General features: G+C 44.2%; 1 protein-coding gene across 1 annotated transcript; it reads right to left on the reverse strand.

Annotated features, from left to right (window-relative positions):
* Window positions 1-29122: 29122 nt before the first annotated feature.
* Window positions 29123-172886, reverse strand: BAALC (BAALC binder of MAP3K1 and KLF4). The gene is made up of 3 exons (XM_069731732.1): window positions 172066-172886; window positions 61491-61648; window positions 29123-34584 (listed from the first exon to the last, which is right to left on the reverse strand). Exons 1-3 carry the CDS (start codon window positions 172256-172258, stop codon window positions 34474-34476), a joined length of 462 nt encoding a protein of 153 aa, XP_069587833.1. The 5' UTR covers window positions 172259-172886; the 3' UTR covers window positions 29123-34473.
* Between the last annotated feature and the right edge of the window lie 115472 nt (window positions 172887-288358).

Below are 288358 nucleotides of genomic sequence, written 5' to 3' on the forward strand. Positions count from 1 at the left end.
GTTAGGGTTTGGATTACATTTACGGTTGGGATTAGGGTTGGGATTAGAATTAGGGGTGTGTCAGGGTTAGGTGTGTGGTTAGGGTTACAGTTGGGATTAGGGTTAGGGGTGCGTTTGGATTAGGGTTTCATTTATAATTGGGGGGTTTCCACTGTTTAGGCACATCAGGGGCTCTCCAAACGCGACATGGCGTCCGATCTCAATTCCAGCCAATTCTGCATTGAAAAAGTAAAACAGTGCTCCTTCACTTCCGAGCTCTCCCGTGCGCCCAAACAGGAGTTTACCCCAACATATGGGGTATCATCGTACTCGAGACAAATTGGACAACAACTTTTTGGGTCCAAGTTCTCTTGTTATGCTTGGGAAAATAAAAATTTGGGGGGCTAAAAATCATTTTTGTGGGAAAAAAAAGGATTTTTTATTTTCACGGCTCTGCGTTGTAAACTGTAGTGAAACACTTGGGGGTTCAAAGTTTTCACAACACATCTAGATAAGTTCCGTGGGAGGTCTAGTTTCCAATATGAGGTCACTTGTGGGTGGTTTCTACTGTTTGGGTACATCAGGGGCTCTGCAAATGCAACGTGATGCCTGCAGACCAATCCATCTAAGTCTGCATTCCAAATGGCGCTCCGTCCCTTCCGAGCTCTGCCATGCGCCCAAACAGTGGTTCCCCCCCACATATGGGGTATCAGCATACTCAGGACAAATTGAACAACAACTCTTGGGGTCCAATTTATTCTGTTACCCTTGTAAAAATACAAAGCTGGGGGCTAAAAAATCATTTTTGTGAAAAAAAAAAAGAATTTTTATTTTCACGGCTCTGCGTTATAAACTGTAGTGAAACACTTAGGGGTTCAAAGTTCTCACAACACATCTAGATAAGTTCCTTGGGAGGTCTAGTTTCTAATATGGGGTCACTTGTGGGGGGTTTGTACTGTTTGGGTACATCAGGGGCTCTGCAAATGCAACGTGACTCCTGCAGACCAATCCATCTAAGTCTGCATTCCAAATGGCGCTCCTTCCCTTCCGAGCTCTGCCATGCGCCCAAACAGTGGTTCCCCCCCACATATGGGGTATCAGCGTACTCAGGACAAATTGGACAACAACATTTGGGGTCCAATTTATTCTGTTACCCTTGTGAAAATACAAAACTGGGGGCTAAAAAATAATTTTTGCGAAAAAAAAAAAAATTATTTTAACGGCTCTGCGTTATAAACTGTAGTGAAACACTTGGGGGTTCAAAGCTCTCAAAACACATCTAGATAAGTTCCTTAGGGGGTCTAGTTTCCAAAATGGTGTCACTTGTGGGGGGTTTTAATGTTTAGGCACATCAGGGGCTCTCCAAACCAACATGGCGTCCCATCTTAATTCCAGTCAATTTTGCATTGAAAAGTCAAATGGCGCTCCTTCCCTTCCGAGCTCTGCTATGCACCCAAAAAGTGGTTTACCCCCACATATGGGGTATCGTCGCACTCAGGACAAATTGCACAACAACTTTTGGGGTCTAATTTCTTCTCTTACCCTTGGGAAAATAAAAAATTGGGGGCGAAAAGATCATTTTTGTGAAAAAATAAGATTTTTTGTTTTTACGGCTCTGCATTATAAACTTCTGTGAAGCACTTGTTGGGTCAAAGTGCTCTCCACACATCTAGATAAGTTCCTTAAGGGGTCTACTTTTCAAAATGGTGTCACTTGTGAGGGGTTCCAATATTTAGGCACATCAGGGGCTCTCCAAACGCAACATGGCGTCCCATCTCAATTCCAGTCAATTTTGCATTGAAAAGTTAAATGGCGCTCCTTTCCTTCCGAGCTCTGCCATGCGCCCAAACAGTGGTTTACCCCCACATATGGGGTATCGTCACACTCAGGACAAATTGCACAACAACTTTTGTGGTCTAATTTCTTCTCTTACCCTTGGGAAAATAAAAAATTGGTGGCGAAAAGATTATTTTTGTGAAAAAATATGATTTTTTATTTTTACGGCTCTGCATTATAAACTTCTCTGAAGCACGTGTTGGGTTAAAGTGCTCACCACACCTCTAGATAAGTTCCTTAAGGGGTCTACTTTCCAAAATGGTGTCACTTGTGGGGATTTCAATGTTTAGGCACATCAGGGGCTCTCCAAACGCAACATGGCATCCCATCTCAATTCCAGTCAATTTTGCATTGAAAAGTAAAATGGCGCTCCTTCCCTTCCGAGCTCTGCCATACGCCCAAACAATGGTTTACACCCATATATGGGGTATCAGCGTACTCAGGACAAATTGGCCAACAATTTTTGAGATCCAATTTCTTCTCTTACTCTTGGGAAAATAAAAAATTGGGGGCGAAAAGATCATTTTTGTGAAAAAATATGATTTTTTATTTTTACGGCTCTGCATTATAAACTTCTGTGAAGCAATTGGTGGGCCAAAGTGGTCACCACACATCTAGATAACTTCCTTAGGGTGTCTACTTTCCAAAATGGTGTCACTTGTGGGGGGTTTCAATGTTTAGGCACATGAGGGGCTCTCCAAACGCAACATGGCGTCCCATCTCAATTCCTGTCAATTTTGCATTGAAAAGTCAAATGGCGCTCCTTTCCTTCCGAGCTCTGCCATGCGCCCAAACAGTGGTTTACCCCCACATATGGGGTATCAGCGTACTCAGTACAGATTGTACAACAATTTTTGGCATCCATTTTATCCTGTTACCCTTGGTAAAATAAAACAAATTGGAGCTGAAATAAATTTTGTGTGAAAAAAGTTAAATATTCATTTTTATTTAAACATTCCAAAAATTCCTGTGAAACCCCTGAAGGGTTAATAAACTTCTTGAATGTGGTTTTGAGCACCTTGAGGGGTGCAGTTTTTAGAATGGTGTCACACTTGGGTATTTTCTATCATATAGACCCCTCAAAATGACATCAAATGAGATGTGGTCCCTAAAAAAAAATGGTGTTGTAAAAATGAGAAATTGCTGGTCAACTTTTAACCCTTATAACTCCCTAACAAAAAAAAATTTTCGTTCCAAAATTGTGCTGATGTAAAGTAGACATGTGGGAAAGGTTACTTATTAAGTATTTTGCGTGACATATCTCTGTGATTCAAGGGCATAAAAATTTAAAGTTGGAAAATTGCGAAATTTTCTAAATTTTCGCCAAATTTCCGTTTTTTTCACAAATAAATACAAGTTATATCGAATAAATGTTACCACTAAAATGAAGTACAATATGTCACGAGAAAACAATGTCAGAATCGCCAAGATCCGTTGAAGCGTTCCAGAGTTATAACCTCATAAAGGGACAGTGGTCAGAATTGTAAAAATTGGCCCGGTCATTAACGTGCAAACCACCCTCGGGGCTTAAGGGGTTAATGGATGCGACTCCGAAGTTATTCTTTGGACAGGAGGCAGGGGGCTAGGACCAGGCACCTACATACCCTTCCTCACACGAAACATATTGCTTCTTATTAAAAACCGAAACAAAGACCTTCAGATCACAACTCTCCCGGGCCCCTTAATCCCAATTTATGACAATTCTGCTTTTCCGGCGGGACTGAATAGAGAGACATTTCTAAATAAGAGAAAAGATTCCAAACCCATCATCCACGACTACTTAAACGAAACTGGGATGAAGTTCCTTCGGGAATTATTCCCAGAGGAGGAATCACACTCTATTGATTGGTTCTTCTATGAACAACTAAAAAGTTATATCCACTCAATCTCTAAACAAACCAATATTGGCAGGCCGCTAACTCCCTTTGAGATGCTTTGCATATCAGCAAACCCTCCGGACCATACTGTCTCGCTGCTATATAAAATCTTTCAAGAAGGGAGGGCTCCACTGCAGGGTTGGCCATTGTTTTTCTCGAAATGGGAGGGCGATCTGAGAAGGCCCTTGTCATCTGAAGACAGGGGAAAAATTCTTCTCTTCTCGTCCAGATCGTCATTATGTGCAGTATCACAGGAGAGGAGCTATAAGATTCTAGCAAGATGGTATAGATGCCCCTCCATGGTGCACGCGGTGTTCCCCACGACTCCTGACACCTGCTGGAGATGTCTAAAGGAGACTGGCTCTTACATGCATATCTGGTGGGACTGCCCTCCCATAAAGGATTTGTGGTTGGCCGTCTTTGAACTTCATAATAAGCTGTCTATCACACAGATCCAACCTTCACCAAGTATAGCATTGTTGTCTCTATGCGACTTGTCAATATCTAGGTTCTAGGTTCAAGAGGGGTATCCTCAGACACTTTCTTACCGCAGTCAGAAATCTAATCCCTCGGTTTTGGAAACAAGAAAAATTTCCTTCCCGCACAGAATTTGTGGCAGAACTTAATAACATCTATAGAATGGAGCAGCTGATAAACCAGTCACCAGGTAACGCAGAAAAAACCTACAACGTATGGGCCCCCTGGATCGCTTTTAGGGAAACTCCTGAACTAGACCTCTGGGTTACCAGAACCCGACACATTATTTAGTCTATTTTCGTGTGCGTCCGGGCCGTTTCTTGGCATGCGTTCTGTCCGCTGGGATGCGGAGGCAGCCACACTCCTTCCCTGAATTTCCCTCACCCTCTTCCATCCCTCTCTTCTTCTCCCTACCCTCCTTTCTTTCCCCTCTCTGACTTTCTATGTTTGTCCTCCCCATACCCAGTTTGATTATATATATATATATATAGTATTTTAAATGAATACAAAGGAACCTATCAATGGTTACCAACTATCCCGGCTGTTTTCTATTGTTATTACCTCATAATCTCAGGACAGCCAATAGCAGTACTAATCAGAAAGTTAAATTATAAGTCTTAAATGCTGTAACAATGCTCCTCTTGTTTGACTTGTAATTACTGCCTATCATTGCACAGATTTTCCAGTTTGTATTGTTTACCTTTATTCTTTATTGCTGTGCTCAATAAAAATGATTTATACAAAAATTACCCCCTCTTTGAGAATACCCGCCGGCTCAGACAAACCCGGAGAATCGGGCACAAAACTCCTAGACAGGGCATCCGCCTTCACATTTTTAGAGCCCGGAAGGTACGAAACCACAAAGTCAAAACGGGAGAAAAACAGCGACCAACGAGCCTGTCTAGGATTCAACCGTTTGGCAGACTCGAGATAAGTCAAGTTTTTGTGATCAGTGAAGACCACCACGCGATGCTTAGCTCCTTCAAGCCAATGACGCCACTCCTCGAATGCCCACTTCATGGCTAGCAACTCTCGATTGCCAACATCATAATTTCGCTCAGCAGGCGAAAATTTCCTGGAAAAGAAGGCGCATGGTTTCATCACCGAGCAATCAGAACTTCTCTGCGACAAAACAGCCCCTGCTCCAATTTCGGAAGCATCAACCTCGACCTGGAACGGAAGCGAAACATCTGGTTGGCACAACACAGGGGCAGAAGAAAAACGACGCTTCAACTCCTGAAAAGCTTCCACAGCAGCAGAAGACCAATTGACCACATCAGCACCCTTCTTGGTTAAATCAGTCAACGATTTAGCAATGCTAGAAAAATTAGCGATGAAGCGACGATAAAAATTAGCAAAGCCCAGGAACTTCTGCAGACTCTTCAGAGATGTAGGCTGAGTCCAATCATAAATGGCCTGAACTTTAACAGGGTCCATCTCGATAGTAGGAGAAAAAATGAACCCCAAAAATGAAATCTTCTGAACACCAAAGAGACACTTTGACCCCTTCACAAACAAAGAATTAGCACGCAGGACCTGGAACACCATTCTGACCTGCTTCACATGAGACTCCCAATCATCCGAGAAGACCAAAATATCATCCAAGTATACAATCAGGAATTTATCCAGGTACTCTCGGAAGATGTCATGCATAAAGGACTGAAACACTGATGGAGCATTAGAAAGTCCGAATGGCATAACCAGGTACTCAAAATGGCCTTCGGGCGTATTAAATGCTGTTTTCCCCGTTTAATACGCACAAGATTATACGCACCACGAAGATCTATCTTGGTGAACCAACTAGCCCCCTTAATCCGAGCAAACAAATCAGACAGCAGCGGCAAGGGGTACTGAAATTTGACCGTAATTTTATTTAGAAGGCGGTAATCAATACAAGGTCTCAGCGAACCTAAAAAAAAATGGTGTTGTAAAAATGAGAAATTGCTGGTCAACTTTTAACCCTTATAACTCCCTAACAAAAAAAAATTTTCGTTCCAAAATTGTGCTGATGTAAAGTAGACATGTGGGAAAGGTTACTTATTAAGTATTTTGCGTGACATATCTCTGTGATTCAAGGGCATAAAAATTTAAAGTTGGAAAATTGCGAAATTTTCTAAATTTTCGCCAAATTTCCGTTTTTTTCACAAATAAACGCAAGTTATATCGAATAAATGTTACCACTAAAATGAAGTACAATATGTCACGAGAAAACAATGTCAGAATCGCCAAGATCCGTTGAAGCGTTCCAGAGTTATAACCTCATAAAGGGACAGTGGTCAGAATTGTAAAAATTGGCCCGGTCATTAACGTGCAAACCACCCTCGGGGCTTAAGGGGTTAATGGATGCGACTCCGAAGTTGTTCTTTGGACAGGAGGCAGGGGGCTAGGACCAGGCACCTACATACCCTTCCTCACATGAAACATATTGCTTCTTATTAAAAACCGAAACAAAGACCTTCAGATCACAACTCTCCCGGGCCCCTTAATCCCAATTTATGACAATTCTGCTTTTCCGGCGGGACTGAATAGAGAGACATTTCTAAATAAGAGAAAAGATTCCAAACCCATCATCCACGACTACTTAAACGAAACTGGGATGAAGTTCCTTCGGGAATTATTCCCAGAGGAGGAATCACACTCTATTGATTGGTTCTTCTATGAACAACTAAAAAGTTATATCCACTCAATCTCTAAACAAACCAATATTGGCAGGCCGCTAACTCTCTTTGAGATGCTTTGCATATCAGCAAACCCTCCGGACCATACTGTCTCGCTGCTATATAAAATCTTTCAAGAAGGGAGGGCTCCACTGCAGGGTTGGCCATTGTTTTTCTCGAAATGGGAGGGCGATCTGAGAAGGCCCTTGTCATCTGAAGACAGGGGAAAAATTCTTCTCTTCTCGTCCAGATCGTCATTATGTGCAGTATCACAGGAGAGGAGCTATAAGATTCTAGCAAGATGGTATAGATGCCCCTCCATGGTGCATGCGGTGTTCCCCACGACTCCTGACACCTGCTGGAGATGTCTAAAGGAGACTGGCTCTTACATGCATATCTGGTGGGACTGCCCTCCCATAAAGGATTTGTGGTTGGCCGTCTTTGAACTTCATAATAAGCTGTCTATCACACAGATCCAACCTTCACCAAGTATAGCATTGTTGTCTCTATGCGACTTGTCAATATCTAGGTTCTAGGTTCAAGAGGGGTATCCTCAGACACTTTCTTACCGCAGTCAGAAATCTAATCCCTCGGTTTTGGAAACAAGAAAAATTTCCTTCCCGCACAGAATTTGTGGCAGAACTTAATAACATCTATAGAATGGAGCAGCTGATAAACCAGTCACCAGGTAACGCAGAAAAAACCTACAACGTATGGGCCCCCTGGATCGCTTTTAGGGAAACTCCTGAACTAGACCTCTGGGTTACCAGAACCCGACACATTATTTAGTCTATTTTCATGTGCGTCCGGGCCGTTTCTTGGCATGCGTTCTGTCCGCTGGGATGCGGAGGCAGCCACACTCCTTCCCTGAATTTCCCTCACCCTCTTCCATCCCTCTCTTCTTCTCCCTACCCTCCTTTCTTTCCCCTCTCTGACTTTCTATGTTTGTCCTCCCCATACCCAGTTTGATTATATATATATATATATATATATATATATATATATATATATATATAGTATTTTAAATGAATACAAAGGAACCTATCAATGGTTACCAACTATCCCGGCTGTTTTCTATTGTTATTACCTCATAATCTCAGGACAGCCAATAGCAGTACTAATCAGAAAGTTAAATTATAAGTCTTAAATGCTGTAACAATGCTCCTCTTGTTTGACTTGTAATTACTGCCTATCATTGCACAGATTTTCCAGTTTGTATTGTTTACCTTTATTCTTTATTGCTGTGCTCAATAAAAATGATTTATACAAAAATTACCCCCTCTTTGAGAATACCCGCCGGCTCAGACAAACCCGGAGAATCGGGCACAAAACTCCTAGACAGGGCATCCGCCTTCACATTTTTAGAGCCCGGAAGGTACGAAACCACAAAGTCAAAACGGGAGAAAAACAGCGACCAACGAGCCTGTCTAGGATTCAACCGTTTGGCAGACTCGAGATAAGTCAAGTTTTTGTGATCAGTGAAGACCACCACGCGATGCTTAGCTCCTTCAAGCCAATGACGCCACTCCTCGAATGCCCACTTCATGGCTAGCAACTCTCGATTGCCAACATCATAATTTCGCTCAGCAGGCGAAAATTTCCTGGAAAAGAAGGCGCATGGTTTCATCACCGAGCAATCAGAACTTCTCTGCGACAAAACAGCCCCTGCTCCAATTTCGGAAGCATCAACCTCGACCTGGAACGGAAGCGAAACATCTGGTTGGCACAACACAGGGGCAGAAGAAAAACGACGCTTCAACTCCTGAAAAGCTTCCACAGCAGCAGAAGACCAATTGACCACATCAGCACCCTTCTTGGTTAAATCAGTCAACGGTTTAGCAATGCTAGAAAAATTAGCGATGAAGCGACGATAAAAATTAGCAAAGCCCAGGAACTTCTGCAGACTCTTCAGAGATGTAGGCTGAGTCCAATCATAAATGGCCTGAACTTTAACAGGGTCCATCTCAATAGTAGGAGAAAAAATGAACCCCAAAAATGAAATCTTCTGAACATCAAAGAGACACTTTGACCCCTTCACAAACAAAGAATTAGCACGCAGGACCTGGAACACCATTCTGACCTGCTTCACATGAGACTCCCAATCATCCGAGAAGACCAAAATATCATCCAAGTATACAATCAGGAATTTATCCAGGTACTCTCGGAAGATGTCATGCATAAAGGACTGAAACACTGATGGAGCATTAGAAAGTCCGAATGGCATAACCAGGTACTCAAAATGGCCTTCGGGCGTATTAAATGCTGTTTTCCCCGTTTAATACGCACAAGATTATACGCACCACGAAGATCTATCTTGGTGAACCAACTAGCCCCCTTAATCCGAGCAAACAAATCAGACAGCAGCGGCAAGGGGTACTGAAATTTGACCGTAATTTTATTTAGAAGGCGGTAATCAATACAAGGTCTCAGCGAACCATCCTTCTTGGCCACAAAAAAGAACCCTGCTCCCAATGGCGACGATGACGGGCGAATATGACCCTTCTCCAAAGACTCCTTCACGTAACTCCGCATAGCGGCGTGCTCAGGTACAGATAAATTAAACAGTCGACCCTTAGGAAACTTACTACCAGGAATCAAATCGATAGCACAATCACAATCCCTATGCGGAGGTAGGGCATTGGACTTGGGCTCATCGAATACATCCCGGTAATCAGACAAGAACTCACCATGTACCCCCTGACAACCCCAGCTGGACACAGACATTGATTTCCAATCTAATACTGGGTTATGGACTTGTAGCCATGGCAACCCCAACACGACCACATAATGCAGATTATGCAACACCAGAAAGCGAATATCCTCCTGGTGCGCAGGAGCCATGCACATGGTCAGCTGGGTCCAATACTGAGGCTTATTCTTGGCCAAAGGCGTAGCATCAATTCCTCTCAATGGAATAGGACACTGCAAGGGCTCCAAGACAAACCCACAGAACCTAGCAAACTCCAAGTCCATCAAATTCAGGGCAGCGCCTGAATCCACAAATGCCATGACAGAATAGGAAGACAAAGAGCAGATCAAAGTAACGGACAAAAGAAATTTCGACTGTACCGTACCAATGGTGGCAGACCTAGCGAACCGCTTAGTGCGCTTAGGACAATCGGAGATAGCATGAGTGGAATCACCACAGTAGAAACACAGCCTGATTCTGTGTTCTTGCCTTTCAGCTCTGGTCAAAGTCCTATCGCACTGCATAGGCTCAGGTTCATGCTCAGATAATACCGCCAAATGGTGCACAGATTTACGCTCGCGCAAGCGTCGACCGATCTGAATGGCCAAAGACATAGACTCATTCATACCAGCAGGCATAGGAAATCCCACCATGACATCCTTAAGGGCTTCAGAGAGACCCTTTCTGAAAATAGCTGCCAGCGCACATTCATTCCATTGAGTGAGCACGGACCACTTTCTAAACTTCTGACAATAAATCTCTATCTCATCCTGACCCTGACACAGAGCCAGCAAATTTTTCTCTGCCTGATCCACTGAATTAGGTTCGTCGTACAGCAATCCGAGCGCCAGAAAAAACGCATCAATATTACATAATGCAGGATCTCCTGGCGCAAGGGAAAATGCCCAGTCTTGAGTGTCGCCACGTAATAAAGAAATAATGATCTTAACTTGTTGTACTGGGTCACCAGAGGAGCGGGGTTTCAAAGCCAGAAATAGTTTACAATTATTTTTAAAATTCAAAAACTTTGCTCTATCTCCAGAAAATAACTCAGGAATAGGAATCTTAGGTTCCAACATAGGATTCTGAACCACTAAATCTTGAATATTCTGTACATTTATAGCGAGATTATCCATCAAAGAGAACAGACCTTGAATGTCCATGTCCACACCTGTGTTCTGAATCACCCTGATGTAAAGGGGAAAAGAAAGACAGAACACAGTGCAAAGAAAAAAAAATGGTCTCAGAACTTCTCTTTTCCCTCTATTGAGAAGCATTAGTACTTTGGGCCTCCAGTACTGTTATGAACAGGTAATTCAGAACCACAATGGACATTGAAGTTCAGAGCACACAAAGTGACCTGACAAATACCAAAAACAAAGGACGAGCTCTGAGACGTGGGAACTCTGCTGACCGCAATCCCTAATCCTAACACACCACACTAGAGGTAGCCGTGGATTTCGCCTAACGCTCCCTATGCAACTCGGCACAGCCTGAGAAACTAACTAGCCCTGAAGATAGAAAAATAAGCCTACCTTGCCTCAGAGAAATTCCCCAAAAGGAAAAGGCAGCCCCCCACATATAATGACTGTGAGTAAGATGAAAATACAAACACAGAGATGAAATAGATTTAGCAAAGTGAGGCCCGACTTACTGAATAGACCGAGGATAGAAAAGATAGCTTTGCGGTCAACACAAAAACCTACAAACAAGAGGGGCAAAAAGACCCTCCGCACCGACTAACGGTACGGAGGTGCTCCCTCTGCGTCTCAGAGCTTCCAGCAAGCAAGAAAAACCAATATAGCAAGCTGGACAGAAAAAATAGCAAGCAAAAATAACACAAGCAAAACTTAGCTTATGCACAATAGACAGGCCACAGGAACGATCCAGGAGGAAGCAAGACCAATACTAGAACATTGACTGGAGGCCAGGATCAAAGCACCAGGTGGAGTTAAATAGAGCAGCACCTAATGACTTAACCTCATCACCTGAGGAAGGAAACTCAGAAGCCGCAGTACCACTCTCATCCACCAAAGGAAGCTCATAGACAGAACCAGCCGAAGTACCACTCTCGACCACAGGAGGGAGCTTGGCCACAGAATTCACAACAGGGAATGTAGTGGTCTGTGTCAATGTACCAGCAGACTCATCTAGCAGTGGCTGGGCAATGGGCAGGAATGAGGAGGAAACACAGATATAGGCCCAAAATAAAAAAGTAGGCTAAAAGCTGTTAAAAATTGGTAACAGGAGTAAACAGGCGGCATTGGTTTGTTCAGTGGAGGAGAACAACAATCTGCGGCAGACACCGTTAGTAGGCCCAACCAAACAAGTAGGTCAAATGCAGTTTCATATTCTAAATATAGGCCGAAAGCCTGAAGATTGAAGCTCAGCTTTGTGTAGTAGAGGAAAACAAGAGGCAGCAGCAGACAATGTTACTAGGCCCAAACCAAGAACTAGGCCAAATGTAGTTTCATATTGTTGTTACAGGCCGAAAGCCTGATGCTTCAAGCTCAGCTTTGTTTAGTAGAGGAAAACAAGAGGCGGCAGCAGACAATGTTACTAGGCCCAACCCAACAAGTAGGCCAAATGCAGTTTAATATAAAAAATATTTAAACGAAAGCCTGAAGATTGAAGCGCAAGAAAAATAAACCAGGAGAACACCAAGGAGCGGCAGACACCGTTAGTAGGCTCCAACCCAACAAGTAGGGCAAATGCAGTTTAATATTTGAAACGGGACAACAGTTGAAGTTCAGCTTTGTTCAGTGAAGGAAAAAAAAGATGCAGCGGCAGACACCGTTATTACGCCCAAATAATAAAGACAGTGGTAGTAGGCGCAAAGTATTAAATGGAGTCCAGGGCCCCTGTATATTTTAACTATCATCTATCATTTCAAATAATTCGTATTGGCAGTGCCATTTCAGGTTTTACTCGCACAGACTACACAGTGGTGGAGCTAGGAGAGGTAGTATTGCAAGTGGTAGAGCACAGTTCAATCTGTGGGGGAACACTCTCTCGTGGGCGGTGGTACTGGCACAGGGCCCCTCATATTACGACGGTGTAATATGAGTTGTGGTTCAGTGTCTCCCCCCAAAAAATGAGGAAGTCTGGTGGAAGAGGCCGTGGGCGGGGGTTGCCAGCTGGTACTGATGGTGCTGGTGGTGTTGCATCTCATGGTAGTGGCAAAAGCACAGTAGCACCTAAGGCTGGAGGTGTTCAGCCTGCGTCATCGTCTGGCTACACAAGGCCTCGAAGGCTCCTTTACCTGGGAGTAGGAAAACAGCTTTTAAAGCCAGAGAAGCAGGAAAAAGTGTTGTCTTTCCTTGCTGACTCACCCTCTAGCTCTTTCGCCTCCTCTTCCCAAAGTTCTAAATGTAAGAGCAGCCAGTCGTCAGTGGATGCTCCCGGTCAGGAAAAAGATGTTTCCTTGTGTCCTTCTCCCAAACCAAAAGTGAAGGATGCAGCAGGCGACACTACAGGTTACTCCATGAAGCTCTTTACACATACCGTGCCTGGGTTCGAAAGGGAAATTGTACACTGCCAATTACAAGAAGAATAGGACATGGAGTGCACTGATGCACAGCCACAGCTAGATTGTGATGCTGTTCCATTGACTGTGATCACTACATTGCCCTCGCAGTTTACTGAGCCAGAATGTGACCCTGATGAGACTATGGTGCCCTGTCCCAAACGCTATAGCACCTTACACGGTGACACTGAGGAAGGTGCACATGACATTGAGGAGGAGGTGATAGATGACCCAGTTGTTCACCCAGATTGGCAGCCATTGGGGGAAGAGGGTGCCGCTGCCACTAGCTCAGAAGCGGAGGAGAATGATCCGCATCAGCCATCTACTTTTCAACAGCTGTCATCTGGCAGGCCCGTATCAGGCCAAAAATGTTTGCGAAAAACAAAAACAGTGTTAGGAGAGCGTGGTCATTTGGTGAAAGTAGCACAGCGCACAATGCCTGAAAAGGTTTTCGATAGTAGGAAGAGTGTAGCGTAGCAATTTTTTCACCAAGATCAGAATGATCAGTCAAAAGTTATCTGTAAGAAATGCTCCAAGACCTTTAGCAGAGAGAAGAATCTTCAAAATTTAAATACAACATGCATGCTTAGACATTTAACCACCATGCACTTGCAAGCCTGGACTAACTACGAAACGTCCCGTACCGTTGGTTCACCTGCTCGGAGTGAAGGTAGTCAGCAATGCTACATTGCTTCCCTCACTGTAAGCCCACCGGTTAGGACACCACCAGTAGCAAATGTGGAGGTATCGTCGTAAGGCCAAAGCAGTCAGGGAATCACAAGGTTATTGGTAGGAAAGACTCTATGTTGGGCAACAACAAGAATGCCATAACAAACTCTCTCAATCCGCCATGTCCACCACCACCACCACCGCTAGTTCCGCCATATGCAGCTCTCCAGTCCAGCTCACCCTACAAGAGACTCTCGTTAGGAAAAGAAAGTACTCATCCTCTCATCCGCGTACACAGGATTTGAATGCCCACATTGCTATACTAATCTCATTACAGATGATGCCCTACCGTTTGGTTGAAAGCAAAGCTTTCAAAGACCTGATGGCCCACGCAGTACCACGCTATGACCTACCCAGTCGACATTTCTTTGCGAGAAAAGCCATCCCAGCCCTCCACCAGCATGTCAAAGACCGCATTGTCCATGCCTTGAGGCAATCAGTCAGTGGAAAGGTGCACCTCACAACAGATGCATGGACCAGTAGGCATGGCCGGGGACGTTATGTGTCCATCACGGTGCACTGGGTTAATGTGTAGGATGCAGAGTCCACAGGGGGCAGCCATAGTGCGACAGTTCAGCCTATCCCACAGTCTCAGGAAAAAGTTGGCATACGGCGTTCGCAACTCCTCCTCCTCCTCCAGAAGCGAAAGCTCGTGCACAGAGCGCAGTCGCCCTACCACTCCATCCGCAGCTGCCAGTGTTGCACACGGGGTGTCCCATTATCGAACAGCTAGTGGTAAGCGTCAGCAGGCTGTGTTGCAAATGAAGTGTTTGGGCGACAAAAGACACACCGCGGAAGTACTGGTGGAGTACTTGCAGCAACAAACTCAGTCATGGCTGGGCAGTGTACATCTTGAGGCAGGCAAGGTATTCAGTGATAACGGAAGGAATTTTATGGCTGCCATAGCCCTTTCAGAACTGAAACACATACCTTGCCTGGCTCACACCTTTAACCTGGTGGTGCAGGGCTTCCTCAAAAATTATCCAAAGTTACCAGCCCTGCTCCTGAAGGTGCGAAGACTTTGCTCGCACATCTGCCGGGTGCCCATACACTCCAGCCGTATGCTGAACCATCAGCGATCACTGAATCTTCCCCAGCACCGCCTAATAATCGACGTTGCAACAAGGTGGAACTCCACACTGCACATGATTCAGAGGCTGTGCGAACAGAGGCGTGCTGTTATAAATTTGTGGGAGGATACACGGGCAGGCACTTGGATGGCAGACATGGAGTTGTCTGGTGTGCAGTGGTCGACGCCATCATAAGCATTAACATCCCACTTATGCGTCTGCTGATGCAAAGTTTGATGCACATTAAGGAGCAGGCGTCTGCAGCCGAGGAGGAGGGAAGCCTTGATGACAGTCAGCCATTGTCTGCTCAGGGAACTGTACAGGACGAATTGGCGGACGAAGAGGATGAGGAGGAGGATGATGGGGATGAATATGTATGGGAGGAGGATGATTCTCAGGTGGCAATAGAAACTGGTGGCATTGCAAGGTCTGGTACAGGTTTATTGCGGGACACTTGTGATGTTGATTTGCAAGAAAGTGGGCCTCAACCCAGCAGAAACAGTTAATTCACACCTGGAACATTGGCCCACATGGCTGAGTATGCCTTGCGTATCCTAAAAAGGGACCCCCGCATTTTTAAAATGATGACCGATGACGACAACCGGTTGGCCTGCCTCCTGGATACAAGATATAAAGGAAAACTGCAAAATATCATGCCACATGAGAACCTAGGTCAAATATTGGCTACCAAACAAGCAACTCTTGTAGACCGTTTGGTTCAGGCATTCCCAGCACACAGCGCCGGTGATGGTTCTCACACGAGCTGCAGGGGGCAACATGGCAGAGGTGCTAGAGGTGCAGAAATCCGAAGTGGCGTTGGATAGAGGGGTTTTACGACAAGGTTGTGGAATGATTTCGCAATGACCGCTGACACGACAGGGACAGCTGTATCGATTCAAAGTGACAGGAGACAGCATTTGTGCAGTATGGTTACAAACTACTTTTCCGCCCTTATCGATGTTCTCCCTCTTAGGTCATTCCCCTTTGATTACTGGGCATCTAAACTAGACACCTGGCCTGAATTGCCAGAATATGGATTACAGAACCTCGATTGCCCTGCTGTCAGTGTGCTTTCAGAAAGAGTGTTCAGTGCTGCTGGTTCAATACTGACCGAAAAAAGGACATGTCTGGCTACCAAAAATGTTGATGATCTAACCTTCATTTAAATTAACCAATCATGGATTTCACATTCTTTTGCCCCACCTTCCCCTGCTGACACGTAGCTTGCCTGAAAGATGACTTGCTTTTGGGGGGAGACACAGAACCCCAACTCTGGCCCTGTGGGATAACACAACACTATGAACGTGGAAGAAAGTGTCTGCCTGATATACGACGCACTAGCAGCACAGCTGAATATACACTGTGTGAGAATTTGAATCTCCATTTTTGGGGGGGAAACACTGAACCCTAACTCTGGCCCTTGGGATAACACAACACTATGAACATGGCAGAAAGTGGCTGCCTGATATACGACACACTAGCAATACAGCTGAATATACACTGTGTGCGAATTTTAATCTCCCTTTTTTTTTGGGGGGGGGGAGACACAGAAGCACAACTCTGGCCCAGTGGTATAACAGTAAACTATGAACGTGCCAGAAAGTGGCTGCCTGATATATATGACACTCTATCAGTACAGCAGAATATACACTGTGTGCGAATTTTAATCTCCCTTTTTTGGGGGGGGGAGAAACAGAAGCACAACTCTGGCCCAGTGGTATAACAGTAAACTATGAACGTGGCAGAAAGTGGCTGCCTGATATATACGACACACTAGCAGTACAGCAGAATATACACTGTGTGCAAATTTTAATCTCCCTTTTTTTGGGGGCGAGACACAGAACCACAACTCTGGCCCAGTGGTATAACAGTAAACTATGAACGTGGCAGAAAGTGGCTGCCTGATATATACGACACACTAGTAGTACAGCAGAATATACACTGTGTGCGAATTTTAATCTCCCTTTTTTTTTGGGGGGGGGGGGGAGACACAGAACCACAACTTTGGCCCAGTGGTATAACACAACACTATGAACGTGCCAGAAAGTGGCTGGAATTATTATTTAAAAAAAAATAAAAATAAAAAAAATAACAAGCTCCCTACAATGAGCTCAGGACAAGTATGGCAGCAATAAAAAGGACTGCTTAACACAAAAATGTGGACAAATAAACAAGATAGGTAACTGTGCAGAAAGGAGCAACAGGAATTTTGCTTTAAGAAAAACAGTTGGTTTGCACAGCACCGTGCACACAGCTATGCAGCTGCTGCACTAAAATACGACCTCCACTGTCCCTGCACAAAAAGGTGGTGTGGGACAGTGAAAATCGCTCCAGCACAAGCGGTTTGGGGGTTCATATTTCCTCCCTAACGCTGTCCCTGCTTCTGACTAACTGCAGCAACACCTCTCCCTATGCTCAGATCGGCAGAAGTAAGATGGCGGTCAGCGTGCACGCCCCTTTATACCCCCTGTGACGCTACAGACAGCAAGCAAATCACTGCCATGCCCTTCTCAAAGATGGTGGGGACCGAGACCTATGTCATCACGCTGCCCACACTCTGCGTCCACCTTCATTGGATGAAAAACGGCGGTGACAGCGTCATATGAAACGCGACTTTGGCGCTCTGATCGTGTACCGCATGGCCGATCCCACTGTAGGATCGGTTCGGGTTTCATGAAACCCGACTTTGCCTAAAAGTCGCCGATTTATGAAAATAACCGATCCGTTTCGCTCAACCCTAGTCTTTACCCATCTTTCTCTGACAGTGACCTTTTATTTTCAAGCAGCACTTCCAACCATTGCAGTTTCCCATACCTAGAGATTACTACACCCGTCCAACCCCCTTAGACCATGTTCCTACTATGAACTTTTGCTGTGTATTTTTGAAATAATGCAAGCAACCTATTTTACTTAATGCAGAAATGGAGCTTTGCAACATCAAAAACTCCCCAAAAGCTCATTGTGGGAAGGTAGCTTTATTCTCATTTATCCCACCCACTACTCCCAGCAGTTCATCAACCTTGTCTCTTATCAGGTGATATCAGGTCAGAGAAGAAGAGAAGGAAGTCCTGAGAAGTCACTGTGGATTGAGATCTCATCACACAACCTAATGTGAGTGGTAAGTGCCAAAATGGAATCGAAAAGTAATTGCAAATTACCTTATTATGGCCAGAAAAAGCTATAAGAAGAAAACTGTTATAAGAAGTTAACTATATCTACACAGCTATCACTAAATATTTTTTGTCATGAGCGAGAATAAAAGACTTCTTAATAGAAAATTCTGATAGGAATTTAAATTATTGCTTGAAATAAATTCTTTTAATGACAATTCCAGCTCTCCCACATTTACCCATCAAGTAATAACATCTACTCCACTCAACATATTACTATCACTACACAAAAAGTTTGTGGCTTTACAATATCTACACAATTTTACATATCCTTCATATGACTTGGTCTTTGTACATGTGGCAGATGATATTAGTTAAATTATTCTGAACCTTGCTGAAGGTTGTGATGAGAAATCTCTCAGCAGGAGATCATGGAGACCAGGGTGTGATTACATCTCTTACTATTTAATTCATGGTTTTAGGAGATATATCATATCAGATTATGCTAATACTGAGAGTAAAACATGGTGACCTTGTAATCACTGCTTGCAAAAATAAAAAAACACTGTATCCTGCATAAATATGTAAGTACTCTGTATATTAGCATTTCTGTGTAAAAATATAATATTGTCTAGTACAATGTTCTGCACCCAAATGGATAGTATACCCCTTGATTCCAATGGAAGCACTCTGATGATTAATTTCAGGCATTAAAAGGGAATGTAATCTTAGAAAATGTCACTATTCCAATCAGTTTTTTAATTAATATAATTTTGTTGCATTACTGTGTAGACTGTGACAGATTGAGCAGAGTCACGCCACAGTTCCCATGCTGTCAAATGATAACGTGAGCCCGCAGCTATTATTGGAGGTAAAAAGTTTATCTCCTGTCACTGGCATCAGCTGATGGGACTACTGCTCCCATCAGCCTAAGGCCGGAGTCACACTCAGCGTAGGAAAATACAGTCCGTATTTTACATGCATAATACGCAGAAATGTTTCCAAAATAGTGGTCTGTGAATTCGAAAAATTCCCACGCTCGAGTTCATCTGAGTTTATGCCAGCAGGGGGTGCAGCACCGCAAGTCTAGGTAGCTACGTTCCCCTGCTTTCCATTCATTCGCCAGTTTTTACAGGCAGGGGAGGCTGCATTAGCAGGCTCCTGCTTGTAAAATTATTTAACCCCTTCAGATGGATTTACAGCTTGGGACAAGACTGAACGATGGAAGGTATGGGATATTGTTGATTTTTTATTTTAACTTTGTTTCAGGAGGTGACAAGGGTCTTCAATTGGATTGAGAGTATAATAAACTATTACAACACCATGTTGTAATGTTGTGTCTTTATTTCAATAAAATACTTTTTTCCTAATGTGTGTGTTTTATTAACCATTTACTACTATTGGATTAATAATGGATATGTGTCTTATTGAAACCTCTCCATTATTAACCTGGCTTAATGTCACCTTACAATAGAAAGGTGACATTAACCCTTTATTACCCCATATCCCACCTCTACACGGGAGTGGGAAGAGAGAGGCTAAGTGCCAGAATAGGCGCATCTTACAGATGTTTTTAGCCAGGGGGGTCCTATAACCATGGTCCCTCTCTAGGCTATTAATATCTGCCCTCAGTCACTGGCTTTCCCACTCTGGCGGAGAAAATTGCGCGGGAGCCCACGTCAATTCTTTCTGTGATTTAACCCTTTATTTTAACAGCTAGAGCCCCCAAATTTTGCAAACAGACACTTGGAACATTATTATTGAGGAATATGTTAAAAAATAAGGGATATGAAATGGTTTACTGTATGTAAACCATGTCTCATATCCTGTCGGGTTTGGGAAGGAGATAGCAAAAGCCGGCAATTGAATTACCGGCTTTTAAGCTATCTAGCGCTGTGTTAATTATAAATATATATATATATATATATATGTGTCCCACTGACATATCTACTATATAATTGTCTAAGGGTCACTTCCGTCTGATTGGTCTCGCCAGCTGCCTGTCATGGCTGCCGCGACCAATCAGCGACGGGCACAGTCCGGAAGAAAATGGCCGCTCCTTACTCCCTGCAGTCAGTGCCTGTCGCCCGCATACTCCGTTACCGCCGCTATTAACCCTGTGTGTCCCCAACTTTTTACTATTGACGCTGCCTATGCGGCATCAATAGTAAAAAATGTAATGTTAAAAATAATTTAAAAAAAATAAACCTGCTATACTCACCCTCCGTAGTCGCTCGCGCTGGCCGCCATCTTCCGTTGCAGGTTCCGGTGGCAAAGATGGTATGGGAGAAGGACCTGCCATGATGTCACGGTCATCTGACCGCGACGTCATCACAGGCCCTACGCGCCTGCGTGAGAAGGACCTGCCATGACGTCACTGTCATGTGACCGCAATGTCATCACAGGCCCTTTGCGCCTCCGCTAGAAAGACCTGCCATGACGTCACGGTCATGTGACCGCGACGTCCTCACAGGTCCTGCGCTCATACCAACCCTGGGACCGGAAGCTGCCGTGGACTACAAGGGGCCCTCGGAAAGGTGAGTATATGTTTATTTTTTATTTTTTAACCTGTGACAAACCTAGCTGGGCAATATACTACGTAGCTGGGCAATATACTACGTGACTGGCCAATATACTACGTGGCTCTGTGCTGTATACTACGTCACTGGGCAATATACTACGTAACTGGGCAATATACTACGTGGCTCTGTGCTGTATACTACGTCACTGGGCAATATACTATGTGGCTGCGCAATATACTATGTCACTAGGCAATATACTATGTAACTGGGCAATATACTATGTGGCTGCACAATATACTACGTCACTAGGCAATATACCACGTAACTGGGCAATATACTACGTGGCTGGGCAATATACTACGTCACTGGGCAATATACTACGTGGTTGGGCAATATACTACGTGGTTGGGCAATATACTACGTGGCTGGGCAATATACTACGTGGCTGGGCAATATACTATGTGGTTGGGCAATATACTATGTCACTGGGCAATATACTATGTAGCTGGGCAATATACTACGTGGCTGGACAATATACTACATGACTGTGCAATATACTACATGGCTTGGGCAATATACTACGTGGCTGGGCAATATACTACGTGGCTGGGCAATATACTACGTGGCTGGGCAATATACTACGTGGGCTGTGCAATATACTACATGGACATGCATATTCTAGAATACCCGATGCGTTAGAATCAGGCCACCATCATATATATATATATATATACCCCTATACTATGTGTAGACATTTATTCCACCTATTCTATTGTAAGCTGTCAGTGTGATTTTACTGTACACTGCACTGAATTGCCGGCTTTTCTATAGAACACCGCTGCGTATTTCTGGCAAGTCACACTGTTGGTCCATGTGTAATCCGTATTTTTCTCACCCCCATTGACTTTCATTGGCAGATTTTTGCGCAATGCGCTGACAAACGCAGCATGCTGCGATTTTCTACGGCCGTACAATACAGCCGAGAAATATACGGCAGATAGGAGCTGCCCCATAGAAAATCATTGGTCCGCGTGCAATGCGTAGTTTTTGCGCCGCTCATATGGATCGCCCCCACGTGAGGGCAATGGGGTACTCGGTACCGGGTCCTTCAGTTCCCTTCAGCGGGGATGTCACGGTGGCCCGACCTGGACTGTGGCCCTATGAGGGGCGCCCAATTAAAGGCAGAGTTCGTAGATAACGGTAGTGTTCGTGACGCCACCTGTGGTATTCGGTCAGAGTGACCGACGCTGCTCAGGGGTCCGCTGGGGTGATGTTATGGCAGCTAGATGGTGTCCCTTCCCACAGGTGAAGTGTTTCCCCAGGGCTTCCCAGAAGTGTAGATGGTGATGGTGGATGGTGCAAGGCGCGGTGAATAGTGAGGACACAATGGGTGCAGTCCCTTTACCTTTACTGAAGGCTTCAGCATCCACAGTCCAGAGTGCCGGATGACAGGGTAGGCAGGGTCCGGATGGTCTGATGGCAATTCCAGAGTCCCCTTATCCAGGTGGAAATCAGTAGCCTTCCTACTAGCGCTCGTGCGTTGTAGTACCCCCCTGCTGAGCAACTCGGTAAGGTCCTCACAACTTTTGAGGATGTTATGTTTCTTTCTCTCTGTCCCCCAGATGGATAGGACAAACCCGTATGACGATGGTGGCCTGAGGCTTTTTTATAGGGACCCTAGAGACGCCCCTCCTCCGCAATTGCCACCGTGTCTGCTAAGGTGTTTAGGTCGGACAGCCAACTTGTAATTTAATGCCCTGCCGGTCTCTGAAGTAAAGCATAGAGTCAATTACTCCCTCAGTGTTCCGGCCACCGGCCCGCGCTCCAGAAGGAGGTAGCCTTTCTTAGGACAGGACTCCTTCTGGTTTTTGCTCTCCTTGTGCTGTGACTTCGTGGCTCACTCTCTACAACACAATTCCTTTCATGTCCTTTCTTAGGATGCTGCCGCATGGGTTGCAGGCGTAGCTCTGTGTCTTTCTATCTTGCGGAGCCTCTGATGTTCTTTCCTTTTTCCTGTGTCTGCCTGACAGGTATTCCCTGGGCCGAGCCCAGTTAGCTTTTCTCTTTTGCCTAGGTGTTACTCAGGCAATGCCCAGTCTGTTTCTGTCTAACTTCCTATCCAACCCACCAGTTTTACCCTAATGTGAGGAGTGGCCTAGTAAATAGAACCTTTTGCTCCCTCTGGTGGACTGGAGTGTGAAATGTGCTGTGTGTTTTGTGATTCCTGGCAGGGTGAACTCCTTTGGTGCCATCAGACGTAACATCAATCCCCCAGGTGGAAGAACGACATTACAGCAATGACCAGGACTCTGGGGCGCTGCACATACGTTCGTAAAACTCGCTAGTGTGACGCCGGCCTAAGCCTGTTGCCGCTAATAACAGCGAGAGCAGGTGGTGACTGATGGGAGTATTCATCAGCTGCCTCAGCTCTAAATAAATAATTAAAAAAAACATTGTGGGTTCCCCTGTATTTTATATAACAAGCCAGGCAAAATTGACAGCTGGGGGCAGCAGCTTTCAGCTGTCAATGTTAGCAAGGCTGGTTATCAAGAATAAAGGGGTCTTCATGCTGTTTTTTAAAATGATTTAAATAAATAATTTTAAAAAAACAGCGTAATGTCCCCCCCATTTTTGACAACTAGCCAAGCTAAAGCAGACAGCTGGGAGCTGGTGTTCTCAGGCTGGTATGGGGCCATGGATAATGCCCCCACAGTCTAAAAAAAGCAGTCCGTAGCCACCCAAAAAAGGCGCATCTATTAGATGCATCAACTCTGGCGCTTTGCCCGGCTCTTCCCACTTGCTCTATGATGGTGGCAAGTGGGGTAATATTTGTGGGGTTGATGTCACCTTTGTATTGTCTGGTGACATCTAGCCCATGGCTTAGTAATGGAGAGGCATCTATAAGACACCTATCCATTACAAATCCTATAGTTATATTGTAAATAAAGACACAGCCAGTATAAAGTCCTTTATTCGAAGTTAAAACAAAACACACTTTTCAATTTTTATTTAAAAATAACAAACACAGTTATACTCACCTAATACTCATTCCATTAAAGCCCTCATCTTCTGTAAAAAAGCAAAAAACAACAACCATATCCCTCACCTGACCGTTGTTCTGTCCCGTGCTGTAATCCATGTCTGGGATGCCAAGATGTGACCCTCCAGGGAGAATGAGCTGCTGTGAGCGCAGCATCAGTGACTAGCGGTGACATCATCGAGGCTGGTTGGCTGGATGGATGAGGGATGGATGGTTGGATGGCTGGATTAGAAATGGATGGATAGATGAGGGATGGATGGTTGGAGAGCTGAGGGATGAAGGAATGGCTGGATTAGGAATGGATGGATGTATGAAAGATGGATAGATAAATGATGAATGGATGGATGGATGGATGGATGAGGGATGGCTAGAGGGATGGATTAATGGAGGGATGGGGAGGGGTGGCTGGATAGAGGGATGGCTGGATGAGGGATGGATGGATAGATGAGGGATGGATGGATGAGGGATGGCTGAAGGGATGGATGGATGAGGGATGGATGGATGAGGAATGGATGATGAGGGATGGATGGAGGGGTGACTGGATGGAGGGATGGTTGGAATCCATAATGTTCCACACCATAATCCATCTGTGTGACATGTGCTTTTCAGCATGAACGCTGGCATCATGCGACTGTTCATGCTTAGAAGCAAGGAAGAATTAGCTGCAGTGAGCAAGCCCCTGAACTATGGTGATCACCGCTACCACAATGAGAAAAAGTCTCACAGTGCAGCAGTGACTTCACCGCAGTTCACAGTGAGAAATTTCTTCTGGTGAACTGCGGTGAACTCATTGCTGCACAGTAAGACTTTTTCTCATTGTGCTAGCGGTGATCTCACTGAGGTCACCACAGTTCATTGGCCTGGCTGGGAATGTAGCCTCAGTGACCAACAGTAACCTCGATGATGTCACCGCTAGTCACTGAGGCTGAGTTGCAGCAGCTCATTCCCCAGTGGTTCTCAGCCTGGACGATCGCATCTTGGCACTGTCCAGGTTGAAATTTATTTATGCCCAGACATGGATTACAGCGTGGGACAAAATGATGGACAGGTGGGGGATATGGCTGTTTTTTATTTATTTATTTTTTTTCACAGAAGTTGAGGGCTTCAATGGAATGGGTGTTAGGTGAGTATGGCTGTGTTTGTATTTTTTTTCTCATTTTTGAAAGGGAAAGGGTAGACCAAAAATCCACAGTTCTGACATTTAGGATTTAGATGTTTTTATTCTATGGGACTATTCATATTATGTTCTGATGTACCGGATGATCATGAACGCAAATAAATGTAATATGTTAATTTTTGTATTTTGTTAAATATTCTATTTTTAATAGTGGGAAGTTCAAATTTTATATATATATAGTCTTTATATTTTATATTATAAAAAAGCTATTTTTAAAAATTAATTAATTTTTTTAGTCTCCTTAAGGGAGTTTAACTTGCGATCATCTGATCATGTATGGTATAGTAGTATACTCTAGCTTTTCAGAATACAGTGAAAAATCACAGTCACTGACGAAGCTCAGTGCTAAGTGGAAGTGCGGAACACCTGGACTGTGTCTTAGGCATTTGTAACCGGTGACCATTTCCTCTAGTCCACAATAGCAGCAGATTATGGTGCTCTCTTTGGCTAAGAGAAAACAATTAGGTGAGTGTTGGCTCGCTATTAGGGGTATAGGAGGAGGCCAGATTTTTTTGTCTTTTTTAATGCCTATGTCAATCTAATATATAATTGCCTAGAATACTACTTCCTGCAATTTGTGCCAACTTCCGTGGCTTTGTCCGGAGCTAATGTCCGGAGCTAATGTCCGGAGCTAATGTCCGGAGCTAATGTCCGGAGATTAATTGCCTAGAATACTACTTCCTGCAATTTCTGCCAACTTCCGTGGCTTTGTCCGGAGCTAATGTCCGGAGCTAATGTCCGGAGCTAATGTCCGGAGCTAATGTCCGGAGATAAGTGACGTCAACAGTGTCCAGTGTCTGATTGGTTGCCGCCTGCTGCGAGCGACCAATCAGAAACGTGCCGTACTGTGACACACTCCGCCCGCCATTTTGGTGTGATTTTTGAATTTTTACCTCACAGCAAGTTTCTACTGCGTGGAGGCGGGCCCAGTGACGTTGCTCTTCAAGCTCCTGCCGAATTTCGTCAAAAAAATGATAATACCATTTACCAAAACTATATATATTTAGTTGTGAAGTGGTTCAGTGACATTTTCACACCAATTTTGAACTTTTGTTTGGTGTTTTCTCCATATACTGCCTATTATTTTTGTTCTTTCTTACTATTATTTATTAATTGTATTATTTTTACATTTGAATAAATAAAGTATATATGGATTCTAGACTCCCTATTCTTTAGAATCGGGCTGCCATCTAGTATTTTATAAATACCAGTATCTTTTATTCCTCATGTTCATGCAGGACTGTCATGGGCTATGGGGAATAATGTGTGAGTTGGGCGGCTATTATCCCTTTTCCGACATCGGGTATAATAGTATTCGATGTCGGACTCCCACAATAGCCGTGGTGGAATTGCAATCCACCTGCAGCTATTAACTAGTTAAATGCCGCTGTCAAACTCTGACAGTGGCATTTAAATTGCACTGGAAATACGAACACCGGTGATCCCCGTAGGGCTGTGGGGTACTCGGTACCAGGTCCTTTGGTTCTCAAGGGGGATGTCACGGTGGCTGACCCGGTCCGTGGCCCTCAGGAGGTCCGTTGTAAATGGGGGAAGGGTCTTTAAAGGGATAATGTTCGTGACACCACCTGTGGTATTCGGTCAGGGTAATAATAATAATAATAATAATAATCTTTATTTTTATATAGCGCTAACATATTCCGCAGCGCTTTACAGTTTGCACACATTATCATCACTGTCCCCGATGGGGCTCACAATCTAGAATCCCTATCAGTATGTCTTTGGAATGTGGGAGGAAACCGGAGTGCCCGGAGGAAACCCACGCAAACACGGAGAGAACATACAAACTCTTTGCAGATGTTGTCCTGAGTGGGATTAGAACCCAGGACCCCAGCGCTGCAAGGCTGCTGTGCTAACCACTGCGCCACCGTGCTGCCCAGGGTGACCGACACTGCTTAGGGGTCCGCTGGGGTGATGTTATGGCAGCTAGATGCTATACCTTCCCACAGGTGAAGTGTGTCCCCAGGGCTTCCCAGAGTGTGGATGTTGGATGGTGTGAGGCGCAGTGAAGAACGAGGACACAAGGTTGCAGTCTCTTTAAGTCTCTTTACCTTTACTGAAGGCTTCAGCGTCCACAGTCCAGAGCACCAGATCACAGGGCTGGCAGAGTCCGGCCAGTGTGAAGGAAAATCCAGAGTCCCTTATCAAGGTGGAAATCAGTAGCCTTCCTCTAGCGCCTGGATGTTGCAGTACCTTACTGCTGAGCCTCTCGTAAGGTCCTCAAAACTGTTGTAGATGTTCTAGATGTTATGTCTTTCTCTCTGTCCCCCAGATGGATAGGAACAACCCGTATGACTGATGGCCTGAGGCTTTTTACAGGGACTCTAGCACGCCCCAGCCCCCACAAGTTGCCACCGTGCCTCCTGGGTGTAGGTGCGGATCAGCAATGTGCAATTAACTGTCCTGCCGGTCTCTGGAGCAAGGCATGGAGACGATTGCTCCTTCGGTGTTCCAGCCACCAGATCCTGCGCCTCAGAAGGAGGCAGCCTTTTACAGGGCAGAACTCCTTCTGGTTTCCTCTCCTTTTGCTATGACTTCGTTTCTCACCCTCTACAATACAATTCTCTTTCGTGTCCTTCCTTAGGATGCTGCCGCAAACCGGGCCGACGCAGCTCCGTGGCCTTCTGTCTAGATCTCTGACAGGATCCCACCCATCAGGGACCCTCCTGTCTGCAGCTGTTAGATGTTCCTCCTTTCCCACTGGCTGCCTGACAGGTGCTGCCTGGGTGGAGCCCAGTCAGCTTCTGCCTAACTTCCTATCCAGACCACCAGCTTTACCTAATTGTGAAGAGTGCCCTACTAAATAGGAGCATAGCTCCCCCTGGTGGACTGGAGTGTGAAGTGTTGTTGAATGGTTTGTGATACCTGGTAAAGTGATCTCGTTTATTGCCTTCAGACGTAACATCACTCCCCCTGGTGGAAGAATGACATTACTGCAACGACCAGGACCCTGGGGCGCTGCACTAGTATATAACAAAGGCCACACAGTATATAACACAGCCCATGCAGTATATAACACAGCCACGTAGTATATTGCACAGCCACATAGTATATAGCACAGCCCACGTAGTATCTAACACAGCCTACGTAGTATATAGCAATGTGGGCACCATATCTCTGTTAAAAAAAGAATTAAAATAAAAAATAGTTATATACTCACCTTCCGGCGGCCCCCGGATCCAGCCCAAGCGTTTAGCGATGCTCCTCGCGACACTCCGGTCCCAAGAATGCATTGCGGCAATAACACATGACGATGTAGCAGTCTCGCGAGACCGCTATGTCATCTCCGGTCATTGCCACAGTGCATTTTTGGCACCGGATCGTCGCGACGAGCGGGAAAGGCGCCGGAAGGTGAGAATATAATGATTTTTTTTATTATTTTTAACATTAGATCTTTTTACTATTGATGCTGCATAGGCAGCATCAATAGTAAAAAATTGGTCACACAGGGTTAATAGCAGCGTTAACAGACTGCGTTACACCACGTTATGCCGCGGTGTAACGTAGTCTGTTTAACGGACTGCTAAAACGCTATGGGGGCACTGACTGGAGAATAGGGAGGGGGCACTGACTGGAGGGGAGAAGGGAAGGACGAATTCGCGGCTGGAATGTGCCCGTCACTGATTGGTCGCGGCCGGCCACAACCAATCAGCAACACGGGATTTCCGTAACAGACAAACAGATGGAAGTACCCCTTAGACAATTATATAGATAGATTAGATCCCATATCAAAAATAACATGGATCATAGTATAAATATGCAGATCCATAAGGCATTGCCATATAATGCACTGAGATGCATATGCATCTAAATTCATTGTAGTTGATCAATCGGGTGTCAGTATAAGATAAAGCACCGTGCTATGAACTCAGATAAAGAGTAGCAGACATATAAAAATTAGGTATGGTATGAAACAAATATATGCCTAAATAGGGGCAGACAGCAGTGTTCCCCGTATGCGTCCACCCCGACCCGCGTTTCAGCTTACCTTCGTCAGGATTTGGATGTGCAGTCCATGGCTTTTTTTCTTCAGCTATTGCATATTAAAAATCATATTCTCTAACAAATCAGCATTTTGATCGGTTGTTGTATGATCAGCATCCAGTTTCCAAGAATCGCTGGTTCACGATAATCGTCCAATATAAATGCACCCTTGGAGTTCTTTCAGACGTTCATTATCATCGGTCTGATCTCAGATCGCAATGTATAGACTAGCTCCGCTTCACAATTACCTATGAGGTTGTCATGCTTGGTTAGGGAGACACATGGGCAGCCTGCGCATTGCATCCCAAGATCCGAACCATGATCATGGAGGTCTGAAAGAGCCCTAAGGATGAAAAGCTGGAAATTGTTATTCATCTTGTCTTAACATTTTATACAAAGACTGGAGAAAATAACGAAATAAAACCACAACGTAGAGTACAAGAAAATTTATTAAAATATCAGAAAAGCCTTATTTAAGAGCGAGGATTGCATCTGCAAAACAGTAATACAGACCAGATTTAATTCAATGCCTAGCAGCCCTATAACACAAGGAATAAGCTTCTGTGGAAGAGAATCTTTGGAGGAAACAATGATATCTTACACATCATAGAAAAAATAACTGGTGAAACATTCACAGTACAAAAAGAATATAAAGAAAGCAAAAAGAAATCAAAGATGAAAGGTTTTACTATACGGGGTATTTATATCCAGACATTGCAATAGCCCTTCATAAGAGATAAAAGTGCAGGATGAGGCATAAAGAGATATGCAGTAAGCCGGGGGAAGGGGTAATATGCTGGATAATTAATTATCTTTTCATCTTCAATGGATCCTAACGACAGACAAGAAAGACCAAGAAATGCAAGCTATTCCTAAATCCTGCACGCTCATCTCAGCAGGCTTAGTGTAGACCTGAGCAAATTTGTAGGTTTAGGGCTGGATATGTAACAGCTGGGGAAAGACCCCTGTCCGTTGCAACGTTGGCTAATGAAACGATGGTGGCAAAGTATGAAATGTGTCTGTTTTAGGGTTTGTTATTCAACCGGTGCTCAAAGCGTAAAAGATGGCTGAACTACTGTCCCTCAATGGTAGATATCAGGGGAAAGAGGAATTGGACATGTTGGATTTTAAGATGCCACAAGAACATTGACCGTTCTACTGGTGCACTCACCATTAGGCACATACCTTACCAAACATGTCCAAATCTCAAGCAGCAATATTTTTGTTACATTCAGTCAACCGCGAAAAATCAATCTGCGCTAGATAATTTGCATCTGATCCTTTCGCAAATTTAGGATCCTAGTACCCCCCTTATCGGGGACTGTATTCGGTTATAGCAAACGCATATCAGCACATTGCTCTAATAAAATACATTAAATTTAATACATTTCCATTACACATGTGGGCTTTTCTCAGTTATAGATGCCCGCTCTCACTAATAATAAAATGTAACACATTGGTTAATGTTGTATTAATCACTATTTTTCCCATTTAGTCTATATTATAGAAATTTAAAATGCTGGTCACCAACTCGGTACCTTTTTTAGCTAGCACCCTAGTGATGACTTTCCATCTTACCATAAAAAATAGATTTCAATATTTCATATACCTGAAAAAATACAGAAAGGCCATGAATTACAATAATAGGAAAAGACTGGCTACATCTTGATTGGAATCACATTAACTTAAAGTGGATTTCTGGCTACTTCACTGGTGGACAGAGACAGAAGAGGGCCCCTGTGCAAGAACTGTATAGGGACCCTTTGCAATCACTGCACAATCCCACCTGATTTGGAGGTGGCAGTGCCCCCCTTACCTCTGGAGCTCCAGTGCGGCTGCACATGTTGCACCAATAATATGTCCGCCTCTGGGTTATTTGACATTGATGGCTCAGGATAGCCCATAAATTTTAGATTCATGGGCGTCAGGGACCCAAAACTCCTACCAATTAGCTTCTAGTCATGAAAATAGGGGGCTGTTCTGCAATACTCAGCCGCCATAGCTGACAACAGCTGATCAATGGAGCATTCCATGTGTCAGACTTTAACCGGTCTGATCCTAATAATAGCTCATTAATATCATATTACTGGAGAACACCTATGAGGGGGTTGTCAACCTCTGGGGACAATTTTTTTTTGTCTAAAACGCATGTACTCGGGGTTAAAAAATGTTTTTGGGTTATTTGGTTTCATTAAAAAATTTGCACCATTTTGCCTTTATAGACTTTTAGTTTCCCTGAACATTCAACTTCAAAGTGGTCTGTGGTCAAAAGGTAGCTCAGAGGAGATAAAAAAAAAGACAGTTAGGAATTAGAAAGTCTCCCACCGGATCATCAGAATGAGCTCACTGATGGACTTTTATTTAATTCATTCTGCAGCCAGCAATAGGCAGTGCACACAGGGGCCATAGGAGTCAAAATGGTACAACATTTTTAATGAAACCCAACTACAAAAATCATTTTTAGACAAAAATGCACGCCGTTACATAAGAAGAAAAAGAGGTCCCCAAAAGTGGACAAATCCTTTAACTAATGTAGTAACATGTCATAATAATGTTACTCTCTTTAAAAAAAAAAATACATGCTATCGCCATAAAAACATAGTAAAATATTAACTTTTTTTAGTTCCTGTTGGACACATGGCTTTTTGCTCCTATCAATCAAGATTTACATATCCCAGTTTAGCAAGAGGTGAAATATTCATCATCCAAAACTCAACTTTTTGAAGTTTTGCATTTCACCTTAACCACCACTCATACTAATTAAAGAAGCGTTCCTGTGAGGTGGCATGATTAGTACAAGGATTTACGACTGGGGAGTGAAAAACTCCTAGGTGAAATGCTTCACCCACAAGGTTACGAGTTCTTTGTCTTGTCTAGATGTGTTTCAACGATTTTGGAGTGACCTCCCAAAGCATGAATCCTAAGCCAAGGTTTCCATTAATCATGAAATATGTCCTTTAAATGGAGTCGCTTCTACAAGCAGGACCACCGATAGCGTAGAAGAACCGATACTGCTGTAAGGGGCCTGAGCTACTTAGTTAAAAAAATGTATGCATGATCTGTAACCTGAGGAAAAGCATGATCTGTTTGGATCTACTAAGCTTATGTTGAAGGCATCTAAGGGGGTATAAAGATAATATTACCCCTTCCTAGCCTGCTTTTAACCTTGCAATTTATCATGTAGACAGCACTTCCATAAACTTCTAACCTAGACCAGAACCCTAAATCCTAGACAACTGTAGATAATAAAATGAATCTCACAATTTAATTTCATATTTTGTGGGCTCTGTTTTAAAGATGACCTGCTACTTACCCAAAAAATTGAGCTAAATATCATGAAAAAAAAATCCCTGAGCTCCTATGATTCCACCACTTTTTTACATTTTGTGCTGCTTCGCTCCATTGCAAAGATATTCACATTTGTTGCTTTTGAAGAGCAGTAAGTGAAATCTCTGCTTGTAGTCAAACTGGGCGTTTCTTCTGGGGTCGTGCGCTTTTACCCCTTCCTCTCAGATGCTGTCAATTACAGCTCAGCAGTGTCTGAGATTGCTAGATCAGCTGCTGAGCAATGATCGTCTGCCTCTGGGAGGGAGGGGTGAAAGTGCACGCGACCAGAAAAGACTCTGAAGAAACGCCCAGTTGGTCTTCAAGCAGAGATTTCACATACTGCTCCCTAAAAGCAACAAATGGAAATTTCTCTGCAATGGCGTGACACTGGGCAATATTTAAAAGAACGGCAGAATCAGGGGGCTCAGGGATTTGTATAAAGAAATTAATTTTTTTTGAGCAAACGACAGGTCCTCTCCTACTGGACATTGAATATCCTTTGCTGTCTGATTATCATGAGAATTGCAATTTAATCAGGGACAGGTATAATATGTTCATAAAGTAAATGTGGGCACTTAATGTCTTCTGTGCAACCTCCAAAAAACCTTTCAGATTATTTTATACAGCTTGTTCCTATCAGACTATTTGGTTGGCACAGAATTAGGGCAACTTTACAAGCATGGGTCATTTATTGTGGCATATAGTCTCTACAGTTTCACTCAGACTCTCCTCTGGTAAGAAAAAAGAGCACAAAATAATTAGGGGAAGGTAAAGTCTTTTTGCTTGAATAGGATGCTGCAGTTTCCGGTGATGGTCCTATCTACAAGATATGTGTTGAATTTGTTTTCTAGCTGGTGAAATATGAATGAAGCCGTGTATCGTTGACTTGCAGTTGACTGAGAGCTTTACATAGGCTTTTCCCATATTTTCCAAATAGCGTGTAACATCTTGAGACTTTCTGGATTCCCACAAAATGTTAAATATCTCCCAGGAATTGCAGAAGTCTCCAAAGTCTAAGCTTCCTGTGTATGGAGTGGAGATGTTTTGTCATCAGACTGAGCTGCAGTGTCCAGATGCACATTTTGGAGATGTAAACAGAGTCGTGAAAAGGCATGGTCCATAAAAATTGGACGTGGGGAAAAAAAGTCTACTTTCTTGCAAGCCCATTTCAAACAGTTGGCAAGAATGGTATTAAGACATATTAAGAATCATAGAATAACCTTGTACTCGCCTCTGATCTTGAGTACTTTTGATGTTTTTTATTATGAATGTATTCTCCCCTAAAACTATCGCTTCTAAAGGACAAGGTGCTTTTTAGAGGCACGATATGGCAAAACACAAGGGTGCATAATACGTGTGGGGCTATATAGGGACCAGAAGTGACTAGGTACAACTGTAGGGACAATATGCCACAATACATGGTCCATGCTTTTAGACTTGCCCTAATGCTGCGCCAGCCAAATGCTCTGAGTTGTAGGAGAAGTGTTCAATAACCTGAACTTTTTTGGGTGGGGGATAGGATAGATGCAGTAGGCTGTATCGGAGACATAAAAGCCCCAAACTTATTCTTCTACCTGTCCTTGATTAAAATGCACTTTTTCATGATAGACAATCCAAGGATGGACACAGAAAGCGTAGAACTCACTATATGTGTCTCTAGTTCTCAAAAACAGGAGCTTAGAGGATGCCCCTTATGAAATTATTTTGCTCGGTGTATTATACAGTAGTAATGTTCTTTTTTTAGGGTGACATTAGACCTACATCTCTACGGGGCTCCTGTGTATCTTCACAAATAGTATCTCTGCCTCTAGGAGCAACATTGAAAAAGAGCAATCACACAAAAAGCAAAAAGTTTCATGTCATCGCCCCTGAAGTCCTACAGTCACTGACGGAGATATATGATGTTACCATGAACCTGTATATAGAAAAAATGGCTTAGCATCTAAATATCAAAGGTTGTCAGTTATTGCATGCAATGTCCAAGCCTTTGGAAAGCGCACATCCACTAATAAGAGTAGTAAGATAATCACAAAACACAGGCCCCGTTTAGCTTACTATATATAGGACAGACATGTTACTATCGAATTGAAACGACTCAATAAGTTTTCAGATGTTCTCAAGAATAAAGTCACGCACAGACCCTGTAGATGGAGGCTCATACTATGCTTTAAATTGCATCAAATGCTCTTGCTATGAGGCCTCTTCCAGAAATCGAATTGTTCACAAGACTTTCTACCTGATGCTCAGATGCTTTACTGAAGGCACTCAGCACCAAGCTTTTGTGCCCCTATTGTTTTTCCTTCTCGATACCCTTATGTATCTGTTTCCAAAAAACCCTGTTTTTTTTAAGAAAACAGTCATAAAATATTACACTTTCTTTGTGTCATTCAGCTCCTTCATTAAAGTGTGCAAATTCTTTTCAACATGCCCCCCGTGAGCATCGTCTTCTTCCAGATTAATTAACGCAGTTCTCGGCAATTCGTCCGTCGCTGTCCATTGGCCTTATGGTTTTCGATAAATTGATGGTGACTTCTTTTTTGGGCATCCGCTTGCTGTCTCTTTTGCCCTATTGAAAGTAATGTAGAAAGGAAAATGAGCTCCAATTGTATTTCGGTGAGGAACACAATCTGTCAAACACATGGCCAAAATTACAGTTTGAATCCACTATTTAATCACTTTCTAGAAATAAAATTGCAACTTGTTCAAAAGGGTGAAGAACGTGAAACAAAAAATTTTGAGTCTGACGTTTAACTTAAATACATTATAGGGAACTTGGATAACACATTTGACTTAAAGGCGTTGTTCAAAGGTAAAGTAAGTTTCATCCTAATTCCTAGCTATATTGTGCCATAATTGTTACACAGTGACCGTAGGAAAGATGGGGAGGAGGGACTCCATACTGTTCTTTAATATAGGGGAGTCCTATTCTATCCCTAACCCTGGGGTTACCCCTCAAAGCAGAGATGCCCGCTTCACGTGCCTCTTTGTGTTCTTCTGAAATCCTACACAACTCACACCCTCCCCACAGAGAGCAGAGGGGCAAGAGTAAAAGGGTAACACCGGCTAACAAAAAAGGGGGAAACCAAGGCACAATCAAACAGCAGACGCACAGAATAAAATACAAAGGGAAAGTGGGTACACAGTAAAGAGGCAAAAAGCAAAATGAAAGATCGCCAGAAAGGGAAGGTAGCGGTATTCACAACAAACCACATGCAACAATCTCAAGACGACTAGAGCGACTCTCCAGAACACTTTCTCCACAGAAGCCAGGAACAGAATGAAGATTCTATTGCTGGCATAGAGGGAAGCCACACTCCAGTTTATATAAGGGAAGGGTGTGGTTCCAATAAGCAGCACAGCCAATAGAGCACTAGGAACTCTAAACCATTACCATGCCACAAGAAACCTATTAACTCATGAATGGCCTTGTATATTTAAAGAGGACCTGTGCTCAGCTAAACACTGCAATCTTCTAATCTCAGATGTACCACAGGTCCCAGCAGAATGCAGCAGAATTATGAAAATAATCTAAACTATTTTCTTATATACTTGCATTAAAAATTCCCTATTCTTTCCTAACCACACTATCTAACTGAAATTCTAGCTTGCTTTTTTCCCCACACCCTTTCTGATGAAGTTTTGTTTGGGAATCCCAGTGTATGCTGGGATACTCAAACAAAGTGTCATTAGGTGGAAGAGGCTGTGGTCACTTCCAAAACCCCTGCTCCCGCCATGAAAAAAAGCTTAATCAGTGATGTTCTTTCACAGGATGGGCTGGTCCTTGCTCTGCTGTTGGCTCGCATCTGCAGTAACCAGTCAGCAACAGAGCACGATACCCGGCGTGCAGACACAAGTGATGCCACTTGAGGAGGTGGCGCTGTTCTCTGCACACCAGGTATTATGACGCCACCACTGCAGATCTGAGCTGACAACAGAGAGCGCACTGTGATTGTGCACATGGTCTAGACCAGCCCCTGAAATGAACGTCACTATTGACTCAATGATCTTGTGAATTGATTCGTATCCCAATCCATCAGTAATCTATGGCAATGGAATTGGAGCCCTGAGAACCACTTCTTGTCTGCTTGCATCTGCAGCTCTTCCTTTTATTAGCTGGTCTGGCACAACGTCATCATTGCAGTATAATGTGTCTGTGACATAGCACTAGGCCAACTAATCAAAAGCTGAGAATGCCATCAGGTAAGAGATGATTCTCAGGGATACCGTCCAGTGGCCATAGATAATTGATCTGGCCATTGGACCATATCCTGACAATTTATTCGCACCAACTCTAATTTTAATTAATTTTACTATACAGAAAGTACACAGCACTGTGGGAATTCAATAACCTCATAATATCCCCTTTCATCTACAAAATAAACCATAGATGCAGCTTATAGGGGGTGAAAGAGGGATCTGATATTTATGCATTCTTACAAGCCCATATCTGATATTTGGTGGGTCTCCGGAGGACAGAAGACTATCTGGGTCATGTGTATTTACTAATTTAAAGAAGCACACCTCCTCGCTTAAAATTTTTTATCCTTTTAATATATTGCAATCATCATATTATATGGCACTGTGTACTTACAATTGCTCATTTTGTCATTCTACACCCATAATTATTCTCTTCTCCATTAGGTCTATAACATTACATGATTAAAAACTGACTAGCTGAATCCTTCTAAGCTCCATGTAGAAACAGGAGATAAATTTTTCCTGCACAAGTCATGAATCACTGCAAAAGTCCCTGTAGGGGGACTAGAAAGCAGCTGGATCAGGATTTGAAGAGGGGGATGATAAATGCAGGGACAAGAGACTTCCTGTTTGTACATAGAGCAGAGAAAAGAGAAAAACTAGGTGGGTAGAAAGGCAAAATGAGCACTTGTAAGTACACAGTGCTATATAATATGATGACTGCAATACAGCTCTTGCAAAAATTAAGAGACCACCGCAAAATGTTCAGTTTGTCTGATTTTTCTCTTTCTAGGTATATTTTTGAATAAAATTTAAATTTTTCTTTTATTCTATAAACTACTGACAACGTTTCCGAATTTCCAAGCAATAAATTTAGGATTTTTTTTCTGAAAAGGAGAAATAGTAAAAATTAAAAAAAAAAACAGTGCTTTCAGAACTCAAATAATGCAAAGAAAACGAGTTCATAATCATTTAGAAACAACAATACTAATGTTTTAACTCAGGAAAAGTTCAGAAATCAATATTTTGTGGAATAACCATGATTTTTAATCACAGCTTTCATGATTCTTGGCATGCTTTTCACCAGTCTTTTGTAGGGGGTGATGCTGTTATGGACAGTAAGGAACATGCTGCCACTTTAAGAGACAGCACCCCCTTGTCTGGTGTGTTGGAATGTTCTGCTCCCCCCTGCAATAGACTGTGTGAATGGACTGCACTGTGCTGCTGTGCTGAGGGGAGGGGTGGAGCCTGGACAGTGTGTGTGAGCTGAAGCTGCTGCAGAACACTTTATGCTTGTAGCTGCAAAAGAGGACCCACAGCCTGGGACAGAGTGGACTCATGAAACTGGACAGACTCTTCGGGCGTAGCAAGGGTGTCTGTCCTGTGCTAGTTTGAGAAGCCACGAAGATACCGAGAAAAGGATTTACAGTTTCCAGGAGCACCTCCCGGACCCAGAAGCAAGGAGACTACGTTTCACGGAGCTGGCAGAGAACCGTGCGCACCACCGTATTGGACTGTTGGGGGCCCCCCGGGACTGGATCTGAGTCCCCAACATCACCGTGAGTATGTTTCTGTTTTGTGCACATGTCAGGGCCTAGTGTAGGCTTCAACAGACAGAACACGGCAGCCGTATGGCCTGCTTGGTAAAGGCCAGGGAGGCTATACGTAGAGTAGCATCATTCTGCATTTATTGTTTGCACTTGCTTGTGTGATGTATATTGATCCTGTAATAGTTGGAGCACCGTGCTATTTGACGGCCCAGCTAAAGAATACAACTCTTGTAAATTATATTTTGCCATTGCATACCCCTGTTTGCATCCTCCTCATCCACTTCATTCCTTGCCTTCCAATAAATCTACCCTTTGTTGCTTGCACCTCATTTTTTGTATGGTAGTCTCCCTGCACCGTGGTGGTTCCCTTTCACACTGCTTCTGAAAAAATTAGGCAGTTCTTACTTGTTTGATGGCTTGTGACTATCCATCATCCTCTTGATAACATTCCAGAGGTTTTCAATGGGGCTCAGGTCTGGAGATTGGCCTGGCCATGACATGGTTTTGATGTAGTGGTCTCTTAATTTATGCCAGAGCTGTATATTAAGAGGATAAAAACTTTGATTGGACTGCCTCTCATTAAATTCTAATAGTGGTGAATAGCACAGGCAAGACTGGGACTCTTTTTTGGATTGTGACTCACTACAGGGCCTGATTGCTATGTATGGAGCAATGCTACTCACTTTTCAGTGATGTGAGGTATCTCAGGAACCATTTCTATGTAAAAGTCTATTTAAAAGTCTGGCTGGTTTATTTAAGTCCTCATGAACCAAATCCCAGGAAAATTTAAATACAGCACTTGCCCAGCACAAAGTGAAACATAAAGCAAAAGTCCATACAATTGTGCTGTTTTGTTGATTTGGGTTTGAGTCCAGCTTCTTTTTGCCCTTACGCAAAGCCACCTAATCCAGGAGGTCTACACACCTTCATGCATAGAACCATGTGTGGGATAAACAGGTCCCATTTTACAATGTGAACTACACCCATGTACAATCAATCCCTCTTAGTATTATGTGTACTAGAGCGTTACTCCAGGTTTTACATCACAGAGGACATGCACTTCTGTGATACAAATCTCTCTTCTACTATATGTCCGGCAGCCATGTTACAAAATATATAATCTTTCTACCATTTTTGCTGCATTGCATGGCATGGTTATATTTCCTTTCTGTTTATCCTTTAATAATCTTGGCAACTATGAAGATTTGCAGTATTAATAAATATTATTAGCCCAGAGTACGCAACTTTGATCCAGTTAGGTCTCTATTGCTTGAAATGGTTTATTGCTAATGGATTGAATTATAATCACATGCAGATAACAGGGAGGGTAATTATGCTAATGGAATGTGTACTTGTAGGAGCTGACATACAATGGACAAGTCTGGGAGCCTCTCTTGTTGATTAGGAAACTTGTGAGAGGCATTATCAGAGGCATAAATTAACATATTTTTTCTGGTGTGCTCAAAGTGTCTAAAGGTACCTTCACATTTAGCGACGCTGCAGCGATCTAGACAACGATCCCGATCGCTGCAGCGTCGCTGGAGAGCTGTCACGCAGACAGCTCTCCAGCGACCAACTATGCGAAGTCCCCTGGTAACCAGGGTAAACATCGGGTTACTAAGCGCAGGGCCGCGCTTAGTAACCCGATGTTTACCCTGGTTACCAGTGCTAATGTAAAAAAAAACAAACACTGCATACTTACATTCCGGTGTCTGTCCCCCGTCGCTGTGCTTTCCTGCACTGACTGTGAGCGCCGGCTGGCCATAAAGCACAGCGGTGACGTCACCGCTGTAATCTGCTTTACGGCTGGCCGGCGCTGACGGTGCAGGGAAGCAGAACGCCGAGGGACGCGACAGACACCGGAATGTAAGTATGAAGTGTTTGGGTTTTTTTACATTTACACTGGTAACCAGGGTAAACATCGGGTTGCTATGCGCGGCCCTGCGCTTAGTAACCCGATGTTTACCCTGGTTACCAGTGAAGACATCGCTGAATCGGCGTCACACATGCCGATTCAGTGATGTCTGCGGGAGATCCAGCGACGAAATAAAGTTCTGGACTTTCTGCTCTGACCAACGATGTCACAACAGGATCCAGATCGCTGCTGCGTGTCAAACACAACGATATCGCTATCCAGGACGCTGCAACGCCACGGATCGCTAGCGATATCGTTGTGAAGTTGGTCAGTGTGAAGGTACCTTTACTCCAGATCTTTCACCCCATCCTCAGGCGAGTGTGAAATGAAGAACTGAAGATTAATTCTGATTCTAGCTAATGTCATTGGGAGGTGTAGAGTCCCCAGCTCAACGGAATGGACTGTACCATGCAAAAAACAGCAGCTAGAGGCTAAAATATTTATGATTAAATTTTATATTATATTATATTAATAAAAGCTATTTTTATGCCTGCTTAGTACAGGAAAAGTAAAAAACAGTCACAAAGTAATACATGAAAAAGAAATTCCAGTAGCGTATAGGGATTATTCTACAAACTGAACGCGCTTCAGTCATAACATAGACGGAGGATGGAGAGTCAAGTAGACATTAGTTCACATGTTATTACAGGGAGTCACCCTGTTTTCTGCCCCACTCACCTAGTTACCCTCCGAGATATAACTGTCATCTTATCTTCTGAGGTCCCACAGTGTGAAAAAATAATAAAGGTCAATGCAGTGAGGAACCAAAGCAGTTGCACAACACACTGGACTGAGGTAGAGAATAAGGCTACTTTCACACTAGCATCGTGCACTGCACGTCGCTATGCGTCGTTTTGTAGAAAAAACGCATCCTGCAAAAGTGCTTGCAGGATGAGTTTTTCTCCATTGACTTGCATTAGCGTCGCATTGCGACGCTTTGCCACACGTCGCAACCATCGTTGCGCCGTGTTGTGGCGGACCGTCGGCTGCAAAAAACGTTACATGTAACTTTTTTTGTTACCGACGGTCCGCCATTTACGATCGCACATGCGCGGCCGGAACTCCGCCCCCACCTCCCCGCACCTCACAATGGGGCAGCGGATGCGCTGGAAAAATGCATCCGCTGCCCCCGTTGTGCGGCACATTCACTGCTAGCGTTGGTACGTCGGCCTGACGCACTGCGACGGGCCGAGTACGACGCTAGTGTGAAAGTAGCCTAAGAGACCCCACAGTACACATGGAGGTAGACATAGAGTGACAGACCCCGCACTACACATGGGGGGCAGGTAGAGAGTGACATGCCCAGCACTACACATACACCCCACAGTACACATAGAGATAGGTATAGAGTGACAGACCCCGCACTGCACATGGACTGTGAAAGAGAATAACAGACCCCACACTACGCATAGAGGTAATTCGGTTCTTTCCTCCTTTTGAACATAGAGGTAATTCGGTTCTTTCCTCCTTTTGAACATAGAGGTAGGTATAGAGAGACAGACTCCGCACTGCACATGGAGGACAAGGAGAGAGTAACAGACCCCGCACTATACATTGAGGACAGGGAGAGAGAGCCAGACCCCACACTACACATGGAGGTGGGTATAGAATGACAGACCCTGCACTACACATGGAGGACAGGGAGAGAGTAACAGACCATGCACTACACATGGAAGTAGATATAGAATGACAGACTCCACACTACACATGGAGGACAGTGAGAGAGTGACAGGCCCCACACTACACATGGAGGACAGGAGAGAGTAAGATTCCACACCAGAGTCGGCCTCTGCACACGGGCAAGTGTCGGGCCCTTTATCAGGCGGGGGCCCCACTTGCTGTCGGAGACACTGAGGCACTATTTGGGCCCTGTGCCAGTGCCGACACCCACGAGTGGGCCCCCCGCTTGATCAGGGCCCCAGCACTTACAATACTTACCTCTCCCTGCTCCACCACTGTGGCACCTTCTGCGTCTCCTGACTGTGACGTTCACGTCAGAGGGCGCGATCATGTCACATCTGTGTGCCTCTGCCTGAGTAGTCACAGTGCAGAGAGCCGGTAGACTCTGATGGTGAGGAGTCCGGAGCAGAGCAGCGGCCACCGACGAGAGGTGAGTATTTAATATTTTTATGTTTCGAGCATCATATATGGGGCCCATTATACACTGGAGCATCATATATGGGGCCCGTTATACACTGGAGCATCATATATTGGCCCATCATACACTGGAGCATCATATATGGGGCCCATTATACACTGGAGCTTCAAAGATGGGGCCCATTATACACTGGAGCATCATATATGGGCCCATCATACACTGGAGTATCATATATGGGGCCTATCATACACTGGCGCATCATATACTGTATGGGGCCCATTATACACTGGAGCATCATATATGAGGCCCATTATAAACTGGAGAATCATTTATGGGCCCATCGTACACTGGAGCATCGTATATCGGGCCCTTTATACACTGGAGCGTCATATATGGGGCCCATTATACACTGGAGCATCATATATGGGACACATCATACACTAGAGCATCATTTATGGTGTTCATTATACACTGGACCATCATATATGGGGCCCATTATACACTGGAGCTTCATGGATGGGCCAATCATACACTGGAGCATCATATATGGGGCCCATTATACACTGGAGTAACATCTATGGGGCCCATCATACACTGGAGCATCATATATGGGGCCCATTATGCACTGGAGATTCATAGGCCAATATATCATACACTGGCGGATCATATACTGTATGGGGTCCATTATACACTGAAGCATCATATATGGGCCCATCATACACTGGAGCATCATATATGGGGCCCATCATACACTGGAGCATCATATATGGGACCCATTATACACTCGAGCGTCATATATGGGGCCCATTATATATGGAGCATCATATGGGGCCCATTATATATGGAACATCATATGAGACCCATTATATATGGAGCATCATATGGGGTCCATTATAAATGGCGCATTATATGGGGCCTATTCTGTATGGAGCAATATATGGAGCCAATCATATACTGTATGGAACATTAAATGGGACCCGTTATGTATGGAGCAATATATGTGGCTCATTATACTGTATGGAACAACATATGGGGCTCATTACACTGTATGGAGCATTTATATGGGGCCCACTATACAATATGGAGCAATATATGGGGCTCATTATTCTTTATGGAGCATTTATATGGGGCCCATTAGACAATATGGAGCAATAAATGGGGCTTATTATACTGCATGGGCCAATATATGGGGCTATTATATACTGTACGGAGCAATATATTGGGCTCATTATTCTGTATGGAGCAATATATGTGGCCCATTATACTGTATGAAGCATTATATGGGGTCCAATATGGAGTAAGATATGGGCCTAATATATACTGTATGGAGCAATATATGGGGCTCATTATACTGTACGGAGCATTATATGGGATCCAGTATTCTGGATAGAGCACTATATGGGGCCTAATATGTACTGTATGGAGATATAAAAGGTGCTCATTCTTCTGTATGGAGCAATATATGTGGCCCATTATACTGTATGAAGCATTATATGGGGTCCAATATACTGTATGGAGCAATATATGGGGCTCATTATGCTGTATGGAGCATTATATGGGGTCCAATATTCTGGATGGAGCACTATATGGGGTCTATTATATACTATATGGAGCAATATATGGGTCTCATTATCCCATATGGAGCAATATATGTGGCTCATTATACTCTTTGGACCCATCCTATACTGTATGGAGCATTATATGGGCCCATCATATACTGTATGAAACATTATATGGGATCCATTAGGTATGGAGCAATATATGGGGCTCATACTGAATGGAGCATTATATGGGGTCCATTATTCTGTATGGAGCAATACTGTATATGGGGCTCATTATTCTATATGAAACAATTGTAAGAGGAAAAACAAGAATGGGGGTACCTTTCTCATGCCGGTTCCAGAACTGCTGGGGATGCCACCCATTTTGCATTCCAGGACGAACCCTTGCATGCGACTGTAGTAGGCGGAGCCAAGATAAATAGAACTGCATGCGTGAAAAGAGCCGGAGCCCGGGCGGGGAAGCTGAGTGGTGAGTCAGGGGCTGTGTCCGCTGTAAGGGCAGAGCTATCCGTTTGCGCAGGCTGACTAGACAGTACCCCTGCATACAGGTCCACCGCTGGTGGACAACTAACTGGCAATCCCCCGCTATCCTCCAAGACTGGAGGTGACTCAGACTTGACGCTGGAGACTGCACCGGGTGTGCGACACTGTGAGAGACAGACAGCTAGGCCAGTGCCCTGCTACCCAGGAGATGTGTACACTGCAGAGCGAAGTCTAGTTCCGGCAGTTTTCTCAGCCCGTAAAATACAGCCGAGAAATATACGGCTAATGGGAGCTGCCCCATAGAGAAACATTGGTCCGAGTGCAATGCGTTGGTTTTGCGCCTCTCCCTCATCCATATTTCTCTCTAGTGTGACCCCGGCCTAACTCATAGTCTTTCTGACATGTTTCGCCATGACTGGCTTCATCAGGGGTGCGAGGCTGCAATATAGTTTAACTATGTAGTTTAATTTCCCTGTTTCTATAAGTATAGTATGCATTAAGTATTCATTTGGAGTAAATAAAAAATATACTATGTTTTATTTATGTTTTATGCTTTAAATACAGTCTGGAGTTTTGTGGGTAATAATTAGTCAGTTAGCAATTTGTAGATAAAGTACATATGAATTGATCCACGCCAGGTCTGTTGGGCATAATAAAAAATGTGTGAATAAGATTAGGGATTTAGTAAAGGTCATAACCTTCAAAAAAGCTCCTCTCCCCCCCAATTTTTACTACATACTTCTGCTTGTATATCACCCTGTAAAGAACAGACTCATCCATCAGTAGCCGTCATTGGCCAAGACAATGGAAACTAGAGCATGTGCCTGGTTGGGAGCAGTTTTATTAAGTGGAGGTCACGAATAGATGCAGGGGTGGATTATAATGAGGTCAATCTGGGCCCCCCCACACCACTGGGCCCTGGGCTACCGCTCATATTTCCTTCCACCATCAGGGCATTACTGCCCTGACTGGTGTATTGGCCAGGTGGGCAGAGGGGGCCCGCATCGGGCCCCGTCTCATCTGCTCACCGGGCCCCTACCGGCGCTGCGGCAGTTTAACGCTATTGACGTCGCCGGCATCTGATGTCATTGTCAGTCGCCGGCGAGTGCGCGCTTCAGCTGCGAGGAGGGAGCTTCACCAAAGGAGCGCGTTCAGGTGAGAACTGTTTTTTTTGTTTTTTTTATTGAGAGCGGCAATCCGCGGGACCAGGGCCAGAATGCTGGAAACTGGGGGCAGAGATGCTGGACATTGGGGGCAGAGATGCTGGACACTTTGGGGGCAGAGATGATGGATACTGGGGCAGAGATGCTGGACACTGGGGGCAGAGATGCTGGACACACTGGAGGCAGAACTGGAGACAGATGGAGCAGGATTAGAGACATGGGCAGAATGTAGATACGGGCATGATTAGAGACACGGGGCAGAATGAAAGACATGGGCTGGATTGGAGACAGATGGTGCAGGATCATGGGGCAGCATAGATACGATGGAGACCGATTGGGCAGGATGGGGAGATCATATGGGGCAGGATGGATACTCATGAGGGCAGGATACGAGAACATATGGCTAGAGCCAGGAATGAGATAAACGGGGCCAGGATGGGGGATATTATTATTACCATAGGGGCTAATTAAGGGATATTATTACTGCAGTGATGCATTTATTTTATTTTTTGAGTATACTGTTTTAAATGGGGGGGGGCAGTCCTGTTACTGTGTAGAGTGACACTATGTCGCTCTTTTTCTTCATGTGGTGTAATGTAGAAGTTGGGAAAAATTAAATAATGTGTTCTGCAAGCGGAGCTCGAGATAACTGTGTTATTTCCTGCAGAGACGAGTCCTGGCTGGATGAAGTGATGGCAGTATGTGCTGGATGAAAGATGAATTACTTCACCTAGAGACGTCACTGGTAAGTCAGTGTGTTACCTATACACTGACACTATACACTGTATACTATATACAGAGCTTCTGTGTATAATGTCACCAGTGATCACTGTATTACCTCTACACAGACACTGCATACTAATACAGATCTCCTGTGAATACTGGCACTTATGGTGATAGTATTGTGGGTTTTTTTTTATTACTGATCAGTATTGTAGTATTCAGTCACTATGTGGTGGTAATATGTGGTCTGGTCATGGTGTTGCGGTATTTGTCCCTTGTATGTGCTATTTGGTCACTTTGTGGTGGTAATATGTGGTCTGGTCATGGTGCGATGGTATTTGTTCTTTGTATGTGATATTATTCGGTCACAGGTGGTAATATGTGGTCTGGTCATGGTGTTGTGGTATTTGTCCCTTGTATGTGCTATTATTTGGTCACTATGTGGTGGTAATATGTGGTCTGGACATGGTGTTGCGGTATTTGTCCCTTGTATGTGCTATTATTTGGTCACTATGTGGTGGTAATATGTGGTCTGGTCATGGTGTTGTATTTGTTCCTTGTATGTGATATTATTGATCATTTTAAAAATTGAAAATAAATAAAAATATACCAAAATTGTATTGCATATTTTAACAAATATTTAATAGGTTACAATAGAGTAGGGCCCGGCCAAAAGTGTCTACCGTGTTATGGTGGCGGCTTGAAAAATCTTTTGGCCAAAACAAAAGCTGCCGGTTATATGTGTGATCTGGTGATGGGAACTGTTAATGTGTGATTGGTGAGAAGCGGAGTTTCACTCAGCAACTATTTTTCTGCAATATTCTGGTTCAGGTATATGATGACCCCGTCGCATGACGCCGTCACATGACCGGGGGGCCCACAGAGTCTGAACAGCTCGGGCCCTGGCTACCCTTAATCCACCCCTGAATGGATGGGTCAGGTTGCATGCCCCTCACTCAGGGGAGGTGTCAGGACTTGAGTGCAGATGGCAGTAAACAAGGACAACACTTTCCAAATTAAGGCCATGTGCACACGTTCAGGATTTTTCGCGTTTTTTTCGCGTTTTTTCGCTATAAAAACGCGAAAAAACCGCTTACATATGCCTCCTATTAATTACAGTGTATTCCGCATTTCTAGTGCAAATGTTGCTTTTTTTTCCCGCGAAAAAAATCGCATTACGGAAAAAAAAGCAACATGTTCATTAAAAATGCGGAATTGCGGGGATTCCGCACACCTAGGAGTGCATTGATCTGCTTACTTTCCGCATGGGGCTGTGCACACCATGCGGGAAGTAAGCAGATTATGTGCGGTTGGTACCCGGGGTGGAGGAGAGGAGACTCTCCTCCACGGACTGGGCACCATATAATTAGTAAAAAAAAAAAGAATTAAAATAAAAAATAGTGATATACTTACCCTCTGATGGCCCCGGTGTCTTCCCGCCTCTCTGCGCTGCACGCTGCCGCTTCTGTTCCTATAGATGGTCTGTGTGAAGGACCTACGATGACGTCGTTGTCTTGTGATTGGTTGCGCGACCGCTCACGTGACCGCTCATGTGACCGCGACGTCATCGAAGGTCCTGCACACACACACCATCTATAGGAACGGACGCCGCTGAGGAGATCGGCTGTCTGCAGGGTGAGTATAACCATTTTTTTAATTTTTTTTATTATTTTTAAACATTCTATTTTTTACTATAGATGCGGCATAGGCAGCATCTATAGTAAAAAGTTGGTCACACTTGTCAAACACTATGTTTGACAAGTGTGACCAACCTGTCAGTCAGTTTTCCAAGCGATGCTACAGATCGCTTGGAAAACTTTAGCATTCTGCAAGCTAATTACGCTTGCAAAATGCTAAGAAAAACGCGAAAAAAATGCAAAAAAAAAATGCGGATTTCTTGCAGAAAATTTCCGGTTTTCTTCAGGAAATTTCTGCAAGAAATCCGGACGTGTGCACATACCCTAAAATCAGGACAGTGATGCTATAGTAAATTATTTTATTTGCTGTTTCCACATACGGTACATGCCAAATATTTAAGGCTGTGCACATAGCCATGCTTCCTTCTCTGCATCACAGCTTGTCACCCCTCTCTCATGCCCTATTGTTTCTGTAAAATTTGTTGGCGACCAGTAGATTTATTCATGGATTATTGGTTTCCAATAAGAGAGATATTGAAGTTGCCAACTCTTCATAGCGACGTTTTAACCTTTATATATGGCTGTATAGTCCTAGGATAGCTAGTATTGGCTCTTCTCCCAAGTGACAGCATATGTAAAAGTGTCATAGCTCTTAGTCCAAGCAACAATTTTATACTACTTACACCTTCCCAGACTCTACTTTCCTTGCATGACCCAGAATGGACTGTTACAGGTCGTGATCATTGTGTAGACCTGAACAGGAAGCAGAAGAGTCTGGAGGCTAAATTTACTTTAAAACTATAGCGCTGTAATAATACTAAGGTTCTTTATAGTGCTTTTGTATGTTTGGTTTTTTTTTTGTTACCTGATGAAGGCTGCACTGTAAAAATAGCAGCCGAAATGCGTTGTACTGTATTTTAAAAATATTTTTTTCTTTTTTTTGAGAAAATAAATTAACTTTTATTAACATTATTTTCACTGGAAGTGGATGTATTCAAAAAATTCTAAGGTGATTAGCGCCACATTCGCTTGGAGTTTATTTTCTCTTTGAATAACACAAAAAAGAAGTCACAAGAGTGTGGGGCTGCAGCAGAGCTCATAATGAGCAGGTACAGAGGCTATACTCAGCAGAAGTTTAGAAGTGACCTGCATATATCTGGTGATAGATTGATAACAGTTCCAATGCCTAATTTAAACTGTTATCATTAGTTTTTATCATCTGATTGAGTCCCTGGAGTATTTTCGGTGAAGTTTATCTGTTATCTGTTATCCAAAGGTGGTTGAAAGTACGCAATTTCTGCCTATATTTGCATTTCATCAGGGCTGTACCAATTTGTACTGTCTTTATCCCCTTTCCAACGTCGGACAAATAATAAGCCCACTTCGGAATCCCCCCCCTGAGCCCACATTTTTCCCTGCATATTTCGAACAGCTGACATGTGCCTCTAACAGCCATTGTTGGAATCACGATCCACCCACGGCTGTTAACTTGTTAAATTCCGCTGTCAATCGATTTGATCATCGCCTGTGTGTAGCAGAGGCGAATAGACAACTGCAGCTTCTAGTCTCCCATGGAGACTATTGAAACATGCAAAAAGTAAAAAAAAAAGGTTTATAAAAATATTAAAAATAATAATTCCTATTATTACCTATTAGGTATATACTCACCCTCGGACGCGCCCTGCTTCTTTCCGGCAGCCTTCCTTCCTAAGAATCAGCGCTTGCAGGACCTTGCGGTGACATCGCAGCTTGTGATTGGTCGCGTGAGCGGTCACATGGGTGGTCGCGCGACCAATCACAAGCCGCGACGTCACCGCAAGGTCCTGCAAGCGCTGATTCGAAGGAAGAAAGGCTGCCGGTTAGTATCAGGGCGCGTCAGAGGGTAAGTATAGCAATATTTTTTATTTTTATTCTTTATTTTACACTTAAATCTGAATTCCGATACCAATTCCCGATATCTTAAACATATCGGGAATTGGTATCAGAATTCCGATTCCAGATTCAGAAGATCGCCGACTTCATGGCCGACCCCACACAGGGGTCGGGTCGGGTTTCATGAAACCCGACTTTGCCAAAAGTCGGCGACTTCTGAAAATGGCCGACCCGTTTCGCTCAACCCTAGTACTGAGCGGTCACATGGTACCGCTCATTACAGAAATGAATATGCGGCTCCACTCCCATAGAGGTGGAGCCGCATATTCATTAATGTATGAAGCAGGAAGAAGCAGGGACACAGCGCCAGGAGCAGGTAAGTATACGGGGAGGGGGAGCACAGCGCTGCACGATATTTACCGCTCCTCAATCTGGTGCGGCTCCATCTTCATCGTCCTCTGGCTGTGACGCTCAGGTTAGAGGGCGCGGTGACGTAGTCAGTGCACGCCCTCTGCTGAACGTCAGTGCTGAAGACGGAGCCGCACGAGGAGCAGGTAAAAGTGCCGGGGTCCTGAGCGACGGAGAGGTGAGTATGTGATTTTTTTTTTTTTATGGCAGAAAAAGCAAATGGGGCAAGTGGCTGTGCGGAGCATCTTATGGGGCCATAACACTTGTGCAGCACTATATGGGGCAAGTGGCTGTGCGGAGCATCTGTATGGGGCCATAACACTTGTGCAGCACTATAATGGGGCAAGTGACTGTATTGATCATCTTATGGGTCCATAACGCTTGTGCAGCACTATAAGGGGCAAGTGGCTGTACAGAGCATCTTATGGGGCCATAACGCTTGTGCAGCACTATAATGGGGCAAGTGGCTGTGCGGAGCATCTTATGGGGCCATAACACTTGTGCACCACTATAATGGGGCAAGTGGCTGTGCGGAGCATCTTATGGGGCCATAACACTTGTGCACCACTATAATGGGGCAAGTGGCTGTGCGGAGCATCTTATGGGGCCATAACACTTGTGCAGCACTATAAGGGGCAAGTGGCTGTGCGGAGCATCTTATGGGGCCATAACACTTGTGCAGCATTATAATGGGGCAAGTGGCTGTACAGAGCATCTTAGGGGGCCATAACACTTGTGCAGCACTATAAGGGGCAAGTGGCTGTGCGGAGCTCTTATGGGGCCATAACACTTGTGCAGCACTATAATGGGGCAAGTGGCTGTGCGGAGCATCTTATGGGGCCATAACACTTGTGCAGCAATATGGGGCAAGTGGCTGTGCGGAGCTCTTATGGGGCCATAACACTTGTGCAGCACTATATGGGGCAAGTGGCTGTACGGAGCATCTTATGGGGCCATAACACTTGTGCAGCAATATGGGGCAAGTGGCTGTGCGGAGCATCTTATGGGGCCATAACACTTGTGCAGCACTATAATGGGGCAAGTGGCTGTGCGGAGCATCTTATGCGGCCATAACACTTGTGCAGCACTATAATGGGGCAAGTGACTGTGCGGAGCATCTTATGGGGCCATAACACTTGTGCAGCACTATAATGGGGCAAGTGGCTGTGCGGAGCATCTTATGGGGCCATAACACTTGTGCAGCACTATATGGGGCAAGTGGCTGTGCGGAGCATCTTATGGGGCCATAACACTTGTGCAGCACTATATGGGGCAAGTGGCTGTGCGGAGCATCTTATGGGGCCATAACACTTGTGCAGCACTATATGGGGCAAGTGGCTGTGCGGAGCATCTTATGGGGCCATAGCACTTGTGCAGCACTATAATGGGGCAAGTGGCTGTGCGGAGCATCTTATGGGGCCATAACACTTGTGCAGCACTATAATGGGGCAAGTGGCTGTGCGGAGCATCTTATGGGGCCATAACACTTGTGCAGCACTATATGGGGCAAGTGGCTGTGCGGAGCATCTTATGGGGCCATAACACTTGTGCAGCACTATAATGGGGCAAGTGGCTGTGCGGAGCATCTTATGGGGCCATAACACTTGTGCAGCACTATAATGGGGCAAGTAGCTGTGCGGAGCATCTTATGCGGCCATAACACTTGTGCAGCACTATAATGGGGCAAGTGGCTGTGCGGAGCATCTTATGGGGCCATAACATTTGTGCAGCACTATAATGGGGCAAGTGGCTGTGCGGAGCATCTTATGGGGCCATAACACTTGTGCAGCACTATAATGGGGCAAGTAGCTGTGCGGAGCATCTTATGCGGCCATAACACTTGTGCAGCACTATAATGGGGCAAGTGGCTGTGCGGAGCTCTTATGGGGCCATAACACTTGTGCAGCATTATAATGGGGCAAGTGGCTGTGCGGAGCATCTTATGGGGCCATAACATTTGTGCAGCACTATAATGGGGCAAGTGGCTGTGCGGAGCATCTTATGGGGCCATAACACTTGTGCAGCATTATATGGGGCAAGTGGCTGTGCGGAGCATCTTATGCGGCCATAACACTTGTGCAGCACTATAATGGGGCAAGTGGCTGTGCGGAGCATCTTATGGGGCCATAACATTTGTGCAGCACTATAATGGGGCAAGTGGCTGTGCGGAGCATCTTATGGGGCCATAACACTTGTGCAGCACTATAATGGGGCAAGTGACTGTGCGGAGCATCTTATGGGGCCATAACACTTGTGCAGCACTATATGGGGCAAGTGGCTGTGCGGAGCATCTTATGGGGCCATAACACTTGTGCAGCACTATATGGGGCAAGTGGCTGTGCGGAGCATCTTATGGGGCCATAACACTTGTGCAGCATTATATGGGGCAAGTGGCTGTGCGGAGCATCTTATGGGGCCATAACACTTGTGCAGCACTATAAGGGGCAAATGGCTGTGCGGAGCATCTTATGGGGCCATAACACTTGTGCAGCACTATATGGGGCAAGTGGCTGTGCGGAGCATCTTATGGGGCCATAACACTTGTGCAGCACTATAATGGGGCAAGTGGCTGTGCGGAGCATCTTATGGGGCCATAACACTTGTGCAGCACTAAAAGGGGCAAATGGCTGTGCGGAGCATCTTATGGGGCCATAACACTTGTGCAGCACTATAAGGGGCAAGTGGCTGTGCGGAGCATCTTATGGGGCCATAACGCTTGTGCAGCACTATAAGGGGAAAGTGGCTGTGCGGAGCATCTTATGGGGCCATAACACTTGTGCAGCACTATAATAGGGCAAGTGGCTGTGCGGAGCATCTTATGGGGCCATAACACTTGTGCAGCACTATAATGGGGCAAGTGGTTGTGCGGAGCATCTTATGGGGCCATAACACTTGTGCAGCATTATAATGGGGCAAGTGGCTGTGCGGAGCATCTTATGGGGCCATAACACTTGTGCAGCACTATAATGGGGCAAGTGGCTGTGCAGAGCATCTTATGGGGCCATAACACTTGTGCAGCACTATAATGGGGCAAGTGGCTGTGCGGAGCATCTTATGCGGCCATAACACTTGTGCAGCACTATAATGGGGCAAGTGACTGTGCGGAGCATCTTATGGGGCCATAACACTTGTGCAGCACTATAATGGGGCAAGTGGCTGTGCAGAGCATCTTATGGGGCCATAACACTTGTGCAGCACTATAATGGGGCAAGTGGCTGTGCGGAGCATCTTATGCGGCCATAACACTTATGCAGCACTATAATGGGGCAAGTGACTGTGCGGAGCATCTTATGGGGCCATAACACTTGTGCAGCACTATAATGGGGCAAGTGGCAGTGCAGAGCATCTTATGGGGCCATAACACTTGTGCAGCACTATATGGGGCAAGTGGCTGTGCGGAGCATCTTATGGGGCCATAACACTTGTGCAGCACTATATGGGGCAAGTGGCTGTGCGGAGCATCTTATGGGGCCATAACACTTGTGCAGCACTATAATGGGGCAAGTGGCTGTGCGGAGCATCTTATGGGGCCATAACACTTGTGCAGCACTATAAGGGGCAAATGGCTGTGCGGAGCATCTTATGGGGCCATAACACTTGTGCAGCACTATATGGGGCAAGTGGCTGTGCGGAGCATCTTATGGGGCCATAACACTTGTGCAGCACTATAATGGGGCAAGTGGCTGTGCGGAGCATCTTATGGGGCCATAACACTTGTGCAGCACTAAAAGGGGCAAATGGCTGTGCGGAGCATCTTATGGGGCCATAACACTTGTGCAGCACTATAAGGGGCAAGTGGCTGTGCGGAGCATCTTATGGGGCCATAACGCTTGTGCAGCACTATAAGGGGAAAGTGGCTGTGCGGAGCATCTTATGGGGCCATAACACTTGTGCAGCACTATAATAGGGCAAGTGGCTGTGCGGAGCATCTTATGGGGCCATAACACTTGTGCAGCACTATAATGGGGCAAGTGGTTGTGCGGAGCATCTTATGGGGCCATAACACTTGTGCAGCATTATAATGGGGCAAGTGGCTGTGCGGAGCATCTTATGGGGCCATAACACTTGTGCAGCACTATAATGGGGCAAGTGGCTGTGCAGAGCATCTTATGGGGCCATAACACTTGTGCAGCACTATAATGGGGCAAGTGGCTGTGCGGAGCATCTTATGTGGCCATAACACTTGTGCAGCACTATAATGGGGCAAGTGACTGTGCGGAGCATCTTATGGGGCCATAACACTTGTGCAGCACTATAATGGGGCAAGTGGCTGTGCAGAGCATCTTATGGGGCCATAACACTTGTGCAGCACTATAATGGGGCAAGTGGCTGTGCGGAGCATCTTATGCGGCCATAACACTTATGCAGCACTATAATGGGGCAAGTGACTGTGCGGAGCATCTTATGGGGCCATAACACTTGTGCAGCACTATAATGGGGCAAGTGGCAGTGCAGAGCATCTTATGGGGCCATAACACTTGTGCAGCACTATATGGGGCAAGTGGCTGTGCGGAGCATCTTATGGGGCCATAACACTTGTGCAGCACTATATGGGGCAAGTGGCTGTGCGGAGCATCTTATGGGGCCATAACACTTGTGCAGCACTATAATGGGGCAAGTGGCTGTGCGGAGCATCTTATGGGGCCATAACACTTGTGCAGCACTATAAGGGGCAAATGGCTGTGCGGAGCATCTTATGGGGCCATAACACTTGTGCAGCACTATATGGGGCAAGTGGCTGTGCGGAGCATCTTATGGGGCCATAACACTTGTGCAGCACTATAATGGGGCAAGTGGCTGTGCGGAGCATCTTATGCGGCCATAACACTTGTGCAGCACTATAAGGGGCAAGTGGCTGTGCAGAGCATCTTATGGGGCCATAACACTTGTGCAGCACTATAAGGGGCAAGTGGCTGTGCGGAGCATCTTATGGGGCCATAACACTTGTGCAGCACTAAAAGGGGCAAATGGCTGTGCGGAGCATCTTATGGGGCCATAACGCTTGTGCAGCACTATAAGGGGCAAGTGGCTGTGCGGAGCATCTTATGGGGCCACAACACTTGTGCAGCACTATAATGGGGCAAGTGGCTGTACGGAGCATCTTATGGGGCCACAACACTTGTGCAGCACTATAATGGGGCAAGTGGCTGTGCGGAGCATCTTATGGGGCCATAACACTTGTGCAGCATTATATAGGGCAAATATCTCTATGGAGCATCTTATGGGGCCCTTATTACCCTTTATGCAGGATTATATGGGGCATATTTTAATATGGAGCATCAAATGGGGCCCATCAAACTTTTCGGAGCATTATATGGGGCTCCTGATTCAATATGGATATTCAAAAACACTTAAACTACTGATGTCTCAATTAATTTTACTTTTATTGGTATCTATTTTTACTTTTGAAATTTACCAGTAGCTGCTGCATTTTCCACCCTAGGCTTATACTCGAGTCATTAAGTTTTCCCAGTTTTTTGTGGCAAAATTAGGGGGGTCGGCTTATACTCGGGTCGGCTTATACTCAAGTATATACGGTATGTCATGCAGAAGTACAACTCGTCCCGCAAAAAGCAAGCCCTCACATGGCCATTTTGACCAAAAAGTTAAAAAGTTATGGCTCTGGGAATAAGGGGAGCAAAAAAAGAAAACGCAAAAACGAAAATACCTCCGGTCATGAAGGGGTTAAATTGGTAGGTAGGTTATTGAGTCTAGCTTTTTTGGAGATAGAGGTACATTTTTTTACCTGTCAATTAAGTTATGGTCAGGTTCCCAAAGTGTCCAGAGGTAAGTCATATTGCCAGTCAAGATTTTATTACCGGGTGTCCAGTGGGTGGGGAGTTGGGGATTTAGACACTGTGGAATATTATGTCTGGTTTTATAGAGTGGTACAGTGGTACAGATTTGATTGGTGGTACCAAGCAAAGTAATCTGCTCCGCTGTAAGTTGAGTAGCCCAACTATATTCCTGTGTGTAGATGTCCTATTGTCTGTTTTATGTAGTCCAAGGATATAAGACTCTAAGCAACATTTCCATGTAAACACAGTAATCAAAAAATACTGAAACATTGACTACTTGTGTGGAACTGGGCAAAAATGCAGCCATTCTGTTTGTGAATGCTCTTATTTCAAGACTGCAGTAAAATCATGATCTTCAGAACAAGATAAAAAAGTAATTTATTTGATTAGGATTTGATGTGTGCCATGTTGTTCTTCTCAAGCATTTACAATGATATAACAAAGCTAAAAAAGTATTGGGTTTCTTTCTCAAGTCATTTAATTACAAATATTCACAGTATTATGGCAGAAATTGCAAGGGAACAAACCTACAATAAACTTTGCATAAATCACTTGCATAGGTGAATGTAAGAAACTTTGTAATATATCTTATCAATTAAATCTGATTCTTTCTACAATTACAAGTCACTTCTCCCCCTTTGCCTTCCCCAGTCTTCTTAACTCAACATCTACTATCAAAAGCAGCTCAATATACCTTCCAGGTTGCAATCATCTATTATATGAATCAAAACTTTTTTAACTGTTTAAAACTTCTAGCGTCCAGTCCATCACTACTAAAGATTATGTCAAGACATCTCTCCTCTGATCCCTTACTTACGTCGTCTGGCAGTCGGGGACTTCTTGAACCGTGTAGGACACTATGTCCCATGCCACAGAAAAGGCACCGTCTGGCCTCCTTGGTCTCCAGCACCACTCAATCCAGGGGCGCAGGCTTGCTTCTCCTGGGCTCGGTAGTTCTCCTGCAGGGGCTGCTACCTACCAGACTACACAACAGCCCTTACACTAATTACATGAATGCTTGTAAAAATTGCTGAAGAGCTGGCTATTCACACCATCAGAGTTCACAGGCATTTGTGACACCTGACTTTGCAGGGCACCACATATTTATCATTCTCATGTTAACTGGCAGTTTTGGTAGTTGGTCGTAGTGTAGAGACAGCAAAGATATCAAATTGTTCCGACAAGAAAAAGGAACGTATGGTTCTAGGGGCAGAAACTGTTGAAAGAGCAGCAGTACTGGTAGATCTGAGAAATAGAGATGATTTAGCCGGGAGGCTGATTCCTGGAGCCACTGTGGGTTCAGAGTGAATCTGTTATGGACCTGGTGGTTAGGAGCACACGGAATGACCTGATGGTTAAACTAACACAGGACAAGCTCTGGGAAGTGGGAGCTCTGCTGACCGCAACCCCTAATCCTATCACACACACTAGAAATAGCCGTGGAGCGTACCTAACTCTGCCTAGACGCCTCTTCACAGCCTAAGAGCTAACTACCCCTAGAGAAAGGAAATAAAGCCTACCTTGCCTCAGAGAAATTCCCCAAAGGAAAAGGCAGCCCCCCACAAATATTGACTGTGAGTTAAGATGAAAGTCACAAACACAGGAATGAAACAAGTTTCAGCAAAGGGAGGCCAGACTTACTAAACAGACTGAGGATAGAAAATTTATCTTTGCGGTCAGCACAAAAAAAACTACAAAAAGACCACGCAGAGTGTGCAAAAAGACCCCCGCACCGACTCACGGTGCGGAGGTGCCACTCTGCATCCCAGAGCTTCCAGCTAGCAAGGCAAAATCATGATAGCAAGCTGGACAAGAAAACAATGAACAACAAATAAACTAGCAGGGACTTAGCTTCTGCTGGAGTAGACAGGTCACCAGAAAGATCCAAGAGCGAACTGAACCAGTACTAGAACATTGACAGCTGGCTTGGAGTAACGATCTGAGTGGAGTTAAATAGAGCAGCCAGCCAAAGAATAAACTAGATCACCTGTGGAAGGAACCTCAGAACCAGCAGCTCCACTCACAGCCACCAGAGGGAGTCCATGGACAGAACTCGCCGAAGTGCCATTCATGACCACAGGAGGGAGTTCGATAACAGAATTCACAACAGAATCACCCCAGGTCAGTGAGCTGCGGCCGTAGCATAGTCTTGGTCAAGTCTAGGAAGTGTGTAGAGAAGAGATACTAAGGTTTCCTGACAGGGACACTAAGGAGAAGCTAAAGAAGCCATATTATGGGGGAAAGAGAAGGAAGATGTGTGTGCCCAATCTATGATGCTGATCTGCAACTGTTAGGCCTAGTACCACCAATTACAAGTGTCAAGCCATTACCTTTGTCCTCCACCATGGAAGCTGTGTACAGTATAACAAGTGTCATGCCTACCATCACTGAATTCTGCAGTAAAGAAAGCTTCATTTTAAGCAGCCTGCTTCTCTCCTGACATTCAGAAAGTAATATGTTTCATCAAGTAGAGGTGAATTCTGGAGATTCTGCTAGCATTTGAATTCAGCAGATTTGCTCAAAGTTGGCCAAGAAGTTCGACTTGCATCAAATTTATTTTATATGAATCAATTTACATTAAATAAGCCATTTATTATGTGCTGAGTTTCCCCAACAAGGAACCATAATGCAGTAAATGGATGGGCCAGTAAGGGGTTAAAAATAATAACATTTCATGCATACCTAACCCTTCATCTTTCCCTGTCACATCTCCTCACCTGTCCTCTACTGTCTTTCTAGGCTTCTGCTTCGGCTAGAACTCAACACGAGTTCTGACATCATGACATATGACGTCAGAACATATTTTGAGGCCAACCGGCAAACAGTGGGGAGGAAACTGGTAAAGGAGTAGAGTGGGCATCTAGAAGTCAAGCAGCAGACTGATGGAGAGCTGTGGTAGCAGAAACCGATGAGGGGTCAGATGAGTATGATTTTTTAAAATTGTTTTTTAGCCCCTTCCTGGCCCTAGCTGCCTTACATTTTGCTGGATTCATACAACGGAGTTCCCCAAAATTTGGATTTGCTAGTATCTGCAAATTTACTCATCCTTACTTCCAAAAGTTACATCATATGAACAGAACAGGCCATTAAAGGTTCAGTGAGAATATGGTAAAGTTTGTGCAGCTGTGTTTACCATGGTGCATAATTGTGACCATGCGAGTGTCAGAGGTGTACCGGGACCATGTGATGTTACTCCCCTTTTTCTCATGTATTTATATATGCCTTGAATGTAAGACAGAGAGCTCCCTGTACGTACTCTACAGCCCAGCATGGGACAGTTGTGATAGAGCGGCACGGGACACGTGCTGTTGATAGCTCGTTTGAAATATGATTATGTGCTGGATGAAAGGACATTGTGCTCTTTGCATTGTACTAATTTTCGGGACTGTTCCGTGTCCCTATGGGCAGAGGGAGCCCTGAAGCACCACCATAGCTGGGTGTGATGTGGACAAAGGGTCAGAAGTGAATGTTGAGTTTTTGTTTGTTTTATTTGCACCTGTTGCGCCCTCTGGAAAGCAGTAATATGCCCCTGGAACTGTGACATGGACTGAGTGCAACTGCAGCAACAGACTGTTCCTGGGACTGCCATTGCACCTAAAATTTAAGTGCAGTACTCTGTTTAAAGGGAGGGGGACACCTCCCCTAAGAAAAAAAACCTGTTAGCATTATGGAAAAGGTCAAATGTTTGTAATATACCTTAATTTCCATACTGCGGGTGTCACCTGGAGGACTGTGTGTCAGGCCCTCGATTTAAAGGAAGTGGACATTTACTTCAAATGGACTTGGCTCACATTGAGCTATTGCACCTACCTCATTTGTACGTTTGGTTTCCCTGCGTGGAGTATTTAACTGTAAATATTAAAGTGTTACATGGTCGGGGTGACCACCTTCAAAGGAAGGGGGAATGTAAGGGGTGGATCGGGACCATGTGATGTTCTGCCCCTTTCTCTCATGTATTTATATATGCCTTGAATGTATAATTGTTTTTATATGTTTGCTCTGTCATTTAACCAGTATTACTAGGTAAAGTGTAGTGCTTCAGTTGTGCCACTAGATGGGGCATTATAGTGTACATAATATGGGATGGGAAAGTTATTAAGTAGTAAATAGTTAGCATAAGAGGGGCCACTGTGGGATAAGACAGAGAGCTTCCTGTTTTCAGTCAGAAAGAGCCTGGGAACTGAACAGCTCAGGAGGGCCTGAGTGCCCAGATAGTCCCAAAGGGCTTAATGCCTGGGACCGCACAGTGAACATATAACGTTAAGAGGGAAGCCAGCCATCCAGGGCCAGCTGATGAGAACAGCAGCAGATCAACAGCACAACAGAAGCTGTCACAGCGTTAGTAAGAATTGGAGCTGCAGGATAAGACACAACAGTATTGAAGGGCAGGTCGCTCACCATGTGACAGTTCATCGCTCAGATTCGGTGCGAAACAGCTGAGGGAACCCCCAGGTGCAAAGAGTCTGAAAAGGGAGGACGCCGAGGGACCATATGATACGGTCCGTCGTGGGCACGTGCTGTGTGGAAAGGAGAGAAGTACAGGAAAAGAGAAAGGAATGTGTACTGTGGAATCTGCTGTAGAAACTGTAATGGAAATGGATGTGCTTGCAAAGCAAGAGAGTAAAGTTTTGCATTTGAAGTTTAAAACAGACTCTGTGTCTTTATATGTAACAACGGCAGCAGTTGATTTTCAGCCAGCTCGATGGGACCTCGACGGTGCAGAAGGCGAAGTGAAAGGTATGCTGCAGAAGGGACACTATATTCATGTGAGGGGAGACAGGGGCACGCTAATGCACATGTTCTCTGCCATGACTACGGCCTTGTCACACGAGCACCTTACAAGCAGTTCAAGATTGCAGGGATGCCATTCTGGGAGGACATGAATAGATGGAGTATACTGGCACTACACACAAGAAATCCTCATGGAAGCACTTATTTCTGAGAAGTTTAGGGAGTTTTCAGCATTGCCCAAGAGATTTCCCACAGAGTGGGCAACTATAGATTAATTCTGCTCTACTCTCCCTAAAAGAAAATGGACAGGTAGAAATAATTGCTAGACTCTCCTGTCAAGTGATGGGAAACACAAGTTGTCAAGTCAAGTTACTAATATTCGAAGGTTATGACATATTTCTATAATACACAGATGGAGAAATGTATGTCAAATATTAAAACTACGTCATTTTTAAAAATTAATAAGTTGAAAAAAATTATGTTGTGAATAAAATGGTAAATTATAATCGCTTGTTTTTAAATACATCATGGTTTCATAACTGATCACTACCCCGTTACGTTACGCACCTGTCCTGAAGAATTCTATGCTTTCCTTCCCCAGTCGCTAGAATATCTTGTGCTCTATGTCGGGCTTTGCAAGTAGCCCGGTGTGCTGCCATATGTTTCATTTCCTGGGCCTATATTAGGCCTCCCAAGACACACACATGGGTATTGGAATTAAAACTTGCCAGTAACACTTTTAGATGTCTGTGTCCAGTTTCTGTCCACAGTCTTCAGGACATCTACTGGCTGTCTGTGGTTTTCCATCCATGAGTTATTGCCTGCTACCTATCAGTGGTCTCCAGGACGTCACCTGTTTGTGGCTTCCAGTAACCCTACTATGTATCAGTGGCATCTAGTAACCCTGCTACCTATCAGTGGTCTCCAGGATGTCACCTTTTTGTCTGTGGCTTCCAGTAACCCTGCTACTTATCAGTGGTCTCCAGGATGTCACCTGTTTGTCTGCGGCTTCTAGAAACCCTGCTACCTATCAGTGGTCTCCAGGATGTCACCTGTTTGTCTGCGGCTTCCAGTAACCCTGCTACCTATCAGTGGTCTCCAGGATGTCACCTGTTTGTCTGCGGCTTCCAGTAACCCTGCTACTTATCAGTGGTCTCAAAGACTTCACCTGTTGTGTGTGGCTCCCAGTAACTCTGCTATTTCCCACGTACAATACCAGCCTGCTCCACTGACGCCCATGACTCATGTACCCACCCTAACCTGCTTTATGTAACACCCTCCAATATTGCACTATTTGCAGTTAAACTGGTACATTTGTAGAAATCAGATAGGTACCTCTGAAATCCTGCACACACTCTTCTGTTTTTGGGTCTTCATTCCTGTGGAGTAGACGGTTGGCTTTCCACATTGTGTTCCTGAATTGGTTTTCTTTAGGGTTTCTTTGCCAGAGGATGACACACATGTCTGTGGTGACTTCCCATCTTCCATAATACCTAAAAAGTAAATAATTAAATAACTAAATAACTTGAGAAAATATGGACATAATATACCTCATGCTAAATCGGTCAGTAGAAATAGTCCAAGGTCTGGGGGTCAGCACCATCTACACAAAAAAATATTCTTCCAGAATTCAATTGTTCTGTCCCTTTGGAGTCATATATCTCTAATATTCATTGTGCTAGAAATGACCTCAGCTGTCAAGAGATAGGGTGGACTAATCATAGCAAATTGATTAACCTTGTCTGGTGCTGACAAATCCCTATGGACATTTTATTTTTCAATCCTTTGACTTTAGAAATATCCTTAAACGCAAGGTCACAACCTTTGTGCTATACTGTGCCATATAAAATGAGTGTTTTCCGCATGACTTCCTGCAGATTTCTTTGAGGCAATGCGAGTGTAGAAACGTAAGTACAAATTATTGCAGGAAGGAAATTTTATGATGAAAAATAAAAGATTCTGCCAGAATATCAAAGGTTTTTTTTTCCAAGGTCAAACATTCAACAACCTCCTTGAAGCAAAGTAATTAGCTAGAAAACCCTGTGTGAATGCCTCCACTTATCCAGTGCGTAACAGCAATGTACCAAGAACAAATATGGATGAAACATGTAAATGTAATCATATAGTTGTTTCCACGTAAAACAAGAACAGGCTGCTGACTTCTTTTAACCATTTCTCATCTTTGTAAATCTAAAATGGTTTAAAAAAGCTTTAAAAGACTCTTAGCATTTCTTACCCCCTTTACAATGCACCAATTTTTATTTTTGCATTCTTGATTTATCTTCCCAGAGCTATAACTTTTTTATTTTTCTGACAACATAGACATATGAGACCTTGTTTTTTTGTGAAACGAGTTGTACTTCTGAATGACACAATTTATTTTACCACAGAGTGTACTGGAAAACGAGAAAAAAATTCCAAATGGGGGTAAAACTGAAAAAAAAATGCAATTCTGACATACTTTTTTTAGGAATTGTTTTCATGGCGTATATTTTGTGGTAAAAATTACCTTGCAATATGATTCTCCTCATCAATACGATTACGGCGATACATGTCTAGTGTTTATTATGTTAGTGCAGAAAAAAAATGTCTCCATTTTCTGAGGCCCATGATGTGTCTATTCTTTTGGTTGATGGATTATTTTTTGGAGGACGGGACAATGTTTCTATTGATGCCATTTTCATATAGATGTGATGTTTTAATCGCTTGTGACAGCCTTTTTCGTAGTATTGCAGTGATGAAAAATATGCGCACACAAAGAAATAGGATATAAGGACTTCTGACATCAAGTGCCATAAAGAAGATGGGGATATCCTAAATCCATCGCAGGACCGCAGTGGAGGAAGACATTGTTATATCATCAAGTAGAGGGCAGGGAGAGGGACCACTGATTAAACAGCTCTACTGGATGCCTTTACAAGCAGTCTGGGACTCCATAGCAGGTCTGTGCTAGAGTCCATAGCAGGTCTGTGCTAGAGTCCATAGCAGGTCTATGCTAGAGTCCATAGCAGGTCTGTGCTAGAGTCCATAGCAGGTCTGTGCTAGAGTCCATAGCAGGTCTGTGCTAGAGTCCATAGCAGTTCTGTGCTAGAGTCCATAGCAGGTCTGTGCTAGAGTCAATAGCAGGTCTGTGCTAGAGTCCATAGCAGGTCTATGCTAGAGTCCATAGCAGGTCTGTGCTAGAGTCCATAGCAGGTCTGTGCTAGAGTCCATAGCAGGTCTGTGCTAGAGTCCATAGCAGGTCTGTGCTAGAGTCCATAGCAGGTCTGTGCTAGAGTCCATAGCAGGTCTGTGCTAGAGTCCATAGCAGGTCTGTGCTAGAGTCAATAGCAGGTCTCTGCTAGAGTCCATAGCAGGTCTGTGCTAGAGTCCATAGCAGGTCTGTGCTGGCGTCCATAGCAGGTCTGTGCTAGCGTTCATAGTAGGTCTGTGCTAGAGTCCATAGCAGGTCTGTGCTAGAGTCCATAGCAGGTCTGTGCTAGAGTCCATAGCAGGTCTGTGCTAGAGTCCATAGCAGGTCTGTGCTAGAGTCCATAGCAGGTCTGTGCTAGAGTCCATAGCAGGTCTGTGCTTGAGTCCATAGCAGGTCTGTGCTAGAGTCCATAGCAGGTCTGTGCTAGAGTCCATAGCAGGTCTGTGCTAGAGTCCATAGCAGGTCTGTGCTAGAGTCCATAGCAGGTCTGTGCTAGAGTCCATAGCAGGTCTCTGCTAGAGTCCATAGCAGGTCTGTGCTAGAGTCCATAGCAGGTCTGTGCTAGAGTCCATAGCAGGTCTGTGCTAGAGTCCATAGCAGGTCTGTGCTAGAGTCCATAGCAGGTCTGTGCTAGAGTCCATAGCAGGTCTGTGCTAGAGTCCATAGCAGGTCTGTGCTAGAGTCCATAGCAGGTCTGTGCTAGAGTCCATAGCAGGTCTGTGCTAGAGTCCATAGCAGGTCTGTGCTAGAGTCCATAGCAGGTCTGTGCTAGAGTCCATAGCAGGTCTGTGCTAGAGTCCATAGCAGGTCTGTGCTAGAGTCCATAGCAGGTCTCTGCTAGAGTCCATAGCAGGTCTCTGCTAGAGTCCATAGCAGGTCTGTGCTAGAGTCCATAGCAGGTCTCTGCTAGAGTCCATAGCAGGTCTGTGCTAGAGTCCATAGCAGGTCTGTGCTAGAGTCCATAGCAGGTCTGTGCTAGAGTCCATAGCAGGTCTGTGCTAGAGTCAGTCCATAGCAGGTATATGCTAGAGTCCATAGCAGGTCTGTGCTGTTCGTGGGTAACTCATCTTAGGCTCCAGGAGAAGTGTAGTGCACTGGAAGAGGATGGTTGTGCCGAGCCTCCCCCTCTATCCTGTCCATAGAATGCACCTCCTTATCTGCCACCATGTGGTTCAGCCGCTGGCACGTTTTTGGCACTGTCACTCTGCTGGCTGGTTCTGACTCCGCCACTACTTTCTGCAATTCAGACTCAGGATGTGGGGGAACATACTAGCTTCTTATGTGGAACAACCAGCTCACAAAAAATAATTAGTAGGGAAATTGCAAGAGGCAGAACCTGTGGATAGTGAAGTCAGGCCCTGCTATGCCAAGCCAGGATGCAAGTCTGTTGTGAATTCTGTGGCCAAGCTCCCTCCTGTGGTCGAGAGTGGTACTTCGGCTGGTTCTGTCTATGAGCTTCCTTTGGTGGATGAGAGTGGTACTGCGGCTTCTGAGTTTCCTTCCTCAGGTGATGAGGTTAGGTCGTTAGGTGCTGCTCTATTTAACTCCACCTGGGGCTTTGATCCTGGCCTCCAGTCAATGTTCTAGTATTGGTCTTGCTTCCTCCTGGCTCGTTCCTGTGGCCTGTTTATCCTGCATAAGCTAAGTTCTGCTTGTGTTGCTTTTGTTTGCTATATTTTCTGTCCAGCTTGCTATATTGGTTTTTCTTGCTTGCTGGAAGCTCTGAGACGCAGAGGGAGCACCTCCGAACCGTTAATCGGTGCGGAGGGTCTTTTTGCCCCTCTGCGTGGTTGTTTGTAGGCTTTTGTGTTGACCGCAAAGCTATCTTTCCTATCCTCGGTCTATTCAGTAAGTCGGGCCTCACTTTGCTAAATCTATTTCATCTCTGTGTTTGTATTTTCATCTTTACTCACAGTCATTATATGTGGGGGGCTGCCTTTTCCTTTGGGGAATTTCTCTGAGGCAAGGTAGGCTTATTATTCTATCTTCAGGGCTAGTTAGTTTCTCAGGCTGTGCCGAGTTGCATAGGGAGCGTTAGGCGCAATCCACGGCTACCTCTAGTGTGGTGTGATAGGATTAGGGATTGCGGTCAGCAGAGTTCCCACGTCTCAGAGCTCGTCCTATGTTTTTGGTAATTGTCAGGTCACTTTGTGTGCTCAGAACTTCAAGGTCCATTGTGGTTCTGAATTACCTGTTCATAACAGTACTGGAGGCCCAAAGTACTAATGCTTCTCAATAGAGGGAAAAGAGAAGTTCTGAGACCATTTTTTTTTCTTTGCACTGTGTTCTGTCTTTCTTTTCCCCTTTACATCAGGGTGGTTCAGAACACAGGTGTGGACATGGACATTCAGGGTCTGTCCTCTTTGATGGATAATCTCGCTATAAATGTACAGAACATTCAAGATTTAGTGGTTCAGAATCCTATGTTAGAACCTAAAATTCCTATTCCTGAGTTGTTTTCTGGAGATAGAGCTAAGTTTTTGAATTTTAAAAATAATTGTAAACTATTTCTGGCTTTGAAACCCCGCTCCCCTGGTGACCCAGTTCAACAAGTTAGGATCATTATTTCTTTATTACGTGGCGACCCTCAAGACTGGGCATTTTCCCTTGCGCCAGGAGATCCTGCATTATGTAATATTGATGCGTTTTTTCTGGCGCTCGGATTGCTGTACGACGAACCTAATTCAGTGGATCAGGCAGAGAAAAATTTGCTGGCTCTGTGTCAGGGTCAGGATGAGATAGAGATTTATTGTCAGAAGTTTAGAAAGTGGTCCGTGCTCACTCAATGGAATGAATGTGCGCTGGCAGCTATTTTCAGAAAGGGTCTCTCTGAAGCCCTTAAGGATGTCATGGTCGGATTTCCTATGCCTGCTGGTCTGAATGAGTCTATGTCTTTGGCCATTCAGATCGGTCGACGCTTGCGTGAGCGTAAATCTGTGCACCATTTGGCGGTATTATCTGAGCATAAACCTGAGCCTATGCAGTGCGATAGGACTTTGACCAGAGCTGAAAGACAAGAACACAGACGTCAGAATGGGCTGTGTTTCTACTGTGGTGATTCCACTCATGCTATCTCCGATTGTCCTAAGCGCACTAAGCGGTTCGCTAGGTCCGCCACCATTGGTACGGTACAGTCGAAATTTCTTTTGTCCGTTACTTTGATCTGCTCTTTGTCTTCCTATTCTGTCATGGCATTTGTGGATTCAGACGCTGCCCTGAATTTGATGGACTTGGAGTTTGTTAGGCGCTGTAGGTTTGTCTTGGAGCCCTTGCAGTGTCCTATTCCATTGAGAGGAATTGATGCTACGCCTTTGGCCAAGAATAAGCCTCAGTATTGGACCCAACTGACCATGTGAATGGCTCCTGCGCACCAGGAGGATATTCGCTTTCTGGTGTTGCATAATCTGCATGATGTGGTCGTGTTGGGGTTGCCATGGCTACAAGTCCATAACCCAGTATTAGATTGGAAATCAATGTCTGTGTCCAGCTGGGGTTGTCAGGGGGTACATGGTGATGTTCCATTTCTGTCTATTTCATCATCCACCCCTTCTGAGGTCCCAGAGTTCTTGTCTGATTACCGGGATGTATTCGATGAGCCCAAGTCCAATGCCCTACCTCCGCATAGGGATTGTGATTGTGCTATCGATTTGATTCCTGGTAGTAAGTTTCCTAAGGGTCGACTGTTTAATTTATCTGTACCTGAGCACGCCGCTATGCGGAGTTACGTAAAGGAGTCTTTGGAGAAGGGTCATATTCGCCCGTCATCGTCGCCATTGGGAGCAGGGTTCTTTTTTGTGGCCAAGAAGGATGGTTCGCTGAGACCTTGTATTGATTACCGCCTTCTAAATAAAATTACGGTCAAATTTCAGTACCCCTTGCCGCTGCAGTCTGATTTGTTTGCTCGGATTAAGGGGGCTAGTTGGTTCACCAAGATAGATCTTCGTGGTGCGTATAATCTTGTGCGTATTAAACGGGGCGATGAATGGAAAACAGCATTTAATACGCCGAAGGCCATTTTGAGTACCTGGTTATGCCATTCGGGCTTTCTAATGCTCCATCAGTGTTTCAGTCCTTTATGCATGACATCTTCCGAGAGTACCTGGATACATTCCTGATTGTATACTTGGATGATATTTTGGTCTTCTCGGATGATTGGGAATCTCATGTGAAGCAGGTCAGAATGGTGTTCCAGGTCCTGCGTGCTAATTCTTTGTTTGTGAAGGGGTCAAAGTGTCTCTTTGGTGTTCAGAAGGTTTCATTTTTGGGGTTCATTTTTTCTCCTTCTACTATCGAGATGGACCCTGTTAAAGTTCAGGCCATTTATGATTGGACTCAGCCAACATCTCTGAAGAGTCTGCAGAAGTTCCTGGGCTTTGCTAATTTTTATCGTCGCTTCATCGCTAATTTTTCTAGTATTGCTAAACCGTTGACTGATTTAACCAAGAAGGGTGCTGATGTGGTCAATTGGTCTTCTGCTGCTGTGGAAGCTTTTCAGGAGTTGAAGCGTCATTTTTCTTCTGCCCCTGTGTTGTGCCAACCAGATGTTTCGCTTCCGTTCCAGGTCGAGGTTGATGCTTCCGAAATTGGAGCAGGGGCTGTTTTGTCGCAGAGAAGTTCTGATTGCTCGGTGATGAAACCATGCGCCTTCTTTTCCAGGAAATTTTTGCCTGCTGAGCGAAATTATGATGTTGGCAATCGAGAGTTGCTAGCCATGAAGTGGGCATTCGAGGAGTGGCGTCATTGGCTTGAAGGAGCTAAGCATCGCATGGTGGTCTTGACTGATCACAAAAACTTGACTTATCTCGAGTCTGCCAAACGGTTGAATCCTAGACAGGCTCGTTGGTCGCTGTTTTTCTCCCGTTTTGACTTTGTGGTTTCGTACCTTCCGGGCTCTAAAAATGTGAAGGCGGATGCCCTGTCTAGGAGTTTTGTGCCCGATTCTCCGGGTTTGCCTGAGCCGGCGGGTATTCTCAAAGAGGGGGTAATTTTGTCTGCCATCTCCCCTGATTTGCGGCGGGTGCTGCAAAAATTTCAGGCTAATAGACCTGACCGTTGCCCAGCGGAGAAACTGTTTGTCCCTGATAGGTGGACGAATAAAGTTATCTCTGAGGTTCATTGTTCGGTGTTGGCTGGTCATCCTGGAATCTTTGGTACCAGAGATTTGGTGGCTAGATCCTTTTGGTGGCCGTCTCTGTCTCGGGATGTGCGTTCTTTTGTGCAGTCCTGTGGGATTTGTGCTCGGGCTAAGCCCTGCTGTTCTCGTGCCAGTGGGTTGCTTTTGCCCTTGCCGGTCCCGAAGAGGCCTTGGACACATATCTCTATGGATTTTATTTCGGATCTCCCCGTCTCTCAAAGAATGTCGGTCATTTGGGTGGTTTGTGATCGCTTCTCTAAGATGGTCCATTTGGTGCCCTTGTCTAAATTGCCTTCCTCCTCTGATTTGGTGCCATTGTTTTTCCAGCATGTGGTTCGTTTACATGGCATTCCAGAGAACATTGTTTCTGACAGAGGTTCCCAGTTTGTTTCGAGGTTTTGGCGAGCCTTTTGTGCTAGGATGGGCATTGATTTGTCTTTTTCCTCGGCTTTCCATCCTCAGACAAATGGCCAGACTGAACGAACCAATCAGACCTTGGAAACATATCTGAGATGTTTTGTTTCTGCTGATCAGGATGATTGGGTGTCCTTTTTGCCTTTGGCTGAGTTCGCCCTTAATAATCGGGCCAGCTCGGCTACTTTGGTTTCGCCGTTTTTCTGCAATTCTGGGTTCCACCCTCGTTTCTCTTCAGGGCAGGTTGAGTCTTCGGACTGTCCTGGTGTGGATACTGTGGTGGATAGGTTGCAGCAGATTTGGACTCATGTAGTGGACAATTTGACTTTGTCCCAGGAGAAGGCTCAACGTTTCGCTAACCGCAGGCGCTGTGTGGGTCCCCGACTTCGTGTTCGGGATTTGGTTTGGTTGTCATCTCGTTATATTCCTATGAAGGTTTCCTCTCCTAAATTTAAGCCTCGTTTCATTGGTCCATATAGGATTTCTGAGGTTCTTAATCCTGTGTCTTTTCGTTTGACTCTTCCAGCTTCTTTTTCCATCCATAACGTGTTCCATAGGTCATTGTTGCGGAGATACGTGGCACCTGTGGTTCCATCTATTGATCCTCCTGCTCCGGTTTTGGTTGAAGGGGAATTGGAGCATATAGTGGAGAAGATTTTGGATTCTCGTGTTTCGAGACGGAAGCTCCAGTATCTGGTTAAGTGGAAAGGTTATGGTCAGGAAGATAATTCCTGGGTCTTTGCCTCTGATGTCCATGCTGCCGATCTGGTTCGTGCCTTTCATGTGGCTCATCCTGGTCGGCCTGGAGGCTCTGGTGAGGGTTCGGTGACCCCTCCTCAAGGGGGGGGTACTGTTGTGAATTCTGTGGCCAAGCTCCCTCCTGTGGTCGAGAGTGGTACTTCGGCTGGTTCTGTCTATGAGCTTCCTTTGGTGGATGAGAGTGGTACTGCGGCTTCTGAGTTTCCTTCCTCAGGTGATGAGGTTAGGTCGTTAGGTGCTGCTCTATTTAACTCCACCTGGGGCTTTGATCCTGGCCTCCAGTCAATGTTCTAGTATTGGTCTTGCTTCCTCCTGGATCGTTCCTGTGGCCTGTTTATCCTGCATAAGCTAAGTTCTGCTTGTGTTGCTTTTGATTGCTATATTTTCTGTCCAGCTTGCTATATTGGTTTTTCTTGCTTGCTGGAAGCTCTGAGACGCAGAGGGAGCACCTCCGTACCGTTAGTCGGTGCGGAGGGTCTTTTTGCCCCTCTGCGTGGTTGTTTGTAGGTTTTTGTGTTGACCGCAAAGCTATCTTTCCTATCCTCGGTCTATTCAGTAAGTCGGGCCTCACTTTGCTAAATCTATTTAATCTCTGTGTTTGTATATTCATCTTTACTTACAGTCATTATATGTGGGGGGCTGCCTTTTCCTTTGGGGAATTTCTCTGAGGCAAGGTAGGCTTATTATTCTATCTTCAGGGCTAGTTAGTTTCTCAGGCTGTGCCGAGTTGCATAGGGAGCGTTAGGCGCAATCCACGGCTACCTCTAGTGTGGTGTGATAGGATTAGGGATTGCGGTCAGCAGAGTTCCCACGTCTCAGAGCTCGTCCTATGTTTTTGGTAATTGTCAGGTCACTTTGTGTGCTCAGAACTTCAAGGTCCATTGTGGTTCTGAATTACCTGTTCATAACACAAGTCCCAAGATGTAGGGGGGGAGAGAGGGGAAGGGTAGAGAGCTTTAATGGGAGTCAAACATTTGGGAAAAAGTCCAACCCGGGACCCATGGTTCACTGGTGCTGCAGTCTCAACCTGATCATCTTCTGCAACCCACAGCACCAAGCGGACAGTAATTGTATAATAAGAAATGCAGGAGACAACATTCAGTGATGAAGATGCTCTCCCCTTTTCTAATGGCTGGAGAGAAGTGAAGCTTAAATCAGGCATGCAGCATATGTGGTGTGTGCTGAGAAGAGAGATACTGTCAGTCAGGGGCCCACCTGGGAATCTACTGATTCCTCTGTGGGCCACACTGAGCCTGCCCATAATGCCTCGCAGATATAACATCACATGGTAAAGCCCAACCAATCAGGAGGAACTATCATAGCCTGTATAAAAGCAGAGGCAAGGAATGCAGCAACAATTTTGTAATTCTGGATGGTGATAGGATGTCACAGCTCACAGCTTAGCCATAGAGATATGGAGAGAAGGCCATAAAACACTGAACAAATTGTGTAGATATGGTGTGAAAGCACAGCAGTGAAACAGATTGATGTGTGAGGAAAAGAGAATAATACAGACTCAATTGAGTGAGTGAGATATATTCTATAGGTAGCAGAGTCACTGTGTTTCTGGTTACCAACTGTAGATGGTATGAGATTAATGGAAGGCCCTATCTCACCAGAGCCATATGTTTTGTCGTCACTTTGACATTACTAAGGCTGTGTTTGCATGAAAGAGCTTGAGAGAGGCTGGAAACAGTCCATTGAGACCACAGAGTGTTGCACACATCTTTTTCAGTACTATCAATTTGGATCAATTCACAGCTTATCAAATTTTTGGGTAAAAATTTGCCAAAGCTGGCAAATTTTAATTTCACAAGAATAGTTTACCTGTAACAAGCAATTATTTGACTTTTTTCTTACCTGATCAGATTTCATTACATTGAATTTTTTTTTAAACTCAGAACAACACCTCTTACGGGATTTTTTCAGATTTTTTTTTAAACATGCTACTTTCAGAAAATATGTTTAAATAATAAAATAACCATTTCTCACTTAGTCAGTCCATTGCTGCTGCAGTGATGTTGCTCCAGTGGACCTTCAATGATGATTTCACACCTATCCTTCACATGATCGCTGGCCTCAGACACTGTCGTGTAAATCATATCACCACTAAGACCACTGATTTCCTATTGGAGTCATGTAAATGATGAATGTCATGTCATCATTGCAGGTGAGGACCACTGGAGCAGCAGTACTAGAACAAAGGAGGATTGAAGAATAGGTGAGTTTTATTCAAACGCATTTTCTACCGTTATTAAAAAATTCAGGACAAACCATTTATTACCACTTATTGGGCTCCAATGAGTGCCCCCTTTTGACAGGAACAAGAAAACAAATCATTTTTGTTTTTGACTGTACGAAGGGAGCAGTGGCAGAGCAAACCCCTGTGATGGATATACTATTGCACGTATACCCCCACCCGCCCCCTTTCCTTTCACAAACTATACCATTAACAGTACACTCTCCGAACTATATACGCATGCCGATACAAAGCTCTATGCCGGTAGTCAGATCCGTCCAGGAGGAGGTCTCAGGTACAGGTTTTGTATAGGAGTCAGGAAAATGCAATGATAATAGAATTATGAAAATAATAAAAAAAAATGATAAGTAAAGGGAAATTCATAAAACACAAGGATTGTCTCAGATTAGAGAAAAAATCTCTTTTTTGCTAGAAATAGTTCAACATTCATTTATAGAATTTGTCTTTTTTCCAGTTTGGTTCCATTCACTCAAATGGGAAAGAAATGTAATACCAAATTCAGGCAGACATGGCACAGTTTTTTTCTAATCCTGGACATTGCCTTTTATTCTATACCCTGATTTGTGCAGAGTAACTTAGATTTATATACGTACACCGCCATGATCTTAAAATGATTGTTGGTTCAGCAGAAATTCTGGGTTTGCTCCAAAGAACATTAAATTAAAAAAAAGTATCAGAAAGCAAACAAAACAAATCTGGTAAATGCTGGAACTAAGTAGCTAATCCAACATTAATATTACGAATACAATTACTGCCGTTCGTCATACCAGAAGGACGAAAGGGTTTAACAGTTCTGATATTGTTTTGCAAGGATTTCCAGGATAGATAGAGTTAACTAAAAAGAAAATAGCTTTATTATAATGAAACAGGAGTATGGCACCGTGAAGATGAAGGATTAGCATAACGAATGGGCGCAAAAGTCAAGTGTGGAACCGCTATGGATTATAGAAATGTGCTGTCTGTGGGTGACGGCTTACATGAAGAATCCCATAGGATTGGAGCGTGCAGCTATTGTAAATGCTCATTAGACATTCGATGACAGCTCTCCAGTTTATACATTTTGATTACAATTATATGTTTTTTATACCATTAAATTGCAATGATTTTATCTTGAATTTATAGAGCTTAAAGGGCTATTCCCATTTTAGTAAATGATGGAATATCACCATCACTTAAAGTTGTTGCGGACTAAGATATTGATGACCTAACATATCCTTATGACCTATCCACCATGATCAGCTGTTACCAGGTCACGTGGCTGCTGGAAGTACAGAGTGTACAGATCCAGGACACCACAGTTCTATACACCATGTAGTGGCCTTGATGGGTATTGCAGCTCAGCTCCCCTTGAAGACAAAGTGGAATGCCCAAGAATGAGCACTGCACAGTCTACAGAGCTATGGTCTTGCAGCTCAGAAGACTGTTCTTCCCGCAGCCTCAGTACCCGGTAGCGCCATGTCGCACAGATGATGTTGTGACTAGTGATGAGCAAATAGCATTGTTGCTCGGGTGATCTCAGAGTATTTATTAGTGCTCGGAGATTTAGTATTTGTCAAGGCAGCTGCATGATTTATGGCTGCTAGACAGCTTGAATACATGTGGGAATTCCCTAGCAACCAGGCAACCCCCACATGTACTCAGGCTGGTTAGCAGCCGTAAATCATACAGCTGCCTGGACAAAAACTAAATCGCTGAGCAGTCACAAATACTCGGAGATCACCCGAGCGTGCTCTGGAAAATCTGAGCAATGAGTATACTCGCTCATCACTAGTCATGACACCTCTGGCTAATCCAAAGCTGCTCTGGCGACACCGTAAGATAAAAGATTCACGGACCTTCTGTCTAACCGCTGAGTACCACTGTCCTGGACGCTGGACCGGGTTACCGCGAATCGATCCTATGGATTTATTTATTGTGTATTCATACATAGTTGTAGCTGCTATAACTTTCTGATTTTTATATAAGCTTCACTATATGACATCTTGCTTTTTTTGTGCTTGGAAGTCCGTCTTCAGTATTGTGTTTTTTGTTTTCTGCAGGTGTCCGCACTAAACTGTGCAATAGCAATCTTCTCTCATGCGATTTGCTTGGACAGTTAAACACAGCCGAATTTCTGGGCAAAAGAAAAAAATCTGAAAAAATGCAGAATTTACGCTACATGAAAACACAGTTTAAATGTCCAAATAAAGTAGATGTGATTTCATGAAAACTCCACCCACTATGCGTCTAAAAAGACTGCTGTACTGTGAGGTTTGTCTCTGTAAATTCCGATGTGGAGCCTGAAAAAACGCATGAAATAAAAGGCCGTTGCATGTTTAATCCCTTCACACCCATCCCTTTTTAGTTTTTGCGTTTCTGTTTTTTGCTCCCCTTCTCCACAGAGCCATACCTTTTTTGTTTTTCCATCAATATAGCCACGTGAGGGCTTGTTTTTTGTGGGACGAGTTGTCCTTTTAAACGACACCATTGTTTTTAACATATCGTGTACTGGAAAACGGGAAAAAAATAGCAAAAATCTGGATTTTTTTTACCATGTTCGCAAAATGCAAAGAGTTTGTATGTTCTCTCCGTGTTTGCGTGGGTTTCCTCCGGGCACTCCGGTTTCCTCCCACATTCCAAAGACATACTGATAGGGAATTTAGATTGTGAGCCCCATCGGGGACAGTGATGATAATGTGTGCAAAAAATGTAAAGCGCTGCGGAATATGTTAGCGCTATATAAAAATAAAGATTATTATTATTTATTATTATTAAAATGCTAAAACTGACCTGCCATTATGATTCCCCAGGTCATTACGAGTTCGTAGACACCAAACATGTATAGTTTGTTTATTTAACTGGTGAAAAGAATCCAAAGTTTAAGAAAAAAAGCGTCATTTTTCGATGCCCGTAGCGTCTCCATTTTTCATTTTCTCTGGTCAGGTGAGGGGCGGGCTTATTTTTTGCATGCTGAGTGGCTGTTTTTAATAATACCATTTTGGTGTGGATACGATCTTTTGATTGCCTGTTATTATAAGTATAAATATGAAGGCAAGGTTTACAGATTAAGAAATTACTCGTAAAAGGATATTCTCAGAAATATGTTAAAGAATTTGATGCCACCTTTTCTCCAGTTGCTAAGCAGACCACATTTGGGACTCTAATGGCTTTAGCTGCTGTGCAAAAGATGCTTGTCAGACATTTGGACATCAAAACTTTCTTTTTAAAAGGTGACATTGAAGAGGAGCTGTATATGACTCAACCTGAGGGTTATATCACAGAGAGTGAAGAGAATCTCGTTTGCAAACTACAATAATCTCTCTATGATCTTAACCCCTGTACCCCCAAGGGTGGTTTGCACGTTATGGACCGGGCCAATTTTTACAATTCTGACCACTGTCCCTTTATGAGGTTATAACTCTGGAACGCTTCAACGGATCCCGGTGATTCTGACATTGTTTTCTCGTGACATATTGTACTTCATGATAATGGTAAAATTTCTTTGATATTACCTGCGCTTATTTGTGAAAAAAACGAAAACATGGCGAAAATTTTGAAAATTTCGCAATTTTCCAACTTTGAACTTTTATGCAATTAAATCACAAAGATATGTCACACAAAATACTTAATAAGTAACATTTCCCACATGTCTACTTTACATCAGCACAATTTTGGAACCAAAATTTTTTTTTGTTAGGGAGTTATAAGGGTTAAAAGTTGACCAGCAATTTCTCATTTTTACAACACCATTTTATTTTAGGGACCACATCTCATTTGAAGTCATTTTGAGGGGTCTATATGATAGAAAATACCCAAGTGTGACACCATTCTAAAAGCTGCACCCCTCAAGGTTCTCAAAACCACATTCAAGAAGTTTATTAACCCTTCAGGTGTTTCACAGGAATTTTTGGAATGTTTAAATAAAAATTAACATTTAACTTTTTTTCACAAAAAAATTACTTCAGCTCCAATTTGTTTTATTTTGCCAAGAGTTACAGGAGAACATGGACCCCAAACCTTGTTGTACAATTTGTCCTGAGTACGCCGATACCCCATAAGTGGAGGTAAACCACAGTTTGGGCGCATGGCAGAGCTCGGAAGGGAAGGAGCGCCATTTGACTTTTTAATGCAAAATTGACTGGAATTGAGATGGGACACCATGTTGCGTTTGGAGAGCCACTGATGTGCCTAAACATTGAAACCCCCCACAAGTGACACCATTTTGGAAAGTAGACCCCCTAAGGAACTTATCTAGAGGTATGGTGAGCACTTTGACCCACCAAGTGCTTCACAGAAGTTTATAATGCAGAACCGTAAAAATAAAAAAAAAATTTTTTTTCACAAAAATGATCTTTTCGCCCCCAATTTTTTATTTTCCCAATGGTAAGAGAAGAAATTGGAACCAAAAAGTTGTTGTACAATTTGTCCTGAGTACGCTGATACCCCATATGTGGGGGTAAACCACTGTTTGGGCGCATGGGAGACCTCGGAAGGGAAGGAGCGCCGTTTGACCTTTCAATGCAAAATTGATAGGAATTGAGATGGGACGCCATGTTGCGTTTGAAGAGCCACTGATGTGCCTAAACATTGAAACCCCCCACAAGTGACACCATTTTGGAAGGTAGACCCCCTAAGGAACTTATCTAGAGGTGTGGTGAGCACTTTGACCCACCAAGTGCTTCACAGAAGTTTATAATGCAGAACCGTAAAAATAAAAAATAATTTTTGTGAAAAAAAATGATTTTTCGCCCCCAATTTTTTATTTTCCCAATGGTAAGAGAAGAAATTGGAACCAAAAAGTTGTACAATTTGTCCTGAGTACGCTGATACCCCATATGTGGGGGTAAACCACTGTTTGGGCGCATGGGAGAGCTCAGAAGGGAAGGAGCGCCGTTTGACTTTTCAATGCAAAATTCACAGGAATTGAGATGAGACGCCATGTTGCGTTTGGAGAGCCACTGATGTGCCTAAATATTGAAACCCCCCACAAGTGACACCATTTTGGAAAGTAGACCCCCTAAGGAACTTATCTAGATGTGTGGTGAGCACTTTGACCCACCAAGAGCTTCACAGAAGTTTATAATGCAGAGCCGTAAAAATAAAACAAAAATTTTTTCCCACAAATATTATTTTTTTAGCCCCCAGTTTTGTATTTTCCCGAGGGTAACAGGAGAAATTGGACCCCAAAATTTGTTGTGCAATTTGTCCTGAGTGCGCTGATACCCCATATGTGGGGGGGGGAACCACCGTTTGGGCGCATGGGAAGGCTCGGAAGGAGCGCCATTTGAAATACAGACTTAGATGGAATGGTCTGCAGGCGTCACATTGCGTTTGCAGAGCCCCTAATGTACCTAAACAGTAGAAACCCCCCACAAGTGACCCCATATTGGAAACTAGACCCCCCAAGGAACTTATCTAGATGTGTTGTGAGAACTTTGAGCCCCCAAGTGTTTCACTACAGTTTCTAACGCAGAGCCGAGAAAATGAAAAAATCTTTTTTTTCCCACAAAACTTATTTTTTAGCCCCCAGTTTTGTATTTTTCCAAGGGTAACAGGAGAAATTGCACCCCAAAAGTTGTTGTCCAATTTGTCCTGAGTACGCTGATACCCCATATGTTGGGGTAAACTCCTGTTTGGGCACACGGGAGAGCTCGGAAGGGCTTTACTTTTTCAACGCAGAATTGGCTGGAATTGAGATCGGACGCCATGTCGCGTTTGGAGAGCCCCTGATGTGTCTAAACAGTGGAAACCCCCCAATTATAACTGAAACCCTAATCCAAACACACCCCTAACCCTAATTCCAACGGTAACCCTAACCACACCTCTAACCCAGACACACCCCTAACCCTAATCCCAACCCTATTCCCAATCGCAAATGTAATCCAAACCCTAACCGTAACTTTAGCCCCAACCCTAACTGTAGCCTTAACCCTAACTGTAGCCTTAACCCTAACTGTAGCCTTTACCCTAACTGTAGCCTTAACCCTAGCCCTAACCCTAGCCCTAACCATAACCCTAGCCCTAACCCTAACCCTAGCCCTAGCCCTAACCCTAATGGGAAAATGGAAATAAATACATTTTTTACATTTTTTTTTATTTTTCCCTAACTAAGGGGGTAATGAAGGGGGGTTTGATTTACTTTGATAGTGGGTTTTTTAGCGGATTTTTATGATTGGCAACCGTCACTCACTGAAAGACACTTTTTATTGCAAAAAATATTTTTTGCGTTACCACATTTTGAGAGCTATAATTTTTCCATATTTGAGTCCACAGAGTCACGTGAGGTCTTGTTTTTTGCGGGACGAGTTGAGGTTTTTATTGGTAACACTTTCGGGCACGTGACATTTTTTGATCGCTTTTTATTCCGATTTTTGTGAGGCAGAATTAGCAAAAACCAACCTGAATTTCTTTTGGGGGAGGCGTTTATACCGTTTGGTAAAATTGATAAAGCAGTTTTATTCTTCGGGTTAGTACGATTACAGCGACATCTCATTTATATAATTTTTTTTATGTTTTGGCGCTTTTATACGATAAAAACTATTTTATAGAAAAAAATAATTATTTTTGCATTGCTTTATTCTCAGGACTATAACTTTTTTATTTTTTTGCTGATGTTGCTGTATGGCAGCTCATTTTTTGCGGGACAAGATGACGCTTTCAGCGGTACCATGGTTATTTATATCTGTCTTTTTGATCACGTGTTATTCCACTTTTTGTTTGGCGGTATGATAATAAAGCGTTGTTTTTTGCCTCGTTTTTTTTTTTCTTTCGGTGTTTACTGAAGGGGTTAACTAGTGGGTTTTATAGGTCGGGTCGTTACGGACGCGGCGATACTAAATATGTGTACTTTTATTGTTTTGTTTTTTTTATTTAGATAAAGAAATGTATTTATGGGAATAATATATATATATTTTTTTTCATTATTTAGGATTTTTTTTTTTTTTTTTTTACACACTTGCAAAATTTTTTTTTAACTTTTTTACTTTGTCCCAGGGGGGGACATCACAGATCGGTGATCTGCCAGTTTGCACAGCACTCTGACAGATCACCGATCTGTCAAACAGCGCTGCAGCGTTACCAAGTGCCTGCTCTGAGCAGGCACAGCCACCTCCCTCCCTACAGGACCCGGATCCGCGGCCATCTTGGATCCGGGACTTGCTACAGGGAGGAGGTAAGAGACCCCCGGAGCAACGCGATCACATCGCGTTGCTGCGGGGGTCTCAGGGAAGCACGCAGGGAGCCCCCTCCCTGCGCGATGCTTCCCTGCACCGCCGGCACATCGCGATCATGTTTGATTGCGGTGTGCCGGGGGTTAATGTGCCGGGGGCGGTCCGTGACCGCTCCTGGCACATAGTGCCGGATGTCAGCTGCGATAAGCAGCTGACACCCGGCCGCGATCGGCCGCGCTCCCCCCGTGAGCGCGGCCGATCGCCTATGACGTACTATTCCATCCTTTTGAAGTAAAGCCCACCCCACATGGATGGAATAGTACGTCTAATGGCAGAAAGGGGTTAAGCAATCGGCAAGAGCATAAAACATCAAAATGAACAAAGTCTAATTGTAAGAAGGATTTAAAAGAGATCAAGCAGATCCGAGAGACTTGTATCAACATCGGACATATCTCTGTGATTTTACACAGACCTCTCGGTCCGCAATAAAAAAAAAATCAGACATGTGAAAAGCCCCCTAGAAAAATATTTTAAAAGAATTCTTCAATAAAAATAATTTTTGGGGCATTCCTGAAGCTGGACTTTTCTAGTATTGACTTAGACAATACTAGGTATGAGTTCTATAACTAAAAAAACAAGTGTAGAACTTGTACGAGAAAAACTGATGTCTGAATGAGTCCTAGGTGGTTGATGGTGCATGCGCATCTCTATCCGTTCAATTTTATGAACGATCTGGAAACAGACGCCCGCACTTACCACTCACCATCTAATAGTGATAGATTCATTTTTTACGGGTAGTTGCACTGACATTTGTTTTTTTATTTTAATTAGCTTTTTTTCCTATTTCCTGTCTTAATAATCACGAGCTCTTAATGAATTGAGGGTATTTTTCGAGCGAGCGGATGAATTGTGCATTACCCCAGAATGTGACAGGTAGGCTGAATGCCGCCTCGCTTAGAGAAACAGATGAAGGGAATGCTATGTAAAAGACTTAAGCCATCTGTTCTGCAAAGACTTTGATTAGTAATATCCACTTTTCTAGACATATGGCTAAGCAGATACGTCTGTTTTCCCATCTTATGAGAATCGTACGAATGTTGTAGCAATAGATTCTTAATTTGACAATATGAATCTTAACATTCCACAACAGGCTCGTACATTTAACGAAATATTGTGTGACAGCTCAATATGTTCAAGATCTAGAACTGGGATCATTTCGTCTTGGCAATATGACTCTGCAGGGAAATAGCAGTGTGTTCGCTCTTAAACATGGAAGCCACCGATATCAATGCTCATGTTTCTAACAGTTTAGTCTTTGGCCTGCCGTCCAGTGATGATCATGTAGGCATTTCCCGCTGTCCTATTTGCTACAATCAGAACGCCTTTGAAGGTTAAAGACGTTGCACATGGCTGGCTGCTTGCTTCCAAAAACAGCGCTCAAGAAACTGAAATTTGATACAGCGCAAATGAGCCAAGGTAGTAGATAGCCACGAGATACATAGCAGGGAACTGCAAGCCACATCGAGCTTATTAGTAGGCACGAGAGGACGGATGGAGTTTCTGGCTCTGGCACCAGACCGAATTTTAGTACAAAGTTCGGTTCTGGCACCAGAACTGTACGCAAACTTGAACATTAACCCAAATCCCATTGAAATCAATGAAGAGCTGGATATTTGAGATGGAAAAAAATCTCTCTCTCTGGATTCCTGAACTGTAAAATGGACTTCTAGTCCAGTTTTACTCATCTCTACTCATGAGCCTTTGGTTGTGGACCTCAGCTCTAGGGTATATTAACAGAGTCATTTTTTATGTGGATATTGAAGCAGGTTCCTAAACATCCTTCCGTTCTTTAATTTACTTTCTCACAAAATTTGATTTAATTTTAAATAATGTAGAAGTTTTTTGACCATTTATAGAGATCCTCTGGTAAAGAAAATAGGAACAACAGGCTGCTAAGAAGTGAGAAAAAAAAGAGTCCAATACAATAGGGGAATCAGGGAAGATTAGAAAAAAAAATACAAGATGCAAATCCAAAAGTGAAAATTCATAATAATCCCTCAATTAACTAACCTGAGAGAGCTTGGAAATATCTGGAAAATAAACCCTTCAATTAAGTAGAGGTCTGTCTAAAAAGAGTAATGCTAAAAAAATATAATTTATCAAAATAACAATCATTCGGAAGCAAAATAAGCTGGTTGTAAAGAAAAGAAAACAGCAACTAAAGGATTCTATTAAGAAATCTTTCTTAGAACCTGAAAATGGCTGGTGCTGGGGGAGAACATTAAAGTAACAGCACTTAAAAGGATGTGTAGTACAATGTGATAAATAATACACGTCAGTTCTGTGATACCGCAATCACTAAACAGCACTGAGTAATACTGCTCAATAAAAACAAACAACTCGTGTGTAAGAGGCTTTACACGTTCCGACATAATCCAATAGAGTAGATAATAATTAATTCATGTGCTGCTAATATTCTGACGTATATGGTAACTCAATTTTTGGGTGTTTTAGGATGTAGAACAACATATATTTCTTAAGGTTGTGTTCATTCCAGAGTGCAGGAAATACGCTTTAGGCATGTATGTGTCATTATGCGTATTTTACTGTATAGAAGAGCCCGTGTGAAAAAAAACAGTTGTTTTATCCAGCACTTGATCTGCAAAATTTTCAAATAAAAAAAAAGAGCTTTATTAAAATTTAAAAAACATACGTTTAAAAACAGGACACCCTGCAAAAAAAATCCTATGTTTTTTGAACCTCGAAATATGTACAGTTCTTAGTCATGGCAAAACTCTTTTTTTGTGAATACTCAATCAGCCACCCTCAAAAATACATTTACTAAGGGAATTGAATTTGGTGACTTTTTTGGTTGTCCTTATTTCAGAATCAGATATCTACACCAGGTATGAGAGAGTCGATTTCTGCTATAGTTTAAGCCACTTTTTGATGTAAATTATAGTCAATCTGGGGTGCAGTGATGGGTACGGCAGGCGGGCCTCAAAGAGCCTCACATGCTTTTTAAAAATCAGCCAACACTGTCTTATAAATGGCGCTAAACGACCACCAATATAGTGACAACTAGATAGCTAGGTGCTATTGGTCATAACCATGGATACCTAAGGTCCTGCAATGCCTGAAAGAGACATAATGAATCAGAAAAACTCTACTATATTTCCAATTGGAGGTATTTGCTAATATTATTATTACACCTACTACATATTGGGAAAGGATATTGGAGGTGGGAATACCCCTTTAACTAGGTACCCTATGCTATTTACATGTATTATTACTATTTGCTTACTCCATGATATTTGCTTATTTTGTTTTTATCTTAGGTTTTCTCTATAAATGGCCACAGTGTGAACGTGCTCCTACACATTGCACATACACCCACTTATGTTTCGGTTCATTTCTTCAGTTTTCTTTTACAATATGAGCAAAAGCTATGAGATCTCAGAAATCTCATGCATATAAATCTTTCTTTATCCTGACTGAATTGAAACACTTTGCAGTGTTTTGGGTGAATAAAACTATCTTTAGCATGTACTGTAGACATATCACACATATAATCGACATGCAAAAATTTCAACAAATGGCTCCAATTTATATGCAGCATTTTTTCTGAGGGTGAAGCTTTTTGGCTGTGGAATAAAAAATGCTGCGAAAAAGCAACATGTAAACATTCGGCATGTGAAAGATAGTTATACAGTGTGTACTCTATTCTATACGACAATAGTATAGCAAGTATGGGGGCGCGATAATAAGTTTAGTAATTCAAACCTATATTCAAGATGTTGACGACGTCTAGCGGTGTACTGGTAGCCTTTTTTTTCACAGCAGATAAGATTGGGTAAGAGGAGTTAAGGATTGATGGCCACAGTTACACAAGCCTCAGTGAATATAAATCAGAGGTGATGGCTATAGATCAGAATGGTAAAAGTATACGGCGTCGTTTCCTTGTTTGATTGAATTTCCTGCCTGCAGTTCTAATTGCACCAGTTTTTTATACTTTTATATATATTTTTTATCAGATTTATGGCCTAATTAGTTGGAGATGATTAGAAATGTCACAGTAGTGCGTCACTACTGTCAAAGGAACAAATCTTTACACATGTAATTATGTTAGCTGGTGTAAATACCGATATTCCCCTGGATTTGTAGTAATTTTTTTTGTTTGTATTTTTCTGTTCCTGCACCCCTCAATTTTTTCATATGGCCCCATTCTTAGTGTATACATAAATCTAGGCTTATTATTCATCATGAAGACACCCACAGAAGCAATGAGAACCACACCCACTTGGATAACAAGACTACAGTAACACACACAGAGAAGGGGGAGCCATAAGTAAGGAACAGAGGGGTTCAGGAAGGAAAAAAATTAAGCCAGATTCAGCAGAACAACGGCATATAGTCAAAATAATTACATATTTTTGGCAATATGCAAATAGCCTCTTCAGAAAAGAAGAAGGCTTGACTATAGTGTTACCTGTTCTCTTCCAATGTCCACAAGGCTAATGAGAACCGAGGCAGAAAAGGGAAATAAAACCACATCGTGGAGTGAGGGTGCGGATCGAAGGAAGTGACAGGAATGCATTAGGTGGAAGACTAGTTCCAAGGGAGAAGTCTTTATCTTCTGCCTACCTGCTCTAATTTGGAGGTTGAAGATTCTCATCATCTAAGGCCGGGATCACACATGCGAGAAATACGTCCGAGTCTCCCATGGTAATACCCGGCATTGCCACCGTCTCTCTGGAGCGGAGCGTGCGGCTCCATGTATTGCTGTGTGGCCGCACTCTCCGCTCCTGAGTGACGGTGGCAATGCCGGGTATTACCATGCGAGACTCGGACGTATTTCTCGCATGTGTGATCCCGGCCTTATAGTTAAGGGTCGTCTAAGTAGATTTGGGGTGGAGGTCTTTTATGGCTTTTTCAGGCTTTCACGTAACGGTATGTTCACAGGAGCATATAAAAAAATCGTTCAGTTCCATCTGGGAAAGTGGGGCGATTTTTTTTCTCACTTGTCATCAGTGTACAATTCGTGTACTATCTGTACACAATCCGTACAGCTATAAATCATTAACAGGATCATTTACGTTTCCTATATGACAGAATTGCAATCTATCTGATGCTATACTGTGGCTCAACTGATTTATGGGAGAAAATAGTGCATGCTGCTATTTCTTTTCACATGCAGTTGCTCATCTGCACTGCCCCATCGACTGACATTGGTCTAAGTACTGTTGTTTTTTTTCACAGATAACTCTGGGACCAAAAATATAGTTGTGTAAACGATCCCTAATAGATTTAGTTGGCGTGGTTTCTTGTTTAGCAAGGCTTAGAAACTGTGGTCTTCAAAGAGAAAATCGGGAACAGATCAATTCCTTTTAGGTAAGATAAATAGCTATAAGGCAGTCTCGGACTGGCCCACAGGAGTACTGGTGAATTCCCTGGTGGGCCCTGTGCAACACTGGACCCACAACACCCTATACAAGCAGTAGTTGGCACAATACACTTGATTCACTATGTACAGACAATAACAGAATTTCATCATTCATTCTGACCACCCAGTGTATTACTTACAAGCATAGGAAAATATGTAAAAAAGGGTAATGTAGTATTTTCTGTACAGTAGCTGAAGAGTGAGCCCCCTGAAATAAATGTTACTGATGGGTCCTTGTCGTCCCAGTTCAGACCTGCATTGTACACTCTTATACAGTCTAAAAAGCCCTAGTATAGAACTCACAAGCTGGTCACTGCATGTAGCATTCATTTTAGTTTATAACAATTCTAGTGGTATTATTCAGTCACTGTTTGATGTGGTTATGGTCTGGCGGGATGAGTTATAAATTATATTGCAGTATTCAGGTAGTATCGGTTTTTGCACACTGATTTTTGTTAATGATCAGCATGCAGAGGTATAACAATCGCGGTTGCAGAGAGTGCGACCGCGAGCGGGGCCTGTTATGACCTGGTGGTCAGGACAATAATGGACCTGGTGGTTAAGAGCACACGGAATGACCTGATAGTTACTAATAATATAGGATGAGCTCTGGGACGTGGGAACTCTGCTGACCGCAATCCCTAAACCTATCAACCACACTAGAAATAGCCGTGGATTGCGCCTAACGCTCCCTATACAACTCGGCACAGCCTAAGAAACTAGCTAGCCCTGAAGATAGAAAAATAAAGCCTACCTTGCCTCAGAGAAATTCCCCAAAGGAAAAGGCAGCCCTCCACATATAATGACTGTGAGTAAAGATGAAAATACAAACACAGAGATTAAATAGATTAAGCAAAGTGAGGCCCGACTTACTGAACAGACCGAGGATAGGAAAGGTTACTTTGCGGTCAGCACAAAAACCTACAAAAAGACCACGCAGAGGGCGCAAAAAGACCCTTCGCACCGACTCACAGTGCGGAGGCGCTCCCTCTGCGTCCCAGAGCTTCCAGCAAGCAAGACAACAAATTAAATAGCAAGCTGGACAGAAAAATAGCAAACCAAAGAAATACAAGCTGGAACTTAGCTTCTGATGGGAAGACAGGTCACAAGAACGATCCAGGAGTGAACTAGACCAATACTGAAACATTGACAGGTGGCATGGAGCAAAGATCTAAGTGGAGTTAAATAGAGTAGCAGCTAACGAATTAACCTCGTCACCTGTGAAAGGAAACTCAGAAACACCCACCAGAGGAAGTCCATGGACAGAACCAGCCGAAGTACCATTCATGACCACAGGAGGGAGCCCGACAACAGAATCCACAACAGTACCCCCCCTTGAGGAGGGGTCACCGAACTCTCACCAGAGCCCCCAGGCCGACCAGGATGAGCCAAATGAAAGGCACGAACCAGATCGGCAACATGGACATCAGAGGCAAAAACCCAGGAATTATCTTCCTGACCATAACCCTTCCACTTGACCAGGTACTGGAGTTTCCGTCTCGAAACACGAGAATCCAAAATCTTCTCCACCACATACTCCAACTCCCCCTCAACTAACACCGGGGCAGGAGGATCAACGGATGGAACCACAGGCGCCACGTATCTCCACAATAACGACCTATGGAATACATTATGGATGGCAAAAGAAGCAGGAAGGGCCAAACGAAATGACACAGGATTGATAACCTCAGAAATCTTATACGGACCAATGAAACGAGGCTTAAACTTAGGAGAGGAAACCTTCATAGGAACATAACGAGACGACAACCAAACCAAATCCCCAACACGAAGTCGGGGACCCACACAGCGCCGGCAGTTAGCGAAACGTTGAGCCTTCTCCTGGGACAATGTCAAATTGTCCACCACATGAGTCCAAATCTGCTGCAACCTATCCACCACAGTATCTACACCAGGACAGTCTGAAGACTCAACCTGCCCTGAAGAGAAACGAGGATGGAAACCAGAATTGCAGAAAAACGGCGAAACCAAAGTAGCCGAGCTGGCCCAATTATTAAGGGCGAACTCAGCCAACGGCAAAAAGGACACCCAATCATCCTGATCAGCAGAAACAAAGCATCTCAGATATGTTTCCAAAGTTTGATTAGTTCGTTCGGTTTGGCCATTTGTCTGAGGATGGAAAGCCGAGGAAAAAGACAAATCAATGCCCATCCTAGCACAAAAGGATCGCCAAAACCTTGAAACAAACTGGGAACCTCTGTCAGAAACGATGTTCTCCGGGATACCATGTAAACGAACCACATGCTGGAAAAATAATGGCACCAAATCAGAGGAGGAAGGCAATTTAGACAAAGGTACCAAATGGACCATCTTAGAAAAGCGATCACAAACCACCCAAATGACCGACATCTTTTGAGAGACGGGGAGATCCGAAATAAAATCCATAGAAATATGCGTCCAGGGCCTCTTCGGGACCGGCAAGGGCAAAAGCAACCCACTGGCATGAGAACAGCAGGGCTTAGCCCGAGCACAAGTCCCACAGGACTGCACAAAAGAACGCACATCCCGCGACAAAGACGGCCACCAGAAGGATCTAGGCACCAAATCTCTGGTACCAAAGATTCCAGGATGCCCAGCCAACACTGAACAATGAATCTCAGAGATAACTCTACTAGTCCATCTATCAGGGACAAACAGTTTCTCCGCTGGGCAACGGTCAGGTCTATCAGCCTGAAATTTTTGCAGCACCCGCCGCAAATCAGGGGAGATGGCAGACAAAATTACCCCCTCTTTGAGAATACCCGCCGGCTCAGGAACACCCGGAGAGTCAGGCACAAAACTCCTTGACAGGGCATCAGCCTTCACATTCTTAGAGCCCGGAAGGTACGAAACCACAAAATCAAAACGGGAGAAAAATAACGACCATCGGGCCTGTCTCGGATTCAACCGTTTGGCAGACTCAAGATAAGTCAAATTCTTGTGATCTGTCAAGACCACCACGCGATGCTTGGATCCTTCCAGCCAATGACGCCACTCCTCGAATGCCCACTTCATGGCCAATAATTCACGATTACCAACATCATAGTTACGCTCAGCAGGCGAAAATTTTCTAGAAAAGAAAGCACATGGCTTCATCACCGAGCCATCAGAACTTCTTTGCAACAAAACAGCCCCTGCTCCAATCTCAGAAGCATCAACCTCAACCTAAAACGGAAGCGAAACATCTGGCTGGCACAACACAGGGGCAGAAGAAAAACGACGCTTCAACTCCTGAAAAGCCTTTACAGCCGCAGAAGACCGATTGACCACATCAGCACCCTTCTTGGTCAAATCAGTCAACGGTTTAGCAACAGTAGAAAAATTAGCGATGAAGCGCCGATAAAAATTAGCAAAGCCCAGGAACTTTTGCAGGCTCTTCACAGATGTCGGCTGAGTCCAATCGTAAATGGCCTGGTCTTTAACAGGGTCCATCTCGATAGTAGAAGGGGAAAAAATGAACCCCAAAAATGAAACCTTCTGAACTCCAAAGAGACACTTTGACCCCTTCACAAACAAAGAGTTCGCACGCAGGATTAAATGCTGTTTTCCATTCATCGCCTTGTTTAATACGCACAAGATTATACGCCCCTCGAAGATCTATCTTAGTGAACCAACTAGCCCCTTTAATACGAGCAAACAAATCAGACAGCAACGGCAAAGGATACTGAAATTTGACTGTAATTTTATTAAGAAGGCGGTAATCAATACAAGGTCTCAAAGAACCATCCTTCTTGGCCACAAAAAAGAACCCTGCTCCTAACGGTGATGACGACGGGCGAATATGGCCTTTCTCCAAGGATTCTTTTATATAACTCCGCATAGCGGCGTGTTCTGGCACAGATAAATTGAACAATCGGCCCTTAGGAAATTTACTACCAGGAATCAAATTAATTGCACAATCGCAATCCCTATGAGGAGGTAGGGCACTGACTTTGGGCTCATCAAATACATCCCGATAATCCGACAAAAACTCTGGAACTTCAGAAGGAGTGGAAGACGAAATAGACAAAAATGGAACATCACCATGTACCCCCTGACAACCCCAGCTGGACACAGACATAGATTTCCAATCCAATACTGGATTATGGACCTGTAGCCATGGCAACCCCAAAACGACCACATCATGCAGATTATGCAACACCAGAAAGCGGATATCCTCCTGATGTGCAGGAGCCATGCACATGGTCAATTGGGTCCAATACTGAGGCTTATTCTTGGCCAAAGGCGTAGCATCAAATCCTCTCAATGGAATAGGATACTGCAAGGGCTCCAAGAAAAAACCACAGCGCCTAGCATACTCCAAGTCCATCAAATTCAGGGCAGCGCCTGAATCCACAAATGCCATAACAGAATAGGATGACAAAGAGCAAATCAGAGTAACAGACAATAGAAATTTAGACTGTACCGTACCAATGGTGGCAGACCTAGCGAACCGCTTAGTGCGCTTATGACAATCGGAGATAGCATGAGTGGAATCACCACAGTAAAAACATAGCCCATTCCGACGTCTGTGTTCTTGCCGTTCAGCTCTGGTCAAAGTCCTATCACATTGCATAGGCTCAGGCCCATGCTCAAATAGTACCGCCAAATGGTGCACAGCTTTACGCTCACGCAAGCGTCGATCGATCTGAATGGCCAAGGACATAGACTCATTCAGACCAGCAGGCATGGGAAACCCCACCATGACATCCTTAAGGGCTTCAGAGAGATCCTTTCTGAAGATTGCTGCCAGGGCACATTCATTCCACTGAGTGAGCACAGACCACTTTCTAAACTTCTGACAATATATCTCCGCTTCATCCTGACCCTGACACAGAGCCAGCAAGATTTTCTCTGCCTGATCCACTGAATTAGGTTCGTCATAAAGCAATCCAAGCGCCAGGAAAAACGCATCAACATCACGCAATGCCGGATCTCCTGGCGCAAGGGAAAATGCCCAGTCTTGAGGGTCACCACGTAATAAAGAAATAATGATCTTTACTTGTTGAACAGGGTCACCTGAGGAGTGAGGTTTCAAGGCAAGAAACAATTTACAATTATTTTTGAAATTCAAGAACTTAGATCTATCACCAAAAAACAAATCAGGAATAGGAATCCTAGGCTCTGACATCGGATTCTGAACCACAAAATCTTGAATGTTTTGTATCCTTGTAGTGAGATTATCCATCCAAGAGGACAGACCTTGAATGTCCATGTTTACACCAGTGTCCTGAACCACCCAGAGGTAAAGGGGAAAATTGAGACAAAACACACTGCAAAGAAAAAAAAATGGTCTCAGAACTTCTCTTATCCCTCTATTGAGATGCATTAGTACTTTGGGCCACCTGTACTGTTATGACCTGGTGGTCAGGACAATAATGGACCTGGTGGTTAATAGCACACGGAATGACCTGATAGTTACTAATAATATAGGACGAGCTCTGGGACGTGGGAACTCTGCTGACCGCAATCCCTAAACCTATCAACCACACTAGAAATAGCCGTGGATTGCGCCTAACGCTCCCTATACAACTCGGCACAGCCTAAGAAACTAGCTAGCCCTGAAGATAGAAAAATAAAGCCTACCTTGCCTCAGAGAAATTCCCCAAAGGAAAAGGCAGCCCTCCACATATAATGACTGTGAGTAAAGATGAAAATACAAACACAGAGATGAAATAGATTAAGCAAAGTGAGGCCCGACTTACTGAACAGACCGAGGATAGGAAAGGTTACTTTGCGGTCAGCACAAAAGCCTACAAAAAGACCACGCAGAGGGCGCAAGAAGACCCTCCGCACCGACTCACGGTGCGGAGGCGCTACCTCTGCGTCCCAGAGCTTCCAGCAAGCAAGACAACAAATTAAATAGCAAGCTGGACAGAAAAATAGCAAACCAAAGAAATACAAGCTGGAACTTAGCTTCTGATGGGAAGACAGGTCACAAGAACGATCCAGGAGTGAACTAGACCAATACTGAAACATACATTGACAGGTGGCATGGAGCAAAGATCTAAGTGGAGTTAAATAGAGCAGCAGCTAACGAATTAACCTCGTCTCCTGTCAAAGGAAACTCAGAAACACCCACCAGAGGAAGTCCATGGACAGAACCAGCCGAAGTACCATTCATGACCACAGGAGGGAGTCCGACAACAGAATTCACAACAGGGGCCATGCTGGAGAGGGACCTGCCAAACCCAGCGCCTACATCAAGTGGGGTTCATATTTGTGGGCTTGATGTCACCTTTGTATTGTCTGGTGATATCAAGTCCAAGGCTTAGTAATGGAGAGGCATCTATAAGACACCTATCCATTACTAATCCTATAGTTGTATGGTAATCAAGGACACAGCCAGAATAAAGTCCTTTACTAGAAATAAAACAAAACACACTTTTCCATTTTTATTTAAAAATAACAGACACAGTTATACTCACCTAACACCTATTCAATTGAATCCCTCGTCTCCTGTAATAAATAGAAAATAAAAAAAACAACCATACCCCTCATCTGTCGTTGTGTCCCACGCCTTAATCCATGTCTGCCGATAAGCAGTTTTCAACCTGGACGGTTCCAAGATGCAACTGTCCTGGCTGAAAACCACTGGTGAATGAAATGCTGCGAGCGCAGCCTCAGTGACTAGTGATGGTATAGTTATATTAGAAAAACTATTAGATTTTGATTATGACCAATAGTTTGATTGCTAATATCTCAGCAACAGAGAGGCGAAATGTAAAAAAAATTCCGCTCTGCAACCACTATTACATCACATGTAAGATTTGGTGAAGGTCCCCATTAAGTGCTGCACATGCCCAGAACAGTAGATGTGTTCGTAGCAAGGGCAGACATATCATTGGTTCAACCTGTGCAGTCACACAGGTGCCCAAAAGGTAACGGGACCACTAGCACCTCCAAAACAGGTCGAATTGTGCATTATGACGACTTATAAGACTGCAAAGATCCCATATATTGTTCGTGCACAAGGCCTTCTTCTGTCTTTGCCAACAAATGGTTCAGAGATACTTGACGTAAGAAACGATCCTTTCGAAACAGATGCAAATCCGTTTTGTTCCATTCTATTTTTATATTCAACGAGATTCCTTACAAATGGAGCCTAAATGGAAATGTGAACATAACCCAATTGTTGACATCAAGGTGCAAATGGTAAGAAAGGCTGTGTATAGAGGGGTGCCTTCCCCCAAAATAAATACGGTAATAATACATAGCATTTTGTTAGCAATCTGTGCATAATAGAATAGACCAGATATGCCATCCCCCCAGCCGCAGTGCCAACCACGGTGCCGCTAAACTACAATTCCCTACAAAGGCTTTGTGTCGTAGGAGGGTATGTTGGGGGAGGGGGAGACACCAAACAGAATTTTTGCCCTGGGGAAAGAAAACCTCATAACGTGATTTGAGCCTTATTTTGTTTGTTTGCACTAAGGCTTTTATTACAGAAATACAATTTCCCCAGGCTTTTCTTAGATCTAATGTTCTGCTCATAAAATACACCGGAGACGATCTCTCTGCACAGATGTTACTCGGAGACAGACCATGAATAGGTAGAAAACGTGGTGTAAATGATATTTGTTGATTATGTATCTTACCACACAGGCAATCATCCGGCAATCTTTACAACCAATTTATATCATATTTCACTTCCTACTGATGCCGTGACCTCTCCGCAACGGGAAAGAGACATTTAATTCCATCTATTTACTTAGTTCTATCCAGAGATTTGTGTTAATTAATACAGACTGAACGGCTCGTGTACCAATCTGCAATAATTACAAACTCCATTTCTTTGACACATTCACATGTTTTTAGGTTGATGCATTTCCATCATTATATTCAATTATTGCCGGAAAACAGCTTTGTACTTTAATGGAAAAAACTTGGAATAGAAAACTGCAAACTACATTTCACTCATAGGAAAATGCTTCATCAGGACGTAACATCTTGTTTAAATTAGGTTTTTATTACAGACTGATTTATTTTTCTGGTGTTTTAACAAGAGGTATTGAAATATCCAAAGTGTCCAATTAATGCTTTCTGCTGCTTTACTGTGTAGACTGGGACAGAGTCTTCTCAGTATTATTAGAGAAAGGGAGTATTGGATGCCTTCTTATAGATGACACATCACTGCGGTTTGACATCTAGAGCCCCCACAGAGCTTTAAATCAGATTTTCAGCCCCTGTATGATCAGCTTTTGTGGTAGTGATGTTCCCACAGTTCGCTTTTGCTGAATTCTTTATGCTGCGTCTTAAAAAATGCAGGTAATCTATTTTAATTAATGGGCAGAGAAAAGATGCAATCGATCTGCAATATCAAACACTCACCAAAAGCTCATTGTGGGAACATAGCCAAAAACATACCCATGCATCCTGCTGCACTGTTTACGCAGAGAATACAGACATGACGCAAATAATTTATCTTTAAATAAAAATGATCTAGTTACCATAAAAAAGCATAATCTTATATATTTGACACACCAACCTTCATTCATGCATTGAAAATAAAATGAAATATTTCTGTTATGTGATCACTGCAGCCAATCTACTGACCTCAGTAGTCTCATGACATGACATTGACCAGTATATTCTGGAAAGTCCACCATATTTATTAAAGACTTGCATCATTTTAGTAATCAAAGTTTTTAACTGGTACTCTATATAAATATATATTCTATTTTTTTGCATAAAATACTGGCATACATGTACAAAAGCCAAGCAATGGTATGTAGTGTGATTCAGCACAGTGATAAGCACCCATACAAATCATCCCATACATCCCGCACTTACTCGATAACGAAATCCCACACTCTGCCTAATCATAATTTCTTTGCATTTCATGCATTGATCCTTGTATGATATTTAAAGGTTGGTCACATTTGTCACTTGTACAATTCATCAATCAAGTATAAAAACAAGAAGTAATGTACTGGGACTTTCCAGCTGCCAGCTAATTATATCAGTGATGCACCATAAGATGCTCTCTGTCATTGCTCGGAGTGGCAGACCACATGGGGTTGGTTCTCCAAGGAAGAGGAGGATTTCAGTTCCAGATGAACGAGAAAAGACTGACATTTTCTAGGAATCGGTAGTTACATCTGAATGTTCTGGCTTCTTACAAATATCTTGCAACCTCCCACTGTGTTTGTAAGAAATTCAGACTTAAAAGGGTTCTCTGATATGACATCAAATATTGGTGGTTTCCCCTTTATTGCATATTTTATTTTGCATTGTTTTACTAATTTAAATCTATTCTGAATCATACACTTTACGTAATTTTGTTTTCTCTTTTTAAGGCTAACTCAGACAGTTATTTGCTGTCAGAGTGTTAAGTAAGGTTTGCATTCAGTTACCAACTGTATTTATGGAATTTGCCTCACCATCCATTCCTCTCTGCTGGCTAAACTTCTTTTCGGTAAACTGATTTGCTTGTTTTTCAACTATCTGCATTTACTTCTGGACTCAGATCTACGGTTACCCATTTGGTTAACCTTTTGCCTGCCGTAAGCATAGAAAACTCTTTTTCGTTAATGCTAGTGCTGTTCATACCTGTTTATCACTGCTTTGGTCATCCATTTATCTGCTGATTGCATATATCTCTGGCATTGACCATTTGTTTGCTGATAAGATACAACTCTGCTTTTAACCATTTTTCAGCTGCAAGTCCTAGATTCAATATTCATCTTCAGTTCCTGATTATAGCCACACTCCTTGCTCCATATGTTTTGGTGTTTCCTGCTCTGCTTGTATACCTGGCATCCTGCGTACCCCACGGTCTTGGGTTTTACTAACCATCTGGCTCTACTCTGCCATTGCCTTCAGCTCATGTTGTTCACCCGGACCTACTGCTTATAGAATACACCTCACCAGGTGAGCTCTTAACGGTAGGAGAATCAGATGTGACTTCACCGTGTATTTTCTTTAATTATGCAAGCAGTGTGAAAAAGATTAAGCTTTGTATTTTATTTGACTTTTTGTAACAAGTCCTTTTTTTTGAGGAACTGAAGAGTGGTAAACTACAGTACTGTGTCTGCCATGAAAGTTAACAAACCCCAAAAAGTTGGTCAAATAAAGTTCAATGTTTGATCATTTGGGTTTATATTGAGGCAGATGAGCCTCAATTTAAAAAAAATGAACATAAGGGCATTCTTAATAATGTTTCTGCCCATACATACCTAACTTAATGTGGGAGTGCTCATTGTAGAACATTATCTTGTTGTGGAAGAGCCCTTACGCTAAAGCTCTCCAAATAGAGTAAGCACCTAGGGATAAAAAAAGCTGATACAAAAACGTCTAATTAAAGAGGTTGTCTACTACAATACATAATACCCCCATCGATTTAAACAGTGGAAAGACCGCTCACTGGGCATCCTGTGACCCCAGCTGCAGCCTGTCCTGACACTTTTCATCTACTTGCAAATATGACTTTACCCTCATTCACAATTTTCTCTAGAAATAAACTAAGTTGTTAAATTAATAAAATGCTGCTTTTCTCTGTATGTAGTGAATCAAATACCGATATATAGTGCCAAGTACTGCAGGGTGGTTGCCAACTCCTGCACGGGGGCCCACCAGAGGATTCTCCTGTTCTCCAATGGGCCAGTCCGAGCCTGTATATTAGGGCTTGTTTTTCGCATGACAAGCTGTTATTAACAAGTTTATGACCACTTATAAAATGTGTTCAAAGTGCTGCCCATTGTGCTGGATTGTCAATGCAACCCTCTTCTCCCACACTTGACACACTAATAGCAACACCGCAGAAGAAAGCAAAGGCTTACAGTATCTGTTGTTTCAGATGCCGCACATCTTGTATCTTCACAGCATAGACAATTGCCTTCAGATGACCCCAAAGATAAAAGTCTAAGGGGGTCACATCAGGAGACCTTGGTGGCCATTTAACTGGCCCATGTCAATCAATCCACTTTCTAGGAAACTGCTCATGTAGGAATGCTCAGACCTGACACCCATAATTGATAGTATGGTGTGGTATATGGAGTACAAAGATAGTGGGGCCATTCTTCATCAATGGAAACCTCAATGCCACTGGATATCTGAAATTGCTACATGATGATGTGTTGCCCTCTTTATGCACTGAGGATGGCACGTTCCCTGAGTTTTTCCAGCAAGATTGTGCACCACCACATTATGGGTGTCAGGCCTACAAGGAATCTGACCCCCTTAGACTAGCATTTCTTCTGCAGTGTTGCTATCAGTGTGCCAAGAGTGGGAGAAGAGGGTTACATTGACAATCCAACACAATGGGCAGCACTTTGAACACATTTCATAAGTGGTCATAAACTTGTAAATAACTAATTAAAGAATACAGTTACGTTAAAACCAAACACACCATTGTTTTTCTTATGAAATTCTCAATAAGGTTGATGTGTCACATGATCCTCTTCCCATTGGAAAAATTAAAGTTGGATCCTAAATGGTCAACTTCAAAATGGCCGCCATGGTCACCACCCATCTTGAAAAGTTTACCCCCTTCCATATACTAATCTGCCACAAACAGAAAGTTGATATCACCAGCCATTCCCATTTTATTTAGGTGTATCCATATAAATGGACCATCCTGTATATAAATCAGTGGTTAACCCCTTACCGGCATCGGACGTACTATACCGTCCGATGCCGGCTCCCCTGCTTTGATGCAGGGCTCCGCGGTGAGCCTGCACCAAAGCCGGGACATGTCAGCTGTTTTGAACAGCTGACATGTGCCCGTAATAGGCGCGGGCAGAATCGCGATCTGCCCGCACCTATTAACTAGTTAAATGCCGCTGTCAAACGCAGACAGCGGCATTTAACTACCGCTTCCGGCCGGGCGGCCGGAAATGACGTCATCGCCGACCCCCGTCACATGATCGGGGGTCGGCGATGCTTGTGAATGGTAACCATAGAGGTCCTTGAGACCTCTATGGTTACTGATTGCCCGTCGCTGTGAGCGCCACCCTGTGGTCGGCGCTCACAGCACACGTGCAATTCTGCTACATAGCAGCGATCAGCAGATCGCTGCTATGTAGCAGAGCCGATCGGGTTGTGCCTGCTTCTAGCCTCTCATGGAGGCTATTGAAGCATGGCAAAAGTTAAAAAAAAAAGTTTAAAAAAATGTGAAAAAAATAAAAAAAACATAAAAGTTTAAATCACCCCCCTTTCGCCCCAATCAAAATAAATCAATAAAAAAAAATCAAATCTACGCATATTTGGTATCGCCGCGCTCAGAATCGCCCGATCTATCAATTAAAAAAAAGTATTAACCTGATCGCTAAACAGCGTAGCGGGAAAAAAATTCGAAACGCCAGAATTATGTTTTTTTGGTTGCCGCGACATTGCATTAAAATGCAATAACGGGCGATCAAAAGAACGTATCTGCACCGAAATGCTATCATTAAAAACTTCATCTCGGCACGCAAAAAATAAGCCCTCAACCGACCCCAGATGATGAAAAATGGAGACACTACGAGTATCGGAAAATGGCGCAATTTTTTTTTTTTTTTTTTAGCAAAGTTTGGAATTTTTTTTCACCACTTAGATAAAAAATAACCTAGTCATGTTAGGAGTCTACGAACTCGTAATGACCTGGAGAATCATAATGGCAGGTCAGTTTTAGCATTTAGTGAACCTAGCAAAAAAGCCAAACAAAAAACCAATGTGGGATTGCACTTTTTTTGCAATTTCACCGCACTTGGAATTTTTTTCCCGTTTTCTAGTACACGACATGCTAAAACCAATGATGTCGTTCAAAAGTACAACTCGTCCCGCAAAAAATAAGCCCTCACATGGCCAAATTGACGGAAAAATAAAAAAGTTATGGCTCTGGGAAGGAGGGGAGCGAAAAACGAACACGGAAAAACGAAAAATCCCCCGGTCATGAAGGGGTTAAAAGAAAACAGAACTTAAAAAAAAATGTTGCTATTTCTTTGAGCTTTTCATTGGATACCATTTTTAAGCCCATGTGATGTTTTGATTGTTTTTTGTTGCATTTACTGGGGAAGTTGTGGTGACCAAAAAAGATAATTACAGTATTGTAATGTTGTATTTTGAGAGATAGGACTTTTGTGGATATAGAAATAACACATTTTTTAATTATTTTTTTTTAAATGTCTTTATTTTTTATTGGGAAACAGGAGGTGATTCACACTTTTATATTTCCTTTAAAAAATGTTATTTAATTTTTTTTAACCTTTTTTATTTTTTTTAATTACCCCCCATTACACATGGGTACTGGAACTTTGATTCCACATGGTAGGCAGGTGGGCTTCTGCATTGATGGCCCACCAGGATCGTGCCAGAAATTGACAGCAGCATTTAAATTTGTTAATCAGCAGCGATCAAAGCTGCCACTCTACATGTACAGTCACCCAACATGCGCCATATGTATAGAGCGGATTTCGGGAAGAGGTTAATGTATTCTAGCCAATGACAAAATACTATAAAAAAAAAATCAGGGGTCTGCCACATCTTAAAACAGTGTCATGATGGACATCTCCATATATAGTTTTATAGCAATTAGTCTTTTCAGTCTTTTCATAAACAAGTAGATTTCTCACCTAATTATAATGAACGGTGATACATTTTCTTCAGCTTCAACCTGCCGGGACTTGCCATAATCCTATCTCATCTCTATGAAGTAGAATTTGGTCACCATTTTCCGAGACCCGTAGAGTCTCTATTTTTAGTGATCTGGGGTTGGGTGAGGGCTTATTTTTTGCGTGCCAAGCTGACTTTTCATTGATGCCCGTTAATACATTTTAATGCAATATTGCAGCAACCAAATAGAGGTAATTCTGGTGTCTCGATTTTTTCTCTCGTTACGCCGTCTACAGATCGGATGAATTATTTTTATATATTGATAGATCGGGCGATTCTGAATGCGGCGTTTCCAAATATGTTTTTTTTTTATTATTGTTTTATTTTGAGTAGAGCTAATGGGGGGTGATTTAAACTTTCATTTTTTAAAAAAAAAAAAACATTTTTTTTAAACTTTTTACTTGCTCCAATAGTCTCCATGGGAGACTAGAAGCTGCGATCATCTGATCGTCTCTGCTACATGGAGTAGGGCTACAGCCCAGCTCTGTTTAGCAGAAATGCTCACTTGTTATGAGCGCCAACTGCTGGGTGCTCATAGCTATCCGGCAATGACAACCACAGGGGTCTGCTGCAGATGTCATGTCAACCCATTGGCGACCCGTGGTCATGTAACAAGGGGGCCGATGGGCGGGATTAGTGACACGATTCCAGGGTGATAGTGTTAAATGCCGCTGCCAGAGATTGACAGCAGCATTTAACATGTTAACAGCCACAGGTGGATCGCGATTCCACCCACGGCTGTTGAGGGCACATGTCAGCTGATTAAATCAGCTGACATGTACCAGAAAAGTTATGGGCTCATCAACCATAGCAAAAAGGGAGAACACACCTAAGAGGTAACTATTAGGGATGAGCGAGTGTACTCGTTGCTCGGGTGTCCTCCGAGTATTTATGACTGCTCGGAGATTTTGTTTTCATTGCGGCAGCTGAATGATTTACAGCTACTAGCCTGCTTGATTACATGTGGGGATTCCCTAGCAACCAGGCAACCCCCACATGTACTCAGCCTGGCTACTAGCTGTAAATCATTCAGCAGACGGGATGAAAACTAAATCTCCGAGCAGTCATAAATACTCGGCGGTCACCGGAGCGTGCTTGGGAAAACCCGAGCAACGTGTACACCCGCTCATCACTAATAACTATATGTCAAAGATGGGAACGGGTTTAATCAATAGCACACATGAAAATAAGCAATTTTGTAATGTGCCTTTTCAGCGGAATCTCTTTCTCCTCCTGGACTGATCATTCTCAAAATTCACAATTAAAATGTGTCTTCAGTGAATACAAATTTTCCTATTACTGAGATAGGAAATGACAGTTGGTGCTCATGAAGTTCTATGGAGAATGGAGGAGCCAGAGACATGCAGACATTCTGCTGCAAGTTCTCCTGAAATGACAGTTACATTTCTACATAGATCTTTATGAGCACCAACTGTCATCTCCTATCTCGGTAATAGGAATATCTGTATTCACTGAAGATACATATTACCTATGGATTGTGAATTTTGAGAATGACTGATCAGTCGTGGAGGAGAAAGAAGCAGATTTCTGTGATAAGATATTACAACGCTTTTTATTTTCACATGTACTTTTTATTTATGAAAAAAACGTACATTCCGGTTATTCTTTGAATTTTTTTTTTTCAAAACTGATTTTTTTTTGATAACCAAATCTGAAACTGGTCGAATTCGTATGAAATCGCAAATTTAGGAAAATTCGATTCAAGCTTGATCCTCCACGGATCGATCTTAACAGTATCGTCTTCCAAAGACTCGAGTTTAATAGTTAAGCACAGTAAACTACTCTCACACCTTGGTTGGCCATTTCATCTCTCGCCAGTCAGGTGGGTAAGGTTCGTGTGGGTCAGACCCCAATTGGTCAGCATTTGGTGGTATACAGTACCTTAGAGATATGTTATCAAGTTCTATAATAGAAAAACTCCTTAACTCCTTGACAACAAAGACCATTTTCGATATTGCAAATTCCTTTATTTTCTACCATTTTTGAAAGAGCCATAACTTTTATAGTTTTGAAACAGTTCCCTTTACCTTGTACTGAGAAAAAAAAGGTGAGATTGTGAAAAAACTGCAACGCCACCATTGTATTTTGGTTTTCATTTTATGGCATTCATCGATTCTCTGTAACGACAATCCCAAACTTTTTACTTTTTGTTTTAGTGGCTTAAAAACAGTTTTGAACTTTTGTAAAAACAAAACTTTTTTTTTATGTTGATGGAGCTATGTGAGGGGTTGATTTTTGCATGCCGAGCTGTAGTTTTTCTTGGTACCAATGGATTACCGTACATACAAAGTTTTGATCAATTTTTATTGCATTTTTGGGGGAGGTACGCCAACTATAAAATGACAATTTTGGTGTTTCTTCTTTTATAAATATTTACTTTGTATTTTGAGAGTTTGGATTTTAGCGGACACAGCTTAAATGAATATGCTTATTTTTTATTTTATTTTATTATTATTGGATGGAAAAAAATAGTGATTGGAGTCCATACCCCTGCACCATTACATCATGGCGCAAGAAGGGGGTTAAAGGTATCTTTTACTCAATTTGTCGGATATATCCATCTGTTTTCATATAATTATAAAACATACCAGATTTCCCAATAGATTATTAAATAACTCTCTTAACCCCTTCATGACCGGGGGATTTTTCGTTTTTACGTGTTCGTTTTTCGCTCCCCTCCTTCCCAGAGCCATAACTTTTTTATTTTTCCGTCAATTTGGCCATGTGAGGGCTTATTTTTTGCGGGACGAGTTGTACTTTTGAACGACATCATTGGTTTTAGCATGTCGTGTACTAGAAAACGGGAAAAAAATTCCAAGTGCGGTGAAATTGCAAAAAAAGTGCAATCCCACACTTGTTTTTTGTTTGGCTTTTTTGCTAGGTTCACTAAATGCTAAAACTGACCTGCCATTATGATTCTCCAGGTCATTACGAGTTCATAGACACCAAACATGACTAGGTTATTTTTTATCTAAGTGGTGAAAAAAAATTCCAAACTTTGCTAAAAAAAAAAAAAAAAAAATTGCGCCATTTTCCGATACTCGTAGCATCTCCATTTTTCATGATCTGGGGTCGGTTGAGGGCTTATTTTTTGCGTGCCGAGATGACGTTTTTAATGATAGCATTTCGGTGCAGATACGTTCTTTTGATCGCCCGTTATTGCATTTTAATGCAATGTCGCGGCGACCAAAAAAACATAATTCTGGCGTTTCGAATTTTTTTCCCGCTACGCTGTTTAGCGATCAGGTTAATACTTTTTTTTAATTGATAGATCGGGCGATTCTGAGCACGGCGATACCAAATATGCGTAGATTTGATATTTTTTTTATTGATTTATTTTGATTGGGGCGAAAGGGGGGTGATTTAAACTTTTATGTTTTTTTTATTTTTTTCACATTTTTTTAAACTTTTTTTTTTTACTTTTGCCATGCTTCAATAGCCTCCATGAGAGGCTAGAAGCAGGCACAACCCGATCGGCTCTGCTACATAGCAGCGATCTGCTGATCGCTGCTATGTAGCAGAATTGCACGTGTGCTGTGAGCGCCGACCACAGGGTGGCGCTCACAGCGACGGGCAATCAGTAACCATAGAGGTCTCAAGGACCTCTATGGTTACCATTCACAAGCATCGCCGACCCCCGATCATGTGACGGGGGTCGGCGATGACGTCATTTCCGGCCGCCCGGCCGGAAGCGGTAGTTAAATGCCGCTGTCTGCGTTTGACAGCGGCATTTAACTAGTTAATAGGTGCGGGCAGATCGCGATCCTGCCCGCGCCTATTACGGGCACATGTCAGCTGTTCAAAACAGCTGACATGTCCCGGCTTTGGTGCAGGCTCACCGCGGAGCCCTGCATCAAAGCAGGGGAGCCGGCATCGGACGGTATAGTACGTCCGATGCCGGTAAGGGGTTAAGCTTGAAAAGGCTGGTGTACTTACTTCAAAAAATCCATGTACGAATAACTATATCTTTTTTGAAAATTTTCTTAAAATTAAGATTTTATAAGATATGCATTTATTTGAATATCAATTGGGAAAAATTTGCAAAAGTGTTATGCAGTCATCTTGACATGTATTTTCAAAGTAAGTCCACCAGCAACATCAGGTCTGAGACCTACATAGTAATTTATGCAGTTTGTATTGTGAAATTTGTGAAATTTGGTTCCATATACCCTCTTTTTTACTTTATTATAACTTGTCAATTTAAATATAAGTTTGGTGGACTCCTACCCCCTGGCAACCTCAACGTTGGGAAGAACAACAGCCTCCTAGTCCCTGATACCAGCTCAATAGCCCCATTCATAGAGAATGCCTCATATGGTGCCATATGGTACAGAACTACCGTATATACTCCATATGGCACAGTGAATGCGAAATATGGCGCATACGTATGGCACTCTATATGCGGATATGATTCCATAATTCCTAATGTATGGCACAATGTATGGCACTGTATTTTTGATATGGCTTAGTGAATGCCTTACATGGTGCAATAGGGTCCCTACATATGGCACTTTGCTCTTCATATGGCGCAATGAGTGAGACATATGTTGTCTAAATACAGCATTGTATTCTCCATATGGTACAGTGAATGACCTATATGGTCCCAATGTATGGTGCTGTATTTTCAATATGACATAGGACATAGTGCATACCTTATATGGTGCTTACATATGGGACTGTGCTCTTCATATGGCACAGAAAATGAGACATATGGCACTCTATGCGGCACATATGATGACATATGGAATATATGGTCCCAGTATATGGCACTGTATTTTTTATATGGCTTAGTGAATATTTTACATGGTGCCATATGGTCACTATGTATGGCACTGTATTCTCCATATGGCACAGTCAATGACCCATGCGGCACATATAGCTCTATTTTCAATATGGCCTGCAGAATGGGACAGTAATGACTCATGGTGCCTACTCTCTGTAAGGCATCATATTCTTCAGAAAATAAAACTTTTAGTATCGTCCTTTATATGTAAGACAAATTGCAAATCTGTACAACATGGAAAGTTCGGCATGAATGTGCTGCTCAAGGAGTTTGGAAGCGAATGGGAGCAGCGATATGGGGCGATACCTGGACATAGCGGATGAGTGTTTTCTTCCAAAGCTGCCCCTCAACCCTGGACACTTGTAGAAGATTTTTAGTGAGGTTATTGTGCCAAAGTTGTCTATTGATTCTTCGCACTCTGTCATGCATGAGAGAGGCGACCGAGTTGATAGCCGATGCGAGAGTGGCATTGTAGAAAGCAGTGGAGCTGTCTGTGTCATGGAGTGAAGATATAAATGCAAGTGGTAGAATAGAGTTTTCTGTGGGGGCTGCTAGTTGCTGGACATGGGTGACAGGTGAAGAGGACATGGCTGAGAAAGTGAGTAGATGGTGGTCAGATAGAGGGAGAGGGGAGGTTGTGAGGTTAGATAGGGAGCAGAGATGGGTGAAGATGAGGTCTAATGTATGTCCATCTGTGTGGGTGGCTGAGGGAGACCACTGAGTAAGTCCAAAAGATGGAGTGAGTGAGAGGAGATTTGAGGATGCTGATTAGAGGGTGTCAGTAGGGATGTTGAAGTCTCTCATGATGATGGTGGAAATGTCAGCATAGAGAAAGTGAAGAAGCCAGGTGGAGAACTGATCAATAAAGGCAATGGCCGGGCCAGAGGTCATTATTTTACTGCCACTTGTAAGTTGGAGGAAGAGTACATATGGACAGAGTGCACGACGAAAGGGAAGATAAGGGAGAGTAGAAGTAGGATTGGTTGGATTGCAGGTGCAGTTGGTAGAAAGGAGAAGACCTGCTCCTCCACCATTTCTGTCACCAGGGCGAGGAGTGTGGGTGAAGTGGAGGCACACAGCGCAGCCAGGGAGGCGGTGTTGGAGGATGTCAGCCATGTTTCAGTGAGGCCCAGGAAGGAAAGATTACGAGAGATAAAGAGGTCATGAATCATAATGAGCTTGTTGCAGACGGAGTGGTCATTCCACAGTGCTCCAGAGAGAGGGATCAGGAGGTGGGTGTCAAGGACCCGGGTTTCACATAGGAGAGATTGCGGTAGTTCATATTAGGTTGGGAATTATAGGAGGGGGAATTAATGGAAGTATTAGCTTTGAGGGTCCAGGATTGGGAGATATGACACCAGTAGTGGGGAGAAGCAGAGAGAGGGAGAGCAGGTGGGAGAAGGAGAGTGGCTACAAATAAGTTATCTACAGGGCAGTTGATCTCTAGTTGATCGCTAGGGGTACAATTGTTGAGAATCCCAATGATGAACAAGTTATCGAACTAGCACTTACTGCATGCCTTGCATCGATACTGAGAATTTATGATCAATTAATACAAAATGGCTTACAGTGTCAGCACCACAGGAAGTCTATGGCAGCTAAAGTCCTTAGTCACTAGTGACAGAGCGTCAAAGTCAATTATTTTAGAGATGATATAATTTGATATTGAAATAACAATTAGCTTTAGGAACTTTCAGTGAGATTGTTTCTGGATCGATCACCGGGAACGACCCATCGCCCCCGAGTCTTTTTATCATTCTTCACTTTGCATTGTTTTTTACGCTGTAATTCTTACATCATACATATTACAAATTATTATATCTGCTCTTCCTGACAATAAAAGTGACACTGACATTCTGTAACACCCACACAGACAAAAGAAGTGTTTTAATCCAGGACTGTGTGCACAATATCATTTCTATGACTAATGGGGGTGATGAATCCACGCCATGGAGGAAGCTGTAATGAATGTTTTTCTCAGTGCTCACAATTACAGAATATCAGTATAAATGATGATGATGTGAGGACAAAACTCATTTGAGGAGGCAACAAACAAGCAAGGTTTTGAATGCTGCTAGTGTTTTTATTTATATGATTATGTGGATTGTCTACTTATGGGGACAATTTTCTTTTTCCTGCATAAATACATCTATTTTTGGCGAAAAATAATTTTTGTTATTTGGATTCATTAAAATATTGCACCATTTGCCTTCTTTACCTTCTGTGTTGTACTGTCTATTGCTGGTTGTAGAATGGGTTCACTGAGAACTCATCAGTGAGCTTATTCTGAGCGTCCAACGGGAACGTTTCTAACTCTTTTATCTTTTTTTTAACTCCTTTCAGCTGATTTATGGCCACAGACCACATCAAAGTTAAATGTGCATTGAAGCAAAGAGGCTGCAAAAGCCAAAGGGTGTAACATTTTAAATGAAACCGAACTACAAAGATGATTTATAACCCCAAATACATGCATTTACTGTATCCTTATCCTTAGGATAGGTAATCAATGTGTGATTGGTGGGGGTGCAACACCTGGTACTCCCACCGATCAGCTTTTCCCGGCGGTCAGAACTGCTGAGTTATGGAGCTGCACATTACTGTAGAGCGCAGATGTGCAGTACCCGGCCACGCACCGTATTCTGATGATGGAAATCGGCAACTGCGCTGTTTTGGCCACCGCTGACATTGGGAACTGATGATCAGTGGAGGTGCGGGTGCACCAACACCGATCAGACATTGATGACCTATCCTAAGAATAGGCCATCAATGTTAAAGTCCCAGAAAAAGAAGAAAAATTGTCTACAGAGGTGAACAACCATCCATGTAATGAAATACATCAGTAGTAAAGAAAAATATTTACAATTTAGAGTCCTCAGTGGTTGATACCTTTTTAATGGCTAAATGAAAAGATGGTAACAATTTGCAATTTGCAAGATTTCGAGACTACTCAGGTCTCTTCATCAGGCATAGACTAATAGAAATTCTGAAGAATCACATATTTATGCACAACACAGCACAGATAAATGCCATAGATAAGACAGGTGACGTGAAGCAGAATTACCACTATGTGAGTGATAAAAAGTTATGTCCATAAATATTGGGACAGTTCATAGATAAGGAGTGTGAATGTTTAATTGTCCTCTGATTGGGGTCTGGTTCTGTTATGATGACACCACATGGTCTTAGGAGCAAATTCCTTCGTTAATGTAAAAAGACATAAATCCATGCCACACATTCATTCCTGCACTGAGAGTGTCAAAGGTCATCATCAGCTTATCAACGCCACACAATAAAAGAAAAAAGAATGGATCTACCTCTGCTAATACATTGTTGTCTCCCCGATCATAGCATTATGGACATGAAATTACTTGTAGTAAAAGGTAACTTCCAATCTCAGAGAGACAGAAGAGTTTGGGAGTATAAGCTGCTGATGACCGGGCATTTTTTTGAGCATTTTGCCATTGATTTTGCTTGATAAACTGCTAATGGCTTCTTCATTGTTAAATGGAGTTACCAAAAAGAAACTGAAAAACCCCAGTAAAAAAAGATGCCACAAAAATGCAAAACTGTCAAAAAAGCACTCGGGAAACAACCAAAAACCTGCTGCAGGAAAAAATGCCATTGTTACCTAAGTGTCTTCCTCTTGAAAACATTGGCATCCTGAAAAAAAATGTGTGAACATTCGCTTTGTAGGCTGCTTAAGGTGTTAAAATGGAGAGCTGTGCTGTGTGCTCTATCCAATAGGCTGTCTCCCTCATGCAGCTCCTCTTCCCCTCTCACAGCACAGACTTTTATATACACAGCATGTACAGTGCCCTGAAAAAAATATTCATAACTCATGAACTTTTCCACATTTTTTCATTTTACACTCACAAATTTAATTGTACAGTATGTGTTGGTATATCACATAAAATCTGAATTAAAAAAATTAGCAAGTTTTTTGCGAAGTGTAGAAGAAATGATACATTATTTTCTAAGTATTTTAAAAAAAAACCTCTGAAAATTGTGATGTGCATTTGTAACCAGCCCCCATCCCCCCTTCCTGAGTCAATACTTTGTAGGACTACTTTTTACTGAAATTACTGCTACAAGTCTTTTGGGGGTCTGTCTCTATCAGCTTTGCACATATAGAGGTGACATTTTTGACCATTCTTCTTTGCACACTGGCTTTAGCTCAGTGAGATTGGATGGAGACATCTGTGAACAGCAATTTTCAAGTCTTGTCACAGATTGTCAATGGGATAAAGGTCTGGACTGTGACTGGGCCATTCACACACATGAATATGTTTTGATCTAAACCATCCATTGTAGCTCTGGCAGGATGTTTAGGGTCGTTGTTCTGCTGGAAAGTGAACCTAAGCCTGTGTCAAGTCTTTTGCAGCCTCTAACAGTTTTTTTCTCCAGGATTGCCATGTATTTAGCTCCGTCCATCTTCTCATCAACTCTGAAAAGCTTCCCTGTCGCTGATGAAGAATAGTCTCCCCACAGCATGATACTGCCACTACCATGTTTGACAGTGGAGATGGTGTTTTCAGGGTGAGGTACAGTGTTAGTTTTCCGCCACATACAGCATTTGCATTTACCCCAAAAAGTTGTACTTTGGTCTCATCTGACCAGAGCACCTTCTTCCACATGCTAGTTGTGTCCCCTACATGGCCTTTTTGCAAATGGGGCTTCTTATGGCTTGCTTTTAAAAATGGCTTTCTTCTTGCCACTCTTCCATAAAGGCCAGACTAGTTGAGTATACAACTAAGGCCAAGTTCACATGTTCAGTATATTGTCAGTATTTGACATGTTTGTAAGCCAAAATCAGGAGTAGAACAATCAAAGGAAAAGTATAATAGAAAAACGTGCACAACTTCTGCACTTTTAACCAACTCCTGGTTTTGGCTTTCAAATATTGATGTCAAATATTGACCAAATACTGAACATATGAACGAAGCCTAATAGTTATCCTGTGAACAGATAGGGCCACATGAGCTGTTGTTCTCTACAGCTCCTCTAATGACCATGGGCTTCTTGGTTGCTTCTCTGACTAGTGATCTCCTTGCTTGGTATGTAAGTTTAGATGGACGGCCATGTCTTGGTAGGTTTGCAAATTTGCCATACTCCTCCCATCTTTGGATGATGGACTGATCAATCGTCTGGGAGATATTGAGAGCTTGGCCTATTTTTGTATAACGTAACCCTTCTTTACTCTACTTCCACAGCTTTATCCCTGTCCTGTCTGGTGTGTTCCTTGGTTTTCATGATGATGTTTGATCCCTAATGTTCTCAAACACACCTCTGAGGCCTTCACAGAACAGCTGTAGTTATCCTGAGAATAAATTACACACATGTGGACTCTGTTTACTAATTATGTGATTTCTGGAGGCAATTGGTCACTCAGGGTTTTACTTTGGGGTATCAGACTACAAGGGGCTGAATACAAATGAACGTGACAGTTTGCAGATTTATATTTTTTAAATATTTAGAAAACCATGAATTGTTTCCTTTACACTTTACAAATGTTTGCTACTTAGTGTTGGCATATCACATAAAAGCTCAATAATATACTCTTTAGTTAATATCAAGATAGTTGTGCTGCTCCATGCAGTTCATATCTTTTTAATTACTCCACCACTTCCTATGAGGGTAAGCATGGTTCAAGTCTATTGAACATTTATTGCACTTTCCTGCAGACAGAAGCTCATCTTCTGTTTCCTCCTTTGGGTTCCTCTAGACCAGTGTTCCCCAACTCCGGTCCTCAAGAGCCACCAACAGGTCATGTTTTCAGGTTTTCCTTAGTATTGCACAGGTGATAATTGCATCACCTGGGCAATACTAAGGAAATCCTGAATACATGACCTGTTGGTGGCTCTTGAGGACCGGAGTTGGGAAACACTGCTCTAGACATTATGATGTTTTTCCTTCTGCCTCATTCATCTATTGGCTTTTTTTTGCATATGAGAAAAAAAAACAGACAATTTTTCATCAATGTGTTTGATCAGATTTCCATCCATTTACTATCAGCGTGCCTTCCATTTTTCTTATGTGCAATAAAAAAATTACCAGCTTCTCCTACCCAATACACAGATGATATTTATGGACTTATGTCTGGGGTTTTCTTACGGACCTATAGGCTTGAATTGGCGATGTTGATCGCTGATAAAAGTTTACGTCTCCATTTTTTTATTCTTTGCAAATACTCATTCCTCCAAAAAGAAAAATTGGCCATGAACATATTAACTACCCCCAAAACCCTATACATATGCAATAAAGTTATGACATCTATTAACATTTACAAATAATACTTTAAACAACAAAGGCAGGTGAAAAAAAATTATGATTTACAAAATTAAAGACAAAAAAATCCCTTGGTCCTAAAGCCCAAAAAAATTACTTGGGGTTAAAAAATGGGGAAAATAATTTTGCTGTCATCACATAAATAATAACAAAGCACCTAGCAGTAACATATCTTCTAATATATCATTTAAAAGTACAGTACTTGCAGAATCATTTATTGGAGCAGCAATCTTTTTAAAGAGACATTTATTGCTATCTTTTTGCAGAAGCCCTAACCAACAGATGAAAACATCCACATCTGTAGCATGCCAACCACCCTCACCACCCAAAGGATTTACCAATTGGTCTTTTTTCATCTGAAGAAGCCACAAGTGGCAAAACACTGAATTAAAGTTGCGTATCACTAAGGGTTTTCTTTCTTTTTGTTAATAAAAACGGATATGGAAGCCATAATTTGAATAAGGATATAACTTTGTTAACCACCCAGGTGATGTTTCAGCTAACAAGTTTATGCTGAGAATACTGTGCTTTGTAAAAAGACTAGCTGAAATAATGCCTGGGTGATTAAGAAGTAAGTAAAAAACCCAGCACTCAACTTTGTATGGTGAGAAGAAAGACAGGTGGTTTATTGTATCCCAAGCAAAAAACGTTTCGGTCATACAAAGGACCTTCGTCAGTAACAAACACTGGGATAAAGGATGAATATTAATGGCTATAAGCACTGTCTCGATGGAGTCCTGGGAACAGCGCTAGTGTCAGAGGTAGAGGAATGTATCCTGGTGCAGCCTATATAAATGGCCAGTACCACGGCATCCACCGCTGTGTCACACCTGTCTTTCTTCTCACCATACAAAGTTGAGTGCTGGGTTTTTTACTTACCGTATATACTCGAGTATAAGCCGACCCGAGTATAAGCCGACCCCCCTAATTTTGCCACAAAAAACTGGGAAAACTTATTGACTCGAGTATAAGCCTAGGGTGGAAATGCAGCATTTACCGGTGAATTTCAAAAATAAAAATAGATCATTATTTCCCCATAGCTGTGCCATACAGTGCTCTGCACCGTTCATATTTCCCCATAGCTGTGCCATATACGGTGCTCTGCACCGTTCATTGTGCCCCATAAATGTGCCATATACGGTGCCCTGCACCGTTCACTGTGCCCCATAGATGCTCCACATAAATCTCTGCCGCCGCCGCTGCTGCAATAAAAAAAAAAAAACACATACTCACCTCCCTTGATTGCAGCTCCCGGCGTCTCGTTCCGGCGCCTCCATCTTCCCGGCGTCTCTGCTCTGACTGATCAGGCAGAGGGCGCCGCGCACACTATGTGCGTCATCGCGCCCTCTGCCTGAACAGTCAGAGCGCAGACGCCGGGAAGATGGAGGCGCCGGCCGGGAAGATGGAGCGACGCTCGGCGGCTGGAACGAGGACAGGTGAATATGCTATACTTACCTAGTCCTGGCGATCCTCGCGCTGTCCCTCTGCCTGGTCTTCGGTGCCGCAGCTTCTTTCTCTATCAGCGGTCACCGGCACCGCTGATTAGAGGAATGAATAGGCGGCTATGGGAGGTGGAGCCGCTTATTCATTTCTGTAATGAGCGGTCCCACGTGACCGCTGAAGAGGGGAAAAAGCTGCAGCACAGAAGACCGTGGGACGGCAGGGACAGCGCGAGGATCGCTGGGACTAGGTAAGTATGCCTCAGCGCCCTCACCCCCTCACCCGCCGACCCTGCCACCCACCTTGACTCGAGTATAAGCCGAGAGGGGCACTTTCAGCCCAAAATTTTGGGCTGAAAATCTCGGCTTATACTCGAGTATATACGGTACTTGATATTACGGTTTGGGAACCTACCCATGCACCTTCGTGGGTTGTGCGCACGTTGATTTACTACTATGGGTGATTAAGAAGGTCACATCTTTATTCAGAGTACTGCCTCCATCGCCTCTATTTTGCATTGAACGTGAAAGAACTAAGGAACATGTCTCTTGGGGGTTTGCACCTTCGTTTTTCAATATATTTTGTCTTTTGTGCTGCTTGCTGCCTTCATTTACTTAAGATTTTTAATATGTGCATTTTGATTTTGGATATTTTCAGGCAACAATTAAAAGTGGCAATACAGAAGACTGTTGTCAGCTAAATTATTGCTTGGTTCGTTCTGGATTCCTCTATACACGGGAATGCTCGGCTCAGCTGAGCATTCATGTATTTTCAATGAGCACAATGGAGAAAGCCCTTTCATCCTCAGAAGACAAAGGTTCAGGCAATTCAATGACAGCTGCCTGAAATCCTACACAAGATTGTGGAAGAGTGTTCAGAGGTTCCCATGCACATCAGATACTTGGCTGGTACCACATTTTCATTTCATGTGTGGCTCTGAACATCTTTGGCATGGGAAAAATGAATTTTGCATTTGTTAGTGGTTACCTTTAGTTAATAAAATTGCTCTAAGTTTCTATCATTCTTTCAATTTCAGACACCTTAGTACGCAGTTTACAGCCTGATACAAGATTCAGATTTCTTCCTTGTGATAGCGTCTATCCCAGCAATATAAGGCTGGATGTGAGGGATCTCTATCTAGGATGTTTTCTCTGTCCTCCCTGAACCTGCACATGCTTTGTCCCCTGTCCACCTTATAAAAATCAGGGAACAACCCTAAGGCCTGATTCAAACAAGTGTATACCTCGGAGGTGAGAGGCCAGATGTTATATATCAGGGGGGTGAGAGGCCGGATGTTATATATTGTGGGTGAGAGGCCGGATGTTATACATCGGGATGTGAGGCCGGATGTTATATATTGTGGGTGAGAAGCCCAATGTTATACCTCGGAGGTGAGAGGCCAGATGTTATATATCAGGGGGGTGAGAGGCCGGATGTTATATATTGTGGGTGAGAGGCCGGATGTTATACATCGGGATGTGAGGCCGGATGTTATATATTGTGGGTGAGAAGCCCAATGTTATACCTCGGAGGTGAGAGGCCAGATGTTATATATCAGGGGGGTGAGAGGCCGGATGTTATATATTGTGGGTGAGAGGCCGGATGTTATACATCGGGATGTGAGGCCGGATGTTATATATTGTGGGTGAGAAGCCCAATGTTATACCTCGGAGGTGAGAGGCCAGATGTTATATATCAGGGGGGTGAGAGGCCGGATGTTATATATTGTGGGTGAGAGGCCGGATGTTATATATATGGGGGTGAGAGGCCCAATGTTATATATCGGGGGGGTGAGGCCGGGTGTTATACATCGGGGTGTGAGGCCGGATGTTATATATTGTGGTTGAGAAGCCCAATGTTATACCTCGGAGGTGAGGGGCCAGATGTTATATATCAGGGGGGTGAGAGGCCGGATGTTATATATTGTGGGTGAGAGGCCGGATGTTATATATATGGGGGTGAGAGGCCCAATGTTATATATCGGGGGGGTGAGAGGCCGGATGTTATATATCGGGGGGGTGAGAGGCCGGATGTTATATATCGGGGTGAGAGGCCAGATGTTATACATCGGGGTGTGAGGCCGGATGTTATATATTGTGGGTGAGAAGCCCAATGTTATACCTCGGAGGTGAGAGGCCAGATGTTATATATCAGGGGGGTGAGAGGCCGGATGTTATATATTGTGGGTGAGAGGCCGGATGTTATATATCAGGGTGAGAGGCCGGATGTTATATATCGGGGTGAGAAGCCCAATGTTATACCTCGGAGGTGAGAGGCCAGATGTTATATATCAGGGGGGTGAGAGGCCGGATGTTATATATTGTGGGTGAGAGGCCGGATGTTATACATCGGGATGTGAGGCCGGATGTTATATATTGTGGGTGAGAAGCCCAATGTTATACCTCGGAGGTGAGAGGCCAGATGTTATATATCAGGGGGGTGAGAGACCGGATGTTATATATTGTGGGTGAGAGGCCGGATGTTATATATATGGGGGTGAGAGGCCCAATGTTATATATCGGGGGGGTGAGGCCGGGTGTTATACATCGGGGTGTGAGGCCGGATGTTATATATTGTGGTTGAGAAGCCCAATGTTATACCTCGGAGGTGAGGGGCCAGATGTTATATATCAGGGGGGTGAGAGGCCGGATGTTATATATTGTGGGTGAGAGGCCGGATGTTATATATATGGGGGTGAGAGGCCCAATGTTATATATCGGGGGGGTGAGAGGCCGGATGTTATATATCGGGGGGGTGAGAGGCCGGATGTTATATATCGGGGTGAGAGGCCAGATGTTATACATCGGGGTGTGAGGCCGGATGTTATATATTGTGGGTGAGAAGCCCAATGTTATACCTCGGAGGTGAGAGGCCAGATGTTATATATCAGGGGGGTGAGAGGCCGGATGTTATATATTGTGGGTGAGAGGCCGGATGTTATATATCAGGGTGAGAGGCCGGATGTTATATATCGGGGTGAGAAGCCCAATGTTATACCTCGGAGGTGAGAGGCCAGATGTTATATATCAGGGGGGTGAGAGGCCGGATGTTATATATTGTGGGTGAGAGGCCGGATGTTATACATCGGGATGTGAGGCCGGATGTTATATATTGTGGGTGAGAAGCCCAATGTTATACCTCGGAGGTGAGAGGCCAGATGTTATATATCAGGGGGGTGAGAGGCCGGATGTTATATATTGTGGGTGAGAGGCCGGATGTTATATATCGGGGTGAGAGGCCGGATGTTATATATCGGGGTGAGAAGCCCAATGTTATACCTCGGAGGTGAGGGGCCAGATGTTATATATCAGGGGGGTGAGAGACCGGATGTTATATATTGTGGGTGAGAGGCCGGATGTTATATATATGGGGGTGAGAGGCCCAATGTTATATATCGGGGGGGTGAGGCCGGGTGTTATACATCGGGGTGTGAGGCCGGATGTTATACATCGGGGTGTGAGGCCGGATGTTATATATTGTGGTTGAGAAGCCCAATGTTATACCTCGGAGGTGAGGGGCCAGATGTTATATATCAGGGGGGTGAGAGGCCGGATGTTATATATTGTGGGTGAGAGGCCGGATGTTATATATATGGGGGTGAGAGGCCCAATGTTATATATCGGGGGGGTGAGAGGCCGGATGTTATATATCGGGGGGGTGAGAGGCCGGATGTTATATATCGGGGTGAGAGGCCAGATGTTATACATCGGGGTGTGAGGCCGGATGTTATATATTGTGGGTGAGAAGCCCAATGTTATACATCGGAGGTGAGAGGCCAGATGTTATATATAAGGGGGGTGAGAGGCCGGATGTTATATATTGTGGGTGAGAGGCCGGATGTTATATATATGGGGTTGAGAGGCCGGATGTTATATATATGGGGGTGAGAGGCCCAATGTTATATATCGGGGGGTGTGAGGCCGGATGTTATACATTGGGATGTGAGGCCGGATGTTATACATCGGTGTTGAGAGGCCGGATGTCATATATCGGGGGTGAGAGCCGGATGTTATATATCGGGGGGGAGGCTGGATGTTATATATCGGAAGTGAAAGTCCGGATGCTATAGATCAGGGGTGTGAGGCCGGATGTTATATATCGGTGTTGAGAGACCGGATGTTATATATGGAGGGTGAGAGTCCGGATGTTATACATCAGGGGTGTGAGGCCGGATGTTATATATCGGGGGTGAGAGCTGGATGTTATATATCGGGGGTGTGAGGCTGGATGTTATATATCGGGGGTGATAGGCTGGATGTTATACATCAGAGGTGTGAGGCCGGATGTTATATATCGGGGGTGTGAGGCCGGATGTTATATATCGGGGGTGAGAGCCAGATGTTATACATCGGGGGTGATAGGCCGGATGTTATACTGTACACTTGAGGTGAGAGACCGGATTTTTGGGCAATGTACACATCACGTTTTAAAAATGAAAAAGAAAGTCACCAGCTCACTTATGTTCCCAGCCTAAGAATTTGGAGAGACTGGAACGGAAACTTTCCTGTGCGATATCATGCATCATTTTAGGGTAGTTGTAGTCTGCACCTGAGTGTCAGCCTCTAGTAGATGTATGCGTTCAAAAATGATGCCTGACAGTGCGCACATTAACTCTGTCTGCACCATTATAGTCAATAGCCCTGTTGGCGCATGCGCCTAAATCCCATTTTGCGGGGAGTTCGGATGTAAGCTCCGACGGAGCCACTGAATGTTTTGCAGAACAGAAAGCGCCCTAAAAGGTGTGTCCCCAATGTAACTGTCTGTATACATCATGCAGATTTGCAATAGAGCCCACAGATAAATGTCTCTTTGTGCCATTGATGTGGTACATGGCATGCAACATATTGGAGATGTTCTCTTCCAGGGGAGAATGTGATACCTAATAAAGCCATTATATGCTGCATATACTGTATTTTACACATGAGTACTTTACATAGACAGACTCTTATTCTTTCCTTTCTCAACACAGAAGATAAATAAGATTATTCTCCTGAATCTTACACTGTCAAGATTACAGTATAATAAATATATTTTCCATTTACATGCTACAATTTCAGGCAATAAAGCGTGGAGGAGTTTTCGTTTCTGTACATGGCCTGGGGCCGATAAAAGTAAGAGAATTTCATTAATACGCTGCTAAGCGAGCTAGCGATGTTCTCATCCTGCCTATCCCACATTAATCACAGTTAACAGACATCGGTGCATCAGCAGCTGGAGCAAGCTCATATTATGTATTCATATAAGAGGAAACATATTTACAGTCCTTCTCATCGGTATTGGCGCTCATGAAGTGTAAGTACGTAATGTGGAATATCGCCTGAAAAAAAATGAATCACGTGAAACAGTTTTTCTTATATAGGGCAGTTGGGTGAAATGCAAAAGAGCAAATAATAAACAATAATTTAAAACAAAAAACAATGGGAAGGAAAAATAGAAAAATCTAAAGCTTGCTATTCCACTGGTACTGGCAACCTTTACATTAAATTACCGTATATACTCGAGTATAAGCCGACCCGAGTATAAGCCGACCCGAGTATAAGCCGACCCCCCTAATTTTGCCACAAAAAACTGGGAAAACTTATTGACTCGAGTATAAGCCTAGGGTGGAAATGCAGCATTTACCGGTGAATTTCAAAAATAAAAATAGATCATTATTTCCCCATAGCTGTGCCATACAGTGCTCTGCACCGTTCATATTTCCCCATAGCTGTGCCATATACGGTGCTCTGCACCGTTCATTGTGCCCCATAGATGTGCCATATACGGTGCTCTGCACCGTTCACTGTGCCCCATAGATGTGCCATATACGGTGCTCTGCACCGTTCACTGTGCCCCATAGATGTGCCATATACGGTGCTCTGCACCGTTCACTGTGCCCCATAGATGTGCCATATACGGTGCTCTGCACCGTTCATTGTGCCCCATAGATGTGCCATATACGGTGCCCTGCACCGTTCATTGTGCCCCATAGATGTGCCATATACGGTGCTCTGCACCGTTCACTGTGCCCCATAGATGTGCCATATACGGTGCTCTGCACCGTTCACTGTGCACCATAGATGTGCCATATACGGTGCTCTGCACCGTTCACTGTGCCCCATAGATGTGCCATATACGGTGCCCTGCACCGTTCACTGTGCCCCATAGATGTGCCATATACAGTGCTCTGCACCGTTCACTGTGCCCCATAGCTGTGCCATATACGGTGCTCTGCACCGTTCACTGTGCCCCATAGATGTGCCATATACGGTGCTCTGCACCGTTCACTGTGCCCCATAGATGTGCCATATACGGTGCTCTGCACCGTTCACTGTGCCCCATAGATGTGCCATATACGGTGCTCTGCACCGTTCACTGTGCCCCATAGATGTGCCATATACGGTGCTCAAAACCAGGGATTCAAGCTTCAGGAGGCTAATTTGCATATTCCAGGTGCCTTCTGGGAGAAGCGAAGTCTCCCTAAGCTAGAAGATCGTTGGGTACAGCCGGGACCAGCTGCTTCGAAAGCATCACCAAACCAGGGATTCAAGCTTCAGGAGGCTAATTTGCATATTCCAGGTGCCTTCTGGGAGAAGCGAAGTCTCCCTAAGCTAGAAGATCGTTGGGTACAGCCGGGACCAGCTGCTTCGAAAGCATCACCAAACCAGGGATTCAAGCTTCAGGAGGCTAATTTGCATATTCCAGGTGCCTTCTGGGAGAAGCGAAGTCTCCCTAAGCTAGAAGATCGTTGGGTACAGCCGGGACCAGCTGCTTCGAAAGCATCACCAAACCAGGGATTCAAGCTTCAGGAGGCTAATTTGCATATTCCAGGTGCCTTCTGGGAGAAGCGAAGTCTCCCTAAGCTAGAAGATCGTTGGGTACAGCCGGGACCAGCTGCTTCGAAAGCATCACCAAACCAGGGATTCAAGCTTCAGGAGGCTAATTTGCATATTCCAGGTGCCTTCTGGGAGAAGCGAAGTCTCCCTAAGCTAGAAGATCGTTGGGTACAGCCGGGACCAGCTGCTTCGAAAGCATCACCAAACCAGGGATTCAAGCTTCAGGAGGCTAATTTGCATATTCCAGGTGCCTTCTGGGAGAAGCGAAGTCTCCCTAAGCTAGAAGATCGTTGGGTACAGCCGGGACCAGCTGCTTCGAAAGCATCACCAAACCAGGGATTCAAGCTTCAGGAGGCTAATTTGCATATTCCAGGTGCCTTCTGGGAGAAGCGAAGTCTCCCTAAGCTAGAAGATCGTTGGGTACAGCCGGGACCAGCTGCTTCGAAAGCATCACCAAACCAGGGATTCAAGCTTCAGGAGGCTAATTTGCATATTCCAGGTGCCTTCTGGGAGAAGCGAAGTCTCCCTAAGCTAGAAGATCGTTGGGTACAGCCGGGACCAGCTGCTTCGAAAGCATCACCAAACCAGGGATTCAAGCTTCAGGAGGCTAATTTGCATATTCCAGGTGCCTTCTGGGAGAAGCGAAGTCTCCCTAAGCTAGAAGATCGTTGGGTACAGCCGGGACCAGCTGCTTCGAAAGCATCACCAAACCAGGGATTCAAGCTTCAGGAGGCTAATTTGCATATTCCAGGTGCCTTCTGGGAGAAGCGAAGTCTCCCTAAGCTAGAAGATCGTTGGGTACAGCCGGGACCAGCTGCTTCGAAAGCATCACCAAACCAGGGATTCAAGCTTCAGGAGGCTAATTTGCATATTCCAGGTGCCTTCTGGGAGAAGCGAAGTCTCCCTAAGCTAGAAGATCGTTGGGTACAGCCGGGACCAGCTGCTTCGAAAGCATCACCAAACCAGGGATTCAAGCTTCAGGAGGCTAATTTGCATATTCCAGGTGCCTTCTGGGAGAAGCGAAGTCTCCCTAAGCTAGAAGATCGTTGGGTACAGCCGGGACCAGCTGCTTCGAAAGCATCACCAAACCAGGGATTCAAGCTTCAGGAGGCTAATTTGCATATTCCAGGTGCCTTCTGGGAGAAGCGAAGTCTCCCTAAGCTAGAAGATCGTTGGGTACAGCCGGGACCAGCTGCTTCGAAAGCATCACCAAACCAGGGATTCAAGCTTCAGGAGGCTAATTTGCATATTCCAGGTGCCTTCTGGGAGAAGCGAAGTCTCCCTAAGCTAGAAGATCGTTGGGTACAGCCGGGACCAGCTGCTTCGAAAGCATCACCAAACCAGGGATTCAAGCTTCAGGAGGCTAATTTGCATATTCCAGGTGCCTTCTGGGAGAAGCGAAGTCTCCCTAAGCTAGAAGATCGTTGGGTACAGCCGGGACCAGCTGCTTCGAAAGCATCACCAAACCAGGGATTCAAGCTTCAGGAGGCTAATTTGCATATTCCAGGTGCCTTCTGGGAGAAGCGAAGTCTCCCTAAGCTAGAAGATCGTTGGGTACAGCCGGGACCAGCTGCTTCGAAAGCATCACCAAACCAGGGATTCAAGCTTCAGGAGGCTAATTTGCATATTCCAGGTGCCTTCTGGGAGAAGCGAAGTCTCCCTAAGCTAGAAGATCGTTGGGTACAGCCGGGACCAGCTGCTTCGAAAGCATCACCAAACCAGGGATTCAAGCTTCAGGAGGCTAATTTGCATATTCCAGGTGCCTTCTGGGAGAAGCGAAGTCTCCCTAAGCTAGAAGATCGTTGGGTACAGCCGGGACCAGCTGCTTCGAAAGCATCACCAAACCAGGGATTCAAGCTTCAGGAGGCTAATTTGCATATTCCAGGTGCCTTCTGGGAGAAGCGAAGTCTCCCTAAGCTAGAAGATCGTTGGGTACAGCCGGGACCAGCTGCTTCGAAAGCATCACCAAACCAGGGATTCAAGCTTCAGGAGGCTAATTTGCATATTCCAGGTGCCTTCTGGGAGAAGCGAAGTCTCCCTAAGCTAGAAGATCGTTGGGTACAGCCGGGACCAGCTGCTTCGAAAGCATCACCAAACCAGGGATTCAAGCTTCAGGAGGCTAATTTGCATATTCCAGGTGCCTTCTGGGAGAAGCGAAGTCTCCCTAAGCTAGAAGATCGTTGGGTACAGCCGGGACCAGCTGCTTCGAAAGCATCACCAAACCAGGGATTCAAGCTTCAGGAGGCTAATTTGCATATTCCAGGTGCCTTCTGGGAGAAGCGAAGTCTCCCTAAGCTAGAAGATCGTTGGGTACAGCCGGGACCAGCTGCTTCGAAAGCATCACCAAACCAGGGATTCAAGCTTCAGGAGGCTAATTTGCATATTCCAGGTGCCTTCTGGGAGAAGCGAAGTCTCCCTAAGCTAGAAGATCGTTGGGTACAGCCGGGACCAGCTGCTTCGAAAGCATCACCAAACCAGGGATTCAAGCTTCAGGAGGCTAATTTGCATATTCCAGGTGCCTTCTGGGAGAAGCGAAGTCTCCCTAAGCTAGAAGATCGTTGGGTACAGCCGGGACCAGCTGCTTCGAAAGCATCACCAAACCAGGGATTCAAGCTTCAGGAGGCTAATTTGCATATTCCAGGTGCCTTCTGGGAGAAGCGAAGTCTCCCTAAGCTAGAAGATCGTTGGGTACAGCCGGGACCAGCTGCTTCGAAAGCATCACCAAACCAGGGATTCAAGCTTCAGGAGGCTAATTTGCATATTCCAGGTGCCTTCTGGGAGAAGCGAAGTCTCCCTAAGCTAGAAGATCGTTGGGTACAGCCGGGACCAGCTGCTTCGAAAGCATCACCAAACCAGGGATTCAAGCTTCAGGAGGCTAATTTGCATATTCCAGGTGCCTTCTGGGAGAAGCGAAGTCTCCCTAAGCTAGAAGATCGTTGGGTACAGCCGGGACCAGCTGCTTCGAAAGCATCACCAAACCAGGGATTCAAGCTTCAGGAGGCTAATTTGCATATTCCAGGTGCCTTCTGGGAGAAGCGAAGTCTCCCTAAGCTAGAAGATCGTTGGGTACAGCCGGGACCAGCTGCTTCGAAAGCATCACCAAACCAGGGATTCAAGCTTCAGGAGGCTAATTTGCATATTCCAGGTGCCTTCTGGGAGAAGCGAAGTCTCCCTAAGCTAGAAGATCGTTGGGTACAGCCGGGACCAGCTGCTTCGATAGCATCACCAAACCAGGGATTCAAGCTTCAGGAGGCTAATTTGCATATTCCAGGTGCCTTCTGGGAGAAGCGAAGTCTCCCTAAGCTAGAAGATCGTTGGGTACAGCCGGGACCAGCTGCTTCGAAAGCATCACCAAACCAGGGATTCAAGCTTCAGGAGGCTAATTTGCATATTCCAGGTGCCTTCTGGGAGAAGCGAAGTCTCCCTAAGCTAGAAGATCGTTGGGTACAGCCGGGACCAGCTGCTTCGAAAGCATCACCAAACCAGGGATTCAAGCTTCAGGAGGCTAATTTGCATATTCCAGGTGCCTTCTGGGAGAAGCGAAGTCTCCCTAAGCTAGAAGATCGTTGGGTACAGCCGGGACCAGCTGCTTCGAAAGCATCACCAAACCAGGGATTCAAGCTTCAGGAGGCTAATTTGCATATTCCAGGTGCCTTCTGGGAGAAGCGAAGTCTCCCTAAGCTAGAAGATCGTTGGGTACAGCCGGGACCAGCTGCTTCGAAAGCATCACCAATCCAGGGATTGAAGCTTCAGGAGGCTAATTTGCATATTCCAGGTGCCTTCTGGGAGAAGCGAGGTCTCCCTAAGCTAGAAGATCGTTGGGTACAGCCGGGACCAGCTGCTTCGAAAGCATCACCAATCCAGGGATTCAAGCTTCAGGAGGCTAATTTGCATATTCCAGGTGCCTTCTGGGAGAAGCGAGGTCTCCCTAAGCTAGAAGATCGTTGGGTACAGCCGGGACCAGCTGCTTCGAAAGCATCACCAAACCAGGGATTCAAGCTTCAGGAGGCTAATTTGCATATTCCAGGTGCCTTCTGGGAGAAGCGAGGTCTCCCTAAGCTAGAAGATCGTTGGGTACAGCCGCGACCAGCTGCTTCGAAAGCATCACCAAACCAGGGATTCAAGCTTCAGGAGGCTAATTTGCATATTCCAGGTGCCTTCTGGGAGAAGCGAAGTCTCCCTAAGCTAGAAGATCGTTGGGTACAGCCGGGACCAGCTGCTTCGAAAGCATCACCAAACCAGGGATTCAAGCTTCAGGAGGCTAATTTGCATATTCCAGGTGCCTTCTGGGAGAAGCGAAGTCTCCCTAAGCTAGAAGATCGTTGGGTACAGCCGGGACCAGCTGCTTCGAAAGCATCACCAAACCAGGGATTCCAGCTTCAGGAGGCTAATTTGCATATTCCAGGTGCCTTCTGGGAGAAGCGAAGTCTCCCTAAGCTAGAAGATCGTTGGGTACAGCCGGGACCAGCTGCTTCGAAAGCATCACCAAACCAGGGATTCAAGCTTCAGGAGGCTAATTTGCATATTCCAGGTGCCTTCTGGGAGAAGCGAAGTCTCCCTAAGCTAGAAGATCGTTGGGTACAGCCGGGACCAGCTGCTTCGAAAGCATCACCAAACCAGGGATTCAAGCTTCAGGAGGCTAATTTGCATATTCCAGGTGCCTTCTGGGAGAAGCGAAGTCTCCCTAAGCTAGAAGATCGTTGGGTACAGCCGGGACCAGCTGCTTCGATAGCATCACCAAACCAGGGATTCAAGCTTCAGGAGGCTAATTTGCATATTCCAGGTGCCTTCTGGGAGAAGCGAAGTCTCCCTAAGCTAGAAGATCGTTGGGTACAGCCGGGACCAGCTGCTTCGAAAGCATCACCAAACCAGGGATTCAAGCTTCAGGAGGCTAATTTGCATATTCCAGGTGCCTTCTGGGAGAAGCGAAGTCTCCCTAAGCTAGAAGATCGTTGGGTACAGCCGGGACCAGCTGCTTCGAAAGCATCACCAAACCAGGGATTCAAGCTTCAGGAGGCTAATTTGCATATTCCAGGTGCCTTCTGGGAGAAGCGAAGTCTCCCTAAGCTAGAAGATCGTTGGGTACAGCTGGGACCAGCTGCTTCGATAGCATCACCAAACCAGGGATTCAAGCTTCAGGAGGCTAATTTGCATATTCCAGGTGCCTTCTGGGAGAAGCGAAGTCTCCCTAAGCTAGAAGATCGTTGGGTACAGCCGGGACCAGCTGCTTCGAAAGCATCACCAAACCAGGGATTCAAGCTTCAGGAGGCTAATTTGCATATTCCAGGTGCCTTCTGGGAGAAGCGAAGAGTCTCCCTAAGCTAGAAGATCGTTGGGTACAGCCGGGACCAGCTGCTTGGAAAGAATCACCAAGCACGAATGTTTGCCTGTAGGACATTATTGCAAGAGAGCTTCGCTGAGTAGATTACACAAGAAGGAAAACACACAGCAAGTCAGCAGGATCTAGGAGCAACATGGCAGATGTGACAACCTACATGGTGAGCTGCAGCATGTGCTACATGTTCACAGATCGACCAGAAGAAGAATCCAATTTCACCTGTCAGAAGTGTAGACTAGTGGCCCTTTTAGAAGAAAAGGTGCGGGGTCTGGAAGAAAGAATAGCAACTTTGAAACTCATCAAAGAGAATGAAGACTTTCTAGACAGAACAGAAGCATCTCTACTGGTCACAGAAGGTGCAAAAAGTGTCAGAGAACCTCCAAAAGCAGATGAGTGGAAGCATGTGACCAAAAGAAGCAAGAAGACCATGGAGAAATCACCAACCACACAACTGAAGAACCGATATCAAATCTTTGTAGAGGATGAAGATGGCACACCTAAGAATGAAGCAATACCAGCAAGCAAAAAAGAAAAGGGCACACAGCAACAAGTGACAGCAAAAAGTACAGCCAAGAAGCAACGAAGAGTGGTGGTGGTGGGAGACTCACTACTGAGAGGCACAGAAGCAGCCATCTGCAGACCGGATATAACTGCAAGAGAAGTATGCTGCCTTCCAGGTGCGATGATCAAGGATGTGACCGATAGGATACCAAAGCTCTTCAGCTCCAAGGACGTCCACCCATTTCTTCTGATACATGTTGGCACCAATGACACGGCAAGGAAGGACCTACCGACAATCTGCAAGGACTTTGAAGAGTTGGGGAAGAAAGTAAAGGAACTGGATGCACAGGTAGTTTTTTCTTCTATCCTTCCAGTAGATGGGCATGGCACCAGGAGATGGAACAGGATCCTTGATGCAAACAACTGGCTAAGACGATGGTGCAGACAACAAGGATTTGGATTCCTGGACCACGGTGTGAATTACTGGTATGATGGACTCCTCGCCAGAGACGGACTACACCTCAACAAACCTGGGAAACACACATTCGCCAGAAGACTCGCTACACTCATCAGGAGGGCGTTAAACTAGAAGAAGAGGGGACGGGAAGAAAAACAGACTCGTACAAAGACGACCCAGGAAAACATACTCAGAAGGGAGGTAAGAACATTTCTAAAACAATCCACAGTGAGGAGATTGGAACAAAACAAAATCCTCTAAACTGCATGCTCGCAAACGCCAGAAGCCTGACAAACAAGATGGAAGAACTAGAAGCAGAAATATCTACAGGTAACTTTGACATAGTGGGAATAACCGAGACATGGTTAGATGAAAGCTATGACTGGGCAGTTAACTTACAGGGTTACAGTCTGTTTAGAAAGGATCGTAAAAATCGGAGAGGAGGAGGGGTTTGTCTCTATGTAAAGTCTTGTCTAACGTCCACTTTAAGGGAGGATATTAGCGAAGGGTATGAAGATGTCGAGTCCATATGGGTTGAAATTCATGGAGGGAAAAATGGTAACAAAATTCTCATTGGGGTCTGTTACAAACCCCCAAATATAACAGAAAGCATGGAAAGTCTACTTCTAAAGCAGATAGATGAAGCTGCAACCCATAATGAGGTCCTGGTTATGGGGGACTTTAACTACCCGGATATTAACTGGGAAACAGAAACCTGTGAAACCCAAAAAGGCAACAGGTTTCTGCTAATAACCAAGAAAAATTATCTTTCACAATTGGTGCAGAATCCAACCAGAGGAGCAGCACTTTTAGACCTAATACTATCTAATAGACCTGACAGAATAACAAATCTGCAGGTGGTTGGGCATTTAGGAAATAGCGACCACAATATTGTGCAGTTTCACCTGTCTTTCACTAGGGGGACTTGTCAGGGAGTCACAAAAACATTGAACTTTAGGAAGGCAAAGTTTGAACAGCTTAGAGATGCCCTTAATCTGGTAGACTGGGACAATATCCTCAGAAATGAGAATACAGATAATAAATGGGAAATGTTTAAGAACATCCTAAATAGGCAGTGTAAGCGGTTTATACCTTGTGGGAATAAAAGGACTAGAAATAGGAAAAACCCAATGTGGCTAAACAAAGAAGTAAGACAGGCAATTAACAGTAAAAAGAAAGCATTTGCACTACTAAAGCAGGATGGCACCATTGAAGCTCTAAAAAACTATAGGGAGAAAAATACTTTATCTAAAAAACTAATTAAAGCTGCCAAAAAGGAAACAGAGAAGCACATTGCTAAGGAGAGTAAAACTAATCCCAAACTGTTCTTCAACTATATCAATAGTAAAAGAATAAAAACTGAAAATGTAGGCCCCTTAAAAAATAGTGAGGAAAGAATGGTTGTAGATGACGAGGAAAAAGCTAACATATTAAACACCTTCTTCTCCACGGTATTCACGGTGGAAAATGAAATGCTAGGTGAAATCACAAGAAACAATGAAAACCCTATATTAAGGGTCACCAATCTAACCCAAGAAGAGGTGCGAAACCGGCTAAATAAGATTAAAATAGATAAATCTCCGGGTCCGGATGGCATACACCCACGAGTACTAAGAGAACTAAGTAATGTAATAGATAAACCATTATTTCTTATTTTTAGTGACTCTATAGCGACTGGGTCTGTTCCGCAGGACTGGCGCATAGCAAATGTGGTGCCAATATTCAAAAAGGGCTCTAAAAGTGAACCTGGAAATTATAGGCCAGTAAGTCTAACCTCTATTGTTGGTAAAATATTTGAAGGGTTTCTGAGGGATGTTATTCTGGATTATCTCAATGAGAATAACTGTTTAACTCCATATCAGCATGGGTTTATGAGAAATCGCTCCTGTCAAACCAATCTAATCAGTTTTTATGAAGAGGTAAGCTATAGACTGGACCACGGTGAGTCATTGGACGTGGTATATCTCGATTTTTCCAAAGCGTTTGATACCGTGCCGCACAAGAGGTTGGTACACAAAATGAGAATGCTTGGTCTGGGGGAAAATGTGTGTAAATGGGTTAGTAACTGGCTTAGTGATAGAAAGCAGAGGGTGGTTATAAATGGTATAGTCTCTAACTGGGTCGCTGTGACCAGTGGGGTACCGCAGGGGTCAGTATTGGGACCTGTTCTCTTCAACATATTCATTAATGATCTGGTAGAAGGTTTACACAGTAAAATATCGATATTTGCAGATGATACAAAACTATGTAAAGCAGTTAATACAAGAGAAGATAGTATACTGCTACAGATGGATCTGGATAAGTTGGAAACTTGGGCTGAAAGGTGGCAGATGAGGTTTAACAATGATAAATGTAAGGTTATACACATGGGAAGAGGGAATCAATATCACCATTACACACTGAACGGGAAACCACTGGGTAAATCTGACAGGGAGAAGGACTTGGGGATCCTAGTTAATGATAAACTTACCTGGAGCAGCCAGTGCCAGGCAGCAGCTGCCAAGGCAAACAGGATCATGGGGTGCATTAAAAGAGGTCTGGATACACATGATGAGAGCATTATACTGCCTCTGTACAAATCCCTATTTAGACCGCACATGGAGTACTGTGTCCAGTTTTGGGCACCGGTGCTCAGGAAGGATATAATGGAACTAGAGAGAGTACAAAGGAGGGCAACAAAATTAATAAAGGGAATGGGAGAACTACAATACCCAGATAGATTAGCGAAATTAGGATTATTTAGTCTAGAAAAAAGACGACTGAGGGGCGATCTAATAACCATGTATAAGTATATAAGGGGACAATACAAATATCTCGCTGAGGATCTGTTTATACCAAGGAAGGTGACGGGCACAAGGGGGCATTCTTTGCGTCTGGAGGAGAGAAGGTTTTTCCACCAACATAGAAGAGGATTCTTTACTGTTAGGGCAGTGAGAATCTGGAATTGCTTGCCTGAGGAGGTGGTGATGGCGAACTCAGTCGAGGGGTTCAAGAGAGGCCTGGATGTCTTCCTGGAGCAGAACAATATTGTATCATACAATTATTAGGTTCTGTAAAAGGACGTAGATCTGGGGATTTATTATGACGGAATATAGGCTGAACTGGATGGACAAATGTCTTTTTTCGGCCTTACTAACTATGTTACTATGTTACTATGTTCACTGTGCCCCATAGCTGTGCCATATACGGTGCTCTGCACCGTTCACTGTGCCCCATAGATGTACCATATACGGTGCTCTGCACCGTTCACTGTGCCCCATAGATGTGCCATATACGGTGCTCTGCACCGTTCACTGTGCCCCATAGATGTGCCATATACGGTGCTCTGCACCGTTCACTGTGCCCCATAGATGTGCCATATACGGTGCCCTGCACCGTTTACTGTGCCCCATAGATGTGCCATATACGGTGCCCTGCACCGTTCACTGTGCCCCATAGATGTGCCATATACGGTGCCCTGCACCGTTCACTGTGCCCCATAGATGTGCCATATACGGTGCCCTGCACCGTTCACTGTGCCCCATAGATGTGCCATATACGGTGCCCTGCACCGTTCACTGTGCCCCATAGATGTGCCATATACGGTGCCCTGCACCGTTCACTGTGCCCCATAGATGTGCCATATACGGTGCCCTGCACCGTTCACTGTGCCCCATAGATGTGCCATATACGGTGCTCTGCACCGTTCACTGTGCCCCATAGATGTGCCATATACGGTGCTCTGCACCGTTCACTGTGCCCCATAGATGTGCCATATACGGTGCCCTGCACCGTTCACTGTGCCCCATAGATGTGCCATATACGGTGCTCTGCACCGTTCACTGTGCCCCATAGATGTGCCATATACGGTGCTCTGCACCGTTCACTGTGCCCCATAGATGTGCCATATACGGTGCTCTGCACCGTTCACTGTGCCCCATAGATGTGCCATATACGGTGCCCTGCACCGTTCACTGTGCCCCATAGATGTGCCATATACGGTGCTCTGCACCGTTCACTGTGCCCCATAGATGTGCCATATACGGTGCTCTGCACCGTTCACTGTGCCCCATAGATGTGCCATATACGGTGCTCTGCACCGTTCACTGTGCCCCATAGATGTGCCATATACGGTGCTCTGCACCGTTCACTGTGCCCCATAGATGTGCCATATACGGTGCCCTGCACCGTTCACTGTGCCCCATAGATGTGCCATATACGGTGCTCTGCACCGTTCACTGTGCCCCATAGATGTGCCATATACGGTGCCCTGCACCGTTCACTGTGCCCCATAGATGTGCCATATACGGTGCCCTGCACCGTTCACTGTGCCCCATAGATGTGCCATATACGGTGCTCTGCACCGTTCATTGTGCCCCATAGCTGTGCCATATACGGTGCTCTGCACCGTTCACTGTGCCCCATAGATGCTCCACATAAATCTCTGCCGCAGCCGCTGCTGCTGCTGCAATAAAAAAAAAAAAACACATACTCACCTCCCTTGATTGCAGCTCCCGGCGTCTCGTTCCGGCGCCTCCATCTTCCCGGCGTCTCTGTTCTGACTGATCAGGCAGAGGGCGCCGCGCACACTATATGCGTCATCGCGCCCTCTGCCTGAACAGTCAGAGCGCAGACGCCGGGAAGATGGAGGCGCCGGCCGGGAAGATGGAGCGACGCTCGGTGGCTGGAACGAGGACAGGTGAATATGCTATACTTACCTAGTCCCAGCGATCCTGGCACTGTCCCTCTGCCTGGTCTTCGGTGCCGCAGCTTCTTTCTCTATCAGCGGTCACCGGCACCGCTGATTAGAGGAATGAATAGGCGGCTCCACCCCTATGGGAGGTGGAGCCGCTTATTCATTTCTGTAATGAGCGGTCCCACGTGACTGCTGAAGAGGGGAAGAAGCTGCAGCACAGAAGCCCGTGGGACGGCAGGGACAGCGCGAGGATCGCTGGGACTAGGTAAGTATGCCTCAGCGCCCTCTCCCCCTCACCCGCCGACCCTGCCACCCACCTTGACTCGAGTATAAGCCGAGAGGGGCACTTTCAGCCCAAAATTTTGGGCTGAAAATCTCGGCTTATACTCGAGTATATACGGTAGTATGGAAACATATTTTGACGCTGTTACGTGTTACGGAACCACTCAGCACCCAGAATATGTTGTGCAGTTATATGTATGTATAATAGGTTCCATGTGAGATGCGTGTCCCTAATGCATGAGCCCTTTTGTCCGCCCCCCACCTTTGTAATTCCCACAGTAAATATTGGCAGGCTCCGGCCACCTGCGGCTATTGTAATGTATGTCTGGCCTGCTGCTTTTCTATTGGCCTGCCCTCTGTATCTGTGTGATATATTCTGTGTCCTGTGAGTAAAGTGTTGTCAGACTGGAAATATGTGGAGAAGCAGTGATCTTTTATATGTGCCCATGTAACCAAGCAATTCCAGCCAGCGTCCTTCATTCAGACTCCAACCAAAGCAGAGTGGACCTCCTGAAACACGGGGTGGTACTGAAAGAGGTATCCCAGCTTGGTAGACTCCGTTACTGACGCGCCTGTGGTAAATCACAAATGAGAATCACCTGTGATTAATTGTTGGTGCCCATGTGACATGAATTAGCAAGCCACATGGTAGGCCCTATTCCTTTGTCACAATGGTGAAGACAAGGGAGCTGTCTGAGGACATCAGAACTGGTATTATTAGCAAACACAAAGACCTTGGTATCCCAGCTTCAAAAGTCTGCAATGTTATTAAGAAGTTTGCCAAGCATGGAACCGTCAAGATCCTCCCTGGATGTGGAGGAAAGAGGGAAATTGACAAGACATGTCTTTAAAGGTTGGTGCAAATGGTGGAAAACACACCACATCAAACATCCAGAGATCATGATTCAGGGTCATGATTTCAACAAGTACCATACGCAGAGCTTTATGGGTGAAGGCCAAGGAAGAAATCATTGCTAAAGAAAAGACATTAAAAGGAACAACTGATCTTTGCCAAAGAGTACCTTGACAAACCATAATCCTTCTGAGAAAATATTCTGTGGACAAATGAAATAAAAATAGAGCTTTTTGGCAATGCAAAGCAACAGTTTGTTTACAGATGGCGCAATGAAGCTTATAAGAAAAATAACACCCTACCAACAATTAAGCATGATGAATGGTCCATAATGCTGTGGGGTTGCTTTGCTGCATCTGGTACTGGAGGCATTGACTGTATTACAGAAATCATGAAATCAGAGAATTATCAAGAGATTTTAGAGCAAAATGTCCTACCCAGTATAAGAAAACTTGGTTTCAGTCGAAGATCATGGGTCCTCCAGCAAGACAAAGACCCAAAGCACACATTAACATGGCCAGCAATAAGTCCTGATCTCAATCCCATTGACAATCTCAGGGGTGAGCTGAAATCTGCCACTGGGAAAAAGAACTCTGCAAACATTCAAAAGTTTGAACAAACTGCAAAGAAAGAGTGAGAGAAAATACCAGCTGACAAGGGCAAGAAGCTTATAGATGGCTACAAGAATAATTTGGATGATGTCATCAATGCCAAAGGGTGTGCAACTAGGTATACATTAGGGGTGACTTTATTGTTGCACCTACTGTTTATTCTGTTTCTTCTATGAAATTGCAACATGTACCGTATATACTCGTATAAGCTGACCCGAGTATAAGTCAAGGCACCTACTGGGTAAGCTTATTAACTCGAGTATAAGCCTGGTATGCATTGTTCCTTCATCCCTGTCCTGCTATGCTTGGCTCCCCTGTCCTGTCCTGGTATGTGGCTCCCCCTGTGGTGTCCTGCTATGTGTGGCTCCCCCTGTCCTGTCCTGGTTTGTGACTCCCATCATCCTGTCCTGGTATGTGGCTCCCCTGTCCTGGTATGTGTGGCTCCCCCTGTTGTATGCATGGCTCCCCCGGTCCCACATTGCTCAGATCCCCCTGGTCCCGCATCGTTCAGCTCCCCAGGTCCTGCATTGGTCAGCTCCCCTGGTCCTGCATTGCTGAGCTCCCCCGTTCCGCATTGCTCAGCTCCCATGGTCCGCATGGCTCGGCTCCCCCATCCTCCATGGCTCGGCTCCTCCCTTCCCCTGGTTGAATGCATGGCTCAAATTGCCCCCCCTCCCTGTCATACTCACCCTCCTCATGCCTACATCTCGGTCCCTACATCTCCGTTGCCACGGTGCCGGCGGCTCTCCTCTCCTCTGCTCAGCGGTCACGTGGTACCGCTCACTAAGGTAATGATTATGCGCTCCACGAGTATGGGAGTGGAAATGTGTCCATATTCATTATCTTAATGAGCGGTACCATGTGACTGCTCAGCACAGGAGAGGAGAGCTGCTGGCGCCGTGACAACGGAGATGTAGTGACGGAGGGTGAGTATGATCTCTTCTGTTAGCCAGCGTCTGTCACTGTGCCATAGTCGTCAGCTCCTACTGCTGCTACGCCACTCCCCTTCCCCCGCCAGCATTCTGGACAATTGACTCGTGTATAAGCCGAGGGGAGCATTTTCAGCACAAAAAATTGTACTGAAAATCTCAGATTATACACGAGTATATACGGTAAGTTGAAAAACAATGTTTTATTGCTGTATTACTTTGGACCACTAATTAAAAAATCCTGAGGATATAACAATGCTACATTTCCATTTATTTCTGAAGATATTGTACAGTTTATGAAGAAAATGAAGGGGTGCCAATAAGGATGAGCAGGACTGTATATAGCTAACCAGTAATAAATAAATGTTAAGGAAATGACCACCCGAGAATATGTGACAATGCGGTGGGCTCCCCATGGCCGCTGTACGTAAGGCATGGACATAATGAGGATTTTATAAAAAGCAGGATGCACACATTTTAACACCCTCTTCCATTTCACTGAATGAGGGCGGTAAATTCTAATCATCCTAAGTAAATTACCGGTATTGTCATAATGCCCTTCATATGAATTTAATAAATCTTTATACCAGAAGACGCCCAAGACTGCAGGGCGTAGACCCAAATCCGGGACTGTCTGTTGTGTCCAGGACAGTTGGGACTAGAGATGAGCGGATGGATTCACGGGTCTCTGGTCCAGTGTCTGGATCAGTGCTACTTGGCAGGTGGACAGGAGGTCGCGAATCTCTTACTTTCCAGTGTCCCCGCACAGCTTTTGATTAGCCAGGGCCGGAGCGACGTCATTTGTGCATCCTGCTCATCTCTAGTTTGGACCTGTGGATTTATTTTTTGTTCCTTCAGTCACAGTTGGAGCCACCAGAACGTTCTCATCTTTATGTGGCTTCACTATACGACATCTGTAAGGCCATGTTCACACATAGAGCAAATACTGTGTTTTTTGTTTTCAGCGAGTGTCCACACCAAACTACACAGTATCAATCTTACTCAACAATTGTCCTGCAGAATTGGTTTGGCACTTCACAACATATATACAACAAACAGGAAACTCAGTAGGAATTCACCTCCGAGCCCAAGGAAGAGGACCAAGAATTATCAAAAATGTAACTTATTTTATTGGAAACATAAAAGAAAAAAGGTACGGTACAAAAGATACAAAAAATACCCAGGGGAGACACAGAATTAATACCCTAATTTGTATAGCTTAAATATATGCCAAAAGACACGGCATGAACAAAAGCATAATGTCCATATTGTATACATAGTGTATACTGAGATTAGATATGCCAATATTCATTTGGTGCCCTATACCGGGTGTACTTCTTAGACTATTCTCATATATAACACCAGGCACAAGAGGTATTACCTGACCGCTTAGGTATATGCCAAAAAACGTAGCCACAATAAAAGCATAATACTTATTAAGTGCTATCAAAACGTCTTGCTGTTTATGCCCAGTATATGAGGTAAAGTTTAAACATTTAATAGTGCCCAAATGGGGCATACATCATGGGCAATCATCATATAAAGAACAAACATTAAAGGTATTACCTGACAGCAATGGATCGCCGGTATATAGGCTAATAAATTAGAAGATGTAGGGTGATATCGTGCTCCCTTGTTCGCCCTGACACGCATTTCGCCCTTAGCTTCTTCCGGGGGCATTTTTGATAATTCTTGGTCCTCTTCCATGGGCTCGGAGGTGAATTCCTACACAGTATCAATCTTCTCTGATCACTGTATTTTTGCTGCATTTTTTATGCCTTTTCCCCCTTATTTGATGCTTTTTTGGTGCAGATAAGAAGCCGCGTTTCTAATGTGTTTTTTTGTAGTACAGAAAAGCTTTGATTCTGATACTGAAGCACTGAAATGAATAGCACAGGCGATCGGACGATCACAGATTCAAGTCTTCTATGGGAATTATTAAATACAGTGAAAAGTTAAAAAAAAATTTAAATGAAAAACATACTGCTCAAAAAAAATAAAGGGAACACTAAAATACCACATCCTAGCCATCTCTGAATGAAATATTCCAGTTGCAAATTTTTATTCATTGCATAGTGGAATGTGTTTCAGAACAATAAAACATAACCATTATCAATGTAAATGAAAATGAATATCCCATGGAGGTCTGGATTTGAAATGATACTCAAAAGCAAAGTGGAAAATCAAATTACAGGCTGATCCAACTTCAGTGGAAAAGCCTCATGTCAAGGAAAAGATGCTCAGTATTGTGTGTGGCCTCCATGTGCCTGTATGATCCCCCTACAATGCCTGGGCATGCCCCTGATAAGGCGGCAGATGGTCTCCTGAGGGATCTCCTCCCAGACCTGGACTAAAGCATCCGCCAACTCCTGGACAGTCTGTGGGGCAATGTAACATTGGTGGATGGAGCAAGACATAATGTCCCAGATGTGCTCAATCGGATTCAGGTCTGGGGAATGGGCGTGCCAGTCCATAGATACAATGCCTTCATCTTGCAGGAACTGCTGACACACTCCAGCCACATGAGGTCTGGCATTGTCCTGCATTAGGAGGAACCCAGGGCCAACCGCACCAGCATATGTTCTCACAAGGGGTCTGAGGATCTCATCTTGGCAGTCAGGCTACCTCTGGCAAGCACATAGAGGGCTGTGCGGCCCTCCAAAGAAATGCCACCCCATACCATTACTGACCCACTGCCAAACCGGTCATGCTGAAGGATGTTGCAGGCAGCAGATCACTCTCCACGGCATCTTCAGACTCTGTCACGTCTGTCACATGCGCTGTTATGATCTGGTGGCCTAGGAGCAGCATGAGACGGACTCTGGAGAAAATGGTCCTTGTACTGACCGCAAACCCTGAACCTAGCAGCGCAACTAGAAGTAGCCGTGGGGGGTACCTGACACTCCCTAGACCCCTCGACACAGCCTAAGATCTAACTTCCCCTAAAGACAGAAACAGGAAACCTATCTTGCCTCAGAGAAAATCCCCAAAGGATAGATAGCCCCCCACAAATATTGACTGTGAGAGGAGAAGGAAATAACATACGCAGACATGAAATCAGAATTTAGCATAGGAGGCCATACTAGCTAAAAAGAAAGAATAGAACAGAGTACTATGCGGTCAGTATTAAAACACTAGAAAATATCCACCACAGAAAATACAAATCACCACATCTGACTAAAGACATGGAGGGTATATCTGCATCTCCAGAGACACAGCTTGGCTGCAAAAAATCTTTCACAGACAAAGCTGGACGAGACAAAACATGAATATGCACAGAACTATAAGGTCCACAGCAGGTGGACAGCAAAAACAAAGCCAGGACTTATCTTTGAAGAAAAGCACAGCAAACAGGAGAGACCAGCAGGGAAGTAAATCCTCCAAAAACAATGGACAACTGGCAGGGACTAAAGAGTCCAGCAAAGCTATATACCCCAGTCAGTTTTGCAATTAGTAGATACACCTGTCCAATCCTGCAGTCCAGGCACAACTGCATTACCCTCTACAACCACCGGAGGGAGCCCTAAAGCTGAATTCACAACAATGCGCTCAGTGTGAACCTGCTTTCATCTGTGAAGAGCACAGGGCGCAGGTGGCGAATTTGCCAATCTTGGTGTTCTGTGGCAATTGCAAAGCGTCATGCACGGTGTTGGGCTGTGAGCACAACCCCCATCTATGGACGTCGGGCACTCATACCATCCTCATGGAGTCGGTTTCTAACCGTTTGTGCAGAAACATGCACATTTGTGGCCTGCTGGAGGTAATTTTGCAGGGCTCAGGCAGTGCTCCTCCTGTTTCTCCTTGCACAAAGATGGAGGTAGCGGTCCTGCTGCTGGGTTGTTGCCCTCCTACAGCCCCCTCCACGTCTCCTGGTGTACTGGCCTGTCTTCTGGTAGCGCCTCCAGCCTCTGGACACTACGCTGATAGACACACCAAACCTTCTTGCCACAGCTCGCATTGATGTGCCATTCTGGATGAGCTGCACTACCTGAGCCTGTGGGTTGTAGAGTCCGTCTCATGCTACCACGAGTGTGAAACACAACCAACATTCAAAAGTGACCAAAACATCAGCCAAAAACTATTGGTACTGAGTTGTGGTCTGTGGTACTCACCTGCAGAACCATTCCTTTATGGAGGGTGTCTTGATAATTGCCAATAATTTCCATCTGTTGTCTATTCCTTCTGCACAACAGCATGTGAAATTGATTGTCAATCAGTGTTGCTTCCTAAGTGGACAGTTTGATTTCACAGAAATTTGATTTACTTGGAGTTATATTCTGTTGTATAAGTGTTCCCTTTACTTTTTTGAGCAGTGTATAAAATTAACACAACAATTCAAATCACCCCCCTCTTGTCTCATGAAAAATAAAACAATGATAAAAAATATAAAAATACATATATTTGGTATCGCTGTGTTCATAAAACGTCCGATCTATGAAAATATTACATAAATTAATCAGATCGGTAAACGGTGTAATGAAAAAAAATCATAAAGTCAGAATTGCTTTTTTTGGAGATGAAAATATTTAAAACACCTACCCTCAAATAGTATCAGCAAAAACGTCAGTAAAAACAGGTTCCAAAAAAAAAGGCCTCACACAGCCCCATTCCCTGAAAAATAAAAATGTTACGGGTCTTGGAAAATGACGATAAAAGTGAATTTGTTTTTCTACAAATTTCTGAATTTTTGTTAACCACTGAAATAAAAAAAAAAAACTATCAATGTATGGTATCTACGTACTTGTACTTACCTGGAGAATCATATTGAGCAGTTAGTTTTACCAAATAGTTAATATGCTAGATAAAAATCCCCAAAAACTATTGTGGAATTAGTGTGATCAAGCATGCAAGACCAGAAGTGACGTTTTATAACAAAACTTTAGTCACTCTGGACATTATTTGTCTCTATCTTTTCAGAAGGTTTTGATAATCGTACCATACAGCATAATATCAAATTCTATTTTCATACTTTAAAGGATGCAGGTAATTTCCACAATTTTTTACTCTTTTTCACTTTCTAGTCTGTCTAGATAGCATGTCATACCTTATACAATGAAAGACTGTTGTTTCCTGTTTATCTAAAGGCAAATCGCAGGGATTTCTAGGGCTGGCTGCTGTGGAGCGGTGGCACCATTTCTCGTCTACGTTAGGGTACTAACCTCCGCTGACAGGTAGATAAAAGGATAGGGGTGACGTAGTATCTTAATAGGGTGTAAAAATATATATCTTTTTGCGTTCTGTTTGTTGGTTTTTACATTTTAGTGAATATCAAATAAATTTGTTGGTTTTACGTTTTTTTTTCTATGCTTTTCACCCGTCCACTATGTGGACAGTTAGGCCGGGGTCATACTTGCGAGTGCAATGCGAGAAACTCGCGCATTAATACCCGGCACTGCCGCCAGCACTCGGGCCGGATCATACAGCTGCATAGAAATACATTCAGCCCGAGTGCCGGCGGCAGTGCCAGGTATTGAGGCGCGTGTTTCTCGCATTGCACTCGCAAGTGTGACAGAGCTGCATAAAGAGCATGTCAATTTCTAAATTTGCATGACTGACCCAAGTTTTACAACAGCTGTCTGAATGTAGCCTAGGAAAGAGTAGTAGACGTAGTAGACATACTTGCCCACTGAGCCACATTAACCTGTAAAACCCAGAATAACCCTTTAACAACTAGTAATAACCCTTTAATGGCTAGCTATCCATGATTGGTTGCAATGTGGCTCCCATGATCTCTTCCCACAGATTGTGGCTCACGGCCATCTCTCAGAAAGGAATGTGGCTCTCAATGTAGAAAAGCTTGGGGACCACTGCTCACGACCATATGGGGACATAGAAATACACTGTTATATACCATCTATATATATATAATCGTCTAAGGGTCACTTCCGTCTTTCTGTCTGTCTGTTTGTCACGGAAATCCCACGTCGTTTATAGCAACGGGCACAGTCCATCCGCAAATTCGCCCCTTCCTACTCTCTGTCAGTCCCCCTCCAGTCAGTGCTCACACAGGGTTAATGGCTGCGTTACACCGCGTTATGTTGCGGTGTAATGCAGTCCTTTAACGCTGCTATTAACCCTGTGTGAACAACTTTTTACTATTGATACTGCCTATGCAGCATCAATAGTAAAAAGATCTAATGTTAAAAATAATAAACAAAATAAAAAATCATTATATACTCACCTTCCATCGCCTTTCCCGCTGCTCCTTGTGATGGTCCGGTCCATGCATTGCGGACCGCTACGTCATCATCTCGCGAGACCGCAATGCTTTCTTGGGACCGGAGCGTCACGAGGAGCATCGGTAAACACCTGGGCTGGATCCGGGGGCCGCCGGAAGGTGAGTATATAGCTTTTTTTTTTAATTCTTTTTTTTAACAGGGATATGGTGCCCACATTGTTATATACTACGTGGGCTGTGTTAAATACTGCATGGGCTGCGTTATATACTGCGTGGGCTGTGTTATATACTGCATGGGCTGTGCTATATACTACATCTTTGTGCTATATACTACGTGGCTGTGGTATATATTACATGGCTGGGCAATATAGTACATCGCTGTGCTCTATACTACGTGGCCTGTGTTATATACTGCATGGGTTGTGTTATATACTATGTGGCTGTGCTATAAATTACGTGGTTGTGCAATATATTACGTGGCTGTGCAATATATTACGTGGCTGGGATATATACTACGTGGGCTGTGTTATATACTGCATGGGCTGTGTTATATACTGTGTGGGCTATGTTATATTCTACATCTCTGCTATATTCTACGTGGCTGTGGTATATATTACGTGGCTGGGCAATATACTACATCGCTGTGCTCTATACTATGTGGCCTGTGTTATGTACTGCATGGGCTGTGTTATATGCTACAGTATGACTCTGTGCTATATACTACGTGGCTGTGCTATATACTACATGGCTGTGTTATATACTACGTGGCTGGGCAATATACTATGTAGGCTGTGCTATACTGTATACTACATGGGCTGTGTTATACACTGCATGGGCTGTGCTATATACTACAGGGGCTGCGCTATATGCTACGTTGCTGGGCAATATACTACGTGGGCTGTTGTGAATTCTGTTGTCGGGCTCCCTCCTGTGGTCATGAATGGTACTTCGGCTGGTTCTGTCCATGGACTTCCTCTGGTGGGTGTTTCTGAGTTTCCTTCCACAGGTGACGAGGTTAATTCGTTGGCTGGCTGCTCTATTTAACTCCACTTAGATCTTTGCTCCATGCCACCTGTCAATGTTCCAGTATTGGTCTAGTTCACTCCTGGATCGTTCTTGTGACCTGTCTTCCCAGCAGAAGCTAAGTTCCTGCTTGTATTTCTTTGGTTTGCTATTTTTCTGTCCAGCTTGCTATTTTTATTGTTGTCTTGCTTGCTGGAAGCTCTGGGACGCAGAGGGAGCGCCTCCGCACCGTGAGTCGGTGCGGAGGGTCTTTTTGCGCCCTCTGCGTGGTCTTTTTGTAGGCTTTTGTGCTGACCGCAAAGCAACCTTTCCTATCCTCGGTCTGTTCAGTAAGTCGGGCCTCACTTTGCTAAATCTATTTCATCTCTGTGTTTGTATTTTCATCTTTACTCACAGTCATTATATGTGGGGGGCTGCCTTTTCCTTTGGGGAATTTCTCTGAGGCAAGGTAGGCTTTATTTTTCTATCTTCAGGGCTAGCTGGTCCCTTAGGCTCTGCCGAGTTGCATAGGGAGCGTTAGGAGCAATCCACGGCTACTTCTAGTGTGTTTGATAGGATTAGGGATTGCGGTCAGCAGAGTTCCCACGTCCCAGAGCTCGTCCTTTATTATCAGTAACTATCAGGTCATTCCGTGTGCTCTTAACCACCAGGTCCATTATTGTCCTGACCACCAGGTCATAACAGTGGGCTGTGCTATATACTACGTGGGCTGTGTTATATACTACGTGGTGGTGCTATATACTACGTGGGCTGTTATGTACTACGTGGGCTGTATGCTACTTGGTTGTGCTATATTTCTCTGCTGTATCTGTGCATCATGATTCGTGGTATGTGTTAAAGAGGGGGGCCCACTGAGACTCTTTCACCCAGGGCCCTCAAAAACCTGGAGCAGGCCCTTTCTTCACTGATTGTTCGCAGCCGGGCGTGACCGATCAGCGACAGACGCAGTCTGGCCGCGAATTGGCGCGGAATTTGAACCACGGTTCGCTAATTGGTCGTGCCTGGCCAGCTGAATCCTGTGTATAAATTGCATTATTCTGAAAACTTCATAAATAAACTACATACATATTCTAGAATACCCGATGCGTTAGAATCGGGCCACCATCTAGTGTATCTATATGTACCAGTATAATCTGCCTGTGGGTTTGGTGACTGCAATACAGGTCAAATATATAAAGCTCTCCTGGTGACATCACTGGAGTCTATGGCTCAAAGCTTCAGCTGATGTCTGAGATTACAGTTTCAAGTTCTGGGGAGACTCATGAAAAAAAACAAAATTCCTTTTTTTTACTTGTTTTTTTATTATTTGCAGCAGTTTTATAGGAACAAAAAATCAGACTTTTTCTTCACATTTATAATAAAGGGACATAGAGATACACTGCTATATACATTGTATCTCTATGCATCTGTATAATTTGCTTCTGGTTTCACTACTTGCAATACAGCTCAATATTACCAAATTCTCCTATGTTTATAATTGTGGGCTGTGGCTCATAGCTAGACTTGTGAGTTTCAGTCTTGGGGAGACGAGATAAGAAAGTTGTTTATTTCATTTATTTCAGAGCAGAGAGATGCGCCCCACCCGCCCCGAGGAGGAGGAGCCACGGAGTGAGGAGGAGCCACAGAGCAATGACAACACCGTCGAAGGGACGTATTAGAAGTCAGGACTGAGACCTCAAATCAGGACAATCTCGCTCCAGAACGGTTGGGAGCTATGGATCCCTGGTTCACAATTGTCTTTTTACCTACAGGCAGCTGTTGCTGCTACAATTATGCAAAAAATATAAGAATTCTGTCTGAGAATAAACTTTTTTCTGGGATCATTATTCATGCTTCATGAAGTCGAGTCAAGTCATCTGATGAAGTTTTTGGTGTGAGTACTGGTTCTATGCAGACACCCATAGAAACACAATCTAAGGAGCCCTACACTTGGAGACCAGTTATGGAGTCATAGGGAAGACTAATAAGCTGAACATTTTGCTTTAACCCCTTTACCCCCAAGGGTGGTTTGCACGTCAATGACCAGGCCAATTTTTACAATTCTGACCACTGTCCCTTTATGAGGTTATAACTCTGGAACGCTTCAACGGATCCTGGTGATTCTGACATTGTTTTCTCGTGACATATTGTACTTCATGATAGTGGTAAAATTTCTTTGATAGTACCTGCGTTTATTTGTGAAAAAAACGGATATTTGGCGAAAATTTTGAAAATTTAGCAATTTTCAAACTTTGAATTTTTATGCAATTAAATCACAGAGATATGTCACACAAAATACTTAATAAGTAACATTTCCCACATGTCTACTTTATATCAGCATAATTTTGGAACCAAAATTTTTTTTGTTAGGGAGTTATAAGGGTTAAAAGTTGACCAGCAATTTCTCATTTTTACAACACCATTTTATTTTAGGGACCACATCTCATTTGAAGTCATTTTGAGGGGTCTATATGATAGAAAATACCCAAGTGTGACACCATTCTAAAAACTGCACCCCTCAAGGTGCTCAAAACCACATTCAAGAAGTTTATTAACCCTTCAGGTGTTTCATAGGAATTTTTGGAATGTTTAAATAAAAATGAACATTTAACTTTTTTTCACAAAAAATTTACTTCAGCTCCAATTTGTTTTATTTTACCAAGGGTAACAGGAGAAAATTGACCCCAAAAGTTGTTGTACAATTTGTCCTGAGTACGCCGATACCCCATATGTGGGGGTAAACCACTGTTTGGGTGCATGACAGAGCTTGGAAGCGAAGGAGGGCAATTTGACTTTTCAATGCAAAATTGACAGGAATTGAGATGGGACACCATGTTGCGTTTGGAGAGCCACTGATGTGCCTAAACATTGAAACCCCCCACAAGTGACACCATTTTGGAAAGTAGACCCCCTAAGGAACTTATCTAGAGGTGTGGTGAGCACTTTGACCCACCAAGTGCTTCACAGAAGTTTATAATGCAGAACCGTAAAAATATAAAATCATATTTTTTCACAAAAATTATCTTTCCGCCCCCAATTTTTTATTTTCCGAAGGGTAAGAGAAGAAATTGGACCCCATAAGTTGTTGCCCAATTTGTCCTGAGTACGCTGATACCCCATATGTGGGGGTAAACCACTGTTTGGGCACATGGTAGAGCTCGGAAGGGAAGGAGCACCGTTTGACTTTTCAATGCAAAATTGACAGGAATTGAGATGGGACGCCATGTTGTATTTGGAGAGCCACTGATGTACCTAAACATTGAAACCCCCCATAAGTGACAACATTTTGGAAAGTAGACCCCCTAAGGAACTTATCTGGATGTGTGGTGAGCACTTTGACCCACCAAGGGCTTCACAGAAGTTTATAATGCAGAGCCATAAAAATAAAACAATTTTTTTCCCACAAAAATTATTTTTTAGCCCCCAGTTTTGTATTTTCCCTAGGGTAACAGGAGAAATTGGACCCCAAAAGTTGTTGTCCAATTTGTACTGAGTACGCTGATACCCCATATGTGGGGGGGAACCACCGTTTGGGCGCATGGGAGGGCTCGGAAGGGAAGGAGCGCCATTTGGAATGCAGACTTAGATGGAATGGTCTGCAGGCGTCACATTGCGTTTGCAGAGCCCCTAATGTACCTAAGCAGTAGAAACCCCCCACAAGTGACATCATTTTGGAAAGTAGACCCCCTAAGGAACTCATCTAGATGTGTTGTGACAGCTTTGAACCCCCAAGTATTTCACTACAGTTTATAACGCAGAGCCGTGCAAATAAAAAATATTTTTTTCCACAAAAATTATATTTTAGCCCCCAGTTTTGTATTTTTCCAAGGGTAGCAGGAGAAATTGGACCCTAAATGTTGTTGTCCAATTTGTCCTGAGTACGCTGATACCTGACATGTGGGGGGGAACCACCGTTTGGGCGCATAAGAGGGCTCGGAAGGGAAGGAGCATCATTTGGAATGCAGACTTAGATGGATTGGTCTGCAGGCGTCACATTGCGTTTGCAGAGCCCCTAATGTACCTAAACAGTAGAAACCCCCCACAAGTGACCCCATATTGGAAACTAGACCCCCACAAACTTATCTAGATGTGTTGTGAGAACTTTGAACCCCCAAGTGTTTCACTACAGTTTATAACGCAGAGCCGTGAAAATAAAAAATCTTTTTGTTTTCCTACAAAAATTATTTTTTAGCCCCCAGTTTTGTATTTTCCCAAGGGTAACAGGAGAAATTGGACCCCAAAAGTTGTTGTCCTATTTGTCCTGAGTAAGCTGATACCCCATATGTTGGGGTAAACCCCTGTTTGAGCACACGGGAGAGCTCGGAAGGGAAGGAGCACTGTTTTACTTTTTCAACGCAGAATTGGCTGGAATTGAGATCGGACGCCATGTTGTGTTTGGAGAGCCCCTGATGTGCCTAAACAGTGGAAACCCCCCAATTATAACTGAAACCCTAATCCAAACACATCCCTAACCCTAATTCCAACGGTAACCCTAACCACACCTCTAACCCTGACACACCCCTAACCCTAATCCCAACCCTATTCCCAACTGTAAATGTAATCTAAACCCTAACCCTAACTTTAGCCCCAACCCTAACTGTAGCCCTAACCCTAACCCTAACCCTAGCCCTAACCCTAGCCCTAGCCCTAACCCTAACCCTAGCCCTAACCCTAGCCTTAATCCTAGCCCTAGCCCTAACTCTAGCCCTAACCCTAACCCTAACCCTAGCCCTAATGGGAAAATGGAAATAAATACATTTTTTTATTTTTCCCTAACTAAGGGGGTGATGAAGGGGGTTTGATTTACTTTTATAGCAAGTTTTTTAGCGGATTTTTATGATTGGCAGCCGTCACACACTGAAAGACGCTATTTATTGCAAAAAACATTTTTTGCGTTACCACATTTTGAGAGCTATAATTTTTCCATATTTTGGTCCACAGAGTCATGTGAGGTCTTGTTTTTTGTGGGACGAGTTGACGTTTTTATTGGTAACATTTTCGGGCACGTGACATTTTTTGATCGCTTTTTATTCCGATGTTTGTGAGGAAGAATGACCAAAAACCAGCTATTCATGAATTTCTTTTGGGGGAGGCGTTCCGCGTTTGGTAAAATTGATAAAGGAGTTTTATTCTTCGGTTCAGTACGATTACAGCGACACATCATTTATATCATTTTTTTATGTTTTGGCGCTTTTATACGATAAAAACTATTTTACAGAAAAAATAATTATTTTTGTATCGCTTTATTCTCAGGACAATAACTTTTTTATTTTTTTGCTGATGATGCTGTATCGGTTCATTTTTTGCGGGACAAGATGACGTTTTCAGCGGTACCATGGTTATTTATATCTGTCTTTTTGATCGCGTGTTATTCCACTTTTTGTTCGGCGGTATGATAATAAAGCGTTGTTTTTTGCCTCGTTTTTTTTTTTTTTCTCACGGTGTTTACTGAAGGGGTTAACTAGTGGGCCAGTTTTATAGGTTGGGTCGTTACAGACGCGGCGATACTAAATATGTGTACTTTTATTGGTTTTTTTTTTTTATTTAGATGAAGAAATGTATTTATGGGAATAATATTTTTTTTTTTTTCATTATTTAGGAATATTTTTTTTAATTTTTTTTTACACATTTGGAAATTTTTTTTTTAACTTTTTTACTTTGTCCCATGGGGGGACATCACAGATCAGTGATCTGACAGTTTGCACAGCACTCTGTCAGATCACTGATCTGACTTGCAGCGCTGCAGCCTTCACAGTGCCTGCTCTGAGCAGGCTCTGTGAAGCCACCTCCCTCCCTGCAGGACCCGGATCTGCGGCCATCTTGGATCCGGGCCTGGAGCAGGGAGGGAAGGAGGTAAGACCCTCGCAGCAACGCGATCACATCGCGTTGCTGCGGGGGGCTCAGGGAAGCCCGCAGGGAGCCCCCTCCCTGCGCGGTGCTTCCCTGCACCGCCGGCACATCGCGATCATCTTTGATCGCGGTGTGCCGGGGGTTAATGTGCCAGGGGCGGTCCGTGACCGCTCCTGGCACATAGTGCCGGATGTCAGCTGCGATAAGCAGCTGACACCCGGCCGCGATCGGCGGCGCTCCCCCCGTGAGCGCTGCCGATCGCTATGACGTACTATCCCGTCCAGGGTCAGATAGGCCCAGGGCACCTCGACGGGATAGTACGTCTAAGGTCACAGAGGGGTTAAGGTCTCATTCCCACATTCTTTTTTGTTTTTCTTGAGCACAAAAAAAGATTGATTTTCAGTGAGCTGGATCCAATTTAGATACATTTTGGGTCTGCTTGATATCTCTATTTCTCAATAAAATGTGACCCAGGTTTCCTAAGCTTCTGGAGTTAGTGAAAACAGACAGTATTCAGATGGCATCGGTGTGCTGTCCATTTTTGGGGGGCCATAACCATCCACCTCTCTACATACACACACACACACACACACACACTCACCTCTGTGTACGGTATCCTGAAGCCCCATCGCCGGCAGCTTCCTGTCTTGCACAGCTGCGGCGCTGAGTGATGATGTCATTCAGCCGCTGCTGTGTGAGACAGGAAGTGCGGGCAGGAAATAGGACAGATCCATTCCCTGCAGCGACGCTCCGCTGCCATTTTCTCCTGCAGGCAGCGGAGCTGCAGGGATTGCTCCCTGCCCGCTGCACATGATGGCAATCTGGCCAGGGGCCCCCCGAAGCCTCGGGGCCGGATAAACTGGCCAGATTGCCGTCAATATTAGCAGCCCTGCCGGCAGGGCCGGTTTTAGGCAAAGTGGGGCCCTAGACAAACTTTAAAATTGGGCCCCAAATGCTAACATATTGCACATCACACAGAAGCATTTCAGTTGTATTTACATGCGCTGAGTTCAGGCCGCTAAATGAGTGTGATAAACAATATTGAAGTCATTCAACGCTTGTTTCCCGGCCTCTTTACACCAACTGAGAAAGAAGGATGGAGACAGAACGATCAATAATAGATAACTAAGGCCTCTTTCACACTTCTGTTTTTTACAATCAGTCACAATCCGTCAAAATGTTGAAAAGACGGATCCTGTGCAGATTGTAAAAAACGGATGCACTGGGTCCGGTTTTTTTACGGATCCGTTGAGGCTATGTACACACGTTGTGTATGCGTCTTCGCCGCGTTTTTCCGCTGTGAAAACGAATACACAACACAACCCATGTTAAAAATAATAAAAAAAATAAAAAGTCGTGATATTCTTACCTTCCGGTGTCCCCCGCAGCCTTCCCGTGGCCCACACAGCCTTCCCAATGCTCGCGATGTTCCCGTCAGCTCCTGTTCTCAGTAATGCATCTATATATATAATTGTCTAAGGGTTTTTCTGTCTGTCTGTCTGTCTGTCTTTCTGTCTGTCTGTCTGTCCTGGAAATCCCGCGTCCCTGATAGGTCGATGCCGCCAGGCCTCGACCAATCAGCGACGGGCACAGTATCGACGTAGAAATCCTGCGTCCCTGATTGGTCGAGGCCGCCAGGCAACGGGCACAGCGACGATGATGTCATAATGGTTGCCATGGCGACGATGATTTCATAAAGGTTGCCTCGATCAATCAGCGACGGACACAGTCTGCCGCGAATTCTGGAATCATCATTGTCCATATACTACGGGGACATGCATATTCTAGAATACCCAATGTGTTAGAATCGGGCCACAATCTAGTATATATATAATACGCTTCTCATAGTTCTTCATATAGTATAATGTATTCCCCATAGTCCTCGATACAGTATAATGCAGCCCACATATAGAATAATGCAACCCACATATAGTATAATGCAGCCACCCCATAGAGCATAATGCAACCACCCCAGAGTATAATGTAATCCACCCATAAAATATAATGCAGCCCCCCAAATATAGTATAATGTATCCCCCTCATAGAGTTTGATGCAATCACCCCTCATAGAATATTAATATAATACAGCCCCCCATAGAATATTATGTAGCCCCGAATAGAATAGAATACAGCCCATCTCCCCATAGAATATAATGTAGCCCCATCAAAAAGTATAATGCAATCCTTCCTCATAAAATCTAATACTGACCTCCATAGCATATGTAGCCCCCATAGAATATAATACAGCCCACCTCCCCATAGTATATACTGTAGCCCCCCAGAGAATATATTGCAGCCCCCATAGTATACTGTATAATACAGCATCCTCATAGAATATAATTAACCCCATAGTATATAACACAGCCTCCCCCATAGAATATAATGTATAATGTACCACCCATAGTATATAACACAGACACATAGTATACACTCCCTGACAGAAGTTATGTCGCTTATCCATGTTATAATAATAATATAATAATAATAATTTTTATTTATATAGCGCCAACATATTCCGCAGCGCTTTACAAATTATAGAGGGGACTTGTACATACAATAGACATTACAGCATAACAGAAATACAGTTCAAAACAGATACCAAGAGGAGTGAGGGCCCTGCTCGTAAGCTTACAAACTATGAGGAAAAGGGGAGACACGAGAGGTGGATGGTAACAATTGCTATAGTTATTCGGACCAGCCATAGTGTAAGGCTTGGGTGTTCATGTAAAGCTGCATGAACCAGTTAATTAATTTTTTTTTTTTTTTTTTTAATATAGGCCACTCAGGGATCGTTAGGTTAATGCATTGAGGCGGTAGGCCAGTCTGAACAAATGAGTTTTTAGGGCACGCTTAAAACTGTGGGGATTGGGGATTAATCGTATTATCCTAGGTAGTGCATTCCAAAGAATCGGCGCAGCACGTGTAAAGTCTTGGAGACGGGAGTGGGAGGTTCTGATTATTGAGGATGCTAACCTGAGGTCATCAGCGGAGCGGAGGGCACGGGTAGGGTGGTAGACTGAGACCAGAGAGGAGATGTAGGGTGGTGCTGAGCCATGGAGTGCTTTGTGGATGAGGGTAGTAGTTTTGTACTGGATTCTTGAGTGGATGGGTAACCAGTGTAATGACTGGCACAAGGTAGAGGCATCGGTGTAACGGTTGGTGAGGAATATGATCCTGGCAGCAGCATTCAGGACAGATTGGAGCGGGGAGAGTTTGGTAAGAGGGAGGCCGATTAGTAGAGAGTTACAATAGTCCAGACGAGAATGAATAAGTGAAACAGTAAGAGTTTTTGCAGAGTCGAAAGTAAGAAAAGGGCGAATTCTAGAAATGTTTTTGAGATGCAGGTAAGAAGAGCGAGCCAGTGATCGGATGTGGGGGGTGAATGAAAGGTCAGAATCAAGGATGACCCCAAGGCAGCGGGCATGTTGCTTTGGAGTAATGGTGGAACCGCAAACGGAGATGGCAATGTCAGGCAAAGGTAGGTTAGTAGAGGGAGAAAACACGAGGAGTTCAGTTTTTGACAGGTTTAGTTTCAGATAGAGGGAGGACATGATGCTAGAGACAGCGGTAAGACAATCACTGGTGTTTTCTAATAAGGCAGGCGTGAGATCAGGAGAAGAAGTGTATAGTTGGGTGTCGTCAGCATAGAGATGGTACTGGAAGCCAAATCTACTGATTGTTTGTCCAATAGGGGCAGTATACAAAGAGAAGAGGAGGGGGCCTAGGACTGATCCTTGAGGAACCCCAACAGTAAGGGGAAGGTGAGAGGAGGAGGAACCAGCGAAACATACAGTGAAGGATCGGTCAGAGAGATAGGAGGAGAACCAGGAGAGAACGGTGTCCTTGAGGCCGATGGAGCGGAGCATAGTGAGGAGGAGCTGATGATCCACAGTATCAAATGCTGCAGAGAGATCCAAGAGAATTAGCATGGAGTAGTGACCATTAGATTTAGCTGTTAGTAGGTCATTAGAGACTTTAGTGAGGGCAGTTTCAGTAGAGTGTAAAGAGCGGAAACCAGATTGAAGAGGGTCGAGAAGAGAGTTATCTGAGAGATAGCGGGTAAGACGGGAGTGGACCAGGCGTTCGAGGAGTTTAGAGATGAAGGGAAGATTAGAGACAGGTCTATAATTAGCGGCACAGTTTTGGTCGAGGGATGGTTTTTTAAGTAATGGATGTATGATGGCATGCTTAAATGAGGAGGGAAAAATACCGGAAGTGAGGGAAAGGTTGAATATTTTTGTTAGGTGAGAGGTGACAGCCGGGGAAAGGGACTGGAGGAAATGTGACGGAATGGGGTCACTGGTGCAAGTGGTCGGGCGAGAAGATGCAAGGAGCCTGCTTACTTCTTCTTCTGTAACTGGTTCAAAGTCAGAGAGTGAACTAGATGCAGTGGGGGAGGGAGGACAGTGCATGGTATGAAGAGATTGGGAGATGATTTCCTGTCGAATATGGTCAATTTTTTCTTTGAAGTAATTGGCCAGATCGTCAGCACGGAGATCCGTGGTTGGGGCCTGCGCTCTTGGGTTGAGTAGGGACTGGAACGTGTCAAAGAGACGTTTAGGGTTATTGGACAGGGAGGTGATGAGGGTGTTGAAGTAGGTTTGTTTGGAGAGGTGAAGGGCAGAATTGTATGTCTTTAGCATGAACTTATAATGGATGAAATCTTTGGGTAGATTAGATTTTCTCCACAGACGTTCTGCGCACCTGGAGCACCGCTGCAGGAAACGCGTTTGCAGCGTGTGCCACGGTTGTTGCCGTCTGTGCCGAGTTGTTTTATGTATAGGAGGAGCAGCTTCATCCAGGGCACTTTGCAGGGTTTCATTGTAATGCTTCAGAGCAGAATCAGGACATGAGATGGAGGAGATTGGGGCCAATGAGGACTGCAAGTTCTTCATAAGTTCCTGGGTGTTAATGGCCTGTATGTTTCTATAAGTGTGGAAAGTGGGGGTGACCTGAGCGGGATGGCAGTTCTTGATAGAGAATGAAAGAAGGTGGTGGTCAGAGAGTGGGAGAGGGGAGTTTGTGAAATCATCCACTGAGCAAAGCCGGGAGAAGACCAAGTCAAGGGAGTTTCCATCTTCATGTGTTGGCGAGTTAGTATGCTGCGAGAGGCCGAAAGAGGAGGTTAGAGCCAAAAGGTGAGAAGCAGATGGGGAGAGGGGAGAGGGGAGAGGCAATAGGGATGTTGAAATCACCCATGATAAGGGTGGGGGTGTCACAGGAAAGAAAGTGTGGAAGCCAGGTGGCAAAGTGATCCAGGAACTGATGAGAGGGGCCGGGAGGACGATACACCACCACCACTCGCATGGAGAAGGGGACGTAGAGTCTGACCACATGGACCTCAAAGGAAGGGAAGACAAGTGAGGGTACTTGGGGGATAACTTGGAAAGTACATTTTGGTGAAAGGAGCAGACCAACGCCTCCACCTGCTCTGTTATGTAAATAAAAGCTTATAACCTGATGTTAAATTCATCCATTGGTTGTATAAATTATTCTTTTGAAAGCTGAAACCTTCTGAAATGTGTTTTAGGTTAAGAAAATAAATTGCCATCAATGCAGAAATATTGATCAGTTAATGGACACAGAATGGTCAGATTTTGGCAAGACAAAGGTTTTGTCGCCTGGTCATATAATGCACCAATCCTAGTTTACATCCTCACCTGTGCTCAGTAAATGATTGGTTAATTAGTGTGTGTGTATAAAAAGAAACCCAGCACCCCAAACCTTCACTGCAACTTGAGCTCTGACAATATGCCAAAAATCCACCCTGAGACCAAAGCCTGAATTATCAAGAGGCTGAACACCAGATCCACTGCACTGTACTGTGTCTCAGCGTCTCAGCGTCAAGTACAAAGAATTAAAAAAAGATTTGAAGAGGCTGGAGATGTGTTTGACAAGCCTAGAGTTGAGCGACCTTGACCTTTTAGAGTCGAGCCGGGTTTCGCGAAACCCGACTATCTCAAAAGTCGGGTCGAGTGAAATCGGCCGATTATGACGTAAAGTCGGGATCGACCGAAACACGAAACCCAATGCAAGTCAATGGGGCAGCATAGTCGGCAGTGAGTGGGGGCCAGGAAAACACCTAGAGTGCCCATTTTAATGTCAAAACCATCCATTCTTCTTAATGAAGCTTGTCAAGCGTAATTTACCTTATAATAATTGGAAGGCATTTGAAATTGGGGGTCATTTGGCTAAAGTTGTGGTGGGTAGGGCTGGTTCAAGTAATTAGTGGGCCCAGGAAATCTGGACCACGTCACGGCAGTGGAGCAGGGAGAGGTAAGTATTTCAACTTTGCAAGTGCTGTGAACCTGAGCAAGCAGGGGGGGCCCACTCGTTGGCATTGGCACTGGCACAGGGCCCCTCAAAGTACAGCGGTGTGTTTGCACGGCGGGGGCGCCTCCCACCGGCAGCAACACTTTTGCGTACCATGAGAGGCCCTGTGCCAGTGACGTCGCCAACTAGTATTCCTCCCCCCACCTGATGAAGGAACCTGCACTTTCATCTGCACCTTCCTGTTTGTCCCCGTGTAAGGTGGTATGGTATGCGGGAAGGGGGACCTGACTTTCAGCAGGGTCACAATCTTGCAGTGTAGCGTGCACGGGAAATGTTGCGTTATGGGTCAATGTACCAGCAGACTCATCTATCACTGGCTGGGCAATGGGCAGGATGAGGAGGAAACACAGATATAGGCCCAAAGAATAAAGTGGGCTAAATGCAGTTCAAAATTGGTAACACAGGACTAATCAGGGGGCATTGCAGTGGAGGACAACTGGAATGAGAGGCTGACACAGAGAGTAGGCCCAAATCAGTAAGTAGTCGAAATGCAGTTCAAAATTGGCAACAGTAGTAAACAGGCGGCACAGCTTTGTTCAGTGGAGGAGAACAGCAAGGAGTGGCAGACACCGATAGTAGGCCCCAACCCAACTAGTAGGCCAAATGCAGTCTAACATTAACAACTACTTAACGAGCGCCTGAAAACGGAATTTCAGGACAGGAAACCAGGAGAACAGCAAGGAGCGGCAGACACCGATAGTAGGCCCCAAACCAACTAGTACGCCAAATGCAGTTGTTCCGTTTAACCACAATTTAATGAGAGCCTGAAGATAGAAGTTCAGGAAAGGCAACCTGTAGAACACCTTGGAGTGGAACACACCATCTCTCTACACCCCATACCCAATTTGTAGGTCTAATGCATCGTAGTTTCCAACAACTACTAAACGAGAGCATGATGATCGAAGCATTGGCGAGGAAACCTGGGGAACACCTTGGAGTGGAACACACCATCTCTCTACACCCCATACCCAATTTGTAGGCCTAATGCAGCGTAGTTTCCAACAACTACTAAACGAGAGCATGAAGATCGAAGCAATGGAGAGGAAACCTGGGGAACACCTTGGAGTGGAACACACCATCTCTCTACACCCCATACCCAATTTGTAGGCCTAATGCAGCGTAGTTTCCAACAACTACTAAACGAGAGCCGGAAGATCGAAGCAATGGAGAGGAAACCTGGGGAACACCTTGGAGTGTAACACACCATCTCTCTACACCCCATACCCAATTTGTAGGCCTAATGCAGCGTAGTTTCCAACAACTACTAAACGAGAGCCGGAAGATCGAAGCAATGGAGAGGAAACCTGGGGAACACCTTGGAGTGTAACACACCATCTCTCTACACCCCATACCCAATTTGTAGGCCTAATGCAGCGTAGTTTCCAACAACTACTAAACGAGAGCCGGAAGATCGAAGCAATGGAGAGGAAACCTGGGGAACACCTTGGAGTGTAACACACCATCTCTCTACACCCCATACCCAATTTGTAGGCCTAATGCAGCGTAGTTTCCAACAACTACTAAACGAGAGCATGAAGATCGAAGCAATGGAGAGGAAACCTGGGGAACACCTTGGAGTGGAACACACCATCTCTCTACACCCTATACCCAATTTGTAGGCCTAATGCAGCGTAGTTTCCAACAACTACTAAACGAGAGCATGATGATCGAAGCATTGGCGAGGAAACCTGGGGAACACCTTGGAGTGGAACACACCATCTCTCTACAGTGGAACACACCATCTCTCTACACCCCATACCCAATTTGTAGGCCTAATGCAGCGTAGTTTCCAACAACTACTAAACGAGAGCATGAAGATCGAAGCTCAGGAAAGGCAACCTGGGGAACACCTTGGAGTGGAACACACCATCTCTCTACACCCCATACCCAATTTGTAGGCCCAATGCAGCGTAGTTTCCAACAACTACTAAACGAGAGCCGGAAGATCGAAGCTCAGGAAAGGCAACCTGGGGAACACCTTGGAGTGTAACAAACCCTCTCTCTACACCACGGAAGGGCTGATTCTTAGGAAGGAAGGCTGTCGGAAAGAAGCAGGGCGCGTCCGAGGGTGATTATATTCTTATTAGGTATATACTCACCCTCGGACGCGCCCTGCTTCTTTATTTGTAATGAATGTTTATTTGCAATGTGGTTTTGACTTACTCTATTTTTTTGGTAAATAATGATTTTATTATTTTCATTGTTTTGCATCTTCTTGGCAATAATATAAAGAAGACGCGACAGGACAACACTCGGTGGATGCCATATCTGTGTTTAAAATTGAAAAAACCTTTCAGTTAACTACTTGAGAGAAAGTTATTGTAGCTGGTGGCCATTTTTAGTACTGTACCAGATTTTTGTTGTATGTGTTTGTTTTTAATGTTAAAATGTCTTCATTTGATATCTCTCCAGTATTTTCTTTTTTATAAGCAAAATACTTATTTTTATATTTTCTGATGTTGGTTCCAGGGGTACACGGGCAGCAGTGGTGTGGTCAGTGGAGGCCTAGTGGAAGGAGTGACCGCAGACAGGCATCGAAGGCCTAAAATAATAACATATGGCTGTAGGCAATTTTAAATTGGTTCCAGGGGTACACGGGCAGCAGTGGTGTGGTCAGTGGAGGCCTAGTGGAAGGAGTGACCGCAGACAGGCATCGAAGGCCTAAAATAATAACACATGGCTGTAGGCAATTTTAAATTGGTTCCAGGGGTACACGGGCAGCAGTGGTGTGGTCAGTGGAGGCCTAGTGGAAGGAGTCACCGCAGACAGGCATCGAAGGCCTAATATAATAACACATGGCTGTAGGCAATTTTAAATTGGTTACAGGGGTACACGGGCAGCAGTGGTGTGGTCAGTGGAGGCCTAGTGGAAGGAGTCACCGCAGACAGGCATCGAAGGCCTAAAATAATAACACATGGCTGTAGGCAATTTTAAATTGGTTCCAGGGGTACACGGGCAGCAGTGGTGTGGTCAGTGGAGGCCTAGTGGAAGGAGTGACCACAGACAGGCATCGAAGGCCTAACATAACAAAAATGTCAATACAATGGTATTGTCAGTGGCAGGCATTGAAGGATGTCAGCGCATAGACTAAACATTGGTGGAGCTGTGAGATAATTTTGCAAGTGGTAGAGCACTGTTTGAGCTGGGGTGGGGGGAAACTGTCTTGTGGCCGGCGGTACAGGCCCAGGGCCCCTCATATTACAACGGTGTGTCTGACGTTGGGTGCGCACCACCACCGCCAGAGACACTTTATTGTACTAGGAGGGACCCAGTGGCAGTGCCGTCGACCAAAAGCGGGCTCACCCACCTCTTCAGACAAACTGCACTCTCACGGGTGCTGCCGCCAAGTGTCGATACCACGGCCCCGTGTGGGGAGTTTGGCCATTTAGTGAGGTGTAAACATGTCGTATGCTGGACAATCAGGTGCAGAAAATTACGAGATTGGAAAAGGCATTCAGAATAGTCCACAGGCAAGACCTTTTCATAGGAAAGCTAGGTGTCAGCCGGGCAAGGTGGGGCAAAAGATTTCGAAATCCAGTTGTGGTTCATTTTAATGAAGGTTAGATCATCTACATTTTGGGTAGCCAGACGAGTCCTTTTTTCTGTTAGTATTGAACCTGCAGCACTGAATACTCTTTCTGATAGGACACTAGCTGCCGGGCAAGCAAGCTCCTGCAATGCATATTCTGCCAATTCTGGCCAGGTGTCTAATTTTGATGCCCAGTAATCAAATGGGAATGACGGTTGAGGGAGAACATCGATAAGGGATGAAAAATAGTTTGTAACCATACTGGACAAATGTTGTCTCCTGTCACTTTGAATTGATGCTGCAGTACCTGTCCTGTCTGCGGTCATAGCAAAATCACTCCACAACCTGGTCAGAAAACCCCTCTGGCCAACGCCACTTCTGATTTCTGCCCCTCTAACTCCTCTGGTCTGCTGGCCCCTGCAGCTCGTGTGAGAACGATCACAGGTGCTGTGTGCAGGGAATGCCAGAAGCAAACGGTCAACAAGAGTTGATTGTTTGGTTGCTAATATTAGTTCCAAGTTCTCATGTGGCATTATATTTTGCAATTTGCCTTTATAGCGAGGATCAAGGAGGCAGGCCAACCAGTAATCGTCATCATTCATCATTTTAGTTATGCGTGTGTCCCTTTTGAGGATACCTAAGGCATAATCCGCCATGTGGACCAAAGTTCCAGTTCTCAAATCTGCGGTTGTGCTTGGTTGAGGGGCAGTTTCAGGCAAATCCACGTCACTTGTGTCCCTCAAAAAACCAGAACCCGGCCTTGCCGCGCCACCAATTTCCAGTGGCCCCGGAAAAGCTTCCTCATTAAAAATATAATCATCCCCATCATCCTCCTCGTCCTCCTCCTCCTCTTCGCCCGCTACCTCGTCCTGTACACTGCCCTGGCCAGACAATGGCTGACTGTCATCAAGGCTTTCCTCTTCCTCAGCTGCAGACGCCTGATCCTTTATGTGCGTCAAACTTTGCATCAGCAGACGCATTAGGGGGATGCTCATGCTTATTATGGCGTTGTCTGCACTAACCAGCCGTGTGCATTCCTCAAAACACTGAAGGACTTGACACGTCTTGAATCTTCGACCACTGCACACCTGACAACTCCATGTCTGCCATCCTACTGCCTGCCCGTGTATGTGTATCCTCCCACAAAAACATAACAGCCCGCCTCTGTTCACACAGTCTCTGAAGCATGTGCAGTGTTGAGTTCCACCTTGTTGCAACGTCTATGATTAGGCGATGCTGGGGAAGGTTCAAAGAACGCTGATAGGTCTGCATACGGCTGGAGTGTACGGGCGAACGGCGGATATGTGAGCAAAGTCCACGCACTTTGAGGAGCAGGTCGGATAACCCCGGATAACTTTTCAGGAAGCACTGCACCACCAGGTTTAAGGTGTGAGCCAGGCAAGGAATGTGTTTCAGTTGGGAAAGGGAGATGGCAGCCATGAAATTCCTTCCGTTATCACTCACTACCTTGCCTGCCTCAAGATCTACAGTGCCCAGCCACGACTGCGTTTCTTTCTGCAAGAACTCGGACAGAACTTCCGCGGTGTGTCTGTTGTCGCCCAAACACTTCATAGCCAATACAGCCTGCTGACGTTTGCCAGTAGCTGCCCCATAATGGGAGACCTGGTGTGCAACAGTGGCAGCTGCGGATGGACTGGTTGTGCGACTGCGGTCTGTGGACGAGCTCTCGCTTCTGCAGGAGGACGAAGAGGAGGAGGAGGGGGTGCGAACGGCTACAGCCAATTGTTTCCTAGACCGTGGGCTAGGCAGAACTGTCCCAAACTTGCTGTCCCCTGTGGACCCTGCATCCACCACATTTACCCAGTGTGCCGTGATGGACACGTAACGTCCCTGGCCATGCCTACTGGTCCATGCATCTGTTGTCAGGTGCACCTTTGTGCTCACAGATTGCCTGAGTGCATGGACGATGCGCTCTTTAACATGCTGGTGGAGGGCTGGGATGGCTTTTCTGGAAAAAAAGTGTCGACTGGGTAGCTCGTAGCGTGGTACAGCGTAGTCCATCAGGGCTTTGAAAGCTTCGCTTTCAACTAACCGGTAGGGCATCATCTCTAACGAGATTAGTCTAGCTATGTGTGCGTTCAAACCCTGTGTACGCGGATGCGAGGCTAAGTACTTCCTTTTTCTAACCATAGTCTCATGTAGGGTGAGCTGGACTGGAGAGCTGGAGATCGTGGAACTAGCGGGGGTGCCGGTGGACATGGCAGACTGAGAGACGGTGGGAGATGGTATTGTTGCCACCGGTGCCCTAGATGCAGTGTTTCCTACTACGAAACTGGTGATTCCCTGACCCTGACTGCTTTGGCCTGGCAAAGAAACCTGCACAGATACTGCAGGTGGTGCGGAAAATGGTGGCCCTACACTGCCGGAAGGGATGTTGCGTTGCTGACTAGCTTCATTGGCCGAGGGTGCTACAACCTTAAGGGACGTTTGGTAGTTAGTCCAGGCTTGCAAATGCATGGTGGTTAAATGTCTATGCATGCAACTTGTATTGAGACTTTTCAGATTCTGTCCTCTGCTTAAGGTAGTTGAACATTTTTGACAGATGACTTTGCGCTGATCAATTGGATGTTGTTTAAAAAAATGCCAGACTGCACTCTTTCTAGCATCGGATACCTTTTCAGGCATTGCAGACTGAGCTTTAACCGGATGGCCACGCTGTCCTCCAACAGGTTTTGGCTTTGCCACGCGTTTTGGGCAAGATACGGGCCCGGCAGATGGAACCTGTTGCGATGTTGATGCCTGCTGCGGCCCCTCCTCCTCCGCTTCAGAACTGCTGCCGCCTGCACCCTGTTCCCCCAATGGCTGCCAATCGGGGTCAAGAACTGGGTCATCTATTACCTCTTCTTGTAGCTCGTGTGCAACTTCGTCTGTGTCACCGTGTCGGTCGGTGGTATAGCGTTCGTGATGGGGCAACATAGTCTCATCAGGGTCTGATTCTTGATCAGCACCCTGCGAGGGCAATGTTGTGGTCTGAGTCAAAGGACCAGCATAGTAGTCTGGCTGTGGCTGTGCATCAGTGCACTCCATGTCAGATTCAACTTGTAATGGGCATGGACTGTTAACTGCTTCACTTTCTAAGCCAGGGACGGTATGTGTAAAGAGCTCCATGGAGTAACCCGTTGTGTCGCCTGCTGCATTCTTCTCTGTTGTTGTTTTTGCTGAAGAGGACAAGGAAGCGACTTGTCCCTGACCGTGAACATCCACTAACGACGCGCTGCTTTGACATTTACCAGTTTCACGAGAGGAGGCAAAAGAGCTAGAGGCTGAGTCAGCAAGATAAGCCAAAACTTGCTCTTGCTGCTCCGGCTTTAAAAGCGGTTTTCCTACTCCCAGAAAAGGGAGCGTTCGAGGCCTTGTGTAGCCAGACGACGAACCTGGCTCCACAGCTCCAGACTTAGGTGCAATATTTTTTTTCCCACGACCAGCTGATGCTCCACCACTACCACTACCCTCATTACCAGCTGACAATGAACGCCCCCGGCCACGACCTCTTCCACCATACTTCCTCATTGTTTTAAAAACGTAAACAAACTAACGGTATTTGTTGCTGTCACACAAATTACACGGTGAGCTATAACTTCAGTATGATTTAGCTACCCCTTTACAGGTGAGTGAGACCACAACGAAAATCAGGCACAATGTTACACACTCTGTTGTTGGTGGCAACAAATGAGAGAGATGCCACACACGCAGGACTGTCACTGAAGCACAAATGTAAATATTAATCTCCCACTGATTTGATTTTTTTTTTTTTAAGGGAGACTTTAGGGAAAAAAAATAATAGAATAAAATGATTTTTTCAGGAAGAATTTAGAAACCAAATAAAATGAAATGATTTTTTCAGGGAGAATTTAGAAAACAAATAAAACAAAAAAAGGCTTTCTATGGCCCACTGAGTGAGAGATGACGCACACAGGAGTCAGGAGTGGCACACAAGCCCAGAGGCCAATATTTATCTCCCACTGATTGATGTAGTGATTTTTTCAGGTAGATTTTGGAACCCAAATCAAGCTAAAAAAAATAATAGGCTTTCTATGGCCCACAATTGGAGAGAGAGAGAGAGATGGCACACCCAGGAGTCAAGACTGGCACACAAGCAGAAAGGGCAATATTAATCTCCCACTGATTTGTTTTTTTTTGTTTTTTTTCAGGGAGACTTTAGGAAAAAAAAATAGAATAAAATGATTTTTTCAGGAAGAATTTAGAAACCAAATAAAATAAAATGATTTTTTCAGGGAGAATTTAGAAAACAAATAAAACAAAAAAAAAAAAAAGGCTTTCTATGGCCCACTGAGTGAGAGATGACGCACACAGGAGTCAGGAGTGGCACACAAGCCCAGAGGCCAATATTTATCTCCCACTGATTGATGTAGTGATTTTTTCAGGTAGATTTTGGAACCCAAATCAAGCTAAAAAAAATAATAGGCTTTCTATGGCCCACAATTGGAGAGAGAGAGAGAGATGGCACACCCAGGAGTCAAGACTGGCACACAAGCAGAAAGGGCAATATTATTCTCCCACTGATTTGTTTTTTTTTGTTTTTTTTCAGGGAGACTTTAGGAAAAAAAAAATAGAATAAAATGATTTTTTCAGGAAGAATTTAGAAACCAAATAAAATAAAATGATTTTTTCAGGGAGAATTTAGAAAACAAATAAAACAAAAAAAGGCTTTCTATGGCCCACTGAGTGAGAGATGACGCACACAGGAGTCAGGAGTGGCACACAAGCCCAGAGGCCAATATTTATCTCCCACTGATTGATGTAGTGATTTTTTCAGGTAGATTTTGGAACCCAAATCAAGCTAAAAAAAATAATAGGCTTTCTATGGCCCACAATTGGAGAGAGAGAGAGAGATGGCACACCCAGGAGTCAAGACTGGCACACAAGCAGAAAGGGCAATATTAATCTCCCACTGATTTGTTGTTTTTTTGTTTTTTTTTCAGGGAGACTTTAGGAAAAAAAAATAGAATAAAATGATTTTTTCAGGAAGAATTTAGAAACCAAATAAAATAAAATGATTTTTTCAGGGAGAATTTAGAAAACAAATAAAACAAAAAAAGGCTTTCTATGGCCCACTGAGTGAGAGATGACGCACACAGGAGTCAGGAGTGGCACACAAGCCCAGAGGCCAATATTTATCTCCCACTGATTGATGTAGTGATTTTTTCAGGTAGATTTTGGAACCCAAATCAAGCTAAAAAAATAATAGGCTTTCTATGGCCCACAATTGGAGAGAGAGAGAGAGAGATGGCACACCCAGGAGTCAAGACTGGCACACAAGCAGAAAGGGCAATATTAATCTCCCACTGATTTGTTTTTTTTTTGGTTTTTTTTCAGGGAGACTTTAGGAAAAAAAAAAATAGAATAAAATGATTTTTTCAGGAAGAATTTAGAAACCAAAGAAAATAAAATGATTTTTTCAGGGAGAATTTAGAAAACAAATAAAACAAAAAAAGGCTTTCTATGGCCCACTGAGTGAGAGATGACGCACACAGGAGTCAGGAGTGGCACACAAGCCCAGAGGCCAATATTTATCTCCCACTTTTTTTTTTTTGTTCCAGGGAAAATTTATAAACCCAATAAAAAAAATAATAAATAGGCTTTCTATGGCCCACTATCTGAGAGACAGAGAGAGATGGCACGCTTAGGACTGGCACACAAGCCCAAAGGCCAATATTAATCTCCCTTTTTTTTTTAAGGGAGAATTTATAAAACCAAAAAAAAATAAATAAATAGGCTTTGTATGGCCCACTATTTGTGAGAGAGATGGCACGCTCAGGACTGGCACACAAGCCCAGAGGCCAATATTAATCTCCCACTTTTTTTTTTTTCCAGGGAAAATTTATAAACCCAATAAAAAAAAATAAATAAATAAATAGGCTTTCTATGGCCCACTATCTGAGAGAGAGAGATGGCACGCTTAGGACTGGCACACAAGCCCAAAGGCCAATATTAATCTCCCACTGATTGATTTATTGATTTTTTCAGGTAGAATTTAGAACCCAAATAAAGCAAAAAAAAAAAAAAATGGGCTTTCTATGGCCCACTGAGTGGGTGATGATGCACACAGGAGTCAGGAGTGGCACACAAGCCCTGAGGCCAATATTTTTCTCCCACTGATTGATGTAGTGATTTTTTCAGGTAGATTTTAGAACCAAAATCAAGCAAAAAAATAAATAGGCTTTCTATGGCCCACTGAGTGAGTGATGATGCACACAGGAGTCAAGAGTGGCACACAAGCCCTGAGGCCAATATTTTTCTCCCACTGATTGATGTAGTGATTTTTTCAGGTAGATTTTATAACCCAAATCAAGCAAAAAAATAAATAGGCTTTCTATGGCCCACTGAGTGAGAGATGACACAGACAGGGATGGCACTCTAGCAGAAATGTCAATCTTAATCTCCCACAAAAAAACAAAAAAAAACAGGGAGTGTCCTTCAATTACTATCTCCCTGCAGTAATCTCAGCCAGGTATGGCAGGCAGCAATAAGGAGTGGACTGATGCACAAATTAAATAAAAAGTGTGTACAAACCAAAAAGATAGCTGTGCAGAAAGGAAGGAACAAGAGGATTTGTGCTTTGAAAAAAGCAGTTGGTTTGCACAGCGGCGTACACACAGCAATTCAGCTATCAGGGAGCCTTCTAGGGCAGCCCAATGAGCTACAGCGCTGAGGGGGAAAAAAAAAAAAAAATGTAGCTTCCACTGTCCCTGCACACCGAAGGTGGTGTTGGGCAGTGGAAATCGCTACAGCACAAGCGGTTTGGTGGTTAATGGACCCTGCCTAACACTATCCCTGCTTCTGACGAAGCGGCAGCAACCTCTCCCTAAGCTCAGATCAGCAGCAGTAACATGGCGGTCGGCGGGAACGCCCCTTTATAGCCCCTGTGACGCCGCAGACAGCAAGCCAATCACTGCAATGCCCTTATCTAAGATGGTGGGGACCAGGACCTATGTCATCACGCTGCCCACACTCTGCGTTTACCTTCATTGGCTGAGAAATGGCGCTTTTCGCGTCATTGAAACGCGACTTTGGCGCGAAAGTCGCGTACCGCATGGCCGACCCCGCACAGGGGTCGGATCGGGTTTCATGAAACCCGACTTTGCCAAAAGTCGGCGACTTTTGAAAATGAACGACCCGTTTCGCTCAACCCTACACAAGACTACTGCTCAGGAGTAAAGTTTGTTGGTTAGAAAATCCAAAGCAAACCCCTCTTCCACTGCAGCAGAGCTCCAACAGGCCTGGTCACCTCAAGTCCCTGTGTCAACTAGAACAGTTAGTAGGATTCTGTCTCGAAATGGCCTCCATGGTAGAATCAGTGCCCAGAAGCCAGCACTAAACAAAAGGCAAATAAAAAAAAGTGTGGCATTTGCAAAGTCCCACAGCCTGCTAAACAGATGGGCGCTGGAAAAGTGGCAGAAGGTGGATTTCTCTGATGAATCTTCAGTAGAATTACACCACAGCCGCCGCAAATACTGCAGGAAACCTACTAGATCCAGTATGGATCCAAAATACACCCAGAAAACAGTTAAATTTGGTGGTGGAAAGATCATGGTCTGGGGTTACATTCAGTATGGGTGTGTGCGAAACATTTGCAACGTGGAAGGCAATATCAATAGCCTAAAACATCAAGAAGTATTAGCTACCTCTTACATTCCAAATCATAAAAGGGGTCAAATTCTGCAGCAGGATGGTGCTCCATCTCATACATCCATCTCTACAACAAAGTTCCTCCAGGCAAAAAAGATCAAGGTGCTGAAGGACTGGCCAGCCCAGTCACCAGACATGAACATCTTTGAGCATGTCTGGGGTAGGATGAAAGAGAAAGCTTGGAAGACAAAACCAAAGAAACTATATGAACTCTGGGAGGCATGTAAGACTGTATTCTTTGCTATTCCTGATGACTTCATTAATAAATTGTATGAATCATTGTTGAATCGCATTAATGCAGTCCTCCAAGCTCATGGAAGTCTCACAAAATATTAAATATGACTCTAATAGCACCACAACTTCATTCACCAATGTTATGCAACATATATTTGTATTTTAAGTTAATTACTTGTTTGAATATCACATTACTTTCTGTGGGCGACAAAACTTTTGTCTTGCCAAAATCTGACCATTATGTGTCCATTAACTGATTAATATTTCTGAATTGATGCCAATTTTATTTTTTTTTAACCTAAACCACATTTCAGAGTGTTTCAGCTTTCAAAAGAGTAATTTATACAACCAATGGATGAATTTAACGTCAGGTTATAAGCTTTTATTTACATAACATGGATAAGCGACATAACTTCTGTCAGGGAGTGTATAACACAGCCTCCCCCCTACTCTTTTTCACTTTCTAGTCTGTCTAGATAGCATGTCATACCTTATACAATGAATGACTGTTGTTTCCTGTTTATCTAAAGTCATATCGCAGGGATTTCTAGGGCTGGCTGCTGTGGAGCGGTGGCGCCATTTCTCGTCTACGTTAGGGTACTAACCTCCGCTGACAGGTAGATAAAAGGATAGGGGTGACGTAGTATCTTAATAGGGTGTAAAAATATATATCTTTTTGCGTTCTGTTTGTTGGTTTTTAAATTTTAGTGAATATCAAATAAATTTGTTGGTTTTACGTTTTTTTTTCTATGCTTTTCACCCGTCCACAATGTGGACAGTTAGGCCGGGGTCACACTTGCGAGTGCTATGCGAGAAACTCGCGCATTAATACCCGGCACTGCCGCCGGCACTCGGACCGGATCATACAGCTGCATAGAAATACATTCAGCCCGAGTGCCGGCGGCAGTGCCAGGTATTGAGGCGCGTGTTTCTCGCATTGCACTCGCAAGTGTGACAGAGCTGCATAAAGAGCATGTCAATTTCTAAATTTGCATGACTGACCCAAGTTTTACAACAGCTGTCTGAATGTAGCCTAGGAAAGAGTAGTAGACATAGTAGACATACTTGCCCACTGAGCCACATTAACCTGTAAAACCCAGAATAACCCTTTAACAACTAGTAATAACCCTTTAATGACTAGCTATCCATGATTGGTTGCAATATGGCTCCCATGATCTCTTCCCACAGATTGTGGCTCACGGCCATCTCTCAGAAAGGAATGTGGCTCTCAATGTAGAAAAGCTTGGGGACCACTGCTCACGACCATATGGGGACATAGAAATACACTGTTATATACCATCTATATATATAATCGTCTAAGGGTCACTTCCGTCTTTCTGTCTGTCTGTCTGTCACGGAAATCCCGCGTCGTTTATAGCAACAGGCACAGTCCATCCACAAATTTGCCCCTTCCTACTCTCTGTCAGTCCCCCTCCAGTCAGTGCTCACACAGGGTTAATGGCTGCGTTACACCGCGTTATGTTGCGGTGTAACGCAGTCCTTTAACGCTGCTATTAACCCTGTGTGACCAACTTTTTACTATTGATACTGCCTATGCAGCATCAATAGTAAAAAGATCTAATGTTAAAAATATTAAACAAAAGAAAAAATCATTATATACCGTACTCACCTTCCGTCGCCTTTCCCGCTGCTCCTTGTGATGGTCCGGTCCATGCATTGCGGTCTTGCGAGACCGCTACATCATCATCTCGCGAGACCACAATGCATTCTTGGGACCAGAGCGTCGCGAGGAGCATCGGTAAACACCTGGGCTGGATCCGGGGGCCGCCGGAAGGTGAGTATATAGCTTCTTTTTTTTATTCTTTTTTTAACAGGGATATGGTGCCCACATTGCTATATACTACGTGAGCTGTGTAAGATACTGCATGGGCTGCGTTATATACTGCGTGGGCTGTGTTATATACTGCATGGGCTGTGTTATATACTACATCTTTGTGCTATATACTACATGGCTGTGGTATATATTACATGGCTGGGCAATATAGTACATCGCTGTGCTCTATACTACGTGGCCTGTGTTATACACTGCATGGGTTGTGTTATATACTATGTGGCTGTGCTATATATTACGTGGTTGTGCAATATATTACGTGGTTGTGCAATATATTACGTGGCTGGGATATATACTACGTGGGCTGTGTTATATACTGCATGGGCTGTGTTATATACTGTGTGGGCTATGTTATATTCTACGTCTCTGTGCTATATACTACGTGGCTGTGGTATATATTACGTGGCTGGGCAATATACTACATCGCTGTGCTCTATACTATGTGGCCTGTGTTATATACTGCATGGGCTGTGTTATATGCTACAGTATGTCTCTGTGCTATATACTACGTGGCTGTGCTATATACTACATGGCTGTGTTATATACTACGTGGCTGGGCAATATACTATGTAGACTGTGCTATACTGTATACTACATGGGCTGTGTTATACACTGCATGGGCTGTGCTATATACCACAGGGGCTGCGCTATATGCTACGTGGCTGGGCAATATACTACGTGGGCTGTGCTATATACTACGTGGGCTGTGTTATATACTACGTGGTGGTGCTATATACTATGTGGGCTGTTATGTACTACGTGGGCTGTATGCTACTTGGTTGTGCTATATTTCTCTGCTGTATCTGTGCATCATGATTCGTGGTATGTGTTAAAGAGGGGGGCCCACTGAGACTCTTTCGCCCAGGGCCCTCAAAAACCTGGAGCAGGCCCTTTCTTCACTGATTGTTCGCAGCCGGGCGTGACCGATCAGCGACAGACGCAGTCTGGCCGCGAATTGGCGCGGAATTTGAACCACGGTTCGCTAATTGGTCGCGCCTGGCCAGCTGAATCCTGTGTATAAATTGCATTATTCTGAAAACTTCATAAATAAACTACATACATATTCTAGAATACCCGATGCGTTAGAATCGGGCCACCATCTAGTGTATCTATATGTACCAGTATAATCTGCCTGTGGGTTTGGTGACTGCAATACAGGTCAAATATATAAAGCTCTCCTGGTGACATCACTGGAGTCTATGGCTCAAAGCTTCAGCTGATGTCTGAGATTACAGTTTCAAGTTCTGGGGAGACTCATGAAAAAAAACAAAATTCCTTTTTTTTACTTGTTTTTTTATTATTTGTAGCAGTTTTATAGGAACAAAAAATCAGACTTTTTCTTCACATTTATAATAAAGGGACATAGAGATACACTGCTATATGCATTGTATCTCTATGCATCTGTATAATCTGCTTCTGGTTTCACTGCTTGCAATACAGCTCAATATTACCAAATTCTCCTATGTTTATAATTGTGGGCTGTGGCTCATAGCTAGACTTGTGAGTTTCAGTCTTGGGGAGACGAGATAAGAAAGTTGTTTATTTCATTTATTTCAGAGCAGAGAGATGCGCCCCACCCGCCCCGAGGAGGAGGAGCCACGGAGTGAGGAGGAGCCACAGAGCAATGACAACACCGTCGAAGGGACGTATTAGAAGTCAGGACTGAGACCTCAAATCAGGACAATCTCGCTCCAGAACGGTTGGGAGCTATGGATCCCTGGTTCACAATTGTCTTTTTACCTACAGGCAGCTGTTGCTGCTACAATTGTGCAAAAAATATAAGAATTCTGTCTGAGAATAAACTTTTTTCTGGGATCATTATTCATGCTTCATGAAGTCGAGTCAAGTCATCTGATGAAGTTTTTGGTGTGAGTACTGGTTCTATGCAGACACCCATAGAAACACAATCTAAGGAGCCCTACACTTGGAGACCAGTTATGGAGTCATAGGGAAGACTAATAAGCTGAACATTTTGCTTTAAGGTCTCATTCCCACATTCTTTTTTGTTTTTCTTGAGCACAAAAAAAGATTGATTTTCAGTGAGCTGGATCCAATTTAGATGCATTTTGGGTCTGCTTGATATCTCTATTTCTCAATAAAATGTGATCCAGGTTTCCTAAGCTTCTGGAGTTAGTGAAAACAGACAGTATTCAGATGGCATCGGTGTGCTGTCCATTTTTGGGGGGCCAAAACCATCCACTTCTCTGCACACACACACACACACACTCACCTCTGTGTACGGTATCCTGAAGCCCCATCGCCGGAAGCTTCCTGTCTCGCACAGCTGCGGCGCTGTGTGAGACAGGAAGTGCGGGCAGGAAACAGGACAGATCTATTCCCTGCAGCGACGCTCCGCTGCCATTTTTTCCTGCAGGCAGTGGAGCTGCAGGGATTGCTCCCTGCCTGCCGCACATGAGGGTAATCTGGCCAGGGGCCCCCTGAAGCCTCGGGGCCGGATAAACTGGTCAGATTGCCATCAATATTAGCAGTCCTGCCGGCAGGGCCGGTTTTAGGCAAAGTGGGGCCCTAGGCAAATTTTAAAATTGGGCCCCAAATGCTAACATATTGCACATCACACAGAAGCATTTTGGTTGTATTTACATGCGCTGAGTTCAGGCCGCTAAATGAGTGTGATCGACAATATTAAAGTCGTTCAACGCTTGTTTCCCAGCCTCTGTACACCACCTGAGAAAGAATAATGGGGACAGAACGATCACTAATAGATCACTAAGGCCTCTTTCACACTTCCGTTTTTTACAATCAGTCACAATCCGTCAAAATGTTGAAAAGACGGATCCTGTGCAGATTGTAAAAAACGGATGCACTAATTCAGTTTTTTGATGGATCCGTTGAGGCTATGTGCACACGTTGTATATGAGTCTTCGCCGCGTTTTTCCGCTGTGAAAACGAATACACAACACAACCCATGTTAAAAATAATAAAAAAAAATAAAAGTCGTGATATTCTTACCTTCCGGTGTCCCCCGCAGCCTTCCTGTGGCCCACGCAGCCTTCCCGATGCTCGCGATGCTCCCGGCAGCTCCCGTTCCCAGTAATGCATATATATATATATATATATATATATATATATATAATACACTCCCCATAGTGCTCCATATAGTATAATGCACCGCCAGTCATCAATGTAGTATAATTCACTTCCCATAATATAATGCACCACATAGTTCTTCATATATTATAATGTATTCCCCATAGTCCTCGATACAGTATAATGCAGCCCACATATAGTATAATGCAGCCACCCCATAAAGCATAATGCAACCACCCCAGAGTATAATGTAATCCCCATAAAATATAATGCAGCCCCCCAAATATAGTATAATGTAGCCCCCTTTTAGAGTATGATGCAATCACCTCTCATAGAATATAAATATAATACAGCCCCCCTTAGAATATTATGTAGCCCCGAATAGAATATAATACAGCCGTTCTCCCCATAGAATATAATGTAGCCCCATCAAAGAGTACGATGCAATCCTCCCTCATATAATCTAATACAGACCTCCATAGCATATAATGTAGCCCCCCCCATAGAATATAATACAGCCCACCTCCCCATAGTATATACTGTAGCCCCCCATAGAAAATATTGCAGCCCCCCACAGTATATAACACAGCCTCCTCGCAGAATATAATGTACCCCCATAGTATATAACACAGCCTCCCCATAGAATAAAATGTACCACCCATAGTATATAACACAGACACATAGTATATAATACAGCCTCCCCCATAGAATATAATACACACCCCAACAGTATATAACACAGCAACATAGTATATAACACAGCCTCCGCCATAGAATATAATATACCCCCAATAGTATATAACACAGCCCACGTATTATATAACACAGCCCACGTAGTATAAAACACAGCCACGTAGTATATAATACAGCCACGTAGTATATAACACAGCCCAAGTAGTATATAACACAGCCCACGTAGTATATAGCACAGCCCGCGTAGTATATAGCACAGCCTGCGTAGTATATATCACAGCCATGTAGTATATAACACAGCCTGCATAGTTTATAGCACAGCCGCATAGTATATAACACAGCCCGCATAGTATATAGCACAGCCCACGTAGTATACAGCACAGCCCGCATAGTATATTGCACAGCCCGCGTAGTATATGGCACAGCGCGCATAGTATATAGTACAGCCCACATAGTATATAACACAACCTACACAGTATATAACACAGCCACGTAGTATAATAGCACAGCCCACGTAGTATATAGCACAGCCCATGTAGTATATACCACAGCCTGCGTAGTACATAGCACAGCCCATGTAGTATAGAGCACAGCCCACATAGTATATAGCACAGCCAGCATAGTATATAGCACAGCCATGTAGTATATAGCACAGCCCGCGTAGTATATAGCACAGCCACATAGTATATAACAAAGCTCGCATAGTATATAGCACAGCCCACATAGAATATAGCACAGCCTGCATAGTATATAGCACAGCCTGCATAGTATATAGCACAGCCATGTGGCATATAACACAGCCACATAGTATATAGCATAGCCACATAGTATATAACACAGCCACGTAATATATAACACAGCCCACATAGCATATAACTCAGCCCACATAGTATATAGCACAGCCATGTAGCATATAACACAGCCCACACAGTATATAGCACAGCCCGCATAGTATATAGCAAAGCCCATGTAGTATATAGCACAGCTCATGTAGTCTATAGCACAGCCTGTGAAGTATAAGGCACAGCCCACGTAGTATTTAGTACAGCCACATAGTATATAACACAGCCTATGTAGTATATAGCACAGCCACGTAGCATATAGCACAGCCACATAGCATATAACACAGCCCACGTAGTATATAACACAGCCCACGTAGCATATAGCACAGCCACATAGTATGTAACACAGCCTGCATCCCCCTCAAAAATGGCCCCACAGTCCAGTGCTCACTGTTATAGTAAAAAAATAACACACTCCTCACCTCTCCTCGTGCTCGCGCTGCTCCCTGCTCCTGTCTCGGCGGCTGCTGCTGCACTGCCTGGCACAGTGAGTGCGCAATGACGTCTTTGCGCACCCGCAGTGTCAGAGGCAGAGCGGGGAATGATGGGAGAGGGAGGGTTAGCTGACGCTCTCTCCTCCATCATTTCTTTGAACTGTACCGGCAGACACCGGTATAGTTCAAGGAGGGGGAGTCAGAGCTGGTGGCAGGCAGGCCGCCCTGCCTCACAGGGGCCCCATAGCGGCTGCGTGATGTGCCGCTAGCTGGGGGCCCCTGGGGGAGTGGGGGCCCTAGGCAGCTGCATGCCCCTAACACCAGCCCTGTCTGCAGGGGCCCCCCAGGATCCTCCGGGCCCCAGTGCAGTTGCACTGGTTGAACCGGCGGTATGTCCGCCCATGCTCCACCTGTTCAAAGCAGTTAAAACTGGTTTGAATCACTGACTGGTAACCAACTTACGATTGTACTTAAAAAAATGCTTTGTCCCAATTAAATTGCACAGCACTATAATGATGATGTTTGACCATGGTTATTCTAAACCAGGGGTGGGGAATATTTTTTCTGCCAAGGGCCATTTGGATATTTATACCATCCTTCTGGAGCCGTACAAACTCAGCCCACAAAGTGCATCCTGACTCTGGCACTGGTTTCAGGAAGTAATCTTTCATAGCATGTCCTTCAGTGTTCAGTAGTGAAGATTGCATGTGTGTGCTAACAGAGCAAGAAGAAATTAATGAGCTGTTGGCAATATAAATGCACCTCCCTGCCTTAGAATGCAGTCCGTGAGAATCTACTCGGGGGCCTGATAAAAGGTCCGCGACGGCTGTAAATGGCCCTGGAGCCTGAGGTTCCCCACCTCTGTTCTAAACCTTTGGCTTCTTTACTCTCTAAATCCAAACTATAACTTCTTGCATGATCAGAGTTGTAGTTTTCCAACGGTTGTAGAGCCAACGGACATCTGGACAATAATCGATTTAGTAGATTTGATAAAAGGGAAGAAAATCAATTGATGCAACCAATCAATAATCATTAGCTGATGTTCCTGCTCTCACCATTGTCAATGATTCGCACAAGGACACATTTATATCTATCAATTCAGATGCCAGATCAATGGTAATATAGGAAGAGAACAATCCTCAGAGCTACTAATGGCGTTCTGCCGATAAAATAACGCAAACTGTGTGTGCAATGTAGCAGAATGGAGTTTGTCATTTGCTTTTATGACAGTAATAGGTGAATGACCACCCAGTAGAGCAGGGGTGCACAAAATTTTTTGGTCCAAGGGCCACATTGATTCAGTATGACAATCTGGGAACGCACTAGAAATGAAAGGGGCATAACCTTCTGTGACATTTGTGGCATATTGAAAATATATATTAGAAATGTATGATAGGTACAAATTCTACGTACAGGACTAGTCTCCAAAAATCAGCACTCCAATGGTGCATTGACACTGATTTTTTGTATTTAGAAATAGAATCTGCCCCTAAATCCAGCTAAAAAATCTCGTCAAATACACTTTGAATATGTTTCCGACTGATTTTAATAAGAAACGCCCCTGCAGTGCACACGGTGCTGTTTTTTTACGTTATTTGAACATTTTGCGGTAAAACTAATAGAGAGCTTATTGCGAGAGTATTTGAAGCATTTTTATGTGGATTTGCAGCAAAATTTGCTTCTAAATCCTTGTAAAAACCTGTGTGAGGAAGAGGAGATGCATGCACTCGGCTCTCTACAATATATCGGGGGAAAGGGGGCCGCGGCTGGGTACTGCACATCCGCCACCTGTTCAACCCAATATGGAGCGGACTGTGCTGTGCAGCACCATAACTGACCAGATAGATAGATGTCATCTCAATAAGCTCCTCTGCCGGTCTGTTCCATGTGGGATGAAACTGTTAGTGGAAGACATTGTTCCCTGGTGGCGGTCAGACTTGTATGGTGTGAATCATCCCCATAATAGGGCACCCATTTTGCTACTCTTTTTCCTACTACCCTACATACCGTATCTGTGAAATAAGTCACTCGCTCCTCATCTTTAAGATATTACTATTATTCATATAAAAATACACAAGTGGCTCAGATGCAAAATAACTGACGTCTTATCACAAATTTTCACAGTGTACAACTACCATGCATTAGAATAGTTTCACATCATCAATAGGTATGACTGTATCTGGGTATAATTAAAGGGGCTATCCGGGACTTTATATTTTAGGGCTAAGCACTTATCAATAGGTAGCTGCTAACTTTTTGCTTGTTCTGCCGATCTCTTTAGGCTCAGACAGTCATAGACCGCTCCTGGGGGCAATTCTCTCAATTCCTGTGACAGTTCCTTCTCTTCTGCTTTGTCGATGGAGCATCACTGCGAATATCATGTTGATTGACACCCTGTTTCCTGTTTTAGCTAGACGAGTCTGCTAGTGAGACTGATGTCCAGCTCAGTTAGGCAGCGGGGAGCTATTATAATGGCAGTTACGCTCATCAACAGAGCAGATCAGAAGAGGAGGAACTGCTCTGTTGACGTGACATCGCAGGATGTGGGAGAATTTCCGCCACCAGTGGTTTTATGACTGCTCTGAGCCGGCAAAGATCGGCACATGGCAGAATAGGCATTTAGTTAGCAACTACCTGCTGATAAATGCTAAGCCACCGTCCTGCGTGACCCCTTTAAGACAATATTTTGCAAAGTCGCCGCAAGCAATTCATTGGTGATTACAAAATAAAAAAACAAAAACATTTGTAATGAGGTTTACTTGGTTCCAAAACTAAAAATATATATGAAAAGATCATGTGTAGGGAGGGTGATGGCGCCACAATCTGCCAGCAAGTTATCACGGTCCCTATGTCATCCAAAAAAGGTGATATTGGGTGATAATAATTAGTTGACAAGCAGATCTAACGCTCCAAAAGTAGCTGGTTTCATACAAAACTACCTATAAAATAAAATGCGTGGCACAGGCGGGAACAATACTAAATTATGTTGCATAATCAGTACCAGTAATAATAATAATGTATGCAATATATTGTTTATTCTGTATATCTAAATCATTGCATAATTCACCAAACAGAATTTAGTAGAAACCTCCAGGTCCCTCAGCATTCGGGAACCATCCTTTGACACATTTTCACATTAATTGTCATAGATTATTGGGTCTATTGTACATAAATGAGACACCAATGTCCGGCTCTTAGAGAAGTTTAGGACACCATGGCAATAAATTGGAATGAAATGAGTCTGCAGTTGTAGATCATCAGTATCTAGATGGTGGTGGAGATGAAGAAGATGAGGAGGAGGAGGAGGAAGAGGTGACAGTGTGACTTGTCTCACCAGGATGAAGTGATCCTCTCTTTTCTCTCACACCTGACTCTGTTGAGCCATGGTCATCTTGGCATCCATGTCCCAGTCCTGCTGGTGGGATCTCAGTATCGGTGCTGGTCAGCCAGGTGGACTCAGTCTCTCTTGTCCAGCTCTCATAATACCGGGGTTCAATGGCATCAGCTCTGCTTCCTCCACAACCCATAGTCTCCTCAATGCAATGGAGAATGTGGAAGAAAGAAGATGCAGATCTGAATCCTTCTCCACCCGCAGAACTATACTATAAGCCCTTGAGATGTTGAGGAGCCAGAGTAGGTAGATCCTTGTGAAAACCAAGACTCATCAGATCCTTGGACATCTCTTGTGATCTCTTGTGGGGGGAACATGTTATTATGCTGTGTGCAGGGTATAAGAATGACAATGGAGAAGTGTAATAAAGGCTTCTAATGCTACAAAGCAGCCTCATTGCTTCCTAGGGTCCATTGTTGCTGCTTTTTGTGTCTGCATTGAATAGACTCTCCTGCCTCCTTTTCCTCCTGTGTTATGGTTTGTATCTTCCTTGTACTCAGTGAGCTCAATCAACAAGATCCCCCCCTGTTAGCACAGGAGACTGAGGTTTGCTGACGTCTGTAGATTTGGCTCTGAGCTCCCAGAAATGCAGGAGGCTGGTGATGCCTTCAGTGCTGGCTGCAGCCTGTGGATGTGATGATGAGGATGCAGGAGCTCTTTGTGCTGGTGTCACAGACATAATGTGGGGAAGGTGGAGTTTTCCAGATTGTAGCTTTTTTTTTCACCCAGTGAAATGTAGCAGAGCATTGAGCCTGTGTGATGTCATTACACACTCATTGCAGCTGCTACACGTGTGCTGGGGACACCGCTCCCCCTGCAGAGACCCAGCACTGCTGCTGCCCTCCCTATTGTGCTGGCTCATTGACTCCGAGCTCTGACAACATGCATGAATAGGTAATCCCCAATGTGAAGTCATCCCATCCACTGGCGGACGCAGACAGAAAAGGACCCCTGTGCAAGAACAATATATAGGCCCCATGAAATCCAATAGCGCACCATGATGCACAAACTACACGTTTTGGGGGCGGAAATCTTCCCCTCTGTGTCTGCACAGGTTGCACCAAGGATATATCCGTCCCTGATCCCATACATCAAATCATAAATGGTCTTTATTTAAGATATATTAATGCCCTGTATGAAACCTATAAACAGCTTGGACTGGCCGGCAGGGGAAGAGGAGCATCCTCCGGTAGGCCGCCCCTGTGAAAGTGCTGATGAGTAGTGCTATTACACTTTATTCACAATTTGCATAAAAAGGTATCATCTGATCATTCATTAAACAAGATAGCCAAGTTATTATTACATAAAAGCAAAAGTTAATTTTTTGTACTAAGGTTAGGCTAGCTTTGCATGTAGCTGAACACTGGGATCCATGAATCAATGTACTGGTGGGCCTTTGCCAACTCAATCCGAAACTGGTCAAGTCAATACACATAATCCATTAAGTATTTTAATAGTTAATAGAAATCTATAATCGTGTATGTGTGATTAAAGGATGAATTATGGAAAAAGGAGGGGACACCAAACAATACATATGACCTATAGAATTATGAAGTCACAACCTCCAAACAATAAATAAAATACAAATGTTATTAACCATTTATGAAAAACACAATTACACAAAAGAGTACAATGAATACAAAAAAGCAACACAAATAATAAAACAGTGAAATATGAGGTTCACAGTGAAAGCTCAAGATGAAGGAGATACCCAACAGGATATGGATAGACAGTAATAGGGGTTTCACTAGGTTATAGTAGGAGAGTAAGGGACAAGGCCGGCTCCAGGTTTTCATTGGCCACTGGTGAAAGAGTCTCAGTGGGCCCCTTTGACACATACCACAATTCATGATGCAGAAATATAAGATATAATAAATATAGGTATAGTACAGTGCCAAAGATTTCACTTGTTACTTGCTAATAATACTGTATGGAGGACTATGTGGTGCCCATAATACTGTATGGAGGACTATGTGGTGCCCATAATACTGTATGGAGGACTATGTGGTGCCCATAATACTGTATGGAGGACTGTGGTGCTCAGAATACTGTATGGAGGACTATGTGGTGCCCATAATACTGTATGGAGGACTGTGGTGCTCATAATACTGTATGGAGGACTATGTTGTGCCCATAATACTGTATGGAGGACTATGTGGTGCCCATAATACTGTATGGAGGACTATCTATCACTCAGGTTAATAGCGTTTTTTTTCACATAACAGGTTCACTTTAAGCTTGATTCTGGTTCTGTATCTGTGCAGTAAGTTTCAGATTTTGGGTGAAAGTGATCCCATATAGAGTTGTTTTTATATGTAATTAGTATTGTATTTTGATCTATGGTGAATTTCATATAGTGGTCAACTACTAGATTTCTGTTTGGGATGCTGATGTTCCATGTCCAAAACAACTAGTTATAATATTATGGTTTTGTATCACTGATAGTTCAACGTCTCTGTCATGCACCTGAGTTTGAACCCTTGAGCATTTTGTGGTCGGCTTCTATGTCCTTCGAGCCACAGCAAACACAACTTTAATGGGTGTTTGGGTTCTATTATTTTACCTGCAGTCTGTTTAGCATAACACAGGTGTTTTCACCTGCCTTATCACCTTTCAGTGTGGCTTTATATTCTGTCCACCTGCCGGCATTTCCTGTTGGTGATAGTTTCCTGTGGATGTTTAGCCATTCTGCTGTAGCTTAAAGCCAGTCAATGAAATTCCACTTGGGTTTTCTTCTCCTTGCTGTTTCTGTTCTTCCCTCTACAACTACCTTCTGTTTCTTTTTAGAAAGTAGGCGGCATATAATCTAACAGTCCGTGCATTATTTTTTATTTTGTATTTACTTTTTTGATTTATTTTTCTCACTCTGGAATCTTTCCTTTTTTCAGCACACTTTCACTTTTGTAGGTAATTTACACTCTGCTCAGCTCTCCAGTTTTTTAGGAGGAAAGTGAAGCACCCGATGGCCTTTCAGGCAGCATAGGTCTGAGATGCCATCTTCTAGTCTGTGCTTAGGGCTTTCTCAGCTCACGCAGGAACCACTAGGGACTGTGGGTCAGAATTTCTGGTCTATACAGGAACCGGAAGGGTCAGTTGCAGTTTTTAATTTTTGACCTAGTTTCCCAAGTGAGATGCAACTCTATCATAACACTTTTCTGCAGACAGTTGATTACTTCAAAGGGTTGTCCAGGATTGGTACAAAATACATTTCATTGATGGTATCATGAATTCACAGGTGTACTGCTTTATAGTGAAAGATAAGATGCCAAGATAATAATAATAATAATAATCTTTATTTTTATATAGCGCTAACATATTCCGCAGCGCTTTACAGTTTGCACACATTATCAAGATGCTACCATCACTCCATGCCCTTGGTAGACGTGCACTTTTGCAACATGACAATGATCCAAAACACACATCTAAGGCCACTGTTGCATTTCTGAAGAAAAACATGGTGAAAGTGATTCAGTGGCAAAGTGTCTCCTGATCTGAACCCAACCAAACACCTATGTGGTACTCTGAAGAGTCAAGTTGTCATCTCTCTCCATCCAGGCTCCAGGATCTAAAAGAGCTCATTCTTGAAGAATGTAAAAATGATCTATGTTGTAATATATATTATATAACAAAAATATTTGTTTATTGTAGACCAGACATACAGTCAAAACAAGCCAACGTTTCGGCCACACTTGGCCTTTATCAAGGCGATAATCTATAAAAGTACAATAACAGAAAAATGAAATTAATAAATACATCAAAATTGTGAACATCATAGTTCAGAAGAGAATCAAACGTGTGTGCACCTAATAACTCAAACAATAAATCTGCGCATGACCTCACTAACAACATAAAGAGAAAACAAATAATCACCATATGGTAAGTATGTAATAATCACATATGGTCATGAAAAATGCCTGCTGTATGAATGACACATTCAGGGTGGATCTTATAGAGTAAAGTGGAAGGACAAATAGGATTACCTGTATGATGGTACAGGAAGGGATACTGAAACGAAAAATAAAATAAAGTATACAGGAATGAGTAATATAGGAGAATGGAAAGACAAAAGCAGCCTAAAAGTGCAGCCATGAGATTAAGGAATAACCATACCTGATGACCTGAGGAACGCGGGATCCAGGATACAGCCGCCATAGGAGAAAGGTGTATCGCATCTGAGTGCCGGCATCTTTATATAGCGGCGAATCTGTGCGCCGACCGGAAAGAGAATCAAAAACCGGATGAAGGGGAAAAAAAGGACAACCTGGCTATATTGCACCCGCCGAACTGTCAGAACGCGCATGCGCAGTGATGAAAACACGGGCGGAAGTGAGGCAGCGGCACTAAACAATAAAACTAGTGCAAATGGTATAAGATAAGGGAAAATAAGTGCCTAAGGGCATAATCCACAATAGTGGAGGCACAAATAACTCACTTTAATATAGGAAATAAGAAAAGCAGCTAGTATAATCCGAGATAATTGGTGCGCAAAAATAATGACAAAATAGCTATACTATAAAAGGAGGGGCGAAGGGAAAACCCAAAATAAGTGAACTAAGGGAAAAAAAAGGGGAAAAAAGAAAACATAAACAAACAACGAGAAGGACAGGACCCACAAACCTGTAGGGAAATGACATACACCAAGTCTGTGAAGATCCACCGGACTATGTTAAAAGTGAGTTATTTGTGCCTCCACTATTGTGGATTATGCCGTTAGGCACTTATTTTCCCTTATCTTATACCATTTGCACTAGTTTTATTGTTTAGCGCCGCTGCCCCACTTCCGTCCGTGTTTTCATCACTGCGCATGCGCATTCTGACAGTTCGGCGCATGCGCAATAGCCGGTTTGGCCTTTTTTTCCCCTTCGTCCGGTTTTTGATTCTCTTTCCGGTCGGCGCACAGTTTTGCCGCTATATAAAGATGCCGGCACTCAGATGCGATACACCTTTCTCCTATGGCGGTTGTATCCTGGATCCCGCGTTCCTCAGGTCATCAGGTATGGGTATTCCTTATTCTCATGGCTGCACTTTTAGGCTGCTTTTGTCTTTCCATTCTCCTATATCACTCATTCCTGTATACTTTATTTTATTTTTCGTTTCAGTATCCCTTCCGGTACCACTATACAGGTAATCCTATTTGTCCTTCCACTTTACTCTATAAGATCCACCCTGAATGTGTCATTCATACAGCAGGCATTTTTCATGACCATATGTGATTATTATATACTTACCATATGTTGATTATTTGTTTTCTCTTTATGTTGTTAGTGAGGTCACCATCTGTATAGTTCTGATTGCATTATCTTGTATATATACACTATGCGCAGATTTATTGTTTGAGTTATTAGGTGCACACACGTTTGATTCCCTTCTGAACTATGATTTTTGACCAGGATATTTATACGGATACTGGATGTATCTTGTTCACAATTTTGATGTATTTATTAATTTCATTTTTCTGTTATTGTACTTTTATAGATTATCGCCTTGATAAAGGCCAAGTGTGGCCGAAACGTTGGCTTGTTTTGACTGTATGTCTGGTCTACAATAAACAAATATTTTTGTTGAAAAATTGACTTTTTGATGTCCTCGGATTGATCTTTAATATTACTTTTTTTTTTTCCTAAGGACCACAATTATTGAAACTCTCAGATTTATTGAATTTCATCCCCTTGATCTATTGCTATGTTGTAATATGTCGCCAGTTTGCTCATTCCATGCCTAAAAGTCTTGGTGCTGTAGTAGTTTTTGTTGTGGGCTGTAATCATTTTAGCATCAACTAAACTGAAGAGTTTGTAATGAAAATTATATTATTAACCTTACATTCATGTTGTGGGTTAAAATAATGTTCTATGATCTTATGAAAATGTTGGAAAATGTTCTTGGGTTGAGTAAGATATTGATTGAAATCTTACTTTTCAAAGGGGGTGTACTCAGTTAGGCTGAGCTCTGCAGATACCAATAACCCACATTACCAAAGTAAGAGAAGCATTATTGGTTGCCTGTGCCATATAATCAATTATAATCAATGCATATAATCAAAGTAGCGCATCACCAGATGACTCCATATTTGTGGTCACCGCTCCTTTGTAATTAGTATATGCAATGATTTGGACTATATATTGCCAGCTCTTGACTTCCTCTGACGTTCACTAGACAATCAAGCAATCATGTGATTCTTTCCTGTTCTCATAGCAAATGAAATGATTGGAAACCTGCTGTGCCAATGTCAAAATGGACGCTTCGGGGGTCTGTATACCTGGCGTTGCACTACCATGCTTTCTTCTTAACCTCAGGTATATAGAGCGTGCATAATTGTACGCAGATATTTGTAATAATTTTTTTTCTAATTATTTTTTCCAATTCTAATTAGTTTTAGTGTAAGAAATATATTAATTACTAGTTGGGAATTTTTATCAAATGTGAACATGACACGACAAAATGTGCAAGAAAGACAATAAAAAATGCCGCGTTCTGGCCACTACTATGGCCAGATTAACCCCTTGGCAATCTCCAACTTTAATCTAATGTACTGGAAGCTAGTAATTTGCAGCCAGTTCTTGAAAATATTCACCACTGTGATCAAAGGGTGAGAATAATTGTGCCTCGGTGATCACCTATGGAAGGAAGACCATGATTGATAGCTGACAATCTAAAGCAACAGCTAGGATTAAAGAAAACACAAATAACACTGTTGAAGCCTTTTTAATACTGATATCAATAATGATTGCACCAGGGACAGACATATCATTGGTGCAACCTGTGCAGCTGCACAGGGGCCCAAGAGTTAAGGGGCCCATATCTACCTCCAAGAAGTTGCATTATGAGGAGCTGTTGGACTACAAGAGCTACCAGAGTCAGTTCACACGCCGAAGGCTGACACCACCAGCAGGATGCATAGGCGCTAAATAGCAAACCTGAACCCAGAATGAGGCAGAGCAACGTTAACCCTTGACATGATCTGCCCGGAGAAAGGCAGACAGGATTAAACCCTGGAACCATCATGACATTATGTTTCTTTAAAGCCACTTTGGTGGTATCTGAACCCTGAAGCCGCATCAGTGGTACCTGAAATGTTTCCTGAGACCTGTGCGTCTGAACAAGAACCTATCCCCAAAGTCCTCGTTGTCCGGACTGTCCGTCAGTCTCCAAATTTCCTGCTAGTCAGTGACTCCAGTCAAGTATCCATGTCCAGCGGATCCGACCCATGGGGTCTGCAGCTGTAGTACTGGGGACTACCTAGGACCTGACAGCTACCTGCAGCTCACACCTGACTTTACCATTAGGAGCTCCAGCGAACACCAGGTAGCTGCTTAGCCACGCTCCTCTTAGGCAAGCCTGACGCCATGACACAGTGGGTCCACAAAACACATGCGCCGCCTGTCAGCATGACAGTATTTATCACCCTTTTATGGTTGACAGTGTATGCAACTGATGTCTTCATATAGAATTTATGGTCTGTGGACATATATCACTTATAATCTTAATGATTTAATATGATCATCTAATATGTCCATAAAAAAAGTTGTCTGTCCTTGATTTTTTTAGAAGCTGTCAGAAAAAAATAAATAAAGTTGGCAACGCTGGTACTGCAGGGAAATTAAAGGAGTTGTCTACTACTAGGAAACCCCTTCTCAATCTGCGTATTTGCCACTGTTAAAATAAAAACACTTATACTCATCTCCCGTGCCGCTGCCATTCCAGCTGTGGCAGCACTCACATTCCCAAGACTCATGTGAGGTTCTTACATCATGCGAGCCCTGCGCCCAATCAGCGCTTGCTTCATTGTCCCCGACTTCAGACGTTTAAGTAATCAAGAGGAGGTGATAGAGCAGCCACGACTCTGACTTCCTCTTGAATACATATTTGTTTGAAGATGGGGACAATGAAGCCGGTGCTGATTGGGCCAGTGGTCGTATGATGTAACAACCTTACGTGAGTCCCGGGAATGCGAGTGCTGACACCGCCAGAATGGCACTGGAACGGGAGGTGAGTATAAGTGTTTATACTTTAGCAGGGGCAAACACTCAGATTGAGAAGGGGTTGGAAAACCCCTTTAAACACTCTCCAGGCTTCCCACAGATAACAGCCGATTTCTGGAGGTCCTAAACATGTTGTTATCAACTTATTATCAGGTGACTTTTCTAACAATTAGGGACTATCCAAAGCAAGAAACTAAATGCATATGGGGAAAGCGCTTTCTTAAAGGGAATTTGTCATGTTGTACTTGCAGTCCGATCTGTGGACAACACAGTATAGAGAATTGTTGAGCAAAATGATATGTAGGCTTGTTGGAAAAGATTCAGTATAACTTGCATTTTATTTATTGCAATCCCTGGTGTTTCTATACATATGAGCCCAGTGGGCAGTCCTACGCATTGATTGACAGCTATCTCTGCATGCACAGTAATACAGGGACTGTTCACTATACTCATACAAATACAAACACCAGTGATTTTAAAGAATAAAATGTAAGTTTAACTTAAAGTTTTACTTAAAAAAAGTACATCAATCTTAGTGGCTCGTCCTGCAGATCAGATATCATTTTCAACATGACAAGTATACATCCAGTCTAAAGGACAGTATTAGGGTATTTTGCTTTCAAGTTGCAACCAACGCATACTTGATTTGCTCCATGCTATGGGCTGCATTGAATGTGACAGAAAGAGACTTAGACTGCTCTGTTTCTTGTAGAAGTTAGTACTGGGTGATCCAATGTCTGCATGCCTCCCACCACAATGTCTGCATGCCTCCCACTGCATGCCTCCCACCATTAGTTAATTGCGGCCTTATTAGCATAATACGGTGATTCCTTATTGTACTTTAAAAGCAATATAGTAATAAATTAATTTTCTCCTGATGTCCTAATCTTTAGAAAGCCCAACTCAACAAGATGTGTTTGAGCCATTAACTCATTTTAATTTTTGCTTACTAAGGGAAGAGAAGAGGATTGTTCTTCCATTCACCTTTCAGATACCAGATGGATTAATTAGCTGCCTCTTCTACACATATCAGTAGCTTTTTGAAGAATAATCTTTCCTTCATCCCTCTATTGGAAAATTTGCCTGCTTTTATTGGGCTTCCTTAATTCTTCTCTACTGATGTTATTCACATGTCCCAGCCCCAGCGCAAGCCTCTGCTGCCTTCCGCTATGGTTGGATTCCTCTGTGCTTGTCTACTCTTGTTTACTTGGGTAACCCATCATGCACCTCCGATATCATCATCCAAGGCCTTTTAAGGCTGCCTCAGGTGGCTGCACGCTGCCTCAGTATTCAGGTAGCAGTGCACTCTACTACCACGTGCTTATCAGACTTGACTTTGCAGCAGTGAAGTGTCTTTCTCCTCAGCTGCTACTGGGTGGACACTATCCAGGAAAGAGCTTCTACTACCAACTCACTCCTGCTACTACTGTTTTATCAATGTACCTGATAACCAACTTGTCTTTGCTCTTCCCTGTCTCTCCCTGCAATAGAAGTGTTGCCCACTCAGTCATTTGGAGAGAGGATTCACTTGTAAATCTATGTCTACAGCTCTATGTCTCAAGGCTTCTTCGTATAGAAAAAGACAAGTCTCTAAGTGTTAATTTACATGAACCGACTGGCTGCATGATAAGACAGCTGATCGGTAAACTTTTACTGATCTGTGATCATTTAAATGCCTGTTTACACAGGTAGGCCAAAGTAAACAATGTGTAATGAACAATCTATACTAGATCGCTCAGTGCGGATAGGCTGCCATGGTTAGTCCCCACTATAGCTCAGAGAAGGTTTTTCACTATGTGAGATGTACAATGACAGCCTTCCCTGATCTCCTGGACTCACCTAATGCCTGATTAGAAAGTTCTGAAGCAGAGCACATGACTTACAGATAAGATCTCTGTGGGAGGAAGTGAAGCACAGCTGAGTTTAGCTGTGTCACATTACGAACCCTTCTATCAGCTTTCCTCCTCCATCAGGTGTGCTGTACTGCCTCTCTCCCCACATTGCCTGTCCGGAGATGTGTTAGTATCACAGTTTTGTCTGTTTTGCGCAACCTATAATCGCTCTGCAGTAAGAACAGAGCAGGTATCATTATATGTCTCACACAGGAGTAGGCTAGAATAGGCAGGCTCCTCCTGTGTGAGATCTAATGACAGCCCTGTTCTCAATGCAGAGCGAGTTCAAGTTGCTTGAGCACAGCAGACATACAGTATAGACCAAAAGTATGGACACACCTCATTTAAAGATTTTTCTGTATTTTCATGACTATGAAAATTGTACATTCACGTTGAAGGCATCAAAACTATGAATTAATACATGTGGAGTTATATACTTAACAAAAAAGTGTGAAACAACTGAAAATATGTCTTATATTCTAGGTTCTTCAAAGTAGCCACCTTTTGCTTTGATGGCTGCTTTGCATACTCTTGGCATTCTCTTGATGAGCTTCAAGAGGTAGTCACCGGAAATGGTTTTCACTTCACAGGTGTGCCCTGTCAGGTTTAATAAGTGGGATTTCTTGCCTTATAAATGGGGTTGGGACCATCAGTTGTGTTGTGCAGAAATCTGGTGGATACACAGCTGATAGTCCTACTGAATAGACTGTAAGAATTTGTATTATGGCAAGAAAAAAATCAGCTAAGTAAAGAAAAACGAGTGGCCATCATTACTTTAAGAAATGAAGGTCAATCAGTCCGAAAAATTGGGAAAACTTTGAAAGTGTCCCAAGTGCAGTGGCTAAAACCATCAAGCGCTACAAAGAAACTGGCTCACATGAGGACTGCCCCAGGAAAGGAAGACCAAGAGTCACCTCTGCTTCTAAGATAAGTTTATCCAAGTCACCAGCCTCAGAAATCGCAGGTTAACAGCAGCTCAGATTAGAGACCAGGTCAATGCCACACAGAGTTCTAGCAGCAGACACATCTCTACAACAACTTTTAAGAGGAGACTTTGTGCAGCAGGCCTTCATGGTAAAATAGCTGCTAGGAAACCACTGCTAAGCACAGGCAACAAGCAGAAGAGACTTGTTTGGGCTAAAGAACACAAAGAATGGACATTAGACCAGTGGAAATCTGTGCTTTGCTCTGATGAGTCCAAATTTGAGATCTTTGGTTCCAACCACCGTGTCTTTGTGCGATGTAGAAAAGGTGAACGGATGGACTCTACAAGCCTGGTTCCCTCCGTGAAGCATGGAGGGGGAGGTGTGATGGTGTGGGGGTGCTTTGCTGGTGACACTGTTGGGTATTTATTCAAAACTGAAGGCATACTAAACCAACATGGCTACCACAGCATCTTGCAGCGGCATGCTATTTCATCCGGTTTGCGTTTAGTTGGACCATCATTTATTTTTCAACAGGACAATGATCCCAAACACACCTCCAGGCTGTGTAAGGGCTATTAGACCAAGAAGGAGAGTGATGGGGTGATACGCCAGATGACATGGCCTCCACATTCACCAGACCTGAACCCAATCGAGATGGTTTGGGTGAGCTGAACCGCAGAGTGAAGGCAAAAGGGCCAACAAGTGCTAAGCATCTCTGGGAACTCCTTCAAGATTGTTGGAAGACCATTCCCAGTGACTACCTCTTGAAGCTCATCAAGAGAATGCCAAGAGTGTGCAAAGCAGTCATCAAAGCCAAAGGTGGCTACTTTGAAGAGCCTAGATTATAAGACATATTTTCAGTTGTTTCACGCTTTTTTGTTAAGTATATAATTCCACATGTGTTAATTCATAGTTTTGATGCCTTCAGTGTGAATGTACAATTTTCATAGTCATGAAAATACAGAAAAATCTTTAAATGAGAAGGTGTGTCCAAACTTTTGGTCTGTACTGTAAGTGTGATTAAATCACATATTGAGAAACCTGCTCTGAGCTATGATGGGGGGGGCGTGTTTTTCTTTCCTTTGTGTGCTGCTGCCTGCTTATGATTGGTCAGCGTCATACAGGGAGAATAAGTACATGCCCCCAGTGAAAACTGTCTGATAATTTTTTTTAAGTCTAAATGCGTGTTAACTCATTAGATGCCAAATACTTTGCTAATATCTTTGCAACATAGAGTCCAAATAGTGTGCAAACACCATTACATCTTCTGTCCAGTGCAACATGAAACATTTGCTGAAAGGTCCTCTTTAACCCCTTCCCGACCCATGACGCCACGTAGGCGTCATGAAAGTCGGTGCCAATCCGACCCATGACGCCTATGTGGCGTCATGGAAAGATCGCGTCCCTGCAGATCGGGTGAAAGGGTTAACTCCCATTTCACCCGATCTGCAGGGACAGGGGGAGTGGTAGTTTAGCCCAGGGGGGGTGGCTTCACCCCCTCGTGGCTACGATCGCTCTGATTGGCTGTTGAAAGTGAAACTGCCAATCAGAGCGATTTGTAATATTTCACCTATTATAACGGGTGAAATATTACAATCCAGCCATGGCCGATGCTGAAATATCATCGGCCATGGCTGGAAATACTAATGTGCCCCCACCCCACCCCACCGATTGCCCCCCCAGCCCTCCGATCTGGCCGGTACACTGCTCCGGCTCCCCTCCGTCCAGTGCTCCGCTCCCCCCCCGTGCTCTTGTCCGCTCCCCCCGTGCTCCAATCACCCCCCCGTGCTCCAATCACCCCCCCTGCACTCCGATCCACCCCCCCCCCCCCGGTGCTCCGTTCCACCCCCCGTGCTCCGTTCCACGCCCCCCGTGCTCCGTTCCACGCCCCCCGTGCTCCGTTCCACGCCCCCCGTGCTCCGTTCCACCCCTCCCGCGCTCCGATCCCCCCCCGTGGTCCCCCCCCACCCCATCATACTTACCGATCCAGCCGGGGTCCCGTCCGTCTTCTCCCTGGGCGCCGCCATCTTCCAAAATGGCAGGCGCATGCGCAGTGCGCCCGCCGGATCTGCCGGCCGGCAGATTCGTTCCAAAGTGCATTTTGATCACTGAGATAGATTATATCTCAGTGATCAAAATAAAAAAAATAATAAATGACCCCCCCCTTTGTCACCCCCATAGGTAGGGATAATAAAAAAATAAAGAATTTTTTTTTTTCCACTAATGTTAGAATAGGGTTAGGGTTAGGGGTAGGGTTAGGGTTAGGGTTAGGGTTAGGGGTAGGGTTAGGGCTAGGGGTAGGGGTAGGGTTAGGGGTAGGGGTAGGGGTAGGGTTAGGGGTAGGGTTAGGGTTAGGGGTAGGGTTAGGGGTAGGGTTAGGGTTTCGGTATGTGCACACGTATTCTGGTCCTCTGCGGATTTTTCCGCTGCGGATTTGATAAATCCGCAGTGCTAAACCGCTGCGGATTTATGGCGGATTTACCGCGGTTTTTCTGCGCATTTCACTGCGGTTTTACAACTGCGATTTTCTATTTGAGCAGTTGTAAAACCGCTGTGGAATCCGCACAAAGAAGTGACATGCTGCGGAATGTAAACCGCTGCGTTTCCGTGCAGTTTTTCCGCAGCATGGGCACAGCGATTTTTGTTTCCCGTAGGTTTACATTGAACTGTAAACTCATGGGAAACTGCTGCGGATCTGCAGCGTTTTCCGCAGCGTGTGCACATACCTTTAGAATTAGGCTATGTGCACACGGTGCGGATTGGCCGCTGCGGATTCGCAGCAGTGTTCCATCAGGTTTACAGTACCATGTAAACATATGAAAAACCAAATCCGCTGTGCCCATGGTGCGGAAAATACCGCGCGGAAACGCTGCGTTGTATTTTCCGCAGCATGTTAATTCTTTGTGCGGATTCCGCAGCGTTTTACACCTGTTCCTCAATAGGAATCCGCAGGTGAAATCCGCACAAAAAACACTGGAAATCTGCGGAAAATCCGCAGGTAAAACGCAGTGCCTTTTACCCGCCGATTTTTCAAAAATGGTGCGGAAATATCTCACACGAATCCGCAACGTGGGCACATAGCCTTAGGGTTAGGGTTGGAATTAGGGTTGTGGTTAGGGGTGTGTTGGGGTTAGGGTTGTGATTAGGGTTATGGCTACAGTTGGGATTAGGGTTAGGGGTGTGGGGGGGTTAGTGTTGGAGGTAGAATTGAGGGGTTTCCACTGTTTAGGCACATCAGGGGTCTCCAAACGCAACATGGCGCCACCATTGATTCCAGCCAATCTCGTATTCAAAAAGTCAAATGGTGCTCCCTCACTTCCGAGCCCTGACGTGTGCCCAAACAGTGGTTTACCCCCACATATGGGGTATCAGTGTACTCAGGACAAACTGCGCAACAATTACTGGGGTCCAATTTCTCCTGTTACCCTTGTGAATCAAAAAAAATGCTTGCTAAAACATAATTTTTGAGGAAAGAAAAATGATTTTTTATTTTCACGGCTCTGCGTTGTAAACGTCTGTGAAGCACTTGGGGGTTCAAAGTGCTCACCACATATCTAGATAAGTTCCTTGGGGGGTCTAGTTTCTAAAATGGGGTCACTTGTGGGGGTTTCTACTGTTTAAGCACACCAGGGGCTCTGCAAACGCAACGTGACACCCGCAGACCATTCCATCAAAGTCTGCATTTCAAAAGTCACTACTTCCCTTCTGAGCCCCGACGTGTGCCCAAACAGTGGTTTACCCCCACTCATGGGGTATCAGCGTACTCAGGAGAAACTGGACAACAACTTTTGGGGTCCAATTTCTCCTGTAACCCTTGGGAAAATAAAAAATTCTGGGCTAAATAATTATTTTTGAGGAAAGAAAACGTATTTATTATTTTCACGGCTCTGCATTATAAACTTCTATGAAGTGCTTGGGGGTTCAAAGTGCTCACCACACATCTAGATAAGTTCCTTTCGGGGTCTAGTTTCCAAAATGCGGTCACTTGTGGGGGGTTTCTACTGTTAAGCCACATCAGGGGCTCTGCAAACGCAACGTGACGCCCACAGAGCATTCCATCAAAGTCTGCATTTCAAAACGTCACTACTTCACTTCCGAGCCCCGGCATGTGCCCAAACAGTGATTTACCCCCACATATGGGGTATCAGCGTACTCAGGAGAAACTGGACAACAACTTTTGGGGTCAAATTTCTCCTGTTACCCTTGGGAAAATAAAAAATTGCAGGCTATAAGATCATTTTTGAGAAAATAATTTTTTTTTTTTATTTTCATGGCTCTGCGTTATAAACTTCTGTGAAGCACTTGGGGGTTCAAAGTCCTCACCACACATCTAGATTAGTTCCTTTGGGGGTCTAGTTTCCAAAATGGTGTCATTTCTGGGGGATCTCCAATGTTTAGGCACACAGGGGCTCTCCAAACGTGACATGGTGTCCGCTAATGATTGGAGCTAATTTTCCATTTAAAAAGCCAAATGGCGTGCCATCCCTTCCGAGCCCTGCCGTGCGCCCAAACAGTGGTTTACCCCCACATATGGGGTATCAGCATACTCAGGACAAACTGGACAACAATATTTGGGGTCCAATTTCTCCTATTATCCTTGGCAAAATAGGAAATTCCAGGCTAAAAATCATTTTTGAGGAAAGAAAAATTATTTTTTATTTTCATGGCTCTGCGTTATAAACTTCTGTGAAGCACCTGGGGGTTTAAAGTGCTCAATATGCATCTAGATAAGTTCCTTGGGGGGTCTAGTTTCCAAAATGGGGTCACTTGTGGAGGAGCTCCAATGTTTAGGCACACAGGGGCTCTCCAAACGCCACATGGTGTCCGCTAACAATTGGAGCTAATTTTCCATTCAAAAAGTCAAATGGCGCGCCTTCCCTTCCGAGCCCTGCCGAGTGCCCAAACAGTGGTTTACCCCCACATATGAGGTATCAACGTACTCGGGAGAAATTGCCCAACAAATTTTATGATCCATTTTATCCTACTGCCCATGTGAAAATAAAAAAATTGAGGCGAAAAGAATTTTTTTGTGAAAAAAAAGTACTTTTTCATTTTTACGGATCAATTTGTGAAGCACCTGGGGGTTCAAAGTGCTCACTATGCATCTAGATAAGTTCCTTGGGGGGTCTAGTTTCCAAAATGGGGTCACTTGTGGGGGAGCGCCAATGTTTAGGCACACAGGAGCTATCCAAACGCGACATGGTGTCCGCTAACGATGGAAATAATTTTTCATTCAAAAAGTCAAATGGCGCTCCTTCCCTTCCGAGCCTTACCATGTGCCCAAACAGTGGTTTACCCCCACATGTGAGGTATTGGTGTACTCAGGAGAAATTGCCCAACACATTTTAGGATCCATTTTATCCTGTTGCCCATGTGAAAATGAAAAAATTGAGGCTAAAATAATTTTTTTGTGAAAAAAAAGTACTTTTTCATTTTTACGGATCAATTTGTGAAGCACCTGGGGGTTCAAAGTGCTCACTATGCATCTAGATAAGTTCCTTGTGGCGTCTAGTTTCCAAAATGGGGTCACTTGTGGGGGAGCTCCAATTTTTAGGCACACGGGGGCTCTCCAAACGTGACATGGTGTCCGCTAAAGAGTGGAGCCAATTTTTGATTCAAAAAGTCAAATGGCGCTCCTTCCCTTCCAAGCCCTGCCGTGCGCCCAAACAGTGGTTTACCCCCACATATGAGGTATCAGCGTACTCAGGACAAATTGGACAACAACTTTCGTGGTTCAGTTTCTCCTTTTATCATTGGGAAAATAAAAAAATTGTTGCTAAAAGATAATTTTTGTGACTAAAAAGTTAAATGTTCATTTTTTCCTTCCATGTTGCTTCTGCTGCTGTGAAGCACCTGAAGGGTTAATAAACTTCTTGAATGTGGTTTTGAGTACCTTGAGGGGTGCAGTTTTTAGAATGGTGTCACTTTTGGGTATTTTCAGCCATATAGACCCCTCAAACTGACTTCAAATGTGAGGTGGTCCCTAAAAAAAATGGTTTTGTAAATTTCGTTGTAAAAATGACAAATCGCTGGTCAAATTTTAACCCTTATAACTTCCTAACAAAAAAAAATTTTGTTTCCAAAATTGTGCTGATGTAAAGTAAACATGTGGGAAATGTTATTTATTAACTATTTTGTGTCACATATCTCTCTGGTTTAACAGAATAAAAATTCAAAATGTGAAAATTGCGAAATTTTCAAAATTTTCGCCAAATTTCCGTTTTTATCACAAATAAACGCAGAATTTATTGACCTAAATTTACTACTAACATGAAGCCCAATATGTCACGAAAAAACAATCTCAGAACCCCTAGGATCCGTTGAAGCGTTCCTGAGTTATTACCTCATAAAGGGACACTGGTCAGAATTGCAAAAAACGGCAAGGTCTTTAAGGTCAAAATAGGCTGGGTCATGAAGGGGTTAAAGGGGTTGTTGAACTCTAACATTGATGGCCTATCCTTAGTGTAGGTCATCAATGCCTGATAGTGGGGGGGTGACACCCGGCACCCCCTGGCGATCAGCTAATCCCGGTGTTGGCACCGGCCTGAAATGCTCAGTTACAGAGCTGCACAGCTGTCGACGGTATAGTGGCCGTGGATGGATACTGAACATCTGACACCAACTAAAATCAATAGAGGGTGAATGTGCAATAACCGACCGTGGCCATTATTCCGTCTTTAGAGCTGTGCAGTTCTATAACTGAGCAGTTCCGGCCATCGCCAACGCATGGAACAGCTGATTGGTGGGAGTGCCAGGTGCCACACCCCTGCCAATCAGGCATTATCTTAAGGATAGGCCTGCAATGTGAAAGCCCTGGACAACCGCTTTAAAGTAACGATTATTTGGTCAGCTTTATTCATGTTTCAGTTTTACCTGTTAGCAGAGACAGATGATGGATGATGTATCCCATCACACACAGAAACTTACATACATACAATATACAGCCAATATTTACATACAATATTCAGTGAAGCCAATATTTACTTACCCTATTTATTCTACCATCTATTGCTTATTTTGACCTGAAGGGGAGAAAAATAGACTGAAACGTTCAATTTTATCCCGGCGAGTAAAGCAAAGTGTTACACTTTAATCCATTGCAAATATACATTAGCACGTATGTTATTCATGGGTTATTTCTTTCCTATCTGCGGCGCAGGTTGTCATGGTAACGTGCGCTGGTTTACTAACCCTGAAGGGATTTCCCATTGCCCAATCAGTACTGTGCTTTGCGGCGTATTGATGAAACACGAGGACCGGTCTGCACTTGCTATTGGTTGTGAATGGTCTCATTTTCTTTCGTATAATGGAAAATATTGATTCCTGAAAAAAAAAAAAAAACAGAACAAAAACCTAATATGTCATTCAGTACATAGATGGCAAGTGCTCCATACTAGAGTTGAGCGACCTTGACCTTTTTAGAGTCGAGCCGGGTTTTGCGAAACCCGACTATGTCCAAAGTCGGGTCGAGTGAAATCGGCCGATTATGACGTAAAGTCGGGATCGACCGAAACACGAAACCCAATGCAAGTCAATGGGGCAGCATAGTCGGCAGTGAGTGGGGGCCAGGAAAACACCTAGAGTGCCCATTTTAATGTCAAAACCATCCATTCTTCTTAATGAAGCTTGTCAAGCGTAATTTACCTTAAAATAATTGGAAGGCATTTGAAATTGGGGGTCATTTGGCTAAAGTTGTGGGGGGTAGGGCTGGTTCAAGTAATTAGTGGGCCCAGTAAATCTGGACCACGTCACGGCAGTGGAGCAGGGAGAGGTAAGTATTTCAACTTTGCAAGTGCTGTGATCCTGAGCAAGCAGGGGGGGCCCACTCGTTGGCATTGGCACTGGCACAGGGCCCCTCAAAGTACAGCGGTGTGTTTGCACGGCGGGGGCGCCTCCCACCGGCAGCAACACTTTTGCGTACTATGAGAGGCCCTGTGCCAGTGACGTCGCCAACTAGTATTCCTCCCCCCACCTGATGAAGGAACCTGCACTTTCATCTGCACCTTCCTCTTTGTCCCCGTGTAAGGTGGTATGGTATGCGGGAAGAGCAACCTGACTTTCAGCAGGGTCACAATGTTGTTGTGTAGCGTGCACGGGGAATGTTGCGTTATGGGTCAATGTACCAGCAGACTCATCTATCACTGGCTGGGCAATGGGCACGATGAAGTGGAAACACAGATATAGGCCCAAAGAAGAAAGTGGGCTAAATGCAGTTCAAAATTGGTAACACAGGAATAACCAGGGGGCATTGCAGTGGAGGACAACTGGAATGAGAGGCTGACACAGAGAGTAGGGCCAAATCAGTAAGTAGTCGAAATGCAGTTCAAAATTGGCAACCGTAGTAAACAGGCGGCACAGCTTTGTTCAGTGGAGGAGAACAGCAAGGAGTGGCAGACACCGATAGTAGGCCCCAACCCAACTAGTAGGCCAAATGCAGTCTAACATTAACAACTACTTAACGAGAGGCTGAAAATGGAATTTCAGGACAGGAAACCAGGAGAACAGCAAGGAGTGGCAGACACCGATAGTAGGCCCCAAACCAACTAGTACGCCAAATGCAGTTGTTCCATTTAACCACAATTTAATGAGAGCCTGAAGATAGAAGCTCAGGAAAGGCAACCTGGGGAACACCTTGGAGTGTAACACACCATCTCTCTCCACCCCATACCCATTTTGTAGGCCTAATGCTGTGTACTTTTCTACAACTACTAAACGAGAGTCGGAAGACCGAAGCAATGGCAAGGAAACCTGGGGAACACCTTGGAGTGTAACACACCATCTCTCTCCACCCGATACCCATTTTGTAGGCCTAATGCAGTGTAGTTTTCTACAACTACTAAACGAGAGTCGGAAGATCGAAGCAATGGCGAGGAAACCTGGAGAACACCTTGGAGTGTAACACACCATCTCTCTCCACCCCATTCCCCATTTTTTAGGCCTAATGCAGCCTACTTTCCGACACCTACTAAACGAGAGCATGAAGATCGAAGCTCAGGAAAGGCAACCTGGGGAACACCTTGGAGTGTAACAACAACCTCTCTCTACACCACGGAAGGGCTGATTCTTAGGAAGGAAGGCTGTTGTAAATAAGCATTGCGCGCCCGAGGGTGATTATATTCTTATTCGGTATCTACTCACCCTCGGACGCGCCATGCTTCTTGATTTGTAATTAATGTTTATTTGCAATGTGCTTTTGACTTACTCAATTATTTTTTTAATTATTGATTTTATTAAATTAATAGTTTAACATCTTATTGGAAATAATTTAAAGGAGACGCGACAGGACAACACTCGGTGGATGCCATATCTGTGTTAACAACTCCAAAAAAACCTTTCAGTTAACTTCTTGCAGGAGAAAGTAATTGTAGCTGGTGGACCTTTTAGTACAGTTCCAGATTTTTGTTGTGTGTTTGTTTTTAATGTTAAAATGTCTGCATTTGAGATCTCAACACGATCTTATTTTTTATAATCAAAATAATTATTTTTTTATTTTAAGATGTTGGTTCAAGGGGTACACGGGCAGCAGTAGACAGGTCAGTGGAGGCCTAGTGGAAGGAGGGACCGCAGATGCGCCACTGTTTCACCCATACACAATTTGTAGGCCTAATGCAGCGTAGTTTCCAACAGCTAGTAAACGAGAGCCGGAAGATCGAAGCTCAGGAAAGGCAACCTGGGGAACACCTTGGAGTGTAACAACAACCTCTCTCTACACCACGGAAGGGCTGATTCTTAGGAAGGAAGGCTGTTGTAAATAAGCATTGCGCGCCCGAGGGTGATTATATTCTTATTCGGTATCTACTCACCCTCGGACGCGCCATGCTTCTTGATTTGTAATTAATGTTTATTTGCAATGTGCTTTTGACTTACTCAATTATTTTTTTAATTATTGATTTTATTAAATTAATAGTTTAACATCTTATTGGAAATAATTTAAAGGAGACGCGACAGGACAACACTCGGTGGATGCCATATCTGTGTTAACAACTCCAAAAAAACCTTTCAGTTAACTTCTTGCAGGAGAAAGTAATTGTAGCTGGTGGACCTTTTTAGTACAGTTCCAGATTTTTGTTGTGTGTTTGTTTTTAATGTTAAAATGTCTGCATTTGAGATCTCAACACGATCTTATTTTTTATAATCAAATTAATTTTTTAAATATTTTATTAGGTTGGTTCAAGGGGTACACGGGCCGCAGTAGACAGGTCAGTGGAGGCCTAGTGGAAGGAGTGACCGCAGACAGGCATCGAAGGCCTAAAATAATAACACATGGCTGTAGGCAATTTTAAATTGGTTCCAGGGTTACACGGGCAGCAGTGGTGTGGTCAGTGGAGGCCTAGTGGAAGGAGTGACCGCAGACAGGCATCGAAGGCCTAAAATATTAACACATGGCTGTAGGCAATTTTAAATTGGTTCCAGGGGTACTTGGGCAGCAGTGCCCTGGTCAGTGTAGTAGTAGTTGAAAGAATGTACCGCAGACAGGCATCGAAGGCCTAAAATAAAAAAATTGGGCTGGCTGTAGGCAATTTTAAATTGTTTCCAGGGTTACACGGGCAGCAGTGGTGTGGTCAGTGGAGGCCTAGTGGAAGGAGTGACCGCAGACAGGCATCGAAGGCCTAAAATAATAACACATGGCTGTAGGCAATTTTAAATTGGTTCCAGGGTTACACGGGCAGCAGTGGTGTGGTCAGTGGAGGCCTAGTGGAAGGAGTGACCGCAGACAGGCATCGACGGCCTAAAATAATCACACATGGCTGTAGGCAATTTTAAATTGGTTCCAGGGGTACACGGGCAGCAGTGGTGTGGTCAGTGGAGGCCTAGTGGAAGGAGTGACCGCAGACAGGCATCGAAGGCCTAAAATATTAACACATGGCTGTAGGCAATTTTAAATTGGTTCCAGGGGTACTTGGGCAGCAGTGCCCTGGTCAGTGTAGTAGTAGTTGAAAGAATGTACCGCAGACAGGCATCGAAGGCCTAAAATAAAAAAATTGGGCTGGCTGTAGGCAATTTTAAATTGGTTCCAGGGTTACACGGGCAGCAGTGGTGTGGTCAGTGGAGGCCTAGTGGAAGGAGTGACCGCAGACAGGCATCGAAGGCCTAAAATAATAACACATGACTGTAGGCAATTTTAAATTGGTTCCAGGGTTACACGGGCAGCAGTGGTGTGGTCAGTGGAGGCCTAGTGGAAGGAGTGACCGCAGACAGGCATCGAAGGCCTAAAATATTAACACATGGCTGTAGGCAATTTTAAATTGGTTCCAGGGGTACTTGGGCAGCAGTGCCCTGGTCAGTGTAGTAGTAGTTGAAAGAATGTACCGCAGACAGGCATCGAAGGCCTAAAATAAAAAAATTGGGCTGGCTGTAGGCAATTTTAAATTGGTTCCAGGGTTACACGGGCAGCAGTGGTGTGGTCAGTGGAGGCCTAGTGGAAGGAGTGACCGCAGACAGGCATCGAAGGCCTAAAATAATAACACATGGCTGTAGGCAATTTTAAATTGGTTCCAGGGTTACACGGGCAGCAGTGGTGTGGTCAGTGGAGGCCTAGTGGAAGGAGTGACCGCAGACAGGCATCGAAGGCCTAAAATATTAACACATGGCTGTAGGCAATTTTAAATTGGTTCCAGGGGTACTTGGGCAGCAGTGCCCTGGTCAGTGTAGTAGTAGTTGAAAGAATGTACCGCAGACAGGCATCGAAGGCCTAAAATAAAAAAATTGGGCTGGCTGTAGGCAATTTTAAATTGGTTCCAGGGTTACACGGGCAGCAGTGGTGTGGTCAGTGGAGGCCTAGTGGAAGGAGTGACCGCAGACAGGCATCGAAGGCCTAAAATAATAACACATGGCTGTAGGCAATTTTAAATTGGTTCCAGGGTTACACGGGCAGCAGTGGTGTGGTCAGTGGAGGCCTAGTGGAAGGAGTGACCGCAGACAGGCATCGACGGCCTAAAATAATCACACATGGCTGTAGGCAATTTTAAATTGGTTCCAGGGGTACACGGGCAGCAGTGGTGTGGTCAGTGGAGGCCTAGTGGAAGGAGTGACCGCAGACAGGCATCGAAGGCCTAAAATATTAACACATGGCTGTAGGCAATTTTAAATTGGTTCCAGGGTTACACGGGCAGCAGTGGTGTGGTCAGTGGAGGCCTAGTGGAAGGAGTGACCGCAGACAGGCATCGAAGGCCTAAAATAATAACACATGGCTGTAGGCAATTTTAAATTGGTTCCAGGGTTACACGGGCAGCAGTGGTGTGGTCAGTGGAGGCCTAGTGGAAGGAGTGACCGCAGACAGGCATCGACGGCCTAAAATAATCACACATGGCTGTAGGCAATTTTAAATTGGTTCCAGGGGTACACGGGCAGCAGTGGTGTGGTCAGTGGAGGCCTAGTGGAAGGAGTGACCGCAGACAGGCATCGAAGGCCTAAAATATTAACACATGGCTGTAGGCAATTTTAAATTGGTTCCAGGGGTACTTGGGCAGCAGTGCCCTGGTCAGTGTAGTAGTAGTTGAAAGAATGTACCGCAGACAGGCATCGAAGGCCTAAAATAAAAAAATTGGGCTGGCTGTAGGCAATTTTAAATTGGTTCCAGGGTTACACGGGCAGCAGTGGTGTGGTCAGTGGAGGCCTAGTGGAAGGAGTGACCGCAGACAGGCATCGAAGGCCTAAAATAATAACACATGGCTGTAGGCAATTTTAAATTGGTTCCAGGGTTACACGGGCAGCAGTGGTGTGGTCAGTGGAGGCCTAGTGGAAGGAGTGACCGCAGACAGGCATCGAAGGCCTAAAATATTAACACATGGCTGTAGGCAATTTTAAATTGGTTCCAGGGGTACTTGGGCAGCAGTGCCCTGGTCAGTGTAGTAGTAGTTGAAAGAATGTACCGCAGACAGGCATCGAAGGCCTAAAATAAAAAAATTGGGCTGGCTGTAGGCAATTTTAAATTGGTTCCAGGGTTACACGGGCAGCAGTGGTGTGGTCAGTGGAGGCCTAGTGGAAGGAGTGACCGCAGACAGGCATCGAAGGCCTAAAATAATAACACATGGCTGTAGGCAATTTTAAATTGGTTCCAGGGTTACACGGGCAGCAGTGGTGTGGTCAGTGGAGGCCTAGTGGAAGGAGTGACCGCAGACAGGCATCGACGGCCTAAAATAATCACACATGGCTGTAGGCAATTTTAAATTGGTTCCAGGGGTACACGGGCAGCAGTGGTGTGGTCAGTGGAGGCCTAGTGGAAGGAGTGACCGCAGACAGGCATCGAAGGCCTAAAATATTAACACATGGCTGTAGGCAATTTTAAATTGGTTCCAGGGGTACTTGGGCAGCAGTGCCCTGGTCAGTGTAGTAGTAGTTGAAAGAATGTACCGCAGACAGGCATCGAAGGCCTAAAATAAAAAAATTGGGCTGGCTGTAGGCAATTTTAAATTGGTTCCAGGGTTACACGGGCAGCAGTGGTGTGGTCAGTGGAGGCCTAGTGGAAGGAGTGACCGCAGACAGGCATCGAAGGCCTAAAATAATAACACATGGCTGTAGGCAATTTTAAATTGGTTCCAGGGTTACACGGGCAGCAGTGGTGTGGTCAGTGGAGGCCTAGTGGAAGGAGTGACCGCAGACAGGCATCGAAGGCCTAAAATATTAACACATGGCTGTAGGCAATTTTAAATTGGTTCCAGGGGTACTTGGGCAGCAGTGCCCTGGTCAGTGTAGTAGTAGTTGAAAGAATGTACCGCAGACAGGCATCGAAGGCCTAAAATAAAAAAATTGGGCTGGCTGTAGGCAATTTTAAATTGGTTCCAGGGTTACACGGGCAGCAGTGGTGTGGTCAGTGGAGGCCTAGTGGAAGGAGTGACCGCAGACAGGCATCGACGGCCTAAAATAATCACACATGGCTGTAGGCAATTTTAAATTGGTTCCAGGGGTACACGGGCAGCAGTGGTCTGGTCAGTGGAAGTCTAGTGGAAGGAGTGACCGCAGACAGGCTTCGAAGGCCTAACATAACAAAAATGTCAAAACAATGGTATTGTCAGTGCCAGTCATTGAAGGATGTCAGCGCCTAGACTACACATTGGTGAAGCTGTGAGAGATAATTTTGCTAGTGGTAGAGCACTGTTTGAGCTGGGGGGGGGGGGAACTGGCTTGTGGCCGGCGGTACAGGCACAGGGCCCCTCATATTACAACGGTGAGTCTGACGTTGGGTGCGCACCACCACCGCCAGAGACACTTTATTGTACTATGAGGGACCCAGTGGCAGTGCCGTCGACCAAAAGCGGGCTCACCCACCTCTTCAGACAAACAGCACTCTCAAGGGTCCAAGCGCAAAGTGGCGATAGCACGACCCCGTGTGGGGAGTTTGGCCATTTCGTGAGGTGGAAACATGTCGTATGCTGGACAATCAGGTGAAGAAAATTACGAGATTGGAAAAGTCATTCAGAATAGTCCACAGGCAAGACCTTTTCATAGGAAAGCTAGGTGTCAGCCGGGCAGGGTGGGGCAAAAGATTTTGAAATCCAGTTGTGGTTCATTTTAATGAAGGTTAGATCATCTACATTTTGGGTAGACAGACGAGTCCTTTTTTCTGTTAGTATTGAACCTGCAGCACTGAATACTCTTTCTGATAGGACACTAGCTGCCGGGCAAGCAAGCTCCTGCAATGCATATTCTGCCAATTCTGGCCAGGTGTCTAATTTGGATGCCCAGTAATCAAATGGGAATGACGGTTGAGGGAGAACGTCGATAAGGGATGAAAAATAGTTTGTAACCATACTGGACAAATGTTGTCTCCTGTCACTTTGAATTGATGCTGCAGTACCTGTCCTGTCTGCGGTCCTAGAAAAATCACTCCACAACCTGGTCAGAAAACCCCTCTGGCCAACGCCACTTCTGATTTCTGCCCCTCTAACACCTCTGGTCTGCTGGCCCCTGGAGCTCGTGTGAGAACGATCACGGGCGCTGTGTGCAGGGAATGCCAGAAGCAAACGGTCAACAAGAGTTGATTGTTTTGTTGCTAATATTAGTTCCAAGTTCTCATGTGGCATAATATTTTGCAATTTGCCTTTATAGCGAGGATCAAGGAGGCAGGCCAACCAGTAATCGTCATCGTTCATCATTTTTGTAATGCGTGTGTCCCTTTTGAGGATACGCAAGGCATAATCCGCCATGTGGGCCAAAGTTCCCGTTGTCAAATCTGCGGTTGTGCTTGGTTGAGGGGCAGTTGCAGGCAAATCTACGTCACTTGTGTCCCTCAAAAAACCAGAACCCGGCCTTGCCACGCCACCAATTTCCCGTGCCCCCGGGAAAGCTTCCTCATTAAAAATATACTCATCCCCATCATCCTCCTCATCCTCCACCTCCTCTTCGCCCGGTACCTCGTCATGTACACTGCCCTGACCAGACAATCGCTGACTGTCATCAAGGCTTTCCTCTTCCTCTGGTGCAGACGCCTGATCCTTTATGTGCGTCAAACTTTGCATCAGCAGACGCATTAGGGGGATGCTCATGCTTATTATGGCGTTGTCTGCACTAACCAGCCGTGTGCATTCCTCAAAACACTGAAGGACTTGACACATGTCTTGAATCTTCGACCACTGCACACCTGACAACTCCATGTCTGCCATCCTACTGCCTGCCCGTGTATGTGTATCCTCCCACAAAAACATAACAGCCCGCCTCTGTTCGCACAGTCTCTGAAGCATGTGCAGTGTTGAGTTCCACCTTGTTGCAACGTCTATGATTAGGCGATGCTGGGGAAGGTTCAAAGAACGCTGATAGGTCTGCATACGGCTGGAGTGTACAGGCGAACGGCGGATATGTGCGCAAAGTCCACGCACTTTGAGGAGCAGGTCGGATAACCCCGGATAACTTTTCAGGAAGCACTGCACCACCAGGTTTAAGGTGTGAGCCAGGCAAGGAATGTGTTTCAGTTGGGAAAGGGAGATGGCAGCCATGAAATTCCTTCCGTTATCACTCACTACCTTGCCTGCCTCAAGATCTACAGTGCCCAGCCACGACTGCGTTTCTTGCTGCAAGAACTCGGACAGAACTTCCGCGGTGTGTCTATTGTCGCCCAAACACTTCATAGCCAATACAGCCTGCTGACGTATGCCAGTAGCTGCCCCATAATGGGAGACCTGGTGTGCAACAGTGGCAGGTGCGGATGGAGTGTTTGTGCGACTGCGGTCTGTGGACGAGCTCTTGCTTCTGCAGGAGGACGAGGAGGAGGAGGAGGAGGAGGGGGTGCGAACGGCTACAGACAACTGTTTACTAGACCGTGGGCTAGGCAGAACTGTCCCAAACTTGCTGTCCCCTGTGGACCCTGAATCCACCACATTTACCCAGTGTGCCGTGATGGACACGTAACGTCCCTGGCCATGCCTACTGGTCCATGCATCTGTTGTCAGGTGCACCTTTGTGCTCACAGATTGCCTGAGTGCATGGACGATGCGCTCTTTAACATGCTGGTGGAGGGCTGGGATGGCTTTTCTGGAAAAAAAGTGTCGACTGGGTAGCTCGTAGCGTGGTACAGCGTAGTCCATCAGGTCTTTGAAAGCTTCGCTTTCAACTAACCGGTAGGGCATCATCTCTAACGAGATTAGTCTAGCTATGTGGGCGTTCAAACCCTGTGTACGCGGATGCGAGGCTAAGTACTTCCTTTTTCTAACCATAGTCTCATGTAGGGTGAGCTGGACTGGAGAGATGGAGATCGTGGAACTAGCGGGGGTGCCGGTGGACATGGCAGACTGAGAGACGGTGGGAGATGGTATTGTTGCCGCCGGTGCCCTAGATGCAGTGTTTCCTACTACGAAACTGGTGATTCCCTGACCCTGACTGCTTTGGCCTGGCAAAGATACCTGCACAGATACAGCAGGTGGTGCGCTAAATGGTGGTCCTACACTGCCGGAAGGGATGTTGCGTTGATGACTAGCTTCATTGGCCGAGGGTGCAACAACCTTAAGGGACGTTTGGTAGTTAGTCCAAGCTTTCAAATGCATGGTGGTTAAATGTCTATGCATGCAACTAGTATTGAGACTTTTCAGATTCTGACCTCTGCTTAAGGAAGTAGAACATTTTTGACAGATGACTTTGCGCTGATCAATTGGATGTTGTTTAAAAAAATGCCAGACTGCACTCTTTCTAGCATCGGATACCTTTTCAGGCATTGCAGACTGAGCTTTAACCGGATGGCCACGCTGTCCTCCACCAGGTTTTGGCTTTGCCACGCGTTTTGGGCAAGATACGGGCCCGGCAGATGGAACCTGTGGCGATGTTGATGCCTGCTGCGGCCCCTCCTCCTCCTCTGCTTCAGAACTGCTGCCGCCTGCACCCTGTTCCCCCAATGGCTGCCAATCGGGGTCAAGAACTGGGTCATCTAATAACTCTTCTTGTACCTCCTGCGCAACTTCGTCTGTGTCACCGTGTCGTTCGGTGGTATAGCGTTCGTGATGGGGCAACATAGTCTCATCAGGGTCTGATTCTTGATCAGCACCCTGCGAGGGCAATGTTGTGGTCTGAGTCAAAGGACCAGCATAGTAGTCTGGCTGTGGCTGTGCGTCACTGCACTCCATGTCAGATTCAATTTGTAATGGGCATGGACTGTTAACTGCTTCACTTTCTAAGCCAGGGACGGTATGTGTAAAGAGCTCCATGGAGTAACCCGTTGTGTCGCCTGCTGCATTCTTCTCTGTTGTTGTTTTTGCTGAAGAGGACAAGGAAGTGACTTGTCCCTGACCGTGAACATCCACTAACGACGCGCTGCTTTTACTTTTACCAGTTTCACGAGAGGAGGCAAAAGAGCTAGAGGCTGAGTCAGCAAGATAAGCCAAAACTTGCTCTTGCTGCTCCGGCTTTAAAAGCGGTTTTCCTAATCCCAGAAAAGGGAGCGTTCGAGGCCTTGTGTAGCCGGACGACGAACCTGGCTCCACAGCTCCAGACTTAGGTGCAATATTTTTTTCCCCACGACCACCTGATGCTCCACCACTACCACTACCCTCATTACCAGCTGACAATGAACGCCCCCGGCCACGACCTCTTCCACTAGACTTCCTCATTGTTTTAAAAACGTAACCAAACTAACGTTATTTGTTGCAGTCACACAACTTACACGGTGAGCTATAACTTCAGTATGATTTAGCTACCCCTTTACAGGTTGGTGAGACCACCGCGAAAATCAGGCACAATGTTACACACTCTTTTTTTGGTGGCTGCAAATTAGAGAGATGCCCCACACGCAGGACTGTCACTGAAGCACAAATGTTAATATTAATGTCACACTATTATTTGTTTTTTATTTTTATTTTTTTCAGGAACACTTTAGAAACCCCCCCAAAAAAAAAAGAAATTTGATTTTTGCAGGGAGAATTTAGAAAACAAATGTAACAAACTATATGCTTTCTATGGGCCACTGAGTGAGAGATGACGCACACAGGAATCAGGAGTGGCACACAAGCCCAGAGGCCAATATTTTTCTACCAATGATTGATGGAGTTATTTTCTCTGGTAGATTTTGGAACCCAAATCAAGGAAAAAAAATATAGGCTTTCTATGGACCACAATTGGAGAGAGAGAGAGAGAGAGAGAGAGAGAGAGAGAGAGAGAGAGATGGCACACCCAGGAGTCAAGACTGGCACACAAGCAGAAAGGCCAATATTAATCTCCCACTGTTTTTTTTGGTTGTTTTTTTTTTTTTTTTTCAGGGAGACTTTAGAAAAAAAAATAATAAAAAAAATATGATTTTATCAGGAAGAATTTAGAAACCAAATAAAATAAAATGATTTTTTCAGGGAGAATTTACAAAACAAATAAAAACAAAAATAGGCGTTCTATGGCCCACTGACTGAGAGATGACGCACCCAGGAGTCAAGACTGGCACACAAGCAGAAAGGCCAATATTAATCTCCCACTGTTTTTTTTTTTTTTTTTTCAGGGAGACTTTAGAAAAAAAAATAATAAAAAAAATATGATTTTATCAGGAAGAATTTAGAAACCAAATAAAATAAAATGATTTTTTCAGGGAGAATTTATAAAACAAATAAAAACAAAAATAGGCGTTCTATGGCCCACTGACTGAGAGATGACGCACACAGGAATCAGAAGTGGCACACAAGCCCAGAGGCCAATATTTTTCTACCAATGATTGATGTAGTTATTTTCTCTGGTAGATTTTGGAACCCAAATCAAGGAAAAAAAATATAGGCTTTCTATGGACCACAATTGGAGAGAGAGAGAGAGAGAGAGAGAGAGAGAGAGAGAGAGAGAGATGGCACACCCAGGAGTCAAGACTGGCACACAAGCAGAAAGGCCAATATTAATCTCCCACTGTTTTTTTTGGTTGTTTTTTTTTTTTTTTTTCAGGGAGACTTTAGAAAAAAAAATAATAAAAAAAATATGATTTTATCAGGAAGAATTTAGAAACCAAATAAAATAAAATGATTTTTTCAGGGAGAATTTAGAAAACAAATAAAACCAAAAATAGGCGTTCTATGGCCCACTGACTGAGAGATGACGCACCCAGGAGTCAAGACTGGCACACAAGCAGAAAGGCCAATATTAATCTCCCACTGTTTTTTTTTTTTTTTTTTTTTTTTTCAGGGAGACTTTAGAAAAAAAAATAATAAAAAAAATATGATTTTATCAGGAAGAATTTAGAAACCAAATAAAATAAAATGATTTTTTCAGGGAGAATTTAGAAAACAAATAAAACCAAAAATAGGCGTTCTATGGCCCACTGACTAAGAGAGAGAGAGAGAGATGGAACGCTTAGTACTGGCACACAAGCCCAAAGGGCAATATTAATCTCCCTTTTTTTTTCCAGGGAGAATTTCTAAAACCCCCCCCAAAAAAAAAATAGGCTTTCTATGGCCCACTATTTGTGAGAGAGATGGGACGCTCAGGACTGGCACAGATGGCACGCTCAGGACTGGCACAGAAGCCCAGAGGCCAATATTAATCTCCCTTTTTTTCTGGGAGAATTTATAAAACCAAAAAAAAAATTAAATAGGCTTTCTATGGCCCACTATTTGTGAGAGAGATGGCACGCTCAGGACTGGCACAGATGGCACGCTCACAACTGGCACACAAGCCCAGAGGCCAATATTAATCTCCCTTTTTTCAGGGAAAATTTATAAAACCAAAAAAAAAATTAAATAGGCTTTCTATGGCCCACTATTTGTGAGAGAGATGGGACGCTCAGGACTGGCACAGATGGCACGCTCAGGACTGGCACAGAAGCCCAGAGGCCAATATTAATCTCCCTTTTTTTCTGGGAGAATTTATAAAACCAAAAAAAAAATTAAATAGGCTTTCTATGGCCCACTATTTGTGAGAGAGATGGGACGCTCAGGACTGGCACAGATGGCACGCTCAGGACTGGCACAGAAGCCCAGAGGCCAATATTAATCTCCCTTTTTTTCTGGGAGAATTTATAAAACCAAAAAAATATTTAAATAGGCTTTCTATGGCCCACTATTTGTGAGAGAGATGGCACGCTCAGGACTGGCACAGATGGCACGCTCACAACTGGCACACAAGCCCAGAGGCCAATATTAATCTCCCTTTTTTCAGGGAGAATTTATAAAACCCCAAAAAAAATAAAATAGGCTTTCTATGGCCCACTATTTGTGAGAGAGATGGCACACTCAGGACTGGCACACAAGCCCAAAGGCCAATATTAATCTCCCACTGTATTTTTATCAGGGAGAATTTATACACCCCACAAAAAAAAATACAGAAAAATGAAAAGGCTTTCTATGGCCCACTATGTGAGAGAGATGGCACACACAGGGATGGCACTCTAGCAGAAATGCCAAATTGCCAATCTTAATCTCCCACCAAAAAAAAAAAAAAAAAAAAACAGGGAATGTCCTACAATTACTATCTCCCTGCCTGCAGTAATCTCAGCCAGGTATGGCAGGCAGCTACTATCTCCCTGCCTGCAGTAATCTCAGCCAGGTATGGCAGGCAGCAATAAGGAGTGGACTGATGCACAAATGAAATAAAAAGTGTGGACAAACAAAAAAGATAGCTGTGCAGAAAGGAAGGAACAAGAGGATTTGTGCTTTGAAAAAAGCAGTTGGTTTGCACAGCGGCGTACACACAGCAATGCAGCTATCAGGGAGCCTTCTAGGGCAGCCCAATGAGCTACAGCGCTGAGGGGAAAAAAAAAAACTTCCACTGTCCCTGCACACCGAGGGTGGTGTTGGACAGTGCAAATCGCTGCAGCACAAGCGGTTTTGTGGTTAATGGACCCTGCCTAACGCTATCCCTGCTTCTGACAAAGCGGCAGCAACCTCTCCCTAAGCTCAGATCAGCAGCAGTAAGATGGCGGTCGGCGGGAACGCCTCTTTATAGCCCCTGTGACGTCGCAGACAGCAAGCCAATCACTGCAATGCCCTTCTCTAAGATGGTGGGGACCAGGACCTATGTCATCACGCTGCCCACACTCTGCGTTTACCTTCATTGGCTGAGAAATGGCGCTTTTCGCGTCATTGAAACGCGACTTTGGCGCGAAAGTCGCGTACCGCATGGCCGACCACGCACAGGGGTCGGATCGGGTTTCATGAAACCCCGACTTAGCCAAAAGTCGGCGACTTTTGAAAATGTTCGACCCGTTTCGCTCAACCCTACTCCATACGCATGGTAGGCATGCATTAGGAATATGTCATCCTCAAGACCTGCCATTTTTTGGTATTCTACAATCTGCAGGTATTTGCAAAACTGTAATTTCATAATGTCCGTCCCCTTATTCACTAAGGAAACAAAAGGCATTTTATTACTTACCTAGAAGGACTATAAAGCGTCTTTATATACTCTATATGCAAATTAAACATTGTTTTACAGCTACTGACAATTATTAGAGCTCACTGTTGTGGTTTTTTTTCGATATAGGGTTTCTCTGGATTTGTTCTTGAACCTATGGAAATACAAGGACTGCATTCCCTCATCCGCCACAGCAGATTGTTGCACATACCAGACTAATATGTCCAGCAACTATCCCTATTTTTATGCTTTATAATTTACCGTCTACTCTTATTGATTGAGCTGTGCCTTTTCTTCAGCATTCAACCGGCACTACAGGTACTAGAACATCCTTTTCTTCGTTTACCAGCGTGTATTGCCTCTGTAATTTTCCCATTGGCTTGCCTGCTTCGAACTGAATGGCCACCTCTCTGTTATGCCTGTATGAAGTTTGGCAGATAGAAGATCAGGTCAGAAACAGAAAGACAACGACCGGCCAACATTTTGTGTAATCCATCTCAGCTTCTACTACTAAAGATTGACAACAGCAAGTTATCCAGAAGGCAGACACCTCATGACTGGCAATTGGGCAGTATATTGTCTTAAAGGGATTTTCAGATTGTCCCTCTACCACATATATGATAAGTTTAGCCACTCTTGGCTGATTCCATGCCTCCACCTCTAGTGGACGGAGCTGGATGGAGATTATTCTTCCATCTCAGCTCATCAATATTTTTTTACCATTCGTGCCGCACACCAAGTATCCTGTTGAATGAAATCTCCAGGTAATTACAAAGTTTAGCTTTTTCTTTTTTTATGCTATACATATAGTATGTGATAAAATGTAATTTATTTGAAAATTGTTTTGACGGTTTTGCAATGGGGACTTTTGTTTTTTATTCTTTTTTTACAGATGTTTTTATATCTATTTTTTTACATAATTTTTTTTTACATAATTTGTTCCAAATAAAATCATAAGATTCCTTTGGGGCATATTATTTTGCTAATTGAGCATTTTTTTCACTGTAGCTGAAGCATCCATGTGAGACTGATTTCAGGGAAAAATAGCCCCTGCTGTGTCCCACATCACTGGCAGAGCTGATCTGGGTCTACTAGAACCCAGCAGAACTGGGCAGATACCCGACAACCATATGATCGCCAGTGCTGAGGGTTCTGTTCACTTCATAGCTATGTAGCTTGAAAAATAGAAACCAGAAGAGGTAATAAACTGCTCCTGTCTTCACCCCAGGATCTCTGGACTAGTTCCTACTAAATTGTGGGATTAGGATCTTTAACCCTATGCCATCAATTTACAATGGCGTGGGATCCATAAGAATTAAATTTATTATGCTTAGTTGTTAGAAGGTTAAAATGGATTTGTCAAACTTTATATATTAATAAATCCATTTATTAGATACTATGAGAATGGTGTACTTACTTTGGAAATCCATGTCAGATTACACTTTGTATAATCCTGATATTAAAACAAGTTGTCACAACACAGCTGTCAGGTGACCGGGACCAGGGCTCCTTCCTTGTCCCTATCACTAGAGGGCGCCCTAGCTCACCCTATTCCCCGGGATACTTCTGAAGGTGAAGATGCCGGGGCCTCCACCCTTGCCTTATCTACTGACTCAGCCCTCCATCTGTTCTCTTCCCCCACCCAGGAAATAGGGGTGCTATTGTGCACCGCAGTACACCAATCTGACAAACAAGGCTACACAAGCAATAGTTAACTGAAAACTCCAGACACACAAAATATTCACTTGCAAATAAAAGAGTAATGCACAGGGGAGTGGAGAAAGGGGAATAAAAGAAAGTAGAGAAAAGAAAAAATCAAGGGAATTACCACACTTGCAAACCAAGCAACACAGATAACTCCTCCAACACTCCTTCTTATATGAACACCTCTCCCTCCTGATGCTGTGCAGCAAATGCTAGCTCTGAAATGGATTTGCACCAGAGCCCAGATTATAAAGGGGATGGGAGAGGCTAACTGAGCTCAGCTGAGAAAACGGAGTCTTCCAACATGTCCAATTAACCCCTGTTCTGTCTAAAGGAATTACTATGGAACAAGAGAAATACCTTTATTACTTTTTTCCCTCCTTGGATTACAATTATACTGAAGACCTCTCCTTTTCTATAAGAATACAAGAAATTCAAACAAACACTATCTAGAAGGCAACTGACTTGAGGCTTTCGAAAACTACATATTTTTTAGTGGAAACCACTTCACAAAAAGCTCCTTCTTTGTGGAGTTTTAAGATGAGCTTTTTATTTCCTGAAGTGATGTTGGAGAGTTTTTGAATCATTTTGGAATAGGTTTTCCTTGCATCATTCTTTGAGGCTTTCTGATTGGACAGTGACTAGTTTGGAGCTGGTTCCATCAGGAGATGTTTCAAAGAAGTAACATGCACTCTTTTTTTCCACTATGTGGTTTTAAAAAAAAAAAACAGAAAGCATTTTTCAATGATTTTTCAGGCATAATGTAACGAGCAGCTCTATTTTGTCACAATTCCACCCTTCAGTGCGTCTTGACTGACAGCTCAGTCGGCCAAACTAATGCAGGGGTGTGCTGAGCTGTTGGTGTTTTCATTGACAGCTCAGCCATCCAATTTGAGACTGGGAGGTACTGAACTTTCCTCAGGTGGTCCCTGTCCCAAGTGATTACCCAGCTACTTAACTGTCCCAGATAGCTGCCATTCCTAGCTTTCAGCTCAATGAAGTCTTTTCTCTGTGTTTTGTACTCTGAACTCAGACATTCTGATCTTCTGTCACAGAACCCTTGATTTGCCTATTGATTTCCCGTTTGTATTACTACTTTTGCCTTGACGCACTCTGATCTTGGTTTTATGACTCTGGACTATGACCTGACTACACCTTTGTCCTTTCCCTGTGTTTATGATGTACCCTCCTGGCTCTTTACCTCGGACTCCTTGACTACCTAACTCACGGCTTGTCTGTGAGAGGAGACTCAGCATCACATACTGCACGTGTAGTGGCTCTAGCCTGGTACCGCAGAACAGCTCCTATTATTTTAAATAAAGGAGCCATTTCATGTGAAGGTGAAGCACTTCTTGTCAGCGCAGGAGTAGGAGCAATCAGACACTGCGGTCTCCTGGCTCTTCTCTGTCGCGGTAATCCCATGGCAGGTGCCAACAATTTTGTCCAGACCATTTTGGGGGTTTTGTCCAGTTTGCCTTTTTTTCTGTTTTTTTTTTTTGTGTTTGTTCCAATACACACAAAGGCAATAGACTTGTGTATAGCAAAACATGTGTAATTTCAATAATTTTCTGTGGGAAAATACTCCATTTTCTGGAACAATTTCAAGGGTGCAAACACTTTTGGCCATGACAGTAAGAAAGAATGATCAGATCAGCACATAAAGATCAACACAATTTTTTATGGATGTTTTATTTACGTTTAATGTCATAAATAAAAAAAAAATTATTGCCTTTCTTCGATCTGAACACCTCTCCCCAAAATACAATAAAAAGTGATAAAATGTTGTATGTATAGTGCCCCAAAATAGTTTCAATTAAACATCAGATTGTCAGTCTAAAAAAAAAAAGTCCTCTACCATTGATGGAAAAATACAAAAGTTATGGATCATATAAAATAGCGATACCAACCAAACTTTTTTTTTCTTTTTTAACATAAGTTCTAATTTTTTTTTAACTATTGAAATCTAAAAAATGATATAAGTGTGGTATTGCCATAATTGTACTGACCTGGAAAATCATGCTGCCAGGTCATTTTTTTAATACATGAAAATAAAAGCCAAAAAGCCATAAAGAAAAAACACCAAAAACAATGGAGGAATTTCAGGTTTTTTTTTTTTCACCATTTCAGCCCATTTGAAATTTTTATTCTCATTTTTTAGTACATTACATGTTGCAATAAATTAAGTCAATAGAAATTACAAATCATCCCATACAGCTTGAGAGAAAAGTTTTGTCTCTTGCAAAAAGGGTAGTAAAAAAATGGAAATGCAAAAACAAATAATTGCCCAGTCATAAATGTTTTAAATGGAAGCTATATTCAGAAAACAAGCTACTCTTTAAGTTACAGTTTTATGCCACATGTATTTTGTCAATGTTGTTTTTTTATTATTAGTATGAATTTTATTTAAAAAATCTCTCCAATGGGGCTAGTTTATACTCATACTTCCTGTCCTTTCAGAGAGTTTTCAGCAAGCTTCTTATCATCAGAGGCAGGATTAAAATGACAGGTAACACCTTTATACACAGCTGGTAATACAGGATCCTCTAATCACAAATTATTAAATAGCATGTATGTAAGTACTTGGATAAGAATACATATTAACCAGAGACAGCATGGATTTGTAGCAAACAAGTCATACCAGACTAATCTAATTTCCTTCTATGATGGAATCACTGACTGGGTGGATCAGGGAAATTTCAGTAGATATAGTATATCTCAACTTCAGCAAAGCATTTGATAAAGTATCTCATAGTATCCTTATTGAAAAAATAACCAAGTATGTTATTGACAAGGCTACAGTTAGGTGGATTCATAACTGGCTTAGTGATTGTACTCAAAGAGTGGTAATAAATGGTTGCACATCCAATTGCAAGAATGAACTTAAAGAAATACTAGAACACACAAGCGCTACCTCCCAATTAATACCCTCAGCTGCTGGTAACAAGACAGATGGGTGCCAGTCCTGTCACAAAATAACAGAATTAGATACTGATAATAGCTGAACCGCGTCCATTACCAGGGCTCCTTGGCACTAACAGGCGGCAATTAATGGTCCAGTTGCCATATATAGGGTTTCCTCTGTTTTGTTTTATGCCATGCCAGTAGGTGGATCCTTTATACTCTAGTCGCACATACTTATTCTTTGTCTTATACCCTTAAGCGCGGTTCAGCTATTATCAGTATCTACAATTGCAAGAATGTTTCAAGTGGAGTACCACAATGCTCGGTCCTGGCCCCAGTGTGTTCAACATTTTTATAAATGATCTAGATAAGTGAACTGAAGGCTAAATTAATTAAATTTGCAGACGATACTAAGCTAGTGTTATGTCGCTGCCGCTGCCGCCAGCTCCGCCCACTCATACTCACCTGTCTTCGGCATTCCGGCACGCCTCCTCTCCTGCGGCGTCTTCCTCTCTGTGCTCGCTCCCGGCCTCTGATGTTCGTCGGGCGCGTGTGCACGACAGATTCAGCACTGCGCGTGCGCACTTCGGAGCCTCTTGCCGGACGCTCCTTCTCGTCCTCTCTATCTTCCTGGAGGACTGTTACCTGGAAGTGTTCTTTACGCCGGTATGTATACCGCTTCCTGCCACCCCTCTGTGCCTGATGATCATATGTGCTTTCATGTGCTCTTGGCCGCCCGTGGTCCTCGTGCATTCTATGCTCTCTGACTTTGGGTCTCTTCTTTTTCCACAGTATCCCGCCAGTTCCAGCGTCCCTGCGGAGTTCCTGTCTGTCTCTGTGTCTCTGCGGTACCTCGTCTGCTCCTGTGATTCTGACGTGTTTCCATCATTCCCTGTGTCTCTGCGTACCTGGATAGTCCCTTGGTCTCTGTAGTGCTCCCGTCAGTCCCACTGCTGTTGCTGTATTCAGCTATCCTGAGTCCCCTCCGCTCACGCCAGTCCGTTTCCTAGTCCGTTTTCCATCTTGGTCCCCCAGCTTCCGTGGCAATAGTCCCTCGTGGGCCTGCCCCTAACTCTCCCTGTATAGGGGGCGGTCTATCTGGTTAGCTCGTCCGTGAGGAGATCGTTGTCACGGTCCAGAGGGTCCACTTTTGTTTTTGTATGGATCGTCACAGTATCATCAGGCCATGGACCCCGCTGGTGTCTCCGCCACTCAAAAAGAGTTGCTTTTCTTGCAAGAGAACCAGACGAGAATCATGTCCTTTCTTAAAAACATGGAGACCCGTCTCGCAGCTTTATAGTCTACCGACCCAAGTAACGCTTCACAGTTGGCGACTCTCCAGCAGGAGCTTAGCCAACAACGGGACACTCAGCCTCATATTTTGAATTTTATGGCCTCTGTTGACAATTGACTTCTTTCCCTTTAGGGTGCCATCTCTGCTCCAATCCAGGCCTCCGCTCTGCAGCCCTCGCCTCGTCTGGCCAGACCTCCTCGCTATGGTGAAGATCCTAAATTGTGTCGAGGGTTTCTCAATTAGTGTCAATTACACTTTGAGTTGTCCTCGCTGCTATACCCTACGGACCGAGCTAAAGTAGTTTTTGTGGTTTCTCATTTGAAAGCGAGGCTTTGGCCTGGGTTAACCCCCTCTGGGAGCAAGATGATCCGGTGGTCTCTCAACTTAATCGTTTTTAGATACCTTTTCGCAAGGTATTTGATGAACCCGGTCGTCTGGTAGCTACTACTGAGTCTCTTTTTAACCTTCACCAGGGTACCCTTTCTGTAGCTCAGTACGCCATCCGTTTCCAAACACTGTCTTCAGATTTAGGGTGGAACAATGAGGCATTGGTGGGAACGTTTTGGCGAGGTTTGTCTTCCTGAATTAAAGATGAGCTGGCGGGACGTGACACTCCAACTACTTTGGATGATCTAATTTTTTTGGCGACTCACATTGATTTGCGATTCCAGGAGTGCTCTCGTGAGGTTGTCAGAGAAAGGAGATCCCCTCGCTTGTCTTCTGCTACTCTGGGTGCTTCTTTCCCTCAGAGCACTATGGTAACAACCTCTTCTTCTCCTGAACCCATGCAGGTAGATCGTCTCAAGCCCGCCGAACAACACCGTAAGGAGAGACTTGCACAGGGTTTATGATTCTATTGTGGCAGTTCCTCGCATCTTCTACGTTCCTGTCCTCTGAAGCTGCGAAACGCCTCCACCTAGGACAGGTAAGAGAGGCCTTCCCAGGTAGCTATGATTCCTCTCCACCTCTGATTCTGTCTGTGATTTTACATTTGGGGTTTTCTCGCTTTTCTCTTGAGGCTTACGTAGATTCAGGTGCAGCTGGGAATTTTGTCCAACTCGAGGTTGTTAAAAGACTTGGGATTCCTGTCAGATCTTTGGAGGTTCCTAGGCAAATAGCTTCTGTCGATGGTCAGCCTTTGCGGGAGTCCGTTTCTTTAGTTACCGAGGAGGTCGAGATTCAAATTGGAGCTCTTCATCACAAGAAGTTGGCTTTTTATGTTCTGCCGTCTTTATCCCATTCGTTTCTTCTCGGTCTTCCCTGGTTAAGAAATCATGAACGTACCCTAGACTGGCGAACTGGAGACGTTTTGAGTTGGGGACAGTCTTGTCTGTATAGGTGTCTACTTCCTGTCAAGCCTACTTGTTCTTCTCCTTCTGTTCCTGAACTCGCAAACCTGCCCTCAATTTATTCTGCATTTTCAGATGTTTTCAACAAGAAAGAAGCAGAGGTCCTACCACCGCATTGTCCTTACGATTGCCTGATTGATCTTGTTCCTGGTTCTACTCCTCCCAGGGGTCGTATATATCCTCTGTCTCCCTCCGAGACTCACGCCATGTCCGAATATGTCAAAGAGAATTTGGCCAGAGGCTTTATTCGGAAATCTTCATCGCCTGCAGGAGCTGGGGTTTTTTTTGTTAAGAAGAAGGATGGTTCCCTTCGACCCTGCATCGATTATCGTGGCCTCAATAATATCACTATTAAAAATAAGTATCCTCTTCCTCTCATCCCAGAACTCTTCGATCGTCTACGAGGATCATGCATCTTCACTAAACTGGACCTCAGAGGAGCTTATAATTTGATTTGAATTTGTTCAGGAGATGAATGGAAGACTGCGTTTAACACTCGTGATGGTCATTATGAATATTTGGTGATGCCCTTTGGTTTATGTAATGCTCCTGCAGTCTTTCAAGAGTTGGTGAATGAACTTTATACCTGCGTTGTGGTATATTTGGACGATATCCTTGTGTTTTCACCGGATCTATTTTCTCATCGAAGAGATGTCCGTCAAGTTCTTCGTTTTAGAGAAAATCGGCTGTATGCAAAACTAGAAAAATGTGCCTTTGAACAGTCGTCACTGCCGTTCTTGGGTTTCATCATCTCCAATTCTGGTCTTCGTATGGATCTCGGAGTAAAGGCAATCCAGCGTTTTCTAGGATTCGCAAATTATTATCGGCACTTTTCCTCTTTGTCGGCTCCTATCTCATCTCTGACAAAGAAAGGTGCCAACCCTCATCATTGGCCAGCGGAGGCCGAAGAGGCTTTCCTGTCTCTCAAAGAAGCCTTCGCCTCGGCTCCTGTACTCCATCGCCCTGAAGCTAATAAACCCTTCTTCCTGGAGGTTGATGCCTCCGCTATCGGAGCTGGAGCTGTGCTTTCTCAGACGTCCTCTTCTGGTTGCCATGTGGCCTGTGGCTTCTTCTCCAAGATCATCTCGTCTTCTGAAAGAAATGATTCCATTGGTGATAGAGAACTTTTGGCTATCAAATTGGCACTGGAGGAGTGGAGGTATCTGCTGGAGGGAGCTCTATATCCCTTTGTAATCTATATGGATCATAAGAATTTGGCGTACATTCGTTCTGCGCACCGACTGAACCCCCGACAAGCTAGTTGGGCTTTATTCTTCACCCGATTTGACATTGAACTCCGCTTTTTTCCTGGTGAAAAAACTTCAAGGATGACGCCTTGTCCAGATCCTTCTCGCCGGTGGATGCTGAGGAGGAGACCACGCACATCATTGATCCAACTAGAGTCAACACGGTTGCTCCAGTCTCTCTGACCTCTTTACCTCCGGGTAAGACCTTTGTTTCTGAGAAGGACAAGAGACGCGTTTTACTTTAGGGACATGCCTCCAAGCTGGCAGGCCATATCGGCTTCAAGAAAACCTTCAATCTCATATCCCGCTACTGGTGGCTGACTCTTTTGAAGGATATCCAAAGTTTTGTCGAGTCATGTCCATCCTGTGCTAAGAACAAGGTTCCTAGGCGGTTGCCTTCAGGTCGTCTGCATCCTCTTCCTGTGCCTTCTGCTCCGTGGCAACATATTGCAGTAGACTTTATTGATGATCTGCCTCGTACTTCTGGTTGCTCCGTCATCCTCGTGGTAGTAGACCGTTTCTCCAAAATGGCTCACTTCATTCCTCTCTCAGGTTTGCCATCGGCTCCTGTGTTGGCGAAGATTTTTGTTCAACATATTTTTCGAATTCATGGACTACCACAGCATATCGCTTCTGATCAAGGAGCCCAATTCACCGCTCGTTTCTGGAGGTCGCTCTGTAAGTCAATGAACATCTGGCTTGACTTTTCTTTGGCCTATCATCCACAATCCAACGGCCAAGTGGAGCGTACTAATCAAATTCTGGTGACTTATCACCTGCATTTCTCCAACACTCATCAAAATGATTGGTCTGACTTACTACCATGGGCCGAATTTTCTTATAATAATCATACCAGTGAAGCCTCTACCAAGTCTCCATTTTTTATCGTTTATGGACAACATTCTGGACTTCCTCTACCGGTTCCTCCTGTCTTTTCTGTGCCAGCGGCAGATGTTCTGTCTAGGGAATTCTCCAGGGTCTGGCGGGAGACCAAGTCTGCTCTCGAATTAGCTCAGCTTAGGATGAAGAGACATGCGATAAAATGCGTCTTGATTCTCCTGTATTCCATCCTGGAGACAAGGTCTGGCTTTCGTCTAAATTTATTTGCCTTAAAATTCCTTCGCACAAACTGGGTCCTCGCTACATTGGTCCTTTTGAGGTCATGGCACATATTAACAATGTTTCTTACAAACTTAAATTACCTGCCTCTCTTCGTATTCCCAATTCTTTTCATGTTTCTCTCCTTAAACCTGTGGTTTTTAGTCAGTTTCATGCCTCGACCTTGTCTTCACCCTCACCTGTTTCTGCGGATAATATTTTTGAGGTAAAGGATATTTTGGCCTTGAAAAGGTGTAGGGGTAGAACTTTGTTTTTGGTGGACTGGAAGGGTTTCGGGCCCGAGGAGAGGGCCTGGGAGCCTCGGGAAAACATTCAGGCTCCTCATATTTTAACTAGGTTTCTTTCCAGCCATAAGGGTAAAGGGGACATAAGGATGGGGGTACTGTTATGTCGCTGCCGCCAGCTCTGCCCACTCATACTCACCTGCACGCCTCCTCTCCTGCGGCGTCTTCCCCTCTGCGCTCGCTCCCGGCTCCTGATGTTTGTCGGGCACACTGCGCGTGCGCACTTCTGAGCCTCCTGCCGGACGCTCCTTCTCGTCCTCTCTATCTTCCTGGAGGACTGTTACCCGGAAGTGTTCTTCACGCTGGTATGTATATTGCCTCCTGCAGCCCCTCTGTGCCTGATGATCATATGTGCTTTCATGTGATCTTGGCCGCCCGTGGTCCTCGTGCATTCTATGCTCTCTGACTTCGGGTCTCTTCTTTTTCCACAGTATCCCGCCAGTTCCAGCATCCCTGCGGAGTTCCCGTATGTCTCTGTGTCTTTGCGGTACTGCGCCAATTCCTGTGTCTCAGCTGTATCCCCGTCTGTCCCTGTGTCTCTACGGTACCTCCTCTGTTCCTGTGTTTCTGACGTGTTCCCGTCATTCCCTGTGTCTCTGCGTACCTTAGTGTTATGGACCTGGTGGTTAGGAGCACCCGGAACGACCTGATGGTTAAACTAAGACAGAACAAGCTCTGGGAAGTGGGAGCTCTGCTGACCGCAACCCCTAATCCTATCACACACACTAGAAATAGCCGTGGAGCGTACCTAACGCTGCCTAGACGCCTCTTCACAGCCTAAGAGCTAACTAGCCCTAGAGATAGAAAATAAAGCCTACCTTGCCTCAGAGAAATTCCCCAAAGGAAAAGGCAGCCCCCCACATATATTGACTGTGAGTTAAGATGAAAGTCACAAACACAGGAATGAAACAAGTTTCAGCAAAGGGAGGCCAGACTTACTAAACAGACTGAGGATAGAAAAGGTATCTTTGCGGTCAGCACAAAAAACTACAAAAAGACCACGCAGAGTGTGCAAAAAGACCTCCGCACCGACTCACGGTGCGGAGGTGCCACTCTGCATCCCAGAGCTTCCAGCTAGCAAGGCAAAATCATGATAGCAAGCTGGACAAGAAAACAATGAACAAATAATTAACTAGCAGGGACTTAGCTTCTGCTGGAGTAGACAGGTCACCAGAAAGATCCAAGAGCGAACTGAGCCAGTACAAGAACATTGACAGCTGGCATGGAGTAACGATCTGAGTGGAGTTAAATAGAGCAGCCAGCCAAAGAATAAACTAAGTCACCTGTGGAAGGAACCTCAGAAGCAGCAGCTCCACTCACAGCCACCAGAGGAAGTCCATGGACAGAACTCGCTGAAGTACTATTCATGACCACAGGAGGGAGTTCGATAACAGAATTCACAACAGTACCCCCCCTTGAGGAGGGGTCACCGAACCCTCACCAGAGCCCCCAGGCCGATTAGGTTGAGCCAAATGAAAGGCACGAACTAGATCGGCAGCATGAACATCAGAGGCAAAAACCCAGGAATTATCTTCCTGACCATAACCCTTCCACTTGACCAGGTACTGGAGTTTCCGTCTCGAAATACAAGAATCCAAAATCTTCTCCACCACATACTCCAACTCCCCCTCGACCAACACCGGGGCAGGAGGATCAACGGAGGGAACCATAGGCGCCACGTATCTCCACAATAACGACCTATGGAACACATTATGGATGGCAAAAGAAGCTTGAAGGGCCAAACGAAATGACACAGGATTGAGAACTTCAGAAATCTTATACGGACCAATGAAACGAGGCTTAAACTTAGGAGAGGAAACCTTCATAGGAACATAACAAGACGACAACCAAACCAAATCCCCAACACGAAGTCGGGGACCAACACAGCGCCGGCGGTTAGCGAAACGTTGAGCCTTCTCCTGGGACAATGTAAAATTGTCCACCACATGAGTCCAAATCTGCTGCAACCTGTCCACCACAGTATCCACACCAGGACAGTCCGAAGTCTCAACCTGCCCTGAAGAGAAACGAGGATGAAAACCAGAATTACAGAAAAACGGCGAAACCAAAGTAGCCGAGCTGGCCCGATTATTAAGGGCGAACTCAGCCAAAGGCAAGAAGGACACCCAATCATCCTGATCAGCAGAAACAAAGCATCTCAGATATGTTTCCAAAGTCTGATTAGTTCATTCGGTTTGGCCATTTGTCTGAGGATGGAAAGCCGAAGAAAAAGACAAATCAATGCCCATCTTAGCACAAAAGGACCGCCAAAACCTCGAAACAAACTGGGAACCTCTGTCCGAGACGATGTTCTCCGGAATGCCATGCAAATGAACCACATGCTGGAAAAACAATGGCACCAAATCAGAGGAGGAAGGCAATTTAGACAAGGGTACCAAATGGACCATCTTAGAGAAGCGATCACAAACCACCCAAATGACCGACATCCTTTGAGAGACAGGGAGATCTGAAATAAAATCCATGGAAATATGTGTCCAGGGCCTCTTCGGGACCGGCAAGGGCAAAAGCAACCCACTGGCACGAAAACAGCAGGGCTTAGCCCAAGCACAAATCCCACAGGACTGCACAAAAGAACGCACATCCCGTGACAAATTAGGCCACCAAAAGGATCTAGCCACCAAATCTCTGGTACCAAAGATTCCAGGATGACCAGCCAACGCCGAACAATGAACCTCAGAGATAACTCTACTAGTCCATCTATCAGGGACAAACAGTTTCTCCGCTGGACAACGGTCAGGTCTATCAGCCTGAAACTTCTGCAGCACCCGCTGCAAATCAGGGGAGATGGCAGACAAAATTACCCCCTCTTTGAGAATACCCGCCGGCTCAGGAACACCCGGAGAGTCAGGCACAAAACTCCTTGATAGGGCATCAGCCTTCACATTCTTAGAGCCCGGGAGGTACGAAACCACAAAATCAAAATGGGAGAAAAACAGCGACCATCGAGCCTGTCTAGGATTCAACCGTTTGGCAGACTCGAGATAAGTCAAATTCTTGTGATCCGTCAAAACCACCACGCGATGCTTGGCTCCTTCAAGCCAATGTCGCCACTCCTCGAATGCCCACTTCATGGCCAACAATTCTCGATTGCCAATATCATAATTGCGCTCAGCAGGCAAGAACTTTCTAGAAAAGAAGGCACATGGTTTCATCACCGAGCCATCAGAACTTCTTTGCGACAAAACAGCCCCTGCTCCAATCTCAGAAGCATCAACCTCGACCTGAAACGGGAGCGAAACATCTGGCTGGCACAACACAGGGGCAAAAGAAAAACGACGCTTCAACTCCTGAAAAGCCTCTACAGCCGCAGAGGACCATTTGACCACATCAGCACCTTTCTTGGTCAAATCAGTCAACGGTTTAGCAACACTAGAAAAATTAGCGATGAAGCGACGGTAAAAATTAGCAAAGCCCAGGAACTTCTGCAGGCTCTTCACAGATGTCGGCTGAGTCCAATCATAAATGGCCTGAACTTTAACAGGGTCCATCTCGATAGTAGAAGGGGAAAAAGTGAAACCCAAAAATGAAACCTTCTGAACTCCAAAGAGACACTTTGACCCCTTCACAAACAAGGAATTCACACGAAGGACCTGGAACACCATTCTGACCTGCTTTACATGAGACTTCCAATCATCCGAAAAGACCAAAATATCATCCAAATATACAATCATGAATCTATCCAGGTACTCTCGGAAGATGTCATGCATAAAGGACTGAAATACAGATGGAGCATTAGAAAGCCCGAATGGCATAACTAGGTACTCAAAATGGCCCTCAGGCGTATTAAATGCTGTTTTCCATTCATCGCCCTGTTTAATACGCACAAGATTACACGCCCCTCGAAGATCTATCTTGGTGAACCAACTAGCCCCCTTAATCCGAGCAAACAAATCAGACAGCAGCGGCAAAGGGTACTGAAATTTGACTGTGATCTTATTAAGAAGGCGGTAATCAATACAAGGTCTCAAAGAACCATCCTTCTTGGCCACAAAAAAGAACCCTGCTCCCAACGGTGATGACGACGGGCGAATATGACCTTTCTCCAATGATTCCTTTATATAACTCCGCATAGCGGCGTGCTCTGGCACAGATAAATTGAACAGTCGGCCCTTAGGAAATTTACTACCAGGAATCAAATTAATAGCACAATCGCAATCCCTATGAGGAGGTAGGGCACTGGATTTGGGCTCATCAAATACATCCCGGTAATCCGACAAAAATTCAGGGACTTCAGAAGGAGTGGAAGGCGAAATTGACAGCAATGGAGCATCACCATGTACCCCTTGATAACCCCAGCTGGACACAGACATAGATTTTCAATCCAATACTGGATTGTGGACCTGTAGCCATGGCAACCCCAAAACGACAACATCATGCAGATTATGCAACACCAAAAAGCGAATATCCTCCTGATGTGCAGGAGCCATGCACATGGTCAATTGAGTCCAGTACTGAGGCTTATTCTTGGCCAAATAAACAAGAAACCTAGCACTCAACTTGATGCTCAAAGTGAAGGATTTATTTGTAGTACCAAGCAAACGTTTCGGTCCAACACACGGACCTTCATCAGTAACTACATGTGAAAATTATAAGATAAATAAATAACCAAAACCAAAATAAATACAAAGATAAACAAAGTATATACATAACATGGGGAAATTTAGAATGATAGCATCAATATCATATGTACAGGTCTATGGATATATCGGCAAAATCACCAGAGAGAACCATAATGAATGAGGCACCAACATGTTCCATATATTGGAGTAGAAAGAATACAAAGAAATGAAAACCATGTGACACATACCGTACTGTACTTTAAGAAAGGTCATAGAGACCCAGGTGTCTAGGCATTCGTGCCGAGCAGCGTCTATAGGGTCACAATAGATGGTATAAGGGAGTGCTCTATGGGTGAAGTGCAAAGGTATAATATTATACATCATACCAATAAAAAAGCTCCGTGGAAAAATCTAACTGGAACCAGAGACTGAGGACAAAAGAGGGAGGGATGAGATAAGGGAACTGAGCCCCTTGTAGGACTATGTGAGAAAAACCGTGGTCCACTGGAGGGGTGAGTATACCTGTTCCGGAAGTAAGGAGCAGCGCCATGGGCTAGACGCGGTGTCCACCGCTGGTCTAGTGGAGTGGAGAAAAGACCGCTATAAAAAGGTAAGGGGAGGGGGCTCTTGGACCAATAGGAGGGCGAGCGGCGAAACCGGAAGTGCGTCATGTTGCTATGGCAGCGCGGCAGCGCTGAGGAGCAGCGGTATGTGTGAGAGCCGCAATACAGGGTCCGGCGGAAATGACGATCTGGTGTAGCAGTCCAGAAGGGACAAAGGCACAGGAGAGAGAGTTCCGCTCAAACGGGAGAGTAACAGAGGTCCGCAAACAGTGGAAGCGGTGCCTGAAAGGAGAACCAGTGATGGGTGAAGGATCTCCTAAGTGTCTGAACTGAGTCCGAGAACCGGAGTAGCAGAGTGAAGAACATAATAATATTCCAGTGCGCTAGATCGGTGACATGGGAGGATCTCAATACAGCCGGTTCTAATGATAAAGGAGAAGGAGAGATAATTAATAACATGACACTGAATATACATCCATTAATATGCTTATATCTAAATGCACATTATAGCCAGGTTTGGTATGAGTTTTGAAGACACAGAATCAAACATTTAGGATGATCATGTAGCCAACGGAATACATAAAGATGGAGACCCAGGATGGTATCCATTCTACTACCCATATATAACATATGTAAGCCTATCCGAGGGGGAGAGGAAGATATATTGTTTTACAGAAATGATACCAAATCATATTCCCTGTTGAGTCCCAATGGATGAAGGGTCTCTAACGTATGGATCCAAACGGCCTCCCTAAGTTTTAGCCTGGCCACTCGGTCCCCGCCCAGTCTGTTTGGGGAAATATGCTCAATGACTTGAAACTGTAGTTGTGATACATTGTGACCTAAACTGCTGAAGTGTGACGGGATGGGTAATAAAAGATTCTTGCATCGGATTGTGGATTTATGTTTTGAGATACGATCGCGTATAGATTGCGTGGTTTCCCCCACATAGAGAAGTCCACAGGGGCATTTGATGAGGTATATGACCCATGAAGAGGCACACGTGAAGTAACCTGGGACACGAAATGTTTTGCCAGAGCGGGGGTGGTGAGAGGAGGAGCCCTTGAGGACATTGTGACACTGCGCGCAGTTAAGGCATGGAAAGGTCCCCGTGCGGGGATTTTGTAAAAATTGTTGGCGAGACGATGCTTTACAAGACCCTACGTCTGCCCTCACGAGAGAATCTTTAAGATTCGATGGGCGTTTGAAACTGGGGAGGAAAGGATTTTGAAACTCTGGTACCTGGGGGTAGGCTTTAGATAGTAAATGCCAGTTTCGACGGATCGACCTGTGCAGGATATATGCGAATGGATGATAGGTGTGTATAAATGGAATTCTATTGGTGGCTCTGTTTAAACGCGGAGGGGAAGGTATGACAGCCTGTTGTAGAACTGATGATGGGTAGCCTCGTGCTGAAAATTTGGTGGACATTTCTTGAAGACGAAGGGGCCTCAAATTTTCGTCTGACACTATCTTGGACACCCGCTGAAACTGGGACTTGGGTACCGATTTTTTCGTAGCGGGAGGGTGGAAGCTAGTGAAATGTAACAGGCTATTCCGATCAGTGCTTTTCGTATACAGGTCAGTGGTGATAGAGCCGTCTGACTGGAGGATGACCATGGTGTCCAGGAAATTGATCCAAGTGTGATCGTGGGACATAGTAAAAGAAATGCCCGGCCAGGCTGTATTGAGCCAGTCAAATAAAGAGGCGAGGGCCTCCAACTTGCCCCCTCATATGCAAAAAACATCATCGATATAGCGTTTCCATAAGATTACGTTATGACAGAATATAGAATGAGAATATATCTGGCTCTTCTCGAAGTCGGCCATATAACAATTAGCATATGGGGGTGCTACGTTGGAGCCCATCGCGGTGCCACGGATCTGTAGGTAGAAGTCATCTTGGAACATGAAGAAATTCCGGGTCAGAATGATGGTTAGTAGCTCGACACACAAATTGATTTGATCAGGCAAAAATTCGGACTTAGTGAGGAGCTTATGGACCGAATTAATACCCTCTATGTGAGGGATGGACATGTACAGGTCTTTCACATCCATGGTGACCAGAATAGACCCTGGGGGAATGGGTCCCAGGTCCTTGAGGATTTTAAGGAAGGACCCTGTGTCTAGGATGTAAGATTTGGCTAGTCGTGTAAGACCACGAATATTTTGGCACGTTCCACTTTCAACAGCGATTTCCTCAAAATCCCACCTAGGGAGGTTAGAGGGAGAGATTTGGAACGGGAGCTCCGGCACTTCACCAATATTGAACTACACTGTGCCGCCCTCACCGAATATATTAGAGCACAACGGATTCCTAGGGGTCTGCGGGTTCCACTGCATCCCACACTGTTCCGTGATTGTCCTGAATACTGTACTAAGTACGAACATATTCTAAACAAATGTTCTTTTGACATTATTACCCTGACTATCGTGCATCTACAGAAAGCGATTACAACAAGTTCTGAGGCAATCAAGACCATCGAGGCGCAATTATCTGCATCTGGTCCTCCAGAGGAACTCACGACCCTGAGAGACCAAATATCCAAAAACATTGAGAAACACCGCCGCGAAACGGAGGAGAGGAAGCGCATCAAATTTAATAGGGACACTGAAGACTACGAACGCCAACAAGTATACAAATGGCACGACAGCTTCTCTACTCGACGCGCTCCAACCCGTCTGGCTCCTCGTACATCCTTGGACTACTCCACGTCAGGCTCGGAGCAGGAACAAGGTACCTCTGTCACCCTTCCACCACGTTTTTTAGGCCAACAACAACGTTACCCGCGAAGAAGACTACGAGGCGGGGCCGCGGACATAAGAAAGGATCCAGATCATGTGAGGATAACGAGATCCCAGGTACTAACCCACTGGTAATAAACATTTCGGACAGACTACTCGGTGTAGCTGAGTATAAGGTCCTACAAAAAGGACTATCCTTCTGCCCCTCATACCAGTGTCATACCTTCGATCTAGAAATGGACCTACAACGGTTTTTTCGATCCCTTAGACTTAAAGCCTTCTTTGCTACTTCCCCCGAGCCGGCCCCCTCCACACCAACACCTACTACATTGGATCATACTCTTTCCTCCCGTAGTTTGGGTCTATACACTAAGAGCCATTTTAGGCCCCCACACGGTTCGCATGCTATGGAATCATTCATAGGCTTCGTACAGGATTCTTTCAAGTCATTACGTGAGGACATTAGAAGGGGTAGATTGCATTTTTCCCCTAACCTCTCTAATACAGAACGCCAGGCCCTACATGGCCTACAAAATGACAAAAACCTGATCATTAAACCCTCGGATAAAGGGGGTGCCCTGGTTATCATGAATAAATCAGATTACCTTCTTGAGATTAGACGACAACTGGATAACCCCACCATCTACACTAAGTTGCCACGGGATCCTACACCAGCCACTCGGAAATTAATCTCAGACACCCTCCTCAAATACACTGAGCTAGGAGTACCCGACGCCAAGACATGTAATTTTCTCATCAATCCACATCCCATTACTCCAGTATTCTATACCATCCCTAAAATCCATAAGAACTTGGAAAAACCACCGGGAAGACCAATAGTCGCCTCTACTGACTCCATTCTCTCCCCACTGGCAGTATATCTCGAGAAAATCCTAACCCCTCTTACACGACTAGCCAAATCTTACATCCTAGACACAGGGTCCTTCCTTAAAATCCTCAAGGACCTGGGACCCATTCCCCCAGGGTCTATTCTGGTCACCATGGATGTGAAAGACCTGTACACGTCCATCCCTCACATAGAGGGTATTAATTCGGTCCATAAGCTCCTCACTAAGTCCGAATTTTTGCCTGATCAAATCAATTTGTGTGTCGAGCTACTAACCATCATTCTGACCCGGAATTTCTTCATGTTCCAAGATGACTTCTACCTACAGATCCGTGGCACCGCGATGGGCTCCAACGTAGCACCCCCATATGCTAATTGTTATATGGCCGACTTCGAGGAGAGCCAGATATATTCTCATTCTCTATTCTGTCATAACGTAATCTTATGGAAACGCTATATCGATGACGTTTTTTGCATATGGGGGGGCACGTTGGAGGCCCTCGCCTCTTTATTTGACTGGCTCAATACAGCCTGGCCGGGCATTTCTTTTACTATGTCCCACGATCACACTCGGATCAATTTCCTGGACACCATGGTCATCCTCCAGTCAGACGGCTCTATCACCACTGACCTGTATACGAAAAGCACTGATCGGAATAGCCTGTTACATTTCACTAGCTTCCACCCTCCCGCTACGAAAAAATCGGTACCCAAGTCCCAGTTTCAGCGGGTGTCCAAGATAGTGTCAGACGAAAATTTGAGGCCCCTTCGTCTTCAAGAAATGTCCACCAAATTTTCAGCACGAGGCTACCCATCATCAGTTCTACAACAGGCTGTCATACCTTCCCCTCCGCGTTTAAACAGAGCCACCAATAGAATTCCATTTATACACACCTATCATCCATTCGCATATATCCTGCACAGGTCGATCCGTCGAAACTGGCATTTACTATCTAAAGCCTACCCCCAGGTACCAGAGTTTCAAAATCCTTTCCTCCCCAGTTTCAAACGCCCATCGAATCTTAAAGATTCTCTCGTGAGGGCAGACGTAGGGTCTTGTAAAGCATCGTCTCGCCAACAATTTTTACAAAATCCCCGCACGGGGACCTTTCCATGCCTTAACTGCGCGCAGTGTCACAATGTCCTCAAGGGCTCCTCCTTTCACCACCCCCGCTCTGGCAAAACGTTTCGTGTCCCAGGTTACTTCACGTGTGCCTCTTCATGGGTCATATACCTCATCAAATGCCCCTGTGGACTTCTCTATGTGGGGGAAACCACGCAATCTATACGCGATCGTATCTCAAAACATAAATCCACAATCCGATGCAAGAATCTTTTATTACCCATCCCATCACACTTCAGCAGTTTAGGTCACAATGTATCACAACTACAGTTTCAAGTCATTGAGCATATTTCCCCAAACAGACGGGGCGGGGACCGAGTGGCCAGGCTAAAACGTAGGGAGGCCTTTTGGATCCATACGTTAGAGACCCTTCATCCATTGGGACTCAACAGGGAATATGATTTGGTATCATTTCTGTAAAACAATATATCTTCCTCTCCCCCTCGGATAGGCTTACATATGTTATATATGGGTAGTAGAATGGATACCATCCTGGGTCTCCATCTTTATGTATTCCGTTGGCTACATGATCATCCTAAATGTTTGATTCTGTGTCTTCAAAACTCATACCAAGCCTGGCTATAATGTGCATTTAGATATAAGCATATTAATGGATGTATATTCAGTGTCATGTTATTAATTATCTCTCCTTCTCCTTTATTAGAACCGGCTGTATTGAGATCCTCCCATGTCACCGATCTAGCGCACTGGAATATTATTATGTTCTTCACTCTGCTACTCCGGTTCTCGGACTCAGTTCAGACACTTAGGAGATCCTTCACCCATCACTGGTTCTCCTTTCAGGCACCGCTTCCACTGTTTGCGGACCTCTGTTACTCTCCCGTTTGAGCGGAACTCTCTCTCCTGTGCCTTTGTCCCTTCTGGACTGCTACACCAGATCGTCATTTCCGCCGGACCCTGTATTGCGGCTCTCACACATACCGCTGCTCCTCAGCGCTGCCGCGCTGCCATAGCAACATGACGCACTTCCGGTTTCGCCGCTCGCCCTCCTATTGGTCCAAGAGCCCCCTCCCCTTACCTTTTTATAGCGGTCTTTTCTCCACTCCACTAGACCAGCGGTGGACACCGCGTCTAGCCCATGGCGCTGCTCCTTACTTCCGGAACAGGTATACTCACCCCCTCCAGTGGACCACGGTTTTTCTCACATAGTCCTACAAGGGGCTCAGTTCCCTTATCTCATCCCTCCCTCTTTTGTCCTCAGTCTCTGGTTCCAGTTAGATTTTTCCACGGAGCTTTTTTATTGGTATGATGTATAATATTATACCTTTGCACTTCACCCATAGAGCACTCCCTTATACCATCTATTGTGACCCTATAGACGCTGCTCGGCACGAATGCCTAGACACCTGGGTCTCTATGACCTTTCTTAAAGTACAGTACGGTATGTGTCACATGGTTTTCATTTCTTTGTATTCTTTCTACTCCAATATATGGAACATGTTGGTGCCTCATTCATTATGGTTCTCTCTGGTGATTTTGCCGATATATCCATAGACCTGTACATATGATATTGATGCTATCATTCTAAATTTCCCCATGTTATGTATATACTTTGTTTATCTTTGTATTTATTTTGGTTTTGGTTATTTATTTATTTTATAATTTTCACATGTAGTTACTGATGAAGGTCCGTGTGTTGGACCGAAACGTTTGCTTGGTACTACAAATAAATCCTTCACTTTGAGCATCAAGTTGAGTGCTAGGTTTCTTGTTTATTACACTAAGGTGTGGGAACCTACCTAAGCACCATACGTACAGTAGTGCACACGGCTTTGTTCTACTACTATTCTTGGCCAAAGGCGTAGCATCAATTCCTCTCAATGGAATAAGATACTGCAAGGGCTCCAAGAAAAAACCACAGCGCCTGGCAAACTCCAAGTCCATCAAATTCAGGGCAGCGCCTGAATCCACAAATGCCATAACAGAATAGGACGACAAAGAGCAAATCAGAGTAACGGACAAAAGAAATTTAGACTGTACCGTACCAATGGTGGCAGACCTAGCGAACCGCTTAGTGCGCTTAGGACAATCGGAGATAGCATGAGTGGAATCACCACAGTAAAAACACAGCCCATTCCGACGTCTGTGTTCTTGCCGTTCAGCTCTGGTCAAAGTCCTATCACATTGCATAGGCTCAGTTCTATACTCAGAATACCGCCAAATGGTGCACAGCTTTGCGATCCCGCAAGCGCCGATCGATCTGAATGGCCAAGGACATAGACTCATTCAGACCAGCAGGCGTGGGAAATCCCACCATGACATCCTTAAGGGTTTCAGAAAGACCCTTTCTGAAAATTGCCGCAAGGGCACACTCATTCCACTGAGTAAGCACAGACCACTTTCTAAACTTCTGACAATATACCTCCGCTTCATCCTGACCCTGACACGAAGCCAGCAAGATTTTCTCTGCCTGATCCACTGAATTTGGTTCATCATAAAGCAATCCAAGCGCCAGAAAAAACGCATCTACATCACGCAATGCAGGATCTCCTGGCGCAAGGGAAAATGCCCAGTCTTGAGGGTCACCACGCAACAAAGAAATAATGATTTTTACTTGTTGAACGGGGTCACCAGAGGAGCGGGGTTTCAAAGCAAGAACCAGTTTACAATTATTTTTGAAATTCAGGAACTTAGATCTATCCCCAGAAAACAAATCAGGAATTGGGATTCTAGGCTCTAACATCGGATTCTGAACCACAAAATCTTGAATGTTTTGTACCCTTGCAGTGAGATGATCCACACAAGAGGACAGACCTTGAATGTCCATATCTACACCTGTGTCCTTAACCACCCAGAGGTTAAGGGGAAAAGAAAGACAAAACACACTGCAGAGAAAAAAAAATAGTCTCAGAACTTCTCTTATCCCTCTATTGAGATGCATTAATACTTTGGGCCAGCTGTACTGTTATGGACCTGGTGGTTAGGAGCACCCGGAACGACCTGATGGTTAAACTAAGACAGAACAAGCTCTGGGAAGTGGTAGCTCTGCTGACCGCAACCCCTAATCCTATCACACACACTAGAAATAGCCGTGGAGCGTACCTAACGCTGCCTAGACGCCTCTTCACAGCCTAAGAGCTAACTAGCCCTAGAGATAGAAAATAAAGCCTACCTTGCCTCAGAGAAATTCCCCAAAGGAAAAGGCAGCCCCCCACATATATTGACTGTGAGTTAAGATGAAAGTCACAAACACAGGAATGAAACAAGTTTCAGCAAAGGGAGGCCAGACTTACTAAACAGACTGAGGATAGAAAAGGTATCTTTGCGGTCAGCACAAAAAACTACAAAAAGACCACGCAGAGTGTGCAAAAAGACCTCCGCACCGACTCACGGTGCGGAGGTGCCACTCTGCATCCCAGAGCTTCCAGCTAGCAAGGCAAAATCATGATAGCAAGCTGGACAAGAAAACAATGAACAAATAATTAACTAGCAGGGACTTAGCTTCTGCTGGAGTAGACAGGTCACCAGAAAGATCCAAGAGCGAACTGAACCAGTACAAGAACATTGACAGCTGGCATGGAGTAACGATCTGAGTGGAGTTAAATAGAGCAGCCAGCCAAAGAATAAACTAAGTCACCTGTGGAAGGAACCTCAGAAGCAGCAGCTCCACTCACAGCCACCAGAGGGAGTCCATGGACAGAACTCGCCGAAGTACCATTCATGACCACAGGAGGGAGTTCGATAACAGAATTCACAACACCTTAGTTCCTTGGTCTCTGTAGAGCTCCTGTCAGTCCCACTGTTGTTGCTGTATCCACCTATCCTGAGTTCCCTCCGCTACCGCCAGTCCGTTTTCTCATCCTTTTTCCGTCTTGGTCCCCCAGCTTCCGTGGCGATAGTCCCTCGCGGGCCTGCCCCTAACTCCCCCTGTATAGGGGGCGGTCTATCTGGCTAGATCGTCCATGAGGAGCTCGTCGTCACGGTCCAGAGGGTCCACTTTTGTTTTTGTACAGATCGTCACAGCTAGGAGGGATAGCTAACACTAGGGAGGACAGAGAAAGAATTCAGAAGGATCTAGATAAGCTTAAATATGGGCAGCAACTAATAGAAAGGTATTCAACAGGGAGAAATGCAAGATTCTACATCTGCTATATCATGATACAATACAGGTATGATTATAATGATGTCTTGAAAATGGATGGATTTACTGTGATATGTAAAACAAGAATGTAATATGTATTGCTGGGAAATTGTGATTGTCATAATAAAAATGGTTTGATAAAAAAAAGATTCTACATCTGGCAAAAACTAAAATTATATCTACAGAATGGAAAAAATAGAACTAAGCAACAGCACATGTGAAAAAGACTTGGGTATACTAATAGATCACAGACTGAACATGAATCAACAGTGTGATGCAGCAGCAAAAAAGGCTATCACAGTTCTAGGATGTATTAAGAAAAGCATAGAGTCTAGATCACAAGTAATTATCCCCTCTACTCCTCCTTGTTCAGGCCTCATCTGGAATATGGTGTCCAGTTCTGGGCACCACATTTAGAAAAAGACATTGAAAAACTGTAGCAAGTTCAGGGAACAGCTACCAGGATGGTGGGCGGACTGCAAAGTATGTCCTGCGAGCAAAGGTTAAAGGATCTGGGAATGTTTAGTTTGCAAAAAATAAGGCTAAGAGAAGACTTTTTAAAGCTGTCTACAGATATCTGAAGGGATGTCAAAATGTAGAGGCATCATCCTTATTCTCCTTTGCACATGGAAACACGAGAAACAATGGAATGAAATTGAAAGGGAGAAGATACAAATTAGATATTAGAAAAATAAATTTGACAGTGAGGGTGAAACAGGCTGCCATGAGAGGTGGGGAGTTCAATGGAAGTCTTCAAACAGAGGCTGGACAGACATCTGTCTGAGATGGTTTAGTGAATCCTGCATTGAGCAGGTGGTTGGACCAGATGACCCTGGAATATCCCAATGATTTTGATGTTTTTTCATCACACATTATAGTTTTTAATGAAACTTTGAATGTTTACACCTGTAATCCAGACAGTCATACCGCACAAAATACAATAGATAATAAATGACATTTCCCTTATCTTATGTCTGCTTTAAATCATCACTTCGTCCAATGTCCTTTTATTTTGTTAGGATGTTAGAATGTTTAAAAATTTAGCACCAATTTTTCATTTTCAAGGAAACTTACAAAACAAGTTTTTTAGGGACCCATTCAATTTTGAAGAAACCTTCAAAATAAATAAACAAAACAAAAAAACAACATTTTAAAAGCAGCACCTCCTCAAAATGTTTAAAACTGTTTTCAGGTAACCCTTCAGGTGCTTTTCAGGAATTACCACAAAGTAGAATGACAGAAGTGAAAAGTTATAATTTTACCACCAAAATGTTGTTAACATCTGAACAGGCCACTATAGCTGCCACGCCCTAGGGCCATTACTTGGCTTGGATTGCCATTGAAACCATCAGAACCAGACAATGGTGATCTCAGGGTGCCGATTTGGAGCACTCATACTGTTAACCATCTAGATGCTGCTATCACTAATGACAACAGCATCTAGGGGGTTAAATAGACATGGTTGATGCCAACATCGATCATGGCTGATGCAGCAGGGTGTCAACTATAGTTTCCAGCTGACAGTTGCTGCATTTTCACCCATCAGGTGCTGCTATTCTCAAGGAGTATTGGTGGTCATTAAAGCGTTAACAACAAGTAATTTTTTTTTTAATGACACATTTCCCTTAACAAAAAATCTCCTTAATTTAACATGTTGTCATCTAACATGGGTTTATGATAGTTAAGCACAAGAAACAGAATATAAATAGTTGCATTTTGTATCTCTCCATCTCCCCCTATTCCGCTTTTGCCCTAGGCAGCTGCCCCTTCTGTCTGCCATTTATCCAAACCTGAACACGTATTCATCTCAAAAAACATGCCTTTATTATAATAGATGCTAATTGCTCATATTACGTGTATGGTCCTCAGATTCCTGTTGGCATCTGTTTAATGTAAGATTCGACACGAGTAGAATAATGGAAAGACATTATTATTAGATTATTGTTAATTGTGAGTGAATGTGGCACTCCTGCTTTGCCTGTTGAGAGTGCAGCCTGAAGCAGCATGTTAATATTCCACGAAGCTCTCGCTGCTTAGGTAATTCATTTACAATTCCGTACTATTCAGCGTGGCGTCGCAGGCAGAATATCCACCTCCCCTTCCATTCCTGAACAGCTCCCGATAAACCTCACTTGTGCAGGAGAAACAATTAAATGAGAATGCCTACCATTGATGTAAATATGTTCTGCAGGAATTGTACAATGCACATGAATACGGTGAAGAAGAAAACACTTTGAAATGACAGACGCCATCACACTATTTATAGATTCAATATACAGTTTGAGATGTATCACAACAACCTATGAGACAGCTTACACAAGGTATACAGCAGTGTCTCAGTGGCCCTTCCAAATGAGTCACACGTTTCACGTGCAGGGTCCATTTTTAATTTTTTTCTACATTTGCATGCTCAGTGTTTGTCAGGAGAGCCTCAAATTATGAAAATAACGTTAATTCATTGTTCCTAATGCTGATAGAGGACTATCATTTTGGCTTCAAGAATTAGATGAAAGTTTGTAGAAGAGAAATGAGTTAATAATTCTGTATAAACTTTCCCAAGGTGGCTGTATTGGAGGCACAAACCTCAGGTGCTTTATGGCCTGTAGGGTACGTGCGTCTATTGGCAGCTAATGGACAGCCAAGTATCAATAGGTTAAGGCATTCGTCAAGAAGCGAGCCCCCTCCACCAAGAGACCAGGTAGTTTCAGGGTAGATGTATACAGAGCCTTAGGCAAGGTTCACAAATCTGCAGTGAGCAATGAGTCAAGGTATCAATAGGAATCCTCAAAAGAGAGGAGTCTCACAGAAACCTCTATGGAACCATTCACTATTAGGAGTCATTTTGGACACTATTTGGCTTCCATCAAATCAGTTTCCATCTTTTTGGATGTGCACAAAAGCATGGCAGATGAACACTGCTGGCATGGAGGCCAAATGAAGTCCAAAGGGACTCTTTCAGTCAAATCCCTTATTTTTTGGACTATAAGACGCATCGGACCCTAAGACACGTCTAGGTTTTAGAGGAGGAAATTAGGGAAAAAAAACTGAAGCAAAAAATGTGGTAAATTCTGTACTTAAGATCACCTAAATATGGTCCCCTCATCCCTATCCTGGTAAATATGGTCCCCTCATCCCTATCCTCGCATGCATGGCCCTCATCCCCATCCTAGTATGCATGGCCTCATCCCGTTCCTGGTATGATCGATTGGCCCCATCCCATTCCTGGTTATGATTGATTGATCCCATCCCATTCCTGGTATGATCGATTGGCCCCATCCCTTTTCTGGTATGATTGATTGGCCCCATCCAGCTTCTAGTATGATTGATTGGCCCCATCCAGTTGATTGGCCCCATCCCCTTGCTGGTATGATTGATCTGCCCCATCCAGTTCCTGGTATGATTGATTGTCCCCATCCCCTTGCTGGTATGATTGGCCCCATCCCCGTACTGGTATCCATGGTCCCATCAGGAAAGATTAAAAAAAAAAAACCTTTACTCTTACCTTTCTCCACTCCCTTAGGTCGCAGCGTCTTGCTCCGGTGCCAGCAGCTGCTTAATGCTTGTAAGCAGCGCATGGCAGGGACATCATGCGCTGCTCACAAGCAGAGCACAGCTGCTGGAATACTCACCGAGTGTTCATCAGAGATCGCAGTGAGTAACCATTCCTCTTCAGTAGCGCACACTGTCAGCCGCCTGATTCCTGCTGGGGCTGGCGGTCACGTGTGCCGATACCTAAGAGAAATGAATATTCTGAATATTCATTTCTCTTAAGTATATGGATATGTAGTGCATTTCTGCATTCCACAGGTGAGCGCATATGGTCTCCATGCGGTTAGTGTCTACTTGACAGTATCCTATTTGGTATGTGTGCAATGTCAGGTGCCAACATCACTGATATTTATCCACTAGATGGTGGCCGGATTCTAACGTATCGGGTATTCTTGAATATGTAGGTAGTATATAGCACAGGCTACATACTATATTGAACAGTGACGTAGTATATAACACAACCGGTGTAGTATATAACATAGCTACATAGTATATAGCAGAGCTACGTAGTATATAACACAGCCATGTAGTATATAACAAACATAGCCACGTAGTGTATTGCACAGGTATGTAGTATATTGATCAGCCACGTAGTATATAGCAGAGCCATGTAGTATATAACATAGCCACGTAGTATATTGCACAGGCACGTAGTATATTGCACAGTCACGCAGTATATAACACAGTCATGTAGTGTATTGCACAGCTACGTAGTGTATTGCACAGCTATGTAATATATTGGTCAGCGACGTAGCGTAGTATATAGCAGAGCCACGTAGTATATAACATAGCCACGTAGTATATTGCATAGCTATGTAGTATATTGCACAGCTACGTAGTATATAACAGAGCCATGTAGTATATTGCACAGTTGACGTAGTATATAACAGAACCGACACAGCCACATAGTATATTGCACAGCTACGTAGTATATAACACAGAGCACGTAGTATATTGCACAGCCACGTAGTATATTGGACAGTCACGTTGTATATCGCACAGTCATGTTGTATATTGCCCAGCTACATAGTGTATAGCACAGAGATGTAGTATGTAACAGAGCCCACGCAGTATGTAACACAGCCCACGTAGTATATAGCAATGTGGGCACTATATGCGTTGTTAAAAAAGACATAAAATAAAAAAATAAACATATACTCACCTTCCGAATGCCTCTTGAAATTCTGGCGCCTGTGTGCGGTGCATGCGGCAGCTCCCGGTCCCAGGGTTGGTATGAGCGCAGAACCTGTGATGACATCGCGGTCCTTCTCGCATAGCATCCTTGGCACCGGAACTTGCCGCTTGCACTGCCGAGCACAGCAGGCGACGTCGGAGGGTGAGAATAACCTTTTTTTTATATTATTATTATTTGTAACATTAGATCTTTTTACTATTGATGCAGCATCAATAGTAAAAAGTTGGTCACACAGGGTTAATAGCAGTGTTGCCGGAGTGCGTTACACTGCGGTCCGTTAACTCTGGCATTAACCCTGTGTGAGCACTCAGCGCTGACTGCAGGGCAGTAAAGCAGCGGCCATTTCACTGCCAGATTATGGCCGTCGCTGATTGGTCATGGCAATGGCCGTGGGCGTTTTGCCACGACCAATCAGCGACTTGCAAAGTTTGTGATGGCTAGCACTCAACTGGGGTAGAGGTGACGGTGCTAGTGAAAGGAACTGAAAGTTCCGAAACAACTAGGTATAAAGATCACTGCACACGTTCAAAAGGAGGATATGCTTCAAGTGAAAGTTTATTTCTGGTGGATTCAAGACAAAAGCGACTGGTAAGTTTTTTTGACGTTTCGGCTAATACATAGCCTTGGTCACAACGTCGCTGGAAAAAATACAAAAAATACAAATATTTACAATAAGGTATATACATAATGTTTGATGCAATCGTGTTATGTACACTTTATACAAAATATACAAAGTTTATTTGGGATGATCATGTACAGAGTACTGACTCTGTGAGACGATGTAATGAGATGCACTAGAATAGATGATGAGGGTTTTATAGTAAAGGGATATGTATGTGGCGAGGAATTAGTCAAAGGAAATGCATATTATCATGTGTGTACACAAATATGTGTGCATAGAGTAGTGTACGCAATCAAAGTTACATGAGCGCATAGTGATTAGTTCACTGGGCAAAGAGGTGGCCTATGCAATTAGATAGTATGAGCTAATAGTAATTATTAAATATTTCACAAGTGCCAGTATAAGTACATTCACAAGGCAAAAGGGTGGCCTACCCAATGTGTAGTCTGTCTCAGTTCAAGGTTATATAGGTGAAGTATTGACGAAAGTTACGTCCTGTTTGGAATAGAGATAAAATGTACATAGCTGTGAATGTTCCCTATAGGTCTATAGGAGTATGCTAGAACATATGGAGGGTGATATGGACCTACCCTGTTGATTACGTAGGTAGCTGTGTGTTCCAGGCTGAATACTGCCTCTTGGGACAAAATAAGTAAATATAGAGGTCATGTGCCAGGAGCCTGTAAAAAGGCATAATAGTGAGGATCTATGTTACTAGCAAAGTGATGTTATAGCTTGAATGGTAAAAAAGCCTGACCTGTGAGTATGTTTAGTAGCAACAAGCCACAACGATGTGAGATCCAAGAATAGGCGTATACACTTAATGCTTCATAAGGTAAGGCTCTCATGTGTACAACACTAACTGGAAACACAAAAATATGGATACATAGCATTTAGAGACAGTGAGATGAGTGGTATCTAGGCGTAATAGGAATGTACTTAGCTGGTATGTCTGACATACGTCCATGGATGGTATGGAAGTGTGAAGCCGATAAGTCCGTGTCAGGGCACAAGATGGTGCTGGTACTTCTTGGGCCAGCCGGTGTAGATATTCCCGTTCACATGCTATGCCTGGTGCTGTGAGGTGGTGAGCGATGCTAGTGACACATCCGTGTCTGAGCTGGGGCTGGTGCTGGCGCTCCTAAGGACAGGCGGTGCTGACACTCCCGTGTCTAAGCTGTGACCGGCGCTGTAGAGTAGTGAGAGCTATGTGTGACAAGCGCTCAGATGTAGAGCGCTGCGGGAGCATGTGACCGGAAGCGCTGTGGACGCCGGCGCATGCGCAGGTCGGGTAATACTACGAGATAGCGTTCTGTTGTGCAGAGGAAGGGGCGCCTGCGCAGTAGACAATCTGCAGTCATAGGCGCCTGTGCCGGTCATTTGGACCGATGATAGTACCGTCATAGAGATAAAAGGATGCAATAGTAGTAAACCCTAGGTGTGATGCATGCTGGGGAAGGAGTTGGGGATAGAGGCAATGGCTCTAATGCGGGGGAAAACAATGTATGGTGGAACTAGAATATGTAATCTGCATACAGTTGTATGATATGTCAGGGCTTACAAGATATATACAGGTCACGGGTCACCCAAAAACATATGCCATTAAATAATTAATTAATAAGAATGGATGTAAATGACATCAATGTGTATAATGCGTCAGAAAACATACTCAAATCACTCAAACACATATGTAGTGACGGTGAACAACACAACTGAGTAGGAGTCCAAACCGTAGAAGTAAAAACGGGCTATAAAGGAAACTTAAAGGAAAAATAGAAGGAAACTTAGACAGAATCTGCACTATGGTAGGGGATCTTACCAACTCCACAAAGAGGATTGCCGAGTGGTTGCGTGCAACTATTCAGTGGGCATAGGGAGAAAAATGCATTATGTTAGCCAGTCTATTTCGCTATTGAGGCCTCTCGGACTGAGTGTATCCAACGTATAGATCCAGTACGTTTCACGCTGTTTCAATAACTGGATATGATTACCCCCCCCCCCCCCCCCCCCGTCTAGGCCTGCGGACTTTTTCAAGAACCTGGAATCGTAATTGGGACATATTATGTCTGGCTTCTTTGAAATGTGCCGGAAGGGGTAACCAGGTTTTTTCGCATCTAATAGTGGATTTGTGACTTATAATTCGGTCCCTAATAGCCTGGATAGTTTCGCCCACATACAGTAGGCCACATGGGCACTTGATAATATACACCACATAATTCGATTCACATGTATGGTAGTCCCTAATCGGTATGATTTCCCCGTGCGAGGATGAACCACTTCACTCCCTTTAATGATGTTTGAACAGCATGTACAATTCAAGCATGGAAACGTGCCCCTTCTTGTCTGTCCACTTAGTGTGCGAGTTACAGTTTGTTTTTGGGATCCGACGTCGGCCCTAACAAGTTTATCCTTGATGTTTGGTGGTCTGCGTAGGCACATCGGGGGGGATTTTTGAAGATCGCTATTCTGGGGTATGCTTTGGTAAGTAGGGGCCATTGTTTGTGGATCAAGTTGTGAACTCTTTGCATAGATGGATGGTGGCCGTGGACGAAAGGTAACCTGGATGGTTTAGGCAAAGGAATAGATGTGGGATCTGTTTCTGACAAGATTTTGGTCATTTCAGTATTGAGAAGGGTGCATGGGTATTCCCTATCCTCAAATTTTTTAGACATTTCGTTTAGTCTGGATTGTCTGATGGTTGGGTTAGACACGATTCTAGAGACTCTCTTGAATTGAGATCGGGGAAGGCTGTTTCTAGTTGATTTGGGGTGACAGCTATTGTACAGTAGGAGGTTATTCCGGTCGGTCGGTTTGGTGTAAATGTCGGTAGTGAGGGAACCATGAACGTCCTTGCATATTTTGGTGTCCAGAAATGTGATGGCCTCCATGTGATGTGAGATGGAGAATTTGAGCTCTGGTCAGATTTCATTTATGGTGTTGTGGAATGCGGTTAAGGAGGCCTTGCCAGATACAGAAAATGTCATCTATGTAGCGATACCATAGAAGAGCATGTTGTTGAAATAGCGTATTGGGATAGAAAAAATCTCTTTCAAAGCGATCCATATACAAATTTGCATATGCGGGCGCTACATTTGAATAAAAACCAATACATAGCAGAGATCAAAAGACAACTGGCGGATACAACCACATACCAGAAAATCCAATCAGACCCAGTCTACAATATTCGGAAAAAAATTGACACAATCCTTACCAAACACTCACAATTACAAACAATTGATGCCAAAACCAAAACATTCTTAACGAATGATCATCCGGTGACCCCAGTTCTATACATCCTCCCAAAAATCCACAAAAACCTACTGAATCCCCCTGGACGCCCCATTGTGGCATCCACGGACTCTATCCTTAATCCTATATCCATATATCTGGAAAAACTACTCACGCCTTATACTCACAAAACCAGATCCTTTATCCTTGACATGAGTGATTTCCTGAAAAAAATTCAGGACATCAACATAGTTCCAGCCAACAGCATCCTATACACCTTAGATGTCAACAGCCTATACACCTCAATCACACATGACATGGGAATAGAGGCTGTCTCCCTAACATTATCAGAAGGAAATGTTGACACACGCTCACAAGACCTCTGTCTGGAATTACTCAACCTAGTACTCAGGGAAAATTACTTCCTTTTTGAAGATGACTTCTATGTCCAGATATGCGGAACCGCTATGGGTTCAAATGTAGCGCCCGCATATGCAAATTTGTATATGGATCGCTTTGAAAGAGATTTTGTCTATCCCAATACGCTATTTCAACAACATGCTCTTCTATAGTATCGCTACATAGATGACATTTTCTGTATCTGGCAAGGCCTCCTTAACCGCATTCCACAACACCATAAATGAAATCCGACCAGAGCTCAAATTCTCCATCTCACATCACATGGAGGCCATCACATTTCTGGACACCAAAATATGCAAGGACGTTCATGGTTCCCTCACTACCGACATTTACACCAAACCGACCGACCGGAATAACCTCCTACTGTACAATAGCTGTCACCCCAAATCAGCTAGAAACAGCCATCCCCGATCTCAATTCAAGAGAGTCTCTAGAATCGTGTCTAACCCAACCATCAGACAATCCAGACTAAATGAAATGTCTAAAAAATTTGAGGATAGGGAATACCCATGCACACTTCTCAATACTGAAATGACCAAAATCTTGTCAGAAACAGATCCCACATCTATTCCTTTGCCTAAACCATCCAGGTTACCTTTTGTCCACGGCCACCATCCATCTATGCAAAGAGTTCACAACTTGATCCACAAACAATGGCCCCTACTTACCAAAGCATACCCCAGAATAGCGATCTTCAAAAATCCCCCCTTGATGTGCCTACGCAGACCACCAAACATCAAGGATAAACTTGTTAGGGCCGACGTCGGATCCCAAAAACAAACTGTAACTCGCACACTAAGTGGACAGACAAGAAGGGGCACGTTTCCATGCTTGAATTGTACATGCTGTTCAAACATCATTAAAGGGAGTGAAGTAGTTCATCCTCGCACGGGGAAATCATACCCGATTAGGGACTACCATACATGTGAATCGAATTATGTGGTGTATATTATCAAGTGCCCATGTGGCCTACTGTATGTGGGCGAAACTATCCAGGCTATTAGGGACCGAATTATAAGTCACAAATCCACTATTAGATGCGAAAAAACCTGGTTACCCCTTCCGGCACATTTCAAAGAAGCCAGACATAATATATCCCAATTACGATTCCAGGTTCTTGAAAAAGTCCGCAGGCCTAGACGGGGGGGGGGTAATCATATCCAGTTATTGAAACAGCGTGAAACGTACTGGATCTATACGTTGGATACACTCAGTCCGAGAGGCCTCAATCGCGAAATAGACTGGCTAACATAATGCATTTTTCTCCCTAGACCCACTGAATAGTTGCACGCAACCACTCGGCAATCCTCTTTGTGGAGTTGGTAAGATCCCCTACCATAGTGCAGATTCTGTCTAAGTTTCCTTCTATTTTTTCTTTAAGTTTCCTTTATAGCCCGTTTTTACTTCTACGGTTTGGACTCCTACTCAGTTGTGTTGTTCACCGTCACTACATATGTGTTTGAGTGATTTGAGTATGTTTTCTGACGCATTATACACATTGATGTCATTTACATCCATTCTTATTAAGTTTAATGGCATATGTTTTTGGGTGACCCGTGACCTGTATATATCTTGTAAGCCCTGACATATCATACAACTGTATGCAGATTACATATTCTAGTTCCACCATACATTGTTTTCCCCCGCATTAGAGCCATTGCCTCTATCCCCAACTCCTTCCCCAGCATGCATCACACCTAGGGTTTACTACTATTGCATCCTTTTATCTCTATGACGGTACTATCATCGGTCCAAATGACCGGCACAGGCGCCTATGACTGCAGATTGTCTACTGCGCAGGCGCCCCTTCCTCTGCACAACAGAACGCTATCTCGTAGTATTACCCGACCTGCGCATGCGCCGGCGTCCACAGCGCTTCCGGTCACATGCTCCCGCAGCGCTCTACATCTGAGCGCTTGTCACACATAGCTCTCACTACTCTACAGCGCCGGTCACAGCTTAGACACGGGAGTGTCAGCACCGCCTGTCCTTAGGAGCGCCAGCACCAGCCCCAGCTCAGACACGGATGTGTCACTAGCATCGCTCACCACCTCACAGCACCAGGCATAGCATGTGAACGGGAATATCTACACCGGCTGGCCCAAGAAGTACCAGCACCATCTTGTGCCCTGACACGGACTTATCGGCTTCACACTTCCATACCATCCATGGACATATGTCAGACATACTAGCTAAGTACATTCCTATTACGCCTAGATACCACTCATCTCACTGTCTCTAAATGCTATGTATCCATATTTTTGTGTTTCCAGTTAGTGTTGTACACATGAGAGCCTTACCTTATGAAGCATTAAGTGTATACGCCTATTCTTGGATCTCACATCGTTGTGGCTTGTTGCTACTAAACATACTCACAGGTCAGGCTTTTTTACCATTCAAGCTATAACATCACTTTGCTAGTAACATAGATCCTCACTATTATGCCTTTTTACAGGCTCCTGGCACATGACCTCTATATTTACTTATTTTGTCCCAAGAGGCAGTATTCAGCCTGGAACACACAGCTACCTACGTAATCAACAGGGTAGGTCCATATCACCCTCCATATGTTCTAGCATACTCCTATAGACCTATAGGGAACATTCACAGCTATGTACATTTTATCTCTATTCCAAACAGGACGTAACTTTCGTCAATACTTCACCTATATAACCTTGAACTGAGACAGACTACACATTGGGTAGGCCACCCTTTTGCCTTGTGAATGTACTTATACTGGCACTTGTGAAATATTTAATAATTACTATTAGCTCATACTATCTAATTGCATAGGCCACCTCTTTGCCCAGTGAACTAATCACTATGCGCTCATGTAACTTTGATTGCGTACACTACTCTATGCACACATATTTGTGTACACACATGATAATATGCATTTCCTTTGACGTATTCCTCGCCACATACATATCCCTTTACTATAAAACCCTCATTATCTATTCTAGTGCATCTCATTACATCGTCTCACAGAGTCAGTACTCTGTACATGATCATCCCAAATAAACTTTGTATATTTTGTATATAGTGTACATAACACGATTGCATCAAACATTATGTATATACCTTATTGTAAATATTTGTATTTTTTGTATTTTTTCCAGCGACGTTGTGACCAAGGCTATGTATTAGCCGAAACGTCAAAAAAACTTACCAGTCGCTTTTGTCTTGAATCCACCAGAAATAAACTTTCACTTGAAGCATATCCTCCTTTTGAACGTGTGCAGTGATCTTTATACCTACCAATCAGCGACTTGGATTCCATGACAGACAGAGGCCGCGATCAATGAATATCCGTGACAGACAGACAGATGGAAGTGACCCTTAGACAATTATATAGTAGATAAGCTCTTAGCTCAGGGGATGCTAACTGATGCTTGCACTATAATTACACTTTAAGTGTAAATTTGTTTCCCTTCCCGTCAGTAATAAAGGTTTTATTGCATATTGTTGCTGATATGTTTATTAAACATTTTTAGCACACACTGCCCTACTGAATGATTTACGAAGCACATACAGGACAGGATTAGGACACAGTCAGACAGCCGTATAAACTGGAGCTAATCAGAACGCAGCGCACAGACCGGCCGGCGGCTCTCACAACCCAAATGTGACAGCTGCGCAGAAATAGATAAAGCTGCCATGGTTAGGGCGGGAGAGCCACAGGCCAGTCTATGCACGGCGTTCCAATCTCGATCAAATTTATACGGCTGTCTGACTGCTTCCTAAAAGGGATACTCTCATCTTAGACATTTATGTCCTGTCCGCAGGTCATGACAGTGGCCACGAGGAGGCAGACAATTGAGTATTGATCTTGTAATATGTGCTGGCTTCAGAGCATCCATCACAGGATATGCCTTAAATGTCTGAGATGAGAAAACAACTTTGTTTAGTTTAGGTATTGTCAAAACTCTATGTGCTTCTTCACCAGAAATAAAATGAAAGAAACTTTAAAGAAGTTGTCCACTATTTGGACATCTTCTTCTCATACCCATTGCTTGACACCAATAAAATAAAAAAGCTTATACTCACCTCCCCTGCTGGCGCCGTTCCCGCGGTGTCGACACTTCGTCTCCCGGGGCTCCCGTGCTATTGTTGTGGCACGTGATGTTGGCGTCACTGTCCCCGTCTCTAGTCAAATTGAGCAGGAAGATGAAGTCCGAGAGCAGCAGCAGCCTGGACGTCCTCTTCATGTTCGATTTGTCCAAAGGCGGAGACAGTGACGCCAGCACTGATTGGACGCCGGGGTCACGTGTCACAAGAACCGCATGCAAGCCCGGGACCGCAAGTGCTGACACCGCGGTAACGGCGCTGGCACAGGAGGTAAGCATAAGCTTTATCAAACATTTTGATCAAGAAGGAGTTGTCTAAGGAGTGGCCAACCAATTTAGTATTGTATATTATCTTGCAGTTGGGATCCAAATGTTCAAGATGCAGTCATTGCAAATGTAAAGAAATAGCAAAATGCATGAAGAAGAAAAAAATAGAACATGCTTCATAGGGCAACACTGTAAGAATAAAAACAAATAATGAAAAATGTCATGTTATGTATTTATACTCAGAGCATAGCATCCAAAGTAGCCTACAAGTAAATAAATGGCTGCCAGACCTCTCCTTGCCATTTGGGTTCGGGCAATAAAAAAGTAATCATAGGTGGCCGTTACAATCCATACAGCCAATTGTCAGCTACAAGATGAACTTTATCAGGGGTGCAAGATAAAAACACATTTAGAAGATGAACCGTCTTCGTCAGGTAAATTACTCCAATAGCCTTTTACTATATAGACCTATAACTCCCAACGTCTCATTTTCTGCTACTACTAAGAAGAAATGAACTACCGCTCTACACGCAGAAACCAGAGAATAAGGCCTCTTTCACACTTCCGTCTTTTGCCATCCGTCGCAATCCGTCGTTTTGGGCAACAAACGGATCCTGCAAATGTGCTCGCAGGATGCGTTCTTTGCCCATAGACTTGTATTAGTGATGGATGGCCACACGTCGCGCGACGGATCCGTCGTGTTTTGGTGGACGCAACGGACACAAAAATGTTAAATGTAACTTTTGTTGTCCGTCGCGTCCGCCATTTTCTACCGCGCATGCGCGGCAGAAACTGCGCCCCCTCCTCCCCGGACTTCAGAATGGGCAGCGGATGCGTTGAAAAATTGCATCCGCTGCCCACATCGTGCAGAAAATTCACAACGTCCGTCGGTACGTCGGCCTGACTCATAGCGACGGACACGTACCGACGGAAATGTGAAAGAGGCGTTAGAGGGGAGCTTCATAAAGAGACTCATATGTTGGCTTCATATATAGTGTAGCAATCCTACCTAATCTAGCCCTCCATCAATACAATAGAACATTTATAGAGGTGTATCATTCTGTCTGAGTCTGCACAGCAAAGCTAAAAGTGATTCAAAATAACTGAAATAAAAATGATTGAAGTAATGTCATTTTCTAATATCACATAGACTAATACAGTCTCCCATCCCTGGATTTTTTCAGCAAATTTTACAACGTTCTGTAAAAGATGCAACTTTTTGCTCTAAAATGATAATACAAAAGACAGAAAAAAGACCATTTTTTTAAAAATTCATGAATCGCATGTACCATTTGATGAATTTGGTTCAATAACTGTCAGCGAATGCAACATGATTAAGAAACAAAAGTGACTTAAAAATATAACAAATTATGTATCAGGCCCCAAGTTTCTACTCCTTCCATTGAGGTCCCACACAGCGTTAATGCATACAACATCATTTTACAATAAAGTAATTCAGATCAATCTCAATATTTTGTCCTTTTGTTGTTAATATGTCCAGCTTACATTGGCATGTAAAAGTTTGGACACCTCTGGTCAAAATTACTGTTTTTGTGAACAGTTAAGCAAGTTGAAGATGAAATATCTCTAAATGGCCTAACGTTAAAGTTGACACCTAACCTTTTTATTTTAGGCAAAAAACTAAAAATATATTGTAATTTTTTATATTTTAATAATTACAAAAAGGAAAATGGGCCGATGCGAACGTTTAGGCACCCTTGGCGATTTGTGCACTCAGATAACGTTCACCAAAATTTCAGACCTTAATTAGCCTATTAGGGTTATGGCTTGTTAACTATCATTGCTAGAAAAGGCCAGGTGATGCAAATTTTTCATCTTTACAAAAACCCAGCCTCCTCTCACCTTGTGCCAAAAACAGCAGCCATGCATTCTTTGAAGCAGCTGCCTAGCACTCTGAAAATGAAAATGGTGGAGGCCCACAAAGCAGAAGAAGGTTATAAAAAGATAGCAAAATGTTTTCAAGTTGCCTTTTCCGCAGTCCAAATTATAATTAAGAAATGGCAGTTAACAGGAACAGTGGAGGTCAAGATAAGGTTTGGAAGACCACGCACATTTTCAGGGAGCTTGTAGGATTGCTAGATAGGAAATCAGACCCGCACTTGACTGTAAAAGACCTTCAGAAAGATTTAGCAGTTCCTGAAGTCGTGGTACATTGTTTTACTGTTCATAGAGAACTGCAAATATATGGCCTTCATGGAAGAGTCATAAGAAGAAAATTTCTCTAAAAGTACCGTCACACTGAACGATATCGCTAGCGATCCGTGACGTTGCAGCGTCCTGGCTAGCGATATCGTTCAGTTTAACAGGCAGCAGCGATCTGGATCCTGCTGTGCCATCGTTGGTCGGAGCAGAAAGTCCAGCACTTTATTTCGTCGCTGGACCTCACGCAGACATCGCTGAATCGGCGTGTGTGACGTCGATTCAGCGATGTCTTCACTGGTAACCAGGGTAAACATTGGGTTACTAAGCGCAGAGCCGCGCTTAGTAACCCGATGTTTACCCAGGTTACCAGCGTAAACGTAAAAAAAAACAAACACTACATACTTACATTCCGGTGTCTGTCCCCCGGAGCTATGTTTTCCTGCACTGGCTGTGAGCGCCGGCCAGCCGTAAAGCACAGCGGTGATGTCACCGCTCTGCTTTACGGCTGGCCGGCGCTGACAGTGCAAGAAAGCACAGCGCCGGAGGACATACACCGGAATGTAAGTATGTAGTGTTTTTTTTTTTTACGTTTACGCTGGTAACCAAGGTAAACATCCGGTTACTAAGCGCGGCCCTGCGCTTAGTAACCCGATGTTTACCCTGGTTACCAGGGGACCGGCATCATTGGTCGCTGGAGAGCTGTCTGTGTGACAGCTCTCCAGCGACCACACAGCAACACTGCAGCGATCGGGATCGTTGTCTAGATCGCTGCAGCGTCGCTTAATGTGACGTTACCTTTACGTCCTCACCATAAAACTCAGCGTCAGAAGTATGGAAAATAATATCTAAACAAGCCTAATGCTTTTAAGAGACAAGTCCTGTGGGCCGATGAGGTTAAAATAGAACTCTTTGGCCACAATGATCAATGGTATCTGTGGAGAAAGAAGGGCACAGAATTTAAGGAAAAGAACATTTCACCAACCATACAGCATGGGGTTGGATCAATCATACTTTGGGGTTGTGTTGCAGCCAATGGCAAGGGGAACATTTCAAGGGTAGAAGGAAGAATGGATTAATTGAAATTTCAACCAATTCTTGGTGTAAACATAGTATCTGTAAAAAAGCTGAAGGTGAAAAGAGGATGGCTTCTACAAATGGATAGTGACCCTAAACACACGTGAAAATCCACAATAGACTACCTCAAAAGGCGCAAGCTGAAGGTTTTACAATGGCCCTCACAGTCCCTTGGTTTGAATATCATTGAAAATCTGTGACTAGACCTCAAAATAGTAGAGGATGCAAGACGACCCAGGAATCTCACAGAACTAGAGGAATCTTCCAAGGAAGAATGGATAAAAATCCCTCAAACAAGAACTGATAGTCCCTTGGCTGGCTACAAATAGAGTTTACAATAGAGTTTACAAGGCGTGATACTTTCAAAAGGAGGTGCTATTAGGTACTAACAGTGCAGGGTGTGCAAACTTTTGCATTAGCCAATTTTCCTTTTTCTAATTTTTAAAATGTAAAAAGTAAATATTTTTTTCTTTTTTTGCCTAAAATACTAAGGTAATGAGACCCCCCCCAACAAAGCTATCCATTACAGTAAATGGCTGTCCACTCTCCCCAGTCCCACAAGCTCGCTGCCTCGGGGTAATCCTTGACGTTGATATCTCCTTCAAACCATATATCCAAGACCTTTCCACTTCCTGCCGACTTCAACTCAAAAATATTTCACGAATCCATTCATTCCTCAACCAAGAATCTGCAAAAACCCTAGTCCATGCCCTCATCATCTCTCGCCTTTACTACTGCAACCTCATGCTCTGTGGCCTCCCCTCGAACACTCTCGCACCCCTCCAATCTATTCTAAACTCTGCTGCCCAACTAATCCACCTGTCTCCCCGCTATTCCCTGGCCTCTCCCCTCTGTCAATTCCTTCACTGGCTCCCCATTGCCCAGAGACTCCAGTACAAAACCCTAACCATGACATACAAAGCCTTCCACAACCTGTCTCCTCCATACATCTGTGACCTCGTCTCCCGGTACTTACCTACACACAACCTCCGATCCTCACAAGATCTCCTTCTCTACTCCCCGCTCATCTCCTCTTCCAACAATCGTATACAAGATTTCTCTCGCGTATCACCTCTACTAGATAAAAATATCTCGCTGAGGATCTGTTTATACCAAGGAAGGTGACGGGCACAAGGGGGCATTCTTTGCGTCTGGAGGAGAGAAGGTTTTTCCACCAACATAGAAGAGGATTCTTTACTGTTAGGGCAGTGAGAATCTGGAATTGCTTGCCTGAGGAGGTGGTGATGGCGAACTCAGTCGAGGGGTTCAAGAGAGGCCTGGATGTCTTCCTGGAGCAGAACAATATTGTATCATACAATTATTAGGTTCTGTAGAAGGACGTAGATCTGGGTATTTATTATGATGGAATATAGGCTGAACTGGATGGACAAATGTCTTTTTTCGGCCTTACTAACTATGTTACTATGTTACTATGTTACTATGTTACTCTGGAACTCTCTACCACAACACATCAGACTCTTGCCTACCATCGAAACCTTCAAAAAGAGCCTGAAGACCCACCTCTTCCAACAAGCCAACAACTTGCAGTAACCACCGATCGACCAAACTGCTGCACGACCAGCTCTACCCTCGCCTACTGTATTCTCACCCATCCCTTGTAGATTGTGAGCCTTCGCAGGCAGGGTCCTCTCTCCTGCTGTACCAGTTATGACTTGTATTGTTTAAGATTATTGTACTTGTTTTTATTATGTATACCCCTCCTTACATGTAAAGCGCCATGGAATAAATGGCGCTATAACAATAAATAATAATAATAATGTGTCTTTAACTTTAGCCCTTTTAGAGATCATTTCCTCTTCAGTTTGCTACACCGTTCAAAACAACAGTAATTTTGACCAGGGGTGCTTTTTTATTATATTCCTACAATTTCATTGAGTGACCATTCCACAAATACCCATTACTGATATCCCCTATGGGTTGGAATTACCGTATGTTTCTCTGTAAAATTGATATGTCACCACTCACTTCAAAAGTGGCCAGTTTTTGCTCTTGTGTTAGTCTTGCTGATTCTCTGAGTATTCTGTTTTTTGATATTTTAAAATCAACCATACGGTTCTAGAGATATGTTTTTTTTTGCTTACTGCTGACTTTTACAGTAATTGCAAAGGGGCGTGTCTCAGAGATAAAAATGCAGAGCACCCTTAAGACATGCCCCAGAGGATGCAAGCAGTCATAGAGGGAAACATCTGCAGAGGTTAATAACAGACACCATGGAGAACCTGTTTCTTGGTGTTTACGGCTGCAGTACACCTCGGCTTGTGCGACCCTTCCATCACCACAAGGGTTGGTCAAGTAGTGGTTCTACATAGGTGATTGTCCAATAATTTGGAATTGATACTAGAAGGTAAAACGATCTGTAAACCAATTCACTGTGAGTTTGTGATGAGGTTTTTATCTGGCTTTTCATTTTTTTATGGGTTTTTATGCATTTTTTGGTGTTAAGTCATTTTGATTTCAAAAGGAAAAAACCGTAAAAATTATGTAAGAATGAGCAGAAATCTCATTCATTTTGCTGTTATTATGATACTCTGCTTTTTTTTCCTGCAAGGAAATTGTAAAAGAGAGCTGCCACTATGAACCATGGCTGAATAATGTTCTGAAAAACAGTTTCTGAAGATGAGAAGAAATTGTACTAGAACAAAAGATTTTAGGAACAGAGTGACATTATTAAGAGGAGGTTTGAGGAAAAGAAATATGATAGCAAAGAACTAAAGTGTGCAGCTAAGAAAGTAGAAAAAAATAGAAGGCATTTTGTATGCCTGAAGAAAAAAAATCAAAAAGGAAATGGGGCAGCAACTACTGAGTTCTCAAAAGATGCACATTATATTTAAAAAGGATGTTAAAATACAGTAGTAATATCCTGAATACATATTAAAAGTCAATTTGACAATAAGAAATACCGCGCTACAAGTGTCCGAAGTCGAACCTAAAACCAATCCGTAGTGTGTATAAATGGGGCCGAAATATAGCTTCCTTATACAATATAGATTAGGCAAACCCACTGCCTGCTTACCCTATGGATAGTGCGGAAAATGAAAAGGACTCCAGCCTCCCTATAATATACACCTACTAATACCATAAAATAACTGCTGTGATACCACAACCTAAAATAGTGCCTACTGATAATGAATACGCTTACCTGCCCAATGTGTGGAGGTACATAGCAGTTGACAGACTGCTGGTCTTGGTGCAGAGAGCCGTAGTAATATGGCTACAAGTAGCGATGCTCCCTGCAATTGCGCGCACACTCATGTGGGGTGAGCATGTATATCCCGACTACCGTGGTGGCAGGCGCTTGGCGGGGGCAAGTGGAGCTACGTGCAGCGCCAGGAACGTCCCGGCCGGAGGCGTCCCTGGATGCACGAGAAAAGAAAAAAATGGCAGGCGCTGACGAACAGCGCGTGACGTCACTGGCCTATGGAGCCTTGACAGGGCCAGTTCTAACCAACGCGTTTCGGGGCCCTGACGAGTTAGAACTGGCCCTGCCAAGGCTCCATAGGCCAGTGACGTCACGCGCTGTTCGTCAGCGCTGGCCATTTTTTTCTTTTCTCACGCCTAATCTATATTGTATAAGGAAGCTGTATTTCGGCCCCATTTATACACACTACGGATTGGTTTTAGGTTTGACTTCGGACACTTGTAGCGCGGTATTTCTTATTGTCAAATTGTTTTATTCCGTTGACAGATTAGGTACAGTATCTGTCTGATATACCGGCAGCACTCGTGTAACCTTTATTATTATTTTTTGGTATAGCGCCAGTGTATTTTATTATTTATTATTAACATATTAAAAGTCCAACAGTGGAATCATAATTATTATTTCTCATATCCACCATGCATATCGCAGGGGAAAAAGAGGCATAGGCAAACCAATATACTATTAAAAAACAACAGTTTATTTGACATAAATATTCAATAAAACAAGACAAGGAAATTTCACAAAAATTGCTGAGGGTAAACCAGAAAACCAAAGACTATAGGGAATGGGACATCAAACATTTTCATGAAGCACTGCTATACCGAACATTGCTCATTAAATCATGCTCAATCAAAGTGCATAGTGCTAAAATTATTACCATAAGAGCAATTTTCAAAGCAAAATATTAAATAAAGTGCCCAGTGCTAAAGGTGCCTTAATGAACATTGTTGCCCATAACCCCATGTGTCATCTTACATAAGTATTAGTCCTGGCCTGGATACCTCTCAGTCACCCTGTCAGCGCCGTTTCGCCATATTGGCTTCCTCAAACAGGGACATGTGTGTTTGTTACATTGCGCCCATCTATTTATCCCCCCATATACATCTGATGTCAATGTCGGCGTTACCGTCATGTTACTGCGCATGCGCCGATCCTTGGACTTCCCTCAGTGTAAACAGTGACTTCCTGTTCTCCACACTTGGAACCCAAGCGTGAAACGCTATACCTCACTATAATGAGCGGAGCAGGAAGTCACAGGGTCGTCCTGATCTGCGCATGCGTCAACTGGCTCCGAGATTTAGCAATGAAAGCAATAAAGCTAAAGGGGAAATGTGGGTAAGAGGTATGTGATGTTGGCTGATGAAGTAGAACCAAATCATACAATGTGCTGCAGATACTTATTAATGAAATAAAATCTAAATAAATGCATATTAAAAATGCTTATTAAAAAACAATTAAAATATTAAAAACAATTAAAAAGGCAAAAGAATGCCCACAATGACAAGAGGGGAGAGAACATACCCCACAGACTAAGATGTATTTTTGGCACCGGAAAAGGGGGGGAAGAAAAAAACCAAAACACACACAATTAGTCAAATAATAATTGTTAGAAGATTATACAGAGTGGTTATAATACTGGAGGGTGTAATACTATATATAAGTGGTGCACCCCTGCATAAATCAAGAGAAAGCAGGGTGCAAGACCTGGCCAGTAAACAAATAGTAGAAACAAAAGAAAGAGCAGACTAGGCCAATAATGGTATTGAAACAAATAAAACAACCCAAGCATACCAAATGACCAATGGTCATACCATTTTTGCCCCCCCCAATAATGATGTCAAAATGAGTAATGCTCATGCATGAGAATAGTGATACCATAAACACAATAATGCAAGAGAGACAGGTAGAAAATACTATCCCTGGGGTTTAGAAATGAGCACACAGTGGGACCAAAGAAAAAATAATAATAATAAAGATCATGTCCCAGCGGTATACCTATATGGTCAGTGGTCAGCAAGAATGCATAATAGAGAGCAATGCCCGGGAAGGACAGGAGACAAGTGCAGGGGTGAGGCAGCGAGCTTGGGTTGTTTTATTTGTTTCAATTGAGTATATGTTATATTATATACTTTTCTGTGATCTGAGGGAATATTTTGTGGATAGGAGACGCTGCATATATATGTATATTTTGTATTTATGTACTTATATTTCTTTACGTGTTAGGCTTATTTATGCCATATATATCTAGGGGTGATGGTATGTGGTCTTGTATCTAGGACTTTTTAATTGGTTTTATCTGTACATGTCTTTTTCTGAGGTGTAAATAAAATTGTTTGATATGTTTATAGCATTCGTGGGTGTGCATACCATTATTGGCCTAGTCTGCTCTTTCTTTTGTTTATAATACTGGAGGGTCACCACAATAGCCTATTCCTTTATAACATGAGGGTAATCACCAACATGAGAGCAGGAGAAATTGTCCAGCAGACATCAATATAAGATCGTATCCCCCTTGATTTACCTCATTCACACAGAACTGCAATAAGCTGTGTGAATTAACAGATTATACAGAATAATTATAGTGGAGAAGTCACCACCATAACATATTCCCAAGACATATGTGAGCCAGACCTCACATGAACTGAGGAGGAGGATGCAGCAACACCTCTCAAACATCTCTACTGCCCCAAAGGATCGGAAAAAGAACAAAACTCTATCTTCAGTGGCCGTACTTCTTAGAAGTACACCACAGACACCCCTCTGGATTCAAGGTTATGGGTCTGGAGAGTGTATCTACTAACATTAGGGGAGGTAACATTACCAACTCCCTTCTTCGTTGTGAATCCAAATGGATCTATGAACTCCAGAGTTGCACACCAAATGGAGTAAACGAGGACCTTTTGTTTACAGGCTTCTACAAACAACTTTGACTCTATGATTCTATGGACATGATATCTCCTCCTTTTTGCTGGTCTTCAATTAACCTTTTTTTGGGCACTTGATTAGGTGAACATCTTTGTCCCCCTCCCCTCTTCCCTTTTTTTTTTTAGGAATATTCCCTTATTCCATATTGGATGCTTATGTAAAGTACTTCTGTGTACACTTTCTATGGTTTGGTTTATTTTATTATTTGGATTCCCGTAATGCTGAGTATACATCCTACCAGGGCTGAGAGCCTCACATCTAGACATTATATGACCTTATGGGGATGGGATTTTGCATTGATACATTCTTTACATCCTGCTTGTCTTGGGTATTGTTTATTTGGCAAAAAGGATATATCCTTATAGGCAGCTTGTATATATATATATATATATATATATATATATATATATATATATATATATATATATATATATATATTTATGCATTATCCCCCCTTTTTAGGGGTTTTGGGTGACTCACAAGTTGAGGTTGGTATTTTCCTTCTGCCAAAATTTATACACTAAGTCGGTTATTGTGCAGATGTTTATTTATTTTTGTGAGGTTAAAAAATTCCCCTCCTTCCTTATCTTTCCTTTCCCCTCCCCTTCCTCTCCCTTCCCTTTAGACACTTTAGAGCATGGGGGTTTCTTGTGTGCAAGGTTCTTTTAAATAGTATGCCATATTAAGGTCACAATGGCCGGCACTTTGTAGATCTTGTATCTAGGTTGCCATGGAGCCACACTTTGCCGATGTCATTTCCAGCCGGCCGGCCGGTATTTATCGAGTTTTGCATCATTTAGTGCTGTGGCACCTGCATACTATAAGGAAATTTGGCAATACTTACCCGTGATCATGTATGTATACTTTCAACGGATGCGAGGTATTCTAGTTAGATTTTTTCTACATAAGGTCAGCTGACCGATATCCTATGCATACATTACTTTAGTTGTCATGGTTTCTTGTCATGTTGACATCATTTCCGGCCGGACGGCCGGTATTTCTACTTCGAATGATCTGACATTTTAACGCATATGTACCAACAAATTTGGTTACTTTGATATCATAATGGGTTCCATGTATGTATCCTTAGCGTGTGTTTCAAAGTAACATCTGTGACATATCTAATCTGTTGACCGGCATTTTGTGTATTTGTTATTTCGGTTGTCATGGTTTCACTTCCGGCCGGACTCGTGGGTACTGAGTACTATAAACATTTGGTAATGCCGGCGCTATAATGGTGTCCTTATATATCTCTAAATATGTACGAGCTCTCCTTCTTTGAACAGTATCTACGCTATAACTGAAAAGCTTGTTGATATTCTGCATATCTATTATTCTGGTTGTCATGGGTCTCCGCCATGCTGACGTCATTTCCGGTAGGTCCCTGTGTTTACATCATTCGGTGTCTTAGCGCCTGCGCACTGCATTTGGAACAACGCCATTGCCACTTCCAGTTTCGGGGCCGCTGTTTTCCTGCAGCTGATTCCGATCTTATTATGTACGTGTATTTAATACATAAGTGTCTGTGAGCAGGAACACTTGCCCCTGACAAAGCCACCTTGTGTGGCGATATGCGTTGGGCTGCATAGCCCCACGGACTTCTTGTTTGGCACCTTGACTGACAGGATTGACTGGTTGTTCAATTGGGGATACCTCGACTATATTTTGGGATTCCTACACCTGACTAACAAATATGAGTATGGAACGCCTTTTTCTATGCATGCCTTGGCTGTCATAACCCTCAATAGTATTGGTGTTCTATTATGATCTTTTATGCAGCCTATTGGAGGTCTGTGTAAATGAGGCAAACCAGGGGGTTTTAGATCTTACATTGATGCCAGCTGGACAATTTCTCCTGCTCTTATGTTGGTGATTACCTTTTTCATGTTATAAGGGAATATGTTATGGTGGTGACTTCTCCACTATTATAATTATTCTGTATAATCTGTTAATTCATACAGCTTATTGTAGTTCTGTGTGAATGAGGTAAATCAAGGGGGATACGATCTAATATTGTTGTCTGCTGGACAATTTCTCCTGCTCTCATGTTGGTGATTACCCTCTCATGTTATAAAAGAATAGGCTATTGTGGTGACCCTCCAGTATTATAACCACTCTGTATAATCTTCTAACAATTATTTTTTGACTAATTGTGTGTGTTTTGTTTTTTTTTTTTTCACCCCTTTTTCCCTTTTCAGGTGCCAAAAATACATCTTAGGCTACTTTCACACTAGCGTCGTGCACTGCACGTCGCAATGCGTCACTTCGGAGAAAAACGCATCCTGCAAATTTGCTTTTTCTCCATTGACTAACATTAGCGACGCATTGCGATGGTTTGCCACACGTCGCAACCGTCATGCGACGGTTGCGCCGTGTTGTGGCGGACCGTCGGCAGCAAAAAACGTTACTTGTAACGATTTTTGCTGCGTTGTGTCTGCCATTTCTGACTGCGCATGCGCGGCCGGAACTCCGCCCCCACCTTCCCGCAACTCACAATGGGGCAGCGGATGCGCTGCAAAAATGCATCCGCTGCCCCCGTTATGCAGCGCTTGCACAGTGTGCATCGGTACGTCGGGCCGACGCAGCACGATGGCCCCGTACTGACGCTAGTGTGAATGTAGCCTTAGTCTGTGGGGTATGTTCTCCCCTCTTGTCATTGTGGGCATTCTTTTGCCTTTTAATTGTTTTTAATATTTATGCTTGCTCATTGTTCTCTAATAAAATTTATATTTGGTACTTTATTATTGTCCCGTTGATCTCCATTACAACATGCTTTTTTCTATGCTTTTTTCTATTGTTAGGCTCATAGCTCCATGAGACACAAGAAGCAAAGCTGCAGTGTAAAGCAGAGAAAGAAAAGGAGGAGCAGATCGTGTCTGTCATGGAGCTATAAGTTGGCAAAAACACAAAGCTTTACACTGCAGCTTTGCTTCTTGAGTGAATACTGCTATAGCGGCGACGGCGCAGTGTGTGTTGACGGCGACATGTGTGTTGGTGATGAACAGTGTGTGTGTTGACGGCAAAGGCGTAGTGTGTGTTGACGGCGACCAAAGATACAAAGAACAAGCAGTGATAGGGGGGAAAAAATCCCACAAATTTATTAACTTTTACTAGACATATTATGGACCTTGGGGGAGTGGAGCTGGGATGATAGGCTAGGTGTGGATGATGAAGGGGTTTCAGGGGAAGGGCCAACTAAGTGTGTGGGATCTGGGAGGTCAGGGATGGAAGTAGACACATTAGGAGTGGAAGCAAGGGACGGGAGAGACACATTGGAAAACTGAGACATATTACATAGTAACATAGTAACATAGTTAGTAAGGCCGAAAAAAGACATTTGTCCATCCAGTTCAGCCTATATTCCATTATAATAAATACCCAGATCTACGTCCTTCTACAGAACCTAATAATTGTATGATACAATATTGTTCTGCTCCAGGAAGACATCCAGGCCTCTCTTGAACCCCTCGACTGAGTTCGCCATCACCACCTCCTCAGGCAAGCAATTCCAGATTCTCACTGCCCTAACAGTAAAGAATCCTCTTCTATGTTGGTGGAAAAACCTTCTCTCCTCCAGACGCAAAGAATGCCCCCTTGTGCCCGTCACCTTCCTTGGTATAAACAGATCCTCAGCGAGATATTTGTATTGTCCCCTTATATACTTATACATGGTTATTAGATCGCCCCTCAGTCGTCTTTTTTCTAGACTAAATAATCCTAATTTCGCTAATCTATCTGGGTATTGTAGTTCTCCCATCCCCTTTATTAATTTTGTTGCCCTCCTTTGTACTCTCTCTAGTTCCATTATATCCTTCCTGAGCACCGGTGCCCAAAACTGGACACAGTACTCCATGTGCGGTCTAACTAGGGATTTGTACAGAGGCAGTATAATGCTCTCATCATGTGTATCCAGACCTCTTTTAATGCACCCCATGATCCTGTTTGCCTTGGCAGCTTCTGCCTGGCACTGGCTGCTCCAGGTAAGTTTATCATTAACTAGGATCCCCAAGTCCTTCTCCCTGTCAGATTTACCCAGTGGTTTCCCGTTCAGTGTGTAATGGTGATATTGATTCCCTCTTCCCATGTGTATAACCTTACATTTATCATTGTTAAACCTCATCTGCCACCTTTCAGCCCAAGTTTCCAACTTATCCAGATCCATCTGTAGCAGAATACTATCTTCTCTTGTATTAACTGCTTTACATAGTTTTGTATCATCTGCAAATATCGATATTTTACTGTGTAAACCTTCTACCAGATCATTAATGAATATGTTGAAGAGAACAGGTCCCAATACTGACCCCTGCGGTACCCCACTGGTCACAGCGACCCAGTTAGAGACTATACCATTTATAACCACCCTCTGCTTTCTATCACTAAGCCAGTTACTAACCCATTTACACACATTTTCCCCCAGACCAAGCATTCTCATTTTGTGTACCAACCTCTTGTGCGGCACGGTATCAAACGCTTTGGAAAAATCGAGATATACCACGTCCAATGACTCACCGTGGTCCAGCCTATAGCTTACCTCTTCATAAAAACTGATTAGATTGGTTTGACAGGAGCGATTTCTCATAAACCCATGCTGATATGGAGTTAAACAGTTATTCTCATTGAGATAATCCAGAATAACATCCCTCAGAAACCCTTCAAATATTTTACCAACAATAGAGGTTAGACTTACTGGCCTATAATTTCCAGGTTCACTTTTAGAGCCCTTTTTGAATATTGGCACCACATTTGCTATGCGCCAGTCCTGCGGAACAGACCCTGTCGCTATAGAGTCACTAAAAATAAGAAATAATGGTTTATCTATTACATTACTTAGTTCTCTTAGTACTCGTGGGTGTATGCCATCCGGACCCGGAGATTTATCTATTTTAATCTTATTTAGCCGGTTTCGCACCTCTTCTTGGGTTAGATTGGTGACCCTTAATATAGGATTTTCATTGTTTCTTGGGATTTCACCTAGCATTTCATTTTCCACCGTGAATACCGTGGAGAAGAAGGTGTTTAATATGTTAGCTTTTTCCTCGTCATCTACAACCATTCTTTCCTCACTATTTTTTAAGGGGCCTACATTTTCAGTTTTTATTCTTTTACTATTGATATAGTTGAAGAACAGTTTGGGATTAGTTTTACTCTCCTTAGCAATGTGCTTCTCTGTTTCCTTTTTGGCAGCTTTAATTAGTTTTTTAGATAAAGTATTTTTCTCCCTATAGTTTTTTAGAGCTTCAATGGTGCCATCCTGCTTTAGTAGTGCAAATGCTTTCTTTTTACTGTTAATTGCCTGTCTTACTTCTTTGTTTAGCCACATTGGGTTTTTCCTATTTCTAGTCCTTTTATTCCCACAAGGTATAAACCGCTTACACTGCCTATTTAGGATGTTCTTAAACATTTCCCATTTATTATCTGTATTCTCATTTCTGAGGATATTGTCCCAGTCTACCAGATTAAGGGCATCTCTAAGCTGTTCAAACTTTGCCTTCCTAAAGTTCAATGTTTTTGTGACTCCCTGACAAGTCCCCCTAGTGAAAGACAGGTGAAACTGTACAATATTGTGGTCGCTATTTCCTAAATGCCCAACCACCTGCAGATTTGTTATTCTGTCAGGTCTATTAGATAGTATTAGGTCTAAAAGTGCTGCTCCTCTGGTTGGATTCTGCACCAATTGTGAAAGATAATTTTTCTTGGTTATTAGCAGAAACCTGTTGCCTTTATGGGTTTCACAGGTTTCTGTTTCCCAGTTAATATCCGGGTAGTTAAAGTCCCCCATAACCAGGACCTCATTATGGGTTGCAGCTTCATCTATCTGCTTTAGAAGTAGACTTTCCATGCTTTCTGTTATATTTGGGGGTTTGTAACAGACCCCAATGAGAATTTTGTTACCATTTTTCCCTCCATGAATTTCAACCCATATGGACTCGACATCCTCATTCCCTTCGCTAATATCCTCCCTTAAAGTGGACTTTAGACAAGACTTTACATAGAGACAAACCCCTCCTCCTCTCCGATTTTTACGATCCTTTCTAAACAGACTGTAACCCTGTAAGTTAACTGCCCAGTCATAGCTTTCATCTAACCATGTCTCGGTTATTCCCACTATGTCAAAGTTACCTGTAGATATTTCTGCTTCTAGTTCTTCCATCTTGTTTGTCAGGCTTCTGGCGTTTGCGAGCATGCAGTTTAGAGGATTTTGTTTTGTTCCAATCTCCTCACTGTGGATTGTTTTAGAAATGTTCTTACCTCCCTTCTGAGTATGTTTTCCTGGGTCGTCTTTGTTCGAGTCTAATGTTTTTCTTCCCGTCCCCTCTTCTTCTAGTTTAACGCCCTCCTGATGAGTGTAGCGAGTCTTCTGGCGAATGTGTGTTTCCCAGGTTTGTTGAGGTGTAGTCCGTCTCTGGCGAGGAGTCCATCATACCAGTAATTCACACCGTGGTCCAGGAATCCAAATCCTTGTTGTCTGCACCATCGTCTTAGCCAGTTGTTTGCATCAAGGATCCTGTTCCATCTCCTGGTGCCATGCCCGTCTACTGGAAGGATAGAAGAAAAAACTACCTGTGCATCCAGTTCCTTTACTTTCTTCCCCAACTCTTCAAAGTCCTTGCAGATTGTCGGTAGGTCCTTCCTTGCCGTGTCATTGGTGCCAACATGTATCAGAAGAAATGGGTGGACGTCCTTGGAGCTGAAGAGCTTTGGTATCCTATCGGTCACATCCTTGATCATCGCACCTGGAAGGCAGCATACTTCTCTTGCAGTTATGTCCGGTCTGCAGATGGCTGCTTCGGTGCCTCTCAGTAGTGAGTCTCCCACCACCACCACTCTTCGTTGCTTCTTGGCTGTACTTTTTGCTGTCACTTGTTGCTGTGTGCCCTTTTCTTTTTTGCTTGCTGGTATTGCTTCATTCTTAGGTGTGCCATCTTCATCCTCTACAAAGATTTGATATCGGTTCTTCAGTTGTGTGGTTGGTGATTTCTCCATGGTCTTCTTGCTTCTTTTGGTCACATGCTTCCACTCATCTGCTTTTGGAGGTTCTCTGACACTTTTTGCACCTTCTGTGACCAGTAGAGATGCTTCTGTTCTGTCTAGAAAGTCTTCATTCTCTTTGATGAGTTTCAAAGTTGCTATTCTTTCTTCCAGACCCCGCACCTTTTCTTCTAAAAGGGCCACTAGTCTACACTTCTGACAGGTGAAATTGGATTCTTCTTCTGGTCGATCTGTGAACATGTAGCACATGCTGCAGCTCACCATGTAGGTTGTCACATCTGCCATGTTGCTCCTAGATCCTGCTGACTTGCTGTGTGTTTTCCTTCTTGTGTAATCTACTCAGCCAAGCTCTCTTGCAATAATGTCCTACAGGCAAAAATTCTTACGCCTTACGGCGCGCGGTTTGGTGATGTTTTCGAAGCAGCTGGTCCCGGCTGTACCCAACGATCTTCTAGCTTAGGGAGACTTCGCTTCTCCCAGAAGGCACCTGGAATATGCAAATTAGCCTCCTGAAGCTTGAATCCCTGGTTTGGTGATGCTTTCGAAGCAGCTGGTCCCGGCTGTACCCAACGATCTTCTAGCTTAGGGAGACTTCGCTTCTCCCAGAAGGCACCTGGAATATGCAAATTAGCCTCCTGAAGCTTGAATCCCTGGTTTGGTGATGCTTTCGAAGCAGCTGGTCCCGGCTGTACCCAACGATCTTCTAGCTTAGGGAGACTTCGCTTCTCCCAGAAGGCACCTGGAATATGCAAATTAGCCTCCTGAAGCTTGAATCCCTGGTTTGGTGATGCTTTCGAAGCAGCTGGTCCCGGCTGTACCCAACGATCTTCTAGCTTAGGGAGACTTCGCTTCTCCCAGAAGGCACCTGGAATATGCAAATTAGCCTCCTGAAGCTTGAATCCCTGGAGGTGAGGATGGAGGTAGTTGGACAGTTCTGGTGCCACGACTCTTTTGATGTCTGTCCCATCTTAGGCGCCAACCTTCTTTTTTTTGTGTCTCCTTGGGAGGGTGGGAAAGGGGGGTTCAGCAGGGCGTGCAGGATCTGGACCCGGCCTGGTGGTGGCGGTGGACAGCCGTGCAGTATCTGGACCTGTCCTGGTTGTGGCAGTGGACAGTTGTGCAGGATCTGGATCTGGCATGGTGGTGGATGAGGACGGCAGTGCAGGAGCAGGACTCGGCATGGTGGTGGCAGTGGACTGGAGTTCAGCAGGACCCGGCACAGTAGTGGCGGTATAGTGGTGTGCAGGCACTGGGCATGCTGGTGGCCGTACAGTGGTATGCAGCAGAACTCAGTAAGGAACTGAAGCGAGTTAGTGGTGGCACAGGCGGAAATGCCACATGTGGCTGCTGGAAGTACCGAGTCTGCTGCATAGCCTGAACGTAAGTAACATTGCAGGCCTGCATCACATTAAGCAGGAGTTAAGGCGTAAGGTGTTCCGACATGCCCCGCTCTATTGCATTAAGAAAAAGTTGTGCTGGTCTATGAAGGTCGGCTTCCAGGTGGTCAAGGCGTCGGTTGACATTGGCAAAACCATATTCCAGTCTATTTCCGAGCGCCTTCAGGCCATTCTGGAAGACCGAGCTCAAGTGAACAAACTCGGGCATGAGTGACCTGTCCAAGGCCTTCTGCCACTGGTGGGAAGACCCTAAAACAACAGTGGCAGAGGACTGGGACAGGGGAACACCTGAAGGACCAGCTTCCTGTTCTCCAGTCTGTGAAGCTTGCCCACTTGCTGCATCGCTGGTGGATGGCTGGGACTGTTACGTGGCTGTTCGATGAGGGGCCACTCCAGAGGACGATCCAGGTTCAGGTGCTTCTCCAGGTTCTGTGTGGAAAAGAATTGAAAAACATTAATACAAAAAAATTACAGTTGTAAAAGCGCCAAAATATCCTGAGGAATAGAAAAATTCAGATTAGGGAATACAATACAATGGAATACAACACAAAAATACTTGCATTAACTGAGCAAGGACAGGCCTCAGGAAAGACAGCCTCCTATGGTACTTGTATTTCCTGATTTTTGCTGCAGCATCACTGTGAACTTTGTTCTCCTGTCTCAGGTCGTTATTGAAGCGATACTTAATCGAACGCCAATGGGTTCTGACTTCGGTCACTGTGATGGGGGAAAATAAACAAAATTGTTAAACAATGCACTTTAGGCCGGGATCACACAATTGTGTGTGATGCGAGAAACTCGCAGGAGTTTCTTGCATCACACACGGTTGTGTGATCACGGCCTACAGGTTCACTGCCACGTCAGACCACATTGCAATACTTATGAAAATCCTTTCAGACTTGTGGCGTTGCTTTGTCCCAGTCATCCATCAGCGATTGGACCACTTCATTCCACAGCCGCTGAATCACCACAGCGTCCGAGTGCTGCTGATCCTGGGTGTCCCACAACGGAACTCTATCCTGCACCGATGTGATGAGAAGGTCATTGTCGATTAATTCTTCTTCATCCCATTGTGGAACTTAGAAATGAAAGAAATACATTAATGTTGTAAAGATAAAACACTTAAAACAAAAACAGTCAAGAATAACTAAAAACAGTCAAGAATACTCACACACCGTCTTGCCATCGGAGCTTGGGCCTGAGTATGCTGCACCTGCTCGCCTGCACTGTAAGGGTTCTGTAGAGAAAAAACATTATTTTGCCACATGTGTAATAGTGACAGTGAATACTTACCAATCAGTAGCAAATATACTCACTTCAATCTCCTGTCCACTCTGTGAGGTCTGCTTTTCACTGGAGGACATGGCTATAGCTGCAAGAGAGACAGAAATGATTACAGACTGCAGTGAGAAAAAATAGACAGGCAGACATATAGCTTGTATACTCACATTTTGATAGTCAGAGTCTTCCAAAAAAGATGCTGCAATGGCTTGTATCGCTTCCAGAGTCAGAAAAGTACTGGACTTCCACTGCCCACACCCTCTTTTCAAAGCTTTGTTTGGGGGGTGGCTTAAAACCAGTTCCTGGACATGTTTACTCATAAAAACGCATGCGTATGCAAACGAAATCGTACGCATGTCCTTGCGAACCTATGCGCACCCATGGACTGTAATGCGTTGTTTTAACTCACTCCATCCGCAAGCGTCCGCATGCGTACGGCGGCGGAAATTTGATGCCTCAAAAAATGCAACATGTTGCGTAAGCTGCGCCCCGACGCAAACCGCGAAACTACGCATGCATACGTAAACGCAGACGAACGCATGCAAACGCATGCCCCTGCGTACACCATGTTAAAGATACAGTATGTACACTGGACACATGCGGATGTATGCGGATAAAACGCTGCGTTCACAGATGCAAATGTGAAACCAGCCTAAGAAATCACATTAACTCCAGATGCACCCATGTTACTTACATTTTCTATGTATGAGTGATTGCATGTCAGCAGGTCAGACCATGAATAAGACGCATGTCGAAACACATAGGTCTAGTCATTAGTATTTTCTTTTAATGCTTCTCCGCTTTTAATGAAATAAACGCTATGTTTTATGGATTTTATGGACCATATCTCCAAAACACAGAGCACTGGAGTCTGCTGTTTGCAACTGTAACTACTCAGAGACTAAGTTATTCCCAATGTGGCCCTGTTACCCCTGAACAAACCATAATAAGTTAACCTTTGCAAAAAAAGAGACTAAACAACATTTTCCGGCAGAGACGTACTGTACATAGAAAGGCTTCATAGCAAAAGTCCTACTTAGAGTCCCAACCCCTACCTCCAAATAGCCTCCAAAAATATGGAATAGGTGGGCTCAGACCTCCCACAGTGAAAGAGACATGTATTGAAGCTCATACACAGTAATTATGCCCATACTGAAGCCTTTTAGTGTTCTCACCTGCTACAGTCTCTTTTTGATGGTCCCATAGATTATGTTCCTCCCAAAAATGTCCCCACACCCAGTGTCATATCCCCACAATTAATTCCCTCACAAAATTATCCTCCACCGTATCCCCACACGTAAACTATGATGCTCTAACAGTACCCCTCAACGTAAAATGTCCCTACAGTGACCTTCAACACATTATAATGCTTCCCAAAGCTTGTTGCCCCTAATGTGCCCCTGACACAATATGATCCCTCAGTGTTTCTCACACACAGTATTATAGCAACTTCAGTACATTCCCAACACACACATGGCTCCCGAAGCCTCCATCCACAGTAGGATGGTCTATATAGCCCCCACACACAGTATGATGCCCCACACACAGTATCATAGTCCCCACAGCCCTCCCACACGCAGTATCACGGCCCCAAAGTCCCACACACACAGTATCATAGACCTCACAGCCCTCAGTATCATGGCCCCAGAGCCCCCCACACACAGTATGATGTTCTATACAGCCCCCACACACAGTATCATGGCCCCACAGTCCCCCACACACAGTATGATGTTCTATACAGCCCCCACACACAGTATCATGGCCCCACAGTCCCCCCACACAGTATGATGTTCTATACAGCCCCCACGCACAGTATCATGGCCCCACAGTCCCCCCCACACAGTATGATGTTCTATACAGCCCCCACGCACAGTATCATGGACCTCACTCAGTATGAAGTCAATCTTAAACATTAGACAATCCCTTTAAATCAAATCCAGTCTGAGTGGTAATGTCGCCTATCCACCTGCAGCTTACCCTGGGAATAAACAAACAAAAGAATACAGCAGAACTCTAAGCGCTAAGACATATTCACACATTGGATACATGACATCTGGACCGCATTACTGCTATTTAGAATATATTTACAAAAATGATGGTACTTAGCGCATAAATTGGCTAATTCATGAGAGCCCATCAGCCGCGACAAGGCGTCCTTCTTTGATGGGACCCTAACCTAATTTTTATTAAACGTGCCTCTCCCAAGCTAAAAGCGTACAAATTTAAAGTGTAAGTAGATTCCAACACTAATTTAAAACAGCCTTAGGATGATGGGAGGAGACTAAGTCATGAAGGGAGGTAGTCCAAATCTCCATAACTATACTACAAGAATCTGGTTAGCACCTCCGAGCAGAACAAAGCGGATGTGAACAGGTGCAAACTGCTATGACTGCATAATATACAAACAAGAGACTACAGCAGCCTCTGTAAGGCTATGTGCACACGTTGCGGATTAGGCGTAGGAATTTCTGGTGCGGATTCTGCTTCTCCTGGCAGAAAATGTACCTGCGGATTTGCCGCGTTTTTTGTGCGGTTCCGCAGCGTTTTTTGTGCGTTTTTGCTGCAGTTTTCTTGTGGATTTGCTGCGTTTTTTACCCCTGCGGTTTTCTATAATGGAATGGGTACAAAAACGCTGCAGATTCACAAAAAAGAAGTGACATGCTACTTCTTTTAAATCGCAGCATTTCCGCAGCAGATTTTCCGAAAAGCGTGCACAGCATTTTTTTTCTCACTTATTTACATTGTACTGTAAATCAATTGCGGATCTGCAGCGTTTCTGCACTGCAAAAGACGCTGTGGATCCACAGAGAATCTGCAACGTGTGCACATAGCCTGAGCGTTAAGATGAATGCAAACATTGAATATATGATATTTGGACTGCACTCTTGCTATGTAGAATATATTTACAAAAATGAAGGTACTTAGCGCATAAATTGGCCAATTCAGGAGAGTCCACCAGCTGTGACAAGGCGTATCTTTATTTGATGGAACCCTAACCTAATACTTATGAAACATGCCTCTCTAGGGCTACAAGACTTTTAATATCTTATAGTAAAGATAATATTCTTTATTCTCATATATAAAGTACTCTCAGTTCTGCAAGCACAGCTCTGAAGCTGTCAGTGGCTGACGGGATCCAGAAACTCCACCAGCTTAGGTGTCTTTGCGCTTTACCCTTGCTACATAGGATTAGCGGCCTCTGCATTGCAGAGTGCAAAGTTCAGACAAGTGGCGCAACCATGGCGCTGATCTAACCTGTCAATCTTGCACATTAGACAACCCCTTTAAATAGAATCCATTCTGAGTGGTACTGTAGCCTATCCACTGCAGCTTACAATGGAAATATCACTTGTGCGCAATTTATAAAGTAGGCTGGTATACATAAACATACATTTTTTACAGCTGTTTCTTCTACAAACCGATGATAAAACGTACAGTATACCACTTGGAAGGATTTTTTTTACCATGGCAAGTAATGTACGGCGGATATAACTGTGAGTGTATACAGGGGCATACATCACAGTCATCAGTCAGATGTGTACATTAGCGAATACTGCAGATATATACCTCTGACAAAGGGCTTAAGTCAGATGTGAACAGATCTTTACTTTATTGGCTTTTAATTTTTTCAGATTGTGTGACTACTAACACATGGGAAAAACAGCAAAACACGGCAGAGGTTCTTACCTGCCTAGGCCTCCAAACAAATGCACTAACAGGATGCAGTGGACCCATGTGGTAAAATAGAAACACAGGTGCAGCATAACCGATGACGCAGCCACTCACCAGCTACCAAACTAATGGAGGGGGTGGCTGCTTGGCACATAGCTGCACATAAAAACTTGCATGTGGCGCTGTTCACACAATGGAGATGCACAGCATCCAGGCAGGCCTAGTAGTGACACCCTTCTATTAGATCAGGCGGGCCTGCCCAGCGCTATCCAAATGCACCCCATGTGCACAGACACCACAGTTTACAAGCAGAAAATGGGCCCAACTGCACCCCGAAAAAAAGTGCAAAAAACACATAAAAAAATATTATGTGAGGTATTGGTTTATATTCTGGCCAAAATACGCAAGCTCATAACCCACGTCAAGGGTCCTCACGCTTATGAGTCCTATCTCTAAACAGCAAAAGTACAAAAAGAGGATTCAGAGATCCTCCAAAAATTTGAAAAAACAGCAAAACACGGCAGAGGTTCACATGGGTCCACTGCATCCTATTAGTGCATTTGTTTGGAGGCCTAGGCAGGTAAGAACCTCTGCCGTGTTTTGCTGTTTTTTCAAATTTTTGGAGGATCTCTGAATCCTCTTTTTGTACTTTTGCTGTTTAGAGATACTAACACATGGGGCAGATAGGTCATAGATTTTTAGTGCATAAAAAAATCTACAAGAAATCCCAGTACCAAACGTGAACGGAGAATTGAAATTTCAGTAGATAATTCATCCATGCTGCAACATAATAGACATGCTGCAGATTATCACTGCTGGTTTTGATGGATATTTGTCTTTCTGCTCCTGCTCTCTTGTATGTCAAACTGCAAACAGACATAACAGAGAGAAGGGCTTTCAGTTCAGGGCAGGTAAGTTAATGTACAATGGCAGATGCAATGCATGGTAGCAATTGAGGGGAAGGAAGTTTCTGCATCTATAGTACTGGCAGAAAGCTATTGAAGAACAACCACCCACTCAGAAAGAGTGAACGGCAAGGAACAGGACAGCTCCTGGTCATATCAGACTAGCATGTGCCCTAAAATCAGTTTTAACCAGTTGTATGGGATGAGGGCAGCATGTCCATGGTTATGTACTGGTTCTGTGAAAGATCATGTACAACAGGTGATCAGTAGGGTTGAGCGACTTTTCCTTTTTTCGGATCGAGTCGGGTTTCGCGAAACCGGGTGAAATCGGCCGATTACTGCGAAAAGTCGTGGATCGACCGAAACACGAAACCCAATGTAAGTCAATGGGGAATCAAAGTCAGCCAATTTTAATGCCAAAAACATCAATTCTTGTTACTTAAGCTTGTCAATTTTAATTTACCTTATAATAATAGTTAGTCATTGAAAATTGGGGGTCATTTGGCTAAAGTTGTGGGGGGGGGTAGGGCTGGTTCAAGGTTTTTGTGGGCCCAGGAAATGCGGACTACGTCACGGCGGTGGATAGGGAGAGATAAGTATTTAAACTTTGCAAGTGCTGTGATCCTGAGCAAGCAGGGGGGCCCACTCGTTCGCATTGGCACTGGCACAGGGCCCCTCAAAGTACGGTGGTGTGTTTGACGGCGGGGGCGCCTCCCACCGGCAGAGACACTTTTGCGTACTATGAGGGGCCCTGTGCCAGTGACGTCGCCAACGAGTATGCCCCCCCACCTGATGAAGGAACCTGCACTTTCATCTGCACCTTCCTCTTTGTCCCCGTGTAAGGTGGTATAGTATGCGGGAAGGGGAACCTGACTTTCAGCAGGGTCAGATTCTGGCTGTGTAGAGTGCAAGGGGAATGTAGTGGTCTGGGTAAATGTACCAGCAGACTCAACTAGCAGTGGCTGGGCAATGGGCAGGATAAGGAGGAAACACTGATATAGGCCCAAATAATAAAGTAGGCTAAATGCAGTTAAAAATTGGTAACAGGACTAAACAGGAGGCATTACTTTGTTCAGTGGAGGACAACTGTAATGAGTGGCAGACACAGTTAGTAGGCCTAAAATAAAAAAAGGAGGCTAAATGCAGTTCAAAATTGGTAACAGGATTAAACAGGCGGCACTGCTTTGTTCAGTGGAGAAGAACAAGAAACAGCAGCAGACACAGTTAGTAGGCCCATCCAAACAAGTAGGCCAAATGCAGTTTAACATCCGAAACAGGATGAAAATTGAGGCTCAACTTTGTTCAGTGGAGGAGAAATGCAAGGAGCGGTAGACAACGTTAGTAGGCGTAACAAAACCAGTAGGTCAAATGCAGTGTAATATACTAAACAGGATGAAAATTGAAGCTCAGCTTTGTTCAGTGGAGGAGAAAGGCAAGGAGTGGCAGACACCGTTATTAGGCGTAACCAAAACAGTAGGCCAAATGCAGTGTAATATCCTAACCAGGATGAAAATTGAAGCTCAGCTTTGTTCAGTGGAGGAGAAAGGCAAGGAGCGACAGACACCGTTAGTAGGCGTAACCAAACCAGTAGGCCAAATGCAGTGTAATATCCTAAACAGGATGAAAATTGAAGCTCAGCTTTGCTCAGTGGAGGAGAAAGGCAAGGAGTGGCAGACACCGTTATTAGGCGTAACCAAAACAGTAGGCCAAATGCAGTGTAATATCCTAACCAGGATGAAAATTGAAGCTCAGCTTTGTTCAGTGGAGGAGAAAGGCAAGGAGCGACAGACACCGTTAGTAGGCGTAACCAAACCAGTAGGCCAAATGCAGTGTAATATCCTAAACAGGATGAAAATTGAAGCTCAGCTTTGCTCAGTGGAGTAGAAATGCAAGGAGCGGCAGACACCGTTAGTAGGCGTCACCAAACCAGTAGGCCAAATGCAGTTTAATATCTGATTAGATTTCGAACCTTCTGAAGAGGAGGCGAAAGAGCTAGAGGCTGAGTCAGCAAGGAAAGCCAAAACTTGTTCCTGCTGCTCCTGCTTTAAAAGTTGTATTCCAACTCCAAGATAAGGGAGCCTTCAAGGCCTTGTGTAGCCAGACGATGACGCTGGTTCAACACCTCGAGCCTTTGGTGCTATCTTGCTTTTCCCAGTACCACCACCACCAATGCAGTGTAATATCCTAACCAGGATGAAAATTGAAGCTCAGCTTTGTTCAGTGGAGGAGAAAGGTAAGGAGCGGCAGACACCGTTAGTAGGCAGAACCAAACCAGTAGGCCAAATGCAGTGTAATATCCTAACCAGGATGAAAATTGAAGCTCAGCTTTGTTCAGTGGAGGAGAAATCCAAGGAGCGGCAGACAACGTTAGTAGGCTGTTGTGAATTCTGTGGCAGAGCTCCCTCCTGTGGTCACAAGTGGTACTTCGGCTGATTCTCTCTGTGAGCTTCCGTTGGTGGAGGAAAGTGGTACTGCGGCTTCTGAGTTTCCTTCCTCAGGTGATGTGGTGAAGTCGTTAGGTGCTGCTCTATTTAACTCCACCTAGTGCTTTGATCCTGGCCTCCAGTCAATGTTCTAGTATTGGACCTGTTTCCTCCTGGATCGTTCCTGTGGCCTGCTGCTCTGCATAGCTAAGTTCCGCTTTGCTATTTTGTTTGCTGTTTTTTTCTGTCAGTGTTTCAGTCCTTTATGCATGACATCTTCCGAGAGTACCTGGATAAATTCCTGATTGTGTACTTGGATGACATTTTGATCTTCTCGGATGATTGGGAGTCTCATGTGAAGCAGGTCAGAACGGTGTTTCAGGTCCTGCGTGCTAATTCTTTGTTTGTGAAGGGATCAAAGTGTCTCTTTGGTGTTCAGAAGGTTTCATTTTTGGGGTTCATCTTTTCCCCTTCTACTATCGAGATGGACCCTGTTAAGGTCCAAGCCATCCATGATTGGACTCAGCCGACATCTCTGAAAAGTCTGCAAAAGTTCCTGGGCTTTGCTAATTTTTATCGTCGCTTCATCTGCAATTTTTCTAGTATTGCTAAACCATTGACCAATTTGACCAAGAAGGGTGCTGCTGTGGAAGCTTTTCAAGAGTTGAAGCGTCATTTTTCTTCTGCCCCTGTGTTGTGTCAACCAGATGTTTCGCTTTCGTTCCAGGTCGAGCTTGATGCTTCTGAGATTGGAGCAGGGGCTGTTTTGTCGCAGAGAAGTTCTGATTGCTCGGTGATGAAACCATGCGCCTTCTTTTCCAGGAAGTTTTCGCCTGCTGAGCGAAATTATGATGTGGGCAATCGAGAGTTGCTGGCCATGAAGTGGGCATTCGAGGAGTGGCGTCATTGGCTTGAAGGAGCTAAGCATCGCGTGGTGGTCTTGACTGATCATAAGAACTTGACTTATCTCGAGTCTGCCAAGCGGTTGAATCCTAGACAGGCTCGTTGGTCGCTGTTTTTTGCCCGTTTTGACTTTGTGATTTCGTACCTTCCGAGCTCTAAAAATGTGAAGGCGGATGCTCTGTCTAGGAGTTTTGTGCCCGACTCTCCGGGTTTATCTGAGCCGGCGGGTATCCTCAAAGAGGGAGTAATTGTGTCTGCCATCTCCCCTGATTTGCGGCGGGTGCTGCAAAAATTTCAGGCTAATAAACCTGATCGTTGCCCAGCGGAGAAACTGTTTGTCCCTGATAGGTGGACGAATAAAGTTTTCTCTGAGGTTCATTGTTCGGTGTTGGCTGGTCATCCTGGAATCTTTGGTACCAGAGAGTTAGTGGCTAGATCCTTTTGGTGGCCATCTCTGTCGCGGGATGTGCGTTCTTTTGTGCAGTCCTGTGGGATTTGTGCTCGGGCTAAGCCCTGCTGTTCTCGTGCCAGTGGGTTGCTTTTGCCCTTGCCGGTCCCGAAGAGGCCTTGGACACATATCTCTATGGATTTTATTTCAGATCTTCCCGTCTCTCAAAAGATGTCAGTCATTTGGGTGGTCTGTGATCGCTTCTCTAAGATGGTCCATTTGGTACCCTTGTCTAAATTACCTTCCTCCTCTGATTTGGTGCCATTGTTCTTCCAGCATGTGGTTCGTTTACATGGCATTCCAGAGAATATCGTTTCTGACAGAGGTTCCCAGTTTGTTTCGAGGTTTTGGCGAGCCTTTTGTGGTAGGATGGGCATTGACTTGTCTTTTTCCTCGGCTTTCCATCCTCAGACTAATGGCCAGACTGAACGAACCAATCAGACCTTGGAAACATATCTGAGATGCTTTGTTTCTGCTGATCAGGATGACTGGGTGTCCTTTTTGCCTTTGGCTGAGTTCGCCCTTAATAATCGGGCCAGCTCGGCTACCTTGGTTTCGCCGTTTTTCTGCAACTCTGGGTTCCATCCTCGTTTCTCTTCAGGGAAGGTTGAGTCTTCGGACTGTCCTGGTGTGGATACTGTGGTGGACAGGTTGCAGCAGATTTGGACTCATGTAGTGGACAATTTGACCTTGTCCCAGGAGAAGGCTCAACGTTTCGCTAATCGCAGATGCTGTGTGGGTCCCCGACTTCGTGTTGGGGATTTGGTTTTGTTATCTTCTCGTCATATTCCTATGAAGGATTCCTCTCCTAAGTTTAAACCTCGTTTCATTGGTCCGTATAGGATTTCTGAGGTTCTTAATCCTGTGTCTTTTCGTCTGACCCTTCCAGATTCTTTTTCCATACATAACGTTTTCCATAGGTCATTGTTGCGGAGATACGTGGCACCTATGGTTCCATCTGTTGATCCTCCTGCCCCGGTTTTGGTGGAGGGGGAGTTGGAGTATATTGTGGAGAAGATTTTGAATTCTCGTGTTTCAAGACAGAAACTCCAGTATCTGGTTAAGTGGAAGGGTTATGCTCAGGAAGATAATTCCTGGGTCTTTGCCTCTGATGTCCATGCTCCCGATCTTGTTCGTGCCTTTCATATGGCTCATCCTGGTCGTCCTGGGGGCTCTGGTGAGGGTTCAGTGACCCCTCCTCAAGGGGGGGTACTGTTGTGAATTCTGTGGCAGAGCTCCCTCCTGTGGTCACAAGTGGTACTTCCGCTGATTCTCTCTGTGAGCTTCCGTTGGTGGAGGAAAGTGGTACTGCGGCTTCTGAGTTTCCTTCCTCAGGTGATGTGGTGAAGTCGTTAGGTGCTGCTCTATTTAACTCCACCTAGTGCTTTAATCCTGGCCTCCAGTCAATGTTCTAGTATTGGACCTGTTTCCTCCTGGATCGTTCCTGTGGCCTGCTGCTCTGCATAGCTAAGTTCCGCTTTGCTATATTGTTTGCTGTTTTTTTCTGTCCAGCTTGTCTATTTGTTTTTTCCTGCTTGCTGGAAGCTCTGGGACGCAGAGGGTGTACCTCTGTGCCGTTAGTTCGGTACGGAGGGTCTTTTTGCCCCCTTTGCGTGGTTTTTGTAGGGTTTTGTGTTGACCGCAAAGTTACCTTTCCTATCCTCGCTCTGTTCAGAAAGTCGGGCCTCACTTTGCTAAGTCTATTTCATCTCTACGTTTGTCTTTTCATCTTAACTCACAGTCATTATATGTGGGGGCTGCCTTTTCCTTTGGGGTATTTCTCTGAGGCAAGGTAGGCTTATTTTCTATCTTCAGGCTAGCTAGTTTCTCAGGCTGTGCCGAGTTGCATAGGGAGCGTTAGGCGCAATCCACGGCTGCCTCTAGTGTGGTTGGAGAGGATTAGGGATTGCGGTCAGCAGAGTTCCCACGTCTCAGAGCTCGTTCTATGTTTTTGGGTTATTGTCAGGTCACTATATGTGCTCTGACCTCTATGTCCATTGTGGTACTGAATTACCTTATCATAACAGTAGGCGTTACCAAACCACTAGGCCAAATGCAGTATAATATCCTAACCAGGATGAAAATTGAAGCTCAGCTTTGTTCAGTGGAGGAGAAAGGCAAGGAACGGCAGACACCGTTAGTAGGCGTAACCAAACCAGTAGGCCAAATGCAGTCTAATATCCTAACCAGGATGAAAATTGAAGCTCAGCTTTGCTCAGTGGAGGAGAAAGGCAAGGAACGGCAGACACCGTTAGTAGGCGTAACCAAGCCAGTAGGCCAAATGCAGTTTAATATCTGACACCGGATGAAAATTGAGGCTCAGCTTTGCTCAGTGGAGGAGAAAGGCAAGGAGCGGCAGACACCGTTAGTAGGCATTACCAAACCAGTAGGCCAAATGCAGTGTAATATCCTAACCAGGATGAAAATTGAAGCTCAGCTTTGTTCAGTGGAGGAGAAAGGTAAGGAGCGGCAGGCACGGTTAGTAGGCGTAACCAAACCAGTAGGCCAAATGCAATGTAATATCCTAACCAGGATGAAAATTGAAGCTCAGCTATGCTCAGTGGAGGAGAAAGGCAAGAAGCGGCAGACACAGTTAGTAGGCGTAACCAAACCAGTAGGCCAAATGCAGTTTAACATCTGATTAGATTTCGAACCTTCTGAAGAGGAGGCGAAAGAGCTAGAGGCTGAGTCAGCAAGGAAAGCCAAAACTTGTTCCTGCTGCTCCTGCTTTAAAAGCTGTATTCCAACTCCAAGATAAGGGAGCCTTCAAGGCCTTGTGTAGCCAGACGATGACGCTGGCTCAACACCTCGAGCCTTTGGTGCTATCTTGCTTTTCCCAGTACCACCAGATGCTCCACTACCACCACCACCATCAGTACCAGCTGGCAACGCCCGCCCACAGCCTCTTCCACCAGACTTCCTCATTTTGGGGGAGATGTAACCAAAATAACAACCGTTATATGGTACTGTTAAACAAGGTAGATGGTGTATATTTACTTATGGAGAATTTATATCTCCCTTTTTTGGCGGGAAGACTGCAGCAAAAAACAGGCCCAGTGTATTACACTACACAATGTCAGTGGCAGAATGTGGCTGCAAGATATAAGAGCAACAGAACTGACGTATAGAAACTTGTGGGCAATTTAAATCTCCCTTTTTTGGGGGGGAGAATGCAGCAAAAAACAGGCCCAGTGTATTACACTACACAATGTCAGTGGCAGAACGTGGCTGCAAGATATAAGACCAACAGAACTGACGTATAGAAACTTGTGGGCAATTTAAATCTCCCTTTTTTGGGGGGGAGAATGCAGCAAAAAACAGGCCCAGTGTATTACACTACACAACGTCAGTGGCAGAATGTGGCTGCCAGATATACGACAAACAGAACTGATGTATAGAAACTTGTGGGCAATTTAAATCTCCCTTTTTTATGGGGGGGGGGGGGGGGGGGACTGCAGCAAAAAACAGGCCCTGTGTATTACACTACACAATGTAAGTGTCAGAACGTGGCTGCCAGATATACGACCAAGAGAACTGACGTACAGAAACTTGTTGGCAATTTAAATCTCCCTTTTTTGGGGGGGGAGACTGCAGCAAAAAAAGGCCCTGTGTATTACAGTACACAATGTCAGTGGCAGAACGTGGCTGCCAGATATACGACAAACAGAACTGATGTATGGAAACTTGTGGGCAATTTAAATCTCCTTTTTTGGGGGGGGAGAATGTAGCAAAAAACAGGCCCAGTATATTACACTACACAATGTCAGTGGCAGAACGTGGCTGCCATATATACGACAAACAGAACTGACATATAGAAACTTGTTGCCAATTTAAATCTCCCTTTTTTGGTAGGGAGACTGCAGCAAAAAACAGGCCCAGTGTATTACACCGCACAATGTCAGTGGCAGAACGTGGCTGCCAGATATACGACAAACAAAACTGACGTATAGAAACTTGTGGGCAATTTAAATCTCCCTTTTTGGGGGGGAGAATGAAGCAAAAAACAGGCCCAATGTATTACACTACACAATGTAAGTGGCAGAAGGTGGCTGGCAGATATACGACCAACAGAACTGATGTATAGAAACTTGTTGCCAATTTAAATCTCCCTTTTTGGGGGGGAAGAATGCAGCAAAAAACAGGCCCAGTGTATTACACTAAACAATGTCAGTGGCAGAACGTGGCTGCCAGATATACGACAAACAGAACTGACGTATAGAAATGCAGCGCCCCAGAGATCTGGTCGTTGCAGTATGACGCTCTGCCACTAAGGGGAGTGATGGTACGTCTGATGGCACTGAAGTAGTTCTCCTGACCAGGTATCACCAGAACACTTTATACTTCACACTCCGGCCACTAGGGGGAGCAAAAGGCTTTATTTATTGGGCCACTCCTCACACTGGTAAAACTAGGGGTCGGGGAGGAAGTTAGTCAGAAGCTGACTGGGTTGGATTCAGGCAACATCCCGTGGCAGGGGGTGTTGCAGGGAGAAGACACAGGGGGGTCCCTGTCAGGCGTGGGAACCTGGCAGGTGCCTAGCGAACAGAGCAGAACGTTACGGAACCGCGCCTGCACTACCTTGCGGTGGTATCCTAAGAAAGAGACACGAAGGGAAGGATATTGTGGAACAGTGTAAACGAGATCAAGCACAAAGGAGAACCAGTAGGAGTCGTGCCGTGAGACCGAGGCAACATCCTACTGAGGCGCGTAGCCGGTGGCCGGAACACCGCGGGAGTAACTGACTCTAGGCCTTACTTCGAACTCCGCAGGACAGTTAATTATAGGTTGGCTGTCTACCTTAAATTTCCTAAGACACAAATGTTAACACTAAAGGGGCAATGTATATTTATATAAGGTTAAAATATCTCAAAATAAACAATCATTAAAAATCCCAGTGAAAACAGAGAAAATAAGTGGAAGCCACTTGATAACAGTGAAGCACCAACCACCAGAGTCAGGAACCCAATTCCAAAATAAGAGACGTGGCAAGGGTATATCAATAATAATCATATATCTTTATTAAGTAATGGTAATAACATATATATATATATATATATATATATATATATGTGTGCACATATGGAAGGATATAAAAGTATACAATCACAATAATAAAATCACAAGGATAAAAAATATATAAGTAGATATGGGATATGCCAAAAGGAGGGGATATCGGGACTCTCAGAAAATGAATGAAAAATATATATATAAAAAAAAAAATATATATATATATATATATATATATATATATATATATATATATATATATATATATATATATATACAGTTAGGTCCATATATATTTGGACAGAAACATCATTTTTCTAATTTTGGTTATAGTCCTTACCACAATAAATTTTAAGCAAAACAATTCAGATGCAGTTGAAGTTCAAACTTTCAGCTTTCATTTGAGGGCATCCACATTAAAATTGGATGAAGGGTTTAGAAGTTTCAGCTCCTTAACATGTGCCACCCTGTTTTTAAAAGGGCCAAAAGTAATTGGACAGATTCAATAATTTTAACCCCTTCCCGACCCATGACGCCACGTAGGCGTCATGAAAGTCGGTGCCATTCCGACCCATGACGCCTATGCGGCGTCATGGAAAGATCGCGTCCCTGCAGGCCGGGTGAAAGGGTTAACTCCCATTTCACCCGATCTGCAGGGACAGGGGGAGTGGTAGTTTAGCCCAGGGGGGGTGGCTTCACCCCCTCGTGGCTACGATCGCTCTGATTGGCTGTTGAAAGTGAAACTGCCAATCAGAGCGATTTGTAATATTTCACCCATTATAACGGGTGAAATATTACAATCCAGCCATGGCCGATGCTGAAATATCATCGGCCATGGCTGGAAATACTAGTGTGCCCCCACCCCACCCCTCCGATCGCCCCCCCACCCCCCCGATCTGGCCGGTACACTGCTCCGGCTCCCCTCCGCCCTGTGCTCCGCTCCCCCCCGTGCTCGTGTCCGCTCGCCCCGTGCTCCAATCACCCCCCCGTGCTCCAATCACCCCCCCTGCACTCCGATCCACCCCCCCCCGTGCTCCGTTCCACCCCCCCGTGCTCCGTTCCAGCCCCCCCGTGCTCCGTTCCACGCCCCCCGCGCTCCGTTCCACCCCTCCCGCGCTCCGATTCCCCCCCCCGTGCTCCGATCCCCCCCCCCGTGGTCCCCCCCCACCCTATCATACTTACCGATCCAGCCGGGGTCCCGTCCGTCTTCTCCCGGGCGCCGCCATCTTCCAAAATGGCGGGCGCATGCGCAGTGCGCCCGCCGAATCTGCCGGCCGGCAGATTCGTTCCAAAGTGCATTTTGATCACTGAGATATAATCTATCTCAGTGATCAAAATAAAAAAAATAATAAATGACCCCCCCCCTTTGTCACCCCCATAGGTAGGGACAATAAAAAAATAAAGAAATTTTTTTTTTCCCACTAATGTTAGAATAGGGTTAGGGTTAGGGGTAGGGTTAGGGTTAGGGGTAGGGTTAGGGGTAGGGTTAGGGTTAGGGGTAGGGGTAGGGTTAGGGTTAGGGGTAGGGTTAGGGTTAGGGTTAGGGGTAGGGCTAGGGTTAGGGCTAGGGTTAGGGTTAGGGTTAGGAATGTGCACACGTATTCTGGTCCTCTGCGGATTTTTCCGCTGCGGATTTGATAAATCCGCAGTGCTAAACCGCTGCGGATTTATGGCGGATTTACCGCGTTTTTTTCTGCGCATTTCACTGCGGTTTTACAATTGCGATTTTCTATTGGAGCAGTTGTAAAACCGCTGCGGAATCCGCACAAAGAAGTGACATGCTGCGGAATGTAAACCGCTGCGTTTCCGTGCAGTTTTTCCGCAGCATGTGTACAGCGATTTTTGTTTCCCGTAGGTTTACATTGAACTGTACACTCATGGGAAACTGCTGCGGATCCGCAGCGTTTTCCGCAGCGTGTGCACATACCTTTAGAATTAGGCTATGTGCACACGGTGCGGATTTGGCTGCGGATTCGCAGCAGTGTTCCATCAGGTTTACAGTACCATGTAAACATATGAAAAACCAAATCCGCTGTGCCCATGGTGCGGAAAATACCGCGCGGGAACGCTGCGTTGTATTTTCCGCAGCATGTCAATTCTTTGTGCGGATTCCGCAGCGTTTTACACCTGTTCCTCAATAGGAATCCGCAGGTGAAATCCGCACAAAAAACACTGGAAATCCGCGGAAAATCCGCAGGTAAAACGCAGTGCCTTTTACCCGCAGATTTTTCAAAAATGGTGCGGAAATATCTCACACGAATCCGCAACGTGGGCACATAGCCTTAGGGTTAGGGTTGGAATTAGGGTTGTGGTTAGGGTTAGGGGTGTGTTGGGGTTAGGGTTGTGGTTAGGGGTGTGTTGGGGTTAGGGTTGTGATTAGGGTTATGGCTACAGTTGGGATTAGGGTTAGGGGTGTGTTGGGGTTAGTGTTGGAGTTAGAATTGAGGGGTTACCACTGTTTAGGCACATCAGGGGTCTCCAAACGCAACATGGCGCCACCATTGATTCCAGCCAATCTCGTATTCAAAAAGTCAAATGGTGCTCCCTCACTTCCGAGCCCTGACGTGTGCCCAAACAGTGGTTTACCCCCACATATGGGGTACCAGCATACTCAGGACAAACTGCGCAACAATTACTGGGGTCCAATTTCTCCTGTTACCCTTGTGAAAATAAAAAAATGCTTGCTAAAACATAATTTTTGAGGAAAGAAAAATGATTTTTTATTTTCACGGCTCTGCGTTGTAAACGTCTGTGAAGCACTTGGAGGTTCAAAGTGCTCACCACATATCTAGATAAGTTCCTTGGGGGGTCTAGTTTCTAAAATGGGGTCACTTGTGGGGGGTTTCTACTGTTTAGGCACACCAGGGGCTCTGCAAACGCAACGTGACACCCGCAGACCATTCCATCAAAGTCTGCATTTCAAAAGTGACTACTTCCCTTCTGAGCCCCGACGTGTGCCCAAACAGTGGTTTACCCCCACATATGGGGTATCAGCGTACTCAGGAGAAACTGGACAACAACTTTTGGGGTCCAATTTCTCCTGTAACCCTTGGGAAAATAAAAAATTCTGGGCTAAATAATTATTTTTGAGGAAAGAAAACGTATTTATTATTTTCACGGCTCTGCATTATAAACTTCTATGAAGCACTTGGGGGTTCAAAGTGCTCATCACACATCTAGATAAGTTCCTTTCAGGGTCTAGTTTCCAAAATGGGGTCACTTGTGGGGGGTTTCTACTGTTTAGGCACATCAGGGGCTCTGCAAACGCAACGTGACGCCCGCAGAGCATTCCATCAAAGTCTGCATTTCAAAACGTCACTACTTCAATTCCAAGCCCCGGCATGTGCCCAAACAGTAGTTTACCCCCACATATGGGGTATCACCGTACTCAGGAGAAACTGGACAACAAATATTGGGGTCAAATTTCTCCTGTTACCCTTGGGAAAATTAAAAAATTCTGGGCTAAATAATTATTTTTGAGGAAAGAAAACGTATTTATTATTTTCACGGCTCTGCATTATAAACTTCTATGAAGCACTTGGGGGTTCAAAGTGCTCACCACACATCTAGATAAGTTCCTTTGGGGGTCTAGTTTCCAAAATGGGGTCACTTGTGGGGGGTTTCTACTGTTAAGCCACATCAGGGGCTCTGCAAACGCAACGTGACGCCCACAGAGCATTCCATCAAAGTCTGCATTTCAAAACGTCACTACTTCACTTCCGAGCCCCGGCATGTGCCCAAACAGTGATTTACCCCCACATATGGGGTATCAGCGTACTCAGGAGAAACTGGAAAACAACTTTTGGGGTCAAATTTCTCCTGTTACCCTTGGGAAAATAAAAAATTGCAGGCTAAAAGATCATTTTTGAGAAAATAATTTTTTTTTTTATTTTCATGGCTCTGCGTTATAAACTTCTGTGAAGCACTTGGGGGTTCAAAGTCCTCACCACACATCTAGATTAGTTCCTTTGGGGGTCTAGTTTCTAAAATGGTGTCATTTCTGGGGGATCTCCAATGTTTAGGCACACAGGGGCTCTCCAAACGTGACATGGTGTCCGCTAATGATTGGAGCTAATTTTCCATTTAAAAAGCCAAATGGCGTGCCATCCCTTCCGAGCCCTGCCGTGCGCCCAAACAGTGGTTTACCCCCACATATGGGGTATCATCGTACTCAGGACAAACTGGACAACAATATTTGGGGTCCAATTTCTCCTATTATCCTTGGCAAAATAGGAAATTCCAGGCTAAAAAATCATTTTTGAGGAAAGAAAAATTATTTTTTATTTTCATGGCTCTGCGTTATAAACTTCTGTGAAGCACCTGGGGGTTTAAAGTGCTCAATATGCATCTAGATAAGTTCCTTGGGGGGTCTAGTTTCCAAAATGGGGTCACTTGTGCGGGAGCTCCAATGTTTAGGCACACAGGGGCTCTCCAAACGCGACATGGTGTCCGCTAACAATTGGAGCTAATTTTCCATTCAAAAAGTCAAATGGCGCGCCTTCTCTTCCGAGCCCTGCCGAGTGCCCAAACAGTGGTTTACCCCCACATATGAGGTATCGGCGTACTCGGGAGAAATTGCCCAACAAATTTTATGATCCATTTTATCCTACTGCCCATGTGAAAATGAAAAAATTGAGGCGAAAAGAATTTTTTTGTGAAAAAAAATTACTTTTTCATTTTTACAGATCAATTTGTGAAGCACCTGAGGGTTTAAAGTGCTCACTAGGCATCTAAATTAGTTCCTTGGGGGGTCTAGTTTCCAAAATGGGGTCACTTGTGGGGGAGCGCCAATGTTTAGGCACACAGGAGCTATCCAAACGCGACATGGTGTCCGCTAACGATGGAAATAATTTTTCATTCAAAAAGTCAAATGGCGCTCCTTTCCTTCCGAGCCTTACCATGTGCCCAAACAGTGGTTTACCCCCACATGTGAGGTATTGGTGTACTCAGGAGAAATTGCCCAACACATTTTAGGATCCATTTTATCCTGTTGCCCATGTGAAAATGAAAAAATTGAGGCTAAAAGAATTTTTTTGTGAAAAAAAAGTACTTTTTCATTTTTACGGATCAATTTGTGAAGCAGCTGGGGGTTTAAAGTGCTCACTATGCATCTAGATAAGTTCCTTGGGGCGTCTAGTTTCCAAAATGGGGTCACTTGTGGGGGAGCTCCAATTTTTAGGCAAACGGGGGCTCTCCAAACGTGACATGGTGTCCGCTAAAGAGTGGAGCCAATTTTTGATTCAAAAAGTCAAATGGCGCTCCTTCCCTTCCAAGCCCTGCCGTGCGCCCAAACAGTGGTTTACCCCCACATATGAGGTATCAGCGTACTCAGGACAAATTGGACAACAACTTTCGTGGTTCAGTTTCTCCTTTTACCATTGGGAAAATAAAAAAATTGTTGCTAAAAGATAATTTTTGTGACTAAAAAGTTAAATGTTCATTTTTTCCTTCCATGTTGCTTCTGCTGCTGTGAAGCACCTGAAGGGTTAATAAACTTCTTGAATGTGGTTTTGAGTACCTTGAGGGGTGCAGTTTTTAGAATGGTGTCACTTTTGGGTATTTTCAGCCATATAGACCCCTCAAACTGACTTCAAATGTGAGGTGGTCCCTAAAAAAAATGGTTTTGTAAATTTCGTTGTAAAAATGACAAATCGCTGGTCGAATTTTAACCCTTATAACTTCCTAACAAAAAAAAATTTTGTTTCCAAAATTGTGCTGATGTAAAGTAAACATGTGGGAAATGTTATTTATTAACTATTTTGTGTCATATATCTCTCTGGTTTAACAGAATAAAAATTCAAAATGTGAAAATTGCGAAATTTTCAAAATTTTCGCCAAATTTCCGTGTTTATCACAAATAAATGCAGAATTTATTGACCTAAATTTACCACTAACATGAAGCCCAATATGTCACGAAAAAACAATCTCAGAACCGCTAGGATCCGTTGAAGCGTTCCTGAGTTATTACCTCATAAAGGGACACTGGTCAGAATTGCAAAAAACGGCAAGGTCTTTAAGGTCAAAATAGGCTGGGTCTTGAAGGGGTTAAATAAAATGTTCATATTTAGTACTTGGTTGAAAACCCTTTGTTGGCAATAACTGCCTGAAGTCTTGAACTCATGGACATCACCAGACGCAGTGTTTCCCCCTTTTTGATGCTCTGCCAGGCCTTCACTGCGGTGGTTTTCAGTTGCTATTTGTTTGTGGGCCTTTCTGTCTGAAGTTTAGTCTTTAACAAGTGAAATGCATGCTCACTTGGGTTGAGATCAGGTGACTGACTTGGCCATTCAAGAATATTCCACTTCTTTGCTTTAATAAACTCCTGGGTTGCTTTGGCTTTATGTTTTGGGTCATTGGTCGTCGTTTCATACTACAAATGGACAATCAGTTTTGCTGCACTTGGCTGGATCTGAGCACACAATATGTCTCTGAATACCTCAGAATTCATTCGGCTGCTTCTGTCCTGTGTCACATCATCAATAAACACTAGTAACCCAGTGCCACTGGCAGCCATGGATGCCCATGCCATCACACTGCCTCCGCCGTGTTTTACAGATGATGGGGCATGCTTTGGATCATGAGCTGTACCACGCCTTCGCCATACTTTCCTCTTTCCATCATTCTGGTAGAGGTTGATCTTGGTTTCATCTGTCCAAAGAATGTTCTTCCAGAACTGTGCTGGCTTTTTTAGATGTTTTTTAGCAAAGTCCAGTCTAGCCTTTTAATTCTTGATGCTTATGAGTGGCTTGCACCGTGCAGTGAACCCTCTGTATTCACTTTCATGCAGTCTTCTCTTTATGGTAGATTTGGATATTGATACGCCGACCTCCTGGAGAGTGTTGTCACTTGGTTGGCCATTGTGTAGGGGTTTCTCTTCACCATGGAGATTATTCTGCGATCATCCACCACTGTTATCTTCCGTGGGTGCCCAGGTCTTTTTGCATTGATGAGTTCACCGGTGCTTTCTTTCTTTCTCAGGATGTACCAAACTGTAGATTTTGCCACTCGTAATATTGTAGCAATTTCTCGGATGGGTTTTTTCTGTTTTCGCAGCTTAAGGATGGCTTGTTTCAACTGCATGGAGAGCTCCTCTGACTGCATGTTTACTTCACAGCAAAACCTTCCAAATGCAAGCACCACACCTCAAATCAACTCCAGGCCTTTTATCTGCTTAATTGAGAATGACATAACGAAAGGATTGCCCACACCTTTCCATGAAATAGCCATGGAGTCAATTGTCCAATTACTTTTGGTCCCTTTAAAAACAGGGTGGCACTTGTTAAGGAACTGAAACTCCTAAACTCTTCATCCAATTTTAATTTGGATACCCTCAAATGAAAGCTGAAAGTCTGAATTTCAACTGCACCTGAATTGTTTTGTTTAAAATTCATTGTGGTAATGTCTAGAACCAAAATTAGAAAAATGTTTTCTCTGTCCAAATATATATGGACCTAACTGTATATAAAAAAGGTGTATGCAACAGGTGCTAAAAAAATTAGAAAAATAAATCAATGCAAATTAACACACAAAATGTCTATGGGATTTTATCAAAAAATAAATTAATTAATTAATAACCCATAGTGCAATGTAATCAGGTTATATGGTCAAAACACCATATAAAAAGTGCAATAAAGCAAATAAACTGTGTGGAAGGTAACCACAAGTAACCAGGAAGCACCACAGTGCAAAAAATCAACACGGGAAGTGATGGAAGACAACAAGGATATAAGAGAGTACCTGTACCCTGACGAAGGATTTTATATCCGAAACGCGCGTCGGGGTGCGCTTTGGTTGGACCACATATTGCCATTAAAGGTACAGGTACTCTCTTATATCCTTGTTCTCTTCCATCACTTCCCGTGTTGATTTTTTGCACTGTGGTGCTTCCTGGTTACTTGTGGTTACCTTCCACACAGTTTATTTGCACTATTGCACTTTTTATATGGTGTTTTGACCATATGACCTGATTACATTGCACTATGGGTTATTAATTTATTTATTTATGTTTTGATAAAATCCCATAGACATTTTGTGTGTTAATTTGCATTGATTTATTTTTATCTCATTTTTTTAGCACCTGTTGCATACACGTTTTTTATATATATATATTTTTTATATATGTTTTTCATTCATTTTCTGAGAGTCCCGATATCCCCTCCTTTTGGCATATCCCATATCTACTTATATATTTTTTATCCTTGTGATTTTATTATTGTGATTGTACCCTTCCATATGTGCACATATATATATACAGTGGGGCAAAAAAGTATTTAGTCAGTCAGCAATAGTGCAAGTTCCACCACTTAAAAAGATGAGAGGCGTCTGTAATTTACATCATAGGTAGACCTCAACTATGGGAGACAAACTGAGAAAAAAAAATCCAGAAAATCACATTGTCTGTTTTTTTAACATTTTATTTGCATATTATGGTGGAAAATAAGTATTTGGTCAGAAACAAAATTTCATCTCAATACTTTGTAATATATCCTTTGTTGGCAATGACAGAGGTCAAACGTTTTCTGTAAGTCTTCACAAGGTTGCCACACACTGTTGTTGGTATGTTGGCCCATTCCTCCATGCAGATCTCCTCTAGAGCAGTGATGTTTTTGGCTTTTCGCTTGGCAATACGGACTTTCAACTCCCTCCAAAGGTTTTCTATAGGGTTGAGATCTGGAGACTGGCTAAGCCACTCCAGGACCTTGAAATGCTTCTTACGAAGCCACTCCTTCGTTGCCCTGGCGGTGTGCTTTGGATCATTGTCATGTTGAAAGACCCAGCCACGTTTCATCTTCAATGCCCTTGCTGATGGAAGGAGGTTTGCACTCAAAATCTCACGATACATGGCCCCATTCATTCTTTCATGTACCCGGATCAGTCGTCCTGGCCCCTTTGCAGAGAAACAGCCCCAAAGCATGATGTTTCCACCACCATGCTTTACAGTAGGTATGGTGTTTGATGGATGCAACTCAGTATTCTTTTTCCTCCAAACACGACAAGTTGTGTTTCTACCAAACAGTTCCAGTTTGGTTTCATCAGACCATAGGACATTCTCCCAAAACTCCTCTGGATTAATCCAAATGCTCTCTAGCAAACTTCAGATGGGCCCGGAGATGTACTGACTTAAGCAGTGGGACACGTCTGTCACTGCAGGATCTGAGTCCATGGTGGCGTAGTGTGTTACTTATGGTAGGCCTTGTTACATTGGTCCCAGCTCTCTGCAGTTCATTCACTAGGTCCCCCCGCGTGGTTCTGGGATTTTTGCTCACCGTTCTTGTGATCATTCTGACCCCACGGGGTGGGATTTTGCGTGGAGCCCCAGATCGAGGGAGATTATCAGTGGTCTTGTATGTCTTCCATTTTCTAATTATTGCTCCCACTGTTGATTTCTTCACTCCAAGCTGGTTGGCTATTGCAGATTCAGTCTTCCCAGCCTGGTGCAAAGCTACAATTTTGTTTCTGGTGTCCTTTGACAGCTCTTTGGTCTTCACCATAGTGGAGTTTGGAGTCAGACTGTTTGAGGGTGTGCACAGGTGTCTTTTTATACTGATAACAAGTTTAAACAGGTGCCATTACTACAGGTAATGAGTGGAGGAAAGAGGAGACTCTTAAAGAAGAAGTTACAGGTCCGTGAGAGCCAGAAATCTTGATTGTTTGTTTCTGACCAAATACTTATTTTCCACCATAATATGCAAAAAAAATGATAAAAAAAACAGACAATGTGATTTTCTGGATTTTTTTTTTCTCAGTTTGTCTCCCATAGTTGAGGTCTACCTATGATGTAAATTACAGACGCCTCTCATCTTTTTAAGTGGTGGAACTTGCACTATTGCTGACTGACTAAATACTTTTTTGCCCCACTGTATATGTTATTACCATTACTTAATAAAGATATATGATTATTATTGATATACCCTTGCCACGTCTCTTATTTTGGAATTGGGTTCCTGACTCTGGTGGTTGATGCTTCACTTAAATTTCCTAAGAAGACATAGGGGGCAACAGTGGGAGAGGGGCATCTCTAGGGTCCCGGAAGACCTCCAGGCCTTCCCGTCATACGGGTGCGTCCTAGCCAAAACATACTGGGGGACGAGAAACTAGCAACATCTGGAACTTAAAGAGAGAGAGAGAGCTGTAGAGAACGACGAACGAGAACAGCAGTTGTGAGGACTATTCCGAATGCTCAGAAGGGTAGGACTACAACACATAGGCGCTAGTGGTAGGCAACGATTTCCATCTGCGAAGGAAACTCTGGAAGTGCCCATCGGACCGGCCGGTCTCTGATAGCCCTGTTAAACGTGCTCTGGATTGAGGATCCTGAAGTCTGCAGTAAAGAGGTAAAGAGACTGCAACCCTGTGTCCTCGTTATTGACTGCACCTCACACCATCACCATCCACCTTACTGGGAAGCCCTGGGGACATACTTCACCTGTGGGAAGGTATACCATCCAGCTGCCATTCCATCACCCCAGTGGACCCCACAGCAGCGTCGGTCACCCTGACCGAACACCACAGGTGGCGTCACAAACCCCTGACAGACTGCACCACCTTTATTGGACGCCCCTTAGCAGGGTCGCGGACCGGGTCTAGCCACCGTGACAGCCTCAGAACCGAACCAGAGAGGCCCGGTACCGAGAACTCATGGCCCTGTGTCTGGGGGCGTTCCAGAAACTTGTGGACAATTTAAATCTACCTTTTTTGGGGGGGAGAATGCAGCAAAAAACAGGCCCAGTGTATTACACTACACAATGTAAGTGGCAGAACGTGGCTGCCAGATATACGACCAACAGAACTGACGTATAGCAACTTGTTGGCAATTTAAATCTCCCTTTTTTGGGGGGGAAAGACTGCAGCAAAAAACAGGCCCAGTGTATTACACTGCACAATGTCAGTGGCAGAACATTGCTGGCAGATATATCAAAAAATACAAGGGCTGTAGTACAATTTCAATCTCCCTACAATGATCAAAGGACAAGTATGGCAGCAATAAAAAGGACTGCTGCACACAAAAGTGTGGACAAAGAAACAAGAGAACTGTGCAGAAAGGAGCAACAGGATTTTTGCTTTCAAAAAAGCAGTTGGTTTGCACAGCGGCGTACTAACAGGAATGCAGCTATCAGGGAGCCTCAGAATGCAGCCTAATAAGCTACAGAGCTGATGCACACAAAAAAAACTCCACTGTCCCTGCAAAGAAATGGTGGTGTTGGACAGTGGAAATTGCTACAGCACAAGCAGTTTTGGGGTTAATCTTCCCTCCCTAACTATATCCCTTCTTCTGATGAAGCTGCAGCAACCTCTCCCTATGCTAAGATCGGCAGAAGTAAGATGGCGGTCGGCGTGCACGCCCCTTTATAGCCCCTCTGACGCCGCAGAAAGCAAGCCAATCACTGCCATGCTCTACTCTAAGATGGTGGGGACCGAGACCTATGTCATAACGCTGCCCACACTCTGCGTGCTCCTTCATTGGCTGAGAAATGGCGCTTAAAGCGTCATACGAAACGCAACTTTGGCGCGCAGATCGCCGACCTCATGGCCGATCCCACAGTGGGATCGGGCTGGGTTTCACGGAACCCGACTTTGCCAAAAGTCGGCGATTTTTGAAATTGTCCGATCCGTTTCGCTCAACCCTAGTGATCAGTTCACAACTTTTATTGCCCATGACTCTACTGACATAAGTATAAGATTAAAGTACAGGATGATGTAAAATTAAGACTAAAAAAAAATCCGGCCCCCTCCACCCCTTAATAGCCGGCCAAGTCACACCTTATTCCCCATAGCCCATGACAGTACTGTCATGAACATGAGGAATAAAAATGACCGCTAATTGTAAAAATTTGTCATAGGTATTACAGAAAAAATAAAATCCGGCCTCCTCATATACCCCTAATAGCCGGCCAACACTCACCTAGTTATTTTCTCTTAGCCCAAGACAGCACCATAATCTGCTGTTATTGTGGACTAGAGGAACTGGTCACCACTCACCAGTTACAAATGCCTAAGGCACAGTGCAGGTGTTTTACACTTCCCCTTAGCACCAGTGTGTCTGCTGGCTCCTACATCTTGCTTGGTCCATCGATGTTCTTCTTCCCATCCAGGGTATTTCTCAAGATCAAATTATTCAGTCAGTGCCCATCTTGCGATCTTGATACTTGATGTTCTTCTTAAGTCTCAGAGATGATCTTAACATTCGTCTGTGGGTCTTCTTCCAGTGAATCAAGAGAACAGCTTGATCCAATGATAATTGAGCTGGTGTCTCATGCGTTTTCTAGCTTTCAAATGAAAACCCTCTAAATGCAGCCTGTTTTTTTGGTGTTATGGATGACTCTCAGGCCTCTGTTGCATCCATTTCTTCCAGCTGGAATAGCAATGTGGTGGGGGCATCCGAAGGGCTTCCAGAGAGAAGCAGTCAATATGCTGGAAAAAGTGATGACCTCTGATGTTTCCATTGACTCCTAAGCACTTGGCAGGATGTTTACGCAGAGCTAAAAAGGATAAATATACAAAAGTTTTGGATTCAACTAATAAAAGATGAAAACAGTGGACACGTTTCCTGGACTTGTGTAGTATTGCAATGGTTCTTATACCTGTAAAATACTGACCTTCTGAATGATATTCTTCATGCCTGAGTGCATCTTGCCAAATATTTCATTTAAGATGATACCAAACACATACCAGTCCACTCCGGCGCCATACTCCTCCAGAGCAGGCATCTGCCAAAATAGAGAAAAAGTTACCAAAGAGATCAAAGATTTCTAAATGTTTTATGTCAGTAGAAAAATGGCCTGTACACTCAGAACAACCACAAAAGCCTCATGTCAAAGCAAAATCAAAAACACATCAGTCACACAGTAGGAGAATTGTCATCTGCTACCTGCTGATAACTGAGGCCAGTACATAATATTCGGAGTATAATCCCCCTCACCCCAGCCTCATTATACAGAGCAGTTTCCATCTTACCTGGTTCTCTGGGATGGAGATGTTCTCAGCTGATGTCCTGGACCTCCGTAATGCACCATTCCCATTTATAATGGGTTTGGCATAGATGAGACGTCTCCTACATTGGACAACCCAGTCTCTGCTGTTCCTGACCCTCTTCTGGGTTGCCGCTCTTTGTAGGTTCGGTGTCTCCAGACTGTCAGATCTGGAGATTGTGAGATGTCTCGGTGTTTCTTGGAGAACCTCTTCCATCTCTAACTCTGTGCTGATATTTCTCCGCTTATTGAGGATGGCATCTTTGTTCCTCCTCCGTATTTCAGGGACCAGAGCTCCGATTTTTTTCAAGGATATAAGAATGGCCCTCTGAAGATCAGCGGAGGCTGCAGAGTGAGACTCCATGAGGTTCTCCATATTCCTTTTCTTTGTAAGGATCTCATATCTTTTAGTCTTTCTCATTTTTTTCCAGATTTTGACGTTTGGACGCCATTTCTGAGGCGTCAGTGTCCATGTCCGGTAGTATAGTGTCTTTTCACCCTAAAGCGAACAATGGTACCTGCTCTTCATTGATTCCTCTCCTCTCTCTCAGAACCCGATCTCTTTGGGCTCTTCTTCTCTCTTTATCCATTTTGTAAACAATTTTTGCTTCGTTTGTCACAAAAAAAACAAAAGGGGCTACCACACCCTTGGGAGACTGTAAGGCAGTGATTCCCTTAGGCTGTAACACTGGAATATACATAGAATGTGGTGATGTCATGAATCACATCACTTGTGACATCGGTCTTATTATGATGTCACCATGGCTGAGATGATAGAGATAGATAAATAGATAGATGATAGATAGATAATAGATAGATATAGATAGATGATAGATAAATAGATAATAGATAGATGATAGATAGATAATATATAGATAATAGATATATAGATAGATAGATAATATATAGATAATAGATAGATAGATAGATAGATAGATAGATAGATAGATAGACTCCAGTACAAAACCCTTACCATGACGTACAAAGCCATCCACAACCTGTCTCCTCCATACATCTGTGGCCTCGTCTCCCGGTACTTACCTACACGCAACCTCCGATCCTCACAAGACCTCTTCTCTACTCCCCTCTTATCTCTTCTTCCCACAATCGTATACAAGA

The sequence above is a fragment of the Ranitomeya imitator genome, chromosome 6, assembly GCF_032444005.1.
Source record: "Ranitomeya imitator isolate aRanImi1 chromosome 6, aRanImi1.pri, whole genome shotgun sequence".
Lineage (NCBI taxonomy): Eukaryota > Metazoa > Chordata > Amphibia > Anura > Dendrobatidae > Ranitomeya > Ranitomeya imitator.

Excerpts from the sequence above, each read along its gene's own strand:
- BAALC (XM_069731732.1), bottom strand. The coding sequence starts at position 172,258 with ATGGGTTGTGGAGGAAGCAGAGCTGATGCCATTGAACCCCGGTATTAT. Across the intron at positions 61,649-172,065 it reads GAGAGGATCACTTCATCCTG|GTATTATGGAAGATGGGAAG; the intron begins GTGAGACAAGTC and ends TTTACTTTTTAG. Across the intron at positions 34,585-61,490 it reads GTGTGTGCAGGATTTCAGAG|GGCAAAAGAGACAGCAAGCG; the intron begins GTACCTATCTGA and ends TACTTTCAATAG.